Source organism: Megalobrama amblycephala, linkage group LG14 (assembly GCF_018812025.1).
Source record: "Megalobrama amblycephala isolate DHTTF-2021 linkage group LG14, ASM1881202v1, whole genome shotgun sequence".
Lineage (NCBI taxonomy): Eukaryota > Metazoa > Chordata > Actinopteri > Cypriniformes > Xenocyprididae > Megalobrama > Megalobrama amblycephala.
Window position 1 is genome coordinate 627,870 of NC_063057.1, and position 251,125 is coordinate 878,994.

The 251,125-nt window shown below is 37.2% G+C and overlaps 15 protein-coding genes, 1 long non-coding RNA gene and 4 other non-coding genes across 36 annotated transcripts; 16 read left to right on the forward strand and 4 right to left on the reverse strand.

Annotated features, from left to right (window-relative positions):
• The first annotated feature begins 3,137 nt into the window (after positions 1 to 3,137).
• crybg1b (crystallin beta-gamma domain containing 1b) lies at positions 3,138 to 31,758 on the forward strand. The gene is made up of 22 exons (XM_048155236.1): positions 3,138 to 3,389; positions 7,674 to 8,620; positions 9,782 to 15,584; positions 15,737 to 15,892; positions 16,148 to 16,186; positions 17,147 to 17,265; positions 17,339 to 17,486; positions 17,579 to 17,718; positions 18,778 to 18,904; positions 18,984 to 19,019; positions 19,100 to 19,239; positions 21,124 to 21,250; positions 22,358 to 22,503; positions 22,862 to 22,988; positions 23,295 to 23,324; positions 24,277 to 24,389; positions 24,476 to 24,608; positions 25,150 to 25,289; positions 27,258 to 27,381; positions 27,479 to 27,637; positions 27,730 to 27,892; positions 29,158 to 31,758. The coding sequence occupies exons 1-22, from the start codon at positions 3,387 to 3,389 to the stop codon at positions 29,244 to 29,246; spliced, it is 9,009 nt and encodes a 3,002-aa protein (XP_048011193.1). The 5' UTR covers positions 3,138 to 3,386; the 3' UTR covers positions 29,247 to 31,758.
• Positions 31,759 to 48,999: 17,241 nt separating this feature from the next.
• Positions 49,000 to 63,257, forward strand: sobpb (sine oculis binding protein homolog (Drosophila) b). Its single transcript, XM_048157004.1, has 7 exons — positions 49,000 to 49,440; positions 55,015 to 55,138; positions 55,318 to 55,515; positions 55,590 to 55,741; positions 56,393 to 56,491; positions 57,913 to 59,267; positions 62,570 to 63,257. Exons 1-6 carry the CDS (start codon positions 49,348 to 49,350, stop codon positions 59,260 to 59,262), a joined length of 2,016 nt encoding a protein of 671 aa, XP_048012961.1. The 5' UTR covers positions 49,000 to 49,347; the 3' UTR covers positions 59,263 to 59,267; positions 62,570 to 63,257.
• Positions 63,258 to 63,820: 563 nt separating this feature from the next.
• Positions 63,821 to 77,731, forward strand: dpysl5b (dihydropyrimidinase like 5b). Its single transcript, XM_048156916.1, has 13 exons — positions 63,821 to 65,375; positions 66,498 to 66,770; positions 71,110 to 71,268; positions 73,320 to 73,499; positions 73,587 to 73,655; positions 73,739 to 73,783; positions 73,858 to 73,933; positions 74,024 to 74,180; positions 74,309 to 74,450; positions 74,534 to 74,676; positions 75,821 to 76,028; positions 76,466 to 76,634; positions 77,043 to 77,731. Exons 2-13 carry the CDS (start codon positions 66,510 to 66,512, stop codon positions 77,126 to 77,128), a joined length of 1,695 nt encoding a protein of 564 aa, XP_048012873.1. The 5' UTR covers positions 63,821 to 65,375; positions 66,498 to 66,509; the 3' UTR covers positions 77,129 to 77,731.
• Positions 77,732 to 81,559: 3,828 nt separating this feature from the next.
• On the forward strand, positions 81,560 to 91,798 carry mapre3b (microtubule-associated protein, RP/EB family, member 3b). Of its 2 annotated transcripts, none has more exons than XM_048156268.1 (8): positions 81,560 to 81,709; positions 86,917 to 86,986; positions 87,919 to 88,046; positions 88,115 to 88,260; positions 88,342 to 88,543; positions 90,545 to 90,693; positions 90,768 to 90,920; positions 91,046 to 91,798. In XM_048156268.1, exons 3-8 carry the CDS (start codon positions 87,926 to 87,928, stop codon positions 91,109 to 91,111), a joined length of 837 nt encoding a protein of 278 aa, XP_048012225.1. In that variant the 5' UTR covers positions 81,560 to 81,709; positions 86,917 to 86,986; positions 87,919 to 87,925; the 3' UTR covers positions 91,112 to 91,798. The 2 variants fall into 2 exon arrangements, with proteins under 2 accessions (XP_048012225.1, XP_048012226.1); XM_048156269.1 differs by having other exon boundaries at positions 81,561 to 81,709; positions 88,342 to 88,498.
• LOC125245601 lies at positions 91,298 to 115,655 on the reverse strand. The gene is made up of 2 exons (XR_007179578.1): positions 115,601 to 115,655; positions 91,298 to 91,415 (listed from the first exon to the last, which is right to left on the reverse strand). It is a non-coding gene; the product is annotated as an uncharacterized LOC125245601 (long non-coding RNA).
• Positions 95,318 to 107,963, forward strand: tmem214 (transmembrane protein 214). The gene is made up of 16 exons (XM_048156267.1): positions 95,318 to 95,591; positions 98,699 to 98,886; positions 98,968 to 99,118; positions 100,928 to 101,062; positions 101,404 to 101,486; positions 101,785 to 101,890; positions 104,289 to 104,370; positions 104,444 to 104,545; positions 104,625 to 104,766; positions 104,863 to 104,954; positions 105,038 to 105,086; positions 105,163 to 105,270; positions 105,379 to 105,593; positions 105,672 to 105,840; positions 105,923 to 106,074; positions 107,188 to 107,963. Exons 1-16 carry the CDS (start codon positions 95,456 to 95,458, stop codon positions 107,312 to 107,314), a joined length of 2,037 nt encoding a protein of 678 aa, XP_048012224.1. The 5' UTR covers positions 95,318 to 95,455; the 3' UTR covers positions 107,315 to 107,963.
• trnay-gua lies at positions 108,475 to 108,562 on the forward strand. The gene is given in 2 exon segments: positions 108,475 to 108,511; positions 108,527 to 108,562. It is a non-coding gene; the product is annotated as a tRNA-Tyr (tRNA).
• Positions 110,548 to 130,466, forward strand: agbl5 (AGBL carboxypeptidase 5). 9 transcript variants are annotated; one of them, XM_048156258.1, is made up of 17 exons: positions 110,548 to 110,569; positions 113,868 to 113,917; positions 114,092 to 114,340; positions 115,083 to 115,254; positions 115,427 to 115,596; positions 117,101 to 117,278; positions 117,356 to 117,534; positions 117,765 to 118,266; positions 119,494 to 119,663; positions 119,744 to 120,073; positions 120,276 to 120,460; positions 123,586 to 123,774; positions 128,242 to 128,369; positions 128,449 to 128,498; positions 129,558 to 129,697; positions 129,825 to 129,933; positions 130,036 to 130,466. In XM_048156258.1, exons 3-17 carry the CDS (start codon positions 114,120 to 114,122, stop codon positions 130,082 to 130,084), a joined length of 2,772 nt encoding a protein of 923 aa, XP_048012215.1. In that variant the 5' UTR covers positions 110,548 to 110,569; positions 113,868 to 113,917; positions 114,092 to 114,119; the 3' UTR covers positions 130,085 to 130,466. The 9 variants fall into 9 exon arrangements, 8 of the variants coding, with proteins under 8 accessions (XP_048012215.1, XP_048012218.1, XP_048012216.1 ...); XM_048156261.1 differs by lacking the exon at positions 110,548 to 110,569 and adding an exon at positions 111,462 to 111,636 and having other exon boundaries at positions 120,279 to 120,460; XM_048156259.1 differs by lacking the exon at positions 110,548 to 110,569 and adding an exon at positions 111,464 to 111,636 and having other exon boundaries at positions 113,868 to 113,960.
• Positions 111,168 to 111,240, forward strand: trnaa-agc. Its single transcript has one exon. It is a non-coding gene; the product is annotated as a tRNA-Ala (tRNA).
• A 52-nt stretch (positions 130,467 to 130,518) lies between the features above and the next one.
• Positions 130,519 to 133,158, reverse strand: ost4 (oligosaccharyltransferase complex subunit 4 (non-catalytic)). 2 transcript variants are annotated; one of them, XR_007179577.1, is made up of 3 exons: positions 133,009 to 133,158; positions 130,682 to 130,808; positions 130,519 to 130,606 (listed from the first exon to the last, which is right to left on the reverse strand). XR_007179577.1 is itself a non-coding variant. In XM_048156270.1 (2 exons), exon 1 carries the CDS (start codon positions 130,802 to 130,804, stop codon positions 130,691 to 130,693), a length of 114 nt encoding a protein of 37 aa, XP_048012227.1. In that variant the 5' UTR covers position 130,805; the 3' UTR covers positions 130,519 to 130,606; positions 130,682 to 130,690. The 2 variants fall into 2 exon arrangements, 1 of the variants encoding a protein (XP_048012227.1); XM_048156270.1 differs by lacking the exon at positions 133,009 to 133,158 and having other exon boundaries at positions 130,682 to 130,805.
• Positions 133,159 to 133,284: 126 nt separating this feature from the next.
• On the forward strand, positions 133,285 to 142,451 carry LOC125245597 (flap endonuclease GEN homolog 1). The gene is made up of 14 exons (XM_048156266.1): positions 133,285 to 133,443; positions 134,002 to 134,165; positions 134,243 to 134,447; positions 134,847 to 135,023; positions 135,099 to 135,209; positions 135,286 to 135,359; positions 136,777 to 136,862; positions 136,936 to 137,086; positions 137,164 to 137,200; positions 137,275 to 137,355; positions 137,430 to 137,560; positions 138,956 to 139,017; positions 139,464 to 139,607; positions 141,607 to 142,451. Exons 2-14 carry the CDS (start codon positions 134,005 to 134,007, stop codon positions 142,374 to 142,376), a joined length of 2,190 nt encoding a protein of 729 aa, XP_048012223.1. The 5' UTR covers positions 133,285 to 133,443; positions 134,002 to 134,004; the 3' UTR covers positions 142,377 to 142,451.
• A 1,412-nt stretch (positions 142,452 to 143,863) lies between these two features.
• msgn1 (mesogenin 1) lies at positions 143,864 to 146,300 on the forward strand. Its single transcript, XM_048155987.1, has one exon. It carries the CDS (start codon positions 144,291 to 144,293, stop codon positions 144,717 to 144,719), a length of 429 nt encoding a protein of 142 aa, XP_048011944.1. The 5' UTR covers positions 143,864 to 144,290; the 3' UTR covers positions 144,720 to 146,300.
• A 1,105-nt stretch (positions 146,301 to 147,405) lies between these two features.
• si:ch211-51e12.7 (uncharacterized protein LOC336335 homolog) lies at positions 147,406 to 158,154 on the forward strand. Of its 3 annotated transcripts, none has more exons than XM_048156235.1 (6): positions 147,406 to 147,627; positions 149,444 to 149,541; positions 150,217 to 150,372; positions 150,477 to 150,620; positions 152,504 to 152,623; positions 156,286 to 158,154. In XM_048156235.1, the coding sequence occupies exons 2-6, from the start codon at positions 149,444 to 149,446 to the stop codon at positions 156,290 to 156,292; spliced, it is 525 nt and encodes a 174-aa protein (XP_048012192.1). In that variant the 5' UTR covers positions 147,406 to 147,627; the 3' UTR covers positions 156,293 to 158,154. The 3 variants fall into 3 exon arrangements, with proteins under 3 accessions (XP_048012192.1, XP_048012191.1, XP_048012190.1); XM_048156234.1 differs by lacking the exon at positions 156,286 to 158,154 and adding an exon at positions 153,261 to 153,835; XM_048156233.1 differs by lacking the exon at positions 156,286 to 158,154 and adding an exon at positions 152,857 to 153,835 and having other exon boundaries at positions 147,408 to 147,627.
• tulp4a (TUB like protein 4a) lies at positions 157,876 to 181,814 on the forward strand. Of its 3 annotated transcripts, none has more exons than XM_048156230.1 (14): positions 157,876 to 158,011; positions 164,088 to 164,840; positions 170,218 to 170,346; positions 170,426 to 170,587; positions 171,754 to 171,934; positions 172,287 to 172,394; positions 173,068 to 173,228; positions 173,435 to 173,659; positions 173,784 to 174,018; positions 174,109 to 174,253; positions 174,413 to 174,584; positions 174,681 to 174,774; positions 174,873 to 178,117; positions 179,410 to 181,814. In XM_048156230.1, the coding sequence occupies exons 2-14, from the start codon at positions 164,589 to 164,591 to the stop codon at positions 179,524 to 179,526; spliced, it is 5,226 nt and encodes a 1,741-aa protein (XP_048012187.1). In that variant the 5' UTR covers positions 157,876 to 158,011; positions 164,088 to 164,588; the 3' UTR covers positions 179,527 to 181,814. The 3 variants fall into 3 exon arrangements, with proteins under 3 accessions (XP_048012187.1, XP_048012189.1, XP_048012188.1); XM_048156232.1 differs by having other exon boundaries at positions 174,440 to 174,584; XM_048156231.1 differs by lacking the exon at positions 157,876 to 158,011 and adding an exon at positions 163,300 to 163,430.
• mrps10 (mitochondrial ribosomal protein S10) lies at positions 158,199 to 160,304 on the reverse strand. The gene is made up of 7 exons (XM_048156236.1): positions 160,137 to 160,304; positions 159,994 to 160,019; positions 159,877 to 159,904; positions 159,646 to 159,785; positions 159,463 to 159,571; positions 158,712 to 158,801; positions 158,199 to 158,609 (listed from the first exon to the last, which is right to left on the reverse strand). Exons 1-7 carry the CDS (start codon positions 160,206 to 160,208, stop codon positions 158,532 to 158,534), a joined length of 543 nt encoding a protein of 180 aa, XP_048012193.1. The 5' UTR covers positions 160,209 to 160,304; the 3' UTR covers positions 158,199 to 158,531.
• A 1,039-nt stretch (positions 181,815 to 182,853) lies between the features above and the next one.
• On the forward strand, positions 182,854 to 193,883 carry tmem181 (transmembrane protein 181). 2 transcript variants are annotated; one of them, XM_048155065.1, is made up of 17 exons: positions 182,854 to 183,149; positions 185,170 to 185,273; positions 185,612 to 185,673; positions 186,399 to 186,486; positions 187,414 to 187,538; positions 187,618 to 187,749; positions 188,952 to 189,032; positions 189,240 to 189,339; positions 189,413 to 189,543; positions 189,664 to 189,755; positions 189,850 to 189,907; positions 191,280 to 191,382; positions 191,462 to 191,513; positions 192,060 to 192,142; positions 192,433 to 192,522; positions 192,596 to 192,662; positions 192,743 to 193,883. In XM_048155065.1, the coding sequence occupies exons 1-17, from the start codon at positions 183,010 to 183,012 to the stop codon at positions 192,825 to 192,827; spliced, it is 1,593 nt and encodes a 530-aa protein (XP_048011022.1). In that variant the 5' UTR covers positions 182,854 to 183,009; the 3' UTR covers positions 192,828 to 193,883. The 2 variants fall into 2 exon arrangements, with proteins under 2 accessions (XP_048011022.1, XP_048011023.1); XM_048155066.1 differs by lacking the exon at positions 182,854 to 183,149 and adding an exon at positions 183,454 to 183,604.
• dynlt1b (dynein light chain Tctex-type 1b) lies at positions 193,877 to 196,306 on the reverse strand. 2 transcript variants are annotated; one of them, XM_048155068.1, is made up of 5 exons: positions 196,169 to 196,306; positions 195,874 to 195,915; positions 194,320 to 194,443; positions 194,162 to 194,239; positions 193,877 to 194,048 (listed from the first exon to the last, which is right to left on the reverse strand). In XM_048155068.1, exons 1-5 carry the CDS (start codon positions 196,193 to 196,195, stop codon positions 193,978 to 193,980), a joined length of 342 nt encoding a protein of 113 aa, XP_048011025.1. In that variant the 5' UTR covers positions 196,196 to 196,306; the 3' UTR covers positions 193,877 to 193,977. The 2 variants fall into 2 exon arrangements, with proteins under 2 accessions (XP_048011025.1, XP_048011027.1); XM_048155070.1 differs by having other exon boundaries at positions 194,320 to 194,521; positions 196,169 to 196,264.
• A 124-nt stretch (positions 196,307 to 196,430) lies between these two features.
• On the forward strand, positions 196,431 to 199,403 carry rpl18a (ribosomal protein L18a). The gene is made up of 5 exons (XM_048155067.1): positions 196,431 to 196,552; positions 198,455 to 198,634; positions 198,714 to 198,843; positions 199,064 to 199,173; positions 199,258 to 199,403. The coding sequence occupies exons 1-5, from the start codon at positions 196,535 to 196,537 to the stop codon at positions 199,348 to 199,350; spliced, it is 531 nt and encodes a 176-aa protein (XP_048011024.1). The 5' UTR covers positions 196,431 to 196,534; the 3' UTR covers positions 199,351 to 199,403.
• Positions 198,247 to 198,381, forward strand: LOC125246494. Its single transcript, XR_007179896.1, has one exon. It is a non-coding gene; the product is annotated as a small nucleolar RNA SNORA68 (small nucleolar RNA).
• LOC125246495 lies at positions 198,875 to 199,009 on the forward strand. Its single transcript, XR_007179897.1, has one exon. It is a non-coding gene; the product is annotated as a small nucleolar RNA SNORA68 (small nucleolar RNA).
• Positions 199,404 to 251,125: the final 51,722 nt, after the last annotated feature.

Below are 251,125 nucleotides of genomic sequence, written 5' to 3' on the forward strand. Positions count from 1 at the left end.
ACTCTGGAGAACATAAATGAGCCAAAAAACAGTGAACCATAAAACCACACTGTATTTACTAGAAGCTATGAGACATTATTTGAACAAACATGCAGCTCTGATTGGACAGAGAACGATTCTCAGATTTGTTTTCATCTGATTGCTTGAATATTAATTCTTCAGTACAATTAACTTAAATGAAGTGAGATGATCTGCATGTGAAAGCAGTGTTTTCTGCTGCTGAGGATGGTGAGGATTTGCGGGCTGCGCATGGAGAATTCTGCCCTGCCATCTGGATTCCATTTCAGTGCAGGAACTGAATATGTGCGGTTAAAATGAGTCACGGCAGGCATTACAAAACACTCCCAGAGTGCTGAGCACTACAGGACGGCTTCAAACGCACTAAAAATACAGTTGAGTCAAAATACGGAAACAAAGTCATCATACGCTCACATGAATTTTCCTCTCTTGAACGTGACTGTACGCGTATATGCACTGAGAAAAGGGTTAAACACCCATTTCTGCAGGTCTACTGTAAATGAGACACGATGGCCGCAGAGGTTAATGTTACAGTCACACAGCATACTGTCCCATATCAATCCTGCATAAATCCAATGCATACATTTTTCTGTGTGTTTTAGTATGTATATCCACTGGCACTGCTAAAATGAACTGCAGGATAATTAGATGTTGACTCATTAATCTCTGGATCATTGTGCATTAATGTCAAATTATCCCAGCTAACAAATTTGTGTTCTAAAAACTTTGAAGAAACAATGAGGTGCAATGATTCTAAAACATTAAAATATCTGTCGTAATGTTAGTACAACCTTATTTTTACTCATAATATAACAATGTGAGTGAATATTTATTGGTAATATTCCAAGAAAAAGTAAAATAGGATGTTCTGAAAATGTTGCTCTCAGAACGTTTTCTCAACGCTATGAGAACGTTCACCAAGTAAAAACATCATAAAGAATGTTGTTCTCTCAACATCATGGGAACGCATATCAAATATTAATAATGTTCTATAAATGTTATTTAAAGTATGTTTTATCTTAACATTTACTCGTCGTTGTAGGAAAGTTCTCTACCTGCATCTCAATTAGCCTACATACTACGCCCTAAACATATGTAGCCTACTCTTTTTATGAAGATAATGTAGGCTACATACTTTTGAGTGTGTAGCAGAAGAGTAGACAAGCTTTGGGACATACTATCACGTCATAAAATAGCATCTTTAACGCATCCTGTTACTGTAAACTGACATGTCAATCATCTTGTCACAGTTAAAATCCTTCACATATTGGAGAGAAATGCAAATGCATTTCCAAATTGTTGTTGCAGATTAAATATAACACTGATAACATTAAATAAATATTTTTATCAGGTAAAATGTTGATTATTAATCAGTCAAACCCCTTTATCTAAACCTAGCCCACTTAAAGGTGCAGTATGTAATATTTTCTAGGCCTATTCAAAACAAAGGCGTAGCTTGATGACGTCAAGTTTGAGCGTGGAATCTTGGGACATGTGATCTTCACCTCAACGGATGGTGGAAAAGAATAGGGATGGGACTCAGGAAGAACTCATGTTCATGAATGCGATTATTAACGTTGCTGTAGCATGAAGCAGAGCAGGAGCGAGTGTTGTGGAGCTGAACGAGGAGCTGGAGCGATTGATCAACACACGCCTCACGAGCAGCGGGACTTTTATTATGACACAGTCGCCTTTTCCGGTCATGAGTATGAGGTAACGCAGCTCTGTTTATCATATTAGATACATATGAGAGTGTTGAAAATGATGTTATAACGTTACTCTGTGCGTTCGCTCGGCGGCTGCTGTGAGACACTGTTACACACTGCAGTAAGATAGATCGATTTTACAATATCATATTCAATGCTGGATGATTGTGTTGATAAATGGCATGCAATTAATTTTAAAACGTATTGTATGATGGAGAAAATGCTGTATTACTGTTACTAAAAATAAAGCTGCATCTGATTATGCTATGTTAGCTACTTCACAAAATAGTGTTTTTCTCTGAGGCGTGGTAAAGCATCGCAAAACATCAAGAAAATTTGATTTAAACAATAAGGCTAAACGTGCTGAGCTTTATATAACAATAATTAGTTTTCTGTCTATAAATATATCAAAACAGATGTTCCCTTGTCTATTAAAACATGTAAATATTAAAGCGTCTTTGGTGTTTCCATGGTTTCTACAAAATAAAACGGGAAACCGAGGGTAACGCGGGTATGACGCCATTGACAGGCGAAATTTTCTCACGATTTACAAATAGTTGCAAACATTTGGGATATTGTAAGCACTCAAGAAAACAAAACATATAACACTGACCTAGTGGATTTTGGATATTTTACTGCAAAATTCGTACATATTGCACCTTTAACCGTCGGTCGCGAACATCTACCATTTTGTATATTTTAAACACTTCTCACTAGTGTTTGTACATTTTATTAAAGGGTTAGTTCACCCAAAAATTAAAATTCTGTCATTTATTACTCACCCTCATGTCGTTTCAAACAAAATAACGACTTATATAGTGATGGCTGATTTCAAAACACTGCTTCAGGAAGCTTCGGAGCGTTATGAATCTTTTGTGTCGAATCAGCGGTTCGGAGCGCCAAAGTCACGTGATTTCAGCAGTTTGACATGCGATCCGAATCATGATTCGACACAAAAGATTCATAACGCTCCGAAGCTTCCTGAAGCAGTGTTTTGAAATCGGCCATCACTAAATATAAGTCGTTATTTTGTTTGAAACGACATGAGGGTGAGTAATAAATGACATTATTCTCATTTTTGGGTGAACTAACCCTTTAATTAACACTTTATCAAGTGTAAGAAATTACGTTCAGTTGCTTTTATTATTTCTAAATAAGACACACTTGATGACATATATGCAGCCTCCGAAATGAGAAGCAGCTATATAATAAGCACATTGGTTAGTGTTTTGCAAAAAAAAATTGTTGGACAAACTTCTTCATCCATGTGCTTTCTAATATGATTCAGCAAATCTATAGGCCTAACTCCAACTCGCCTGTCAGTCTATATAAAAACATCAAGTCAAAGCATGTTCCCATAGACGTGTGTGAAGATTCTTTTCATTCGTTTCCCTCAACCATCTCGACTCATTAAAGCACTCAAACGCCAAAGTCTAACCGTGGGTGTGGAGGGCTGGAGGCCTCATGCATTAATAATTCAGCGTGTGTTTGTCAGACCGCAGCAGTTGCACAACAGTCGTCATACCTGTCGTGTTCTCTAGATACACCTGTTCCTCCAACAGCACGACCAATGGACCCTCACAGGTGACCCTGCGACCCTCTCCGGTGTGAGGTTGTGTCGATTCCGTCCGTAAGGATCTTCAGGATCAGCACTGCTGGATCATGGTAAGCTGGCACGTTTTTCATTGTTTACACACTTGACTGAATCGCTTCATCGAGTGTGAATCCGTCTGAACACGTCTGTACGTGAACATTAAAGGTGTGGGTGTGACGTTCTTGCAGGTAAATAATTAGCGCAGACGTTTGCGCTTTCTCTTTCTTTACTCGAGAACTCCAAGATCAGATGATTCATCTCAAACTCTGTGAGTCTTTCTGTATTTCTCTTAATGATTCATTCTTATAAGGGGTTTGAGAATGGATGGATTTGGCCTAATTATCTTTATTATCATGCTTAGAAAATAACATATCCATTGGAACCAATCAGCCTGCTGAAACATGCAACGTTAAAAACGTTCTAGGAACATTCTCTCTAGGTTTTGTATCCAGAAAGTTGCAGGTAAAGAGAACCGAACGCTGGTTAGCCTATTTAAATACTGTATATTTTAAGTTTTAAAAGATTGTAAAAGCAAAGTTTACAAAATAATAAAGATAAATGGCTGGGTTTTTACAAACTCGCATGATAATGCTTTCAATGGAGCATATTTATTTATATTTTAAATAAGCTTATGATACAAATACAATACAGCATGTGCTTAAATGACAGCAGCTGTAAGCAACTGACTTTGGGAGGATGGAAACCTGAATGTTCTCTTGTTCATTGTGTTGGACTGGGTTCATCTGATCCTCTGAAACCCAATCCAGCTCTGCCTCCTTCTTCGTGCCCTCCGTCTCCCCGCGCGCGCGTCACGGCAGCGCGTCCTGTAGCGCAGTAATAATTAACCACCCCCTGAAGCGTTCTTTTATTGATCCGGACTTTCATTCCGACGGAATCGGTTCTATCGATCTGGATTCATTGAGCCGCAGGGCTGGATCATTTCACGACTCTCGCTGGCGGGACGAAAGACGCGCTCCTCTGGGTGTTTCGCGCGCCACCGATCCGGACAGTAAGTTTCTCTAGAGATCTGATGAACTTCAGCAGAATGACTGTCTGAGATTCTACTGAATGACATTCAATAATGAATATAAATACTTTTCCCGTTTCTTTGTTATTCATATTTTTCTCTGTTTTTGTTATTTTTTCCAAATCCTAAAAGTGTGTTGGCTAACAAAAAACGTTCCCATTAACGTTCTCTGTTTTTAAATGTTAAGGGAACATTCCATTTTATGTAAACATAACGTTATTTTTGAATAAACAACAAGTAGTAACATTTAAAAACGTTAGACGACGTCCAACTGAAACATTTCAGAAAAAAAAAAAATGTTTTTGTTCTTACGTTTTGAGAACATTATTAAAGACAAGATAACTTTCTGTGCTCATAACGTTGAGAGAACCTTGCCAGAACGTTCCCTTCGAGCTGTTAAAGGATTAGTTCACTTTCAAATTAAAATTTCCTGATAATTTACTCTCCCCCATGTCATCCAAGATGTTCATGTCTTTCTTTCTTCAGTCGAAAAGAAATTAAGGTTTTTGATGAAAACATTCCAGGATTTTTCTCCTTATAGTGGACTTCACTGGCCTCCAAACGGTTGAAGGTCCAAATGTCAGTTTCAATGCAGCTTCAAAGTGTTCTTCATGATCCCAGACGAGGAATAAGAGTCTTATCTTATTTTCTAAAAAAAAAAAAAAAATTAAAAAAATTAAAATTTTATACGTTTTAACCATAAATGCTCATCTTGAACTAGCTCTCTTCTTCTTCTTCTCTATTAGAATTGCGGCAGTGTAGACACTGTTAAGTGTATTACTGCCCTCCTCAGGTCAAAGTTTGAACTAAATTGTCATATTCAATATGCTAGTGCAAGTATATAACAATTAGTTCAAACTTTGACCTGTGGAGGGCAGTAATACACTTAGCAGTGTCTACACTGCTGGAATTCTAATAGAGAAGAAGAAGAAAGCTAGTTCAAGATGAGCATTTATGGTTAAAACGTATAAAAATTTTAATTTTTTTTAGAAAATGAGTGATGGTTTCTCTAGATAAGACTCTTATTCCTCGTCTGGGATCGTTTAAAGCCCTTTGAAGCTGCACTGAAACTGTAATTTTGACCTTCTGGAGGCCAGTGAAGTCCACTATATGGAGAAAAATCCTGGAATGTTTTCATCAAAAACCTTAATTTATTTAGGACATGGACATTATCAGGAAATTTTAATTTGAAAGTGAACTAATCCTTTAAGTGTTCTCTCAGACTGACTGTACTTTATATGGAGAGAAAAAAATCTCTGGCACACTTTGCTTTAGTTTATTAGACCAAAAGTCATTCAAAGAATCCATACTAAATACAAAATACTAGTTATTTCTGCTGTATAACCATTGGGTCTTCTTCAAAAATGATTATTTTGAGGAGAGACTTTGAACGAGCGAAATTTCATCGGATGCTGCAACGGTCGTGATATGACGTCACGGTCTACAGGGTCTTCTTTATAAACATAAATTCAACATATAACATATATTAGTACATTCAGAATGTAAAAATATACAATCTACTCGAATTTACTGCGAGATATTTACTGAATTTATTGCCTGTTTTAATAGAGGGTATATGCATTGACTGATCCAGTAATCCATGGATATTTGACATGCATCCAGGAATCGTGTTTCCAGACATTTATTTGTGCCCGATTTCGGCGTCGAAATCGGGCACAAATAAATGTCTGGAAACACGAATCCTGGATGCATGTCAAATATCCATGGATTACTGGATCAGTAATTCAGATGTGCCTGTTAAGTCTTTATATAAATACAATATAGGTAGATCTAAATTTGGGTGATTACTTATCAACACACTGTCAATGTTATATCATTCCAGTCTTAAAACTTGTATAGTTTTTGTCAGTGTTTATTTAAAAACACCCAATTATGCAGAATATAAGATGGAAAATATTTAATTGATGAGTTGTCAACATAATATATAACAATACAATATATACGGTATGATTTTACCTCATAATCCAACAATTTGACAAAAAATGATAATTGCAAATCATGTTTATCTGCCTGGAGTCCAGTTGTTCTTGTGAATTGCAGCGATCTATTAGCTTCTCTTTTCTTTAGCTTTCAGCATTCTGTAAAAATATACCTCTGGTTCTGTGTCAAAGCTTTTTGAATGTGTTTTGTGTGCTTTTCGCGGCATTCACGCTGAATACCAAAGCTGCCACTCAGTCTTTTTGCCACTCAGTGGTTCATTACAAACTGAATTACAAACTATAATGGAAATTCCCACCCAAAATAAAGGGGCGGGGCCTGGTTGAGTTAGTTAGAGGCGGGACATTTTCCTAACCCTAACCCTACACTCAATGATGTTTTTATTATAAATAAAGTTTAGAATTACATAATCATATTTCTACTCCAATTCGTTTTTTTGAAATATAAATATTTAAATCGCGGCTGTCATAACTGATTTATTCAAACATGCATTAAATAGTGAAGAACATTCAAAATTATAATGAATATGTAACGGTACATAGCTATATTTATCAGACTGTTGCTTTCTAGAGTCACTTTTCTAGCTGACTAACGAGTTTATGGTCACTGAATATGTTTTTCTGAGGTAAATGTGACGTTACGTGACATTGTTTACAAGCTGACGTCTTTCCGAGGTTGAAACACTGATTGAGCGATTACACGAGACATGATACGGATTTCAGTAAGTTGTACTGTATATTTTAACATACCTTCAGATGTTCATGCATGTTTATTTCGCTGTAACTGGTATTAAAGCAGAGGAGAGGATGAACACATGCTTCTCTTTAACTGAGGCGCTAAAGCGATCCGTCACGCCACATTAAACAGCGCCAAGACGGTATTTATTTTTTGAATCTCATAATAAGATGGACGTCATTTGAAATCGGAGACTTTGCTTCATATCAAAAGTAACAAAGACTATTGCGATTTAACGGATCGGAGGCGCTACATATTCTCCTCATTCATCAACTGAAAACAGACTAGACTAATCGATTCTTGGGATTTAAGAATCCATATCGGATCGTAAAAATGAGAATCGATTAAAATCGAGAAATCGATATTTTTTTACCCAGCCCTACTCTTGACCAATCACAACACACTGCTCCAGCTGACCAATCAGAGCACATTGTGCTTTTCAGAAGGAGGGGCTTCATAGAGACAGGAACTAAACAGAGCGTTACTGACAGACTGGAAAGTGAGGAGCTGCAACAATGGAGAATATGAGGAAAATAATGAACATTTAAGCATGAAAACCTGCTCTAGTAGAGCACAAAAACACAATCAGGTCCTCTTTAAACCTTGTGCATTTTTCATGTGTTTGTGTTTGTAGGCTGAGAGTCCTCAGGAGCGCAGCCCAGGGGTGTTCAGTCGCATTGGGAGCTGGTTGACGTGGGGTTGGGGCAGCCCGGTGCTGAGCGGAGATGAGCCCACCTCAGAGACACAGCGAGAGGAGGCGTCTGACGAGGACCACAGAGAAACCAGCCTCCCAACTGCTGGTGCACACGAAACAGACAGTCCTGCAGTAGGTGAAACCGTTCCAGCAGAGAAAAGCCCTTCCCTGAGGCGGAATGCCAAACATCTGAGAAGCTTCCGTGGAGGGGGAGACGGGACGGGGGAGAGGACAGGAGGTGCACAGAAAACCCAGGTGTGCCTGGAGAAAACAAGTGAAAACAGAAGCAAACGCAGTCAGTCGTTTGAGAGCCACAGAAGGAGATCATCACCTGACATCTCTGATCAAGATAAGACAGAGAAAATGGGACGGAGGAGATCTGGAAGAAGGAGGCGGAGCTCTCATGGAGATTTGGGCGGGTCTCAAACTAAATCACCAACCAGTACTCATCCTGATAGTCCTGCAGCAACCAGTTTGGCCACTAGCCCACAGACGGCATGTGCTGACTCAGTTTTTGAGGAGGCGGAAAACAACGCTCTGGAATGCTCCGGAGCAGAAGAGCCGAACTCAGGTAGCCGTGAGGATGTCGTCCGAGCAGAATGGGTGGAAGCGCACCTGAGCGAGGACGCAGCTGATTCACCGAGTTCTCCAGATCCACCCGTCCACGCCACGCTGGCCTTCGTCGCCGATTCAGACATGGACGAGGAACCTGTGGTGAGGCTGACAGAGAGCGCTGAATCCAAACGCAGGAGTATCAAAGTGTCTCACAGTGAGAAGATCTTTGCTAAAAAGGTGGTGGTCACCTCAGAGGACCCAAATGAAGATCATCATGAGAAGTTTAAAATCACTACAGATCCCAAACGGCCGAGATCTGATGAGAGAGTGAGGTAAGTTTACCTGTTTAACCTGTTTGTAGCTAACAATAACTACGCAATATACTTTTGAAAGCCAGATTCTTTTTGTTTATTTGATCTGTGAACAATTTAAAATGCTTAAAGTTTAACTGAACGTGGGAAAACTTTCTTAGAGATAATCAGGATAAAACACCATGCGTCATGTTGTGAAATAAGTGCTCTTACTGGGTGATTATTATCAGTCATTCCTCTGGGCTGTAAACTCATCATACACTAAAACCTGTTGGTTAATGTTCCTGACCTTGTTCCAAGAGCTCGCTGCATTTGAAAAGACGCATTATCATAACAAATAAGTGCTTACATGCATAGTCAAATGCCAGTTTTTCTAGATGTCAGCTTTGTATACATTAACAACTCCTAAAAAAAAAATTGTTCACCTAAAAATAAATTACTCACCTTCACGTCTTTGGCTGAAAACAAGAGATGTTTTGAAGTTCATTCAAGATGTTTTTTTTTTTTTCATTCAGAGAAAGTGATCAGTGATTTTTAATTTCAAGCACCAAAAAGTAAAAAAGCACTAAACAAAAATCACAGCAATAGTCCATGTGTCTCCTGATAGTCATAGTTTTGAGTGAGGAACAGAAAGCCAATTATGATACCATTTATTCCACATTTACTGTTATTTACTAATAACTTAGTCTTTCCTCTGTTGCAGCTCGCAAATCTCATCCTCACGCAAAGCTTTACACTTGAATATAGCACAAGAGTCATATGCACGAATTTCATTATACTTTTTTGATGCTTTTTGGAGCAAACTCATTCACTTTCAAAATTTGAACGCAAGTCATGAGAGTGAGAAATGAACTATGCTTTGAGAATTATCTTAAAATTTTCTGTGCAACTGACTTGCAGCACAAGTGTTAGTCACTTTCTATTAAAGCGAAAATGCAAATGTGCTGAAGAAAGGGAGTCATGCAGTCTCTTAATGGATTTGTGGTTTACTTCAAAGAGATAAAGAACAGAGGAGGAGAAATGAGAAAGAATAGCTAAAGAGAGAGAATGAGGAAAGACGCAATGAGTCAACGACTAATGAAGGGAGTGGATGCTATTATGAATAAAGTCAACATGATAGAGATGTCAAAAGCACTTGAACCTTTTTTATTCTTTTGACCTTTATTGTTTGTTATTTTACAGATGTCCAGAGGACAGAGTGGACGGCACTAATGTGAAGTCCGGTCATCAAAAGGGCCGAATCGCAGACAAGATCAGTCTGTTTGAAAGAGGAGCGAACAAAGCTGCTAGTAGCTCCACAAACCTGCGTCATCTGGATATTTCTCCAGCTCGAAATGTGGCTAGTCGTCTCACAGAACATGCTGGAAGGCGGCCCAGTTCTGCACCTCCGAAGCAAACGGTTAAAGAGAGGGCGATGAATTTCGCTGCAGGACAGAGGGGAGAAGAGAAGTTAACATTGTCGTCTGGAGTGTCTAGCCATACATTGAAGGAAGGACATTCCAAAACAGCTGGTCGTTCGGAAGCATCTTGTTCTGGAAGTTTTGAAAAAATTAACAGTGGAGAACTCAAACCTGTAGATCAAACAGACTCCAAATCCCACAATGCAACACAAAGAAAACCTGCATTGTCAGAGAGCACAAGTGACTCAAACATTGGGAATAAAGAGTTGGATTCTGTCCCGACAGTTTCATCTCCTACTGACGAGACCCCGCAGGTGAAATCGCCAAACCGGACAAGCTCACGATCTAAAAAACGACGAAGCAAAGATACGGCTCAACCGCTCAGCCCCACCAGCAAGAACAAACAAGAAATGGGTCAAGGTAAACAGGAAGTCAAGCACAACACAGTGCATGATATTGATCTAAAACCTCTTGTAGATGCAGAAGACGTTTGCACAGACCAGTCTTTGAAAAGCACTTCTGGTGAGGAAGTCTCAAGCAAAAAGACAAAATTTCCTCAGAAGTTGGAGAAAGCAGCAGATATAATTCAAAGCACGGAGACAACATCAAACAATGACTCAAAGAGGTTACAAAAGGCTCCACATATGGACTCAAAAGGTCTCAAAGAAATGAAAAGCGTGGATGAGAAGGAGAGAGAGAATAGGAGTTACTCTGAAGCACAGATAGTGACCACTGCTTCCAAGGCATCCAGCTCCCAAACTGAGAACAGCTCAAATGAAGTGAAGATAGAACGGACAGGCATTGACTCAGAGCAACAGAAAAACAGCAACAAAAAGCAGCCTGTTCAAGAGAGCTCAGAAGGAGAGCAGGGAGAAGGGTGGAAGAACAGAGACACGATTGTAAACACATTGTTTGGAGAGTCAGGGAAACTAGATCCATCTGTGACAAAAGAAGAGAAACCACCATCCCCAGAGGACCTGAAAGCGGCCAACTCTAAAGACTCCTTTGAGCCAGCCAATAGCAGCACTGCATCCTCTAGGAAAGATGCCATGCGGAACAGAGAGAGTGAGACGGATATGTTGGTCTTACCTGAGAAAGACACCACTAGGCGTGTGCATAAAGTGAAAAATACCCCTGAAAATGACCCAAAATCAGATGAGACACAAAGACCATCAAAGCCAAGCCATAAGAGTAAAGAAAAAGACTGTTTGGCTGAGATAACCAATCAGAGCAAGAAAAAATGCAATGTGACAGAAGCAAGTGAACAACTGAAAACTACGGAGACACACAAACACAGTAATGAAGTCAACACATCGAAGCAAAATATAGAAGGAGAAATTACAACTAAACCAGGTAAATCAAAGGACACTTCAGCTGTAAAGCCCAATGACGGCAGACAGGAAGACACAACAATTACTCAGAATACAGAGAAAAACTGTTCTACTGAATTGCACGATCAGACTAAAGAAAAAGATGCTTCTACAAGTAGGGCACTGGCAACACCAAACCCTGCATTGGTAAAAAAACAAAATGATGAAATGGACACCATAATTTCACCTCAGATTCCACCTACAGAAGGAGGCGGTCCCAAAAGAGGTGGACCACCTCCAAAGAGCCAATCAGAGAACCGAGAAGAACAGAAGACACAGACAGCATCCAGTAAAACGGATTTACAACAGCGACAACAAAAGCCAGACACTGAAACTACAGACGGAGGCACAAACAAAACAAAGAGTAAAGTCACTAGCACAGAAATTACATCCATAGTAAATGGAGACATAAACTCTGTAGAGACAGAAGAAAAAATTCTTAGCTCTAGCCATGAAAGTACTTTTCCTGTAATACCACCCAATAATGAGAATCTATCTCTGCGCTCAGCGAAAAAGAAGCCCACTTCGTTGTCATCCACATCCAATGAAGCATCTACCGAACACTCTGGCCAGGCCAGTGAAAAGATTACCTCTAAACCAGCCTCAACAAATGAGACAGCCTCCAGTTTACCAGCCTTGAGTAATGACAAGAACACAACTTCGGTTTTACCTAATGAAAAGAACACAACTCCATCAGACTCAGCTAATGAAAAGACTACGCCACCACCAGCATCAACCATTGAGACAACCCCCCCTTTACCTGCTTCAACTAATGAAAAAACTATGCCACCACCAGCATCAACCATTGAGACAATCTCTGCTTCATTAGGCTCCAGTGATGACATGAACAAACCTCCACCAGCATCAACCATTGAGACAACCTCCCCTTTGCCTGCCTCAACTAATGAAAAGACTATGCCACCACCAGCATCAACCACTGAGACAATCTCCCCTTTGCCGGCCTCAACTAATGAAAATACTATGCCACCACCAGCATCAACCAATGAGACAATCTCCCCTTTGCCTGCCTCAACTAATGAAAAGACTATGCCACCACCAGCATCAACCACTGAGACAACCTCCCCTTTGCCTGCCTCAACTAATGAAAAGACTATGCCACCACCAGCATCAACCACTGAGACAATCTCCCCTTTGCCGGCCTCAACTAATGAAAATACTATGCCACCACCAGCATCAACCAATGAGACAATCTCCCCTTTGCCTGCCTCAACTAATGAAAATACTACGCCACCAGCAGCATCAACCATTGAGACAATCTCTGCTTCATTAGGCTCCAGTGATGACATGAAAAAACCTCCACCAGCCTCAACTAATGAAAAGAACACAACTCCATCAGACTCGATCAATGAGATAACCACACCTCCAAAAGCCACACCTCCACCAGCCTCAACTAATGAGATAATATCCAGTTTACCAGCCTCAGCAAATGAAAAGACTATGCCTCCACCAGCATCAACCAATGAGACAATCTCCCCTTTGCCTGCCTCAACTAATATAAAGACTACGCCACCAGCAGCATCAACCATTGAGACAATATCTACTTCAACAGGCTCCAGTGATGACATGAACAAACCTCCACCAGCCTCAACTAATGAAAATAAAACAACTCCATCAGATTCGATCAACGAAATAACCACACCTCAAAAAGCCACACCTCCACCAGCCTCAACTAATGAGGTAATATCCAGTTTATCCGCCACAACTAATATAAAGATAACACCTCCGTCAGACTCCGCTAACAGAAAGACAAGTGATGAAAAGACTACGCATTCACTAGCATCAACTAATGAAAAGATCACACATTCACCAGACTCATCTAATGAAAAGGCAAAGCCTCCACCAGCCTCAACTAATGAGACAACCTCCACATTGCTCACCCAAACTAATGAAAACACCACGCCTCCAACAGCATCAGCTAATGAAAAGGCCACGCCTCTACCAGCATCAACCATTGAAATAACCTCCGCATTATTAGGCTCAACAAATGAAAAGACCACATCTTCTCCATCATCAACCGATAAATCTACCTCCACTTTAGGCTCAGGTGAATACCAGACCACACCTCCATTAGTCTTAACTAATGAAACAACTAGATCTCCCCTAGATTCAACTAAGGAAGAGACTACAGCCTCAACTAATGAGACAATCTCCATGTTGCTCGTCCAAACTAATGAAAACACCATGCCTCCAACAGCATCAGCTAATGAAAAGGCCAAACCTCTTCCAGCCTCAACCAATGAGACAACCTCAACTTTACCAGCCTCAAGTAATAAAAAGACCTCCTCTACAAAATCTTCAACTAAAGAACACGCACCACCTCCAGCCAAAACCGATTCACCATTCTCCAAAGATAAGGTTACTAAAAATGAGAGGACATCGCCATCACCACCAGCATCCTCCTTCCCACTAACCTCTACCACTGGAGAGAATATAACTCCACTTCCTTCATCCAAAGAAAAGACAGTATCACCAACAGATTATAACAATGGGAAGACCCCACCTTCACCAGCATCAATCAAGGAAAAGACCTTGCCTCCTCATGCCTCAACCATAGAGAAGATTTCCCACACATTGCCATCAGCCAGTGAGAAATCCCCATCTCCCTCCAGCAAATCTACAGATCCAGCCACAAGAAAAAAGGAATTTATCCCCAAACCCTTCCATCTTCCACAAATCCCCTCTACACCTGGAAGCTCCTCCCTGAACAGGGACTCTCCATCTAGCTGGCTTGATGTGGATTACCAACGTCCTAAAAGGAAGAAGCAGTTGATTTCAGAACCAAAATCTAAGCTCAGCGCTTCTGTGAGTGAGACTAACCTGGACACATCAGGAGAATTCGACCCAGATGACTTCATTGCAAATGTGAAAAGGCTAGCAATGCCGTTTAATCTTCCCCAACGCAAACACAACCAACATCGCCTGCAAGCCCCTCCGTTTGTCCTGCCTGCCATCAGAGAGGACCGGTTTGAGAAACTCTTTGATCCGGAGGAGTTCCAGTATGGCTTGAGGAGAAGGAGGGAATTCATTTTGGATCTGAATACTAGTTCAGTATCCAAGAGTCAAGACACAGAGGCCGAGAAGGAGAACACCAAACCTAAGTGGACAAAACCTGAGCGCGAGAGCATCCTCAGTAGGTCCTTGATCTTCCAGAGAGCAAAGAAGAAGTCTGAAACGGATGAGGGAGAAAAAAAGGAGGTGTCAGATGTAAGTGCAAAAGAACCACTGAAAACAAGGTCTCGTTTGGAGAGGTGCTCCATTGTCAGCGCTCTACGCAGCCCTAGCAAATTGAGACGCATGGAGTTTTTAAGCCCCACTGAGTGTCCTTCAGATGGGCTGTTCTCACCTAGCGATGCTCCTGGGTCTACATCACCTCCACAATCTCAGCTGGCACCAACTGCAGAATCACCCGAACAGGTCATGCTAGAGGAAGTCCTAGCAAAGAATGATGGCCGCTCTACCCCGTCTGGTTCCCAGGTTATTCTAAAACCTGTGCCTGCCATGACACCTGACCTCAAAACAACTTCAAGAAACCAAACAGTCACTATGGTTATAGACACTAATGCACCTCCCAGAGATACCCAGGCTAGTTCTCAGGTTGTTCTAAAACCTACCAAGGAAGATGGACCTACGCAAACACCTGACTTGAAAACAACTTCGTTAGACCCCCAGGCCACAATGTTAACAGACACTAATTCTCCTCCTACACCTAGTTGTACCCGGTCTGGTTCCCAGGTTGTTCCAAAACACACCAAGAACGATAGACCTACCATGACACCTGACCTCAAAATACCTTTAAGAGACCCCACAGTTACTATGTTAACAGACACTAATGCACTTTTACATCCCAGTGGTACCCAGAATACTTCCCAGGTTGTTCTAAAACCTACTAAGGATGATGGACTTACCCCGAAACCTGACCAGAAAACAACTTCAGCAGACCCTCCAGTCACTAAAGTACCACCACTTCTCAGCAGTATCCAGACTGGATCTGATGTTGTTCTGAAACCTGATGGACCAACACTAATGCCTGACCTGAAAACAACTACAGTAGACCCCATTGCCACAATGGTAACAGATGCTAGTGCTCCTCCACCGCTTCCTTCCTTTGAAGACATCAAGTTACCTAGTATCCTGGAGAAATTTCTTCCAAAGGAGCCTGAAACCACTCAATCATCAAATAAGATCGACCCAATGGTCAGCCATCCCTCATTTATTCATTCATCCCACTGACCACAGCAACGACACACATTTATATGTTCATATACCCAGCTAGTGTTTCTCATAGTGTTGTTTATGGTATAAAATATGTCATATATTTCAGTGTTTGTGTGTATTTGGCTGGTTAGGTGGCTAGAGAAAGTGCTTCCATACCTGGTCAAGTGGATCTGAATACGGCTGTTGACATAGCTGACAGGAAAACCCAAGAAGTTACGATTCCACCTGCACCTCAAGTTTCAGCAGCTCAAATCCTTCAAGCTAAACCTCAGAGGGAAATCCCAAATGTATGTGTCCATCACCAGTGTGTATTTTCTTTGTAAATCCCAGAAATGTATTTGTTCATAGCTGCAATCACTCTGAAGAACTGCATGCCAGAGTGTTATTCATGCATGTCCGTATTTGTACATGAAAACATGAGAAATTTGAAGTTTTAACTTGTTCTATTGGGACATCATTGGATCTTATTTTTGACTGTTTGTCAAAAGAATTACTTGCATTACTCTCCTAACCACAAACTGCCATGGTGTTTTATCTTTCAGATTCCAACTGCTCGTGGAATCCATCGGCGTCCTGCAAAGGTTTGCCAACATTTCAAACTTGTCACCCAACAGAGATTTTTAGTTATTAGAAGCTGCCTTCCTTGTTCTGTTTGCACAACAACAGTCGAGTTTTTGGAATTTCATTTATGCTTTAAATATTTCGACAAAGTACATCAACTGTAACTTGTTGTACTAGTTGGGCAATAATTCTAAGTGCCCCCATACAGAGAATTACTCTGATTTATAAAGTCCATAAAGTGCTGGGATGATTAAATGTATCTTGTGTCCGATTTAGCATTTGTTGTTAGCATGATTTAACATGTTGCTAGCATGTTGTTAGCATGATTTAGCACATTTCTAGCATGTTTTATCATGTTGTTAGCATGATTAGCATATTGATAACATGTTGCTACTATGAATTAGCATGTTGCATGATTTAACACATTGCTAAGATGCTTTATCATGTTGATAGCATGACTAACATGTTGCCATGTTGGTAACATGATTTAATACATTTTGCTAGCATGTTTTATCATGTTGTTAGCATTATTAGCATGTTGATAACATGTTGCTACCATGAATTAGCATTTTGCATGACTTAACACATTAACATGTTTTATCATGTTAGCATCTTGTCAACATGATTTAACATGTTGTTAGCATGATTAGCATGTTGATAACATGTTGCTACCATGAATTAGCATGTTGCATGATTTAACACATTGTTAGCATTTTTTAGCATGTTGTTAGCATTATTAGTATATTGCTAGCATGATTTAACACATTGTTAACATGATTTGTAATGAAAAAAACTTTAACAGAGTGCAAACAATTTAAAGCATGTTGTAATCATGATTTACCTCCAATCTAGCATGACTTAGCATGTTTTTAGCATGATTTAACACATTGCTAACATATGTTAACGTGTTGTTAACATGATTTAACATGTTACTAATAGGATTTAACACATCTAGATAATATGTATCTTGTGTCCATCAGATTGTGATATTTGAACACCATCAGTTCAACGGTCAGTCCTTTGAGTTCTACAGGGATCAACCTGATGCTACACAAATGCATCTGTCCAGTGTGATATCTGTGAAAGTGGTCAGAGGATGGTAAGCAGCCAATACGCACATCAATGAAGATCATGATGATTTAGATTTAATGGTGAATTTTGGCCTATTGCAGCTGGATACTGTATGAGAAACCAGGATTTGAGGGACGATGCATCGCTCTGGAAGAGGAACGTGTTGTCGAACTGCCCAATCAATGGGTAGAAGAGGGTGAAGAAACATCTGCCCCTATCGTCATTGGCTCGATCCGCCTGGCTGTCAGAGTAAGTGACCTCAAGAGTATCTTCTTTAAAAACGTTCTTAATCGTCAATATTAACTGGAGTGACTGCTGTGATTTCCTGAATGTGTATGCAGGACTACACTCCTCCCCGGATAGAGCTGTTCACCGAGCCCACGGGCATGGGCAGAAGCTCTGAGTATGAGGATGTCACTGAGGAAGTGGGCAGTTTCGGCCTTCCTCAGAACACCGGCTCTATCAAAGTCCACAGTGGTCTGTAAGTTCACAAACACGCCCTGCTCAGACCTTGAACGTTCACTGGGGTGTGTGTTTGGACACTGTTGTTGGGTGTGTGTGGTCAAGTTGACATGCACATCTTTACTAAGAAATGTGATTCACTTTCTGATGTGAATAACTGGGCAACAGCTTGTTTGTGATGCTTGGTAAAGTAAAAAGAAAACCAACCTCATATAGCAGCATGCTAAAAATCACCCAGAGCAACCCTCCCATGATTTGGCTCTGATTTTCTTTAGAAAGTGAAAATATGCATGTGTTGAAAGACTGGCAGTGTTGTGGAAGGTCGCTCTGAAAACATAATCACGAGAGTCCTGATGATTCATGTGTGTGTTATGCTTTATGAGGGTGTTTGAGTCAGAGGCATTAGTCACACAGCACCATATAAACAACATCAGAAGCCATATAATCCACCTCTTAGACTGTAGGAAAAACTTTATTCTGTTGGTTTTAATAAGAAGAGGGGAATAATCTGCTAACTAGATGAGTAAAGTTTGTGAACAAACTTTGATGTTGGCTTGGCAAAGCCCTGTATGAGAGTTTGAAATAACACATGTTGTTAGCATGTTATTGGCATGATTTAACATGCTATCGTGTCCAAATCTTTTTTATGTCTTGTGTGTGTGCATGATAAACTTGAGAACAGTGAGAATTACAAAGAAACAGAGATGTTTACAATAGAAAAAGGGAATTCTCAGGAAAAGAGCAGAATGACAGGTGAAAGGTATACGGGTGGAATGTGAGCTGGAATAGAAAGAGAAAATGAAATGCTGGAGGTGCATTTTGCCAACCAGCGCTTCAAAAATGATTTTCAGCAGCAACGAGTGTCCAGATCAACCACCATAGCAACAATAATCAGTCATATTTTTAGTACTTAATGATATTTGTTAATTGTCAATTAAAATACCATTCATTAGGTAACAGAGATTTGGGGGAAATGGTCATGAACAGCTAAAGTTTGCATGATCCAGATTTTACTGGACGTCATGGTGCTCTGCAATTGGCCAGATGATGATTGACAGGTGTGGTTTCTCGTCTGCAGGTGGTTGGTTTACAGTGATCCAGGTTTCCAGGGTCTGCTGGCAGTGCTGGAGACCGGAGAATATCCGTTTCCCGAGGACTGGGGTTTCCCGTCGCCGATTGTGGGCTCTTTGAGGCCCCTGCGCATGGTACGCGTCACACGCTGGCGTTGTTCACACATCTCCAGTCTTCATGCTGTCTGTCAACTCACATGTGCTTCTTTCACAGGGCCTTCCGAAAGTAGAGAACCCGACTGCAGTGAAGGTGTGTTGGACATTCAGTGTCTTCAGTATCTTCTCAAGGGTTACGGTGGTAGAGACCCTTCATCTTTCGGTCTCTTTCAGGCGGTGCTGTATGAGAAGGCCGGTCTGGAGGGCCGCTGTGTGGAGGTGCATGGAGACGTGTTTTCCTCCGGCAGGACCGAAACAGACCCGGACGATCACGGATTGAACTGTGTGGAATCACTAAAGATCCTCGGAGGCCTGTGAGTCCTGAAAAATGATTTTCTTACACTTTCCAGTACAAATAGTTAATAGTTATCCAAAGTCATTTTGTTGGCTGTCAGAGTAAGTGACCTCAAGAGTTTTAACACGTTGTTAGCATGTTTTGCTAGCATGATTAGCATGTTGCTACCATGAATTAGCATGTTGCTGGCTTGAATTAACACGTTGCTAGCATGATTTAACACATTGTTAACATGTTTTTAGCATGTTATTACCATGATTATCGTGAATTACCATGTTGTTTTGCTAACAACATTTGCTAACATTAGTTAGCATGTTTTTATCATATTAGCATGATTAGCATGTTGCTACCATGAATTAACATGTTGGTAGCATGATTTAACACATTGTTAGCATGTTGCAAACATGATTAGCATTTGGTGTTAGCTTGAATTAACACATGGCTAACATGATTTAACACATTGCTAGCATTGTTAGCACGTTGATAGCATGTTTTCATCATGTTAGCATGATTAGCATTTTGCTAGCATGATTTAACACACTGTTAGCAAGTTTTAGCATGTTGTTAACATGATTAACATGTTCCTAGCTTGAATTAGAATTAGCATGAATTAGCATGTTGTTAGCATGTTTTAACTCCTTACTAACATGTTATATCATGTTGTTAGCATGATTAGCATGTTGCTACCATGAATTACCTTTTTGCTAGCATGATTTAACACGTTGTTGTAGCATGTTCTTAAAATGATTAGCATGTTATTAGCTTGAATTAATCGGTACCATGATTTAAAACATTGTTAACATGTTGTAGCATATTGCTAGCATTTTAGCACATTTCTAGCATTTTTTATCATGTTGTTATCAGGATTATCATGTTGCTACATGATTAGCATGTTTCTAGCTTCAATTAGCATGGTTAGGTTAGTTAACCACATTGCTAGCATGTTTTAGCATTTTTTTTTACCATGTTAACATGTTGCTTCCACGATTTAGCACATTACTAGCATTATTTAACACATTGTTAGCATGTTGTTAGCATTATTTACCATAAAGCTAGCATGAATAAGCATGTTGCTAGCATGAGTTAACATGTTAGCATTATTTATCATGTTTTTAGCATGTTGCTAACATGATTTAACATGTTGCTAACATGATTTAACTTTGCTAATATGATTTAATACATTGCTACCAAGTTTTAACACATTTCTAGCATGATTCAGTGTTTAACACACTGTTAGCATGAATTAGCATGTTGCAAGCATTATTTAAGACATTGCTATCATGTTTTAACATTGTATTATTTAACATGTTGTTAGCATGTTTTGCTAACAAGATTTAACATGTTGCTAATATGATTTAGCATGTTAGCATTTGTTAGCATTATTTACTGTAAATCTAGCATTAATTAGCATGTTGTTAGCATGATTTAACATGTTAGCATTATTTATCATGTTGTTAGCATGTCGCTAACATGATTTAACATGTCGCTAATATGATTTAACACATTGCTACCAAGTTTTAGCATGATTTAGCGTGTTTAGCACACAGTGTTAGCATGTTGCTAGTATGTTTTATCATGTTGTCCTAGGATAGTCGGTAAGCTTTGCCAGTGATAAACAGCTTAAATACTCTAAAAGTCTTATTGTAAAAAAGTCTTGAGCCCCTCAATGAAAGTCTTTGGGACTTTTCATAGTTTTGATGGTCAGTTTAACAGCTTTAAACAGCTTCAGTCCATTTAAAAGACACAGCAGCTCAAGTCAGAACAGTCTGAAGGTCATTTCGCTTCTCCAGTAAATGTTTCTTGATTCAAGAATGTTTAGATGTTTGTGACAGAAACACTGAGGAAGAATATCATTTCTTGCGCTCTACATCAGCTCTGGTAATGAATGCTTTACCTGTCTCAGGTGGGTTGGATACGAGTGCGAGGGTTTCGACGGGCAGCAGTTCATCCTGGAGGAAGGAGAGTATTTAGACTGGAGAGACTGGGGCGGGACGGGGCAGAAGCTGCTCTCTCTGCGGCCCGTCCTCATGGTGAGTCTCATCTTTACTAGAGGAAGCTTCACTACAGGGTTATTATCGTTAACTAAACTATTAAAGTGTGCTTTTTCTAATATTCCCTTTCATGTGGCGTGTAATGCTGATTGTGAACGCCATCGTTACTGTTCGTATCACTGTGAATCAAGAGCTGAGATTCACATATGATAATGAGTGTTTGGATTCTGACCAATCAGAGCAGAGCAGCTCTCAGAAAGGCGGAGTTTAGAGAGGCTGAATCTTCTGAATCGTTTCAGACGCTGAGAGAAAAGAGCTGATGCTGCAGTGGATATTATGAGAAAATTAAAGTGTTTTTTGACCTTGGATGAATGTCAACCTGTTGCAGGAGACTCTAAACAACATTAGGAGACTTTAAAATATACATAAATAGCATAATAGGAGCACTTTAAAAACATTTCTGTTAATTGAAATAAAGCTGAAATATAAATATAAATACTTAAACTAAATGAAAATTGTAAATGTTGCCTTGGCAATGAACTGAAATAAATTTAAGTTGAAGCACTAAAATTATTAAATTAAAACTGAAATACAAATAAATTAAACCTAAATATTAGTATTAATGACAAAAGCATATGACTAAAATGAACGTTAAAACAAACTAAAACTAAAATTAAAATTAAATGAATTAAAATGTAACTCAGGGATTCCTGAAAGTCTTGTTTTCTGAAAAATGCATAAAAGTTAAGTGAATTTGTGCTTAAAACAAGAACAAATATCTGCCAATGAAGACAGAAAAATACTAACTTAATTATTTAATCATTATTTCTGTAAACAAGTAATTTGCTTCTCCAGTAAATGCATCTTGATTTAAGAACGTTTGGATATTTGTGCTGGAAAACGAGACAGGAACACTGAGGAAGAACGTCATGTTTTTTTAATATAAGTTTTATTATCGAAGCAAGTAAACAGCACAGATCCAAACGCGTTACGCATCCTCCGTCGCATACCTGCTGTGTTTATGTGCTCCGGACGCACAATACCAGGAAATCCCAGCGCCAGAACCAGCGCCAAAAGCTTCACCTTTCTAATTTAAGACAATCAAGAGAAGATCGTAAAAATGCTTTGAATTGGCTTGTTTTCCAGGATTTCTCTCCCCCTCATATGAAGATGTTCAGTGAGCTGGACTTTTCAGAGCGGGGCGTCAGTATCGACCTCCTGGATCCACTGGAAAACGTGGCCAGCACACACTACGGCCCGCAGACCGGCTCCATCGAGGTCCTGGCAGGAGTGTGAGTCTCTGATTTACAGTTTATTCAGCCAATAGAGAAGCTAGAAACATCAGTACACAAGTGTGCATGTCCGGTTCTGCCCAAACCAAATGTCTCAAAAAGATGCATGCAATTATTTCCAGTCTGTTCACACACCTGTGCAGCTTAATGTGTGTAATTTCCCGCCAATGGCAGGTCATGTGACATGCAAACACACAAACGCCTCGGGCTGATATTCCTTCAGAGGAATGGAGGGCGTTAACAGACGAAGAGCAAATATGCAAATAATTTTCATTTGAAATGGGTGGACAGACAGAGAGTGTGAAGTTGGTGCAGCGCTTTCACAATCCGTGTGTGTGTGTGTGTGTGTGTGTTGTAGTTGGGTTGCGTTCGAGGAGCCCGGGCTCTGCGGTCAGCAGTATGTTCTGGAGAAAGGTCTGTACGGAAGCCCGGAGGATTGGGGCGCGTCTGACAGCCGAATCTCCTCTGCCATCCCAGTGACTCTGGTGAGAGACGCTCTGTAATTACTGTACTGCACTAAACAAACGTCTGAGTGAAACAGGAAAATCCACTATAACACACAGGGTGGGGCTTGAATTGATCCGTCAGGAATCGGCTGGATGGTGAGAAGCCTTTTGACAGGTGGTTAAAAAACACGAGGGACTGATGATGAAAAGACACATTTATTTTCTTGATGAATCACTCACAACAAGAGCAGGAACATGTTTTAATTTCATGTTGACTTTGTGAATGAAATATAATGATCCAAGATCAGATATTAATCTTTGCTTTTACGTTTAATTGTGTTTCAGGAAAATCTAGAAAACTCCTGCCACTTCCAGGTTTGTAAAGAAAAATTGAATTAAATTAAATTAATAATAATAATAACTATTATTATTATTATTATTATTATTATTATTATTATTAATAATAATAATAATAATAATTAATTATAATATTAATGAATTAATTAACTAACAATAATAGTAATTATTTTTATTATTACATTTTATTATAATTGTTACATTATGTTATTGATATTATTAAATTAATTTATCATTATTATTATTTGTCATTACTATTAATAATATTAAAAATCATTAATGTTAAATTTAATAATAATAATATTATATTATTGTTATAATTATATTATTAATTAATTATTATATCATATTATTTAATATTATTATTAATAATTATTGTTACATTTACTAATAATTATTATAATATTATTGTTATAATTATTATATTAATTTATAATTTTTATAAATGTATTTATTAATGTATTATTTATTACCATTATTATTATTTATTATTGTTATTATAATAATAATATAAAATATTCTTAATTGTTATTGTTGTATTATATTAATGATTTATTGTTATTATTATTAAATTAATGTATTATTATTAATCATTATTATTATTAAAAATATTATCAATATATTATATTATATTATATATTAATTTATAATTTTTATAAATGTATTAATGTATTATTTATTTTATTTTATTATTTATTATCATTATTATTATTTATTATTGTTATTATAATAATATAAAATATTCTTAATTATGTTATTGTTGTATTATATTAATGATTTATTGTTATTATTAAATTAATGTATTATTATTAATTATTATTATTATCAATAATATTAAAAATATTATCAATTGTTGTTAAATATATTAATAATAATAAAATTATTGTTATAATTATATTAATGATTAATTATTATTATTATTATATTTTGTTTTAATTTATTATGGAGTGTAATCATGTTTTTGTAACAGATCCAGCTGTTTTCTGAGCCTGGATTCAGTGGGACGTCTGTACTTCTGCAGGACTCATTACCCACAATGCCTGAAGGGTTCACCATGTGCTCCTGCAGGGTTTTTGCTGGAAGGTTTGACATCTTCTCTCATCCGTCTGTCGGTCTGTCTGTGTTTTTCTGCCCTCATGTGAACATCTGTGTGTGTGTGTGTGTTGTAGCTGGCTGGCGTTCAGTCGTGAGTGTTTCTCTGGGCATCAGTGTGTTCTGGAGGAAGGAGTTTATCCAGATCTGAAGACGATGGGCTTCACTCAGCCCAACACATCAGTGCTGTCCATCCAACCCGCCGGACACGTGAGTCTCTTTCTTATTTTAGTTAAAGAGGTTCAATTCTGCTGTTTTCACATCTTCATCTGTCTTCAGTGAGTAATGTTGCTCTTTGAGCATGAAAAATCTCTGCAAAGTTCCAGTTCTTCTCTATATCAGTGTTTCTGAACTCCCTGAAACGCCTCCATCTTGAGTTCTCTTCACAATATTCCTCATTTAAATAATTAATGCGCAGAATAAAGGGGCGGGGCCTGCTTGAGTTAGTTAGTAGTGTGTTGAAACTGGAGGTTATGGTAAGGGGCAGGACATTTCCCAAACACCAATCACAACACACTGCTCCAGCCGACCAATCAGAGCACATTGTGCTTTTCAGAAGGCGGGGCTTCATAGAGACAGGATCTAAACAGAGTGTTACTGACAGACTGGGAAGAGAGGAGCTGCAACAATGGAGAATATGAGGAAAATAATCAACATTCAGTCTAGTAGAGCACAAAAACAACATCAAGAGCAGAATAGGTCCTCTTTAATGTTTGCACACCTCGAATAACACTGATTCCTCTTCTGTCAGGAGTTCTCTCTGCCGTCTATCGTTCTGTTCGAGCGCTCGGGACTCAAAGGAAGGAGAACTTTACTGAAGTCCAGCTCTGTGAACCTGCAGCTGACGGACAGCTGTACCAGAGTCTCGTCCATACTGGTGGAGGGCGGCATGTGAGACACACACACACACACACACACACACACACACACACACACACACACACACACACACACACTCATATTAAATTTTTGGTTTCACTTCAGAAACACTGAGACTCCTTCATTCTGTCTAGCAGTTTCTGAACACGTGTGTTTGCGTTTCTCCGCTCACACTCGTTATGTTTACCGGTTTCCATGAACACAGTCATTGCAGTGTTTATATACGGTCAGAGCTGCAGGACGAACAGGAAACGTGTCAGTCTGTAAGAGTGGAAAGACTTCAGCGGTCTGTTACATTCAACACAGTCGTGTGAAACTTAGTCTCCTACATCACTGCGTAAAACCGGTTTCTCTCTGAAATTACCAGTAAAACAATTATAAAGTGTCACGTTAAATTAAATGTTAAATCATTTGTACATAAGAACCAGTACTAGATATTTGTGTATTATAATGTGTATTATTAGTGTTTTGTGCATTTAGTTTCACAACACGTTAATTTCAAGCTCAAATATCCACTTTTGCGTTTAACTCTTATAAGGTCTTTTTAGACCACAAACGACATTTGCTAAAATAAAAAAAAAGTTCTCTTTGTCCAAATGACATGAAACTTTGTACAGTTGTTAACACTTTCTAGATCTACAAATAATTTTAAAAAATCTTGTTTTTATTTTAGTGTAGAAAAAAAAGTCACTCTCAGAGTCTTTGGGGTCTCCAGAGACCCCAGGCAACAAAATGTAATTTTGTAACAAAATAATTGTTTTTTAAAAAACAAATGTAATTTTACTCTGTTTATTAATGTTTTTACTCCACATTTGTGCAGTTTTTGGAGGATTTATCATATCTTTTAAATTTATATAAATAAATAAATAAATATTTTTAAAAATAGGTTTTTATACAAAAACAGCTTTTTTTGTCAAATTCACTTTATAAAAGACCCACACTTCTAACTTTCATTCATGGGGATAACATGGATAATTTGACATGGTTTAGTGTGAGATTTTTGCCCATCTTTTGGAAAATGCAGTTTTAAATGTAAAAAATTATCACTTTATCCAGTAGATGGCAGCAGAGCTCCACTATTTGCTATTTGACTGACTGAAAGACATCTTTTCACAAGTGTTTTCAGCTGGATTCATGTCTAAATATTATGAAATCACAATTATGACAATAAAAATTACTTTTTGTCAAAGTTTAGCATTTTTATGTACTGAAAAAAAACGTTTTTCAAAAATGTTGATTCTGAGGATGAATTTTGTCCATTTTCTAAGCGGGGTCTCATCATAATGTACCAATACTGAAAAACTTTTTTTTTTTATTATTACAAAACATGGTAAACTTTGTCAAAATGTAGCTTTTATTGTCATAATAGTGATTTCATAATATTTAGACATGAATCCAGCTGAAAACACTTGTGAAAAGATGTCTTTCAGTCAGTCAAACAGCAAATAGTGGAGCTCTGCAGCATCTACTGGATAAAGTGATCATTTTTTACTTTTAAAACTGCATTTTCCAAAAGATGGACAAAAATCTCACACTAAACCATGTCAAATTATCCATGTTATGAATGAAAGTTAGAAATGTGGGTCTTTATAAAGTGAATTTTGTATAAAATGTATTTATATAAACTTAAAAAATATGATAAATCCTCCAAAAACTGCACAAATGTGGAGTAAAAACATTAATAAACAGAGTAAAATTAAATTTTGTTAGCTGGGGTTTGTGGAGACCCCAGAGAGCCTGAGTGTGACTCCCAAACGAAGACCGCACAAGGGTTAAGATGTAGACGTCAGGCTCCCAGTACAAACATTCCCACAATTGGCGAATTCTTTCCATAAAAGAGCATCTGAGGATGTATATTTAGCCTGAACTGACCACAAACTCCAAACAAACGGAGTGTGAGCATAGAGACGGACACACAGAGTGTGTGAGATCCAGAACACCACCCGTTGAGTGTGTGTGTGTGTGTGTGTTGATTGACAGGTGGGTTCTGTACGAGGCCAGTAACTTCAGAGGGTCTCAGTTCCTGCTGAAGCCTGGCGCCGTTCCCGATTGGCCCAAACTCTCCTCCTGGCTTCGAATCGGATCGCTCCGGCCACTCATGCAGGTGAGAGGCTCCGCCCACTGCAGCGATGAAGCACTAGGGGGCGGGACTATCGAAGCGTCTGCATGACATAACACACAGTTTGTATTTCACCCGTCAGAAACAAACGCTTTTCCGTTTGCGGAACGAAGAGGCGGGGCTACTGATGTCTGTCATCGGGTCACTCGATGACATCAAACTCATGCGTATCCAGGTGAGCGAGGAGACAGACGGACCGGCTCAGATCTGGGCCTATCAGGACGGTCGCTTGCACTGCAAGGTATACTAATATATTAATATATGATATTAGTTATTATGTTAGTGCTGTTGAAGATGACTCTGTGTGTGTGTGTGTGTGTGTGTGTGTGTCAGTGGCTGCTGGACTGCTGTGTGGATGTGGGTTCTGGTGTTCTGATGCCCGGGGCTCGAGCCGTTCTGTCTTCAGAGCCCGAAAAACCTCAGCAGCTCTGGAACATCACGAGCGACGGGATCATACGGAGTAACGCCGCACCAAACCTCGTCCTGGAGGTCAAAGGTCAGTGGAAGGAATACTTCCAATTCAATACAAGCATCTGTGACACAGAAATGGCTGAAGATATCAAGAAAAATACATCAAAATGAAGAGAGTTAAATAATGTTGAATTAATTGACTCCATTTGCAGATATTTCTCACATTTCACTTCATTTTAATGTATTTTTCTTGATATCTTCAGCTATTTTGCTTCTCCAGTAAATATATCTTGATTTAAGAATGTTTAGATTTTTTTTTTTTCTGGAAAACAAAGCTAAAATAATAAATACAGTGTTATTTAAGTTTTATTATATTAGAATGAGCTTTTATTTTTATATTTTTAGTTTTCATGTTAATTTTAGTTACTTTTTTAGTCATTTCGTTGTGTGCTTTTGTCATTTTATTAGTTTTTAATTTCAGTTTTAGTGTTTATTTATTTCCAGTTAATAATTTAAAAGTGCTTAAACTTAAACTTATTTCAGTTCATTGCCTTTTTTCCAACTAATATTTGTATTTCAGCTTCATTTCATTTATCAAAACCTGTTCCACATAGACTTCCATTGAAAGATCGTTAATGTAAACACCTTTGTTTTTACATGAATGAGCAAGTATTTTCTGTTGTAATCAGGTTTAAGTAGTTTTAACCCGGAACATTCCTTTAACGGAGACACCGTGTAATTTATGGCATTAACTCATTAACTGATCTGTGTCGCTTCCTTAAACGAGACTCTGTGGGGAAAAACTCATGAGTTTAGTCTGCTGGAAGTGATTACTCTTAATATAGTAGTCCAATAAATCCACATGATTTATGCTAACCTCAAAAATGTGGCAGTTTACTTCATTTACAGGTGAATAGATGAGTGTGTAGCGCCACCTGGTGGATTCACACAGAAACGTTTGATATTTACATGCAACAGATGCTCTTATTCTTACAAAAAGAGCTTGAGCTTCACATGTGATCAACAGATGACAGGCGGTTCGGAAAGTGTTGAACAATGAGAGAAACTATAAATCATTAATCATTTAACAGGCTGAACCTCATGAAGAAATGCCTGTCATTATATATTTTGCAGAGAGAAAACAATATGTAGTGCCATTATGATCGACAATTGTGTCATTTAAGCACTTAATGAGATATCATGATAAAAATCATAAGCTTTTTTTAAATAATCAAAATGCACTGCAAAACTTGAGTGTTTTTGTCAAATATCCAAACATACTTAAATCAAGATACATTTACTGGAGAAGCAAAATGACTGAAAATATATTAAAACTTTCTCTCTCTACAGGAGGTCAGCAGTTTGACAAAAAACAGATTATTCTCAATGAATTCCACCCAAACAAAATGAATCAAAGATGGTCCCTGGAGATCCTCTGAGCTGATTCACCTCCACGCAGCTCCGTCGTGGGACCTACTGCTCTGTGGCAGAGCTGCACCGGGGGGACCAGCGTCCTGTGAGGCAGCTGCACCACAGGGACCATGAGCGATGGAAATCTCATTCTCATCAGCGGATGGAATATGATCATATTCTACTGGACACTGTATTATTTTTATGAACTGTCGTCCAAGCTGCCTTTAACAAAAGCACATACTTGAACAATAATAATGTTTAGTTTTACTTTGTATCTGTATGAACAATTGCTTCTTTTCAGCTGTATAAAAACACGACGTGTGTTTATAAGTAAATGTTTGTTTTGTTAATTAGCTGCAGCTTTGTTCAAATCACTGAGACGTGTGATCGGTCTGTGCTGATTGGCCCGTGGGGATTCGGTCTTTGCTGATTGGCTGTCTGGGGGATTCGGGTGTTCTGTGTCCACTGGCATTGAAAAGCGGCCGCTGGTGATTCGCTCGTGTTTCACGGGCCACTTGAACACAGACGCTTGGCTTCTCACAGTCAGCACTAATGTTCTGGCAAGGTTCTCTTGAAGTTATGAACAAACGTTCTTTCAGTAACATTAATATGTTCTCAAAATGTTAGCATAAAAACCTCATTCATTTAACATTTTTTTTCTGAAATGTTTTAGTTGGACATTTTTTAAATGTTTCTTCTTGTTTAAGAGAACATTCAAAAGTAACGTTCCCATAATGTTTGAAGAACGATACAATGTTCCCTTAACATTCACATAACCAAGTAAAAACATTTTTAAAACATTTAAAAAAACTGGACATGTTGAACATTCAGAAATAATTTAATGGTAATATTAGGAAAACATTCTTAGAACATTTTTGTTAGCTGGTTCGGTGTGCACAGCTGATCCAAATCATATTTATTTGCAGTTGTACGTGTGTCAAATGGAGCTCAAACACTCATAAGGGTTGCTTCACCACTGGCAAAATGGGCTTTTAATAAAACTTGTCTTCCTATACAATAGAAAGGCAGAAAAAATTGGCGCTACCTGACGAGAAAACTGAGGAAAAAAGCTGTTGTCTTCCTTAAATAGGTAGAAAAACTTCAACACCCATAATGCACTGGGCATGTTGACGTCCAAGGCCACGCCCACCAGTCTGATATGCTTACCAGAATCAAATACAACCTTGCTTTAGTAGGAAATACTTCTTAGCAAACCTTTAGTCATAATAGTGTCGAATTGTTTTGTTCCCGGATGAGTAAACATTTAGCGGAAGTAAGTTACTTTCAGTTTCCAGTTAAAGATCCAGCGCAGCGGCTAAAACTGCAAAGAACAACGTCAAGGAAAGTCTGTTCACTCGGCGGCAGGCCTGAACTGGTAATCTGGTAATCTGGTAATCGCTATATGATATGATTTTTTTTAATAAACATAAAAATTGGCCAACGACCGGCCCATAAAGCAGGGACAGCGGCCCATTGGTTCATTTTCCATACTGACACTGGGCTGGCCCAATCACATCTCTTAACAGACTCCAGCCCGTCCCCTCTGTTTCGCCAGAACATTTTTGGATTAGGAGGATGGAGAAACAAAAGCGCAAGTGCAAGGGGGGTGCGGAGAAGTTGCGGGCAAAAAAATAAAAAAATTTAGAGGTTGATGCCTCAACGTGCAAAAATTACTGGCATGTTTAGTGCGGTTACTGTAGCTTCAGTTTCCAAACCTACAGTACCTGACGTGCAAAAACAGGTGAACATAGAAGAACATGGAGGAGACACCTGTAAGGCAGAGGAGCAGCAGGTGTCTGACAGTGAAGCCAATGAGGGACAGAGTAAGCAGGAGAGTATAATAGAAGCGGTAAGCAGGGTAGTTACATGATTAACAGCGAGGGACTCATGATGCGACGACGACGACGATGATGCTTAAATGAATGAATATTATAAGACAACATAATCGTCGTCGTTATTATAAAGTCAGACTGTCACCTACTGCAGTGGTCACTCAGTCAGCTAATGTCAAATAGCACAGCAAAAGTTATTTTGCACTGTTTTTTGTAGTTAGCAGTGCCCTTGTAGCTATCAGAGTTCACTTATGCAGTAACGGCCTTTCTCATAGAAAAACCTGAAATGATGCAATTTGATTTTTCAAAAAAAAAAAAATTCAGGTTATTATTATAATGTAAGACGATGTGTTTATTTCACAACGAGACTATAGGTGTCTATTTATAGCTGTTAGTCGTGATCATGGTCTACTAGATCTCACTTTTCAGCTATAAAAAGTTATGTTTTGTAGCTCTTGTACCCTATTACTCTGGTATGAACACTTGGTTGTTTATGGCAAGTGAATAACATGAATATCATTTTATTAGGACGTTTTTTGTGAGTAATTTGGTAGTATAGTTTTCTTTTTCATTGTTTTTAATGGGGAGTATCTAAACAATGAGAGGTAAATGTTTGACACTTAAACAGGGGTTTGTGCTCTTTAAAACAAAGTATATTTGTAATTGTAAATTATAGTTTTTCTGCTGTCTGTTTCATTGGAAATTTTTTTTTTTTTTTAATTCTTTATAGAATTATCAGTATTCTACATCCACGTTCTAAGGGTTAACTAGCTTTTATATCATGGAGCACATTGTCTATCTAGAAATCCTTCTCTTACTAAGTGTACTTTTAATAACTCTACCAATTCATTGTAATACTCTGGTGGGTGGTGTCCGACCGATTGTGGTGGGCCGGTCTGAGCAAAAATGCCAGGGCCATTTTTTTGTCCCAGTCCAGCCCTGCTCGGCGGCCATATTTGCATCACCTCTGGGCAGCCATTTCAGGAATCCAAGACCAAGTCCTATCTATTTGAATGGGGGAATCCTAAAAAATCTCAAAAACTGCTTTGTGAACTCACAATTAAATAACGTATTTCAAATCAGCAACAAAATCTGACATGAACTGATCCATAAATATTGTTTTTTTATGCGCAAATAGCGTTAAAAAGCTTATTTTTCAGGTTAGACGAGCCAATGCGCATGTGCAGCCCTAAGCCAGCAGCCGTTAGAAGCTCCGGTTCCCATAGAAACCTGGGAGTCTCAGGTTTCTATGGGAACCGGAGCTTCTAACGGCTGCTGCAGTGACGCAATGACTTTATAAATCAGCGATTGGCTCTTTTACTTGGAAGGCGGGACGTATTCCGCCATTTTGCACGTTGCAGTTCGGTTTCGCCTGAAGTAAAACACCATCGTGTACAGGTAAGAAAACTGTTGCCAACTTTTACTATAACGCTGTTTAAGGAGTAGACATAGTATGGTGTAATTTACCCTAAGTTGATCCGACTGTCCGTGGGCGGGAATCATAGACTGGCGGGAATACAAACATACGGAAGTGATATAACGTTAATAAAATAAACGTTAATTTCTTGGTCCAGGTGACACAGAACAAGTTTATTTTAATTTATTTAAGTTTTAGTTTTTATTAAGTTCCAAATAGTAATTTTACAACATTTAGATTAAGTTTTTCACCTAATATTTATATTTTATTTTATTTCTGCTTTATTTCAATGAGAAGAAATGGTTCTCAAGTGGTTTTGCTTTAGAAAGCAGCCCAGGTGAAAAAAAAGTACATTTCTATAATGTAGGCTACTTAAAGTGCTCTATTTTCGCGCACTAATTTTGTACCAAAATAGTTTATAGCACAAAAATGTTCTTAAAACGAATACTGGAATTTATTATTACATAAATTAATATAACAACCAGCAACTTTTCTTCAGGCTTTATAGTTTCAGCTATAACTGATGGCAAGTGTTTTCTCCTCCCGTCTGAATCTGTTTAGTTTGCTATTTTTAACTCTGCATGGTTGCATTATTTAATTGCATTGTTTTTCTGTGCTGACTATTTTTGGGTCACCAGCGGAGAAACACTGATGTAAAACAAATCTTGTTTATTCTAATAATCATTAATAATTACACAAAACATCCTTTTCTGTTTAAAATTGTTTATTTAAAATGTCATAGCAATTTGTGTCATGAATGAACACACACACACACACACACACACACACACACATTTTGAACATTCAGAAATGATGTTTTCATAATTTAACAGGATTATGTGTCCTAAATTCTGAAAGTGTCTTGATATGAATGAGAGACTGAGTATCAGTGTGTTTGTGGCTGTACAGGATGTTTTCTCTGTCCTGATTGTCTGGTGAATTCGGGCACAACATGAATCCCCGCCCTCATCTGTGCTGGTCATTGTGTGTGTGCGATGGCCTCAGATGTCCCTGAAACACAAACCACGAGCGGCTTCTGTTTGTCCACCGCCTGGTCCAATATGGCAGAGATTATACTGTATGTTAAGGCCTTTTCACATGCAATATGTATTGCAGATTTGCTTTGAAAGGTCAGTGTCAAATGGGGTCAGAGTTGAACGTGTTTGAACTTTGAGCATCATGTTACATGTTGCTTTGCTTCAGGGAACCTTCTCAGAACGATTAACGTTCTTCCAGCAACATTAATAGAACGTTTGTTCAAACATATTAATAATGTTCTCAAAACGTTAGCACAAAAACACGGAAATGTTTCAGTTGGATGTTCGTCTAACGTATTTTAAACGTTACTACGTGTTTCAGAATATTCAGAGAACATTCAAAGGTAACATTCTCATAACGTTTACATAACCAACAAAAACATTCTTAAAGCATATTTTTGTTAGCTGTTAATAAATTAAAGGCAGTGGTTAGTTGTTTGAGTATTAGATCTGACCTTTGACCTTTGACGATTCCAGCTCCTGAATACCCATGTGACCAGCACCTGCTCCCATGATGCCGAGCAGCTGCTTTGGGTGCAGATGATGTCATCCATTGTGAGGCTGTACACTTAAACGATTCTTAAATGTTTAGTTTATTTAAGATAGTGCTTGTATTTCGCAGAATAAATAACGATAAAGCGGCCACACCACTAACAATCCAAACACACAATTGTATTCTGGAAATAAGAAAAAAAACACATTGAAAAAACAAACCCAAAGTGGCTGATATTGAGCGGACTTGGCAAAACTTTGCCGCGAAGCCGCTCTCGTTGCCTCTAATCCCTCTGCTCTTTGTTCCGAGGCTTTACTGCAGCCCCGCTCGGCATTTACCCACGTGTCCCGGCGCCCGGATGGTTTCCACAGCGACCGGAAGCGGCTGACGGCAGCAGACGCTGGCTTACTGGTCTGGCTTTGACTGTGCCGTTCAACACCACATCAGCACTTTTAAAGTCCACACACACACACACACACACACAGGTGATAGAGCATTATACTGTGTGTGTGTTCTTGTATACATGGTTTATGAGGGCACAAATGTGTATAATGACATGGGTATTACAACATAAACATGGTTCATGAGGACACAGGAAGTGTCCTCAAAACCAAATGGCTTAAAAAAACATACTAAATGTTTTTTTGTTTTAATACAAATGGCAAAAGTTTTCTGTGATGGGTAGGTTTATTGGCAGGGTTAGTGTTAGGGGAGACAATATACAGTCTAGAAAATGCTGGGTTAAAAACAAAGTTTGGAAGTTGAAAATGGACAAACCCAGTGGTTGGGATAAATGTTTTTCCAACCTGCTGGGTAGTTTTATTTATTTTATATTAAAAATTACAGTATTGCTTGCTTAAAATGAACCCTAAAATATCTTAACATTTATTAATATACTCTAAAAACAATGGGTTAAAAACAGTAGCTGGGTGACACAAAAACTACCCAAACGCTGGGTTGTTACGTCCGACCCAGGATCTGGGTGACACAAAAACTACCCAAACGCTGGGTTGTTACGTCCGACCCAGGAGCTGGGTGACACAAAATCTACCCAAACGCTTGGCTGTTACGTCCGACCCAGGAGCTGGGTGACACAAAAACTACCCAAACGCTGGGTTGTTACGTCCGACCCAGGAGCTGGGTGACACAAAAACTACCCAAACGCTGGGTTGTTACGTCCGACCCAGGATCTGGGTGACACAAAAACTACCCAAACGCTGGGTTGTTACGTCCGACCCAGGAGCTGGGTGACACAAAATCTACCCAAACGCTTGGCTGTTACGTCCGACCCAGGAGCTGGGTGACACAAAAACTACCCAAACGCTGGGTTGTTACGTCCGACCCAGGAGCTGGGTGACACAAAAACTACCCAAACGCTGGGTTGTTACGTCCGACCCAGGATCTGGGTGACACAAAATCTACCCAAACGCTGGGTTGTTACGTCCGACCCAGGATCTGGGTGACACAAAAACTACCCAAACGCTGGGTTGTTACGTCCGACCCAGGAGCTGCGTGACACAAAAACTACCCAAACGCTGGGTTGTTACGTCCGAAACAGGAGCTGGGTGACACAAAAACTACCCAAACGCTGGGTTGTTACGTCCGACCCAGGATCTGGGTGACACAAAAACTACCCAAACGCTGGGTTGTTACGTCCGAAACAGGAGCTGGGTGACACAAAAACTACCCAAACGCTGGGTTGTTACGTCCGACCCAGGATCTGGGTGACACAAAAACTACCCAAACGCTGGGTTGTTACGTCCGAAACAGGAGCTGCGTGACACAAAAACTACCCAAACGCTGGGTTGTTACGTCCGAAACAGGAGCTGGGTGACACAAAAACTACCCAAACGCTGGGTTGTTACGTCCGACCCAGGAGCTGCGTGACACAAAAACTACCCAAACGCTGGGTTGTTACGTCCGAAACAGGAGCTGGGTGACACAAAAACTACCCAAACGCTGGGCTGTTACGTCCGACCCAGGATCTGGGTGACACAAAAACTACCCAAACGCTGGGTTGTTACGTCCGACCCAGGAGCTGGGTGACACAAAAACTACCCAAACGCTGGGTTGTTACGTCCGACCCAGGAGCTGGGTGACACAAAAACTACCCAAACGCTGGGTTGTTACGTCCGACCCAGGATCTGGGTGACACAAAAACTACCCAAACGCTGGGTTGTTACGTCCGACCCAGGAGCTGGGTGACACAAAATCTACCCAAACGCTGGGTTGTTACGTCCGACCCAGGAGCTGGGTGACACAAAAACTACCCAAACGCTGGGTTGTTACGTCCGACCCAGGATCTGGGTGACACAAAAACTACCCAAACGCTGGGTTGTTACGTCCGACCCAGGAGCTGGGTGACACAAAAACTACCCAAACGCTGGGTTGTTACGTCCGACCCAGGAGCTGGGTGACACAAAAACTACCCAAACGCTGGGTTGTTACGTCCGACCCAGGAGCTGGGTGACACAAAAACTACCCAAACGCTGGGTTGTTACGTCCGACCCAGGATCTGGGTGACACAAAAACTACCCAAACGCTGGGTTGTTACGTCCGACCCAGGATCTGGGTGACACAAAATCTACCCAAACGCTGGGTTGTTACGTCCGACCCAGGAGCTGGGTGACACAAAAACTACCCAAACGCTGGGTTGTTACGTCCGACCCAGGATCTGGGTGACACAAAATCTACCCAAACGCTGGGTTGTTACGTCCGACCCAGGATCTGGGTGACACAAAAACTACCCAAACGCTGGGTTGTTACGTCCGACCCAGGAGCTGCGTGACACAAAAACTACCCAAACGCTGGGTTGTTACGTCCGAAACAGGAGCTGGGTGACACAAAAACTACCCAAACGCTGGGTTGTTACGTCCGACCCAGGATCTGGGTGACACAAAAACTACCCAAACGCTGGGTTGTTACGTCCGACCCAGGAGCTGGGTGACACAAAAACTACCCAAACGCTGGGTTGTTACGTCCGACCCAGGATCTGGGTGACACAAAAACTACCCAAACGCTGGGTTGTTACGTCCGACCCAGGAGCTGGGTGACACAAAAACTACCCAAACGCTGGGTTGTTACGTCCGACCCAGGATCTGGGTGACACAAAATCTACCCAAACGCTGGGTTGTTACGTCCGACCCAGGATCTGGGTGACACAAAACTACCCAAACGCTGGGTTGTTACGTCCGACCCAGGAGCTGCGTGACACAAAAACTACCCAAACGCTGGGTTGTTACGTCCGAAACAGGAGCTGGGTGACACAAAAACTACCCAAACGCTGGGTTGTTACGTCCGACCCAGGAGCTGGGTGACACAAAAACTACCCAAACGCTGGGTTGTTACGTCCGACCCAGGAGCTGGGTGACACAAAAACTACCCAAACGCTGGGTTGTTACGTCCGACCCAGGAGCTGGGTGACACAAAAACTACCCAAACGCTGGGTTGTTACGTCCGACCCAGGAGCTGGGTGACACAAAAACTACCCAAACGCTGGGTTGTTACGTCCGACCCAGGAGCTGGGTGACACAAAAACTACCCAAACGCTGGGTTGTTACGTCCGACCCAGGATCTGGGTGACACAAAAACTACCCAAACGCTGGGTTGTTACGTCCGACCCAGGAGCTGGGTGACACAAAAACTACCCAAACGCTGGGTTGTTACGTCCGACCCAGGAGCTGGGTGACACAAAAACTACCCAAACGCTGGGTTGTTACGTCCGACCCAGGAGCTGCGTGACACAAAAACTACCCAAACGCTGGGTTGTTACGTCCGAAACAGGAGCTGGGTGACACAAAAACTACCCAAACGCTGGGTTGTTACGTCCGACCCAGGAGCTGGGTGACACAAAAACTACCCAAACGCTGGGTTGTTACGTCCGACCCAGGAGCTGGGTGACACAAAAACTACCCAAACGCTGGGTTGTTACGTCCGACCCAGGAGCTGGGTGACACAAAAACTACCCAAACGCTGGGTTGTTACGTCCGACCCAGGAGCTGGGTGACACAAAAACTACCCAAACGCTGGGTTGTTACGTCCGACCCAGGATCTGGGTGACACAAAAACTACTAAAACGCTGGGTTGTTACGTCCGACCCAGGAGCTGGGTGACACAAAATCTACCCAAACGCTGGGTTGTTACGTCCGACCCAGGAGCTGGGTGACACAAAAACTACCCAAACGCTGGGTTGTTACGTCCGACCCAGGAGCTGGGTGACACAAAAACTACCCAAACGCTGGGTTGTTACGTCCGACCCAGGAGCTGGGTGACACAAAAACTACCCAAACGCTGGGTTGTTACGTCCGACCCAGGATCTGGGTGACACAAAAACTACCCAAACGCTGGGTTGTTACGTCCGACCCAGGATCTGGGTGACACAAAAACTACCCAAACGCTGGGTTGTTACGTCCGACCCAGGATCTGGGTGACACAAAAACTACCCAAACGCTGGGTTGTTACGTCCGACCCAGGATCTGGGTGACACAAAAACTACCCAAACGCTGGGTTGTTACGTCCGACCCAGGAGCTGGGTGACACAAAAACTACCCAAACGCTGGGTTGTTACGTCCGACCCAGGATCTGGGTGACACAAAAACTACCCAAACGCTGGGTTGTTACGTCCGACCCAGGAGCTGGGTGACACAAAAACTACCCAAACGCTGGGTTGTTACGTCCGACCCAGGAGCTGGGTGACACAAAAACTACCCAAACGCTGGGTTGTTACGTCCGACCCAGGATCTGGGTGACACAAAAACTACCCAAACGCTGGGTTGTTACGTCCGACCCAGGAGCTGGGTGACACAAACACTGGAAAAATAACACCCCCCCCCCATGACCTCTAGTAATTATGTGTCTGATTTTCAACCCAACTTGGGTTATTTTTAACCCATTATTTTTAGAGTGCACAGTATGTCTATGGAATACCCCATGAAGCACATATACAAGTGTGTGTATTAAAGTTTATTCATGCATAGGCTTATACTTTATAATATTCATGAATCTACATTAAACACACTCAGTGCTGAAGCGGTTCACAGAGGCCGTCTGTCCTCCTGTTTAATTGCTGTCAGCTGCTCAAAGACACGGACAATATAATGAGCACTCATTAATTATACTGAAATATTACATAAGGAACTCAGCGCCAGCACAGATGAACAACCGTCTGTTCTGAGACGCTACTAATGCCGTTTTAATGCTGAAGACAGTCGGACGGTTTTGTTGAACTATCAGAATAAAAGATCTTTGTTTTTATCTTTACTAACACAAATATAACAACAGTCCTAATAATGAATGTGGTGTGTATTTTATGATAATATTTCAGCTGAAGTTGTCACATGATATAAGACCCGCCCTTTTCCTCCTGAGCTCTGAGAATCAGCCAATGAAATGCAGCTTCTGTGTTCAATCAGCCAATCAAATTAAAATGCAAATACTTAATAATCTCCATTCATATCCAAGTCAAAATGATGAGAAATTCTGAATAGATTGGATCATTTTTAGATGCTAAAATAATGGAAAAGTTTATTCATTCTCAAAGCAGAATCTGTAAAGCTAAATAACTTAATTTTACAGTTGGATGGTAATGGACAATATGTTTTTGTACATGGTAATACCATGGTATTCTTTAAAGTTAATAATATAAAGAATGAATAGCATGGTATATATTAAAGTGTCATTGTACCACCACAGTACAGTCTTTCAGGCATTATTATTCTATTATTGAAAAGCAAACATGCTGAATAATCTCTCACAATACATTCACATCTGTGCCACACGGCATGCAGCTCATAAAAGAATATTACGCATTATATACACTCTTCTATTGTTTAATGCGCATAAAGCGGCTCTTTCATATGCAGGTTTAATTTCAGACATATAAACCCCTGAATGAACATCAATGTCAGCTTTAATAACAAATCGAGGAACAACGTGTGCGTGATGTCAATTACAGTAAACACAATATTCCTCATTTAATTACTTCATTCGCAGAATAAAGGGGCGGAGCCTGGTTGAGTTAGTTAGTAGTGTATTGAAACTTGCGGTTATGGTAAGGGGCGGGACATTTCCCAAACACCAATCACAACTGCTCCAGCCGACCAATCAGAGCACATTGTGCTTTTCAGAGGGAGGGGCTTCATAGAGACAGGAACTAAACAGAGTGTTACTGACAGACTGGGAAGAGAGGAGCTGCAACAATGGAGAATATGAGGAAAATAATCAACATTCAATCTAGTAGAGCCCAAAAACAAAAAATAGAGCCCAAAAAATGAATAGGCAGCAGGACTGGATCATGTGTCGTTCTGATTGCTAATTGATTCACAAGCTTCTTTGGCCGTTCAATCATGAGAAGAGCTGCTCTGCCCTTCGCTAGGATTGTGTCAGCTTATCTGAGATCAGCGTCATGTAAAACCTCCAGCAGAACAACAGAGCTGACCCCGCAAACCAATGACTTTGTTGTCACGCCATGACATTCACAAAGATGTTGTGCTTCTGTTTTTGTCCAGATATCTGAACCATAGATCTGCACTCATAAATAACGTTTAAATTGATCTCATTTAGCGCCAGACCTTGTGAACCGTAATCCAGTTTTCCTGTGTGTGTTTTCTCTTCTGCTCTCGTTTATTAATTTAATTTGTGTCTATTTCCTTCTTTCTCCCCCTCACACCCTAATGAACTGTTATTTTAGGCAAGCAATACAGTCATTTTTAAAAGTGGACCTATAATGCTTCTTTCTCAAAATGTAATATTAGTCTCTGGTGTCTCCAGAATGTGTCTGTGAAGTTTCAGCTCAAAATCCCCCACAGATCATTTATTATAGCTTATCAAATTTGCCTCTATTTGGGTGTGAGCAAAAACACGCCGTTTTTGTGTGTGTCCCTTTAAATGCAAATGAGCTCCGCTTTCCAGAAGAGGGCGGAGCTTTAACAGCTCAACAACAACAAAGCTGGAGAATCTCACGCAGCCAAAATGACGAAAGTGTTCAGCCTTACATTGTTCAAACCGGAGTCGACACTAATGGAGAGACTCAGGAAGAAGTTACAACTTTTAGACGTTTCTGAATGGTTAGTGGATAAATTGATGTAGTTGCTGTGGAGTTGATTCAACTCATCCACTAGCATGTGCCGTCATGTTCATCTTTTGTGTTGAATTGACCCTCGTTTGTGAAGCAGTCCGGCGTAAAATGACGGCATGACAACAACACTCGACTACAACAACTCTTCCTCTTCTCTAAAGCAGCCCAACATGGCCCCGCCCCCTTTGTTGCATGTTCTCGGGGGCGGGGTTTATGTAAATTTTAGGGTTAGTGATGTCACCAACCCGGGAAGAAGCTCCTTGTAGTCCCTACCAGCCGTTTAAAAAGCGATTTGCATTGAACTTTGAGTGTCGTAACTTTGCAGATGATCAAACAGCAACATTACACACTAACTAAAGTTTCAAAAGTGAATTTTAAATGCTTCTACTTTTTGAGAACATTCAAAAAGTAACGTTCCCATAATGTTTGAAGAATGATACAATGAAACGTTCAGAGAACAATTCAGAAATAGTGTTTTCAGAAGTGAAACGTTATATTCGGTTAGCTGTGTAAACAGGAATGCTCTCATATTCTCTAGTTCTGACAGCAGAATGAAAGTAACAGGAAGTGCACTGTTTCTGCAACAGGAAGTAGCCTTGAGCCAAACATTCCGTGAGCCACAATGGCTGATCGTTTCCACACAGTGTGTCAGTGTGAGTGTGAGAGAGACGGATTATCAGGGCTTTGCTGAAACAAAAGGCTCTTTATCTGCCGGCTCCTGCATTCAGTGTGTTAATGCGCTTTAGTCTGGCAGGTAAACACACAGGTGTGGATGAGCTGATGAGGGTTTGTTTGTTCTGAGATCATCTGAATCGACAAACACAATCCACCCCTAATCAACCATGAATCACAGTCTGTCTATATCATTCATTACTCAAGCTCTGTTAGTGTGTTCCTAAAGACACTGACAGAATTATGTTAAAAAATATTCTATTTCAAATATAGGGTTATTCGTCAAAGAATTTCCAAGCTGTATAAATACTTTCAGCTGATGTTAGGGATGTGGACACTGATAACAGATCAATCTGAATTGTAACGTTGACATGCATTTCCTGTAAAGCTGCTTTGAAATGATATGCATCGTGAAAAGTGCTATACAAATGAATGTGAATTGAAATATGCACAGGTTTCACACACTCACACTCAGTTTTTGTGTAGAAAGCACATGGTGAATGTGTGTTTGTGGGACAGAAGCTCTTCTCTGACCTGGTGTCACTTTACAGCAGATACCAGACACACAAACCCACTTCCAGCGTTCAACAAAGCCTGTCCTGCTCTCCCAAAACACACACACACACACTCTTTCTCCATTCACACACTCATCCACACACAATAGTTCGCGAGTGTTCAGCAGATTTGAGGCCGTTCGCTCAGAACATCCTGTGGTTAAATCAGCTCATCTCTACAGCAACACACTCACTTTCTCTCCCATCATGCAGTTTGGGTTTCATCACGCTGTCGTTCTGTAACCGTAACCTGCAGCCACACCCTGAATAATTCATGAGGACGATCAATGATTAAACTCACCTGCTGCCCTCTCTATATGAAATCAAAGCTTCACTGTAAAGAGTGGCAAAACCTTCATTTGTTACGTTAAAAAGCTGCTTCGACATTCAATAATATTTTGGACTTCAGTAAAGCTAATTAAAGGGTTAGTTCACCCAAAAATCATTAATTGCTCTCCTTCATGTCGTTCCACACCCTTCGTTCATCTTCAGAACACAAATTAAGATATTTTAGTTGAAATCCGATGGCTCAGTGAGGCCAGCAATGACAAGAATATTTTTGGTGCGAATCAGTGGTTCGGAGCACCAAAGTCACGTGATTTCAGCAGTTTGACACGCGATCCGAATCATGATTCGACACAAAAGATTCATAACGCTCCGAAGCTTCCTGAAGCAGTGTTTTGAAATCGGCCATCACTATATAAGTCGTTATTTTGTTTTTTTGCCGCACCAAAAATATTCTCGTGGCTTTATATTAATATTGAACCACTGTACTCACATGAACTGATTTAAATATGTTTTTAGTACATTAATGGATCTTGAGAGAGGAAATGTCATTGCTCAGGCCTCACTGAGCCATCGGATTTCATCAAAAATATCTTAATTTGTGTTCTGAAGACTAACGAAGGTCTTACAGGTGTGGAACGACATGAAGGAGAGTAATTAATGACAGAATTTTTATTTTTGGGTGAACTAACCCTTTAATTCAGATTGTTTTCAGTGTTTCTGCTCTTATTGTGACTGATTCATCGATGATGTCATTCTAAAGAAAAACATTCATCCTCATTATAATGCAATGACTCGACCTTCCTCTTCATCTGACGTCATCAATCCCTCTTATTCATTCACGCTGCAAAAAAATATTTTTTGATGTTGTAAATAAAACATTTTACAAGAAAACACAGCTAACAGGGAACGTTCTGGCAAGGTTATCTCAACGTTATGAATGAACGTTCTTTCAGTAACGTTAATAGAACGTTCGTTCAAAGTTATCTGGTCTTTGATAATGTTCTCAGAACGTTCTGGCAAGGTTCTTTGAATGTTATAATCAAATGTTCCATGAGACGTTTTAGTTTAAAATGTATTTAAACGTTACTTGAAAACATTCGAAAAGTAACGAACCCCTTATGTTTATAAAATGATGAAATAGAACGTTCATTCGCATAAACAAGAAAGGACGTTGAGAACATAACGTTTAAATAACTTAATGGCAACGTTCTGAGAACATTGATAAATATTAGCTTGGCTATTACTTCAAAAGTTCGTGTTTAATTTGCCTTTTCTTTGTAAATTTACTAGCAGTTTCTGAGTGAAAACTCTAAAATTTTGGCGTAGAGACACTTTCACCCATGATTAAGCTGTTTCACCCTAAAATACATCGCATCATGCATGAAAAACGGGTTCACAAACAGAGTTGTGACTGATTTATAATATCACATCCTCACTCTCGATATTAAAAGTGAATCGAATGGAAGAATGATAGCTTCTGAACAACAGAAGATGGTTCATATGTTTCCCTATACAGAGACTTTCATGCATGACGGATTTGATTTTGAATGTAAACTCAGACTCGAATGCATTCGCAGATATTCACACTGACAATCATTTTAACCCAGAATGCTCCTCTAACCTCTCACGCATCAAACAAGCCAAACTAGTTCAATGGTACATTGTTTATTCTCATGTACTCGTGTTTTACAAACATTTAAACATTTCGATTTTGTACAAAATATAAACTATGCAAGAGAAAAACAATATTACAAAGTGTCCATCTCATGCCAATGAATGACTAACAGTTTGATTCAGAACTAAAGTGGGCAAATACAGATGAAGATCCACCTGCACCTCCAAGTGACGAAACCAAAAGACCCCATTTAAAAAATAAAAACCGTGCGCTTTAGTTTGGATCAGAATGTGTAAAATGCATCTTGCACGATCCGGCCGTCAACCTAAGATCATACAATGTCCCGTCCAGCTGGAACATCTGCCTTCATCTCACTCTACAGGCTCAGCAATGCAAAAACCGGATGTTTTCTTGTGGGAAAGGAAGCCAGGTGCCGTTTGAAATGTCCTCAATCTGTCTGTGCTTCTACTTCAGGGCAATGGAGGAACCGCCCTGCTGGAAATGAACAGAACTTGTGGACATCCGTGTGTTGGAGGTGAAGCTACAGAAGGAGAGGTGGCAGAACTGGCCTCGAGGAACGTGTGAAGGTGCGGAGATGATGATGCTCTCAACAGCAGCGGTGCAGGAGGCTGCTTGCCATGGCGACGGGGACGAGCACGTAGAGCGCGTTGGGCCGCGACTGGACGCCGGCGCCGGTCGGAGCGGTGGTCGTGTTCGCCGAGACGTACGTGTTCGTCGCCATGGTGTCGTTCGCGTTAACGGTCTGGTTGCCCGCCAGCGCGGTGGAGTTGACCGGGGAGATTGTGTTCTGAGACAAAACCTGCGGAGAGAATGAGGCCATTATCACACGAGTCCATGCAAATCAGACACAGTTGTTATGCAAAACGCTTCCAATCGTGCATTTGCATCCTCAAACCTCAGCTGGAGGGATCTTTGTTTCAAATCACACACATCTGCATGTTGGATGTAATGCGTAATCTCCAATGAGCCTTTTGAAATACGCGCGCAAAACAGCAAGTGCGTTTGCAGTGGATGATGATGATGATGAGGGCACTCTTTAAATTATTTAAAAGTTGGACTGTATTTAAGTTAAGAGACTCTCAAATTATGCTTATGCAAACTGCGTGAACGCGCACGTCCCTCACGGTCCAGTCCATCTGAGACAAAAGCAAGCGGAGACGCGCCGGTGTTTCGGGTTCCCACGCGGGGAAAAGACACGGATCGGGTTTCTGAGGCACAGAACAGTCTCAGAGAAACTCAAGCCCCGGGACAGACATCGATACACTTTAAATCATTCATTCCCCCATAACTACGAACACGGTGGTCGAGTGGTTACCAAAATGTCGCTTTCTCCAAATGGAAAGTCTGAGCGCAGACGCGGAGGATATTTGTGCTACTGCATTTCGTTTTTTAAGTGATATCACTTTTTTGTAGTTTAATGATGCTTTGGTAATATTTACAATATTATCCCAGCGAAGCTTGTTAAATTTATGATTATCTTAATCATTTAAAACGAACAAAGAAATTTGACTTTGCGCTCAAACACTCAATCGCGTAAGAACGGAATGAAGGAAAATTGCGCAGGATTAATTTTTGTAAAGTTTAGTTTAATTACACTTTTATTTCATTTTAACATTAAATGAAAGTGTAATTATACACTTAGTGTAGTTAACACCCTATATGTAAAGCAAGCATATAGGCTCATTTGATTAAGACCCCAAATGCTTTAAAACGCAGATTAAAATAAGTTTTGAAACATAAATTAAGATAAGTATAATTAACATGTGAACTCATACCTGAGTGATGAGGCAGAACGCGCAGAGAATTACTCCAGCGGGGGTCAGATGAGCCATTCTGGTGGTGATGATGATGATGATGATGATGAAGAGTGAAGCTGATGGGAGAGACGCAGGTGGGTTCATCTAAAGGGAGACGCCGGCTGCTGCTGGAGCTTTTATACTGGGGCATGAGCTCGAGGGTTTGCGTCATATACGTCACATATACCCCCCCACTCCCACCCACCCGCGTTCTGCAACATACTATTCTTTTGGGTAATTTCTTTGCTTTTTATATAAAATATCTAGTGTTTGTAGAACAAATGTTCTTACAGGCTAATTAGTGAGTAATAATGACTCAGTAAGATCAATATTTAACAATGTGGAAGAAAAAAACAAACAGCTTTAAATAGTTAATAATTGATATCATGCTTATTTGATTTGAGCGACCTCTAGCGGCTGCGTGTGGAATCGCCACTCAAACACAGAGTTGTAAATCAAATCTAGTGTTTCTCACACACAAGTCATGTAAACAACAGCATGACCAAGAGTATGGCCAGAGTGCTGATGTTCCTTCTAGAAAGCAGCATTTCACAGTCATGTTAGAGTTAGCTACTAAAATGTTTCTGAAACGTTTGAGGAGCCAATAATTAACTACTAAATGTAAACGTAAACTGACTGATTCTGAAAGGTTTGTACATTTATGATGTCTTCCTGGCTAACAAGGAACGTTCTGGCAAGGTTATCTCAATGTTACGAACAAACATTCTTCCAGTAACGTTAACAGAACGTTCGTTCAAAGTTATCTGGTCTTCAATAATGTTCTCAGAACGTTCTGGCAAGGTTATCTTAACGTTACGAACAAATGTTCTTCCAGTAACGTTAATAGAACGTTCATTCAACATTATCTGATCTTTAATAATGTTCTCAGAACGTTCTGGCAAGGTTCTATTAATGTTACAAACAAACTTCCTCACAGTAACGTTAATAGAACGTTCATTCAACATTATCTGATCTTTAATAATGTTCTCAGAACGTTCTGGCAAGGTTCTATTAATGTTACAAACAAACTTCCTCACAGTAACGTTAATAGAACGTTCGTTCAAAGTTATCTGGTCTTCAATAATGTTCTCAGAACGTTCTGTCAAGATTCTCTCAACGTTACGAACAAACATTCTTCCAGTAACGCTAATAGAAAGTTCATTCAACAATATCTGGTCTTTAATAATGTTCTCAGAACGTTCTGGCAAGGTTATCTTAACGTTACGAACAAATGTTCTTCCAGTAACGTTAACAGAATGTTCGTTCAAAGTTATCTGGTCTTTAATAATGTTGTTTGCACAAAAACATCATTCATGGAACGTTTTTTTTTTTTAATGTTACTCGTTTCAGAACGTTCAGAGAACATTCAAAAGTAACATTCCGGTAATGTTTGCAAAATTGTATAACCTTAAAAAACATTTTGAAAGTTCAGAGAACATTAGAAATAACGTTTTCATGGGAATGTTAGCAAAACGTTCTTTGTTAGCTGGTAATTCTATGGGTTTTTGGACATGTACCATGGTATTACCACAGTATTTTTTGATTTACATTGGAGTAAATATGAATATGGCTCACATTCAAGCTCACAGTGCTTCTTTTGTACACGCTCAGACACATAAATGAAGCTTCATCTCCCTCTAGTGGCCAGCAGAAGCACTGCAGTGTGAATGAATCTCATGATGAACCGCTGACACAAACACAGCTGACTTCTCTACATGCAGAACGCTTTGTTAAGCGTGTTTCAGAGCATCTGTGAGCTGGATGTCGGTCCGGAGCGCATGGAAACGCTCTTCAGGTGCTGCTCCACAGATGTGTCGAGCTCAGGGAAGTTTCAGGCCGTTGTGTCTCTGCCAGCGGGGATCAGATGACGCCCGCAGGGCCCGAAACCCGACCCGGGGCCCTGAACAGGATCTCCGCTTACATGAGCGCGCTTATTCTTCGAAACACTGAGCTGAGAGTCTGAGATTGTGTGTGTGTGTGTGTGTGTGTGTGTGTGTGTGAGAGTGAGAGTGTGTGTTTGAAACTGTGAGCAGTGAATGAGAGATTTTACTCAGGCCTGCTACACATTACACTAGCAAAAAGTACCATGGTATTACCATGTGTTTACAGTTGCATGATTGCTATACGAGCTCTTTCAATGTTTTAATCTGTAACAACTTTTTAATATGACTTTAGTATCTCATACTATCATAATTATGACATAATTTCAACTTTATCTCATAGTTTCAACTTTCTCATAATTTTGACTTTTTAATCTCAATTATTACTTAGGACTATGACATAATTTCACATTTTTATGTCAAATTTAAATGTTTTAATCTCATAATGTTTTAGCATGTCATAATTTACATTTTTTTTAAATAGTGTCACAATTTTACTTTATATCATAATTTTAAATTTTGGTGACTTTATTTTAATTTGTTATGACAGTATGTCATAATTTTGACTTTTTAATGTCATAATTATGCATTATATGATATAATTAGGACAGTATATCATACTTTCAACTTTTTATCTCATAGTTTCAATTCGTTTTGTCATAATTTTTATGTTTTTAGTCTCATAATTATGACTTTTTATCTCATAATTGTCCATAATTGACAGTATATCATAATTTTGGCTTTTTATATCTCATAGTTTCAACTTTTTATGTCATAATTTTATCTGTTTAGACTATTATGATATAATTTCGACTTTATCTCAGTTTCAACTTTTTCCTCATAGTTTTAATCTCATAATTATGATTTAGTATTTCATAATTCAACCTTTTAATCTCGTAATTATGACATACGTTCAACTTTTTATCTCATAGTTTCAACTTTCTGTCATAATTCAATCATTTTAGTCTCAAAATTATGCTCAAAACTTTATCTCATAATTATGATAATTTATTATGACAACTTATCTGTTTCAACCTTTTGTCATAATAAAAAAAATTAATCTCATAATTGTGACATAATTGACAGGATATCATATTTTTATCTCAGTTTTAACCTCAGCATGGCATAATTTCCACTTTTCATGTCATAGCCCATGAAAGCATGATTTTGTGTCCTTCGTGTGTGTTGAGAACCGAAGGTCCATCAGAACAGAGTCGTGCCCGAGAGTAAAGACGCGCCTGTGTTCGCCGGTAAAAGCCTCTCGCTCCGCGCATTCCTGCCGTAATGGATCCGGGGGAGCCTGTGGGAGGAGGCGGTGGGCGCCGGGTGTTGAGTTTCACCTCCTCCCCTGATCTCCGCTGCGCGCCTCTCATTGTTCCCGCGCCGCGTCAGATTCGCGTGACAGCCGCGACTGACAGCGTCCGTTCCGCGCGCCTCTCCGCGAGTCATGCCCGAGATGGAAACGGGGCGACCGCCGGAGAACAAACGCAGCAGAAAACCTGCGCATCCCGTCAAGAGAGACGTGAACGAGGAGATGAAGGTAAGCGCGAGGTGTTTCTGAGGACGCGCGTCTTTATTTCAGATCATGTGTTTCAGAAACTCGCGGCGCAGAGCGCATTTTGGCTGAATCTTGTGGAGCAGCGAAGCGTTGCGAAACTTATTCGGTGAGCCTGTAGTGTTGTTGGTTAAAGTTAAGAAGCTTGATGGAGACACGAGCACGAGCATCCCGTGCTGGACACTATATGACCAGATTAACATTCACTGCTGCGCGTTTCTGCAGGTATTTGATGCGTAAAGAAGCAGATGCTGCTGATGTGATGCCAAGAAGCTGTACACTGGATTCATGTTTTAACGCGGATACTAATTTGTTTTTTAAAAGATAAAACATGTAATATAATTTTTTTTTAAAAATATAATATATGTATATATAGGCCTACATATGTGTGTATATAAGTGTGTGGTTGTTTGCGTGTGTGTGTGTGTGTGTGAAAAAAATTATAATTTTTTTATTTAAAATTGTAATTATTATTATTATAATTAAAACATGCCTATAGAAGCTTTTATACAACATATAAAAAATGGAATATATACTATTTAAAAAATAAAATACTATATGTAAAAAAAATTATAAAAATTGTAATACATTTTAGTTTTTTAAATATTTATTTTATAATATTTTTTTCATGTTTTTATATTACTTTTTTCTTTTGCATATTTTGAATTAAATATTTTATTTTTAAAATATAAAAAATAAAATATAGAATATATAAATTTAAAAATAAATACTGTATGTAATAAAATTATAAAATAAAACATTTTTAATACATTTTACATTTCATTTGATAAAATATTTTATATAATATATTTATTTTTCATTTTTTATTACATTTGTTTTATATATTTTGTATTAAATATTTTATTTTTTAAAGTATAGCAATAAAATATTGAATATAGAAATATTTAAAAAATGTATGTAGCAAAATTCTAAAAATAAAATTAATGCAATTTTAAATATTTTATACATTAAATTATTTTTGTTTTATATTACATTTTTATGTATATTTTGTATTGAATATTTTTTTATTAAAGTATAGATAAATAAAATATAGAATACAGAAATAAAAAAATTAAATTAAAAATAAAATGAATGCATTTTTACCTTTTATTTTTTAAAATATTTTATATAATATTTATTTTTCATGTTTTTATATTAAATTTTTGTTTTTTTATATTTTATATTAAATATTTTAATTTTAAAATATTAAAAAATAAAAATACAATATATAATATTTAAAAAATAAAATACTGTATGTAATACATTTTTAAAATAAAAAATTATAATTTTATTTAATTTATTTTTTTAGATTTTTATTTCACATTTTTATTTTTATACTTTGTATTAAATATTTTATTGTAAAAATGTTAAATACATATATAAAATTTTTAAAAAAATGAATACTGTATGCAATAAAATTATAAAAATACTTTTGAGACATTTTTACTTTTTAATTTTAAAAATATTTTATGTAATATATTAATTTATTTTTTTGTTTTTATATTACATATTTTATTTTTAAAATATAACAAATAAAATACAGAATATAGAAAATTTAAAAAATAAAATATCTAATATAAACATTAAAAATAAAAACAATGTACTAAAATATATATACACATATTTAAATGATAATATAAACATTAAAAAAATAATATTAAGGTGTTTAAAAATCAAATAATTCATATAAAATTGAATATTACCGAACCACCATTCGGCTACACAAACAAAATTCATTTTTAAACATCAGATCATGTAGAAATATAATCTGCACATTTTCTCACACCATCATATGATCAAGGCGTCTCTGTGCAGCTGCTCACATCACTGTTCAGCACCAGATGTGAATCAAGCACACTTTCTAGCACACTTCAGCTCTCCATACTGAGCTGCATGTGTCCACCGTTGGACAACTGACACGTTGACCTTATTAAATTGCTGGCTTTTATTCAAGCACACAGCCGAGACCGATTTCACAAGTCGTGTTTGATATGTGAGCCGGACACCTGATATGATGTGTTTGTGAACGGATGCCCACGCGTTTATAGATCCTCTCAGAGCGCTTTCTGTGAGACTTTCCATCTCTGCGAGGGAGGAAACGGCTCTTTTTGTGGGAGCGATTCTGGATCTCAGCAAATGATATCCATTGGGGGGTGTAGAGTTACAACTTAACTAATTTTAATCCAAACACATGAAACCGTAGCCCGGCCTGATGCAAGCGAGGCAGGGGTCGCGGCGGGTTTGTTGCCTTTGGCTGCTGCGTTCGGGACAGGCCTGTCACTCTCGGCGAACAGATGTTTGTCTGAACTGCCAAGAAGAAACAAAAACAACATTGTGGGATGGAAGCGGAGGAAGGGAAAAGCCCGTCTCCCGCTAATGAGAAAACAGCAGAATCAATCTGAGAGAGAGAGAGAGAGAGAGAGAGAGAGAGAGATGCGGTCGCTGATGTAATTAGTCTCCGGGCCGGTCGCAGAGGAGGGGATTTCTGGGAAGTCTGTGACTCTGCAGTGGTGTTGGGTGTCCTCTGATTTCTGACCGGGGATCATGTGACGCGCTCTAATCTCAGAGAGAAGCTCTGCAGCCCGTCAGATTCTCTATCAGTCCATCAGAAGCTGCTGTTCCTGCAGCAATTCAGTGTGTTTTTGATTCAGATCAACAGATTGATTTCTGTGAACAGACACTATCTATCTATCTATCTATCTATCTATCTATCTATCTATCTATCTATCTATCTATCTATCTATCTATCTATCTATCTATCTATCTATCTATCCTTCTGTTGTCTATCTGTCTGTCTATCTATCCTTCTATCTATCTATCTATCTATCTATCTATCTATCCTTCTGTTGTCTATCTGTCTGTCTATCTATCCTTCTATCTATCTATCTATCTATCTATCTATCTGTCTATCTATCTATCTATCTATCTATCTATCTATCCTTCTGTTGTCTATCTGTCTGTCTATCTATCTATCTATCCTTCTGTTGTCTATCTGTCTGTCTATCTATCTATCTATCTATCTATCTATCTATCTATCTATCCTTCTGTTGTCTATCTGTCTGTCTATCTATCCTTCTATCTATCTATCTATCCTTCTGTTGTCTGTCTGTCTGTCTATCTATCCTTCTATCTATCTATCTATCTATCCTTCTGTTGTCTATCTGTCTGTCTATCTATCTATCTATCTATCTATCTATCCTTCTGTTGTCTATCTGTCTGTCTATCTATCTATCTATCTATCTATCTATCTATCCTTCTGTTGTCTATCTGTCTGTCTATCTATCCTTCTATCTATCTATCTATCTATCTATCTATCTATCTATCTATCTATCTATCCTTCTGTTGTCTATCTGTCTGTCTATCTATCCTTCTATCTATCTATCTATCTATCTGTCTATCTATCTATCTATCTATCTATCTATCTATCTATCTATCTATCTATCTATCTATCTATCTATCTATCCTTCTGTTGTCTATCTGTCTGTCTATCTATCCTTCTATCTATCTATCTATCTATCTATCTATCTATCCTTCTGTTGTCTATCTGTCTGTCTATCTATCCTTCTATCTATCTATCTATCTATCTATCTATCTGTCTATCTATCTATCTATCTATCTATCTATCTATCCTTCTGTTGTCTATCTGTCTGTCTATCTATCTATCTATCCTTCTGTTGTCTATCTGTCTGTCTATCTATCTATCTATCTATCTATCTATCTATCTATCCTTCTGTTGTCTATCTGTCTGTCTATCTATCCTTCTATCTATCTATCTATCCTTCTGTTGTCTGTCTGTCTGTCTATCTATCCTTCTATCTATCTATCTATCTATCCTTCTGTTGTCTATCTGTCTGTCTATCTATCTATCTATCTATCTATCTATCCTTCTGTTGTCTATCTGTCTGTCTATCTATCTATCTATCCTTCTGTTGTCTATCTGTCTGTCTATCTATCTATCTATCTATCTATCTATCCTTCTGTTGTCTATCTGTCTGTCTATCTATCTATCTATCCTTCTGTTGTCTATCTGTCTGTCTATCTATCTATCTATCTATCTATCTATCTATCTATCCTTCTGTTGTCTATCTGTCTGTCTATCTATCCTTCTATCTATCTATCTATCCTTCTGTTGTCTGTCTGTCTGTCTATCTATCCTTCTATCTATCTATCTATCTATCCTTCTGTTGTCTATCTGTCTGTCTATCTATCTATCTATCTATCTATCTATCCTTCTGTTGTCTATCTGTCTGTCTATCTATCTATCTATCTATCTATCTATCTATCTATCCTTCTGTTGTCTATCTGTCTGTCTATCTATCCTTCTATCTATCTATCTATCTATCTATCTATCTATCTATCTATCTATCTATCTATCTATCTATCCTTCTGTTGTCTATCTGTCTGTCTATCTATCCTTCTATCTATCTATCTATCTATCTGTCTATCTATCTATCTATCTATCTATCTATCTATCTATCTATCTATCTATCTATCTATCTATCTATCTATCTATCTATCTATCCTTCTGTTGTCTATCTGTCTGTCTATCTATCCTTCTATCTATCTATCTATCCTTCTGTTGTCTATCTGTCTGTCTATCTATCCTTCTATCTATCTATCTATCTATCTATCTATCTATCTATCTATCTATCTATCTATCTATCTATCTATCTATCTATCTATCTATCTATCTATCCTTCTGTTGTCTATCTGTCTGTCTATCTATCCTTCTATCTATCTATCTATCTGTCTATCTATCTATCTATCTATCTATCTATCTATCTATCTATCTATCTATCTATCTATCTATCTATCCTTCTGTTGTCTATCTGTCTGTCTATCTATCCTTCTATCTATCTATCTATCCTTCTGTTGTCTGTCTGTCTGTCTATCTATCCTTCTATCTATCTATCTATCTATCTATCTATCTATCCTTCTGTTGTCTATCTGTCTGTCTATCTATCCTTCTATCTATCTATCTATCTATCTATCTATCTATCCTTCTGTTGTCTATCTGTCTGTTTATCTATCTATCTATCTATCTATCTATCTATCTATCTATCTATCCTTCTGTTGTCTATCTGTCTGTCTATCTATCCTTCTATCTATCTATCTATCCTTCTGTTGTCTATCTGTCTGTCTATCTATCCTTCTATCTATCTATCTATCTATCTATCTATCTATCTATCTATCCTATTGCCTATCTGTCTGTCTGTCTATCCTTCTATCTATCTATCCTTCTATCATATATCTATCTATCCTTCTGTTGCCTATCTGTCTGTCTGTCTATCTATCTATCATCTATCTATCTATCTATCTATCTATCTATCTATCTATCTATCTATCTATCCTTCTGTTGTCTATCTGTCTGTCTGTCTATCCTTCTATCTATCTATCTATCTATCCTATTGTCTATCTGTTTGTCTGTCTATCCTTCTATCATCTATCTATCTATCCTTCTATCTATCTATCTATCTATCTATCTATCTATCTGTCTATCTATCTATCTATCTATCTATCTATCTATCTTCTCTGAGCACAGGTGTTTGTCTGTTGCAGAACTTTGCTGAAAGCACCATGAATGAACTCTTGGGTTGGTACGGCTATGATAAAGTGGAGCTGCAGGAGTCAGACTCTGATGCCCGAAATCGTGTCAAACGCCATCATATATCTGTTCTTAAAGGTAAGTGCACACACACACACACACACACACACACACACACACACACACACACACACACACACTCACACTCACACACACACACACACACACACACACACACACACACACTCACACACTCACACACACACACACACATTACCGTCACACTCCTGCTTCCATGTGATTTCTTTGCCCTCCAGAGAACTCGGTGCCAAAGCCACACTCCACAGAGAGGAAGGTGCCGTCATCTTCCTCAGAGCCCGTCAGGAACGGTGAGAAAGAGCCTCCGGCCGCTCCTCTCTCTCCTTCTTCATCATCGTACTCCTCCTCGGCCTCACCGCGGGTGAAGGAGCACCACAGCATGAATGTCATCGTGCCGCTCATCAAGCCCTCTGCCGGTGTGTAACACAAAACTCACGTAAATCACGTCCAGAAACACTGAATCATCTGAACGTTTATTCTCGCCCTTCAGTGGAGGACGTCCAGAACGTTCAGATCGTGTGTGTGTGGTGTCAGAAGGAGGGGATGAAGAGGTACTCTCTGCTCATGGGCTCGGAGCTCAAGAGCTTCTGCAGCGAGAAGTGTTTCGCTGCGTGTCGTCGCGCCTACTTCAAACGCAATAAGGTAAAAACCATCAGAAATGAGATGAACTGGTAATCAAACCATGACCACCATCAAAACACCTGCATGGAGTAAAATATGGACGCCATCACACACTGAAACACTGAGTTTACTGAACTACATCACTGACGACACACACACACACGGATGCTGGACGGAGCGATCGTTTTCAGGCCGTGTGTTTACGCTCCGTGAGCAGCTCATTCCCACAACAGAGAAAAGACGTTTGAAACACAGAGGATAGTTTATCAGAGCCTCAGACGAGCTCCAGCCTGTCTGAGAGAGAGAGGTTTCGTCTTACAGTGCATACTTTACGCACAAAACGCTCCGGTTTCACACACACACTCACACACACACGTCACACAAACAGCACTTAAACACGCCTGTGTCATTCAGGAGATATAAAATATCAAAGCAAGAGTCGTTCATTGTGAAAGATGATAAAACAATAGATGTGTGTTTTCCAGTGGATGGATGAAATCACATGAACTAAACAAACACAAGATCTTCAGCACTTCATCTGTGGATTTAGAAGTTCAAACTTGCGTTTTGTGTATCTTTATTTTTGATAATTTGAAATAACAATAAGTGTCCAAATGCTTTCTGACTGTTTGTGCTTCAGATTTGTAATTTTGTGTGTTTGTGTTCCTCGAGGCTCGAGATGAGGATCGCCATGGTGACCAGTCTCCACCCCCTGGGCAAACGCTGGACACGCCCACAAGACTTCTGCTGAAGATGAACAACAACACGCGTGTAAATAAACATACACTCTCCGTCTTCTTCTTATTATTATTATGTCAATGTAATATAATATGCAGCTCTGAGGGAGATTAAATGTTGATAATAATAATAATAACATATTATTATTATTATACTATGTGAAATGTTTATGTAAAATAATATGTATTATTAAAAGTAAAAATATATTATTATTATTATTATTATTATTATTATATCCATGTAGAATAATATATAGCTCTGGGGAGATTAAATGATGATGATGATGATAATAATAATATATTTATTATATCATGTGACATGTTTATGTAAAATAATATATAATTAAATTAAAATATATATAGTTATATATAGTTCTGAGGAAGATTAAATGATAATAATAAAAATAATAATATATTTATTATATTATGTGGCATGTTTATGTAAATTAATATATTATTAAATTAAAATATTATTATTATTATTGTATAATAATAATGTAATTTTTTTAAATTATTATTATAGGAAATATTTGACTATTGTAATGTAAATGCCCTGTAAAACAAAAACAAAAAAATAAGCACATGAATAATTTTAGAAATATTAATATTAATATAATATATATTAAGATAATAATAATATATTTATTATATTATGTGACATGTTTATTTAAAATAATATATTATTAAATTAAAAATTATTATTATGTCCATGTAAAATAATATATATCTCTGGGGAGATTAAATGATGATGATGATGATGATGATGAATATATTTATTATAATGTTTATGTAAAATAATATATTATTAAATAAAAAAATATTATGTCTATGTAAAACAATATATAGCTCTGGGGAGATTAAATAATAATAATAATAATAATAATAATAATAATAATAATAATGAAAATAATAATATATTTATTATATTATGTGACATGTTTATGTAAAATAATATATTATTAAATTAAATATATATTATTATTATTATTATTATTATTATTATTATATCCATGTAAAATAATATATAGTTCTGAGGAAGAATAAATGATAATAATACAAATAATATATTTATTATATTATGTGACATGTTTATGTAAAATAATATATTATTAAATTAAAAATATATTATTATTATTATTATTTTATAATATTATATAATTTTTTTTTATTATTATTATAGGAAATATTTTACTATTGTAATGTAAATGCTCTGTAAAAAAAGAATAAGCACATGAATCATTTTAGAAATATTAAAATGACATTACTAATGTATTAATTTTTTGACCCACAAGAATTAAACCCTCAAGCTCAAATTACAGCAGAAAAGTGTCTGTGAAAACAGGATCACAAGCTCTTCTTATTATAAACCCAGTGGAAAAGTTTGCTGAATCAATCCGCTGAGTTTGAGTGAACTGATATGTATTAAAAATTCTCTCTCTCTCTCTCTCTCTGCAGGTGTGTGATTGGTGTAAACACGTCCGTCACACTAAAGAGTACCTGGACTTCGGTTCGGGCGAGGAGCGGCTGCAGTTCTGTAGCACCAAATGCCTAAACCAGTACAAGATGGACGTGTTTTACCGGGAAGCTCGTGCCGCCCTCACCAGCTCCAAAGACGAGGAGAACCGCCCCAAACTGGCTGAAAACCAGAAACTCCTCACCCCGGAGGCCTGGGACCCTCCCGCCAAAACCCTCTCGCCCCAAACCCCGACGTCATCTTCCTCGCTGCGAACGCCCATCTCCAAGATCCAGACGGGTGCGTCGCCCTCCTCTCCCGCCGGCCCGTCTCGTGTTACGCTCGAGCAGCCACGCCCACCTCAGATGCCACTCCCCTTTGTGCGCCCACCCCTTCACGCACAGAGCCCCGCCCCTCATCCGGCCCGCCCCGTCAGCCCCACCCACAGGGTGTCGTTTGCCCCGCCCCCTCTCCTCCAGCCCTACGCCTCGCCGTACGCGCCCTTCCACCCGCCGTACCCTCCCCAAATGCCTCCGCCGTGGCCGCAGCCCATGATGTTTTTGCCCTATCCCGTTTTCGTGCCAATCCCGGTGCCGATTCCCATTCCCATCCCTGTTTCCCCTCAAACGGGCCACAGAGGGGTCATTCGAAGCCTCCAGGAACAGGAGAAGGACACACCTGATCCGGGTCGCTCCAGCTCGGAGGAGACCAATCAAAACAGAGTAAAGATCGAACAATGTGCTTCTCCGCTTCCCTCCACGTCCGAGCGGCAGGTGATCCGGTGTCTCCGCAGAAACCCGGTCAAAGAGGAAAACCCCGACGCTCACATTCTGCGCAAAGCACTTTACACGTCTGTCGTGACGGCGACGGCCTCCGCCTCATTGGACGGCAGAGTCGTCACTCCCGCCTCTTTGTACTCATTGGCTCGTTCGACCGCCATACAGGCCGCCTCGCTTTCATTGGACAGTGGCTCCGCCCAGATCCCGTCTCCTCTCTCTGACTGTGAGGATGTGAAGGAGAACAGCTATCTGGGTGGGCGGGACACCGGCTCGGCCAATCCCTGGCCGGCAGAGCAGACGGACTGCCAGAGCGACCAATCAAAAGAGAGCAGAGGGGATGAGGACGTCCCGCAGGACGTAGAGCACACGTATGCGCGGTCCGTGCCGCCCAAACTGCGTGAGAAAAACACACATATGGCCGCGCAAACACATTTACACACTCAAACACACACCTGGGAGAAAAACACACTCGCGGCGGCGGCGGCGGCACAGGGATCTGAGCAGAGCGGCCGGGACGATCCGGAGCCGCCCGTCAAGAGACGATGCTTGAGGATCAGAGACCAGAACAAATGATGAGGGTAAGAGTCACATGATCATCAACATCATCATTCTGCTAAATAACATATAGATAATTAGTATATATAATTAATTATTTATTATAATATATTCATTCTATTTAATTATACATCTAAAAATATTTTATGCAATCATAAATATATATATTTGTAATATGTATTAATTCTATATAATTATACATATTTATAATACATATAAATTGTATTTAATGTAAATGAATAAAAAATATAATTTCTAAAAATAACAATTAATTAATTCTTCATAATTATGCTTTTATAAAACATGTTTGTTATAAGTATATGCACGTATAATTTATGTACAAATAATAATTTTAAAGTAACTCATTCTGTCCGGAAGACGTTTAGCCCGGATTGATCAAGCGAATTGCCTGTGTAAATAAAATTAAGTAATTCTGGATAAGAAAACACTAAATAAATAATAATATGACATTTAAAAATGTCCTTCTAAAGAATAAGTGAAAAGTATCATGTTTTGTTTTTTGTACAAATGTGGTACATTTATATGGGAATCGTTCAGTACCATAGTATTACCTTCACTATACCAACACAACACTGTACATGCATTAAAATGTCCATGCTAACACACACACACAGATTTATTTTACTCTGTTTATCTGTCTCTGAAGTGTGTGTTTGTGTGAGAGAGAGTGAGTGTGTGTGTGTGTGTGTGTGTGTGTGTGTGTGTGGGTTTTCCCTCAGAATGGCGCCGGACAGAAACTCAATCCGTGTCGTAGCTCTAAAGTTGCATTAGCAGTGAAATGAGCAGAATGAATCTGCTGGAGAAACAAGAGACGCTCACGAGAAACACACACACATCTGACTGTGAGAGGAGTGTGTGTGTGAGAGAGTGTGTGTGTGTGTGTGTGTAAGTACACTCTAAAAAATGCTGGGTTAAAACAACTCAAGGTGGGTTGAAAATGGACAAACACAGTGATTGTGTTGATTTGACCCAGCAGTTGGGTTAAATGTTTGCTTAACCTGCTGGGTAGTTTTATTTAACTCAACTATTGCTTAAAAATGACTGTATTGCTCGCTTAAAATGAACCCAAAATAGGTTGGAAATTAACATTTATTATTAAGTTTAATAATAATTAAATAATATACAGTACAGTCCAAAAGTTTGGAACCACTAAGATTTTTAATGTTTTTAAAAGAAGTTTCGTCTGCTCACCAAGGCTACATTTATTTAATTAAAAATACAGTAAAAAACAGTAATATTGTGAAATATTATTACAATTTAAAATAACTGTGTACTATTTAAATATATTTGACAAAGTAATTTATTCCTGTGATGCAAAGCTGAATTTTCAGCATCGTTACTCCAGTCTTCAGTGTCACATGATCCTTCAGAAATCATTCTAATATGCTGATTTGCTGCTCAAGAAACATTTATGATTATTTTCAATGTTGAAAACAGTTGTGTACTTTTTTTTCAGGATTCCTTGATGAATAGAAAGTTCAAAAGAACAGCATTTATCTGAAATACAAAGCTTCTGTAGCATTATACACTACCGTTCAAAAGTTTGGGGTCAGTAAGAATTTTTATTTTTATTTTTTTTGAAAAGAAATGAAAGAAATGAATACTTTTATTCAGCAAGGATGCATTAAATCAATCAAAAGTGGCAGTAAAGACATTTATAATGTTACAAAAGATTAGATTTCAGATAAACACTGTTCTTTTGAACTTTCTATTCATCAAATAATCCTGAAAAAAATATTGTACACAAATATTTTGTACAATTGTACACATTAAATGTTTCTTGAGCAGCAGATCAGCATATTAGAATGATTTCTGAAGGATCATGTGACACTGAAGACTGGAGTAACGATGCTGAAAATTCAGCTTTGCATCACAGGAATAAATTACTTTGTCAAATATATTCAAATAGAAAACAGTTATTTTAAATTGTAATAATATTTCACAATATTACTGTTTTTACTGTATTTTTAATTAAATAAATGTAGCCTTGGTGAGCAGACGAAACTTCTGTTAAAAACATTAAAAATCTTAGTGGTTCCAAACTTTTGGACTGTACTGTACATTTATTAAATTGCTTATTAAATTATTCACCTTTTGATTATTATCGTTGCCTCTAGTAATTATGTGTGTGATTTGTCATTTCCAACATATTTTGGGTTCATTTTTAAGTTAAACAATAGTTGGTTTAAATAAAACTACCCAGCATGTTGGGCAAATATTTAACTCACCCACTGGATTTGACCATTTTCAACCCAACTTGGCTTGGTTTTACATTTTTTAGTGTGTGTGTGTGTGTGTGTGTGTGTGTGTGTGTGTGTGTGTGTGCTGCTCCAGATGTTGTTTCTGGAGGTTCTTCTTCATCTCATGTTTCAGTAGAGTCGAGCAGGTTTATAGAGCTGCAGCAGTGTGAAGATCTGTGTGTGTGTGTGTGTGTGTGTGTGTGTGTGTGTGTGTGTGTGTGTTTAAGAGAAACATCTGAGACAAAGTTGATACTTCAGTGAAACTGAGAGCCTCATTAATTCTCCTGAACTGTTTTCCTGCAGTAACAGCTAACAGGGAACGTTCTGACAAGGTTCTCTCAACGTTAACAGAACGTTCATTCAGAGTTATCTGATCTTTAATAACGTTCTCAGAACGTGTTTTTGTCAGCTAGGATTATTTCTTGTTGCGTTTAGTTTCTGTTTTCAGTGGCAGGTTTCCAGAGCTGACAGAGGAGACAGTCGCAGGCCTTCATGTGTGTTTTGAAGGGCTTGATTTAAAGACGCTGCTGATCTAGGATCAGATTTCTCCTTCATCAGGTTTACACGAGTGTATGATTGTGTTTTAGATAATCGTGTGATCATCTGTTTTGAAGTGTGTTAGTGTCTGAATCAGTGTGTTGATTCTGGTTTTATTGCTGTAAGTCGATCCGTTCTCTCAGGGATTCTCTGGAGTCACGGCCGGGACTCACATCCTGTTACTCTTTTGCTTTTTTCTACTCAACTCTGTTTCTTTTGCTCTTTCTGAAGGGTTTATTAGCAAAGCTATTGTGTTTCTTCTCATTTTGTTCTTCATTATTTTTGTGCTCAAAAACTCTCTGACATACAGTATGTGCAGCCTTTCTACACTAGGTGGCGCTCAATTACTTGAGTAATTTTATTTTTTTGGTGTGACCTGCAGTGACAAATTTAGCTAAATCATTTGAACACAAAATTCAATTTTAATTAAATATACATTATTATGCATATTTGTTTATTATGCATGAATGTATGTAGACTTTCATAGCGTCTCACACACATTTCCTCTGTTCTCTTGGCTGTTTCAGGTGTGTGTGACACATTTACTCTCTCAACGACACCGCAGTGCCAGTGAAGCCCAAACCAGACGCCGACGCAGCGGAGCATCATGGATGTCACAGATCAACCGTGTGTGTGTGTGTGTGTGTGTGTGTGTGTGTGTGCGCGAAAGGCTCTGTGTGTTTTCCTGCCGAGCTCCTATAAAGCCAGGCATTGTTCCTCACTGCAAGCCCATATATATGTGTGAGTGTGTGTGAGTGTGTGTGTGTGTGTGTGTGTGTGTGTGTGTGTGTGTGTGTGTGTGAGTGTGTTCAGCTGTGGTTTAGGATTACCTGACATACTGGCGCTTTGGCTACAGGGCATTTTTAGACTTCGCCTAAAGAGTGCCAAGAGCACAAACACACACATCAGTATATTCAGCTCTTAGACGTTTAGTAAAATGTGTTTGCAGTAATTATATTTGCAGGAATATCAGAGAACCGACTCACAAATTCTTGCTTTTTAACCCTTCATGGTTTATTTGGTGCCTGTTATGAGAAAACTAGTGATGAATGATGCCAACAGACACTGATTCAGATCAATATTGGAGTGAAGAAGGTTTCACACTGTTGTAAAAAGAGGACCTGATGTTGTTTTTGTGCTCTACTAGATTGAATGTTGATTATTCTCCTCATATTCTCCATTGTTGCAGCTCCTCTCTTCCCAGTCTGTCAGTAACGCCAAAGTCCCTTTAAGACAAGTCAATTCACTCGGCGGCCATCTTTGAAACGCCTCTCGGGCATCCTGGGCATCATGCAATCTCTTTGAATGGGGAAACATCAGATTCTCCAAAACTGTTCGCCAACCTTACGATTAAATTTCATATTTGAAATCACCAATGAAATCTAACAACAACCGACTCAAAAATATAGTTTCTAAACGCTCGAATCATGACAAAAAAAACTGTATTTTTTCAGGCTGGATCAAGCTAATGCGCATGCGCAGACCTAAATGCGCGTCTCTTCGGAGGCGCGCGTCTGACTGTTTCTATAGAAACCGGTGATTCTAACGGCCGCTGAAGTGACGCGATGACTTTACCAGTCGGCGATTGGCTCTTGGCTTTAGAAGGCGGGACTTATTCCGCCATATTGCGCGTTACACTTTCTCCCATTCAAAACAATACGAGTGACACGTCTTGTGTTATTCTATAGTCTTTGGTAACGCTCTGTTTAGTTCCTGTCTCTATGAAGCCCCGCCTTCTGAAAAGCACAATGTGCTCTGATTGGTCGGCTGGAGCAGTGTGTTGTGATTGGTGTTTGGGAAATGTCCCGCCCCTTACCATAACCGCCAGTTTCAACACACTACTAACTAACTCAAGCAGGCCCCGCCCCTTTATTCTGAGTATGAATTATTTAAATGAGGAATATTCGTTCCGGAAGCTGGAGGTAAAGGGAATTATGATACATGTTCGTCCTTCAATCAACAGTGTTTAAAAGCTTCCCAGGATGAAGCTCAAATAGAGAGCGTGTATAAAAGAGCGTGTAATTAGCATTTGTGTTGATTCTGAGGTAAAGTTGGCATGAAATGAACATTCACCCTGCCATTTTTTTTTCTAAAATGCATGTTATTGTGAACAATTCACCTGTGCCGGTTTCATTTTTTAAAAATGTTTTGTAATAATCGAAATCGTCAGACTTCTCCTAAACCCCGCCCCCTTCAAGCGCACGCTCTTCTGCATACAAGCCACGCCCACAACATCCAGTCAACAACCGATGCATGGAACCAAGATCCCGCCTTATATTTATTCTTTTTGGATCAGAAGTAAGTCACAATATCTTTAAAGATTGTGATGAAGTGGTACTTCAAAAATACTATGGTGTTAGTGTCAAAACAACATTGTATTACCGCGATATCGCGCACGTTTATTATTGCGTGCTATTGCGTGCTATTCAAAATGATTGCGTCTCAAAAATCAATATTAATACAATGCCATAAACAACATCAAACTGAATATTTCAATGAGTATCAGGTGTGTGTCAGTATTACATGACCGAAGCCATCCGTGGACACTTTCATTGTTATTATAACCCATATTGATGATTTGAGATGAGGATTTATTGATATAAATGATCAATATTTATTATTAATATGATTAACAGAGCTTCGAAATGCACATTATTTCACACCAGTGCCAACTGATGCAATTCATTTTACAGAAGGCCAAACAAATGACAATATCGCAAGAATGCTCTTTTACATTTCTTTCATTTTGTACTATATTGTTTTTCCTGATTTTTTTCTTAATGTCCATCAGATGATTTTTTTTTTTCCATTAATTTAAATGTGATAAATGCTTTAATATCATCAATATAATGACCTGTCAGGAAGCTCACAGGATCAGTGACTGTTTTATGTCATTTTATGAACAGAGAATTATGCTAATGACTAGATTTGTTGACAATAAAAACCCTAAACACCACAATTCTCATGTCATTTCTTACTTAATCTATATATGATCTCATGCACAATTACTCATTTAAAATATGTGACATTAACAACAAAAGGGCTAGTTTTACTCAAAAGACTCAGAATTAACCAAAATTATTTAAATACTGAAAGTTTTAAACTATTGAAACCATCATACAAAATAAACTCGAAAAACAGACTCAAAAAAACTCTAGTTACTGGGTAAAGAGTCTGTGACAACTAGACCCGAGCCTCTGATTGGTTCCCTCGCCTGTCCATCAAAGAGCGCACGGGAGCGTGTTTGGCGCGCGCAGTGACAGCTGTCATTGGTCGCGAGGCGGCGGAGCGGGTGCACGAGAGGAGGAAAATCATCAAATACACTCGTTTACGGTATGTAAACACGGAAAATGAGTTTTATATTTAATATTCCACTATATATGCACAGATTTGAGTCTGGGTTTAGTGTGCAGTGTGATAGAGGAAGAAGAACGAGTTATTTCAGAATTTATCTTGAGGTGATTTGTGAACGCAAACCAAATATTTCAGATTTGTAATATTGCAACTTTAAGCTTTTTGTGTTCTAATGTATTTTAAGGCAACTCTGACAGAACGAGAGAATTATGAATGATATGTATTCCAATAATAATAAAATTAGAATTATATTTGATAATATTATATATGTGTGTGTGTGTGCATATATATATATATATATATATATATATATATATATATATATATATATATATATATATATATATATGTAGGCTATATACATATGTATATATAATTGTGTGTGTGTGTGTGTGTGTGTGTGCAGTGATGTAAGCGCATGTTTCTCCTCGTCTCACGTCACACACACACACACGCATGATCACACACTGGATCATCACTGATGACATCATCACTCCTGCTGTGTATTTATTTGCATAAGAAATGTTGCATTAGTCACAGGCTTTGGGGGTTTGTGTGTGTGTTCATGCGAGTTGTGTGTGTGTGTGATGTGTTTTATAATCCGAGCAATAATGCAACATGCATGTGCAAAACAGATATTTTTGCATGAAGGATGACCTATTTTTCCTCATATGCAGCACTCTTGTTTTTGTTGTGAGTGTGCATGAGAGAGAAAACTGTTTTTCCTGCATGCATTTAACTGCATGCATGGATTTTCAGTGTTTATATTATAGTAATAATAATTAAAAATTAATAATTAATAATATTTGCATTATCAGTCAAACATTTGGAATGTTTTTAAAAAAGGTCTCTTCTGCTCACCAAGGCTGCATTTATTTGATCAAAAATCCAGTAAAAATAGTGAAATATTATTACAATTTTAAATAGTTATATATTGTGTATTTTATATTGTAAAATATAATTTATATCCAGTGATCAAAGCTGAATTTTCAGCATCATTACTCCAGTCTTCAGTGTCACATGATCCTTCAGAAATCATTCTAATATGATGATTTGATGATCAAGAAACAAAATATTTCTAATGATGATGATTGTCTTCAGTCGTGTGCAGTAATGGCCGCTGGCTCCGGCTCCATAAGGATTCTCATTAAAGGTGGGCGTGTCGTTAACGATGACGTCACTCAGGAGGCGGACGTCTACATCGAGAACGGGGTCGTCCAGCAGGTGGGGCGCGAGCTGATGATCCCGGGCGGGGCGAAGGTGATTGACGCGTCCGGTAAGCTGGTGATACCCGGCGGCATCGACACCAGCGTTCACCTGCAGCAGACCTTCATGAACGCCACGACGCAGGACGACTTCTACAGCGGAACCAAGGTGAGGCTAGGGATGGGAGAACTACTTCAGATGTGTTCGACCTGAAGCGGCGCTACGCAGACCGATCGGTGAATGGCATCAAAGCACCGTGAATGGATACGAAGCTGTCCGCTCTCTAATCACTCTCGTGGTACTTTGATGTCATACACCGATCGGACTGTGCAGTGCCACTTTAAGTCAAACACGCCTAAAGACTTCACTTGTTTCATTACTGGAAGAATCAGTGTTTTTGAACAAATCTCTTGAATGAATGATTCAATGACTCACTCATAAAGACGTCACTTGCTTCATTACTGGATGAATCAGTGTTTTTGAACAAATCTCTTGAATGAATGATTCAATGACTCACTCATAAAGACGTCACTTGCTTCATTACTGGATGAATCAGTGTTTTTTAACAAATCTCTTGAATGAATGATTCAATGACTCTCTCATAAAGACTTCACTTGTTTCATTACTGGAAGAATCAGCATTTTTGAATGAATCTCTTGAATGAATGATTCAATGAATTACTTGTAAAGACTTCACTTGTTTCATTACTGGATGAATCAGTGAATGAATCAATGACTCACTTATAGAAGACTTCACTTGCTTCATCACTGGATGAATCAGTGTTTTTGAACAAATCTCTTGAATGAATGATTCAATGACTCACTCATAAAGACGTCACTTGTTTCATTACTGGATGAATCAGTGAATGATTCAATGACTCACTCGTAAAAACTTCACTTGCTTCATTACTGGATGAATCAGTGTTTTTGAACAAATCTCTTGAATGAATGATTCAATGACTCACTCATAAAGACGTCACTTGTTTCATTACTGGATGAATCAGTGAATGATTCAATGACTCACTCGTAAAAACTTCACTTGTTTCATTACTGGATGAATCAGTGTTTTTGAACAAATCTCTTGAATGAATGATTCAATGACTCACTCATAAAGACGTCACTTGCTTCATTACTGGATGAATCAGTGTTTTTTAACAAATCTCTTGAATGAATGATTCAATGACTCTCTCATAAAGACTTCACTTGTTTCATTACTGGAAGAATCAGCATTTTTGAATGAATCTCTTGAATGAATGATTCAATGAATTACTTGTAAAGACTTCACTTGTTTCATTACTGGATGAATCAGTGAATGAATCAATGACTCACTTATAGAAGACTTCACTTGCTTCATTACTGGATGAATCAGTGTTTTTGAACAAATCTCTTGAATGAATGATTCAATGACTCACTCATAAAGACGTCACTTGTTTCATTACTGGATGAATCAGTGAATGATTCAATGACTCACTCGTAAAAACTTCACTTGCTTCATTACTGGATGAATCAGTGTTTTTGAACAAATCTCTTGAATGAATGATTCAATGACTCACTCATAAAGACGTCACTTGTTTCATTACTGGATGAATCAGTGAATGATTCAATGACTCACTCGTAAAAACTTCACTTGTTTCATTACTGGATGAATCAGTGTTTTTGAACAAATCTCTTGAATGAATGATTCAATGACTCTCTCATAAAGACTTCACTTGTTTCATTACTGGAAGAATCAGCATTTTTGAAAAAAACTTAAATGAATGATTCAATGAATTACTTGTAAAGACTTCACTTGTTTCATTACTGGATGAATCAGTGAATGATTCAATGACTCACTTATAGAAGACTTCACTTGTTTCATTACTGGATGAATCAGTGAATGATTCAATGACTCACTTATAGAAGACTTCACTTGTTACATTACTGGATGAATCAGTGAATGATTCAATGACTCACTCGTAAAGACTTCACTTGTTTCATTACTGGATGAATCAGTGTTTTTGAACAAATCTCTTGAATGAATGATTCAATGACTCACTCATAAAGACTTCACTTGTTTCATTACTGGATGAATCAGTGTTTTTGAACGAATCTCTTGAATGAATGATTCAATGACTCACTCGTAAAGACTTCACTTGGTTCATTACTGGATGAATCAGTGTTTTTGAACGAATCTCTTGAATGAATGACTCAATGACTCACACATAAAGACTTCACTTGTTTCATTACTGGAAGAATCAGCATTTTTGAATGAATCTCTTGAATGAATGATTCAATGACTCATTCATAAAGACTTCACTTGTTTCATTACTGGATGAATCAGCATTTTTGAATGAATCTCTTGAATGAATGATTCAATGACTCACTCATAAAGACGTCACTTGTTTCATTACTGGATGAATCAGTGAATGATTCAATGACTCACTCATAAAGACTTCACTTGTTTCATTACTGGATGAATCAGTGTTTTTGAACGAATCTCTTGAATGAATGATTCAATGACTCACTCATAAAGACTTCACTTGTTTCATTACTGGATGAATCAGTGTTTTTGAACGAATCTCTTGAATGAATGATTCAATGACTCACTCATAAAGACTTCACTTGTTTCATTACTGGATGAATCAGTGTTTTTGAACGAATATCTTGAATGAATGATTCAATGACTCACTCATAAAGACTTCACTTGTTTCATTACTGGAAGAATCAGCATTTTTGAATGAATCTCTTGAATGAATGATTCAATGACTCACACATAAAGACTTGTTTCATTACTGGAAGAATCAGCATTTTTGAATGAATCTCTTGAATGAATGATTCAATGACTCACTCATAAAGACTTCACTTGTTTCATTACTGGAAGAATCAGCATTTTTGAATGAATCTCTTGAATGAATGATTCAATGACTCACTCATAAAGACTTCACTTGTTTCATTACTGGATGAATCAGTGTTTTTGAACAAATCTCTTGAATGAATGATTCAATGACTCACTCATAAAGACGTCACTTGTTTCATCACTGGATGAATCAGTGTTTTTGAATGAATCTCTTGAATGAATGATTCAATGACTCACTCATAAAGACTTCACTTGTTTCATTACTGGATGAATCAGTGTTTTTGAATGAATCTCTTGAATGAATGATTCAATGACTCACTCATAAAGACTTCACTTGTTTCATTACTGGAAGAATCAGCATTTTTGAATGAATCTCTTGAATGAATGATTCAATGACTCACTCGTAAAGACTTCACTTGCTTCATTACTGGATGAATCAGTGTTTTTGAACGAATCTCTTGAATGAATTATTCAATGACTCACACATAAAGACTTCACTTGTTTTATTACTGGAAGAATCAGCATTTTTGAATGAATCTCTTGAATGAATGATTCAATGACTCACTCATAAAGACTTTACTTGCTTCATTACTGGATTTGCATGTATTTGAATCACTCTTTCTGCTACTTTGATGTCATACACCGATCGGTCTGCACAGCGCAGCTTCAAGTCGAACACACCTAATGACTCCACCAATCAGCGATTGGCACTTTTATTTAGAAGGCGGGACTTATTCCGCCACTTTGTGCATTGCACTATTTCCCATTTATAGTAATATGAGTACACCAAAAAAGTCCCACAGACACAACAGCTGTGATGGTATTATGGCGATCAGAGACACACAGCAGCTGTTTGGAATATTCACATCAGAGTTCAGAGCTGCTTTCTGATTTCACTTTAGTAGTAAAAGCACAAGAACAAAAACTGTGTTAATATGACCAGCACAGCAGATAGAGAGACAAGTGAATCAAGTGCAAAAACATCCTGAAGTTTTGTGTTGTTGAGTTTGATCATGTGATAACAAACATTGATTCTTTAACACACACTCACACAGACACACACACACTTCTTCTTGTTTGTTCTGTCTCTCTCTATTACACTCACTCTGACCGTTCAGTTTCTATAGTAACTGTGTTGCCATAGTAACGCCAGGCATCACCGTGGTCCGTGTTTACAAAGAAAGATCAGAGACTCAAACACTTCCTGTATGATGTTTGTATTGGAAAACGACACATCCATCTGTGTTTATGAAATATATTATAATGCATATATTGGCAAAAATTATAGGAGTACCTTTTAAAAATAATATAAATTTCATGTTTAATTCAATCTTGCCATTTCTTTTGTGAAATTCACTAGTAATTTCTGAGTGAAAATGTTTGCAAAGTGCATCAATTATCAGTGTGAATATTAAAACTGGCTTCAGCAAATTGAAAATCTCCACTGGACTTCCTGTTTGTTTGTATGGATCACAAGCTCTCTGTGTCTGTGTCTCTCATGCATTAATATTCCACTGGCGTCTCAAGCGTCAGGCTGCTGTGTGTGAGAATGTGCTTCAAACCTTTGCCCTACTCTCATGAATCTGTGAGCACACACACACACACACACACAGTCTGTGTTTGTCCTTCTCTGTCAGTGTCACACATGCTCAGTTCCCGTCTGTCGCTGTAGGCGGCGCTGTTGGGCGGCACGACTATGGTGATCGCTCACGTGCTTCCAGAGAGAGACACATCGCTGCTGGAGGCCTTTGAGAAGTGCCGCACTCACGCCGATGCCAAGACCTGCTGTGATTACGCACTGCACATGGGCGTCACCTGGTGGGGGCCGAAGGTACTGCATGTGTTTATAATACACTCGCACCAATTACACCACTCATGCGATGTTGTTTCAGTTACATCATTTAAAGGATTAGTTCACTTCAATATTAAAATGTCCTGATAATTTACTCTCCTCCATGTCATCCATGATGTTCATGTCTTTCTTTCTTCAGTGGAAAAGAAATTAAGTAAAACATTCCAGGATTTTTCTCCATATAGTGGACTTCACTGGGGTTCAACGGGTTGAAGGTCCAAATGTCAGTTTCAGTGCAGCTTCAAAGAGCTCTACATGATCCCAGACGAGGAATAAGAGTCTTATCTAGAGAAACCATCTGACATTTTCTAAAAAAATATACTTTTTAACAACAAATGCTCGTCTTGCACTGCTCTGTGATGCTCCACGCGTGACGTAATCATGTTGGAAAGGTCACGCGTGACGTAGGCGGAAATTCTACAGTATGGCGAAATCTCCATCCCAACTTCAAAATAGTCCAATATCGTTGTTTTACCTTTTTTGTAAAAGCCATTTGACTTAGTCTTTGCACGTTCGCTGTAAACACTGGATCGGTACTTCCGCCTACGTCACGCGTGACCTTTCCAACATGATTACGTCATGCGCTATGTCAAGTAAAGACTTCACTTGTTTCATTACTGGATGAATCAGCATTTTTGAACAAATCTCTTGAATGAATGATTCAATGACTCACTTGTAAAGACTTCACTTGCTTCATTACTGGATGAATCAGCGTTTTTGAACAAATCTCTTTAATGAAGGATTCAATGACTCACTTGTAAAGACTTAACTTGCTTCATTACTGGATGAATCAGTGTTTTTGAACGAATCTCTTGAATGAATGATTCAATGACTCACTCGTAAAGACTTCACTTGCTTCATTACTGGACGAATCAGCGTTTTTGAACAAATCTCTTGAATGAATGATTCAATGACTCACTCGTAAAGACTTCACTTGCTTCATTACTGGATGAATCAGTGTTTTTGAACGAATCTCTTGAATTAATGATTCAATGACTCACTCGTAAAGACTTCACTTGCTTCATTACTGGACGAATCAGCGTTTTTGAACAAATCTCTTGAATGAATGATTCAATGACTCACTCGTAAAGACTTCACTTGCTTCATTACTGGACGAATCAGCGTTTTTGAACAAATCTCTTGAATTAATGATTCAATGACTCACTCGTAAAGACTTCACTTGCTTCATTACTGGATGAATCAGCGTTTTTGAACAAATCTCTTGAATGAATGATTCAATGACTCACTCGTAAAGACTTCACTTGCTTCATTACTGGACGAATCAGCGTTTTTGAACAAATCTCTTGAATGAATGATTCAATGACTCACTCGTAAAGACTTCACTTGCTTCATTACTGGATGAATCAGCGTTTTTGAACGAATCTCTTGAATTAATGATTCAATGACTCACTCGTAAAGACTTCACTTGCTTCATTACTGGATGAATCAGTGTTTTTGAATGAATCTCTTGAATGAATGATTCAATGACTCATTTGTAAACACTTTACTTGCTTCATTACTGGACGAATCAGCGTTTTTGAACAAATCTCTTGAATGAATGTAAATGTACCGATCCAATGTAAACATAAAAAGCGTGACCTTTCCAACATGATTACGTCATGCGTGGAGCATCACAGAGCAGTGCAAGACGAGCATTTGTGGTTAAAAAGTTTTTTTTTTTTAGAAAATGTCAGATGGTTTCTCTAGATGAGACTCTTATTCCTCGTCTGGGATCATGTAGAGCTCTTTGAAGCTGCACTGAAACTGACATTTGGACCTTCAACCCGTTGAACCCCAGTGAAGTCCACTATATGGAGAACAATCCTGGAATGTTTTCCTTCATTTCTTTTCCACTGAAGAAAGAAAGACATGAACATCATGGATGACATGGAGGAGAGTAAATCATCAGGACATTTTCATTCTGAAGTGACTTATTCATGATATTATCGTTTAATTTCTTTTTTTTTTTTTTCAATATTCTTGACACATTATTTGAAAAGTCTGCCAAAGCGTATTTTATTGTGTTGTAGGTGCGGAGGGAGATGGAGGTGTTGGTTTCAGAGAGAGGCGTCAACTCCTTCCAGATGTTCATGGCGTATAAAGATCTGATGATGCTGAAGGACTCGGAGCTCTACCAGGCGCTGCACAGCTGTAAAGAGATCGGAGCCGTCGCCCGCGTCCACGCCGAGAACGGAGAACTGGTGCTGGAGGTCAGACGACACACACACACGCTCACACACACACACACTCACACACACTCACAAACACACATGTTTTTATTGTTTGCACTTGTTTAGGGGGCAAAAGAGGCGTTGGATCTGGGCATCAGCGGTCCTGAGGGGATGGAGATCAGTCGGCCGGAGGAGGTGAGAGACGCTGGAGTGTGTCCGACTGATTTCTCGTCTTTGCTTTCATTATGTCTGACATCTGTCCGTCTGTCTGTCTGTAGTTGGAGGCAGAGGCCACACACCGAGCCATAACCATCGGAAACAGGGTGAGAACAATACAGACTCAGAGAGATCGAGTGTGTGTGTGTGTGTGTGAGACTCATGTGCTGCTCTTCATCAGGCTCACTGTCCAGTGTACTTGGTGAACGTGTCCAGCATCTCTGCAGCCGACGTCATCGCCGCAGCCCGAATACAAGGTGAGTTTCTGAGGATATTCAGAGAGGACCTGCTAGAAACCTTGATTTGGGTTTTTTTCAGCTGAAGTTGTGTTTGATTGGCTGATTCAGGTAAGGTGGTTCACGCAGAGACGACCGTGGCTCACTCGGTGCTGAGCGGGATGCAGTATTATCATCAGGACTGGGCGCACGCCGCCGCTCATGTCATAGCCCCGCCCCTCCGGCTCGACCCCAACACCCCCGACTACCTGATTGGCCTGCTGGGCAAGTAAGCACCAATCACAGTCAGATGCTCAGGAATCATTTGATAGCACCGCCCATCTCTGCAACTCATTCATTCATATCAGAAAACGTAAGCTGGAAATTGTGCTTCTGATGCGTTTCCTGTGTGCGCAGTGACATCATAAACGTGGTGGCGTCAGATCACCGTGCGTTCAGCACGAAGCAGAAGGCTCTGGGAAAAGAGGACTTCACCAAGATCCCTCACGGGGCGTCCGGCGTGGAGGATCGCATGAGCGTCATGTGGGAGAGAGGAGTGGTACAAACACACACACACACACACACACACACACACACACACACACACTCACACGCCTCACAGATATGCTCTCCTTCCCTCAGGTTGGCGGCAAGATGGATGAGAACCGCTTTGTGGCCGTGACGAGCTCGAATGCTGCTAAAATCTATAATCTCTATCCCCGGAAGGGACGCATCATGCCAGGAGCCGACGCTGATGTGGTGGTGTGGGACCCGGACGCCACCCGGTACTGGATCACTGCAAAACATGATGCTCTTCCTCAGCATTTCACAAATATGTAAACATTCTTAAATCAAGATCTTCAGTCTTTTTTCTTCTCTAGTAAATGTTTCTTGATTTAAGAATGTTTAGATGTTTGTGCTGGAAAACGAGACAGAAACTCTTCATTTTTGCAGTAGCTAATAATGGCTTTCTTTGGGAGATAAAGTTTTTCTTCCTGTGCAGAAAAGCATAAAATTGTTTAAATCTATTATTTTTAATGGTTGTTGCCTGAGAAAAAAGAAATGTCCCACAGAAAATTGTTTTTTAAATATTTAAACTGTCATTCAGAAGTTTGTGATCTGTAGGATTTTTTAGTGTTTTTGTCTCTTCTGCTCATCAAGGCTGCATTTATTGGATCATAAATAGTGTAAAAAATGTGAAATATTATTATGATTCAAATCAGCTGTTTTCTATGTGAATATATAGTGAAGTGTAATTTATATCCTGTGATCAAAGCTGAATTTTCAGCATCATTACTTCAGTCTTCAGTGTCACATGATCCTTCAGAAATCATTCTAATATGATGATTTGATGCTCAAGAATAATTTCTGATCATTATCAATGTTGAAAACAGTCATATTTTATTTTATATTTTAGCATTTATTTTTTATTTATTAATCTTTTTTAAATTTATAAATACCTTTATTGACATTTTTGATCAATTCAATATGGAAGCTTGTTTTTGCCACTAAATAAAAAATAAAAAAGGTATAATTGCATCTTTTTATCTTACAATTATGACTTTTTTCCTCAGAATTGGACTTTATAACTCGCCCTTGCAAGAAAAAAAAGTCAGAATCACAAGGTTATAACGCGCAATTCTGATTATTTCTCGCAATTATGAGTTTATAACGTGCAATTGTTAGTTTATATCTCACAATTGTGAGAAAAAAGTCAGAATTGTGAGATAAAAACTTTTTTATTTTTTATTTAGTGATGGAAACAAGCTTCCATAATTTAACGAGTTCTCACAATTTATATTAAAAAACTATCTTACTCACCCTAAACTTTTGAATGGTAACTGTACATCCATTTATTACCACCTTCTTTTTTCATGCTAATGCCATGATGCTCTTTCTTTGTGTTTGACACATGATCACATGCTTCAGGACGATCTCTGCGAGCTCTCAGGTTCAGGGTGGAGACTTTAACCTGTACGAGAACCAGCGCTGTTACGGCGTCCCTCTGGTGACCATCAGCCGCGGGCGACTGGTGTGTGAGAACGGCGTGTTCACGGCCGCTCAGGGCTCCGGGAAGTTCTACCCTATGCGAGCCTTTCCTGACTTCCTCTACAAGAAGATGATTCAGAGAGAAAAGGTGATGCTGTCTAATTTTTCCAGCTAAGAGAATGTTTTTGTGCTTACGTTTTAAAAATACACTATTAAAGACCAGATAACTTTGAACAAATGTTCTATTAACGTTGAGAGAACGTTCTCTGTTATCTGGAGTCACACTATCATAAGCTGAATGATATTCATCGGCATGAAACCGCTGGTCTTTTCTTCTCTATTGTGTCGTATATTCAAGTGAAACGCTTCGCAAACAAGAACAAATGTTGAGGGTGGGGCTTGATTTTCTCTGTGGGGAATTGATTGGATGATTGTGGTTTGCTATTGGAGGATCTCATGTGAGTGACAGGTGATGTGAACGGATAAATCATTTATAATAAACACTGCAATATTCCATAAAACAAAACAAAACAAGAATTGTCAAGTTTGATTTCATGGTGACTTTAATGCTATTTAAATCCACAGACTCAGAATCTGCGCAGGGTGGATCGAGCGCCATATTCGGGCGATGTTGTCACGGTAACCAACTCCAGCAGGAAGGAATCGGCCACTCCAGAGGGTGACGTTCCCATGCGGGCGGCCGCCAGACACGCAGGCGTACGAGACCTGCACGAGTCCAGCTTCAGCCTGTCAGGTGTGTGTCTGACATCAAACTTCCAAACATGCACTTTGAAACAAGTTCAGTTTGAACTCTATGAGTGTCTATATGGTTTTTACCTGATCTCGGGTCAGTTTTACAAAATTTGACAGACTTCATATTTAACGCTATTAGATTTGTTAATTGATTTAATAGATTACACTTTCAATTAAACATTTGCATTTGGTTTGCAAAAGGTGTTTTTATGCATGTTTGAGCGGATCAATGTGAATCATTTCACAAAGCGATTCAGAGTTTCAAAAAGCTTCATTTCTCCCATCACTAATTAAGCTTTTGCATATACAGTATGTTTGCATTTGCATTGCATTGTATATTCCCTCTCAGTTTTGTAATATAATGTCCAGCTATACTGTGTGCTGAGGATTGTGGGATTTTCCTCCACAGGTGCTCAAGTGGACGATCACATTCCCAAGAGATCCTCTGCTAGAATTCTGGCTCCGCCTGGTGGACGATCCAGTGGCATCTGGTAACCGCTGAACTGTGCAAAATGATTAAATAATTAGATGTGTCCAAACTTTGAACTGGTATTGTACATACAGATGTTTCTATCATTATTCAGTCGCGTTCTGTCAGTTCTCCGGATCACATGATGTTGCCAAAAGAGAAATGAACACGAGGAGGAAAACTATTATTATTCAGTATTAAAAGTGACGACATGATGAGTTCACAAAATTATATGTATTTTATAGTTTGCACATTCACAGATTGACAGTCAGTGTAAAGCAAACCAAGTGTGTTTTTCCCACCAGATTAAAAAGAGTCACATGCACATACTGAACTTAGTGTTTGTGTTTATAGTGATGCCCACATATGATTAAAGTGTCTGTGAAATATCTATATTTTACATATATATTTATAGAAAATTGTTTGTTGTTAGTTATGTTGGTCTTGATTGTGTAATAATGAAATATCTAAAGCGTCAGTGACTGATGTTACCCCAGCTGTTGGAAATGTTAAAGGGTTAGTTCACCCAGAAATGAAAATTCAGTCATCATTTACTCACCCTCATTGAATGAACCTCATTATTTCTTGTGGAAGCTCAAACGTGCTGCGTAACACGAGAATGAACCTCATTGGTTCTTGCAGAAGCTCAAACGTGCTGCGTAACACGAGAATGAACCTCATTGGTTCTTGCTGAAGATCAAACGTGCTGCGTAACACGAGAATGAACCTCATTGGTTCTTGCTGAAGATCAAACGTGCTGCGTAACACGAGAATGAACCTCATTGGGTCTTGAGGAAGCTCAAACGTGCTGCGTAACACCAGAATGAACCTCATTGGTTCTTACTGAAGATCAAACGTGCTGCGTAACACGAGAATGAACCTCATTGGTTCTCGCTGAAGCTCAAACGTGCTGCGTAACACGAGAATGAACCTCATTGGTTCTTGCTGAAGATCAAACGTGCTGCGTAACACGAGAATGAACCTCATTGGTTCTTGCTGAAGATCAAACGTGCTGCGTAACACGAGAATGAACCTCATTGGGTCTTGAGGAAGCTCAAACGTGCTGCGTAACACCAGAATGAACCTCATTGGTTCTTACTGAAGATCAAACGTGCTGCGTAACACGAGAATGAACCTCATTGGTTCTCGCTGAAGCTCAAATGTGTTACGTAACATGAGAATGAACCTCATTGGTTCTTGCAGAAGCTCAAATGTGTTACGTAACATGAGAATGAACCTCATTGGTTCTTGCTGAAGATCAAACGTGCTGCGTAACACGAGAATGAACCTCATTGGTTCTTGCTGAAGATCAAACGTGCTGCGTAACACGAGAATGAACCTCATTGGGTCTTGAGGAAGCTCAAACATGCTGCGTAACACCAGAATGAACCTCATTGGTTCTTACTGAAGATCAAACGTGCTGCGTAACACGAGAATGAACCTCATTGGTTCTCGCTGAAGCTCAAACGTGCTGCGTAACACGAGAATGAACCTCATTGGTTCTTGCTGAAGATCAAACGTGCTGCGTAACACGAGAATGAACCTCATTGGGTCTTGAGGAAGCTCAAACATGCTGCGTAACACCAGAATGAACCTCATTGGTTCTTACTGAAGATCAAACGTGCTGCGTAACACGAGAATGAACCTCATTGGTTCTCGCTGAAGCTCAAATGTGTTACGTAACATGAGAATGAACCTCATTGGTTCTTGCAGAAGCTCAAATGTGTTACGTAACATGAGAATGAACCTCATTGGTTCTTGCTGAAGATCAAACGTGCTGCGTAACACGAGAATGAACCTCATTGGTTCTTGCTGAAGATCAAACGTGCTGCGTAACACGAGAATGAACCTCATTGGGTCTTGAGGAAGCTCAAACATGCTGCGTAACACCAGAATGAACCTCATTGGTTCTTACTGAAGATCAAACGTGCTGCGTAACACGAGAATGAACCTCATTGGTTCTCGCTGAAGCTCAAATGTGTTACGTAACATGAGAATGAACCTCATTGGTTCTTGCAGAAGCTCAAATGTGTTACGTAACATGAGAATGAACCTCATTGGTTCTTGCAGAAGCTCAAACGTGCTGCGTAACACGAGAATGAACCTCATTGGTTCTCGCTGAAGCTCAAACGTGCTGCGTAACACGAGAATGAACCTCATTGGTTCTTGCAGAAGCTCAAACGTGCTGCGTAACACGAGAATGAACCTCATTGGTTCTCGTTGAAGATCAAACGTGCTGCGTAACACGAGAATGAACCTCAATGGTTCTTGCAGAAGCTCAAACGTGCTGCGTAACACAAGAATGAACCTCATTGGTTCTCGTTGAAGATCAAACGTGCTGCGTAACACGAGAATGAACCTCATTGGTTCTCGTTGAAGATCAAACGTGCTGCGTAACACGAGAATGAACCTCATTGGTTCTTGCAGAAGATCAAACGTGCTGCGTAACACGAGAATGAACCTCAATGGTTCTTGCTGAAGCTCAAACGTGCTGCGTAACACGAGAATGAACCTCATTGGTTCTTGCAGAAGCTCAAACGTGCTGCGTAACACGAGAATGAACCTCATTGGTTCTTGCAGAAGCTCAAACGTGCTGCGTAACACGAGAATGAACCTCAATGGTTCTTGCTGAAGCTCAAACGTGCTGCGTAACACAAGAATGAACCTCATTGGTTCTCGTTGAAGATCAAACGTGCTGCGTAACACGAGAATGAACCTCATTGGTTCTCGTTGAAGATCAAACGTGCTGCGTAACACGAGAATGAACCTCATTGGTTCTCGCTGAAGATCAAACGTGCTGCGTAACACGAGAATGAACCTCATTGGTTCTTGCGGAAACTCAAACGTGCTGCGTAACACGAGAATGAACCTCATTGGTTCTCGCCGAAGCTCAAATGTGTTACGTAACATGAGAATGAACCTCATTGGTTCTTGCAGAAGCTCAAATGTGTTACGTAACATGAGAATGAACCTCATTGGTTCTTGCAGAAGATCAAACGTGCTGCGTAACACTAGAATGAACCTCATTGGTTCTCGCTGAAGCTCAAATGTGTTACGTAACATGAGAATGAACCTCATTGGTTCTTGCAGAAGATCAAACGTGCTGCGTAACACGAGAATGAACCTCATTGGTTCTCGCTGAAGCTCAAATGTGTCATGTAACACGAGAATGAACCTCATTGGTTCTTGCGGAAGCTCAAATGTGTTACGTAACACGAGAATGAACCTCATTGGTTCTTGCTGAAGATCAAACGTGCTGCGTAACACGAGAATGAACCTCATTGGTTCTCGCTGAAGCTCAAATGTGTCACGTAACACGAGAATGAACCTCATTGGTTCTCGCTGAAGTTCAAACGTGATGCGTAACACGAGAATGAACCTCATTGATTCTTGCAGAAGCTCAAATGTGCTGCGTAACACGAGAATGAACCTCATTGGTTCTTGCAGAAGCTCAAACGTGCTGCGTAACACGAGAAGCTCAAGAGTATATTCATATGGATTAGTTTAACGATCTCTTTATTAACTTTTTGAGCGTTAAAGTGGTAGTTGCGTAGGCTGTCAATGGAGGGACAGAAATCTCTCAGATTTTATTAAAAAATCTTAATTTGTGTTTCGAAGATGAACGAACGTCTTACAGGTTTGGGACGACTTGAGGGTGAGTAAATGATGACAATGTTTTTATTTTTGGGTGAACTATCCCTTTAAATCAGTGATCTTGGCTGTTGAAATCCCTGCTCACATTCCACTCACAGTGAACACGGATGTGTCACAATCAGATTAATATGCTGATTTTGATCAAACAGAAACTGGATTCACCTGATGTGTGAAATCACGCACCAGAGCTTATTGAGCTTTCACTCAAACACAGATTCATAAGCCTCTTACATGTTTGAAAAGTCTCATGTTGTGTTGATCAGCAGTTATAATGTCCGTGTTCTGTCCCGATCCAAGCATGAGCTAGGGCTGTTTTTATTGGTGCTGTTTTTTAAATGCGGGGTTTTCATGGCGGGTCTCAGTTTATATGGTTTTAGTGTTTTTTATTTTTCAGAAAAAGCACTTTGTAATTCTGTGTTGTTCTTGACAGTGAGTCCTGAAAGTGAAAGCTTGTTTTCTTACCACATGGATAAGTGAAAAAATAAAAATCCCTATGAAACTGTTGCTTCATTTATATTTTTTATTTTATGTTGTTGTGCATCATTTATCAGCATATCATTTACTATAAATATATTAAAAAATAGTAGCAATTTAGAGTTATTTGATTTGAACATTATTTTTTAATATTGAAAAAGGATACAATTATGCATTTGTTTTTATGTCTTTTCATCATATGTCTAATTTATATTCATTAAACAGTAAAATGCGCATTACTGTACATGATTATATTTGTTTCTTACACTATATATTCGTCAAACCGAGTGCTTTTAAAAATATAGAATCGTACTGCGTATGTTGTGTGTGTACACTTCCGGTTGTGTCAGACCCGCGTGACGCATGCGTGCTGACGGGGAGCGCGTGTTGCGCGCTGCGTTTCCAGAGACGCTGATTACTGAGAGAGACTGCGCACTGCTCCACACTGCTCACTCCAGCCGGACAGATTCACGACAACCGTGAGTAATATACCTGATCCTACAGCAGAATGTGTGTATTTGAACGATTTGAAGGACTGGACGCGGTACTTTAAACGCGTGAATAAGCGCGTCAGTGTTAAATTATAGAAAATGCGTCAGTCTGTGAGGCCCTTCAGACGCGCGCGGCACAAATATGTTTTATTAAGCTTTAATTCTCGTTTAGCGATATTTTTTTTTGGGTGGACCAACGCAGTTTAGGGATTTGTCCCGGTTTAGAGGAGTGTCAGCGGCTACACAGACGCACCGGGGACGCGCACCGGCCCCTGACATCATCACCGGCCCGCTGAAACTACTGCGTATTATATATTATATTATATTATATTATATTATATTATATTATATTATATTATTATACGCAGGCAGTGTGTCAGTACTATAATGTGTGTATTACATATTATATTATTATATTATATTATTATACGCAGGCAGTGTGTCTATACTATAATGTGTGTTATAATATAATATAATATAATATAATATAATATAATATATTATATTATTCTAAGCAGGCAGTGTGTCTGTACTATGTGTGTGTTATAATATAATATTATAATATAATAATATAATATTATATTATTATACACAGGCAGGCAGTGTGTCTGTACTATAACGTGTGTTATATAATATAATAATATAATATAATATAATATTATACGCAGGCAGTGTGTCAGTACTATAACGTGTGTTATATAATATAATATTTTTATACACAGGCAGTGTGTCTGTACTATGTGTGTGTTATAATATAATATAATATAATATTATAATATAATATAATATTATATATTATTATACGCAGGCAGTGTGTCAGTACTATAATGTGTGTATTATAATATAATATAATATAATATAATATAATATTATTATATGTAGGCAGTGTGTCTGTACTATGTGTGTGTTATAATATTTATATTATATTATATTATATTATATTATATTATATTATATTATTATAGACATACTCAAAACTGTGATCTGCCTAGACAGCATTTTTTAGGCTTTCAATCTACATTTATTTCCAAAAATTAGACAGTTTGCTAAATATAAATAATTGTTATGATATTATGTTATGATTTTAGTGCTTAAATAAGAATGCTGGTTACTTTTCCTCCAATGGGAAATGACGATTAAACCGTAAAGAATAAATAAATGCATGTATTACCGAATGCAAACTATTGACAATAGAGAGATGAAAGTGAAAGCTTTTCTTGAAATCTGGTGATGGCATTCATGCTGGTTTGAGCTGAATAAGTTATAAACTCTGAAAGTAAATAACCCGACTGTCAGATCCTCTGTTCCCACGCCCTGAAAAGAATTCAGTATATTCATATCAAATGGGCCGAGACACGCCACCCGATTCCAGACGCTTTGATAAACCTTTCAAACATGATGTGTGTTATTGTAAACGCTTATAACAGACACAATCCTCCAGACTGATACTGAACAATAACCTCATAAACACTGTAAACACACACACACACACACACACACACACACACACAGCAGAACCTGCAGCGCTCAGCATTACGGTGAGCCGTTCATTCAGAGCGACAGAATGAAGTGATCAGTGATGACACACACGAGTCTCAGTTTTACAGTCATGAAAAACCTGCAATAATATGAGATGAATGTAAGACGTCATGCAGTTTCTCTTCTGGCCGCTGGAGCAGAGCACAATGATGATCTTGTATTCAGGCATGCCAGTGTTTTGCACAATCAAATATCTTCTAGAACAAGACGCTGTAAAACCTGCCAGAAACAAGCAGCGAATCAGGATTCACGGCTGAGACATAAACTAAAGCCTATTGGCTGGTCAACATAATACTGGTTAACACACCCTAACTTCCTGTTTCAATAGAAAACATGCAAACATTGCATTATCATTAACTAAATCTAATGGAAATTAGAAATGTTGTTTTTGCAACTAGCTGTATTAGATTGAAGCACTACAATTTAAAACAAAATAAATTAAAACTAAGAAGAAATATTTAAAGGAAATATGAAAATGACAAAAAAACACCACTAAAAATTAAAATATAAAAGGTAATTCAATAATAAGAACTGTAATAGTGTATAAAAATACTAAAATAACACTGCAGTACACAGGAAATTAAACCGCACTCGTCTGGAACTTTTGTGCAGTTTATAAAAAAAATATATTTTCAAGCCTAGAAAAATCATAACAAATGTATAAAAAACCCAAGAGTTTTAGAAATATGCAAAGAATATAATTATTTTTGACCAAGAAATCCCTCTTTGTCATGCAAAACAAAAAAGTGTTTAAAAATATATTTTTTTATTATATAAGTTACACACTCACTCTCTCTCACACACTCACATACTTGCACACACACACACACACACACACACACACACACACACACACACACACACACACACACACGCGCACACACACACACTCACATACTCACACACTCACATACTCACACACTCACATACTCACTTGCGCACACACTCACACACACTCACACACACACACACACACACACACACACACACACACACACACTCACATACTCACACACTCACATACTCACACACTCACATACTCACTTGCGCACACACTCACACACACACACACACACACACACACACACACACACACACACACACACTCACATACTCACACACTCACATACTCACTTGCGCACACACTCACTCACACACACACACACACACACACACACACACACACACACACTCACATACTCACACACTCACATACTCACTTGCGCACACACTCACACACACTCACACACACACACACACACACACACACACACACACACACACACACTCACATACTCACACACTCACACACTCACACACTCACATACTCACTTGCGCACACACTCACACACACACACACACACACACACACACACACACACACACACACTCACATACTCACACACTCACATACTCACTTGCGCACACACTCACACACACACACACACACACACACACACACACACACACACACACACACTCACATACTCACACACACACTCGCACTCACACATACTCACATACTCGCACATGCACGCACGCACACACACACACACACACACACACACACACACACACACACTCACATACTCACTTGCGCACACACTCACACACACACACACACACACACACACACACACACACACACACACTCACATACTCACACACTCACATACTCACTTGCGCACACACTCACACACACACACACACACACACACACACACACACACTCACATACTCACACACACACTCGCACTCACACATACTCACATACTCGCACATGCACGCACGCACGCACACACACACACACACACACACACACACACACTCACATACTCACACACACACACACACACACACACACACACACACACACACTCACATACTCACACACTCACATACTCACTTGCGCACACACTCACACACACACACACACACACACACACTCACATACTCACACACACACTCGCACTCACACATACTCACATACTCGCACATGCACGCACACACACACACACACACACACACACACACACACACACACACACACACACACACACACACTCACATACTCACACACTCACATACTCACTTGCGCACACACTCACACACACACACACACACACACACACACACACACACTCACATACTCACACACACACTCGCACTCACACATACTCACATACTCGCACATGCACGCACACACACACACACACACACACACACACACACACACACACACACACACACACACACTCACACACTCACATACTCACTTGCGCACACACTCACACACACACACACACACACACACACACTCACATACTCACACACTCACATACTCACTTGCGCACACACTCACACACACTCACACACACACACACACACACACACACACACACTCACATACTCACACACTCACACACACACACTCACTTGCGCACACACTCACACACACACACACACACACACACACACACACTCACATACTCACACACACACACACACACACACACACACACACACTCACATACTCACACACTCACATACTCACTTGCGCACACACTCACACACACACACACTCACATACTCACACACACACTCGCACTCACACATACTCACATACTCGCACATGCACGCACACACACACACACACACACACACACACACTCACACACTCACATACTCACTTGCGCACACACTCACACACACACACACACACACACACACACACACACTCACATACTCACACACTCACATACTCACTTGCGCACACACTCACACACACTCACACACACACACACACACACACACACACACACACACACACACTCACATACTCACACACTCACACACTCACACACTCACATACTCACTTGCGCACACACTCACACACACACACACACACACACACACACACACACACACACACACTCACACACTCACATACTCACTTGCGCACACACTCACACACACACACACACACACACACACACTCACATACTCACACACTCACATACTCACACACACACTCGCACTCACACATACTCACATACTCGCACATGCACGCACGCACACACACACACACACACACATAAACACACACTCACATACTTGCACGCACACACACACACACTCACACACACACAGGTTCGTTTAGCTGATGATGGACAGCACAGGAAGCGCAGAGACTTTATCAAACGAGTGATTTCCACTAATTGTTAATCTGTTAGTTTTTCCAGCCAACAAAATATATTCTAAGAACATGTTGCTGATGTTCAGATTAAGATATGAAAACCTTATTTTTTTGAATATTACTTGAATGTTCAAAATCTCGTTCTTAAATGTTTTTCTGGGTTATGTGATCGTTAAGGGAACATTCCATTCCATCATCCAACATTCCATCATTCTTCAAACATTATGGGAATGTTACTTTTGAATGTTCTCTGAACGTTCTGAAACAAGTAACATTTCAGAAAAAAACCCTCCATAAACGATGTATAAATAATAATGTTTTTATGCTAACGTTTTGAGAACTTTATTAAAGACCCGTAAACATTACTGTTAGAAAGTTTGTTCATAACCTTGACAGAACGTTCTGAGAACGTCTCCTGTTACTGTGGGAAAGTGTTCAGTGTTTCTCATTGTGTTTGTAGGACACTGTTCTTTTGGGAGCAGTAACTCAGAGGAGAGCTAGAGTACTACAGTGACATCCACCTACTGACGGTGAGTGTGTGTGAGTGTGTGAGTGTGCGTGAGTGTGTGTGTGTGTGTGTGGGGGGGGGGTACGTAATCTTGCCAGGCTGTTAGTGGGTCACCTATTTAAACGGAAAGAGAATGTGATCATATGTTCTTGCCTAATTTAACCGCAGCGTGTCAAAAGAGTTGATCTTAAACAAGTTTCCTGAAAACTGCGGCATCTGCCATTGGTTGGACAAACAGACAGTCCCGGCCCCAAACTCACGCCATTGGTTGAGTCAGAATGTTTTGAATGTGTCAGTGTTTCACACTCTTCAGAACATCATAGAGCTTTTAAAAATTTTAGAAACAAACAAATCAAATTTTGAGTGTTTTGCTTTATTTTAAATCAATCAAAAAAATTTTTAAACATTTTTTTTGTAAGTGTTTAATTTGTTTTTATTTTAAATCATTTTAATTTTACATTATGATTTTATACATTTTCAGTAAGTGTTTTGTTTTGATTTTAATAATTATTTATTTTCATTTTACATTTTTATGATTCAGTTATTAGCTTTTTGGGAAAGCCGGCTTTAAATCAAGAATATAATCCCAATGTTTTCCCAAAATAATATATTCGGAAAGAGATATTCATGGAGATGCTTGATGCGTCAGCACTTTTATCAGATGAATGTGTGCTGTCATGGATCATAAACATAATAATGAGCGCACAGCCATGTGGAATTATGGGTAAGGATCAAAGGTTTTAACAGTTGGCACAGCTGTAAAATATTGAATTTGTTTTTTGTGAGTCACTAAACCCTGTAATTTCCTGCAATTAAAAAAAGGAAAATTGTGCATGTGTTAAAGTTGATTTGTTTTGGGCAGGTAATCCTCTTCTGTGGTGATTTTAACGTTCTATTAACATTACTGTGAGAACGTTGTGAGAATGTTGTAACGTAACATGATTTTGTCTGTAGTTAGGGGATGGCGGTAAACGTTTACTCCACATCTATGACCATCGAGAACCTGAGCAGACATGACATGCTGGCTTGGGTCAACGACTCGCTGCACCTCAACTACACCAAGATAGAGCAGCTCTGCTCAGGTACGCATCAGCTCTGAACGCACACGCTGTCACTGTGATCTCTGGTGCTGATCGGTTCTGCTCCGCAGGTGCGGCATACTGTCAGTTCATGGACATGCTGTTTCCCGGCTGTATCCTGCTGAGGAAGGTGAAGTTTCAGGCTAAACTGGAGCACGAATACATCAACAACTTCAAAGTGCTGCAGGCGGCCTTCAAGAGGATGGGCGTGGACAAGGTGAGACGGACGTTTCTGCCAGCCGCACACCGTAGAAAGTCATTTCCGCAGGTCCTTCTTACATCTAACGTCTGATTTCAGATCATTCCAGTGGAGAAGCTCGTCAAGGGGAAGTTTCAGGACAACTTCGAGTTTGTTCAGTGGTTTAAGAAATTATTTGACGCCAACTACGACGGGAAGGAGTACGACCCTCAGTTGGCAAGACAAGGCCAAGACATCACTCCTCCGCCCAACCCAGGTGAAGTCATTTTCCACAAATCCAAGAGCTCCTCCAGAGCGCCAGGTAACCCGCCGCTGCGGAGAAAACGCACACACTCCGCACGCGTGTGTCTGTGTGTGCTTCGCTCGCCTGCTCCGAGTCTCTAGAAACCTTTTCAGGCCTGATCTCAGCCTTGAATTCGTTTCGGTTTGATCTTGTGTGTTCTGGCTTTGGAGTTCAGCTTAATTCTGTTTACTGATGCTTTTCAACAACAGAGATAAAAAAAATCAATAACAATCGGCATTTGTTTTATTTTATTATTATTATTAGTATATAAATAAAATAATAAAATAAAAAATGTACTGTATATTTTTATTAACATTTTATATATATATATATATATATATATATATATATATATATATATATATATATATATATATATACATATATACACCTCTATTTTATTGTTATATTTTTATTTATATACAAATATATAATAAAAAACAACAAAGAAGAAATGTATATATATTCGTTATTATTAGTTTATTTATTATATATATATATATATATATATATATATCTCTCGCTTTATTTTATATGTATACAATTTTATTATATATACACCTTTATTATTTTTATTTTATTTATTTTATTATTTATATATAATAAAACATAATAATAAAATAAAAACAGTAAAGAACAAATGTATATACTGTATATTCTTTATTATTTTATTTATTTTATTATTGTATTGTTTATATATATTTAATAAAATATTTATCATTTTAATATATATATATATATATATATATATATATATATATATATATATATATATAAAACATAAAACAATAAAGGAGAAATGTATACATTCTTTATTATTATATGTGTGTGTGTATATATATATATATATATATATATATTTAAAAAAAAATAAAGAAAAAATGTACTGTATATTTTTATTAACATTATTTTATATATGTATATATATACACACACACACATTCCTTTTATTTTTATTTGATTTCTTTTATAATAATAATAATAATAATAATAATATATATATATATATATATATATATATATATATATATATATATATATATACCTTTATTATTTTATTTTATTATAACACTCATTTTATTGAATTATTTATATACACATATATATAATAAAAACAACAAAGAAATGTATATATATTCTTTATTATTACTGTATTTATTATATATACACACACATCGCTTTATTTTTATTTTATTTTTATTTTATATGTATACATACAATTTTATTTTATATATATATATATATATATATATATATATATATATATATATATATATATATACACACCTTTATTATTTTTATTTTATTATTTATATATATAATAAAGCATAATAATAAAATAAAAACAATAAAGAAGAAATGTGTATACTGTATATTCTTTATTATTTTATTTATTATTATTTTATTGTTATATATTTAATAAAAGATTTATTATTTTAATATATATATATATATATATATATATAATAACATAAAAACAATAAAGGAGAAATGTATATATTCTTTATTATTATTATTATTATTATTATTATTATTTTTTACATTTATTTTATTAATCATTTATTTTATTTTAATAATTTTTATTATATATTTATACATTTCTTTATTATTTTTTATTATATATAAACAAAAATAAAAAAAATTAACAAAAATAATAATAAAAAGAAGAGAATTTTGTATGTATATATAAAAAATAATTAGTATAAATGCATAAATAAAATACAGAAACAATATTGAGAAGAAAGAGTAAAACGAAAGAAAGAAAGAAAGAAAGAATCTTGCGCAAAACAGCCGTGCAACTCACGCTTACAGTCACTACTAACTGGAAGGAAAAGATAATGGAGGTTTTCTTGTGCTCTCTGTTTCTGGGCTTTGGATTTTAAGTGTGTGTTCGTCATGCTCCGCCCTCACAGTCACAAATCTCTCAGAATAGATGTCCATTGGCTGACGAGTGAACCTCTGCTCTGTGATTGGCTGCTGTGTGTTGTGATTGATTAACGACTTTGCTTTCATATGCAGGACCCCAACGGACGTCACCGACGGCACCAAAAACTATGCCCGCCCCCCCGCGTGCCATAAACTCCACCCCCTCAACTGGAATAAGGCGGACCATCCCGATGTCAAGGAACGGAGGCGGCGACGCCGAGATCATGGAGCTCAACCAGCAGGTGAACACATCTGAACAAACAAATCAACAAAACAGTGTATAAACCGTTCACTAAATCTGTCTGTTCGCCTGCAGCTGCTGGATCTGAAATTGACGGTCAACGGTTTGGAGAAAGAGAGAGATTTTTACTTCAGCAAACTCAGAGACATTGAGCTGGTGTGTCAAGAGCACGAGAGCGACACGAACCCCGTCCTCGGCAAAGTCATGGAGGTCCTGTACGCCACAGAGGTGAGCGACAAATAACGCATTTCTGTCAGTTACATTAGATTGATGAATTATTGTGTATTTTTAACACATAAAGTCACACACACTGGTCCCAAAAGCAGTGTTTATTCATATTTGGGTTTTTTCAGGATGGTTTTGCGCCCCCGGAGGACGATGAGATCGACGAACAGCCACGAGACCAGGATGAATACTGATCTGCAGTCCCGTCTTTCTCTCTCACTTCATCCTTCCTCCATGATGTCTCTCTTTTTTCTCTCGCTCTTTGACACTCCATCCCCCACCAGCAGACACCAGGGGCGTGCTGTGATAGGCTAATAGACTGAGTAGGGGTGTGTCTGTGCTAATGAGATGTGAATTTATGCAGTGACACTGATGTTTTATTGGCTGTGGGTTTTAATTAAGAGTCCAGATGACTCGAGCACTGAACCTGAAACTGCATGATGATGCAGTGACACAGTCACACACACACACACACACACACACACACACACACACACACTGAACTTTTGCAGTGCTGATGTAGCCGACACACACAGCCAAGGTTATTGACTAACAGTTTTTTATTTGAACTCCAATCAGCTAATTTATTTGAGAGTTTGATGCTGATGTCATTTATATATATATTTATATATATATCTCTTTAGAAGGGTTTTTAGTTTCAATGAATTAAGTGGATAGTGTACGGAAACCGATGGAAGCTTGTTTCCACCATGGAATAAAAAATAAATAGGTAATTTATTCTAGAATTCAGAATTGAATGATAACTTGCAATTACAAGAAAATATTTATTTTATTCTGTGGCAAAAAAAACAAAAAAAAAACTATGGAATCTTGTGTTTCCGTCACTGAATAAAAAATAAAGAATTTTTTTAATCTCACAATACTGATTTTTTTTCTTCTTGTAATAGCGAGTTATTTTCTCACAATTCTTAGTTTATAACCTAGAATTCTATGATTTTTTTTGTCTCAGAATTGCGAGAAAAAGGTCAGAATTGTGAAATATAAACTTGGAATTGTGAGATATAAACTCTATTGCAAGAAAAAAAACAGAGTTGCAAAACATAAACTCGCTATTATAAGAGAGAGTCATAATTGTGAAATATAAATTTGCTATTGCAAGAAAAAAGTCAGAATTTCAAATATAAACTCGCTATTGCAAAAAAAATAGAATTGCGAAACATAAACTTGAAATCATAAGATATAAACACTTTTTTGAGTGAAAAAGTCAGAATTGCGAAATATAAACTCGCTTTGAGAAGAAAATCAGAATTGCGACATAAACTTGCTATTATGAGAAAAATTAGAAATGCCAAATATAAAATCGCTACTGCGAAAAAAAAATAGAATTGCGAAATATAAACTCAAAATTGTGAGATAGAAACACTTTATTGAGTGAAAAGGTCAGAATTGCGAAATATAAACTTGCTATTATGAGAAAAATTCAGAATTGCGAAATATAAACTCGCAATTGTGAAAAAAAATGGAATTGCGAAATATAAACTCGCTATTGCGAAGATATAAACTCACTTTTTTGAGTGAAAAAATCAGAATTGTGAAGTTTAATTTCGCTATTATAAGAAAAAAGTCAGAATTTGCAAAATATAAACTTGTTATTGTGAGAAAAAAGGTAGAAATGCCAGATATAAACTCGCTATTGCGGAAAAAAAAATAGAATTGTGAAATATAGACTCGCTTATTGCGAAAAATCGCAAGATATAAAATTGCAAGATATAAAAGATAAAATCGCAAGATATAAAAGATAAAATTGCAAGATATAAACTCTTTTTTTTTTTAGTGAAAGTCAGAAGTGCGAAATTTAATTTCACTATTATGAGAAAAAAGTCAGAATTTGCTAAATATAAACTCGCTATTGTGAGAAAAAAAATAGAATTGCGAAATATAAATTTGAAATTGCGAGATATAAACACTTTTTTTGAGTGAAAAAGTCAGAATTGTGAAATTTAACTATTATGAGAAAAAAGTCAGAATTTGCAAAATATAAACTCGCTATTGTGAGAACATTTTTTGAAATTGTGAGTTATAAACTCGGAATTGTAAGAAATAAAGAACTTTTCAGATACAAAAAGTATCAATTACCTTTTTATTTCTTATCCCGTGGTGGAAACAAGTTTCCATAGAAAGCCTCACTGATGAAATCCCAGAAACCAGACAAACCACAGGCTGAATCCTTGTGAGCTCATCATCATCAGCACTTGTGTTCCTGATCTTCTTGTGCTTCTGCTGCAGATAACGATGCGTTCACAATCAGACCAGGATCATGTGTTGAGGAAGTAAACGGAGTCTTATGTTGACTTGACAGTTTTTACACTCGCTGCGACACATTTCTCAATGCTTAGGGCACTTTCTCAAAAACTCTTCCCAGCTTTGGCACAGCAGTTAATTTTCACTAAAACTACCAGAACACTAGCGAGGGTTTCACCCAACAAACACTATGAAACACTAACAGCAGCATCACACAATGATTGCATGTGTAACATTTCTTTACAAAACCAGAATGACACTCTTTACTGTTTATAATTCACTGCAGTTTCTTACATTACAGTACAAAGTTATTCATAAGTTTCCACCCGTGTAGGTGTTCAGACGTCTGATCGTTTCAATAGCATTTCATTTTTTAGATTCGGAATATAATATAATGTTATTTTTGTGTAAATGAAGCAAATTTCTGTCTTATTCAGTTTTGTATTAGGTTTTGAACGTGTGCAAATTTGCCTGTTTATCACATAGTTTTGCTGATGCTTGTGTCCGAAATGTGAGAAATGTGTTCATGTAATCTGACAGATGTCGTCGCTGAATGCATTTCGTGCCAAAGCAAAGAGAAATAATCCCCACTTTTGCTCATATAGAGTTTTGAAAAAGTGAGAAATGTGTCCTAGCGATTGTAAAAAGCTGTAATGAGTGTGTTTTTTCACAGTAATTGCTGATAAATCATTATTAATATTGCAGGTGTGAGAGTTTTATTTATTTATGATAGTGTTATCAACTAACACTAATGAAAACACACTAATAACTGACTGACAGTATGGAACAGAGATTTTTAGCTGCTATATTTTAATTTAACATTTCATTCTCTGTCTTTATTTGATTGCACTGATATCACAGGTTGATTTTGATTGACAGGACCTGTGTCATTGACCCTTTCACCCCTGCAACCGTTTGCAAACATGCATCCATTTGGAGTTTTACTATGTAAAATAAAGATGTGTGCGGGGAATGAAGGACGCGTCTGCTTTATTCACACTATACTGCTGCTTTTCAATCATTGATTGACATATAATAATAATAATAAAGAGCATCCGCTATAATGCAATACATGAATCACATAGAATATAAATAATGTTTATGATGATTGAAAAGGTCAAAATGATGGACTTGAGTTTTCACTTTATTGAGGGAAAATAAAATGTAAAAATTGATCTTAAAGGATTAGTTCACTTTCAAAATAAAATTTCCTGATAATTACTCACTCTCATGTCATCCAAGATGTTCATGTCTTTCTTTCTTCAGTCGAAAAGAAATGAAGGTTTTTGAGGAAAACATTCCAGGATTTTTCTCCTTATAGTGGACTTCAATGGGCACCAAACGGTTGAAGGTCAAAATTACAGTTTCAGTGCAGCTTCAAAGAGCTTTAAACGATACCAGACGAGGAATAAGAGTCTTATCTAGAGAAACCATCTGCCATTTTCTAAAAAAAAAAAAAAAAAATTGTATACGTTTTAACCATAAATGCTCATCTTGAATGTTCATGTTAAATTATCAGGAAATTTTTATTTGAAAGTGAACTAATCCTTTAAGATGCAGTGACCTGGAAATATTATAATGCAAAATAAAATATATTTTTAATGTAAAGTTCGGATTAAATAAAAAGAATACTTCGACATCTTTAAAATAATTTTGTGGGGGGGAAAAAAATTATATATATTTATATACAAAAAATTTCACATACCATACTTTTAACGAATTCTAAAACATTATAAAGCATGTGTAATATTTTTTAACGTCAAGTACTATGATAAACAAACACAAATGCATATTCAAAAGTATACATGCGCAGGAGCGACAACAAAGAACAACAACAAACGCAGCAACGCTTTCCCAAGGAGTCACGTGCTGCTCAGCAGCGCTTCCGATTGGTTTACTCTGCGGGCGTTTAGCCGGCGCGCTAGCAGGTTTACTAGAATATCAAGATTATTACATCAACACACAACATATTTCTAAACTGATACATGACCTTATAAAATACGTACTACATGTCAGTTATACTTAGTGTGTTTTAATGTCATAATATACAAAACAGACCGCACTAATAGCAAATTTAGCCTCGAGCCTTATTGGAATGGTCTAAAATAAACTTACTATTAGTTACTCTCGGCTGACCGGAAGAGCGCGGAGTGCACGCGCTCGAACAGGAAGCAGTTCCGCTCAGCAATCAGACGTGGCATAAGAACCGTTGGTTTGATTCGATCAACACTGTTGATTATTGATTAATTATCATTTATTTCGTTTCGATCGCGATTATGGCCTCCGGTGTGGGCAAATGGGAGGTGGTGAAGAAAGGGAAGAAACAGAATAACAGCTCCGGAGGAAAAACTCAGGACAAGAAATCCGCGAGGAAAGCGCTGAGAGAGGCCAACACGAGCCGCACTGACAGCAGTAAGAAACACTTTTAAACATGTTCCTCGAGCCTGTCACTGCTGTTTATTGGCGATATTTCTACACATAAACAAAGACATGCCATCGAGATACGCGTTAGATATCAGTTTCTGGGCATCGATCGTGATTTTCTTTGAAGCATCTCTGAGGAAACGCCATTATACATGAATAAGATAATCAATTAACACCAAACTACTGAATGTCAGTCGGTTGCATCACGTGATTGTCAGATAAACAGTTAAACTGATCTGAGGAGATTAAACGAAGATTCAAAACCAAACAAAATCAAACTGTAAACAGAGAAACAACATTACAGAAAACTGACAATGTCCCACTAATGCTGATTATATATATATATATATATATATATATATATAAGGCACACCTTAAGAAAATTTGTGCTTTTCTCTACTCTCAAAGTGTATGATTGCAGGAAAAATATATGTTTGTATTGAACATTGATGGAGCAACATATTTTGTGTTAAAAATCTTATAAATGAATGAGGTGGTGATGGGGTAAAAGGCACACAAATACTTTAGATAAAATAATGTTTTTAATAATGACTAGGTTAATACTTGTTCAAAAGAATCACTTTAGCAAAGTTTGTACTATTTTCTGTTTATTTTGATAAATAAAATATTTCATTTTTGTTCAGTAAATATACTGTCATTAAAATAGGCGCATAATAATGTGATTTATATAAAATATAAAAATAGATTTTAGAAATACAGAAACAAAATTATTTTAAAGGTGCCGTAGAACGTTTTTTCACAAGATGTAATATAAGTCTAAGGTGTCTCCTGAATGCGTCTGTGAAGTTTCAGCTCAAAATACCCCATAGATTTTTTTTAATCCATTTTTTTAACTGCCTATTTTGGGGCATCATTAACTATGCACCGATTCAGCGTGCTTCCCCTTTAAATCCTCGCGCTCCCCGCCCCCTGAGCTCGCGACTCTATAATACATTGCATAAACAAAGTTCACACAGCTAATATAACCCTCAAAATGGATCTTTACAAAGTGTTTGTCATGCATACTGCATGTATGCGTCGGATTATGTGAGTATAGTATTTATTTGGATGTTTACATTTGATTCTGAATGAGTTTGATAGTGCTTCATGGCTAAAGCTAACATTACACACTGTTGGAGAGATTTATAAAGAACAAAGTTGTTTATGAATTATACAGACTGCAAGTGTTTAAAAATGAAAATAACGACAGTCTGGTCTCCATGAATACAGTAAGAAACGATGGTAACTTTAACCACATTTAACAGTATATTAGCAACACGCTAATGAAACATTTAGAAAGACAATTCACAAATATCACTAAAAATATCATGATATCATGGATCATGTCAGTTATTATTGCTCCATCTGCCATTTTTCACTATTGTTCTTGCTTGCTTACCTAGTCTGATGATTCAGCTGTGCACAGATCCAGACGTTAATACTGGCTGCCCTTGTGTAATGCCTTGAACATGGGCTGGCATATGCAAATATTGGGGTCATACATATTAATGATCCCGACTGTTACGTAACAGTCAGTGTTATGCTGAGATTCGGCTGTTCTTCAGAGGTCTTTTAAACAAATGAGATTTACATAAGAAGGAGGAAACAATGGTATGTCATTTCCATGTACTGAACTCTTGTTATTCAACTATGCCAAGGTAAATTCAATTTTTAATTCTAGGGCACCTTTAAAAAGTAAAGATTCTGAAAGCATTGAAGGAGATCCCATAATAGCCTATTTAATATAGATTTACAGTAGTAACAATACATTTTATCTTATTATGATATGATTAATATATTTTAAAATATGATTGTTTCATTATAAATATGGGTATTATCTCTAAGATGGATACCCAGTTTGATATATGATATTTGCTATGTGAATCTAACCATGTCAACAAATGGAAAAGTCAGTCAGCTCTTCATTATCATGTTAATTATTGTGTCTTTTGCCCCAAATACCATACTTTTACATATTCATCCGTTATTGAAAAACTGTTGCTTGAATTACCTTGAACGAAACTGAAAATCATTAAGAAGACCTTTGTCTGAAAATACAAACATTAATTTAATGGATTCTCATTTGCTACTTAAATCAACAAAATTTTAAAAAACATAAAATATTAGATCAAACTACCTCAGAATCAACAAGGATCAGACAAATTTGCACGTGCATTCTGAAAAACGGATATTTAGGAAAGTGCTGCGGCAAGTTTTTGTGCCATCTAATGGTTTAGAGGAAAATAATATCAAAGGCGCCTTTAGCTCCGTTGTACCCTATGTGTATGCAGTGATCGACCGATATTGATTTTTTTTTTTTTTTTTTTTTTTTTTTTTAGAACTGATACCAATACCGATAATAAGATTCATTATGCTCCAAAGCTTCCTGAAGCAGTGTTTTGAAATCGGCCATCACTATATAAGTCGTTATTTTGTTTTTTTGGTGCACCATAAATATTCTCGTGGCTTTATAATATTAATATTGAACCACTGTACTCACATGAACTGATTTAAATATGTTTTTAGTACATTAATGGATCTTGAGAAAGGAAATGTCATTGCTCAGGCCTCACTGAGCCATCGGATTTCATCAAAAATATCTTAATTTGTGTTCTGAAGATGAATGAAGGTCTTTCTGTTATGTTAAATAAAGTTTACTAATTACGGCAAAGCAGGTAAGTATACTTGACCTGTGCATGCCGTTGTCTCGTCTCCCCTTAGATGCACTTTAATGGCGATCCTGTGCGCAATTTCTCAAAACACCCACAAGATGGCGGCGTTTATTGCTAAATCTGATATTACAAAACCGATATCCGATTATGGTAAAATGCTTTAAATATCAGGGAAAATATCGGTAAATCGATATATCGGTCGATCTCTATATATGAGTGTGTGTGTGTGTGACTATAATATCTGAATGATACTAAAATGACAGTGATCAGGGTGTGTGTGTGTGTGTGTGTGTGTGTGTGTGTGTGTGTGTGTGTGTGTGTGTGTGTGGAGTAAGAGTTGCTCAATGTGTGTGACAGGGCATCAGCTCTGAGGCTATAAGTCTCCTCTCTCTCATGTCAGCGCTTCTTTGTGTGTGGTTGCAGATGTGATATCCGAGACCATATTTGACGGTTTTGAGAAGATGTTGAAGAAGCAGAACAAGGAGCAGGTTCCTCCGCCAGCCGAAACGCAGCAGAAGAAGCCCAACGCAGGGAAACAGACCAAGAAACTCCCCGCCAACGGCAGCTCCAAACCCACATACTACAAGACGCTGGAGGAGGCCGTCAAAGCCGTGAGTACAAGCACATACATCACATGTTAGGAGCTCGAGACTTGCCGAGTAACAGCGCTGACCAATCGCTGTGTCTCTCAGCTGGACGTGGTGGAGCTGAAGCAGCAGCTGGACAAAAGTCAAAGCCTGTTTCCTGAGAATCCGTCCGTCTGGGTGAAGGATCTCGCCGGATACCTGAACTACAAACTGCCAGCTCCAGACACTGATCCCACGCTCAGCAGCTACGGACACGGTGTGTGTGCCTTTAACCTGTTAACCAGCACTGGCACGCCGACGCACCAAAGCTTCTTTGTTTAAATTAGCTCAAATTTACTGTTAGATTTAATAAAATTACCTTGACAAACTATACATCATTAAAAAGATCTAAGACTCGAGCTTCAATTTTTAATCTTTATTTTACTCTCAACATCGTATAGTGACCGTTATTTGTTAATATGCGTCGGGAGTTATGAATATGAGAAACGGAGTCGTTACCTTTTCATTGAAATATGAGCGTCAGCTTCAGCCATTGAGAAAAAAACTCTGTACGATCATCAAGAAAAAACTCCACAAAATAACATCCCTCGGGGCTTTTAGCTTAAAAGCATGCACATTTGGAGAAATATTGATCCACTGTCATACGTTTATGTCAATTTTCTATACAGAGGAGTCATATTTATTCAATTTTTACCCAAAACGTGCTGTTTTCATCATATGAGCGCTGTATACACTGACTACTGTGTGTCCAAATCATACCCGAAGCCGGAGGGCGCTCTGTGCACCTTTAGTCCACAAATAACACAGCATGAACAAGAGGCAATCATGTGACATACACGGGACTAACAGAGGCTACCAGACATCGCTATAATCATTGATATAAACATACAGAACGTATAATAAATACACGATTGTGACGATATGTGGTTTATCTGTGTTCTTCACGCCATGTCAGGTATTCATAATAGTAGATTATATTTATAATGCAATGCTAATCGAGATAGCTTTTCTCATTGTGCAGAATAGCCTAAAATGATATATTTTCTGTCTGATTTTTGATCCAAAGCCACATCACATCAAAGAAGGTTATTTAAAACAATCGACTAGTAAGTTTGGAGAAAAAACGTGGTTTTAATCTTATAAATTGTCATGTTTTGTTGGTGTGCTAAGCTAATATGCTAATGAGCCCAGATATGCACCTGTTCTAATCTAAAGCTAATGCAAATAAATAATTCTTAATAGTAAAGCTCACTTTTTTTCTCTCTTTTTTTTCCAAGAAGGGCATTAGATACAGTTTGAAAGAAGGTGAAGTGAGAAGTTTGGTGAATGAAATGAGGGATTAAATCATCTTGAATAGAACATCAGTAATTATAATAGAGACAAAAGAAAAGAATAATAAGAGCCATAAGCTGGCTGGAGAGGTGTGAATGTGTTCAGGGGAGACTGAAACTGAATGGGGCACTTAGCACCACAAACACAATATCGACAATACCCTTGAATAGATGACAATAAACATCAGTTAACATTTTAGAGTCCTTTCTAAATAAAGTCTCATGACATGGTCTTGAAAAACATGTAATAAAACTCAGAGTTTTAAACCTATCATCTTCAGATTTGAAATATAACATGGTCAGACATGTGGCTTTAGCTGCAGTGCATTTCTAGATTGCCACAAGGCCAACTTCACTTTCATTTTCATAAATATATTTCATAAAAATAAATTTCTAATAACTTTTCAAAATTTCAAAGCTATTTTAAACTATTTTCTTCTTTGTGACAATAATTAATTATGAGTTTACCATAAACTGCAAAGTGCCTGCTTTCAAATGAGACCTTACTTATGCTTTTAGTGCAAAGGGTTCATGAACTGTATCTGTTTTAGTTTGGGTATGTCTTTTTTTGGGATTTTCCAAAAGCGGGGGTGCTGGCTAACAGGTTAAATAAAAATAAAAAAATAAAAAAAAATAGACCAAATCCAGCATCACCATCTGAGTGTCACAAGACTCCAGTGTGTCCTGCAGGAAAACTGTGTTTTGCACATCTAATGTTGTGTTTCTCTGTTTAGATTACCCATACTGCCTTGCTGGTAAGGAGCTGAAGGGCATCATTAAAAACCTGCTGGGCAAATGTTCAGACACGCTGCCCGAGTTCTTCGACCACTGCGTGTTTACCATGCTACGAGAACAGGACCGGCAGCCAAGTGAGTCGAGTCACATGTATTTACACAACACTCTCTCATTGGTTGTTCGGTTTGGACATTTGTTCCCCGGTTTCCATGCGTGTCGTCTCTCAGTTGCTGTGTTGTGTTTTAGTCAATATGTGTCTGTTAAAGGAGTAATTCACTCAAAATGACTATTCTGGCTTCATTTACTCTCCCTCTCGGACTTTAATAATCATGACCGGGCTAATATTTAATGCACTAAAAGATTCAACCCAATTGTTTTTAGGGAAAACGTTAGATTTTTTTTGCCAGTGTTTTTCATTTGCTCGTAGCATCATCCTGTGTGTGTGTGTGTGTGTGTGTTTCTGCTGCTTCGCCAGGTGAATCTCTGCATGGCTACAGGATGTGCATTCAGGCTCTCATGCAGGACAAACCCAAAATTGCCACGCTGAACCTCTCCGACGTGAGTCAAACTCTTTATGAACCATGTTTAAGCTCAACTGGGCAACTAACGCTTGGCAGACGCTCTTGTGACACTCATGCACCCTTAATAACATCTGATAAGTGTTGTTTTAGTATCATTGAGATTATAGTTATTGTTAAAAATTCAAAATATTAAGGTTCTGTTTGTGAAATGACAAAAGCACACAACAAAATGGCTAAAAATGAACAGAACTAGAAGGTTAATTCATAAAATAGCCCTGTTTGATGCAATGAAAGTGTTGTTCTAGTTGAATGACCTCTGTATGACCTCTCCACAGCACCTGGAGCTGCTGCGCTCCCATCAGAACCGGCCGGTCAAGTGTCTGACCATCATGTGGGCGCTGGGACAGGCGGGATTCTACGACCTCAGCCAGGGCATCAGAGGTGAGCGCCCATGAAACCAGGCCAAAGGACCAGAGAGATGTTGGGAAATAATTGCTGCTGGTGTGTGTAACTGAACTTCAGGCTCTCTTGAGACTGAACACGACCAGCTAGACTGAAATGAATGAACTTTATGCCGCTTTTCCTCATGATGAGCGAGTCTTGCGAGTGAAAAACGTCTGTTAGAGCTGGATGATTAATCGTTAAAAGTTCACAATCTCTATTCAAACACCAGTTCAAACATCTTATTCCTAAATGTCAAAGATTCGGCTCTATTAAACCTTTGACGAGTACAATCACACTGATTCAGATCTGTGTTCTGACCCAGAGTTCAAAATGCTGGTTCATCCAGTAATGAAATGAATGAAGTCTTTACGAGTGATTCACTGAATCATTCAAGAGATTCATTCAAAAAGGGATTTATCCAATATTGAAAGTGAAGACTTTACGAGTGAGTCATTGAATTATTCAAGAGATTCATTCAAAAACGTATTTATCCGATATTGAAAGTGAAGACTTTGAGTGAGTCATTGAATCATTCAAGAGATTCATTAAAAAACGGATTTATCCGATATTGAAAGTGAAGACTTTGAGTGAGTCATTGAATCATTTATTCAAGAGATTTGTTCAAAAACAGATTCATTCAGTAATGAAACAAGTGAAGTCTTTACGAGTGAGTCATTGAATCATTTATTCAAGAGATTTGTTCAAAAACAGATTCATTCAGTAATGAAACAAGTGAAGACTGTACGAGTGAGTCATTGAATCATTCAAGAGGTTCATTCAAAAACGGATTTATCCAATATTGAAAGTGAAGACTTTACGAGTGAGTCATTGAATCATTCAAGAGATTCATTCAAAAACGTATTTATCCGATATTGAAAGTGAAGACTTTGAGTGAGTCATTGAATCATTCAAGAGATTCATTAAAAAACGGATTTATCCGATATTGAAAGTGAAGACTTTGAGTGAGTCATTGAATCATTTATTCAAGAGATTTGTTCAAAAACAGATTCATTCAGTAATGAAACAAGTGAAGTCTTTACGAGTGAGTCATTGAATCATTTATTCAAGAGATTTGTTCAAAAACAGATTAATTCAGTAATGAAACAAGTGAAGACTGTACGAGTGAGTCATTGAATCATTCAAGAGATTCATTCAAAAACGGATTTATCCAATATTGAAAGTGTAGACTTTACGAGTGAGTCATTGAATCATTTATTCAAGAGATTTGTTCAAAAACAGATTCATTCAGTAATGAAACAAGTGAAGTCTTTACGAGTGAGTCATTGAATCATTCAAGAGATTCATTCAAAAACGGATTTATCCAATATTGAAAGTGAAGACTTTACGAGTGAGTCATTAAATCGTTCAAGAGATTCATTAAAAAACGGATTTATCCAATATTGAAAGTGAAGACTTTACGAGTGAGTCATTGAATCATTTATTCAAGGGATTTGTTCAAAAACAGATTCATTCAGTAATGAAACAAGTGAAGACTGTACGAGTGAGTCATTGAATCATTCAAGAGATTCATTAAAAAACGGATTTATCCAATATTGAAAGTGAAGACTTTACGAGTGAGTCATTGAATCATTTATTCAAGGGATTTGTTCAAAAACAGATTCATTCAGTAATGAAACAAGTGAAGACTGTACGAGTGAGTCATTGAATCATTCAAGAGATTCATTCAAAAACAGATTTATCCAATATTGAAAGTGAAGACTTTACGAGTGAGTCATTGAATCATTTATTCAAGAGATTTGTTCAAAAACAGATTCATTCAGTAATGAAACAAGTGAAGTCTTTACGAGTGAGTCATTGAATCATTTATTCAAGAGATTTGTTCAAAAACAGATTCATTCAGTAATGAAACAAGTGAAGTCTTTACGAGTGAGTCATTGAATCATTTATTCAAGAGATTTGTTCAAAAACAGATTCATTCAGTAATGAAACAAGTGAAGTCTTTACGAGTGAGTCATTGAATCATTTATTCAAGAGATTTGTTCAAAAACAGATTCATTCAGTAATGAAACAAGTGAAGTCTTTACGAGTGAGTCATTGAATCATTTATTCAAGAGATTTGTTCAAAAACAGATTCATTCAGTAATGAAACAAGTGAAGACTGTACAAGTGAGTAATTGAATCATTCATTCAAACTGAGTTTTAAAAAAAAAAAAAAACATTTTTTAAATAGCAGTTAGCTGCAGCATTTAACATGTCATCATAACCTCTAGTAAAATACGTGTTTTTTTTGTTCAGTTGTCTGTTCAGAATTGTGGGAGAATCATGATCTCTGCAACAACAAAACAAATCGTGATTCTGAGTTTACCCAGAATAGTGCAGCTTTAACGTCCAGATAATTTCATTGAATGACCTGTTTGTTGTTTTTGTCCTGTAGTTTGGTTGGGTATTATGCTTCCTGTTCTGGGGATGAAAGCGCTCTCCGCGTACGCCATCGCTTATCTGGAGCGACTCCTGACGTAAGTCTTTATCTTTACTTTCGCTCTGGAAGTCCTGGACTGTTCAGCTCAGGGTTTTGTGTCCGTGTTTCAGGCTTCATGCCAACCTGACCAAAGGTTTCGGGATCATGGGGCCGAAGGAGTTCTTCCCGCTGCTGGACTTTGCTTACATGCCCAAAAACGCCCTGTCACAGAGGTGAGGCTCACGCTGAGACACACAGGTGATCATGTGACCGCTGAGGCGCACTGATTCATGTCTGCTGCTTGTTTTTCAGTCTGCAGGAGCAGTTGTGTCGACTGTATCCGCGGCTGAAGGTTCTTGCATTCGGAGCGAAACCCGAATCAACGCTGCACACGTATTTCCCATCATTCCTGTCACGAGCGACGCCGAACTGCCCTGATGCCATGAAGAAAGAGGTGTGACACACACTGATTAGAGCCTTATTAATCCGTTTAATTTTTTCCACACATTCTGTTTTATGATGAACTGATGTGTGTTTGTTTGGTCTGCAGCTCCTCAGAAGCCTGACGGAGTGTCTGACCGTCGACGGCCAGAGTTTGAGCGTTTGGAGGCAGTTATACACCAAACACCTGCCACAGTCCAGGTGACCTGCGTCAGTGCTCGTTAAAACACGTCAAGAGGTTTTAATTGAACGTTTAATTCAATGCTTTCTCTTCCTCTGTTCAGTCTGCTGTTAAATCACCTGCTGAAGTCATGGAACACACTTCCTCCGAAGGTAAGAGCGCGTCACACGCACAGACACACGTCATCTTGTGCTCCTCTCTGTCCTGACGTCACGCGTTGTCGTTTAGTTGCAGAAAAACCTTCAGGACACCATCCAGTCCTTCAGAGTGACCAATGACGAGCTGCAGACCAGCACCAACACACAGGACATTCATCACTGCAACACGCTCTGCCAGGTAACACACACACACACACACACAATGGGAAATCTGCAGAATTATATGATGAATGTTGAAATGAACAGTTTTAGTTATGTTGATATTGTGGCGCCCTCTACCCATCAGTCTCTGCAGCTGAAGATGCATGGTCAGGGGTTCCCGTGGTGGCGCGTGTTGTTGATGGCGTTGGTGTTCGTGGCGGGCTTCATCGCGCATGACGTCAGGTCACAGGGGTCGTTCGCAGACTCCACCACAGCGCTGTACCTGGAGAGGTCAGGGGTCACCGCCGTATCCCAGCAGGCCTGGATCAAAGTGTCACATTACGGCCAACAGGGCGTCAGGTCAGGAAATGCGCCAAGCATGCGCTGAACGTACCGGGTGCTAGGTCACATGACTCATGAGTGTTCGTGTGCTTGCAGCTGGTTGGCCGAGAACACGCCGTATTATTACTCGCGCGCCGTGGAGACCGTCGGGCCACTGCTGGAGGAGGGGCGGGACAGGGTGAAGGTGGCGGCCGTCTTCATCGCACAGAAGAGCTCTGAAGTTTTACTGTGGCTGCAGGAGAACGTGCCGCGGCTGATAGAATGGGTGAGAATCACATGCCTTTGCTTTCTCTGATGTAGACATTAGTTGCAAAAATGATGTTTACGTGTGCTCGTTCTTCCCTCAGATCCACGCCAACACTCCAGAGAGCGTGTTGCAGTTCATCGAGTACGTGAAGCTGCTCCTGCTGTACATCCATGAGCGCTTCATCATCCCGTCACTGCAGTATCTGTCCACAGCACTGCAACACGCCTGGAAGAACCTACAGGAGTCCTGCAAGTCAGTCCTCAACACTGAACACACACTGAGGACCTGTTATGGGTCTTGATGTTGTTTTTGTCTCTACTAGATTGAATGTTGATTATTTTCTTCATATTCTCCATTGTTGCAGCTCCTCTCTAATTTGTGATTAATTAATCACAAATTTCTTGCAATTACATTTTTTTTTTTTTTTTTTATTATTTTTTATTTGGGGCTGTCAAGCAATTAAAATCTAATTAATTACACAATGTGGCAGTTAATTAATTAATTGCAAATTAATTGCACATCAAATTTGGCTGAGAAATTCGCCCTAAAAGATAATTTTTGTGTTAAATGAGAAGCATCAAATGGACAGATTTTCATTTTTGAAACTATATCTTTAATAAGTTTTTCATTAATTTGGAAATAGGATTTTTTTTTTTTATTTTATGAAATGAGACTCTAAACAAGAAACTGCCAGTAGGTGGCAGTAAATGTCTTGATAAGTCATTGAGTCATTCATTCGATTCGTTCAAACAGCCGATTCATTGTTCACCCGATTGATTCTTTCAAAACGTGGATTTATTCAGAAACAAAACACCCCTGTGGCTTTATAGGTAATATTTTTGTTGGCAAAATTGAGCAAAAACAGGCAATATTGTGTCTAAAATAACACAACAGTAACTAATTCATTGAACTGTTGTATAAAATCTAAATCACATTTGCACTTGTGTTATTCAGGACAAAAGCATATTTCTTATTTTTCTTAACTGTCACATGATATAAATATGAGACATTTTTGAAATATAGAAGAATATTTTTTTTAATTAATTAATTAATTAATTTATATATAAAATAGAAAAATAAATAAATAGAAAAAAAAAAATATATATATATATAAAATATATATAAATAAAAATATTTTAAATTCAATATCTTGAAATTTAGGGGCATATACCATTTAACTAAATAAACAGACCGTTTCTGCTGCTATACCTTTAGAACTTCAATATGCAAATAACCTCTGTTATGATTGGCTAATGTTCTCGCATGTAAATTAACAATGGCTCTGTGAGTTTCTGAACAGGTGTTGATGTGTATATGTGGGCGGTCACATGTTAATGAGTTTTGCGGTGTGTTTTGTGTCTGTAGTGGCGAGGTTTCGCTGCACTGCTTACAGAATCACGTGAGGTCCTTCACCAACAGCACCTGGATTTACCTGCAGGACGCCACGTCCGCCATCAAGAGCCGAGCGCAGGAGCTGCTGTCACGAGCGTGATGCACACATTTTTAAACAGACGTTTCTTCTTCACCTCCTTTTTTTGCTTTTTTTTTGTCAATTTGCATGAAATTTTATATCTGTTGTACTGACAGTTCTGTCTTTTATGCAGATGTTTTTCATGGTGTTTATTTTACACAAAGTTGCCAATCCAGACTGAGTTGTAAAGAGGCTGTTTTTTCCACACATACACAGACACACACACAGCCCTCATAGTTAGCTGTGTGTTGGGTGTGTGTTGCAAACCGGCCTCTTGTTCAGAATGAAATCTGTGTGAGGACGGTCAGAGAAGACGGATCACTAATGACTACTGCTGCTGGCTGAGCTCTTTACTTGAACACTGAATATTAATGTGACGCCCCTCTGTGTGATTGACTTGATGTTTTCCTGTTTGTTTCTTTCCCACATGAAGCAACAACAGCGTCAACGACTGAACCTCGTGTGTGAGATTTCAAAGCCAACCCGAACCTTCTGCTTTTAGCCTGTCTGGGGTTTGCCGGAGGTGCGGTTCTGTTTCAGAGTAACACAGAACACATTATTGAAATACAATGTATCATTTAAACCCGGTGTGTGTCCTGTACGATGAGCTGATTTGTTACTTTGTAAATGATTTATAAATAAATAAACCAATGCTGTTCAGTTCTGCTCACTCCATCTGTTTTGTTTCATACTTCATTGTGATGAACACAAATGCTTCTGTTTAAATGTATAATTTGTATAAGAAAATATAGAAGCATGAAATTAACATAAATTAAACACCACCTTTATTTGCGGATTTATATAAATATGAAGGACTTGAGTAGCTAAATTTAATTAAATATGCATATACTATGGGATTTGACAAGTATGTTATTTCTGCGAGCTCTAAAGAAAATCAGACTAGAAATTGCAAAGTGAAATAGCAAGATTTCGTTATAGGGAGAAAGTTTTTAAAAATATATTAACGTATAAAAAGTGAGGAAAGCAAAATGTGCAATATTTAACGTTTAAAAATGAAAATAATGCAAAGTGCAATAAAATATAGTGTATATTTAATGTTTAAAAAAAAGCAAAATGTGCAATAAAATATAGCGTATATTTAACCTTTAAAAATTAAAATAATGCAATGTGCAATAAAATATAGTGTATAGTAAACGGTTAAAAGTAGCTGAATCTCATACCCTTCGATAGCTCAGTTGGTAGAGCGGAGGACTGTAGCGGAGATTCACTGAAATCCTTAGGTCGCTGGTTCGAATCCGGCTCGAAGGAGTGATTTTTTTATTTAGTAATATTTTTCATGGGCTGGAACAATAAATCATTGAATCGCGAATCGAGAAATGATTCTGTATCGATTCTGAGGTTTTCCGAATCTGCATCGCGATTCTCTCTCGAATCGATTCTGAGCTTAGTTTTTAACAGCAGATGGCGCTGTGTGCTTTAGAAACAGCCAATTCCTCACACACACCACTTGAACCTTCTATAAATTAATCATTCGTTAAATTTGAATAGGTTGAAGCGAATTACAAGGGTGTTTGCAGGGGCGTAGGAGCGATTTTGAACCTGGGGGGGGGGGGGGGGGGGGGGGCAGTAAATGCCGGGGGGTTCGGGGAAATTCCCCGGATTTCTATATATATATATATGTATAGAATGTTCTGTGTATATATGTTCTGTGGTCTCTTCATCTCCTGTCTGGGAAAGTAACATGTTTGAGGACACAGAACTGGTTTCAATGCAAACTCTGATGACATGCCGTTGGCCTAATTTTACTGATCTAAAATACTTTTACTATGTGAATTTTAGAATATACTGTATGTAGCTATCCATACAACTTACAAGCTCGTTCTCCTCTGTCCTCTTCCTCTTAAAGTATTGTAGGATGCTCATCTCTGTGTGAACATTTTGACTAATGTTACATCTACATAGTTTATGGACACGTATCAATGGCACATTGAATTCACATTAGCTAATTAGCTATCATTTGCCTGTTTTACACAACATAAAATTAAAAAAATTGCTTCTAAGTAGGCTAAATTTGATAGTTTCAAAATACAATAAAACTAATGATCAAACTGAAAACCAGCAATCTGCCATTTCATCGACTGAATTAGCCAATCCTACCTCAAATTCAAAGTGCGTCTGTGAATAATATTGTTGTTTAGTTGTAACGTTAACGTCAACCGTCCAAATCTCTGTTTGGCAGATCCAGCTGATGAATTCCAGCCCAAAAACTGTTCAAAAACTGCCAAAATGTAGTGATGGCCGATTTCGAAACACCGCTTCATGAAGCTCCGAAGCTTCATGAATCTTTTGTTTCGAATCAGTGATTCGGAGCGTGTATCAAACTGCCAAAGTCACGTGATTTTAGTAAACGAGGCTTCATTACGTCATCACTGTTTCGAAACATTTCAAAACAGTTTGAAATTTCAATGGTTCACCGGTAGAGGGCGATGATAAAGTGAACCCATGAATCATGCAGATTCACTGAGAACTACTGAACAAGTGTCTAGGGCTTTACCCTATGGTTTTACCTGATCTCCGATCAGTTTTACACATTTGTAGATGTTTTAATTATACATTAGAATAATTAAAATTAATAATGGTAGTTATTAATCTCTTATTGGCCTGTTTAGCTTGAGCCATGGAACAGAGAAACAAGCCTTTAAAATTGATAAAAGAACACATATTATACAGACACTCTATATTTAATCTTATTAGATGATTAGTTAATTCCATTTAATTGATTTGACTTTAAATAAAAATTTTGCAATACATTTGTTAAAGTGTATTTTTAATGCATGTTTGGCCTGAGTTTTGTTGCAATTGCACTGTTCTGCACAGACGGGTGTCAGATTGTTTCAAAGCCTCGAATCATTACGGCACATTTGATTCAACTGCTTCAGTGTTTCATGAAGCCTCGATCTGCCCATCACTACCAAAATGCACACAAAACCACCAAAAATATGTTATCACTGATCAGTATTTATTTCAGTATTTTTACTTCCACGTTTTTCTTTCCTACTATGTTACGGTTGGTTACATTTACATACAAGAAATAAACCGAAGCATACATAAAATAAACCGTTTTAGGTGCATTAGCGCCACCTTTTGGACTGGAGTATTGCCTTCCTTATGAATAAATGACGCCATCAAAACCTTACGGCGAAATGACAATATCCTCCACACACTCGTTTACAAGGCGGCCTCCTGTATCTTTGCTAGTCGATTTTATTTCATCCAGTGACATGATGGGTTTGAACTTCATTCAGGAGATTTTGGGTAACTGCACAACTGACAGACTTTGTGTGTGTGTGTGTGTGTGTGTGTGTGTGTGTGTGTGTGTGTGTGTGTGTGTGTGTGTGTGTGTAACCATAGCGACAAAACGACCAACTTTCGGAACCTGCACTTAAGCCTATAATTTCGTTTTTAAAAATTTAATTATGCATTTAAAAGTTGCAGAATTGATTAATTTGGAGACTCTGAAATCGGCAGAGATAGACAGGCAAAACAAAATCTGACATTGGGAAATAGTGAGGGGGACAAAACTTAGATTTTGAAATGTGTGTGGGGGGGGGGCGTGTCGCTGGCGTGTCGCTCGTCTCCTAAGCCCCTGGGTGTTTGCAGTTATTAATCTCGCATTCTGAGGTGCAAATACACGAGCGTGCTGTTAAAAACTAGCCTAGAGCGCCATCTGCTGTTAAAAACTAAACTCAGAATCGATTCGAGAGAGAATCGCGATGCAGATTCGGAAAATCTCAGAATCGATTCACGAATCGAGATGAATCGATTTATTGTCCCAGGCATATTTTTTCATGTGCAGAGTTAAATTTCGCAAACTTCATTTAATAATGCTCCTATAGCGGGTGCTGCAGCCGGAGGGGGATTAGCTCAGATGGTAGAGCGCTCGCTTAGCATGCGAGAGGTAGCGGGATCGATGCCCGCATCCTCCAAGAGGTTTTTTTTGTTGTTGTCATAGTTACGATTTACATAAGCACGATTGTTGGCTTAAGTAAGATGGGATCAAGAAATGGGCTTCCATATTGAACGAGCATTAAATTCAAACAATTGTAAGTTTTTCTAATATTGTTTTTTTATGGTTTACACGCACTTTTCTATATAAATGACATGTCAGTGTTCATACGCCTTTTCCGGTTAACTTCGTCCTTGGAGTCAAACCAACCAATCGCTGCGAGCGAAGCTATCGCGTGCGTCAATCAGCTGGCGCTGCGCTGTGTTCGCGAGCCAATCAGCGGCCAGTGCGCTGCTCTGTGAGTCAGGCTGCTGGTGAGGGTTTGTTTGGGTTTAAAGAGTCGCCTAGTGATCGCAGAGGAGGAAGCAATAAACAGGTATTTTTTCTAAACACAGCGATGACAAATGTATTCTTGCTCGGTTTAGTGTTTAGTTTTCTGTGCTGTAATCAACAGAGGTGTTTTGTTAGACAGCAGTGCTGATTTTGTCATTAAATAGCTGCAGAAAGCTAGCGAATGCTAATCAACACTAGCTGCAGCTGATGTGTGTCAGTGTTTCAGTGAGATTCAGAAATTAACGTTTTTAGGATTTAGAATGATGCAGGTTCGTGTAACATATCTGAATAATGTCACCGAAACGGTGCAGTGATGATTCCGATGGAAATACCGCGCTATAATTGTTTGATTATATATGACGGGACTGTAAACATTATTATCCTGTGTCACGAGCATCACATTCTCCAAATACAACAACCACAGTTAACTATATGAAATAAATGAATTAAATATGCATATACCACGGTGTTACTATGGGTTTTGACAAGTGTGTTATTTCTGCGAGCTCTAAAGAAAATCAGACTAGAAATTGCAAAATGAAACAGCAAGATTTTGTTATAGGGAGAAAGTTAGGTTTTAGAAAATATGTTTAAAATATATTAATGTGTAAAAAGTGAAGAAAGCAAAATGCAAAAAAATATATATAGTGTATATTTAACGTTTAAAAATTAAATTAATGCAACGTGCAATAAAATATAGTGTATATTTAACCTTTAAAAAATGCAAATAATGCAAAATGTGCAATACAATAAATAGTGTATATTTAATGTTTAAAAAATGCAAAAAATACAAAATGTGCAATAAAATATATATAGTGTATATTTAACATTTAAAAATGAAAATAATACAACGTGCAATAAAATAGTGTATATTTAACCTTTAAAAATGCAAATAATTCAATAAAATATATAGTGTACATTTAATGTTTATAAAAATGCAAAATGTGCAATAAAATATATATAGTGTATATTTAACATTTAGAAATGAAAATAATTCAACATGTGCAATAATATAGTGTATATTTAACCTTTAAAAATGCAAATAATGCAACGTGCAATAAAATAAATAGTGTATATTTAACATTTAAAAATGAAAATAATACAACATGTGCAATAAAATATATATAGTGTATATTTAACGTTTAAAAATTTAATTAATGCAACATGTGCAATAAAATATAGTGTATATTTAACCTTTAAAAATGCAAATAATGCAAAATGTGCAATAAAATAAATAGTGTATATTTAATGTTTAAAAAATGCAAAAAATACAAAAAATACAAAATGTGCAATAAAATATATATAGTGTATATTTAACATTTAAAAATGAAAATAATACAACATGTGCAATAAAATAGTGTATATTTAACCTTTAAAAATGCAAACAATTCAATAAAATATATAGTGTACATTTAATGTTTATAAAAATGCACAATGTTCAATAAAATATATATAGTGTATATTTAACATTTAAAAATGAAAATAATTCAACATGTGCAATAAAATAGTGTATATTTAACCTTTAAAAATGCAAATAATGCAAAATGTGCAATAAAATAAATAGTGTATATTTAACATTTAAAAATGAAAATAATACAACATGTGCAATAAAATAGTGTATATTTAACCTTTAAAAATGCAAATAATTCAATAAAATATATAGTGTACATTTAATGTTTATAAAAATGCAAAATGTGCAATAAAATATATATAGTGTATATTTAACATTTAAAAATTAAAATAATACAATGTGCAATAAAATAGTGTATATTTAACATTTAAAAATAGCAAAAAAAGTGCAATAAAATATATAGTGTAAACATTTAAAAAATGAAAATAAGTGTATATTTAATGTTTCAAAAATGCAAAATGTGCAGTAAAATATATAGTGTATATTTAACATTTAAAAATTAAAATAATGCAAAATGCTATAAAATATATAGTGTTCATTTAACATTTAAAAAATGGGGGGGAGCAAAATGTGCATTTGATTGCATATTATTCTTTTTTTGCCCCCCTATTTTTTAAATGTTAAATAAATGTTAAATAAGTGTAAACATTTAAAAAATGAAAATAATTGTATACTTAAAGTTTCAAAAATGCAAAATGTGCAGTAAAATATACAGTGTATATTTAACAGTCTGTGGAAATGTTGCAGAAATGTTACACTGGTGCAGTTTTTGTGTGTGAAATGTGATAAACTCACATAGTACGTTGAGTGTCATCATGTCAGTGTGTGTGTGTGTGTGTGCGTGTGTGCTCTTGTCTTTCCAGCTAAAGCAGATCATTACAGGATTCATTACAGCGTCTCTCCTGTGAAACAGGTACGGTGGAGGAAATTCAGGATTTTCTGCGTCTCATTTGACGGTGTGTGTGTGTGTTTCTCAGTGCTGATGTGTCCAGACTCAGGCAGGGCTGAAGGGTCAGAGGTCAATGATGGTACTGTAACATGAAGCCGTGTGTCACTGTTGTTTAGGTGTGTGTGTGTGTTTCTTCAGGTGTGGAGATGAAGGCTCTCAGCGCTGCATGAACGTCCGTCTGATCATGGAGTTCCGCTTTGGGAATGTCGTGTTCAGCTCCCGCTTCGACTCCGGGAATCTGGCCCGCGTGGAGCGAGTGGATCGATCCGAACCCGACGGCGAGAGCGTGCGACCGGCCAACGCTTCTGCGCAGCCGCAACCCGACTATGAGTTCAACGTCTGGACCAAACCGGACTGCGCCAGTACAGAGTTTGAAAACGGCAACCGGTATGAAGCGTTACATCATCACCGCTGTTCTGCTCTGAGTTCAGTGTTTGCTTGGGATATTTTCAACATGAGTCACAATGAAATTAAAATTAGTGATGCACCAGAATTTTGGCAACTGAAAATATTTTTTTCCACGATTTTTAATGATTTCAGGGACAAAATGATGAACTAAAATGATGACAAATTAATGACACATTTTGGCTGTGGCAGTTTTTATTATGCAATTTAATTTATTTTAAATAAATAAATAAATTTTGATTAACTTAATTTTTGCATTAGCAGTTTTACATATTTTTAACTTTACATTTTGCATTTTTAAATATTAAATATACACTATATATTTTATTGCATGTTTTGCATAATTTTCATTTTTTAAATGTTAAATAAATACTATATATTTTATTGCACATTTTGCATAATTTAAATTTTTTAATGTTAAATACACTATATTTTATTGCATGTTTTGCATAATTTCAGTTTTGAAATATTAAATAAACACTATATATTTTATAACTTCACTGGTGAACTGGTATCAGACACAGTTTGAAAACTTTAACTCTTCTTTCAGAGTTTTAGTAAAATATTGCATCACTAAAAATAAAATGAACCTCATTTTCTTTCTTCTCACACGTTCCTGGCTTTACTGCGTGTGATTAATCAGGGCATTTTCCTGGAGTAAAACGGTTTCATGTTGAACTAAAGACAGAATCTGTTCTGAAGTGTGTTTGGTGTGTTTTCACAGGTCGTGGTTCTACTTCAGCGTTCGAGGGATGTTACCGGGCAAACTGCTGAAGATCAACATGATGAACATGAACAAACAGAGCAAGCTTTACTCTCAGGGCATGGCTCCGTTCGTCCGCGCGCTGCCCGTCAAAACACGCTGGGAGAGGGTTCGAGACAGACCCACGTTTGTGGTAATACACACGCCTGAAATAACTTCTTCTGTTTGATCTGTTTTGTTAAAAATAGCTTTAACATATTGTGTTATTTCAGGTTCATGTCTTAAAATAATCTGCTATTTTTATCGAGTCATAAATAACTCCCGAACTCCATAAATAACTCCTGTGTGTGTGTGTGTGTGTGCAGATGTCAGACAGTCAGTTCATCCTGTCGTTTGTTCATCGTCTGCTGGACGTCCGAGGTGTCACCACGTACTTCTCCTTCTGTTATCCGTTCTCATACACGGAGTGTCAGGACATGATGCTGCAGCTCGACCAGAAGTTCCTGAGCGCCTCACACACGCTGGGGCCCTGCAGGTACCTCACACACACACACACACACACACACACACACACACACACACACACACACACACCATCCCCTGTGCTGCCTGACGCTCCTTTTTCAGTTTATAAATCTTAAACAAACACCGTATGTTTTATTGCACATTTTGCATAATTTTCATTATTTAAAAATTTTTAAACACTAAATATTTTATTACACATTTTGCATTATTATTTTTTTTTAAATATTAAACTATTTTATTGCACATTTTGCATTATTTTAATTTTTTATAAAAAATATTAAACTAAATATTTTATTGCACATTTTGCATTATTTTAATTTTTTAAATATTAAACTAAATATTTTATTGCACATTTTACATTATTTTCATTATTTTAAAAATAGAAAACTCTAAATATTTTATTGCACATTTTGCATTATTTTAATTTTTTTTTAAATATTAAACACTAAATATTTTATTGCACATTTTGCATTATTTTCTTTATTTTAAAAATAAAAAACACTAAATATTTTATTGCACATTTTGCATTATTTTTTTAATATTAAACTATTTAATTGCACATTTTGCATTATTTTTTTTAAATATTGAACACTAAATATTTCATTACACATTTTGCATTATTTTATTTTTTTTAATAAAAAATATTAAACTAAATATTTTATTGCACATTTTGCATTGTTTAAATTTTTAAAAAAAATATTAAACTATATTTTATTGCACATTTTGCATTTATTTTCATTATTTTAAAAATAGAAAACTCTAAATATTTTATTGCTCATTTTGCATTATTTTAATAAAAAAAAAAATTAAACTAAATATTTTATTGCACATTTTGCATTATTTTCTTTATTTTAAAAATATAAAACACTAAATATTTTATTGCACATTTTGCATTATTATTATTTTTTTAATATTAAACTATTTAATTGCACATTTTGCATTATTTTTTTTATTTTTTCTAAATATTGAACACTAAATATTTCATTACACATTTTGCATTATTTTATTTTTTTTAATAAAAAATATTAAACTAAATATTTTATTGCACATTTTGCATTGTTTAAATTTTTTAAAAAATATTAAACTATATATTTTATTGCACATTTTGCATTTATTTTCATTATTTTAAACATAGAAAACTCTAAATATTTTATTGCACATTTTGCATTCTTTTCTTTATTTTAAAAATATAAAACACTAAATATTTTATTGCACATTTTGCATTATTATTTTTTTTAATATTAAACTATTTAATTGCACATTTTGCATTGTTTAAATTTTTTAAAAAATATTAAACTATATGTTTTATTGCACATTTTTTATTTTATTTTTTAAATGTTAAAAAATGCTTTATTTAGTTTTTTTAAGTGATAAATATTCACTTTTTATACATTATTTATACATAGATATATTTGAAACGCATTTGAATACTTCTCTTTTTAATTGCTCTTATTTCCTGCAAACCGAACTTCCTCCCTGTAACTGGATTTTGCCGTGATGTTCTGTGTTTATAGTCCAGTGGAGAGCATATACTACCACCGTGAGCTGTTGTGTCACTCTCTGGACGGCCACCGGGTGGATCTGATCACGGTTTCGTCCTGTCACGGTTTGCTGGAGGAGAGAGAGCCGCGGCTGGACAGACTCTTCCCGGACCTCAGCACCCCGCGGCCGCACTGCTTCACTGGCAAACGGGTATCAGACACTGTTTGACCTGAACACTCTCGCCAGCGTTCTGCTTCAGTCCGTCACGTTCTCCTCTGTGTCCGCAGGTGTTCTTCCTGAGCAGCAGGGTTCACCCCGGTGAAACGCCGTCTAGTTTCGTTTTTAATGGTTTCCTGAACTTCATCTTGAGTCAGGATGATCCGCGCGCTCAGGCGCTCCGCAGGATCTTTGTCTTCAAACTCATTCCCATGCTGAACCCCGACGGGGTCGTCAGGGGTCATTACAGGTCAGAGGTCATCTGTGTGCGCTTGTGTTTATTGAACATTAATGACAATTTCTTGTTTTGTTCAGTTTTCATTTCATCCAGTTGCAAATTTGGAATTTTTCTACCCATATAGGAACAAAACAAAAAAAGTTGGTTTTAAAATGACATTTAAACAATTACAATTAATCAGTTATTTTAAATGTTTTTAATTGAATCAGTTATTTTAAGTGAATGTAAATGTGTGTTTTCAGGACGGACTCTCGCGGTGTGAATCTGAACAGACAGTATGTGAACCCCAGTCCAGATCTGCACCCCTCCATCTACGGCGCCAAATCTCTCCTGCTCTACCACCACATCCACAATCGCCTCGGCAGCAACACTCCCTCCGCCCTTAAAACCTCCAACCAATCAAACACCACCCTTCCTGTGACCACGCCCACTGAGCTAGAGCGCTGTCTCAACCACCGCAACGAGGCGGAGCGCGGGGATGGGCCGACCCTCGACCTCTCAGAGATCCCGATGCAGCTGGAGGAGAGCTGGGAGAAAGGCGGAGTCGAGAGGGAGGTGGGGCCCTGCGATGAGAACGAGTCGACGCCGAACAGAGGCGAAGCGCCGGTGGTGACAAACCCCGCCCCCTCTGAGCAGATCCCGCCCCAGGACAGCGGAGTGGCGTATTATGTAGACCTGCACGGCCACGCCTCCAAGAGAGGATGCTTCATGTACGGCAACAACCTGTCGGACGAGAGTCAGCAGGTGTGTGTGTGTGATCTCACTGTCACGTATTTCCTTCAGGTGTCTTTTCATCCCTTCGCAAATTTGCACATTTATTAATTGTTAAATATTCAAATTTAATAAGTTGTTTTAAATGGTTTAAATTTTTGACTTTTAAATTTAATTGATTATTTTTTATGTTTTTAATGTTATAATTTTTAGTGTTTTAATTTAATCAATTATTTTAAATGTTTTAAATTTCGTCAGTTATTTAAAATGTTTTGAATTTCGTCAGTTATTTTAAGTAATTTAAATTTCATCAGTTATTTTAAGTAGTTTAAATTTCGTCAGTTATTTTAAGTGTTTTAAATTACATCTGTTATTCTAAATGTTTAAAATTTAATCAGTTATTTTAAATGTTTTGAATTTCGTCAGTTATTTTAAATGTTTTAAATTTCATCAGTTATTTTAAATGTTTTAAATTTCATCAGTTATTTTAAATGTTTTAAATTTTGTCAGTTATTATAAGTGTTTAAAAATTCGTCAGTTATTTTAAGTGTTTTAAATTACGTCTGTTATTCTAAATATTTTAAATTTAATCAATTATTTTAAATGTTTTAAATTTAGTCCGTTATTTTAAATGTTTTGAATTTCGTCAGTTATTTTAAATGTTTTAAATTTCATCAGTTATTTTAAGTGTTTTAAATTTCGTCAGTTATTTTAAGTGTTTTAAATTACGTCTGTTATTCTAAAGGTTTTAAATTTAATCAGTTATTTTAAATGGTTTTTAAATTTAATCAGTTATTTTAAATGTTTTAAATTTTGTCAGTTATTATAAGTGTTTTAAAATTCGTCAGTTATTTTAAGTGTTTTAAATTACGTCAGTTATTTTAAATGTTTTAAATTTCGTCAGTTATTTTAAGTGTTTTAAATTACGTCTGTTATTCTAAATGTTTTGAATTTAATCAATTATTTTAAATGTTTTAAATTTTGTCAGTTATTTTAAATGTTTTGAATTTCGTCAGTTATTTTAAATGTTTTAAATTTTGTCAGTTATTTTAAGTGTTTTACATTTATTCAGTTATTTTAAATGTTTTAAATTTAATCAGTTATTTTAAATGTTTTAAATTTCGTCAGTTATTTTAAGTGTTTTAAATTTCGTCAGTTATTTTAAGTGTTTTAAATTTCGTCAGTTCTTTTAAGTGTTTTAAATTTAATCAGTTATTTTAAATGTTTTAAATTTAATCAGTCATCATCATTTTTCTGCAGGTGGAGAACATGTTGTATCCGAAGCTGATCTCACTAAACTGCGCCCATTTTGATTTCCTGGGCTGTAATTTCTCCGAGAAGAACATGTACGCTCGCGACAAACGCGACGGCCAGTCGAAAGAGGGCAGTGGACGTGTGGCCATTCACAAAACCATCGGCCTGACCCACAGGTACAGACCCAGAATCAAACTCAGTCAGATATTAACATGTGACATGCATTTGAACCGACGTGTGTGTTTCCTGTCTTTAGTTACACACTGGAGTGCAACTACAACACGGGGCGGTCGGTGAACACCATCCCACCCGCCTGTCACGATAACGGGCGAGCCACGCCCCCTCCACCGCCCACCTTCCCGCCCAAATACACGCCTGAGGTGTACGAACAGGTGGGGCGAGCGGTTGCCATAGCAGCGCTGGACATGGCGGAGTGTAACCCGTGGCCGCGGCTAGTTCTGTCCGAACACAGCAGCCTGCTGAACCTGCGGGCGTCCATCCTCAAACACGTGCGGAACAGCAAGGGCCTCGCGTCCGACAACCGCAAGAACACCAACACGAAAGCCAGCAGTCCGCCCAAACCTGCGTAAGACAGTATTTTCAGCTTCTTTTTACTTCTATGCAAAGAATGAAAGAGTGCGCTGCAGTTCACTTAACGGCCACCGGTGTCGCTAATAACAGGTTTCTGAATTCTACATACAGCCCCTTTAACTAAATGGGAAATGAATAAAGAACTATAATAATATCCCAATGATACTAAAATAACACTTTTTTCTGCATTTTCTCAGAAGCTTGAGCACCTCTGCCTCGGAAAACTCCCTCAACCGGACGCGCAGCATGGCAAATGTTCAGGGAAGCCGGCAGACGTCTCCTCAGCTCAAGAGTTCTCCCAGCTTCACCTTCGGCAGCCCCGCCTGCGCTCACGGCCCCGGCGCACACCGGCCCCCGCACAGGAGCCTGGGGCCCGTCAGAGGTCAGATGGTTTTTATTTTGCTCCAAACACACCGTATATCCACGTATGGGACGGCCTTCAGAGACACATATTATAATCAGCCATTTTTAATAATATTAATATGTTGAATCAGCTTTTACTTTTATATTTTCAGTTTTTATTTTAATTAATTTAGAGTTTTAGTAAATCTGCTATGTGCTTTTGTCATTTTTTAGTCAGCTTTCAGACTGCATTAAAGCAGCTTCACAGTAATAAACAGTGCTAATGCTGCAAAATTGTTCTTTTTTTTTAAATATCTCTATTTAGCTTTTTTTTATTTCAGTTTTAGTATTTTTATTACTTCAATTTCAGCTTATTTATTTCAGTTAGTTGCCAAAGCACCATTTCTGATTTTTCATTTCATATTCAAGTTTTTCATCTAATATTTCCATTATATTTTATTATTATATTATTATTTTATTTTATTTTATTTTTATAGAAGCTTGTTTCCGCCACTGAATAAAAAATGCAAAAACGAATAATAAAATAATTATAAAATTGCGACTTTTTTTATCTCGCAATTCTGACTTTTTTTCATAGAATTGCGGAAACAGACTTCTTCCATATATTTCAGCTTTATTTCAATTAACAAAAAATAGTTTTAATGAAGTTTTAATTTTAGTTAACAATATGGTGAATAGATTCTGATCTAAAGACATTTCAGGTCAAATGTGATTCTTCAGATCAGTTATGACATGCAAACTTTATAAAACTCGGTAAACAAACACAGTCTAACAAGCGAATTGGCATGTCGTCACTATAACTAAGGCTTCAGATACACACTCGTGTTACTCTGAATGGGGGAAAGTGCAATGCGCGATATGGCGGAATAGGCCCCGCCTTTAAAATAAAAGAGCCAATCTGAAAATCTACTAAAAACATGATGATGAACGAATATTAAACTCAGAATGGCGACGTTTCTGACATGGATTTAAACCCACAGTATCATCAGCATCTCAACAACAGAATCGCTCCTGTTCGCCTACGTTGCTGAACAGATTCTTCAACAGATTTTCCTTGTTTCCCTCCCTTTCCTTCTCCTTCCTCTTCTTGTTACTGCCGGCAGCTTTCACCCTGTAGCCCAAGACTGGTCACCCACTGAAGCTAAGCAGGGCTGAGTCTGGTCAGTACCTGGATGGGAGACCTCCTGGGAAAACCAGGTTGCTGCTGGAAGAGGTGTTAGTGAGGCCAGTAGGGGGCGCTGCTCACCCTGTGGTCTGTGCGGGTCCTAACGCCCCAGTGTAGTGATGATGGGGACCCTGTACTGTCAAAAAGCACCGTCCTTCGGATGAGACGTTAAACCGAGGTCCTGACGTTAAAAATCCCAGGATGTCCTTCGTAAAAGAGTAGGGGTTTAACCCCGGCATCCTGGACAAATTTGGCCTCCTAATCATCACCATGTACTGATTGGCTTCATCATTCTGTCTCCTCTCCACCAATCAGCTGGTGTGTGGTGGGCGTTCTGGCTCAATATGGCCGCCGTCACATCATCCAGGTGGTGCTGCACACTGGTGGTGGTTCAGGAGATTCCCTTCTTCCGTATGTAAAGCGCTTTGAGTGCCGAGAAAAACGGTATTTAAATGTAACAAATTATTGTTATTATTATTATTTCCCCCCTTCTTTTTCCTTCTTTCCTTTTGTCTTCTTTTTCTGATACTGTAGTTTTATTCATATTTTTAGTTTTCATGCAATTTGTTTTTTAATTTTTAGTCATTTCATTATGTGCTTTTCTCATTTTATTATTATTATTATTTTTTTTTTAATTATTGCCTGGCATGATCCTTACATGAATTAGCATGTTGCTAGCATTAATTGGCATATTGCTAGCATGAATTGGGATGTTGGTAGCATGTTGCCAGCATGAATTGGCATGTTGGTAGCATGTTTTAGCACGTTGTTAGCATGAATTGGCATTTGCTAACATGAATTGGCATGTTGCTAGCATGTTTTAGCATTTTGCTAGCATGAATTGGCATTTGCTAGCATGAATTGGCATGTTGGTAGCATGGTTTAGCACATTGCTAGCATGAATTGGCATGCTGGTAGCATGTTTTAACATGTTGCTAGCATGAATTGGTATGTTGCTAACATGTTTCTAGCATGTTTCTAACATGATTTAACATATTGTTAACATATTGCTTTTAGTACATTGTTTTTTTAACTTGTTAGCATCATTTAACACATTGTTAGCATGTTTTATCATGTTGCTAGCATGACGTTATCATGATTTAACATGTTGCTAACATGATATAGCATAGCTAACATGACTTAGCATGTTGTTAGCATAATTAGCTCATTTGTTAGCATGAACTAGTATGTTGTTAGCATTATTAGCACATTTCTAGCACAAATTAGCATGTTGTTAGCATTTTTAGCACATTGCTAGCACAAATTAGCATGTTGTTATCATTATTAGCACATTTGCTAGCACAGATTAGCATGTTGTTAGCATTATTAACACTTTGCTAGCACAAATAAGCATGTTAGCATTATTAGTACATTGCTAGCACAAATTAACATGATTTAGAATTTTGTTAGCATGATATAACACATTGCTAACATGACTTAGCATGTTGTTAGCATAATTAGCTCATTTGTTATCATGAACTAGTATGTTGTTAGCATTATTAGCACATTTCTAGCACAAATTAGCACGTTGTTAGCATTATTAGCACATTTCTAGCACAAATTAGCATGTTGTTAGCATTATTAGCACATTTGCTAGCACAAATTAGCATGTTGTTAGCATTATTAGCACATTGTTAGCACAAATTAGCATGTTAGCATTATTAGTACATTGCTAGCTCAAATTAGCATGATTTAGCATTTTGTTAACATGATTAACACATTGCTAGCATGAATTAGCATGTTGGTAAGCTTTGCTAGTGATGGACAGCTTAAATACTGTGTGTTATAGAAAAGTCTTGACCCCTCAATGAAAGTCTCTGGGATGTAGTTTCAATCGTCCATTTAACGAGAATCATAAGTCTGATCCGTTAGCTTTGCCAAGCCAACATTATAGTAATGATAAACGACTAATATCAACTGTAGTGATGATACGGTTACACACAGATCTGTAAGTGTGTGTGTTTTGTGTCCCGCTGTAGACTGTAAAGCTCAGGAGAAGAGGCGTCCGCATCATCAGCACCAGCGGCTGTCCCTCCGCCAGCCGGGCACCGCTCGCGCCCCTCTCTCGCCCTCCTCCTCCTCCTCCTCCTCTTCCTCCTCGTCCCCATCCTCCTCGTCCTCAGGAGGTGTCGGCGAGGCCCCGGGCCCCTGCTCCATCAGTATGGCAGGTCTGTACTCGCTCCAGCCGTCCAGCCTGGCTCAGATTCTGCCCTCCCTGCAGGTCATGCCCCGCCCCAGCCTGCTCTCCAAACTGCCCCCCCTGCAGGCCTACCTCAGCGACAGCAGGACGTCCCCGGGGCCCGCGCCAGAGTGACGGGCCCTCACTGTGTGTGTGTGTGTGTGTGTGTGTGTGAGAGAGAGAGAGCATTAGATTTTACACCCACAGAGGTTCCCATGTAGATTATTTGACACATTAATTTAAAAAACAAGAGATTTTATTTATTATGACTAAATCTAGCGATATTGAGGCCTTAGATTCTACATTCATGTTTGAGTGGAATATGAGCTCAAACTGCACACGATTATGACTGAATCTCACGCAAACACAGAGTATTTCACCCCTAAATGTTATTTTTAATTTATGCGTAATCAGCACTGCAGGACGTCACCGTTTCAAATTCCCTAAAGGCGTTAAAGCCGGTGAAAGATGACGTCCTTATATGGTCACGCTGCACTTTTATTCATTCTTGTGAATATATGGTCAGAATGAGTCAGTGAATGTATTCTATGGATCTGTTGCAACCGTGTGTGTGTGTGTTTTCTACTCTCTCGCAGTTTCTGTTGTGTTTGTTTGTAATGATCTTGTGAGCTGTACCATCCGTCCAGCATCATGTGACCGCTAGACTTCATCTTTAATGCCTTTATTCTGACTGCCTTCTGCTGTATCATCATTCTCACAGTGTACGCAGGTGAATCTCACAAAAACTCATATTTACACCTAAATGAAAAGAACAAAATAATCAAGTACATTTTCTTCAAAGAAATTATAATTTATTTTTATTATTATTATTTTTAGGAACTGTAAAGTTTTTTATTATTCTGACATTTGCTTCCAAATTCTCCTTACTGTAATGAAGGATTTATATTAAATTGCAAGGTATACATTGTGGTATGGTTTGTTGTACTAAATTTAAAATGTTGATTTTGCTGATTTTAATTTTTAATTGTTGATTTTTAATTTTAAAAATATGTCTGAACATTAATAGGATCTATGGAAGCTTGTTTCCACCACTGAATAAAAAATAAAAAAGGTATAACTGCGACATATCTTGCAATTCTGACTTTATATCTCAATTCTGACTTTATAACTCGCAACTCGCAATTCTGACATTATAACTCGCAATTCTGACTTTATAACTCAATTCTAACTTTATAACTCAATTCTGACTTTATATCACACAATTCTGACGTTATAACTTGCAATTCTGACTTTATATCTCAATTATGACTTAATAACTCGCAACTCGCAATTCCGACTTTATAACTCGCAATTCTGACTTTATAACTCGCAATTCTGACTTTATAACTCGCAATTCTGACTTTATAACTCGCAATTCTGACATTATAACTCGCAATTCCGACTTTATAACTCGCAATTCCGACTTTATAACTCGCAATTCTGACTTTATAACTCAATTCTGACTTTATAACTCGCAATTCTGACTTTATAACTCGCAATTCTGACATTATAACTCGCAATTCTGACTTTATAACTCACAATTCTGACTTTAACTCGTAATTCTGACTTTATTTCTCACAATTCGGTCTTTATATCTCGCAATTCCGACTTTATATCTCAATTCTGACTTTATAACTCGTAATTCTGACTTTATAACTCGCAATTCTGACTTTATAACTCAATTCTAACTTTATAACTCGCAATTCTGACATTATAACTCGCAATTCTGACTTTATAACTCAATTCTAACTTTATAACTCAATTCTGACTTTATATCACACAATTCTGACGTTATAACTTGCAATTCTGACTTTATATCTCAATTATGACTTAATAACTCGCAACTCGCAATTCCGACTTTATAACTCGCAATTCTGACTTTATAACTCGCAATTCTGACTTTATAACTCGCAATTCTGACTTTATAACTCGCAATTCCGACATTATAACTCGCAATTCCGACTTTATAACTCGCAATTCTGACTTTATAACTCGCAATTCTGACTTTATAACTCGCAATTCTGACATTATAACTCGCAATTCTGACTTTATAACTCACAATTCTGACTTTAACTCGTAATTCTGACTTTATTTCTCACAATTCGGTCTTTATATCTCGCAATTCCGACTTTATATCTCAATTCTGACTTTATAACTCGTAATTCTGACTTTATAACTCGCAATTCTGACTTTATAACTCGCAACTCGCAATTCTGACTTTATAACTCAATTCTGACTTTATAACTCGCAATTCTGACTTTATAACTCAATTCTGACTTTATAACTTGCAATTCTGACTTTATATCTCAATTATGACTTAATAACTCGCAACTCGCAATTCCGACTTTATAACTCGCAATTCTGACTTTATTTCTCAATTGACTTTATAACTCGCAATTCTGACTTTAACTTGCAATTCTGACATTATAACTTGCAATTCTGACTTTATATCTCACAATTCCGACTTTATAACTCGCAACTCTGACTTTATAACTCACAATTTGGACTTTATAACTCGCAATTCTGACTTTATAACTCAATTCTGACATTATAACTCGCAATTCTGACTTTATAACTCACAATTCGGTCTTTATATCTCGCAATTCCGACTTTATATCTCAATTCTGACTTTATAACTCGCAACTCGCAATTCTGACTTTATAACTAGCAATTCTGACTTTATAACTCACAATTCTGACTTTAAAACTCACAATTCTGACATTATAACTCGCAATTCTGACTTTATAACTCACAATTCTGACTTTAACTCGTAATTCTGACTTTATTTCTCACAATTCGGTCTTTATATCTTGCAATTCCGACTTTATATCTCAATTCTGACTTTATAACTCGTAATTCTGACTTTATAACTCGTAATTCTGACTTTAACTCGTAATTCTGACTTTAACTCGTAATTCTGACTTTAACTCGCAATTCTGACTTTAACTCGTAATTCTGACTTTAACTCGTAATTCTGACTTTATTTCTCACAATTCGGTCTTTATATCTCGCAATTCCGACTTTATATCTCAATTCTGACTTTATAACTCGTAATTCTGACTTTATAACTCGTAATTCTGACTTTAACTCGCAACTCTGACTTTAACTCGTAATTCTGACTTTAACTCGCAATTCTGACTTTAACTCGTAATTCTGACTTTAACTCGTAATTCTGACTTTATTTCTCACAATTCGGTCTTTATATCTCGCAATTCTGACTTTAACTCGTAATTCTGACTTTAACTCGTAATTCTGACTTTATTTCTCACAATTCGGTCTTTATATCTCGCAATTCCGACTTTATATCTCAATTCTGACTTTATAACTCGTAATTCTGACTTTAACTCGTAATTCTGACTTTATAACTCGTAATTCTGACTTTAACTCGCAATTCTGAGAAAAGAAGTCAAAATTGTGAGATAAAAAGTCGCAATTACCTTTTTTATTTTTTATTTAGTGGCGAACACAAGGTTCCATAAGGATCTTTGTTATCTTAATGGAAAAAAAATCTTAATGGTCCTAAAAATGGCTTCGTTAAGTATGGAAAAAGATTATTTAAGATTATCTTCTTATTTCTGCTGTGAAATATGACCTGCATTTTTTTTGTGAGATTCAAGTGTGTGTGTGTGTGTGAGAGTGAGTGTTTGAGTGTGCAGATATCATCTGTAATGCACAGACGCAGCTGTCTAAAATCCCAGAATTCCTTCATCACATTTCAGATGTGAAGCACATCCGTAGAAACTCGCACCAGTTCACCACTCATTAACCATCTCAGCAGAAGCGTGTGTAACTAATCTAACTGTGTGTGTTAATGTAGCGTGACGCATTCGGACAGATCTGATGCTCGCTGTCGTGTCTCGTCTCTGCTGTGATGATGTCATGTGATGTTACTTCCTGTTCCTGTTCTCTCTTCATCTCTGACTTCATCTCTTCTCATCCTGAAGCTGTGCTCTCATTGTGGACCTGATGGTTTGTTCTCTTCATTCATCTCTGAATGTATAACAGTAGCTCATCACGCTAAAACGATGCAATAATCTGTAAACCACATGATGGTGTGCTCATTTATTAATGTATCTTGTACTGTGTGCTCCGTGAGCTGATAGAAGTATCCGAGCGGTTCATCTGTTCATCTTTTCTCTAATAAACATCCTTCTGTTTGAACTGTTTCTGTGACCTTTGGCCTTTCTTTATCATTCCTTCTCTTCTCTGTGGCGATGTCCTTTCAGTCTGTCCAGTCCCAGGCACATTTACACATGTGCAGCTTATGCAAAACTAAATACAACATTTTATTTTTTATCATATATAAAAAATATTGTATATTATAAAATCCACAAGTCACTGTGAATGTGGCTCACATGAGCTGACTGTGTTGCTATAGTTACCAGCTCGTTCCACTGTTACCATGGTTACCGTGAATGGTTTTTAATGAGGTAACCCTGTCTGTGTTGTTGCCTAGGCAACAGCTGCCCGGAGTACCGCCCAGCCAGCCAGACTAAAGAGATGCGTGGTGGGTGGGGCAAGGCTGGTCGATCAGGCCCCGCCCACACTCAGGCATCCTATCAGAGGATAGCGTTCACAGCACAGGTAGAAACACACATTTACTAGAGCTGTTCGTAAACACAGATGGCTTATGGATTGAAATACTGTTGGGAATGTTTTCTAGGAACCGCTGCGGGAATCTCTGGACATCCTGACATCTATAGAGTACAGCAGGTGAACATCATCATATGATACTTACTGTAGAGAAAACATGTATGTATGTATGCTGTATGTATGTATGTATGTATGAATGTATGATTTATGCATGTATGTATGATGCATGCAAGGATGTTTGCATGTATGTATGACGTATGCATGTATGTATGTATGATGTATGTATGCATGTTTGTATGATGCATGTATGATGTATGTATGCATGTAAGTATGTATGATGTATGTATGATGTATGCATGCATGTATGATGTATGCATGGATGTATGATGTATGTATGTATGATTGTATGATGTATGTATGCATGTATGTATGAATGATGTATGATGAACGGATGTATGTATGATGCATGCATGGATGTTTGCATGTGTGTACGTATATATGTATGCATGCATGCATGTATGATGTATGCATGGATGTATCCATGTATGTATGCATGTATGTATGAACGTATGATGTATGCATGTATATATGTATGTATGATGCATGGATATATGCATGTATGTATGATGCATGCAAGGATGTTTGCATGTATGTATGACGTATGAACTTATGATGTATGCATGTGTGTATGTATATATGTATGCATGGATGTATCCATGTATGTATGTATGTATGAGCGTATGATGTATGCATGTATATATGTATGATGCATGGATATATGCATGTATGTATGATGTATGTATGCATGTTTGTATGATGCATGTATGATGTATGCATGGATGTAAGTATGTATGATGTATGTATGCATGTATGTATGATGTATGCATGGATGTATGATGCATGCATGTATATATGTATGATGCATGGATATATGCATGTATGTATGATGTATGTATGCATGTTTGTATGATGCATGCATGGATGTATGCACGATGTATGTATGCATGTATGTATGAATGTATGTATGATGTACGCATATATGATGTATGTAGACAATGATTTAGCAGGAAATCTTTGCAGGGGTTTGTGCTCTAGTTTGAGACACAGAACTTGATCTGATGAAGCACATTCACACGTTAAGAAGAGTGACTGAAGTGTAAATGTGTTTTCTGCTTTCAGATGTGAGCTGCAGCCTCGGCCCAGCCGTATCCCGGTGCGGAAGGACGTTCAGTCCGTGGTCGTTCCTCTTACGGGCCACGAGACGCACAGCATGAGAGTGTGGAAACTGATCAAACCCGGCATCAAGAAACACCTGGCGGGTCAGAGTCCCTCACACACAAAATCAACCCTATAAAGCTGTCCCAACATGCATTCCCTGCTGATTATCTGCTGCTTGTGATTTGAATATTCATGCATGCATTTTAACTCAGAATCTGCTGTTTTTAGGTGTTTCTGGGAAAGACGGTTCATTGCGTCTGGCAACCAAAACTCTGCTGAAGAACTCTTCCTGTAGCTATCAGAGCTCTGGAGACGCTAGAGACAAACACACAAACAGGTGACAAGAACAGGTTTTCCTGCTTAAATATTGATTATTTTCCTCATATTCTCCATTGTTGCAGCTCCTCTCTTCTCAGTCTGTCAGTAACGCTCTGTTTAGTTCCTGTCTCTATGAAGCCCCTCCTTCTGAAAAGCACACTATGCTCTGATTGGTCGGCTGGAGCTGGACACTATTAATACTTAAAGACTTTCATCTCAACAGATCTTTGCAGACCTGAGAAGCTCTAATGAATCATCTACAGAAGCTGCTCGTGTTTAATGGTGATTGAAATGTGGTGCTTTCCCAGCATTCAGCAGTGCTGTGGCCATTTTAATCCTCCATAAGCACAACTACACTAAAACAACCACATGCTCAGCATCACGTTGTGTTTCTAAAGACGCCTTTTTAAATGTGTGGCTTCGTTTTGTGATTGAAAATTATGTTGTGGCAAAATCGGATTGTGGTGCTTATTACAGTTCAGAAAAACTGACCAAACTGTGTTTATGGTGCATTTAGAAAGCAATAAACATAAATGTGTATTTACGAAAAAAGTGCCGACTTCATTATTTAAATCAAGAAAAACACACACACACAACAAGCATCTCGCATTCTGACAATTTATTCCCATGATTTTCATACAAAACGCACATTTACAGGCTGGATCATCCTCCGATTCTCCCCGTTCCACATCCTGCCGGAGGAAACATCCGTTATTCCCGTCATTATTATCACACATGATCAGGTGTTGATGTGTGCGTCTGCTCACCTCTCAACCTCACTCCAGTTTCTTAGGGTTGTTCACGGCCACATAGTGATACAGAACCACCAGCAGGAAGAGCGACACGCCCAGCATGTTGGCGAATATGGCCAGCTGTACGTCCGTCACCATCACGCTGCAAAACATCACGTGTTTGTTTATTACTGTATTTGTGTACTATGGTATTACCTTCATTACAGCAGTTATAAAAGCATGTTAATTTTACAGCAACACAATAGAGTGCATAAGGGCCCGCCTACTTTTTCAGCAACGTTGGTTCCGGAAGTATTTTTCCCCATTAATTTCTCCAATAGGTATTTTTTTTTATATCTCGCAATTCTGACTTTATATCTCGCAGTTCGGACTTTATATCTCGCAATCGGACTTTATATCTCGCAATTCCGACTTTATATCTCGCAATTTCGACTTTATATCTCGCAATTCCGACTTTATATCTCGCAATTCCGACTTTATAACTCGCAGTTCGGACTTATCACAATTCTGACTTTATATCTCGCAATTCCAACTTTATATCTCGCAGTTCGGACTTTTTATCACAATTCCGACTTTATATCTCGCAATTCCGACTTTATATCTCGCAGTTCGGACTTTATATCTCGCAGTTCGGACTTTATATCTCGCAATTCCGACTTTATATCTCGCAATTTCGACTTTATATCTCGCAATTCCGACTTTATAACTCGCAGTTCGGACTTTATAACTCGCAGTTCAGACTTATCACAATTCTGACTTTATATCTCGCAATTCTGACTTTATATCTCGCAATTCCGACTTTATATCTCACAATTCCGACTTTTTATCTCGCAATTCGACTTTATAACTCGCAGTTCGGACTTTTTAATCACAATTCCGACTTTATATCTCGCAATTCCGACTTTATATCTCGCAGTTCTGACTTTATATCTCACAATTCCGACTTTATATCTCGCAATTCGACTTTATAACTCGCAGTTCGGACTTATCACAATTCTGACTTTATATCTCGCAATTCTGACTTTATATCTCACAATTCCGACTTTATATCTCGCAATTCCGACTTTATATCTCGCAATTCCGACTTTATATCTCGCAGTTCGGACTTTATATCTCACAATTCCGACTTTATATCTCGCAATTCGACTTTATAACTCGCAGTTCGGACTTTTTAATCACAATTCCGACTTTATATCTCGCAATTCCGACTTTATATCTCGCAGTTCTGACTTTATATCTCACAATTCCGACTTTATATCTCGCAATTCGACTTTATAACTCGCAGTTCGGACTTATCACAATTCTGACTTTATATCTCGCAATTCTGACTTTATATCTCACAATTCCGACTTTATATCTCGCAATTCGACTTTATAACTCGCAGTTCAGACTTTTTAATCACAATTCCGACTTTATATCTCGCAATTCCGACTTTATATCTCGCAGTTCGGACTTTATATCTCGCAATTCCGACTTTATATCTCGCAGTTCGGACTTTTTATCACAATTCAGACTTTATATCTCACAATTCTGACTTTATAAATTGCAATTCAGACTCTCCAATAGGAAAAAAAGTATTTTAGTCAGCTAGGAGGTGAATCATAGCATTACAAACTTTGATTTGAAGCAAAAAACTATTTGAAAATCGGATAAAAACACAAAGATAGACGATTGTGGCTTCAGTGAGAGGAAAAAACTACAATCCCATGAAGCATTGCGAACAGCATAATCGAATTAAAAACGATGTAGAATTATACAACTACTCATTTAAAGACATTGATTATATCTGTAGAAACAATATGTTTTAAGTTTATTGCAAATACATACAAATATTTAAGTATTTTGAGAGCGTAAGGAGATGACGTCATTCGCAGTGCAACAGCATCATGGGTGATGTAGTTTTTCCACCTGCCGAATTCAGCCCTTAAAAACGATTTTTTTCTTTTCTTTAAAAAAATAAGCTGACATAAAGCGAGCTGACGTCTTTAGCAGAAGCAAGTTTAATCGATTAACAAAATGGATGCTGTTTGTACTTCCGGAACCCTGGAGAAATAAATGAAAATATATAATGTTCATTTTTTGCAACAACTGCATATACTTTATAGTGCAATTCAGATGACACGGTGCTGATTAAAGATTACATACTGATTTATAATAACAATGAAATGGTATTTTAAGGCATTTAAAACACATCGCATGATTATATTAATGAAGTGTAACACATCATGATCAGATGTGATGCAACGACATTAAAGATCAGAACTGCTGCTCGTGGCATTGATGCTTTTACACCATAGACTGTAAAAAGGACACATTATAGTTTAATTTACTGTATTACTCACAATTATTGTGTTGGTTATGTGATGTTTATGATGAATCCGCTCAGCTCTAAAGTTCCTGCGCTGCTGAATTCCGGGATTGAGACACGTCACGTACATACGGGTCTCTGAAAACGTCACATCCTGAATAAATCACTGATAATTCACTTCTTTTTTTTACAGTTATTAATCTAATTAAAGAATTTTCGTATGTTCGTTAGCGTTTTTTAGTTTAAAAAATAAATAAAATAATTGTACATTTTAAAACGTTATTAAGCGGAACCCGTGTTTTTCCTCCTGACCGCTAGAGGCGCTGATGTGATTCTACACGATCGAGCTCTTCAGCAGGCGCGAGTTCAAATATTCAAACTGAGGGTTTACACAACAAAAACATCTGCAAAACAACAGATTAAACATATAAACATCACTTTTTTACACATCGAGATACATATAACATATGTAAGTATCAATTTCTCCTCATAAACTGTAGCGCTTTGATGTCAGAGTTGACGTTATTTTGTCTTTTGTTTATCTGAATAGTCGATACTTGTACTTTAATATGTTGGATAGAATATAGTAATAAAGTACAAACAGAATATAGTAATTGCTTAAAAATGATATACTAAATAATAAAGTGTTTTAAACAATATATTGAATAGACAGTAGTGCACATTATGTACATTATTGAACGGGTAATTTTTATAAATTCAGCTATTTTTTGACTATAGTCAAAAAATAGCTGAATTTATAAAAATTACCCGTTCAATAATGTACATAATGTAAACATATTTTATGCAAAATCTCTTATTCAGGACAGTGCTAAATAAAAAAGAACACACATTTTGCATGATCCCTCTTATTTTGTTAAAATACTAAACATTTTGCAGATTCTGCAAGGGGTATGTAAACTTTTGAGCACGACTGAATATATATATATCTATATATATATCTATCTATCTCAAAGATGTGAGAGCTGTAATATTCTATATATAATTAATTAGTTTGTCTGGTCTGAAGGTGATGGGGGTTTCTGAGCTCTGGTCCATTCTGGATCCGGTCCGGCAGTCCGTCCCGCTCTACAGTCTTTCAGGAAAGACCCTCGCCGTGGATCTCAGCCTGTGGGTCTGTGAGGCCCAGCATGTGCAGGGCATGATGGGAAAAGTCACAAAGCCGCATCTCAGGTGAGTCTGAAATCTGTACGGTTTGATTTCAGAGTCGGTCACGTGACGTCAGTGACGTGTCACGCGTGTTGTTGCAGGAATCTGTTTTTCCGCGTGTCCTCGCTCACTCTGATGGGTGTGAAGCTGGTGTTTGTGATGGAGGGAGACGCTCCTAAGATCAAAGCCGAGACCATGAGCAAACGCTCTGAGGTGAGATTCGGCAGTCTGAAGGCCAAGAGCGTCCCGAAACCAGCAGCTGCCAAAAACACCAGCAGAGGCCGATTCAAGGCCGTCCTGAGAGAGGTGCGCATGCCTTTATTCACATGATTAATGTGTCCTGTTATGCATTTTCAAACATTCACTTTCAGTTTTTGTCTCCTAAAAGGAAGAATTGATTCTGAACTGCCGAAACGAGTCGTCAGTAAATCCAGTCTCACAAGATTCAGATATGATAATGAGTGTTTGGTTTCTGACCAATCAGAGCAGAGCAGCTCTCAGAAAGGCGGGGCTTAGAGAGACCGAATCTTTGAACGAAGCGTTTCAGTCACTGAGAGAAAAGAGCTGATGCTGCAGTGGATATTATGAGGAAATTCAAGTGTTTTTTGATTTTAGATGCATGTGAACCTGCTTTAGGAGACTCTAAACAACTTTAAAATAGCATAATGGAGGCACTTTAACTGCATGAAACTCTCTTGTCTGCAGTGTGCGGAGATGTTGGACTGTCTGGGCGTGCCGTGGGTGACGGCGGCCGGTGAAGCGGAGGCCATGTGTGCGTTCCTGGACTCTCAGGGCGTGGTAGACGGCTGCATTACGAATGACGGCGACGCCTTCCTGTACGGCGCTCGGACCGTTTACAGGAACTTCAACATGACTTCTAAGGTTCCTCTCATGGTTTAGTCTCTAAACATGCCCTGTACGTCATCACGCGCTCACGTGTGTTCGGTGATCCCGCAGGATCCTCAGGTGGACTGCTATCGGATGTCTCGCGTTCAGGCTGAACTCGGGCTGTCCAGAGAGACGCTCGTGGGTCTGGCCATCTTCCTGGGCTGCGACTACATCCCGAAGGTGCGAACCTAGAAGAATAAGTTTGAGTAAGACTGCAGTGACGTGATGAAGCTCTGAAGTGTTTCTGCTCCTGCAGGGCGTCGCTGGAGTCGGGAAAGAACAAACACTGAAGCTGATTCAGAGTCTGAGAGGACAAACTCTCCTGCAGAAGTATGAGCCGTTCTCACTTACTCTATTCATGCTTATTATTATTAAACACACAACATTACTAAAAACATGAACCAAAATTATTATGAAAACAGAAAATATAAAGTGGTCAAAATATGATCAAATACTATATATCAGTGATACTGAAATAACAATAACTGCTTGATTTTTATTTATTTTTTATTTACTAACAGAAACTGATATTAAATAAATACACATTCAGTTGAACTTTATTTTGTGAAGTTTCAATTAAAAATAACACTTCTTTAGGGGAGGGGAATTTATTTTTTATTGTATTATTATTATTATTATTTTTATTTTGTTATGTTTATATTGTTTGTTATCTTTATTATATTTTATGAGAATTACATTTTTGTTTATATGTTGATTTTATGTGTTTTTTTAGTATTTAGAGTAAAAAGTATTTGTATTATTTTGTTATTATTGCAATTTATTTTTTACTGTATTATATTTTATTATTTTTATATTATGTAAGAATATTATTATTATTTTATTGTATTTATATTTTATTATTTTTATTATATTATTTGAGATACATTTTTGTTTATATCTTGATTTTATGTGTTTTTAGTATCTAGTTATTGAGGGGAGGAAAAATATTATTACAATTGATTTTTTCTCTATTATATTATTATTTTTATATTATTTATTTTTATTATATTATGTAATGATATTATAATGATTTTATTGTATTATTTTCATATTATTTATTTTAATTATTATGTAAGAAAAACATTTTAGTTTCTTGATTTTATGTGTTTTTTAGTATTTAGAGGGAAAATATTTTTTATTCGTTTTATTATTATATTAATTTTTATTATTAAACAATTTAATTTTACTGTATTATATTTTATTATTTTTATTATATTATGTAAGAAATACATTTTTACATTTTTTACATCTTAATTTTATGTTTTTAATATTTAGTTATTGAAAATATTTTTATTATTTTATCATTATTATTATTAATATTATTACAATTTATTTTGATTGTTAAATTTTAGTATTTTATATTATTTATTTTTATTATATTATAGTTATTTATTATTTTATTGTATTGTATTAATTTTATATTAATTATTATTTTTATTATATTACGTAAGAAATATATTTTTGAAATAAATAGTTTTTTTAGTATTTAGTTATTTAGGGGAGGAAAAAAATATTTTTATTTTTTTATTATTATTATTATTATTATTTAATTATTTAATTTTTTTTGTAGTATGTTAATTTCGAGTGAAGCACGGCTCTATTACCAGATTGATTTGAGGTTATTTTGGTTTTCTCACAGTAATCTCGGTTGCATTATTATAAAATATTAGCATTTATTATAAAATAGACAATTCTGTCTTGAAGTTGTTTTATATCAGAGTTGAGTGTGTTTCTCGCTCTGCTGCAGGTTCGACGAGTGGAGCTCAGACAGATCTGAAAGGTCAGAGGTCGCGGTGAAGAAGGTCACCCACTGTCTGGTCTGTCGACACCCTGGTTAGTTTGGTCCGATCCGATGACAGAAATCCCCTGAACCGGAGCTTTCTCACATTGTTCCTCGTGTTTCCAGGCTCTGCTAAATCTCACGAGCGCGGCGGCTGTGTGTTCTGTCAGAGCGAGCGCTTCTGCTCGCCGCAGGACTACGATTCCCAGTGTCCCTGTGACTGGCATCGCACTGAACACTCTCGCCAGGCCTCCTCCGTCGAAGCCAACATCAGGAAGTACGATTAGCGCGGTAAACATGAGCACAACGCTAGAGCTTATGGGTAATAATCACAATGTCTGATCATGTTGACAGGAAGACGCTGGCGTGTGAGCAGTTCCCGTTTACAGAAGTGAGTCCTAGTCTAGAATTCTCAGCAGTCTTCAGAGTCACATGATCCTCATTTGGCGTTTGCTGACGTTTCAGATCATCAGTGAGTTTTTGGTGACGAAGGACAAACCCGTGCCGCCCTTCCGGAGGAGGAAACCCAACCTGTCGCTGATGCAGGTACAGCTCTGAGTGTGTGAAAGCGTTGGGTTTAGACGGACGGTGTTTGACGGAGGCGCTGCTTGAATCCGCAGGCGTTCGCTCTGGAGAAGATGGACTGGCCCAAACACTACAGCAGCGAGAAGATCCTCCCGCTCGTGACCTACACTGAACTGATGAACCGACAGAGAGGCAGAGACTCTCACAGCCTCATACAGCCTATAAGGTGTGTGTGTGTGAGTGTGTTACCTGTATTTTAATTTGTTCTTATTGTTTTTAACCCTTGTGCGGTCTTCGTTTGGGAAGTACTCTCAGGGTCTTTGGGGTCTCCAGAGACTCCAGGAAACAAAATGTAATTTTGTGACAAAATAATTGTTTTTTTAAAAACAAATGTAATTTTACTCTGTTTATTAATGTTTCTACTCCACATTTGTGCAGTTTTTGGAGGATTTATCGTATCTTTTAAATTTATATAAATAAATAAATAAATATTTTTTAAATAGGTTTTTATACAAAAACAGCTTTTTATGTACAATTCACTTTATAAAAGACCCACATTTCTAACTTTCATTCATAACATGGATAATTTGACATGGTTTAGTGTGAGATTTTTGCCCATCTTTTGGAAAATGCAGTTTTAAAAGTAATAAATGATCACTTTATCCAGCAGATGGCAGCAGAGCTCCACTATTTGCTATTTGACTGACTGAAAGACTCTTTTCACAAGTGTTTTCAGCTGGATTCATGTCTAAATATTATGAAATCACAATTATGACAATAAAAGCTACTTTTTGTCAAAGTTTAGCATTTTTGTAATAAAAAAAAAATCAGTTTTTCAGTATTGTTACATTATGATGAGACCCGCTTAGAAAATGGACAAAATTCATCCTCAAAATCAACATTTTTGAAAAACGTATTTTTTTCAGTACAAAAAAAATGCTAAACTTTGACAAAATATAATTTTTATTGTCATAATTGTGATTTCATAATATTTAGACATGAATCCAGCAGAAAATACTTGTGAAAAGATGTCTTTCAGTCAGTCAAATAGCAAATAGTGGAGCTCTGCTGCCATCTGCTGGATAAAGTGATCATTTTTTACTTTTAAAACTGCATTTTCCAAAAGATGGGCAAAAATCTCAAACTAAACAATGTCAAATTATCCATGTTATGAATGAAAGTTAGAAATGTGGGTCTTTTAGAAAGTGAATTTTACATAAAAAGCTGTTTTTGTATAATAAAAAATATTTATTTATATAAATTTAAAAGATATGATAAATCCTCCAAAAACTGCACAAATATGAAGTAAAAACATTAATAAACAGAGTAAAATTACATTTGCTTTTTAAAAAACAAGTATTTTGTTACAAAATTACATTTATTTGCCTGGAGTCTCTGGAGACCCCAAAGACCCTGAGAGTGACTTTTTTTCTACACTAACATAAAAACAAGATTTTTTTTTTTCATTTGTAGATCTAGAAAGTGTTAAAAACTGTCATTTGGACAAAGAGAACTTTTTATTTTATTTTGAACAAACATCGTTTGTGTTCTAAAAAGACCCTATAAGGGTTAAATGTTTTTCATCTTCTTCTGTTAATATCTTTCTCTCTCTTCTCAACAGAATATATAAACCTCGTATAAAGAACGGCGTCTCCTGCTTCGAGGTCATCTGGACGAAACCAGGTCAAACAAACAAACAAACGTTTATTCGTTTCCATCAGTAGATTTTATTCTGCAATAATATAATAAGATGCAACATTAAATGTAAGCAGCTTGTGAGTGTCGTGATGTGAGCGTGTGACGAGCTTGTTAGTGTCTTGTTGTGAGGTCAGATCAGGAGGGGTCGGGGGTCACAGGTGACGGAACAAATGTATCACCGTTAGGTGCTAAAAGAGCTTCCTCCAGACACCCTCAACAGCACGAACCCCCACAATCCACAGCTCTGCTCGTAAAATATTTATTATATCTTTAAAACGGCTTTAAAGAGGCTCGACAAGTGCTCTCGCTGAGTCTGAGTGAGATTCATGAGCAAAAGGAAGTGATGAAACGCTTTTAAATGTGAAAACAATTCCTTATTATGATGAATGACTGTGTTTGATATGTTTTTAATGATAATAACTGTGTGACAGATCATTATGTGTTCGCCGACGGCTGTGAGGAGCAGACGGAGGTACGGACGGTCGAGGAAGAGTCTCTCTTCAGCTTGGCGTTTCCCGAGATCCTCCAGGACTTCCATCGGGAGAGAGCCGAGGCTCAGGAGAACAAAACGAAGAGTACGTGCTTTCATTCAAACTAATAAAGCTCTGTAGATGCGATCTGAAGCTGTGAAGGTCGAGCGATCTTCCTGTGCGTCTGGCAGCGAGAGCAGGTGAGCGCTGGGTGTTTTTCCTGTGTTGAAGGACGGGATCAAAGAGTTTGAGCTCAGAAGCGTCTCACACCCGCGCCGGCGCATCCCGACAGCTCACACACACACACACACACACAGACGCTTTGATTACCGCGAGGTGTCGCACAGAAGTCGCTGTCAGTTTCACACTTTATTATCCTCAACCAAAACTATTGAGAACATTCCTGTTAAACGTCATATCAGTGAACATCAGAAATGTTGTCTGGGTAATAAACTGAAACTAAGCTGAAGCACTACAATTATTAACTGGAAATAAATTATAAAAATTTTACATTTTAAAAGAAAACTAATAAATATGCTAACAAAAGCACATAACTAAGTGACTAAAAATGAAACTAAAATTAACATGAATACTAAAAATATAAAAATAAGAGCTAGTTATTTTAAAAAAACAAAAATGACATGATCAGCAGGAAGTGTTGGGTTCAGTAAAGACGACAACAGTGCTGTTTTCATCAACTAAAACTATTTTGAAAATTGCTTTCAATGAAATAAATGTTAAAAGGAATAATATATATATATATATATATATATATATATATATATATATATATATATATATACACACACACATTATAATGAAATTAAAATGAAAACAGAAAATATAATACAAAAATACTAGATACTGAAATAACACTGGTCAACATTTGTGGCAAAAAGACTCCCCAAAAAACATTTAATTAAAATTCAATTAATTTCATTTATTTTATTTTATTTCAGTTATTTGCAAAACTAATTTTCATTTAGTTTAAGTTGAAGTATTAAAATTACTAAAATGAAATAAAATAAAAGGTAAATAAACATATTTTTAAAAAATGTAAATACGACATTACTAAACCTAAAAAATGAATTAAAAATATTAATAAATGCCATAATAGTGTATTTACTGGTTGACATTTGTGGCAAAAGACCCCTTAACAAACACTTAATTAAATAATAAATGTTAATTAAAATAAACTAAATGTTAACAGGATTTTTTTTTTTATGAAAATGTAAAAATTAATTAAAAAAAAAACTTTTTCATTTTATTTCAGTTATTTGCAAATATAAGGAAAATGTAAAAATAAATATAAAAAAACTCTATAATTTCAATTATTTGCAAAACGAATTTTCATTTAGTTGAAGTTAAAATATTAAAATTACTAAAATGAAAGCGAAATAAAATAAAAAGTAAACAGACATTTTTTTTTTTTTTTTAATGTAAATACGACATTACTAAACCTAAAAAATGAATTAAAAATATTAATAAATGCCATAATACTGTATTAATGACAGTAAAATAACACTCAACATTTGTGGCAAAAAGACCCCCAAAAAACTTTTAATTAAATAATAAATGCTAATGGGAATATATATATAAAAGGAAATTGTAAAAATAAATAAAAAAAACTCTCTATAATTTCAATTATTTGCTAAACTAATTGTCATTTAAATTACTAAAGAATAAAATAAAAAGTAAACAGACATTTAAAAAAAAAAAAAAATGTAAATACGACAATTACTAAACCTAAAAGTGACTTAAATAAAATGAAAATGAAAACATAAAATTGAATTAAAAATACTAATAAATAGTGTATTAATGATACTAAAATACCACTGGTCAACATTTGTGGCAAAAAGTCTCATTTTGAGTCGTTCCTCAAGCAAAAAAATTGTGACTATTGTAATGAACTTACATGTTAAAAAGACAAAAAATAAAGGGAAAGTTTCTGTGACAAAGTCTCCAAATACAAACAATGCTGAAGTTACAAAAACAATATCATTTTTAAAGCATAAATTAATATTAAAAGGAAGAAGAATTGTATTAAAGTCAGCAGGAAATGGAAATTGTGATCAATTGTGTGTTTGTGTCTCAATTTCTGCAGAAAAGAAGCCGAAAGCGAAGAAAGAGAAGCCGGCCGATTCCCACGATGCCGTGTCGGATCTGTTCGCTCAGATGTCTCTGCAGACGGACACGGATCCAGATGCCGTTTTATCCAGCGAAACTTCCCAGAAACCACCACAGCCTGATTCCCCTCCGTCCCCTGAGATCCCAGCCCAGCGCTCTCCTGCTTCCCAGAATTCCCCTTCGGTGTCTGCTCTGATTGGCCAGCTGCATCTCAGCAGTATAGACTGGGACTCTTCCTCGTTCACGGCCTCTCCTTCCTCGAGCGACAAGACTGACCCGAGACCTGCGGAAAGCTCGACTCGTTCTCTCAAGGAGCGGATAATGGTGAAAAACACCCGGACGCAACATCCCAAGAGTCCTGAATCCCTCCGTTCAATCCCATCAGCTGCAGGTGCAACAACCAAAACAAACCTCGAGCAGAATCCCAGCAAAAAACCTGCAGCGAAAACCGCCGGAGGAACGGTGTGTAAGACGAGCCGAATCAGTGACGACAGCGATGTGGAGAACCGACCCGGATCACAGAAGCCGAGAAGCAAAGTCAAGGTCACGTCCAAACCACAGAGACCCCAAATCCCCCAGAAATCCCCCAATCGTGACCAGATGAGGAGCTTTCCTGCTAAAACCCCAGAAAAACCAGCCACCCTCGTCCAGGTGCATCATGGGAAGATTGAGGACGAGGATTCGGACGCTTCGGTGGACAGTCCTCGACCGCTGGCCGAGAGGCTGAAAATGAGATTCGCAAAGTGAGCGATGAAGCACAAGTGACTGTTCGTTTGAGAGGATAATGTTTGGCGTTGAATAAATTAGTTTTATTTTTATGCAGTTTTTTTGTGTGTTTTTAATTATTTTTAGTTTTCGTGTTCATTTCAGATTAACGTTCAGTCATTTCTCTGTTAAATTAAATCATGATCAGTAGAGACTGCAGTGAAGAACAAAACATCCTCTTCTGCTGAAAGAACTTGTCAAAATAACATTAGGATAAAAGTAACAGTCTGGTCCTAATAAGGGCATAAACGCCTGCCACTTCCTGTCAGGCCTTGATCTTGAGTGACAGGTGTCACACCTTCCCAGACAGCTGCGTCCTGCTGCGACACACACGCGTGTTAAACATCAGCGCACATCATTAAACACCGGTTTATTAGTGATTCGTCAAGACCTTATAGATGGGTGAGTTTGAATGAAACATTTAAGATTAGATTTAATAGCTTTAAAACTTTAACTTTTGTCTCTCTCGTTACTTTTAAGAGTGCTGAAATTTGACAGAATTAAAAAAAACTTTCTTCTACAATTGAAATCAGGAAAGAAAAGCATTCTTTGCACATATTATCAGTTAATTTGGCTTTAATGTTTACATTTTTATAATAAAAGAATGACTTTCCCTGATACTGCAGTCATTACCATAAAGACAAGTATTTTAGTGAAAATATATACAAATAAAAATAATATAATGTTTATAATATAATATATATTTGGAAAAAATATTTATATATTTTTCTTTACAATATAAACAATGTATTATACAGTATTTTATAGAAAATATATAAAAATAATATAATATATATTTGGAAAAATATATTTTTTTTCTCCACAATATAAACAATGTATTATACAGTATTTTATAGAAAATATATAAAAATAAAAAATTATATAGATTTTTCCAAATATATATTATTTATATATTTTTCTTTACAATATAAACAATATATTATATAGTATTTTATAGAAAAATATATACAAATAAAAATAGTATAATGTTTATAATATAATATATATTTGGAAAAATATATTTTTTTCTCCACAATATAAACAATGTATTATACAGTATTTTATAGAAAATATATAAAAATAATATATATTTGGAAAAAAATATTTATATTTTTTTCTTTACAATATAAACAATATATTATACAGTATTTTATAGAAACTATACAAATAAAAATAATATAATGTTTATAATATAATATATATTTGGAAAAAAATATATATTTTTCTCCACAATATAAACAATATATAGTATTTTATAGAAAAATATATAATAATGTTTATATATATATATATATATAAACAATACATAATGTAGTATTTTAGTATTTTTTAGAAAATAAAGAAAGGTAATAAAATGTTTATGATATAAAATATATTTGAATGAATATATTTATTTCTCCTCAATATAAACAATGCAAAATGCAGTATTTATTTATGGAAAATATAGAAAATAATATAATGTTCATAATAAATTGTGTGTTTCTAAAAAATTCTTCCACAATATTAGCATTACATAATGAAGGCCATGATAAGATCATTATTCCACAACAGTTTGAAGAAGTTTTGTTTTTGAAGATGTAGGCAAAAGTGCCTTTTCCCAATTAAACAATATGTTAATTAACCTGTGAAGTTTGTGTGATTCGCTGCGCGCGTCTGATCGCATCAATCCGCTAATTGTCGTCGTGTCGACTTAAAGAGTCATTTCCCACAAAAGGGAATCTAATTATTTTCTTTTCACTTACACATTATCCGCCAACATCACCTTATTCGCACCCGGGTGGCAAGCGCGCGTCCGTCCTGTGCGCAGGCGCGCGTCTCTTTGAACCTCGCGCTCGTAAAGTTCTGGGGTATAAAAGCGCCGTTCTGCCACACTGGCTGGAAAAGCTGAACGGGGATATGGCGCAGGTTGATGTCGATGTGTTCACGGCGAAAGTTCTGTCCCAGTGGGACTGGAGCGGCGAGGACAGGACGTTTGGAGACTGCAGCGCGTCCTCGCCGGAGTCCGAGTCCTTCGACTCCGTGTGCTCGTCACCGGACGCGCGCTCCAGCAGCGGAGGATGTGAAGCGTACGGACGCAAACACTGCGAGCAGCAGAAGCCCAAAGTGAAGATGAGCGTGAAGAGGAGGATGAAGGCCAGCGAGCGCGAGAAGCTGCGCATGCGGAGTCTGGCGGAGGCGCTGCATCAGCTCCGGGATTACCTGCCGCCGGTGTACAGCAGGAGAGGACAGCCGCTCACCAAGATCCAGACCCTCAAATACACCATCCAGTACATCAAAGAACTCTCCAGCATCCTCGAGCAGCAGGACGGACACGCGCGGGGCTGATGGGAGCAGAAGAACCGAAGAACTGCTCTTAAAGGAACCATTTTTTCTTAGTGTGAAGAACACTTTCCCACTATTAACAACCTTCTGTGCAATGGAAAGATGTTAAAAGACCTTTGTGGAATCATCCAGCTGACAGGAAACCTTCCCACAACGTTCGTTTAAATGTAATTGTTTAAATAACATAATCTCTTAAAGGGACAGTGCACCAAAAAAAATAAAAAATAAAAAAATAATATAATTCTGTCATTTACTCACCCTCGAGTTGTTCCAAACATATATGAATTTCTTTGTTCTGCTGAACACAAAAGAAGATATTTTGAAGAATATGGGTAACCAAACAGTTGATGAACCCCATTGACTTCCATTAAAAAGTCATTGGTGCCCAAAAACGGTTTGGTTACCCATATTCTTCAAAAAATATCTTCTTTTGTGTTCAGGTTTGGAACAACTGGAGGAAAATGACAGAATTTTTTTTTTTTTTTTTGGTGAACTGTCCCTTTAAGGTTGTGAGAAAAACGTTCAGAGAACATTTTTAGAACATCCTTATAATGTTATTTGTACTTGACGAATGTTAACGTTAACCTTGGAATATTACAAATGAATGTTCAAAGAGTAAAAGGTTTGGAGAGTGTTGTACTATAACGTTTCAAACAACGTTTGAATCACAACGTTTTAAAAACATTGCAAATCAACGTTTTTAGAACATGCATTCGATGCCGATAGAGAATCTTTATTTTTACAGCTGATTTTGATTTTAGGCTGCTGTTGTACAGACTTTATTTTTTCTGTTTGTTGTTTATCCACTCTCATGTTTTTATGATGTAAATATTTCTTGCTGAAGCTCGAGTGGAGTGTCTCTGTCTAATATTAAGAGTTAAAATTTAAAATAGCTGAATAAACGTCTTGTTCTTGTTGATAACTGTTTTATTATGTCAAGATTTTTGAAACTAAAATGTTAAAATATAGGTGCTTTTGCTTTAGTTTTTTTTTTATTATTAAGAAAACCAAAAATATTACAACAAAATGGCATTCAGTTTACTCTTACTCTATAACAAGGGCTTAGACACAAAAAGAAATATATATAAAAAAATCAATTTTGACAGAATTTTCATTTTTGGGTGCACTGTCCCTTTAACGTTGTGAGAAAACGTTTTTAGAACATCCTTATAATGTTATTTGTATTTGACGAATGTTAACGTTAACCTTAAATTAACATTATATTACAAATGAATGTTCAAAGAGTAAAAGGTTAGGAGAATGTTGTACTATAACATTTCAAACAACGTTCAAATCGCTGTTCGCACAACGTTTTTAGAACATGCATTCGATGCCGATAAAGAATCTTTATTTTTACAGCTGATTTTGATTTTAGGGTGCTGTTGTACAGACTTTATTTTTTCTGTTTGTTTGTTTGTTTGTTTGTTTGTTTGTTGTTTATCCACTCTCATGTTTTTATGATGTAAATATAATTTGCTGAAGCTCGAGTGGAGTGTCTCTGTCTAATATTAAGAGTTAAAATTTAAAATAGCTGAATAAACGTCTTGTTCGTGTTGATAACTGCTTTTTTTTACTTTGTCAAGATAAAAGAGGATTTTTTAAACTAAAATGTTAAAATATAAGTGACATTGTGTTTTTGCTTTACTTTTTTTATTAAAGGGTTAGTTCACCCGAAAATGAAAATAATGTCATTAATTACTCACCCTCATGTCGTTCCACACCCGTAAGACATTCATCTTCAGAACACAAATTAAGATATTTTAGTTGAAATCCGATGGCTCAGTGAGGCCTCCATAGCCAGCAATGACATTTCCTCTCTCAAGATCCATTAATGTACTAAAAACATGTTTAAATCAGGTCATGTGAGTACAGTGGTTCAATATTAATATTATAAAGCCACGAGAATATTTTTGGTGCACCAAAAAAACAAAATAACGACTTATATAGTGATGGCCAATTTCAAAACACGGAGCGTTATGAATCTTTTGTGTCGAATCAGCGGTTCAGAGCGCCAAAGTCACGTGATTTCAGCAGTTTGACACGCGATCTGAATCATGATTCGACACAAAAGATTCATAACGCTCCGAAGCTTCCTGAAGCAGTGTTTTGAAATCGGCCATCACTAAATAAGTCGTTATTTTGTTTTTTTGGCACACCAAAAATATTCTTGTGGCTTTATAATATTAATATTGAACCACTGTACTCACATGAACTGATTTAAATATGTTTTTAGTACATTAATGGATCTTGAGAGAGGAAGTGTCATTGCTCAGTGAGGAGTTCATCAAAAATATCTTAATTTGCGTTCCGAAGATTAATGAAGGTGTTTACGTGTGTGGAACGACATGAGGGTGAGTAATAAATGACATTATTTTCATTTTTGGGTGAACTAACAATTTAAGAAAACCAAAAATATTACAACAAAATAACAAGGGCTTAGACACAAAAAATAGATGTATATAAAAAAAGTAAAAATAAATATCTGCACAGGCACAAAATATTTATTTTTAGTTTTTGACAGGGCTTTTAGACGTTGTACCAAATAGATCTTAAAGATTACAAACAGGAGAGATTTAAAAAAAAATCTAAATTTGTAATAAAAATAAAGAAAAGTAGCAATAAAACCTGTTTACGCACAACAGCGATTATCATGACGTAGTTGTTGCGACAGGAGCACCGGCCAATCACAGCGCGCCTGTGTTCGTCTCAGGCGGGGCCTCGCGGCACAATGACGCTCTGACAAAGAGAATCAGCGCTCGATGTGACGGTGCGGCGCGGGCCGCCATTTCAAAGCCGAGTAAACGCGCGAGGATTCACGATTTAATAGACGGATGCTTGTTTTTTAGAGTAAAGTGAAGAACGCTTTATATTTTAACGGCTTGTCTCTTAGAAGAGCTCTCGATCTCATAAGGTAAGTCACGAAAGAAACGCTTTAGCTCGAAATAGAGCGATTGTGTGTTTAATGTCGGTGAGCCGTTAAATCCCTCATTCGCCTTCGTTAATTCTGTCGAATAACTTCAGCTCGTCCGCTCGTTTAACAGTAAATATGTGATAGTTCATTGTTTATTTGTGTCCTCGGCTGATGATTTCGTTCAGCTGTGGTGAATTATTTTTAAGCCTCCAGTAAATCTCTGAATGTATTAATGAATTGAGAGCTCGTAAATCATCAAATTAATGTTATTTTGTGGGACTGAACACACTTTCACTATTATATTCAGGTGTAATAACATCATAAACAGCGAGCAAATGCACGATTTTATAGCGTTTAAATTACTAATACTACATAGAAATGTTAACTTGAAAGTGGACCAGAGATATTGATGATATCATCGTGCACTCAGGGGTGTGGATGCAAATTATCCAATAAACGCGTTCTGCAATGAGAAACCCCTCCCCCTACCGATATCGGATAGCAATTCAAGGTTCGTGGATTTAATGTAAATTAAAACCTAATTAAAATATCTATTATTTATAAATATATTTGATATGTCCTGCCTCAAAGTCATACAATTTCATGGTCAGTAACTGCTTAGTTCACCCAAAAATTAAAATAATGTCATTAATTACTCACCCTCATGTCGTTCCACACCCGTAACACCTTCGTTAATCTTCAGAACACAAATTAAGATATTTTTTGATGAAATCTGATGGCTCAGTGAGGCCTGAGCAATGACATTTCCTCTCTCAAGATCCATTAATGTGCTAAAAACATATTTAAATCAGTTCATGTGAGTACAGTGGTTCAATATTAATATTATAAAGCCACGAGAATATTTTTGGTGCGCCAAAAAAACAAAATAACAACTTATATAGTGATGGCCGATTTCAAAACACTGCTTCAGGAAGCTTCAGAGCGTTATGAATCAGCGTATCGAATCACGATTTGGATCACGTGTCAAACCGCCAAACTGCTGAAATCACGTGACTTCGGCGCTCCGAACCGCTGATTCGACACACTGATTCATAACGCTCTGAAGCTTCCTGAAGCAGTGTTTTGAAATCGGCCATCACTAAATAAGTCGTTATTTTGTTTTTTTGGCGCACCAAAAATATTCTCGTTGCTTTATAATATTAATATTGAACCACTGTACTCACATGACCTGATTTAAATATGTTTTTAGTACATTAATGGATCTTGAGAGAGGAAATGTCATTGCTGGCTATGCAGGCCTCATCGGATTTCATCAAAAATATATTAATTTGTGAAGATGAACGAAGGTATGGAACGGCATGAGGGTGAGTAATTAATGACATTATTTTCATTTTTGGGTGAACTAACCCTTTAATATAGTCAGTTCTTCATCAATATCTTGCATCTTTAGATGTTTTCTCTCATGCATCATGTTTCCGTTTGCAAAATCTCCAATTATACACCAGAACAGGGTTAAATTGCTCTGCCGTTTCTTAGAGATGCTTCGTTTTACAGTTGGCCGTGTGTGTTTCACACTATTAATACACGGCTTGTCGGCGTGCCCTGAAATCCCCACAGCCCAGATCAGCTGCTTATATCCCAGCAGGCCGTTTGATGATGGAGGTGGTGGCATGTTAAGCCTGTCGTGACGCTTTAACAGCGTGGAGTCCATGTGCTTCCCAAGGCGAGAGGCCAAAGGAAAATCGTCACACGTTTGACATTGGCGCTCGAACATTTCCAATCTGGATTTGGGTCAAAGGTCAAGGTTTGAAATCTGGTGTCTTGTCGTACACTAAAGAGCACCAGTATTTTCCAGATGGATGCCGACACAGAGCAGGTGGAGGAGACGACAGAGGTGACGGAGGCCACAGAAACGCCCACGCAGGAGGAGCCTTCATCTGACAGCAAGTTCAGGTAGGTCACATGACCACTGTCATTGGTTATTCTCATCAATATTACAACATTCTGCTTACAGCTGAATCATAATTGATGAATTTTGCAACCTCAACAGTAGCTATGTTTCCATCCACCTATTTTTATGCAAATTTTGGGATATTGCATAACGAAAACACCAAGATGTGCATAAATTCTGAAAATGCGCATAAAAACATATGTGCTCAATGTTTTTATCCGATAAGACATATGCACATAAACTATGACGGAAACACATTTTTACTGATTAAAACTGTAATTGGATAACTGGACTAACCAGCAGACCAATCACACATCACAAAAGAGCGCAATTGCAGCAACTTACATTTTTATTGCTGATATTTTGCTCCAATTTCCAGAAAGCAATTTTATTCTCTTGAGCACATGGAATGGAAACGCTGCGTTATTCGCAAATGTTTTATGCCATATTCCAATTTTGTGCAACATAGCTACTGTTATTGAACTGAATAACGACATTATTGTCTTCATAATTGATTAACTTTACGCAGTTATTGAACTGAACTGAATCAACAAAGAACTGAATAATGACACTTTACAGAATTTATCTCATATTTGCTGAAGTTTGTGTAATTGATTTCTGATTATTACTGCTAAATTAATATAATGTGTCTGTGGTTTGGTTCTGGTTATTTGCAGGGGTCGCGGAATGAAGTTTCGCGGCAGAGGTGGCCGAATGGGCCGCGGGATTCGTGGCGGACGTGGGATGATGATGATGATGAAAGGCTTCAGACCACCGGGTCACATGAGAGGCAGAGGCCGCGACGGGTTTACGAACGGATTTGGACCCATGAGGTCGTGCCGAAGAGTTCTTGAGTCTTATCCACGACGTCTTAGTTCACGACAAATCATTCTAATGAACGTGTTTATGGAAAACTGCTTTTCTCTGTGTGTTGCAGGAGAGGCATGGGTAGGACGTGGCCGTATCCAGACATGCGCGGCCGTCGAGGTCGAGGCGGTCCGATGGGAATGAGCTTGGGTCCGCCACCGCCGCCACCTCCTCCGCCTATGCACATGAGAGGACCTCCTCCACACATGCACAGGTGTCTGCACCACTCCCTCAAATATTGGAGAAACACTTCAAAACCATGTACTGCGTTCAACCAAACATGTGCTGTTTTTTTAGCAGTATCTAGGGCTGGGTCAACTATCAATGTCTTGATCTTAATTTCTTCTGTTTTTAGTTGATGTGTGAACAAAACGTCCTGCCCATCCATCCTTTTGTGCTTTTGTTCCTTTTTTTATAAGAAACAAAGTCTCTGCTTTTAAATTCTGTCAATTTTATCTCAAAATTCAAACAATGAATATAATATTATAGCCCAAATAGTAATAAACGATTTCGGTAAAAATGAATACATTTAAAAATGATTACAATATTGATGTATTTGCTCTGAAATTACTTACTTGGGTAAAATATTTAATGTAAGAACTATAACATTAAACGTTCAAATAACCAATGCTTTTTTAAACACATTGAGGGGCTGTTTACATGACATTTTCAACTAAAAACCGAAAACTTTTTAATGCGTTTTGGCCATTAATTTATACGACAGTGGCGTTTTGGGGGCCTGAAAACGTGTTTCAAAGTGCAATTTTTTGAAAACTATACCATTATCATCTCTGTTTAAACTGCAAAAACGCAAATCTGTGAAAACGGTGACGGCATGCACATGCATATTATGTGTTCGTAGTCTATCCACCTTATCTTTCACTTGGAAGTAAGGTGTTTTCTGGGAATGAGCGAGACTTCCGATTTATTAGCCGCTATAGGGTATTAATGAGAAGAATATCAAAGTGCAGTAAACTATAAAATTAAGGTGGATAGACATGTGCGTTTGGTGCGAGTGCTCTATAAAAGTGCACACATTTTCTTTACAAAGTGACATCGACTTGTCTAGCATGCGTAATACAGCGCCATTTTCGTGGATCCGTGTGAACGGGGATAGATTTAAAATCGTTGTCATCTGTACAAAGAAAAACTTTTCTGTTTTTAGTACTTCGTTGTCATGTAAACGTACCCTTGATTATTTTAATTTGTATGTAACTACAATATTGCCGTTTGTTTTTTTTTTTATATATATATATATATATATATATATGTGTATATATATATATATATATATATGTGTGTGTATGAATGCATGCATGCATACATAAATGGCATTATGTACCAACATATCGTCGCTATTGGGTGGAAACCTCATATCTCCGTGTTTCATCGTTTTAATTTTCCTAAATCATTACTATTGGTCACCCTTTCTGTATAGGTTTTGCAAGTATTTAACCAATGAAAATTACTAAAAAAGGGCTTGTGATTAAACCTCTGAACTCCATTGGCTCCTCAAACTGTCAGTCAAACTTCATAACTCCGCCCACTTCTATTGTGAATGAAATGCCGCATTGCATCTGTGCTTGTTTGCAATGCAATGATAAATAAAGAGCTGCTTTTTTGAATAAGTACGACGTTTTCTTTACTCAAAAACGCTATATATCTCTTAGTCTAGCATTTGTCTTTGAGTCACAGCCAATACTGTCTGTGTGAAGCACTTTGTCTTTAATAACATGAGAATTTGGGCAAAAATCTGAGCGCCCACATAAAGCTACAGTAAACGTACTGCCTCAGATTTAAAACGCGTATCTCTGTGTTACTCCATTTAAGCTTGTTTTTGGTGAAATGTTAATAATATAATGACACATGCAAGTGTCTGTGCATATATAAAGCCACAAAATTTTAAAAATTATAAAAAAATAAAAAAAAATGTGAAAAAAAAACGACGTATTTCACAAAACCGCTACTTTTCCCCCATTTGCTGAAAAGTAGCGGTTTTGTGAAATACGTCGTTTCCGCCTGATAAATTCCTACAGACTTCCGTCCACTTTTCCAAATACAAACGTTGAGTGTAAAGTGTGCGTTTTATCATTACAGGCACGGCCCGCCTCCTCCTCCCCCCCCGCCAGGGCACCCGGCCTTCAGAGGGCGTCCCCCACACCCGAGAGGGCGGAGCATGATGCCGCCCGGCCCGCCTCGCTTCTTCCACCCCAGAGGGTAAGAACGCACTCAGCCGCTTCCCACTTTCACAAACGCACATGCGAAGAGCCTCTTCGGCGTGACAGTGCAGACCACGGCTAATCCAGCACATTGAATTAAATTTAGTGCATGACACACCCTGTTTACATTGAATTCTGTGTTTTGAATAACGCATTTGCAAAATGACGAGTTTCGGCCCCTCTTGAGCACAGCAGGCCAATCCAAATGTGTGATTTTATCCTTTCATGCAGCTACCACAACGGATCGGCCCCTCCTCTGCCCCACCCGCCTCCAGGCAGGGGCCAGCGCTGGCCGGGGCCCCCTGGTGGCCGGAAGTTTTAACGCAGCTCAGACCTAGTTGAAATCTGTAGCGTTAATGGCCACCGCTCAGACTCATTTTGTCCGAACAGACTCAAACAGGTCCTTTTACTGTAACAAACACGCTACCTTTTTTTTTAATATATATATATATATATATGTTACTTCATTTGAGGAAAATCCCGAAAAACATTTAAAAGCACTCTCACTCTGAGGAAGAGAAGGACACATGTTCTTAAGTTGATTTAAATTAAGTGTATTTTTACTCCTAAGTGTTGTGTAGTCTGCGTGGTGCTATTCCTGTGAGCCTTAAACAATCTTGTTCCTTTATTCCAAGAAAACAAGTGAGATTTTAGAGATCGAGAAGGGACGATGGCGCCAGCCGTCATTCCTCAGCATGTGTCGTTGATATTTCTGTACTCCTTGGACGTCTCAAACATGGCATTTACCAAGCAGATCACTGGCCCCTCAATATGTTCATCTTCATGTGTAGTGCTCATGAATTAATAATGATTTAATATCATAAATGTGCAGCTACTTAAAGTCAAGTGAGAATATTGCTGTTGAAAAGTATTCATGTTCCTTTTTTTTTTGGTTTGAATGATTTTGTTAAAATCACAAATACATGGATTCGTTTAACATGACAGTAGAGTAGCGCTACGATTTATACTTCTTCTTTAAATAAATATTTCCTTGCTTTTTCTATTTTAAGGCCAGTCTCGCAAGTATTTGATTCAAAATAGTAAAAAAGTAAAAATAAAAACCCTCTCCTCTGTGTTGAGTTTTGAAGTGTTATGGCACATTCACGTATTGTAACTGATAAAGTCATGTGAATTTGTGAATGTAAATTGAACAGATAACAGCTTTTGACTTAGTTTTGACAAGCAAAACAATAAAGTTAAGATAAAATGACCTCTCTTTTTTTTTATTGTTCATTTAAACTAAAAGCTGAATGTCCATTTATGTAATGCATTTTAAAAGTACTGATCATTTCTGAAGCCAAATGGACAGAATTTGACATGAGCACAGAAATGAGATCATCCATGACAGTGTTTATTATGAATACTCATATATATTTGCATCATTGCATAATAAAGCACATAGATGACTGTTCTATTGAGTAAAGTTAAATACACTGAATAAAGTTGCCTAAGAGGGCTGAAAATTCAAGCACAGGCCGGATGTCCAAGGATGTGTGCATGAAATAAATGTACTACTTTTATTATTCAGCAGAAAAACTTTTCTGCTTATTTGACTTATTCTAAAAACAAGTTCAGATGCATAAAACAAGGACACTTGTGTCATCATAGCAGGCCACGCTGTAGTGCACGAGAGTGATTTTAACACTAAATAGTCAAAAGTTTGGAGACGCTCGTTTATTCCTTTTGCATGTGCTAGAAAAACAGTAAAGTGATTCAAAACACAAATGTGGGGATGAAAAAACTTCAGCTCTGGACATTCATCAGCCAACTTCATCCTGGGATGCTTTTAAACACTATTAAAGGAAGAACGTGTGTGATGAGCACTTCATGCTTTTCCTTGGCTGTCTGCGGACAGTTTTAGTTCATGCATTGCACAATTAATATTTTTACATGATCTACAAAAAAATCATTTATCCCTGAAGCATGTTTGATTAACCCTGTGAGAAGCCTTTTTTTATACAGTTAACACTTTGGAAGAATTTATCAAGTAAATAAATTTCTTGCCATGAAAATGGCTAACTGGCATGGTGTTAAAAAACAAGAATAATTTAAAGGGATAGTTCACCCCAAAAATTGTCATTTACTCACTCACGAGTTGTTCCAAACCTGTATGAGTTTCTTTGTTCAGTTGAACACAAAAGATATTTTATTTTTAATCTGTAACCAGTTTCTGGTCCCCATTGACTCCCATAGCATGAAAAAGAAGCTATGGAAGTCAATGGGGACCAGGCCTAAAACTTCACTTTTTCGCCACACCTGCCAATGGCAGTGACTTAAGAAAATGTGCCGGCCATGAAACTGTTTTTGCAAAAAACACCAATGACACCAACATTTTAGATATCAGTGAAAATTCACAATTCTCTATTCCAATTTCCATACCACAGCTAAAACTACTAGCCAAACTAATATAAAAGTAAAACATTATTAAAGACAAGTAAACAGTCAGTAAAAAAAATAAGATCAAATAATCAAATTACAATAGAAAGTAAATAAATACAATATAACAAAGATACAAATGAAACGGTGCTTTTCAGGTAGGACTGTACAGAAATGTAATAAAGTAAGCAAATGTAAAATAACACTACATAGTCTTCACTGTATAAAGTAAACATCGTTATTAATTAATCCATATGATTCAATCAAGAGCAGTGAGTGAGGTTTTTTTTTTTCTTTTTTTTTGTCCTTTGTCGTTTTATTAACATTAATAACACTCACAGCTGCTGGAATATTTGGCTACTGTCACTTTAAGAGCGAATGCACGGATATAATACAGCTTACTGATGCTGTTTACTTTCTCAAATGTTCACTTACGACATAATCGTCTGTTTACACTATGATACTCGCTGCTTTTTGACATAATTTTGTGTGAATTTGTCTGTGAGAGCTCAATTTAGTATTCGCGCGCACACATGGCTTTCCCCACAGCGCGAAACGAGCTCCCTTTCGCGCCTTCTTGCGTTTGAATATTTAAATTTTCGTGACGTTGCAGCGCAACGGTTTAACGGTTCCGAGCGTCGTTCGCGTTCATACACTTAGAATTCATAAAAATATTACACAGTTTCATATACTCAAAAACGCCGATTTACATTTGGCGCTCGTCGAGTGTTAATTTTAGGTCCTGGTTACCAAAATTCTTCAAAATATCATCTTTTGTGTTCAACAGAACAAAGAAACTCATACAGGTTCGGAACAGCTTGAAGGTGAGTGAATGATTCTTGATCCATTTAGATCAGATGAACATAAATTCATTCAGTGCGTCCAAACTTTTGACTTGTGTGAAGCCTTTAACATAACGAATAATCTCTGACACGAGAGCTGCAGAACATGCAACATTAGATTATCCTGATTAATCCGTTTTAATACACTAATATTTTGTTTTTTCATCTGTTATATTCAAAATGAATACAGATTAATTTCGCAGATATCAGATAATATAATATTAAAGTGCGCAGGTTGAGCTCACAGAATGAGATCTAACTTAAAGCTTCTGTTAAAATACTGCAGAGTCCACTATAAGTAAATTGTCCGTAGGTTGATTCCCCAAATGTGCGCAGTCCAGAAATTACACACGTGAACATCCGTGTGCCGTGTTCTGTGTGTTCCTCTGACGGGGCTGTTCTGCTGCTTTCACTCTGGACTGACTCTTCTTGTCTCCTGAAGGGGTTAGACACCCTTTTGGAAGGCAGCCGGACACACGTAGGAGGCAGGACGATCCCGTCTGTCCCTCCTCTCCTCCCCTGCCCCGCCCCCGCCGCTGTGATGCTCCGCCCCCTCATAACCACGGTGAGTTTGTCTTTGTGTTCAGACCCTCTCTCTCTCTCTCTCTCTCTCTCTCTCTCTCTCTCTCGTGAAATAGAGCGGCTGACCTGTCAATCACACTTAGAGGACGTTACAAGTGAAAGTTAGTGGTTCCTCCAACATTAAAGCATGTATTGATCTCAGGTGAACATTATTAAAATCAATATCTGTAGTTAATAATCAGAAGCAAGTTTTCATTTGCGTTAAATAAATGAACTAACACTGAACAACAACATTCATTATCTTAGTTCATGTCAATTAAGGCTTGAGGAACCAATCAAAAGTTTCTTCAGCTTTGAAGTTTTGTAGACACTTTACATTATTAATTATTAATACATTTGTTAGTTTTTATTCATCTTTGTTAGTGTTAATAAAAATACTAGTGCTGTCGGATTAATCGCATCTAATGTGCGTGTTTGTGTATATAATATACTAATTTATATAAAGACACATATTACATAAGCACAACCTTTTTTTTAGGTGCAATTAATGGATTTGACAGCACTAAAATACTCCATTAAAAAATATGGAAACACTTTCATTTGTTTACATTTAATGCATTAACCTGAATTAAGCAAAATATTCTTACAGCACATTATTATTAGTTAATAAAAATGTTCAGATAATAAATACAATGTCTTATAAAAATAAAAAGTGTGATATTAACAGATGCAACTTTTGATATTAATGTGTTAGTAAATGTTGAAAGTTACTAAGAAAATAAAGAAATGCTTTTCTAAGTGTTTTGGTTGTTTTTCATTGTTCATGTTAACTAATGGAACATTTTTTTAAAAGCGTTTCCTAAATATAAATGGTAATTTCTTCATAAAACTTAATCAAATAGTGTATAATGCATTATATATGTTATATATAATTGTAACCAAAGTTAAAATGCAGCATTGCATTATAGTATTTGCAAATTCCTTGTTACATCTGATGTTTTTTAATGCAAACAATGAATTGAAAAGTGTTATATATATATATATATCAGATAAAACAGTGCATTAAAACACATAATGCATTAAAACACTTACAATGCATTATATATATATCAAGTAAAGTGTTAAAGTTTTTTGTGTAAACAATGAATTGAAAGCGTCAGAGGTGTTTTTGGTCGCTTCATAACTCACATAATAATTGCATTATTCTCCAGTGTGTAAGATAGTCATAACCACGAATACACAGTTCACAATATCATTTTTGAGGCACGTTCAAAGATTCTCCAGAGGGTTAAATTATGTGTCATCCATCATTTTTACAGCGATGAACAGCTGCCATAAAAAAAATTCAAGAGTTTTTCAGACAGAAAGAGCTCAAATATCTGCAGCTGGAAGACGAACTGCCTGAAACTAATGCAATTTTAGTTTTTATCTCTTTTTATCTCATCTAAATGTTTAAATTCTGTTGACCGGGATTCTGTTTTACTCCCTATAATGAATGTGTTTGACATCTTGCTGTTTTGTGTTCATGATCTCTGTATGGGAGAGACACGAGCGAGCGGTGAGTCATGTGACTGCTCTGGTTCAGAGGAATGAGTCATTTGGTTTGTGCAGCAGGACTGCGCAGACGCAGACGGACCAGAGGAGCCGTAAGTAACACACTTCAGCTGGACTGCGTGATTCATTCACACACACAATCATCTTCAGTGTAAACAGATCTAGATCTATAGCTTCTCAGATGCTCATGTCATTAGTTTTTCTCTTGCATTAAAGGGAAAGATGTTTCTGCAAACCTGTCTTGGTGTTTTTAATTGTGGGAATCTTCTGATGTGAGACTTTTAACTGTTTACTGATTTATTAAATGCTAAATGAAGCACAAATGAACACTTCAGACGTCTGTATCCAGATAAAATCAACTCTTCATAACACAGATTCAGTACAAAATAAATAACAGATGGAAAAATATTTAAGCTAGTTGAAAGAGGTGTCATGTAAAAGAAAATACAGAAAACCTCATAAAAAAATGCATTGCTTTATGGTATACATGTACAAACAATATGATAACGCATAATATTCACATGCCTTTCTGTGGTTCATAAGCAGCGTCTTTTATTTCAGAATCAGGTTGTAAATGTTCTTCGAAGACACTTATAAAGCAGAAGATCCTCCTCATTGTCCGGACTTCTCCAGTTTGTCGTCGTCCCACAGGGGTTTCTGGATGTGCTCTGGGATCTTTTCAACAGCAGTCTGTCGAGAACAACAAACATTGTGTGTTATATAGGAGAAAACATGCTTTATCGAGCTAAAAACACTGTGCACATTTGATATCACACTAGTCTGTGCCGTTACCTTGGTGACATCCATGGCGACGCCCTCAGGCAGATTACGCTGAATATACTCCAGATAAACCCGTGCGCTTGATCCCGTTATTCGAGAAATCTGAAAATCACAAAGATGTTGAAGTTGTAATGACCAGGCATTTTACAGAGTAGAAAATACATTTTTTTACAAATATTTTATATATAACCTTTATATAGAGTATATATACACAAATTAAAATATAATTTTTATATTTCATAATTAATAAATATAAAATTATTTATAAAGTGTGTGTATATAGCCTGTATGCATACATTTAAAGGGTTAGTTCACCCAAAAATGAAAATAAGATTTGTTAATCTTTGGAACACAAATTAAGATATTTTTGATGAAATCCGATGAGGCCTGCATAGCCAGCAATGACATTTCCTCTCTCAAGATCCATTAATGTACTAAAAACATATTTAAATCAGTTCATGTGAGTACAGTGGTTCAATATTAATATTATAAAGCCACGAGAATATTTTTGGTGCGCCAAAAAAACAAAATAACGACTTATTTAGTGATGGCCGATTTCAAAACACTGCTTCAGGAAGCTTCGGAGCGTTATGAATCTTTTGTGTCGAATCATGATTCGGATCGCATGTCAAACTGCTGAAATCACGTGACTTTGGCGCTCCGAACCACTGATTCATAACGCTCGAAAGCTTCCTGAAGCAGTGTTTTGAAATCGGCCAGATTCTTCAGTCCAGAAGCACCTGAAGATGTTTGAGCCGCTCACCTCGATGCACCTGTAATGCGTCCTCATCTCATACTGCACTCGGTGCTTCTTGAAGATGTGAATGGACTTTAGCAGGGTCAGTTTATCGATGTGTTTGGGCGGCTCAAATCTGGGCAGCAGTAAACAACACTTTCAGCCCTCAGTTCAACAGCATTTCCATGAGTTTATCTCAATGACACTCACACTTTCTCCAGGGTGAGGCCGAGCTCTCGAGCTGCCAGAGTGGCGAAAAACTCATAGCTGTCCAGAACGGCCTTATCGTGACCTTTGACCTGCACTGACAGCCTCTGATAGAGCGTGTCCGGCTCCTCTGTGACCATCACCTGCGATTCAAACCCACATTCACAAGATACACACGCTTTGATTGATTTTAGTCACAGCAGAACTACTTTGAGTTTAAAAGCAGATACTCACTGCAGGAGACAGCGATGTGTGCGTCAACCTAGAAACAAGCATTTAAGAGGTTTAACTTCTATACAAGCACAATAGTCTTTTAAACAGCCTCAATTCTTAGGAAAGTGTGAAACTGACCGTGTTTGATGCTGTACTGCAGCAGCCTGAGATTCAAAACAAATGACAAATAACGTTTAAAACACATTCAGCTGAATAAACAACACATGCAGGTAGTAACAAAGACACAGAGATGATAAACCGTGTGAACGGGTCTGCAGTACCGGTAAGAAGTGTCTATTGATGATCTTTGACAGGACGCGAACGGTCCTTACGCTCGCTATGGAGGCCGCCATGTTCTCTGCCTCGACAGGCGGAAGGAAGCGGAAGCGACGTCAAAAACACAGAAGCGGGAAACGGCGCCCCTAATGGCAGGGAATTAAACATAATAATCCACGTGGGATGAGGTTTAATTTAGCCATCTTTGGAGCGGTTTTTGTCTTAAAACTAAAACACTGGATGGAAAAATTGTTTATATACTTGTTACATGTAATAATATATTATGAATGAATATAACTGTATTGCGCATGTGCGCAAAACTTTATTGATAATAGTTCAGTTTAAGTGTCTACTAACTGCTGGTTTAAGCATCTGCACACTAGTTAACTGCAGGTTCAAGTGTCTAAACAGTTAACTGCAGGTTAAAGCATCTGAACACTAGTTAACTGCAGGTTAAAGCGTCTGAACACTAGTTAACTGCTGGTTTAAGCATCTGAACAGACATTTACTGCTGGTTTAAGCATCTGAACAGACATACTGATGGTTTAAGCATCTGAACACTAGTTAACTGCTGGTTTAAGTGTCTGAACAGACATTTACTGATGGTTTAAGCATCTGAACACTAGTTAACTGCAGGTTAAAGCGTCTGAACACTAGTTAACTGCTGGTTTAAGCATCTGAACAGACATTTACTGCTGGTTTAAGCATCTGAACACTAGTTAACTGCTGGTTTAAGTGTCTGAACAGACATTTACTGATGGTTTAAGCATCTGAACACTAGTTAACTGCAGGTTAAAGCGTCTGAACACTAGTTAACTGCTGGTTTAAGCATCTGAACAGACATTTACTGCTGGTTTAAGCATCTGAACACTAGTTAACTGCTGGTTTAAGTGTCTGAACAGACATTTACTGATGGTTTAAGCATCTGAACACTAGTTAACTGCTGGTTTAAGTGTCTGAACAGACATTTACTGATGGTTTAAGCATCTGAACACTAGTTAACTGCTGGTTTAAGTGTCTTAACACAGTTAACTGCTGGTTTGTGTCTACACACAGTTAACTGCAGGTTTAAGCGTCTGAACACTAACTGCTGGTTTAAGCATCTGAACACTTGTTAACTGATGGTTTAAGTGTCTTAACACAGTTAACTGCTGGTTTAAGCGTCTGAACACTAGTTAACTACTGGTTTAAGCATCTGAACAGACATTTACTGCTGGTTTAAGCATCTGAACAGACATACTGATGGTTTAAGCATCTGAACACTAGTTAACTGCTGGTTTAAGTGTCTGAACAGACATTTACTGATGGTTTAAGCATCTGAACACTAGTTAACTGCAGGTTAAAGCGTCTGAACACTAGTTAACTGCTGGTTTAAGCATCTGAACAGACATTTACTGCTGGTTTAAGCATCTGAACACTAGTTAACTGCTGGTTTAAGTGTCTGAACAGACATTTACTGATGGTTTAAGCATCTGAACACTAGTTAACTGCTGGTTTAAGTGTCTGAACAGACATTTACTGATGGTTTAAGCATCTGAACACTAGTTAACTGCTGGTTTAAGTGTCTTAACACAGTTAACTGCTGGTTTGTGTCTACACACAGTTAACTGCAGGTTTAAGCGTCTGAACACTAACTGCTGGTTTAAGCATCTGAACACTTGTTAACTGATGGTTTAAGTGTCTTAACACAGTTAACTGCTGGTTTAAGCGTCTGAACACTAGTTAACTGCTGGTTTAAGCATCTGAACACTTGTTAACTGCTGGTTTAAGCGTCTGAATACAGTTAACTGCTGGTTTAAGCATCTGAACACTAGTTAACTGCAGGTTTAAGCATCTGAACACTTGTTAACTGCTGGTTTAAGCGTCTGAATACAGTTAACTGCTGGTTTAAGCATCTGAACACTAGTTAACTGCAGGTTTAAGTGTCTGAACACTAGTTAACTGCAGGTTTAAGCGTCTGAACACTAGTTAACTGCAGGTTTAAGTGTCTGAACACTAGTTAACTGCTGGTTTAAGTGTCTGCACACTAGTTAACTGCCGGTTTAAGCGTCTGAACACTAGTTAACTACTGGTTTAAGTGTCTGCACACTAGTTAACTGCAGGTTTAAGTGTCTGAACACTAGTTAACTGCTGGTTTAAGCATCTGAACACTTGTTAACTGCTGGTTTAAGCGTCTGAATACAGTTAACTGCTGGTTTAAGCATCTGAACACTAGTTAACTGCAGGTTTAAGTGTCTGAACACTAGTTAACTGCAGGTTTAAGCGTCTGAACACTAGTTAACTGCAGGTTTAAGTGTCTGAACACTAGTTAACTGCTGGTTTAAGTGTCTGCACACTAGTTAACTGCCGGTTTAAGCGTCTGAACACTAGTTAACTACTGGTTTAAGTGTCTGCACACTAGTTAACTGCAGGTTTAAGTGTCTGAACACTAGTTAACTGCTGGTTTAAGTGTCTGCACACTAGTTAACTGCCGGTTTAAGCATCTGAACACTAGTTAACTACTGGTTTAAGTGTCTGAACACTACTTAACTGCTGGTTTAAGTGTCTGCACACTAGTTAACTGCAGGTTTAAGCTTCTGAACACTAGTTAACTGCTGGTTTAAGTGTCTTTATTGACAATAGTTTGTTTACTTCAATTTGACACACAACTAATCACTTAGAAACATCATTCATTTCAGTCATTGAATATGAATTTACATTAGTCACAATTAAAGCACCTAAATAAAAAAAAAAGTTATTGTAGATGAAATAATATTTAAATATTTAGAGAAAAGGTAGTATTGTGCTTTTGCACAAACATTTCAATGTTCCAATTCTATTTTACACTGGCCCATGTTAGGTGAACACGTAAAAATAAAACACTTATGAAGCATTTTGAAGTACAATAATGCATTATGAGATACAATAAAAACCTTTGAAAACATCCCATATTATAGGACATTTTTAAGTAAATAGTGTTTTTCCCCTCTGTACCCCACCTCTTGTTCATTTTTCATTGAAATATAAATCTGCAAAAAAGAGAGATAATAATAAAAATAAAATACGTTCCACTTCCCATAGATAATTTTTTTTTTTTTTTTTTAATTTTAAAAAAAATTTTTTAATGTTGTATTAGTCTTTTAAAAATACACATCCCCTGTACACCTTCTGGAAATTAAATCAAAATAAAAGCACTGAGGGAAAAAAAATTATATGTGATCATATGGTGGTCACGTGACCCGACGCAGCGGCCCAGGCAGCATCAGAGAATCAGAGACAGCAGCGCTAAAAACACACTCATCTGACATCCACACTCGCAGGTAACGATCACATCGAGTTCGTTTGGGTTTCCTTATCATCCCTAGACCGGTTCCGTTCTCCTAGCACGTCCTGTTATTGTATTTTATAGTGGAAAAACAATAAGGGAGCGCGTGAAGTGAGTGTAGCAGCGCAGCTAACAAAAGCCACAGACGCAGAAATGCAGCAAAGATGATTTTATTTAACAACAAAGGCGTTTTATTAGACGAATCAACCTAATACATGTACGTATGTAATCTAGACGGATTTCTTAGAAGTGTCAGCTGTTAATCTAACAACAGTTTATATTCCCGAGTTCATCGGGATCGATTAATACATTCTTAATTCTCAAAATATTGGTGTTAATATTCTCGCCATTTTTAGGATGTTTGAGTCATAAACTAGAGCACTGAATGAGGGATCGTTTTCTTTTTAAATATTTAATTCTTCGTTTTGTCTTGCTCTCATCAGGGATTTTTTGGAAATACTGAGGTAAAATTAAACCGCCATTTATTCCTAACCGAAGAAAGTACGTTATTTCTGCTACTTAGCAAACAAACGAATGTGTTTATATGTGTTTTATACTGATATCTTCAACATCATACGAGACTTTTATGTTGTAAATATAATCAATCAGAATCATTAATTGTGTTTATATTTCTGCCGTTGTCCTCTAAAAGGAATCCCCGACGCTGATTGGCCGGCGGCTCCTCTGATGCGATGACGACACAGGCGGAGCTGGCACTCCCGCGCTGGAGCAGCTGACGCGCAGGAGAATCCCGTGCGCGCGCTGCTGCAATGAGCACGAGGAGAGGAGCTTTTCATCCGTCGATGACGTCACTATGAGCGGGGCATCGGGCGTAATGACATCATGAGGTTAAGCTGCGAGCGTGAAGGAGGGGAAAGTTTTCTTTGAACTTGGATATTTTCGGCTCCTTGCTGTTTGGAATCAGGTGAATTCTTACCGACTCCGTCCTCGATATTCTGCGGAAGGGCACTTGGTGTGTTTACGCCTGTTGGCATGACATAATTTATGTGCCTTGATAGTAGTTTTATGCAGTTCTGCGGAAGCATTCGGGCCGAAAGTGGTTGTGAACTGGCAGCCGCTCTCACCTGGACCCCAAGGACCCGCCGGTGAGCAGGGTGACTTTGTGGATCTGCGTTCATCCGTTCGTGCAGGTATGTTTGCGGCAGTGGAGCACGGTCCCGTCCTGTGCAGCGACTCCAACATCCTGTGCTTGTCCTGGAAGGGTCGCGTGCCCCGGAGCGAGAAGGAGAAGCCCGTGTGCAGGAGGCGCTACTATGAGGAAGGCTGGCTGGCCACGGGGAACGGCAGGGGCGTCGTAGGCGTGACGTTCACCTCCAGCCACTGCAGGAGAGACCGAACCACCCCACAGCGCATCAACTTCAACCTGAGGGGACACAACAGTGAGGTGGGGAATTAGAAACATTACATAACAAGCATATGGCAGTCAAGGAGGTTGTGTGAGGCAGATTCAGGTTTCCCATGGCCAGATTAGGGAAAATACATTTTAATTATGTTGGCTGGACAAAGATCTACTATTTAAAGGTGCAATATGTAAGAATTTTGCAGTAAAATATCCAAAAACCACTAGGCCAGTGTTATATATTTTGTTCACTTGAGTACTTACAACTTCCCAAATGTTTCCAACTATTTGTAAATCGTGAGAAAATTGCAATTTTAACGTGTGAGGAGTCGCCTGTCAATGACGTCATACCCGCGTTACCCTCGGTTTCCCGTTTTATTTTGTAGAAACCATGGAAACACCAAAGACGCTTTAATATTTACATGTTTTAATAAACAAGGGAACGTCTGTTTTGATATATTTATAGACAGAAAACTAATTATTGTTATATAGCTCAACACGTTTAGTCTTATTGTTTAAATCTAATTTTCTTGATGTTTTGCGATGCTTTACCATGCCAACACTATTTTGTCAAGTAGCTAACATAGCATAATCAGATGCAGCTTTATTTTTAGTAACAGTAATACAGCATTTTCTCCATCATACAATACGTTTTAAAATTAATTGCATGCCATTTATCAACACAATCATCCAGCATTGAATATGATATTGTAAAATCGATCTATCTTACTGCAGTGTGTAACAGTGTCTCACAGCAGCCGCCGAGCGAACGCACAGAGTAACGTTATAACATCATTTTCAACACTCTCAAATGTATCTAATATGATAAACAGAGCTGCGTTACCTCATACTCATGACCGGAAAAGAGGAAGCGGCGCCGGCGACTGTGGCATAATAAAAGTCCCGCTGCTCGTGAGGCGTGTGTTGATCAATCGCTCCAGCTCCTCGTTCAGCTCCACAACACTCGCTCCTGCTCTGCTTCATACTACAGCAATGTTAATAATCGCATCCATGAACATGATTTCTTTTGTACTTTTGTACAATAAGAGTATTTAAGCTGTCACTAGCAAAGGTTGATGACTATCATAGGACAATGTGTTAACAACATGCTAATTAATGCTAGCAATTTGTTAATCATGCAAGGAATAGTTTAGCAACGTGTTAAAACATGCTAACATGCTAATTAATGCTGAGAATAAGTTAGCAACATGTTAAAACATGTTAGCAATGTGTTAAATCATGTTATCAAAATGCTAAATCATGTTAGAAATATTTTAACAACATGCTAATTCATGTTAGTAATGTGTTAAAACACGTGAGGAATGTGCCAATTCAAGCTAACAGCATATTAAAATCATGTTAATTTGTTAAATCATGTCAGCAACATGCTAAATCACCATCACCTGCTTTCAAATGGAGCGGCATTTAATAGACAGAGCTGTAGTTCACTGATAAGCCACGCAATATCGCGTTCGTTATCGAAGGCGATTCATCTGCGATATGAACGCGATATTGCGTGGCTTATCAGTGATCTACGGCTCTGTCTATTAAATGCCGCTCCATTTGAAAGCAGGTGATGGTGATTTAGCGGTAATCAGGGAACCGGCTTTACTGACGAAATGCGCGTGACAATCTCAAGCGATATATCGTGCAGCCCTATTAGCAACGTGGTAAAATGTGCTAGCAACATGCTAATAATGCTAGTAACATGTTAACAAAGTGATAAAACATGCTAGCAGTATATTAAATCATTATAACAACATGTAACAGGGTGTTAAATCATGTTAGCAAACACATTAAAACATATTAGCAACATGTAAGATCATGTTAACAAAATGCAAACAACAATGCAAATTATGTTAGCAACGTGTTAAAACATGTTATATTGTTAGCAACATGTTAAATCATGTTAGCAACACGTTAAACCATGTTAGTAACATTGTTTTGACTTTCTCTAAAGTAAAACCTTAACGTTTTTTAAGTTATTTTAAACTTTCAGACCAGACTTTCTCAAGCCAACATCAAAGTTTATCAAACTTTACCTGTTTAGTTCAACAATTGTGAGTTATAATATAATGGCCATTTATTTTATCAACCATGAGTCATTCACTCACTCATATCGGTCTCTTTTGAATATAATTTATTTTTGCATATGTTTTGCTATTTAAAATGTCTTCAAATTCAAATGTGCACTAAAATTGCATTAAGAGATTAAGAGCCCTTTGCATGCTAGCAAGTGAAGTAATTTAAATATATTAATTCCAACACTTGAAAAAGTCATCGGTCAAAAGCTGCCTTGCAAAATACACACTAATGTCATTTAAATCTTATTAAATGCATATTATGTATAAGAAATGCATTTTAGCAGCATCGAGTGAATCATACAATGGCTCACAGACATGTGTTTGGCCTCATGTGTTTATTGAGCCGTTGAATCGTGGCTAGCGCAGGACAGATGTGCACTGGGATGTGAAATCCATCATGGGCAGCTGTATAATTTCCCTTCTTGACAGCCGGCTGATGACGCTGGTTAATGAGATCTGTCAGGTGATGAGCTATGAGACCTCATTAGCACCAACCATCTCTCATCTGAACCTCAACTGGAATGTGATATTCTGTTTGTAAAGGAAACAAAATTCATGCTTTAATTTTAATGTGGGCTAGAATCAGGGTTTTTAAATGCAAAAACACTTTATAAATGAACAGCTCTCGATGTTTTAAGCTCATCTAGTGCTCCAAAATTAGTAACAAGACACCAAAGTGTCGTTCATGTGCTTTGCTTCTTTCTCCTGAGCACTTTCTTTCATCATGCAAGTGTCCATCACACATGAAGAGAGCAGAAAATAGACGAGGATAAAAATAAACCAGCTGTAATCTGTTCTCTGTTGGGATTCTTAACCTTGTTGCATCTTTAAAGCGTCTCGTCATCTGCCTCTGATATGAAGCGCTTCAGACGGCTGCTGCTTCTGTTCTTATTCTCACACACATCTGTAAAGTGAGGCCAAATGGCACTAAAAATAGAAGTTTGGGAGAAAAGAAATGTTAGCTGGTTTAGTTGGCGGCCCATTTAGAGCACACAATGTCTGAACTTTTATTTGTGTGTTTGAAATATGGGATCATTTGAGCTCCTTTTCTCTTGTTCGCTCTTTTTCATGCAGTGAAAGCAGACGGTGACAAAAATACAAATCAAAGTATCATAAAACTCTTCCATGAAACTTTATTTTCTCCTTGTTTTCCACCTAAATAAAAAAAAAAAATACAACGTTGACAGTGAGTAACAGAATTAATAAAGGTGTAAAGATGATTTTCATGTTCTCCACGCAGCTTTTGTCCTCTTACAAGTTAAGTCCATCTTATGTAACCAAGATCATGTGTCGCGTCTGAGGTTAAGAGAGAATCTGTTCTTCATTCAGACTGTAAACAAGTCTTCATGCATGTGAATATATATTTCTGTTTCTCTATTGGATCGCCATTTCTGTCCATTCTAGTTCATAACACTTATAACAGAAAACCAAAAGTTCTCTTATTATGATTTTTCAAATATTCCCTTTCATGCAGTGTGTGATAGAGCTGTTTGTGAATGTAAAAGCTCTGCAAATTTTCAAATAGCAAAGTGCACAACAAATAAAGTTATCGGCTGTTTCTCAATTACAAGAACATGAAGAACTGACTTGCACACGAGTGGAATCCGTCCTGCCAGGCTACCTTGAAAGAACAAACTCGAAATGATTCTTGTGAGAATTACGGCCCTCTGAAATCAGTTTCATTTTTTTCCCAAATTCCATTTTTTTTTTTTTTTTTTTTTTTTTTTTTTTCTGTTTAAATTTTTCTAGATTCCGTTTAAATATTTTTGGACTTAATAATAAAATCTTTGTCATCAAAAAACATGTCTGATTAATTGAATTAATAAAAACTCTTAAAAACGAAATAAAAAAATATTTTGTTTATTTTTTTTTTTTTTAGGAAATCCTTTTTATTTTTTTCCCAAATTCCATTTTTTTTTCTGTTTAAATTTTTTCTAGATTCCGTTTTTTTCCGTTTACATTTTTTTGGACTTAATAAAATTGTTGTCATCAAAAAGCATGTCTGATTAATTGAATTCATAAAAACGATCAAAAACGAAATAAAAAATTATTTTGTTTATTTTTTTTATTTTTCTTTGAAATCCTTTTTGTTTTGTCCCAAATTCGATTTTATTTTTTTCCAAATTGCGGTTCTTTTTCCATTTAAATTTTTCTGGATTCCTTTTTTTTTTTTCTCATTTAATTTTTTTTTTTTTTTGTATTCCATTTTAATGGTTAAATTCAATTTTAGTAATCAGCAAGCATGTCTAATTAATTGAAATCATGAAACTTAAACTTTTAATAAATTGATGTTACATTGTATATAAAAAATTACGTTTTAGGGCCTTTTGAATTTTTTTTTTCCGTTTTATTTTTACCAAATTCTGTGTTTTCTGCTTTACGTTTTCTGGATTATATTTTAATGGTTAAATAAAATTTTAATAATCAAAAAGCATGTCTAATTAATTGAATTCATTAAACAAATTATTATAAATTTTTTAGGACACTACAATAATAGGTCCCTATAATTTATTTTTTAATTTTTTCCAGAAATTCTGTTGTGCGTTTTATTTTTTCTGGCAATGAAATGAAGGCATAAAAGATTAATTTATCTTTTAATAATATGAAATTAATCTCTTTTATGTCAAACAAAATGCTGCACAACAGAGCTTTACTGTTAAAATTCAAACATGGAAGAAAAATTGTGGTTATTTCCTAAAAAATAAAGTTTATAAAGAAAAGTTATACAGTAAATTCCGTTTTTATGACTGGATTCCGCAAGTTACGCTTTGATAAGATTGACACGGTAAAACTGGCGCCATCGTTTTTGTTCGTATTACTGTGTATCAACTGAGACTCAAAACACAATTAGGAGCTTTTAAAATAGAATAATATGGTATTTTAAAATGCCACGTGTTCAACACGCGTCTCAACACGCGGTATTGAGTTAATAAAGCAGGTGATTAGCGACTCTTTCTGTGGCTTTGGGTTTCTTCAGCACCTGCTGCTGTAATCCCAGCATGTGTACAAATCTTTAGTCTTATCTTGTTATGACGCTTGATCCAGCAAAGCGCTGCGTCACTATCTGACCGAGCAGAACGGCTCTGATCTCTGCTCTCAATATAGACCCATGTGTCCTTACCTGCGTCTCTGGCCTGATGGGTCACGCTCTGTTTACACGCAGTGCAGTGTGTGAATTAGTGTTTCACACACTCATATCAGTCAGTCACTTAGTATATACATTTTTATTTTTGCTCAAGTTTTGCTTGGTTCTTCTAGAATATCTAGTTTTAAATCCTATAAAACTAATATTGTCTTTGGGAATGAACATTAAGAAGTGTTTCCTGTTGCTCTTGTAGGTGGTGTTGGTGAGATGGAACGAACCCTTTCAGAAGCTGGCGACCTGTGACACAGACGGCGGGATCTTTGTTTGGATCCAGTACGAGGGCCGCTGGTCTGTAGAGCTGGTCAATGACCGAGGAGCTCAGGTGAGGATTAGACCGTCCTAAAGCTCCCGTTCATGTTCTCGCCCACAGATGAGGTGTTTAATTTGCTGTACCCACGCAGGTGAGTGACTTCACGTGGTCACATGATGGCACGCAGGCCCTGATCTCCTACCGCGATGGTTTTGTGCTGGTGGGGTCGGTGAGCGGTCAGCGCCACTGGTCCTCTGAAATCAACCTGGAGAGTCAGATCACCTGTGGGATTTGGACCCCTGATGACCAGCAGGTAACGACCGCTTTACTGATCTGTACAAAATCAGCTTTATTTTTTCCCAAATTCCCAAATTGGATTCTGTTTGAAACTTTCTGCATTCCATTTTAATGGTTATTTAAAATGATTCAAAAAGCATGTCTAATTCATTAAAATTATGAAATTTATGCAATTTAACAATTTAATTTATTAATAAAATGTTAACAAAAATAAAATGTAATCATTTTTTCCCTCATATTCCGCTTTTCTCTGGACTTCGTTAATGGTTTAATTCAGTTTTAATAATCAGAAAGCATATCTAATCAATTAAAATCATGCAATTCATACAATTTAACAGCAATTTATTAAAAGTTTAACAAAAATTACATTTTTAGGGCCTAAATATTTGTTTTCCCAAAATCCATGTTTTCCATTTAATTTTTTGTGGATTCCATTTAGTTGGTTCAGTTCAATTTTGATAATTAAAAAAAGCATGTCTAATTAATTCTTATACAATTTAACAGCAATTTATTAAAAGGTTAACAAAAATTAAATTTTTAGGGCCTAAATATTTGTTTTCCCAAAATCCATGTTTTCCATTTATTTTTTTGTGGATTTCATTTAGTTGGTTCAGTTCAATTTTGATAATCAAAAAAAGCATGTCTAATTAATTAAAATCACGAATCTTATACAATTTAACAGCAATTTATTAAAAGTTTAACAAAAATGACATTTTTAGGGCCTAAATATTTGTGTTTTCTGTTTTAATTTCTGTATTAAATTCTGTTTTAATGGTTAAACTCAATTTTTATAATCAAAATGTCTCAACTGAATTCATAAAACTTTAATAATTTAATAATTTTTGTACAAAAATAGGGCCCCATGGAATGTTTTATTTTTTCATAAATTCAATTTAACATTAATTTTCTATTATTCTATCATTTATTGTCTATTATTTTTCTATATTTATGATTTAATACAAATTTATAATCAAAAACGATTGTAATCAAATGAAGCCATGAAACCTAAAAATCTTTCAAAATGCAATCGAATGAAATTTAGCAGACATATAAATAATAAAACATGTATTTGAAACTGTTTTCCAGTTGAACGACTTTGATTTTTTTATGAATTATAGCCGTTTAAGTGACCGTGAACAGGTGAAATGTGATTTTAAACTCCGCTGTTGTTTTGAACCCCAGGTGTTATTTGGCACGGCGGACGGGCAGGTGATCGTCATGGACTGTCACGGGCGGATGTTGGCTCATATCCTGCTCCATGAGGCCGAGGGCATCGCCAGCATGGCGTGGAATTATCCCAGCTTTCTCGTGGAGGACAGCAGCGAGAGCGACACAGACTCGGATGATTACACACCTCTGCATGGTAACGCCGGATCGCCTTCATACTCTTCAGCCACAAAAAAATCTATGTTTACAGCTCACTTCAGGAGGGATATTGATTTTGGGTTTATGGTGGGATTGTTAAAGTGCAGTCAAGGGAAGAGATTTATAATCGTACAGCCTCTTCTCATGACATGCTTTTATTACAAGCATACAAAACAAACCATTAACGCAATAATGTTCTAGTGTTTTTCAAGCTGTAGTTTCCTCAGTAAATAATGCACTAAGTGTTATTTTATAGTTTTATTAATAATTTGAAGTAGGTTTTTATTTGTATACATCAGTGCATCCCTAGTTAACAATAGCAAACCCCAAAACACTCTTTTTCTTTCCAGTGCACAGTCTGAAGCCGGTGTTGACGGTCTGCTTCACGTCTGGAGACATCAGTTTGATGAGCAACTATGATGACCTCTCACCTACGTTAATACGCACTGGCCTCAAAGGTTGTTCCTCTATATGTTTCATCTGTTTATTTTGTCTTCTGTAGAGCAGAATTTATATTTCATGTTGAAATTTGCATTATTGATTCTGTTATTCTCCTGTTTCTTACTGTGAAGCTGCTTTAAAACGATCTGTGTTGTATAAGAGAACAGAATGGTGTCTATTGAAATGCAAATTGATTTCCTGTATAACGAGTCTGTTATTAGACTGCAGAGGGGAAATCAGTACAATCTAAATGAATCATTATTTCCTGAATCAATACACTGATTCCATGCATAAATATGTGAATGATCTTGCTATTTTTTTTTTAAAGTGCCCAATTATGCTATTTTAAAAGTTCTTAATTGTATCTCCTACAACAGGTTCACATTCATCCAAAATCAAAAAACACTTCAATTTCCTCATAAATATCCATTGCAGCATGAGTGTCTGAAACGGTTCGTTCAGTGATTCGGTCTCTCTGAACCTCGCTTCAGTTCAGAATCGATTCTCTCTTTTAGAAGACAATAACTTCTACATTTATGAAACTTTTACATTCCTTTTAGCAGACCTAAACAGCTTTACTGCACACTACATGAAATGTCATATCCAAAAAAGCATAAAAGGGGCACTTTAAATGTTTTTACTGATAATAAAATGATGTATAAAGTACTCTTTAATGTGTGTGTGTGTCAGATGTGGTTGTGCAGTGGTGCTCTCAGGGCGACTTGCTGGCTGTTGCTGGGATGGAGAGACTCATAATGACCTCTGACCTTTCCCAAGTGACCCGAAATGCCATTGTAAAGTTTTACAATGTTCATGGTGAAAACATTTACTCACTGGAAACACCTGCTCAGGTGAGGGTTTGCTCATTTAAACACAAACAATAATTTTCACTGTCTGTAAATAAGCATTTGCACACTGGAAAAAAAAAATTCACTCAGAAACTCCATAACAATTTTTGATTTTGTTCCTCTTTTGTAAGTAGATTTGGATAAACAAAAGCATCTGCTAAATCACACAGATGAAACCTAATCTCATGTGTTTCTGCATTTGTATTCAGAGGCCGATCAGTACTCTGTGCTGGGGCCACCGAGACTCGCGTCTGTTTCTTGCTTGTGGCCCGGCGCTGTACGTGCTTCGTGTCGAACACAGAGTCGCCAGCCTGCAGCTGCTCTGCCAACAGGTCATCGCCAGTGCGGTTCATGAGGAGAAAGACGTGGCCAAGCTCAGCATGCCCTCTCGCCTAAGCACATACGTGTCTTCTGCCTTTGCTCCCACCGTTAAGGTAGAAACTTAAGCATTTTACAGGCTCAGCCCAGTTTCTGCACCTTGGTTGTGTTGGAAAAAGAATACCCTTAACACTTGCTTCCCATTTTTCCATCTATCTTTGTTTCTGGCACCCTTTTTAGCCTCCCATCCCAGATCCCAACAACATGCGAGACTTTGTTAGTTATCCGACATCAGGTAACGAACGTTTGCACTGCACCATGAAGCGCACCGAGGACAACCCTGAGGTCGGCGGTCCGTGCTACACCTTGTATCTGGAGTATCTAGGCGGGCTTGTTCCTATTCTGAAAGGCCGTAGGATTAGCAAACTTCGCCCTGAATTTGTCATCATGGACCCAAAGACTGATGGGAAAACAGGTGGGTTTATATATTACGTAAATTTTGGCCAACTGTACCAAAATGCCTGGTTTTTGTTTCTCATTGGCTCAAATTGTTTACTTATCACAGATGAAGTCTACGGCAACAACTTCATCCCCTCCATGATTGACAGCTGCAATTGCTCAGACTCTAGTGACATTGAGCTCAATGATGATTGGGTTGGAAAGAAATCACCAAAGATCTCCAGAGGGAGCAAGTCTCCCAAACTTCCAAGGTACTGCATGTTTTTTTTTTTAGATTTGTGAGAACATTGTTAGGGAACTTGTTTTCGGAATTGCACTGAGGATCCACATGTTTTGTTTAACACTATTAGACTGCATGCTGCTTCAAACTCACCTTGAACTCTTTTTTTCATTTGCTACCTTCTCTGTAGAGACTTAGTGTGTCCCTTTACCAACAGGATAAATATAGACCCCCGTAAATCCCCCAAGCTCTCCCGCACCACACAGGAAATATCCCGATCGCCACGTTTGCCCATTCGCAAGCCCTCCATTGGCTCTCCAAGTCTGACTCGGCGAGAGTTTCCCCTTGATGACATCACACAGGTACTGCATTTTTACAGCTAAATTATAGACCATATTGAATATGTATTGGCACACAGAATGTTTCATTCTTAAAATGTATGTCTCCTTGCATTTTAGCACAATTATCTCGCGCAAGTTACATCTAACATATGGGGAACAAAGTTCAAAATTGTGGGGCTTGCAGCATTTTTGCCAACAAATCTTGGTGCAGGTATTGTATTTTTTTCAGTAATATGAACCACAAGATATTTCATTTATATTTATGCATTCCACTTTGTCTAACTTAATATATATTTCCCGTCTTACTAGTTATCTACAAGACAAGTCTGCTTCACCTCCAGCCCAGACAGATGACCATCTACCTCCCTGAGGTGAGGAAGATCTCAGTGGAATACATTAACCTACCTATGTTTAGTCCTAATGTCTTCAGTGAGGATGAGGATGACCTGCCTGTTACAGGAGCATCAGGAATCACTGATGATAATCCACCTTGCACTGTCAACATACCTATCGCCCCCATACACAGCCCTGCCCAAGCCATGTCCCCAACCCAAAGCATTGGCCTAGTCCAGTCCCTACTAGCCAATCAAAACGTCCAGTTGGATGTATTGTCCAATCCAACATCGACTGTGGCACCACCTGGGGTGTCTGACCAAGGACAGCAGGACACTGTGCTCACGGCACAGTATACTGTTCCTGCCAGGTATTCTAGTCCTGGCCAGGTAATCTTTGGAGGTATGGACGTTGGTCGGCTTTTAGTTGTGCAATCCCAACAGCAGCAGCAGCAATCACAGCAACAACAGCAGCAGCAGCAACAACAACAACAGCTGCAACAACATTATCAACAACAGCAGCTGCAGCAACAGATTCAACAATATCAGCTGCAGCAGCAACAGCTGTTGCAGCATCAGCACATGCAGCAACAGCAGCAGCAACACATGCAACAGCAGATCCAACAGATGCAGCAACAACAGCAAATGCAGCAACAGCTTCAGCATCAAATCCAACAGCAGCATCTGCAAATGCAACTGCAGCTGCAGCACCAGCAAATGCAGCAGCAGTTGCAACAGCAGCATCAGATCCAAATCCCTGTCCCAACTTTGCCCTCAGGTCAACCGTCATGCCCAGTAATTCAGCTTCCGCAGAGTACTATACCGGTCGCTCCCCCTACATCGGAGCACAGTACAGAGCGGGGGGAGCATGAGCTCCTGCTTAAAATCAAAACTACTCGTTCTGCCCCACAACTGGCTGAGGGCGATGCAGTGGTTTTTACTGCCCCTCTTGAGATTAGCAAAATGAACCCGCCCCCTCCTTACCCTGGCACAGTTGCTGCTGCAGTGGCAGCTGCAACAGCTGCAGGCTCGGCCGCTGCTTCTACGAGTTCCGCCTCTGGGGTAGCGGGAAGCAACACTAGCACTCCATCCTCAGGGGAAGTTTGTCTAAAGAAAGGGGATTTGACTCTGTATCCACCTGGTGCGCAGGGAACTCAGTACCCAACCCCACTGGGCTACGAACGCATCACCACATTTGACAGCAGTGGAAATGTGGAGGAGGTGTGCCGTCCCCGCATGCGACTTGTTTGCAACCAGAATGTTTACACGCTACAGGGCCCAGGAAGCTCTGCCACCCTCAGGGTCTCATCATCTTCCTCTGCTGTAGAGGGGAAGAAGGTGCAGCTGCCCTATGCCTCAGCCACGTTGAACCGTCTCACTGTGCCCAGATACTCTATACCAAGCGGGGACCCACCACCTTACCCTGACACAGCCAATACGGTTGGAGCAGGGCGGAACCCTGGCCAGAGACTGGACAGCAGCTTGATTCATGCAACCTTGAGGCGGAACAGTCGGGAAGCTGCGCTGAAGGTTTCTCAGATGCTGGATCCCCAGAGGACCCTTCCCTCCAAGGCCAAAGCCAATACTTTGTCTGTTTCATACCAGCCCAGAGGACCGACAGCTCTTTATACTTGCAGTCAGTGCAGTAGTAATGGTGGTATCAGCAGTGGGGCTACCAGCAGTGGAAGTAATGGAATAGCTGGGGGGACGATCATTAGGCAAGATTTCCCACCAACTGGGGGTGGTGCACCTCACAGCACTGTTATAGTGCACTCCAACAGTGCCTCACCTCTGCCTTCCCAATCCTCCTACAATTTGCTCAGTATGGATGGCTCCAGTGGTGGCGGAAACAGAGACAGGGGTGACTATATCAACTCTGCCTTTACAGAGGATGAGGCATTGAATCAGTCTCTGAGGCAAATGGCTCTTAATACGGAGGTAGTGAGTTTGACAGTCAAACGGCCACCTCCGTATCAATGGGATCCATCTTCTACGGAAGAGATTTGGGTTCCTCAAGAGCGTACTGCGACTCTGCCCACCTCTGGTCCTCCTACAGCCCACAAACCTCCCCCACTCGTGCTTAGCCCTGCACAGCATCTGGATGTTTCCCGTCTTCCGTTTGTCCTCTCGCCTAAATCTCCAACAAGTCCTAATGTCACAACTTTCCAACCACCAGGAGCTTATCAGATTGCACTGCCCTATCCACCAAGTGCAGCCTACAGTGGTCCCTCTCTACAGACAGTGCAAGCTTCTCCACGTCCTCCCTCTCCAAAAGAGGTGGTTCCTCCACTTTCCTTTTCCCAGCAAGACCAGGCTGTGGTCTTGCCACCTGGTTATCCGCCAAATTTGCCTAACCTTGCTTGCTTCCCACCAATGTACCCTGGGACAGCTTCTTGTTCTAGTTTGCCTGTGACTCCCATTCCTCTTCATCCATGGGGTTCTTACAATCCCTGTCCACCAATGCCAAGCCCCCCAGGTCCTGCCCCTTCCCTTCCACCAAAGACCTCCCACATGCTGGATAAGCCTGTTCTTTCTCCTCCCCCTCAACCACCCCCTCTTCCTTCGCCGCCTCCAGATCTCCAGAGTGTGGTCAGCCCCCCAGAAGCTATCGCTGAAGCTGGGGAAGGCTTTCAAGAGGTGCTCTCACTGAATGAAAGCCCTGTTCCTCAAAGAGCAGACAGGTTTGGCAAGAAGAACCGAAAGCGGTTGGACAACAGTCGGACAGATGAAGCTAATGTTCCAGCAATCGCAGAGGGAGGAAACAAGTCCAAAAAAGAGGGCCGTGCCCTTGGTGACTTCAACTCCCTTATCTCCAGTCCAAGGTTAGGTGGACGAGACAAGAAGAAACCTAAAGGCCAGAAAGAGCAGCTGAAAGCCAAAAAGCTAAGCAAGGCCACCACCAATGAGTTCCAGGACAGCTCAGAGAGTGAGCCAGAGCTCTTCATCAGCGGTGATGAGCTAATGAACCAGAGCCAGAGTGGTAAAAAGAGTTGGAAAGGTAAAAGGAACTTGCGGGCTGGAGGCTGCGAGCTGGACGAAATCAAATGCCGAAAGGCTAATGAGAAAGAGGACCGTGGCCTCGGCAGCCAAGGATTTGTCTACATTATGGCCAACAAACAGCCTCTTTGGAATGAAGCCACGCAGGTCTACCAACTGGACTTTGGAGGGAGAGTCACACAGGAATCGGCAAAGAACTTCCAGATTGAGCTTGAGGGGAGACAGGTACGCAAGAAATCTATTGCCTTTCATAGAAGCTTTATGACGCTTTTCTACTGCGTGGTACGACTCGGCATGCCACGGCTCGCTTTACTTTGCTTTTACACTGTAGTTTAGCACTGCTTCAAAATGGGTGGGAGTATAGGTGTATCGTTATAGTTGTACTGCCGTGGATCCGCTCCTCGGCTACCAACGAGAGGAACGTCTGCACCTCGTGTACTGACCAAGATACTGCCATTTCTTTTTTCAAGTTGCGTGGGACGGTCATTTAAAGGAACACTCCACTTTTTTTGAAAATAGGCTGATTTTCCAACTCTACTAGATTTAAACGGGTGAGTTTTACCGTTTTCGAATCCATTCAGCCGATCTGGTACCACTTTTAGCATAGCTTAGCATAGTTCATTGAATCTGATGAGACCGTTAGCATCTCGCTCAAAAATGACCAAAGAGTTTCGATATTTTTCCTATTTAAAACTTGACACTTCTGTAGTTCTAAGACCGACGGAAAATGAAAAGTTGTGATTTTCTAGGCCGATATGGCTAGGAACTATACTCTCATTCTGGCGTAATAATCAAGGAACTTTGCTGCCGTACCATGGGTGCAGTAAGTGCAATGATATTACGCAGTGCCACTCACAAATGTCTCCATGGTTGCAAGGCATGCTCCCTGTGCAAACGGGGTCACAGCCGCTGCATAATATCATTGTGCCGCTGCACCCATGGTACAGTAGCAAAGTTCCTTGATTATTACGCCGGAATGAGAGTATAGTTCCCCGCCATATCGGCCTAGAAAATCACAACTTTTCATTTTCTGTCAGTCTTAGTACACGATGTAACTACAGAAGAGTCAAGTTTTAAATAGGAAAAATATTGAAACTCTTTGGTCATTTTTGAGCGAGATGCTAACGGTCTAATCAGATTCAATGAACTATGCTAAGCTATGCTAAAAGTGGTACCGCCAGACCCGGAAATCGGCTGAATAGATTCGAAAATTCAACTGTTTAACTCTAGGGGAGTTGGAAAATGAGCCTATTTTCAAAAAAAGTGGAGTGTTCCTGTAAAGCAAGTCGTTCTAGTGGGTTTGGTGTCTCGTGTCCAATGACGCTGGTAGAGGCGATTCTCTCTGACCAATCAGTGATCTGCAGTGTTTACACGTCACATTTCAGTATCGTTACGGCTCGCTTGGAACCTCAACCGAGGTGGTACTACTTAAGTAAGCCGTACCAAGCCGTGCCATGCAGTGGAAAAGCGCCATTAGTTGCCTATTATACACTTCTAAACTATTTTGTTCCGTCTAGGTGATGCAGTTCGGAAGGATCGATGGGAATGCATACATCCTGGACTTTCAATACCCCTTCTCAGCTGTGCAAGCTTTTGCTGTAGCACTTGCTAATGTCACCCAGCGCCTCAAGTGATCGACTGGGCATGAACACTTTAGCCAATTATACCATTTCTTTCTTTGCTCTCTGTTGTTTTTTTTCCCAGTTTAAGATGCAGTACTAATACTTGAAAACTACATCTGGGAAGTAATTGCCACATTTTCCAAGTGTTAGCGGTACTACTGGGCACTGAAATCAATTGCTGTACAACATACTGTCATTTTACTAATTTTTTTGCATAAGATACTAATGATACTTTGAGGAGGTCATATCTAAACTCACTTCCAGGGACTTTACCCTTGGAGTTCAATTGCTAGCATCTGATTAGATGCTTTTTGGCTTGCAGTCATAAAATGTATTTTATTAACAAATAGTAAGACTGAATATGCAGTCTGTAGCTGTACTCTCTGTTAGGATGGACTTGCTTTGGCAGACAGAAACCGAATAAGCTCAACGGTGAAACCATTGATGCTGTATTCATTAGCACTCTAGATGTTTTTAGTGCATAATTCCTCTTGAATGTTTTTTTGTTAATCACTATTTGATCATCTACACTTTTTTTTTTTTTTTATTTGTACTGCCCTTCATGTCATTTTTATTTTCGACACACACATGCCCCCCCCCAATAATGAAGTGACTGCCCCCTGCTGACGCTTCTGTGAAGTGATTTTGTGTAATGGCTCTCAAGCCACATTTAGTCCACCTCAACATGTGCAAAACAAGCAACAGGAGATATTTTTCTACCGTATTACAACAATGTCATTTCATACCTGTTATTTTTTTGAAAATGATGTTTGTGCGACACGTTTTGTTATCAGTGCTAAGAATATCACAGTGTTAGATGAAATCCTGTAGTACGAATAGAAATTCAGCAGTAGGTTTGTGAGGAACAGCAATGAGAAATCTATCATTCAGGAGGATTGTGATTCTCTATGAATATATGGAGACACTTAATGTTTTTTTATTTGATTTGCCTTCTATCAATAAAACAAGCAAGTGATAAAGAATACAGCATGAATTAACAAGTCCCAGTTCAGAAGAGAGTGAATTTAACAGGCCGGTCATTACATTTCACTTCTAGTGTTTTCGAAAGAATTAGTCAGTATTTGTGATCAGAATCAACACGTTTGTGCACGTTTGTCTGTCTTATGTCTTTTGTAAAGAGTGGTTTTGTTTTTTGGGGTTAACGTGGTGATTATTTTGGCCTTTCACCAGGATTCCTTTCCCACGGTGAATCGAGAATTAGTTTGTACGGAAGAGTTTATTTATTTATTTATGTCTTGTTTGTTTATTGTGCAATATTGTCAAGACTAATGCTTTCTTTAACTTCTCAAGACAGCCGTTCACGATAAACGTGTGGCGTTTAATCCACCTTTTGTAAGTGTGAACATTATTTATGTATAAATCGGCTTGGTGTTGTGTGTGTGTGTGTGTGTGTGTGTGTGTATATTACGTGGATGATGCTGAATTGGTGGCGGTGGGTTTTGGTGTCATTTGCTCATGCGGTTTGAAGGTGATTGTGGTTACGGTGTAGTAAAGTGACCATGGATGGGTTTGTCACGTGTGTTTTTGTACAGTGCAGAATGGAAACCAGATCAGCAGCACAACCCTTCTCACTGAGAGAAATGCTATTTAACTGTTACATCACATACTCCATTTTACCCATGTGTGTCTCTACTATGTACTGATTTGATTGATGGTCTGTGTTGGGTTTTATTGTACAATTATGTGCTTGGTATTCGTAGGAATAGGTCAAAAAGATGCTTTGGAGATGAAGGAAAAACTGACTGAATGTGTGCATTGAGCGGTACAAAGGCATGCTTGGTAAATGAACTTGTTTTTTAAAGTATGTGTTTGTTTTCGAAGGGTGAGCATGGAATGGCTTTGGGATCGAAGACGCACGTCATAGTTCGTTATAATTGCAACTCATTTAAGAATTCACGTTTGCTTTCGTTTGCTGAAATGTGTGTCCATTCTGTCTAAAATAAATGAAATCACCCATGATGCCATTTGAGGTTTTGAGGTGACTGCTTGGCAGGAAAGTTTCATGTGGACTTGTTTCAGTTATTTTTGGAAGTGTCTTTATCTGTTTATTTGCTCTATATACTGTATATTAAAGGGGAATCCTTTGCTTTGCTATAATTCCCCCCTTTTTTGACTCTTATTTTGTAATCAGACTCTGGGGTTTGGGGTTAGGCGTAACTAACTTGAAGCCTATATGCACTAGGGTTTGCATTGTACTGTAATGAACAGTTTTGTTGTTCCTCAAAAGCTGAATTGTGTCCTTTGTCGGTGTGTAGCCCAATAAAGTGTACAGGTTGAAATATGTCTCCTCGATCATTGAGTTCATGAGCAAAACATAAACACACCGATGTTGTTTAAGAAATTTCAATACACATTTGCATGCTTTTGTCACTAACAAAAGTGCAATGGTGAAACATGATTTTAATATGAAGTACCATGATTTGAAATGGCTTTTAGTTGTTAATTTTATGCATTTTTTTTTTTTGCTTTATTTTTTTAGTTTTATTTTTTATTCATTTCCAGTTAATAATTTCAGTTTATTGCTAACTTTTGTTATTTTTCTTTTCTTTGCACACTGCATTTTCTCTCTCTTTTTTTGTATAAGTCAAACTAAAATCAGTGCATTATATCGTTTTGCTTATTTTTAAAAATAATATAAACTCAAGCCACTTCATATTCAGGTAATTTTAAAGAATAATTTTACATCAATTTTTAGAAATGCCTTTTTATGAGGGGTTTCTCAACATCTTAATATTTATTTACATCCTTATATGTGTGTGTGTATATATATATATATATATATATTTATTTATTTATTTATTTATTTATTTATATATTTTTAGATTTAAATTTTATATATATTTATATATATATAATATTTAATTTATATTTTTAGATTTATTTTATTTATATATTTAATTTATATTTTTAGATTTATATATATATATATTTATTTTATATTTATTTATTTTTATATTTTTTATATTTTATTTATATATATAATATTAAATGTATATTTATATATTATATTTTAAAATGTATTTTATATTATTTATATTTATTTATATATAAATAAATAAACATATACACATAGCTCCACAACATTTGCTTTTTAAATGGTTCTCTGAAATATTAAATTCACTCACTGCATCTTTTGTATAATTCAGACTAAAACCAATGCATCATTTTAACACAATTTAGAGAATATTTATATAAATATATACAATTACGATTTTTATTTGGGGTTTCTTAAATATTGAAAAAAAAATGTTTTATTTTATTTCAAAGGACATGTTTGTCTCTATATTAGGGTAAGAGCCCTATGTAGTGAATCTCTCTCTCTGTGGACTGAACCCTGTCCGTGGTCCTGAACGCGCATGCGCAGGCGATCAGCTCGTGCGGATCCTCCAGCCTGCACAATTAAAGCGCTTTGCCTGCATTTCCACTCAATAGATCCGCAAAAACACCTTCAAACGCCATTTTCAATGAAAAGCCATGGAGCGGCCGGACAGCGAATACTGCAGCTTTGAAAACCCGCTGATCAGCGAGATGAAGCATTTCTGCAAGAAGATACAAGAAGCCTGCAACGAGCTGAAGGAGGATCTGACGCCGTACAAAAACGAGCGCTTCTACAGGTAACAGATCAAACACATTTATGTCGAACGCTTTAAACGCTTTTATTGAACGAATTCTGTGTATTTCACACCGCACAAACAAACAAACAATGGCGTGTTAAAATATCGTGCGCTCAAATTCAACACAGATTTCTCATTACTCCCTGATCAAGACACTGAATTCACACTATATTTTCATTTGTATAATATGTATAATGTTTATGTTCGTTTTAAATGCAGCCCTCCATATTAACAAGTCACATGCACATTAAAACATGTTAAATTAATACCTTGCGTTATTAATCGATATAAAACCAATAACGCAGATAGCACATGCGCAGTGCGGCGGAGGTCACATGACCTCGCGGGGTGACGTCAGTGGGCTGATGTGTGCGGATATGCGCCGTCAACAAGAGTATCCTGATTTATCCGCGGATTTCGCGCCGCCAATGGAATAAAATCAGCGCGATGGAGCGGTAAGTGTGTGGATGGACATCACAGCATCACATACAAACACACTTAGACCCGTTTGTGTTCAATAAACGCGCGTTTTCGTCTGATTTGCAGTGACTGTCCAGATTTCGGAGTGAGTGAGAGCCGATCGCGCACGTGCGCGCGCTTCACTGCCTGTTTATAATTATAAATAATTGATGGATTATATTTAGAGTTGCTGGAAATGTTTTTGTGTTTTACACAACATATGTCGGATGTTGTGGGCGTGATCTCATTTCATGTTCCTGTGTGTGTGTGTGTGGGCGGGCGGTTTGAACATCTTTCTGGTTGTTTTGACCTCAATACTAAATCTTTAAGTTTTGTAATGCAACATGACATTGTGACATTATTTTCATTTCATTTAAGTACCATTGCTAAAACTGTGCACGCATAATAATGAAAAGGTTGAAATATATATGTATGTATAATATGTATATATATAATGTATATGTGCGTGTGCGTGTGATTCAAATTATGTATATTTTATTTTTACACTCCTTTTTGTTAGTATCATTGTGCAAGTGGATATAAATACATATTTAGATATTATACAGTGTTTATATTTATGTTTGCAGCCTCTAAACGTAATATAAATAAATTGAAAATAATATAAATGTCATGCAATATATACTTAATAACTATATACTTTAATGTTTATATTATTTTGAGGTGTGAATCTTCACTTTTCTCACGATTTGATTCTAAAATGATTCTTAATTCACCTTTTCCTTCAATTCTCTTCTTAATAATAATTACGGTATTAATAATCACAATGTAGTTCTTTTTGTTATTAAAAATAAGAACTAAGATGCAAACAGTAGAACTAATACAATATATTATTAATATTAAATTAACAGTGCTTTATGTTTTTCATTTTACCTTTATTTAACAGAATCATTCAAGTAAAATAAAAATCACATAGTGCATTAATTACAAATAAACTTATTAAAACTACAAAAGTGATTCAGTCAGTAGCAGTGAGTGATTCCCTCTTTTGTTGCTTTATTATCATTAATAGCAGCAGGTTTATTATATTAATAGCTAATGCACGGATCTAATATCATGTTACACGTCAACTGTTTACCTTCGCTTAAAGGGTTAGTTCACCCAAAAATGAAAATTACTCACTCTCATGTCGTCACACACCCATAAGACCTTCATTCATCTTCAGAACACAAATTAAGATATTTTTGATGAAATTCAAGTTTTTTTTATCCCTCATAGAAAGCAACAAAATCTCACATTCAAGGTCCAGAAAGGTACTAAAGACATCGTTAAAACAGTCATGTGACTGCAGTGGTTCAACCTTAATGTTATGAAGAGACGAGAATACTTGTGTGTGCATTAATTAATTTGTGTTCTGAAGATGAACGAAGGTCTTACGGGTGTGGAACGGCATGAGGATGAGTAATTAATGACAGAAATTCATTTTTGGGTGAAGTAACCCTTTAAGGCACAACCGACAGTGTTTACGTGAATTCTCGCAGACATGTTCACATCAGCATCATAAAGCGAGTGTGTTATAAGCTGTGTCCGTGTGTTTCTGTAGGTTGGCCCCCATGCGTCTCTACACTCTCTCTAAGAGGCACTTTGTTCTGGTGTTCGTGGTTTTCTTCTTCTGCTTCGGCATCTCTACCCTCATCGGTGTGTCAGGTGAGATCTCTGGTTTCCTGCTGACAGTGGGCCGATTCAGCCGTTTCCCAGCATTCACCTGCTGTTCCTTTGAGAGAGTCACAGTGAAGGTCTGTGTGGATAATGAACCTGCAGATCACATGAGATTCAAACAACAGTTAAAAATGGCTGTTTTTATTTATGTAATTTTATTTTTGTTAAATGCATTTGCTCACACTGTCTTTGACAGGAACATATTTACAATTTGTGTCTTCTGTCATGATGAAGTCACACAACTATTCATTTTGAGTTCAGGACTGAAATTCAGAATATGAAGATGAGTTTGTTCTTCAGTTGACTGATGAATGTTTCTCCTGTAGGACCGAAGATCATAAGTGAGAATTATTACAACGGTTTAAGCATCAGCGTCAATGGATCAAAGGTGAGATTTGTCATGCTGCGAAAATAGACTTAATTATCTTTAAAAAAAAAAAAAAAAAAAGAAGAAGAAATCGCCACCAGTGTAATTGAGATTTTTGTAAAAGAGTCACTTCTGCTCACAGAGGCTGCATTTATTTGATCAAAAATACAGTAAAAATAGTGAAATATTATTATAATTTAAAAAAAAAGTTTTTCTGTTTGAATATACTTTAAAATATAATTTATTTCTGTGATCAAAGCTGAATTTTCAGCATCATTACTCCAGTCTTCAGTGTCACATGATCCTTCAGAAATCATTCTAATATGATGTTACAAAAGTTACAAAAGATTCTATTTCTAATGTTGTTCTTTTGAACTTTCTATTCATCCTGAACTGAAAAATAAAATGTATCATGTTTTCAACATTGATAATAATCATAAATGTTTCTTGAGCAGCAAATCATCATATCAGAATGATTTCTGAAGGATCATGTGACACTGAAGACTGGAGTAATGATGCTGAAAATTCAGCTTTGATCACTAGAATAAATTACACTTTACTATATATTCACATAGAAAACAGCTGATTTACATTATAATAATATTTCATAATTTTTACTGTATTTTTGATTAAAATAACGCAGTCGTGGTGAGCAGAAGAGACTCTTTCTAAAACATTGTGTCTCAGTGGTTCCAAACGGTAGTGTAAGTGTTTTTGTGTGGTGAATTGTGTCCGTGTTTTCTCAGACCGGCCCGTTCGACCTCCGATCTCAGCCGCTGTCCAACTACAACCAGCAGCTCTGGCTCACATGCATCATTCAGCTCAACAACAACCGTGAGAAAACATAGTTTTATTCAGAAACAGCTTCTTATCTTAATCAATAATAATCATTCATTAAACATTTACTGCTTAAAGACTCATGAAGTTGCTTTATTGTTTGTGTCATTGCAAAATGTAAACTATATTATTGCCAATCTCTAATCTGATGTGACTAAGGCAGTTTTTTTAATTGTTTTATTAATATTTTGAATTAGCTTTTTATATTTTCAGTTTTCGTGATAATTTTAGTTGAATTTTTAGTCATTTTGTTGCTTTTGTCATTTTATTCGTTTTTCTTTTATAAGATTTTGCTGTTTAGGTTTAATTTTTATTTCACTTTTAGTTTATTTATTTTCAACTTAAACTTGTTTCAGTTTTTCAGTTAGTTTCAAAACTAATATTTATATATTTTTTTTATTTCAGCATTATTTCAATTATCAGAAATGTTTTTTATTAGTTTTAATTAATGATAATAACCCTGTTTATAAGGCAAGAAGATATTCATATATTATAAACATTAACATCCTGATTTTCTGTAAAGCTGTTTTGGAAACAGTGTATTATAAAAAGCGCTAAATAAATACATTTGACTTGACTTGAAACTAAAACTGGAGTTAATAGGAAATTCTTCAGAACAGGAAAGAAAGTAGTTTGTCAACCGTTTCATGGGGTTTCTTTCATCCAGTAAAAAAAAAACATGTGAAGTGTCTAAGAGGGAGTCATTGAATCATTCATTCAACCTGTTTTTTTTTTTGTTTTTTTTTAATAATTTAATTATTTTTAATAGACAGCAGCAATTAACATTTTGTCATAAGCTCTAGTAAATTACATTTTGTTCAGTTGTCAGTTCAGAATCGTAGGAGAATCATGATCTCTATTTTAAAGTGAAATCGTGATTCTCGATGTATCCAGAATGGTGACACTCTCATGGAATGTGTTCAGTTGTAGATCTGGGTTTGAGAGAGTTCGGGATGAACGTGGAGCTGCAGGGCGTCATGCAGGACGCCAGCGTGATGCGCATCAGCGACAATGTGCATAACAAAAACAGAAGCCTTCACTGCCCCGCGGTGAGTGCTGCGCTCTTCTGTGTGTGATCGTCGTCGGTTCATTCCGATCTTCATGAGTGTGTGTGTGATGGTTTTGCAGCATCAGCAGGCGTGTGATGAGATCATCGTGTTGCATCTGGGTTACCTGAACTACACGCAGTACAAGATCAACGTCAGCTTCAGGAACCTACAGGACGACCTGAAGGACAACATCAAAAATGTCACTTTTGTTGTAAGTTCAGATTATTAATCGTGTTTCACAGACAAAACTAAAGGGTATTTGCACATCCTCTGAACATTTTTTTTGATTCATTCAGTAATGAAACAAGTGAAGTCTTTATGAGTGAGTCATTGAATCATTCATTCATGAGATTCATTCAAAAACAGATTCGTTCAGTTATGAAACAAGTGAAGTCTTTATGAGTGAGTCATTGAATCATTCATTCATGAGATTCATTCAAAAACACAGATTTGTTCAGTTATGAAACAAGTGAAGTCTTTATGAGTGAGTCATTGAATCATTCATTCATGAGATTCATTCAAAAACACAGATTTGTTCAGTTATGAAACAAGTGAAGTCTTTATGAGTGAGTCATTGAATCATTCATTCATGAGATTCATTCAAAAACACAGATTTGTTCAGTTATGAAACAAGTGAAGTCTTTATGAGTGAGTCATTGAATCATTCATTCATGAGATTCATTCAAAAACACAGATTTGTTCAGTAATGAAACAAGTGAAGTCTTTATGAGTGAGTCATTGAATCATTCATTCATGAGATTCATTCAAAAACACAGATTCGTTCAGTAATGAAACAAGTGAAGTCTTTATGAGTGAGTCATTGAATCATTCATTCATGAGATTCATTCAAAAACACAGATTCGTTCAGTTATGAAACAAGTGAAGTCTTTATGAGTGAGTCATTGAATCATTAGTTCAAAATATTTGTTCAAAAATGCACATTCATCCAATAACGAAACAAGTGAAGTTGTCACGAGTGAGTCATTGAATCATTCATTTATGAGATTCATTCAAAAACAGATTTGTTCAGTAATGAAACAAGTGAAGTCTTTATGAGTGAGTCATTGAATCATTCACTCAAGCTCTCAAACTCTATTTTAATAGTAAAAAAAATGTTTAGACTCTTATTATTAATTGTTTCATTAGTATCATTGGTCTTGCATTAACTCTGCACCTTGCATAAAGAAAAAGTGTTTATAGTGTTGTATTGAAATCACTTGTGCTGTTATTGAGGTGGATACGAGTACAGTCAGGACAGGTCTGGTAGTATAGGTAGGTTTAAGAGGTAAGGGAAGGTCAACAGTGTAATTATACATGTAATTACAGAAATTAATTAGCTAGAGATGTAAATACATGCAGGTAACACTTATTACACGGTTAACCTCGAGCCTGTTTCTCTCCGTTCTTCACCAGTTTAAGATGTACAACGCCACGTTCTCTCAGGTGGAGATTTGGTTCCGGTTTGTGTTTGTAGTGATGACCTTCATAGTGACGGTGAGTGACCGCTCCAAACCGTCTGCACATCACAAGTGATTGAGTCGTTCATGATCGTTTAAGTCCCTTTAAGGCAATGACATTAGCAATCAGCGATTGGCTCTTTTATTTAGAAGGCGGGGCTTATTGCACCATATATTGCATGTTGCACTTTTTCCCATATGTAGTAACATGAATGTGTATCTAAAGTCGTTGTGTTTTGTGTAGTGTATGTTTGCGCACTCGTTGCGGAAGTTCTCCATGAGGGATTGGGGAATCGAGCAGAAGTGGATGTCGATTCTACTTCCTCTGCTGCTGCTCTATAACGGTGAGAAATCTCACAGACCCCAAACTTAAAACAATACTGTAGATTAATGATATGTAATTTCTCTGTGTTGTAGATCCCTTCTTCCCGCTGTCGTTCCTGGTGAACAGCTGGTTTCCGGGGACGCTGGACGCGTTCTTCCAGGCTCTGTTTCTGTGTGCGCTGCTGCTCTTCTGGCTGTGTGTGTATCACGGCATCAGAGTGCAGGTGCGTTCAGAATATCTACAAATATTCTTTGTGTATCTAAAGTCTGTGATCATAATGTAATGAACACATGTGAGAATGTGGTTTCATCTGAAGGATCTCGATCTGTTGTTTCGTCTGCAGGGCGAGAGGAAGTTCTTGACGTTTTACCTGCCCAAGCTGATCATCGTAGGACTGTTGTGGCTATCGGCCGTCACACTGGGAATCTGGCAAACGTGAGAAATGCGCTGCTCTAGTTGGTGTTTTCCTCAGTGGTGGTTGTAACTGCTGGTGATTTATGGGATTATTATCATTTGTTGTTGTTATTAGGGTGAATGAGCTGCAGGATCCCACGTATCAGTACAAAGTGGACATCCAGAACTTCCAGGTGAGTTTCCTTCACTGGTGTTTTACTCCTGACACCTCAGTCTAAATAAAAATAAGTTCAAAAATTAATATTTAAAGGGGTGGGTTCACTTTTTTAACTTTAGTTAGTGTGTAATGTTGCTGTTTGATCATAAACAACATCTGCAAGGTTCAATGCAAAGGAGATATTTTCTACAGGACTACAACAAATGGCTGGTAGGGACTACAACGAGCTTCTTCCTGGGTTTGTGACATCACTAACCCTAAAATTTACATAAACCCCGCCCCCGAGAACACTCAACAAAGGGGGCGGGGCCATGTTGGGCTGCTTTAGAGAAGAGGAAGAGTTGTTGTAGTCGAGTGTTGTTGTCATGCCGTCATTTTACGCCGGACTGCTTCACAAACGAGGGTCAATTCAACACAAAAGATGAACATGACGGCACATGCTAGTGGATGAGTTGAATCAACTCCACAGCAACTACATCAATTTATCCACTAACCATTCAGAAACGTCTAAAAGTTGTAACTTCTTCCTGAGTCTCTCCATCAGTGTCGACTCCGGTTTGAACAAAGTAAGGCTGAACACTTTCGTCATTTTGGCTGCGTGAGATTCTCCAGCTTTGTTGTTGTTGAGCTGTTATAGCTCCGCCCTCTTCTGGAAAGGGGGCGGGAGCAGCAGCTCATTTGCATTTAAAGGGACACACACAAAAACGGCGTGTTTTTGCTTATATTACATCTAGTAATAGGGGCATTATAGATCCTTTTTGATGCATAATTTCCTAAAAATAAGTCATATCACATCAAAGTTGCGTTGTTGAATGAAAAAAAAGTCACATTTTATTATTACATTTAGAAATGATGTAAAATACTGGTAAATAAAACCCAGATGTTAACATTATAAACATGTATTTTAGTTCCTGTCACTCCACAACAAACCCTTGACATTTAATGGTATTCAGAACAGAATAGGCGTGAAAAATATAAGTACAGAAATAGCGACATTCGTTATAAACGCCTACACGCGTAAAATAAAAAACAAACAAATACAAATGTGTGTTTTGTGTGCTTGACATTAATTGCATTATATGAGTCACAGCATGTTTCAGATGATAAACACGACTTATATTAAAGTCAACATTAAAGGGAAGTTGCGCTGATCTCTTATTGTGTCGTATATCCGAGTGAAACGCTTCTCAAACAAGAACATTTGATTGGATGGTTGTGGTTTGCTATTGGCTGATCTCATGTGAGTGACAGGTTGCCCCGCCCTCATCATCAGAGAAGATATTCTGATTCAAGATTATGAGAAACATGAATGATGTGCACTGATAAATCATCAGATTTCATTATGACTTTAAAGAAAATGGTAGTTAAAAATTGTGTTTTTGATGTAGGGCATGAAGATCTTCTTCCTGCTGGTGGTGTGTTTGTATGTTCTGTATCTGGTGTTTCTGGTGGTGCGCGCCTGCTCTGAGCTGAAGAACATGCCGTACACAGGTAACACGCTAATGACATCAAGAGCAAGTGTAGCATTAACATGCAGGCTTTTCTTCACGGTCTTCATTCATTTGCTCAGATCTGCGGCTGAAGTTTCTGACAGCGCTGACACTGGTGGTGCTGATGATCAGGTAACCTAAAAATACTCTCGTACTGCTATTTAAAGAGGACCTGATGGTGTTTTTGGGCTCTACTAGATTGAATGTTGATTATTTTCCTCATATTCTCCATTGTTGCAGCTCCTCTCTTCCCAGTCTGTCAGTAACGCTCTGTTTAGTTCCTGTCTCTATGAAGCCCCTCCTTCAGAAAAGCACAATGTGCTCTGATTGGTCGGCTGGAGCAGTGTGTTGTGATTGGTGTTTGGGAAATGTCCCGCCCCTTACCATAACCGCCAGTTTCAACACACTACTAACTAACTCAACCAGGCCCCGCCCCTTTATTCTGCATATTAATTATTTAAATGAGGTGAAGAAAACTCAAGATAGAAGGTTCAAAAGAACAACATTTTTTTGAAATAGTCTTTTGTATGATGCATCAATTATTGATTTATTTATTTATTTATTTATATATTTTTTTTTGGACAAATAAAGTCGTAGACGGCATTTAGAACAGTATCTAGTCATCTGATGATTCAAACAGATGGTCATGTGATGTAATTCCCTCTTCTCTTTCATCAGTGTGGTCATACTGTACCTGAGATTCGGCTCCAAGGCCTTGCAAGACAACTTTGTTGCCGAACTTTCCACCCACTACCAGAATTATATCCTTTTATTACAGTGTTTTTAGTTAAAGTGCCTCTATTGTGCTATTTTAAAGTCTCCTGAGTGTGTTTTGAGTCTCTTACAACAGATTCACATTCATCTAAAGCCAAAAAACACTTTAATTTCCTCATAAGATCCACTGCAGCATCAGCTCTTTTCTCTCAGTGTCTGAAACGCTTCGATCAAAGATTCTGTCTCTCTAAACCCCGCCTTTTTGAGAGATGCTCTGCTCTGATTGGTCAGATGAAAAATCAACTCTGTTGAGTTTTTCCTGAACGTTTTTCTCCACCAGCTGAATTTCTGTCCTTCTACGGCCTCCTGAACTTCTATCTCTACACGTTAGCGTTCGTCTACTCGCCCTCCAAAAACGCTCTCTACGGTGAGTTATTCAACACTATTGAACTATTTTAAGTGACTCCTTTTGTCATGGAAATGTGTTTTCCGTATCCCAGATTCCCAGCTGAAAGACAACCCTGCCTTCTCCATGCTCAATGACTCGGATGATGAAGTCATTTACGGGTACGTTCCCCGCATCACATGTTCCGACTGTTCAAAACGACCGTTTCTCATCATGCTGCTCTTGTTTTGTGTTTGTGAAGGAGCGATTATGAAGAAATGCCTCTTCAAAACGGCCGCGCCATCAAAGCCACCGCCAAATACCAGGATGGGAGCGAGAGCGACTGAACCGAGTGTGAATCTGGTGTGACTCCGGATCGCTCCTGTATATTTGAGGGATGTATATAGACTTACTGTTGAAATGATGCCAGTGTCATTATATACTGTGTGTAAATATACAGGCTGATATATTTTTAAAGGTAAAGTGGTGTTTTTGAATGTAACTCCAGCCGCCCTGATGATGATGATGATGATGATGATGATGTTTTTGGAAGGTCAGTGAAGGGCAGCGTGCAAATATCAACTGTACATCTAATCTAAATACTGTTGAACCACTGTTGTCACGAAGAAATGGCCAGATTATATTTCACCTCTAAACTAAAAATTATGACATAATTAAGCACTATGATCTCAGTAAACATTAAATTCAGTAACACAAATGTTTGCAAATAATGTTTACGTTCGAAAAAATATATATTTTGTTCCTTTTGCAGTGCACTTAAGTGTTTAATTGTCATGAAACTACAAGAATATTAAGGTCCCAACAAAATGCATAACATTATTTAAATGTTTCTTGCGCTTTTGGGAGTGAAATATGACCTGGACGCTTCACGTGATTCGCCCTCAGACTGTGTGAGGAAGATTTTCTGGCTTGTTTGAGTCACTTTGCCAGTATAGAGATCATGTGAATTCCTTTGTCATTTTTGATGATGAAATCAAGCCTTGTGTTTTTGTTTTACATTCCAAAAGCCTTCTTTTCTCACATTCCTTTTTTTATTTTATTGTGCCTGTAAACAGTTTCTCTCGCCGTCTTTGTTGTATTTATTGTTTTGTGGGTCTGAATCACTTACTGAAATCATCAGGTCTGTGGAAACGGTTGTTTTGAGCACTGTTCGTTCACTTCATTGTCTTAAAGCCGTTTAATTTGAGCTGTAATGATGTTTGAAGGTCTTTACAGATGTACATTTACTTGAGTTTAAGAACGGTGGTGGATGTTTTGATGCAATGTCCCAGAAGCACTGCGTCATTAGTGTTAGGATGATGTCGGTCCAAACACTCCTGCAGACAAACTCAAGGCACAGATTGCACTGTTGTGAAGAGAATAAAACGTGCTGAAATTTTTAAGATGTGGATTTGTGTGCTTTTATTGTACAGAAAGGGTTTTGACTTCATATAAGGCAGGAATACTGAAAGTTGAACACGTCTGGCAGTTTTGCGCCTAAATGGCGAGTCCGAACACACTGACGATGCAGTACAAGTGTTTATTTTCCCATCTGACGGTGCAGCTGCCTGCAGAAGAACAGAACGAGAGGAAAAAACTCAATATTATAAACATATTATGGTATTTTTATGCTTTTTTTAATCAAAATGACTTCACGGTGTGTGTGTAGAACTGCAGCTACCGTCTGTGGTGGTGTCCCAGAAGCAGGAGGAGGCCGACTGCAGTCCGGCGCCGTTCTTCTGCATGATGATGCAGGTGACTGATGGAGAGAGGAAACAGATGGTCAGCTGGTGAACTGCTTCACTGCAGATGTTATGGATGGACAGATGTGATGCTGACCGATGTATTTGAAGGGTTTGCCCAGTTTGCTGAGCTGAGCGAGGCACTGCTCCACCACGCTGGACGTCCACTGACTCACACGCTTGTGCTCGTAGCTGCTGCGCCCGATCACGCCCTCGAGAGACTGACACATCATCACACCGTCAGCTCAGACATGCTAAACCTGTGTCCAATCATCTCACGACAGGCGAACATCAAAATTCTGACATAAAACAGAAATTATGGTGTAAAAAGTAAATTATAAGATAAAGTCAAAATTCTGACTTAAAAAGAATTGAATAATCGTGAGAAATCATAATTATGGCATACTATGTAGAAATTGACAAAAGGTTAAAATTATGACAAAGTATAAATTCTGAATTAAAGTCACTAAAGAAATTTACAGTCAAAAATGTCAACTTTTCATCTCATAATTATAACTCATAATTTCGATGTTTTATGTCATAAATGTTTGTATCCTTAATTTTTACTTTCATAATTTTAACATTTTATGTCATATTGACCGTCAGAATTTTGGGAATTTTGTGACTTAGTATTTCATAATTTCAACTTTTAATGCTATAATGACTTGGTATGTCATAATGTTTACTTTTTATGCCATAATTATTACTTAGTATGTCATAATTTCAACATTTTACCATAATTATTACTTAGTATGTCATAATTTTGGTGTTTTATGTCATATTGACCATCATAATTTGGCTGTTTTGTGTCATAATTATGACTTAGTCAAAAATGTTTATGCCATAATGACTTAAAATTATGACATACTTAGTTTTTATGCCATAATTATTACTTAGTATGTCATCATTTTGACGTTTTATGTCATATTGACCATCATAATTTGGCTGTTTTGTGTCATAATTATGACTTAGTCAAAAATGTTTATGCAATAATGACTTAAAATTATGACATACTTAGTTTTTATGCCATAATTATTACTTAGTAGGTCATCATTTTGACGTTTTATGTCATATTGACCATCATAATTTGGCCGGTTTGTGTCATAATTATGACTTAGTCAAAATATTTTATGCCATAATGACTTAGTATGTCATAATTTTTAGTTTTTATGCCATAATTATTCCTTAGGGTAACACTTTACTTGAAGGGGTGTGCATAAGACTGACATGACACCTTCATAATCTTGACATGACACGTGTCATGAATATGAAGGAGGTTTTATGCATGTTTATGACAACTGTCATTAAGTGTCATTCACTCAGTTATGTCATTTTTAATGCAAAGATGACATTGTTTGAGATGTCTTTGTTATGCCATAATGACTTAGTATGTCATAATTTCAACATTATGTCATAATTATGACTATGTAATCATTACGACCTTTTATGCCATACTTATTACTGTCATAATTTCAATGTTTTGTCATAATTATGTATAGTATGTCATAATTTCGACGTTTTATGTCATATTGACCATCATAATTTTGACGTTTGTGTCATAATTATGTCATAATTTCGGCTTTTATCTCATAATTATGATGTAGCAGAGCATCTCTCCCTCTCTCTCTCACACACACACACACACACACACCTCTTTAACGATGCCGCTCACTTCTTCCACCACGAAGGCAGTCTAGAGGAAAACAGAGAGGAATAAACACATCTTTATGACAGAGAGAGACTCTGTTTAAATCTTTAAGGCTCTTAATTGAAGAAACTCTGAGATCTTCAGTAGTGTGTGTGTTCAGGTGAATCGGTTAGCAGCTGTTAGCGACTAGCTTTACTGCACCCGCAAAGAATAAAAGCGTTATAAGTAATATATAAGGGCTTAAAGCAAGCATATTTTATTCTTCTTATTATATTAAAAAACATCTGATCATATTTACCTCTTCAGCACTCTGATCATCATCCATGTTTCGTTGTTTTTGTCGATCAAAGCCTCAACGGTTGTCATGGAAATGACGCACCGTACAAGTCACGACGGAGGGACGACATATGTCACGCTTTTCAGAGGTATAATTATGATGGTGTATTTTATTTGTCATGTAGCATGATATTTTAAATATTTAGTCATTTAAGTCACGTATGTATAAAATAAAATACTATTTAAAAAAAACATACAAATATGATTGATCGCTCTGACTGACCAATAAAAACGGCTCCAGTAAGCCCCGCCCTTCGGAGGAGGATTGACGTCAGGATTCCCCGCCCTGCTGCTTCCTCTTTCACAGTGGCCGTCGGCGAGAGACACCATGAAGGCGTCTGGCACAGTACGTAAAATCCTTCTTAAATCATTTTATAGTCGCGTAAATCTCACAATTATCACCCGAAAACCCGTATAAGGCACTCAGTTATCCATAACAGCGGGTTTACACGACACACGTTTAGGATTAAAGCGTTAAATTCGCTTTGACGTGTTGAATATGGCGGTGAGAATCATGGCGGCTGGAGAATGGCTCCATGTGCTGATCGGTGATCACACACACACTCACAGTCTCAGGGTTCAGAGCTGATTTACTCTCTCACACACTCTCAGTGACTCTCAGTTATATTATAGAGTGAGATTCTCCTGCTGTGGATTATCACGGGTTTTGTTTTCTGAGCGCTAATCGTAATCGGTGTGTTTAGGCCACTCAGTGTCCGCATTCCGTTATGACGATGATTATTAATTTTTCGCGCGTATTTAATTAAATATGCATAAAGATATTGGGTAAATCTATATCTAGACCTAACTCTAGATCAAAGATGATCAGTGGAGGGTTTAGTTGGCTGACTAGTTTAATAAAAAATGAAATTTCTGTCATTAATTACTCACCCTCATGTCGTTCCACACTTTCATTCATCTTCAGAACACTAATATATGTTTGATGAAATCCAAATTTTTTTATCTCTCATAGAAAGCAATGAAATCACACATTCAAGGTCCAAAAAGGTACTAAAGACATCGTTAAAACAGTCATGTGACTGCAGTGGTTCAACCTTAATGTTATGAAGAGACGAGAATACTTCTTGTGTGCAAAAACAAAAAAATAAGGACTTTATTCAACAATCTCTTCTGTCATTCTCATTCGCTGTTTACGTCCAGCACTTCCAGGTTCTATGTCAGAATTCTGGCTCTGTATTGGCTGATACTGATCATGTGATCAGCACGACGCGTGCGTGTGATGCTGATGCAGGAGCCGGCCAATAATGAGCCGCCGTTCTGAAGTAAAACCTGGAAGGGCTGGATGTAAACAGCGTATGAGAATTACACAAATATTCTCATCTCTTCATAATATTAAAGGGTTCACACAAAAATGAAAATAATGTAATTTATTACTCAACCTCATGTCGTTCCACACCCGTAAGACCTTCGTTCATCTTCAGAACACAAATTAAGATATTTTTGATGAAATCCGATGGCTCTGTGAGGCCTGAACATTGACGTTTTCTCTCTCAAGATCCATTAATGTACTAAAAACATATTTAAATCAGTTCATGTGAGTACAGTGGTTCAATATTAACATTATAAAGCCATGAGAATATTTTTGGTGCGCCGATGTCAAAACACGGCTTCAGGAAGCTTCGGAGCGTTATGAATCTTTTGTGTCGAATCAGCGGTTGAGCGCCAAAGTCACGTGATTTCAGCAGTTTGACACGCGATCCGAATCATGATTCGACACAAGATTCATAACGCTCTGTTTTGGCTGAATTAAGCCTTTAATGTTGAACCACTGCAGTCACATGACTGTTTTAGTGATGTCTTTAGTACCTTTCTGGACCTTGAAAATGATTTATATTGCTGTCCATGGACACATCTCTCGGATTTCATCAAAAATATCTTAATTTGTGTTCTGAAGATGAATGAAGGTCTTACGGGTGTAGAACGACATGAGGGTGAGTAATTACAGAAATTTAATTTTCGTGTGAACGAACCCTTTAACATACTAGAGCAATGATTGCAATGCAAAGACACTCGTCTGGACCCGCACGCAAACCCAAAGGTCATTTCCCCCCAGTGTCATGCCCTTGCTATGTGTGCGCAAAGAAAAACCGAACCTTGTCGCCTTTCTTAGGCTGTCAAACGTGCCGCTGAAAGTGAATTCAAGGTGCGACATGTGATCGTTCGTTCTCTGTGTTAGAATCAGCTGAAGTGTCAATCTCTGAATGTCTTTCTCTCTCCATCTCTGCAGCTTCGGGAGTATAAGGTTGTTGGGCGTCTGTTGCCCTCCGCTAAAAACCCCACACCCCCTCTGTACCGCATGAGGATCTTCGCCCCAAACCATGTGGTGGCCAAGTCTCGCTTCTGGTACTTCGTCTCCCAGCTGAGGAAGATGAAGAAAGCCAACGGAGAGACCGTCTACTGCGGCCTGGTGCGAACTGCATTTAATCGAGACGTGATTGAGTTCAATGTTTCAGAGAAGAGGATTTTAACTTCTTCTGTTCACACAGGTCTATGAGAGAACCCCTCTCAAGGTGAAAAATTTCGGCATCTGGCTGCGTTACGACTCCCGCAGTGGGACCCACAACATGTACCGCGAGTACAGAGACCTGACCACGTCTGGAGCCGTCACTCAGTGCTGTGAGTTTCCCCGAAACACGCGTGTGTTCGACCCGCACGCAAACCCAAAGGTCATTTCCCCCCAGTGTCATGCCCTTGCTATGTGTGCGCACAGAAAAACCGAACCTTGTCGCCTTTCTTAGGCTGTCAAACGTGCCACTGAAAGTGAATTCAAGGTGTGACACGTGATCATTAGTTCCTCTGTGTTTTTACTCTGTACTGACATGCGTTTGTGGTTCAGATCGTGACATGGGTGCCAGGCATCGTGCCCGCGCTCACTCCATCCAGATCATGAAGGTGCAGGTCATCCCAGCCAACAAATGCCGCAGACCCGCCATCAAGCAGTTCCACGTGAGTTTGCACCTCAATCACGCCACGATGCGGTCACAAGTCACGCTTGCGTTTGAACTAATATGTTGTCTCTTGATTCAACAGGACTCCAAGATCAAGTTCCCTCTTCCTCACAGGGTTCTGCGCCGCCAGCACAAGCCCCGCTTCACCACCAAGAGACCAAACACTTTCTTTTAAAGTGTATGTTTGTGCTTTTCACGTTACAGACGAATTAAAAGTGGAGAAAATCACCTGGTCTAGTTTGTCATCTTTAAGTCAATACAAAGATGGTTTTACATCATGCCTTTAATGCTGATTATGAACTTGTTACGGTCATTTTAAAGTGCAGTCGCTGTAGTGAGATCTTGTTTGAGGATGCTTAATTGTAGTGAAAATGTCAATGCAAAAGAGTCACTTACTAATAAACTTTAAAGAAATACAATAAACCATTAATAGTGTGATGAGATCACATAACTGATCTGTGCTCAGAGCAAGTTGATTATTCCAATGAGAACAAAATGTTTGCATGTTGTAAATGCATCTTCCACTGATCGCCACTAGATGGCAGAGTTTCACCACGAACTGAGTGTCTCCATCCTCATGTATTTAATTCAGGCATTGCGTGTTGATCTACAGTATTAGAGTAGAACAGTTGCTCTACAAAAACAGCATATGAATATTGTTCTTATTATTGCATATCTCAATCTCAAAGGCAGCTGCTTTATCAAACACCTTGGTCTAGTTACAGTTTATTAAGATAAATGAACTTCAGGTGTGTTTGATTAGAGATGGAGCTGAACGCATTAGAGAGATGCAGGTACTATATTAGGATAAAAGTGTTTGAAGAAAGATTATATTGATACAGACCATCACATCATCGAGCCCAAAAGGCATCATTCTCGGGTAAGACAGAAAAAAACAATGTTTTTGTGTCTGTCCGTCGCTGCTACGGTAACTTATGGTTGGTTGCTAAGGCGTTGCTATGATCAAGTTTCCATCCACATATTTATATTCAATTAAATGTTTGATGGAAATATCAAGATGTGATTAAAAATTATAAATAACTTGATACATTTATGAAAGTATGAAAGCCCGTTTCCGCCACATAAAAAGAAAAATCGTGCTTTTGTAAACATAACATAAAAAAAATTTAATTATGTCATGGGTCATTATTGTATGTAGGTACTATCTTACTTCGCGCTCTTTAAAATATACGTTCTATATGAATGTGTATAGTATGAACTTTTTGATCTCATAATTATAAGTATGCCATAATTTCGACTTTTTACGTCTTAATATTAGCATAATGTTATTTCACGACCATTAAAAAAGTATGTTCTATATAGTATGAATATGGGTAGCATGAGCAAAGACTTTACCAGAGAAACAAGCGCGCCGCCATCTTTATAAAATTGTCTTTGAACTTCCGTTTTGCGGTAGCTCTGTACATTTCTATGGCATCGCTGTCAAAGAATACTTAGTTGGTTAAGTGGATTTACTTGTTGTAGAGTTAATGAAAGTTATCATGAGCATTGTTATGTTTAAAGCAGATGTCTTAACAAATGTCAGTAGATCGGGAAGATTTTAAAACGAGCAGTTCATTCATAAATGTAATATCGCTGTGGAAATACAAACCGGAAGTCACTGCAACTACTGTTAGAGGCTCGCGCTTAGGACTGCACATGCACATGCTCTTCTAACCTGAAAAATAAGCTTTTTAACGCTATTTGAGCATAAAAAACAACATTTATGGATCAGTTCATGTCAGATTTTGTTGCTGATTTGAAATGTGTTATTTAATTGTGAGTTCGTCAAGCAGTTTTTGAGATTTCAGGATTCCCCCATTCAAATAGATAGGACTTGATCTTGGATGCCTGAAATGGATGCCTGGAGGTGTTGCAAATATGGCCGCCGAGTGAACAGACTTTTGGTATGAATGAAATTAGGGTGTACTACTTCTGCCGTGATGTCATGTGACCTACCAGCATCAGTTGCGTTGCTTCACTGCCATTCACAAATCCTCTCCCGTTGCCTCATGGGATAGTAAAGTGGCCAAGTAGTAGGTCATCCGGGGACTTTTTGCCTTCTGTTTATCGAATATGTACTCAGACATGCTACTCTGTTGGAATACTGTTTTTTGCCTACTATATAGTAGGGAAGTATTTGATTTCGGATGCAGTGATGATTGTTTTCTTGTGGGATTCCATATTGATGCACTTCAAGTCATGAGGCTAAATAATTTGCATTGAATAAGCTATGAATGGCATACTATTTCTGCAATATGAAGATATACAAATTCAGCTGTTTGCTTCTTTGTATGAAGACAAGCAAGTGTGATAATATTAATAGTGACGCTTCCCTAATGATATTTATTTCATTTTTGCTAACTGATGAGACTTTTCATGCACGTCATGTACAGTCAGTCTGCACGCGTCCACCTCAAACAGCGTGTCGCAGCATGAAGCTGGTTTACTGATACGCTGATGGGTGAATCTGTGGCTTCGGTGCGCAGCAGGTTTACTGCGCTGTGGGCAGGAGTGGCAGCCGTATACTGTGTGTTGATTTCCTCCCGGGACGACACTTTCCAGGAACCGTCCGCGGGCCGAGGCGAACACCCAAACCTCAAGCCACATATTCCACAGCGCATAAAAGCTCTTGGTTCTGACGGTTTACCGGCAGGTACGGGGTGTTTCAGCGCCTGTGACGCTTCTGTGTGTGTGAAATGTGTTTTATTGGGAGAAAAGTGGAGGGTCACAAATCTGATACTTTGCAGGAGCATCCAGCGAGGACAACTGAGGTGAAATCTGTGGATTCGGTAATTAAAATACTTGATAGTTTCAACTAACTATTGAAATCATTAGTTTTCTTATTGTTGTTCTTCCGCTCTTGAGTCAGCCCATAGAACCGTATGGTAAAAAGTTATGAACAGATGAAGGACAGTCTGAAATGTTACCATCACAAATTTGGAGTCTCTACCTCAAACCCTTTAGCGCCACCAACAGTTCAAAGATTCACTCCGTTCTCGTATAGCGCGTCAACTAATTTGATGGCGAGCATGCAAAAATGGATTTGATGCTGTATCTTCGTAATGATTTGGTGTATTGACACCAAACTTGGTATATGTCATTACAGGCATGACTTGGGGGTACATGCACAGTATCGTCACAGCGCCACCTACTGGTGCCGAGATAGGAAAAATGGCCATTTTGAATGCCTTGTCCTGAAATCATGGAAGTTTGTCATAAAATGCTGTTTTAAGAATGTATCGTTACGAAATTCGGTATGATTCATTGAGGCCATGTTCTGAGAGGACCTGTAAAGTTTTAGGTCAGCGCCCCCTAGTGGTCAAGATATATATAATTACATTTATGAAAGTGCTATTAACATATGAAAAATTCAACATATTGTCATTTAACTTACATCATTAGATTTGATGGCTTATACCATGTCCTACGATACCACATTTGTCATATTTTACCATACTGTCCGCCATAGTGAAATTTATTCAAAACCTACTTTTTCAAACTACAAAATTTTTCTGATTTATATGAGATTTGGTATGTAGCATCTACAGACACTCATGACAAAAAGATATTAAAAGATTTTTGATAAACAAAACCATTGTTTTATACTGCAAATTTGACTGTGAGCACTCCAAAATGGATATACGGCTGCTGTATCTTTGCAAAAGTTTTGTGTATTGACACGAAAATTGGTACATGTCATCACAAGAATAACTTGAGGGTGCATGCAGAGTTTCATCGTAGTGCCACCTACTGCTCAGAAGTTATAAACCATATTATTATGTTATCTTATTCGGCTTGACCCCGTAATTTACATTTTTAACTGTAAAATAATGTGAAATGATGAATCGTTCACAATAAGAAAATAAATTGTGTTGACTTTAAAATAACCAAATTAGTTGTGGGCTCCATTTTTAAATAGTCCCTTTAGCATTAAAGCGTCCTGTCCAGAGGAGAGTCGATGGATGAAAACACACTTGTTCTCCCACACGCCTGATTCAGAAGCGCTGATCCAGCATCTCGCGGCCCACGGCAGCCCATGTGATTGATTGGACTCTGAGTTCCCACATTCAGGACACAGGGAGAGTTTCACAGGATGTGCAGTAAAACGCAGAGAGCCATGTCAAAACCTCCCACTGCGGTCCTGCTTCAACACTTGGTCCAAGCAAACACTTAAAGTATAATGTTTTTGAGACACAGGCCGGCTACTGAAAACCTGCCATGAATGACTGGCCTCACACACCGATCTGAAAAGAGAGAGAGAATCAACATGGGGAAAGAAAAAAATCATTAAATAGAACATTTCATGCTGGAGTGTCAGAGTGTAGTATGCAGTGCATGATCTGTGCTCAGTATGGGAACATTCTGAACACACAGATGATCTGTTTACAGAATAATACCTGGAGCATCTGAATGGCAGTCATTCATGGAAGTATGCGATTAGAAATCTGCCGCACTGTACAGAATATGACTTTGACCTTCCATTTACAGTCTGATTTTGAATCAAAAACCTAAACTAAACACAATCAACGAGTATGCATCAAATGCAGCATTTGGGAGAAAATGGATGTTCTGATGCAGTTTGTGTTGCGTTTGACTGTTTATTCAGTCTTGCTTAGTTCAGTTCCAGAGTGACGAATCGTGGCATGAAACCACAAGCGCAATGCCTTCTGATCACTAACAGGGGCAACGACACACACACAAGGTCTCCATTCAGACTCGCACTCCGCTTGGCACGAGCAACAGAGCAACAATGAGGGAAAGTAAGAAATGACTTTGAACCGCCTGCCCGTCAGTATCTGTTTCACAGGCTTAGCGTTCAGTCGCTGGCCAGAGATCCGAGCGGTGCAGCGCGGCGCCAGACGCCTCCGGGGAGAAGAGCTGACGCGATTGAGAAGCTGAACGCGATGAGTCGAACGCTCCGAAAAATAGACATTATGGGGAAGTTGCGATCGTCTTATTGTGAGTGACGCGGATCAGAGTGGAACGGCCTGTCGAACAAGAACAAATGTAGGGCGGGGCTTGATTTGTCTGAGGGGAATTGATTGGATTGGTGGATCTCTTGTGAGTGACAGGTTGCCCCGCTCAAAGGGGGAGGGGAAGTTATTTTGATTAAAGTGTATGAGGCCATGAATTAATTTTGTTTTCTTTTTATAACAGTTTTTTTTTTCTTTTTTTGTTATAAATGTCACTTAGTATGTCAATTTCGACTTGATATGTCATAATTAATATTAGCATAATATTACTTTGTGACCATCAAAAAAGTGTGGTTGCGTTAACCGAAAATTGTCTTTTTATTTATTTATTTATTTTATCATTGACGGAAAATTTTATCAGATTACACTTCTAACTGTAATTCTCACCCTGTCCACTTGGTGGCAAGTGCACTCTTGCTGACTATCAAGTTAATGGTCAATGAGTGGCTTTTCTTAAAGGGTTAGTTCACCCAAAAATTAAAATAATGTCATTAATTACTCTCCTTCATGTCGTCCCACACCCGTAAGACCTTCGTTCATCTTCAGAACACAAATTAAGATATTTTTGATGAAATCCGATGGCTCAGTGAGGCCTGAGCAATGACATTTCCTCTCTCAAGATCCATTAATGTACTAAAAACATATTTAAATCAGTTCATGTGAGTACAGTGGTTCAATATTAATATTATAAAGCCACGAGAATATTTTTGGAGCGCCAAAAAAACAAAATAACGACTTATTTAGTGATGGCCGATTTCAAAACACTGCTTCAGGAAGCTTCAGAGCGTTATGAATCTTATTGCAATGTATTGGACAAATTTCATGATGAAACCTGAAAAGTTACCCACAGTCTCTGTTCAACTTTATCTTCATAAATATAATCTAGTTTAAATGCCTATTAAATAGCTAAAATATGAAAATTAAAATGATAATATGGTAATAATAGGTTCTGGTTCTGTAAGATGAATATGGGTAGTGTGAATGAAACACGTTATGTATGAACGAGTCATTCGTGGTGCATCATGGGAGTGGGCGAAACTCTTTTAGGTGCGATATGCTCTCTGATTGGTGGAGATTTTTGCAGAATCATGGGTAATGTAGTTTTTCACTAGGAATTCTAATGTTAAACATGATGCTTTAAAAAAATGTTGAATAATGCGAACGGATGGCTTCAACAAAAGCATCGATTAACTCAGTCTGTTTTTAACGGTTTACAAGTTATTGATAAAAATAAATTCCCCTTTGAAGAAAATGAATTGAGTTTTAAACTACTAATTCTGCAAGACTGGCATTGGGAAAACGCTCCTCGACGAGTTTGCGGCTAAAATCCCCCTCGCTCGCTCAAATAAAGCCGGCATTATCAGCGGACGGAGCTCTGGGAGGTGAAGGAACAGAATACACATGCTTTTGTATGTTCATTGAGTTCAAATTGACCTCTTTTCCTCTAAAGGTCCAACAGTCTTTCCACAAATGGATTTTTGATCCATTAAGAGAAAAAAAAAATGCGGGAGAAAGAAGGCCTCTCCTTTCAGGTTGACAGCAGGGGAATTCTGGGATGTGTTGCCAGGGGCGACCACAGGATGAACTCGCGGAACGTCAGCGAGCTTTGGCCGATGCGGAGCTCAAATATATCTGCTCTTTGATTTCCACAGACAGGAGGGAAGCTTATTTTAACGTTCCAGAGGTTGAAAGTGCACTGCCAGCGTTTCACCGTTGCTATAAAAAGATTTATACCTCAAAAAATAAAACTCAAGACTGAAATATAAACACTAATCACATTTCATGGCTATAAACTGATGTTTACAGGCAGCAACTGAACGGCTGATCACTGTTATTTATGTTTTATTGCATCGACTCTCAATTAATTTCTTGTTTTTGACCCAAACATGATTGTGCTTCAGGTCACTGGCCATTTTTGTGTAATATACACAGATATATACTGAGTTTAAGACTTTATATGTAAAATGACTTTATTGTAATCCTGATTCATAACAGAATTCAGATTTATGTGAAGAATTGTGTATGTTTTATTGTTTTTGATTATTGCACACAAAAAATCTGCTGAAACAAATGTGAGAAAAAATCTGCATGGTTGTTTTTCTCCCTCCATTTCTGCCAGTTTCAGAGACTCGCCGCAGCCAAACCCTGGTGGAGGCCGTTCTCCTGTGGCATGCTGGGAGTTTTCAGCGCAACTTGAGAGGGTGACAAGGTAACCGCACGCTGGAGACACACCGGGACTGTCATCGGCGGGAACCCAGAGTTTGACGAACTGCTTCCCTCTTTTCCAGGACCCGGCCTGTTTAAGAGCTCCGGCCGTCTGAATGGAGGCTTGTGTTTGGAGCGCGCACACGTCACACTCGCGGACGCGCCGCTCGGACCCGCGGCTCTCTCACGGCAGAATCAAACAGGTAAATCTGCTCTCGAGGACGCTGACACTTCAGGAAGAGGATGTTGAGCTGAGGGTCAGATTGCTTCAGACTGACTGGGTGGCCAGTGTGGGAAAAAATAAATGTCTGTACATTGATGTTAATGCTCATATTTTATTGACACACACACACACACACACACATTTTTCAAAAGCTTCTCCATGGCCAGAAATTACTTATTTAAATTTGAGTATTAATATAAAGTAGTTTAAGTAAATAAGTCCATTTTTTGAAGGAAAAATATTAGTTATAATTTTAATTAAATAAAAAAAATTATATATATATATATATTTTATTTTTATACTTCACTTCATTTATATATATATATATATATATATATATATATATATATATATATAATATAATATAATATAATATTATATAATATATATATATATATATATATATATATATATATAGGTGTATCATGTATACATTTTATATATATATATAAATATATATATAGAGTGAAGTATAAAATAAAAATAAATATGTATATGTAATATACTCACACACACACACACACACACACATATATAAATGTCTGTATATATATATATATATATATATATATATATATATATATATATATATATATATATATAGTAAAAAATATACATTAATATATTTCACCATATATACAGTACATATACACACGCACACCCACTTATGTAATTATAATTAGTAATAAAAAAATGCAAAATATTATATATATAATATACATGCATAAATTAATAATATATAAATATTTTTTTAAAATGAAAATATGTTTGTTTTATTTATAAATAATATATAAATAAACATCATACAAAATAAATAATTAATTAAATAATAATATTATTAATTTATAAGCAAAAAGGTTATATAATTATATATAAATTAATATTTCTATATGTAATATTTACAATATTTGCTATATATATATATATATATATATAACAAAATAAATAATAATAAAAAAAATAAATAATAATAAAAAAAAAAAAAAATATATATATATATATATATATATATATATATATATATATATATATATATATATATATATATATATATATATATATATATATATATATATATATATATATATAAATGTGTATGTAATATTATGTATTAATTTATAAATGTATAAACTATATAAACATATATCTTGTATGATACTATGGGACATGAATGAGACGGTTTACATGAAGCGTAATTCTACAAACTCCACTCACTCACATGAATTATGTCAATAAGAAGTTCATCCACCTAGAAAAGACTCAACAGATAAAATAAACATTTTCACTGAATAATTCATGCAAGTGCTTTAACAAAAACACATTTGTGCTTTTAAAGCTTTAATACGCCACAGACAGTGTCAATAGAGTTGACAGAATCACATGGGTGTCGTTCAGTCCTGCTCTCAGCGCTGTATCAGCTCTCTGTGTGCTCCTGAACTGTTTCCATTGGCGTTTCGGAGGGGAAAGCCCCTGACCTCATGAGGCATGTCATTCCCCAGAAAATTACAGCAATTACTTCTCCATAACAGCTCTGAAACACTGTATACATTGAGGATAACAGTTTCCATGTCAAACACGTTCTCGCTCATGCATGTATTTATGCATTATGTGTACAGTAGAAATAAGGCTGTAAAAACAGATGGAACGGACGGTCCGTCCGGATCCAGACATTTAGTCTCCGGATGAACAACATGCGGCTTTAAACTACAGACCGACAGATCACGTAATACCAATTCATTCTTATTCTGATGTTTATATATATATATATATATATTCACTATATATTCTGTTTAAACAGCTTCCAATAACTGAATCCACCCGCGGTGCATTATGGGAAAGCATGGTTCATCAGTTATGGACGCCCGCTGACACACTGCGATGGCGTTTTCTTGTCACACTGTTTTTCCTCCGTACCTCCTGCTGCAAAGAGGAGAACGGTTTAATTTTTAACAACATCAGCTGGTTCGTTCACCGCTGGCCTCCAGAATGACACTGAAGCGCACTGAAATCTACACAGAGGAAGTCGAATAAGTTATTCGGTTCGACCACGGTTCGGTTGTGTTTGTGTCCGGAGACCCGCTGTGAAGTAGTGATGTCATCTGTGTCAGAACTGCTTTTATCCCGCTTACACACTCGTGGGTCACATCCGACCTGTGCCACACGGCAGGATCAGAATTGGGTCACTTGTACCACGTGATGTAAATGTGTCCTCAGACTGAAGACGAGTTTGACACATCTGTGCAGCAGTCCTGACATCTGCCAGTCAGTTCCTCTGAGCCGGTCCGGTGAAGCGTCAGGCACGGCCCATAAAGCTGCTGTCTGACCCTTCACCTGTCTGTCTCTCCCGGTGTCTCTCGCTCTTCCCTCGCTCTCTTTTTCCTTTTCATCCATCTGTGTCTTTCTCTCTTCAGCAGAAGCATCAGCTCGGTTTATTTAGGTTCAGCTCGTCTGGTGGGATTCTCGCCACACCACATCCATTTCATACGCGCAGATAAAAACACAGACACGCACACGAAAACATGTCCAGGTCACGTTTAACTTCAAAATCAATATAAAAAAAATAGTTATACGTTTTATATTATATTTTTTCACAATTTTAAGAAAATTAAGCCTATTTTTTTTTTTTTCTTAAAATAGGCTTCATTTTCTTAAAATTGTGAAAAAATATAATATAAAAAATTTGAAAAACATCTCTTTTTTTATGTTAAACATAACCTGTTTAAAAGTAAATAAATAAAAAATGAAATGTAGAAAGAAAACACAATAAATACACAATAAAAACAATACAAACTATAAAGATAATACTATACAACATCCAATTTGTGAAATTTTTGTGACAATTAAGCTAATTTCCCCAAATGTCTCATTACTATAATGCATCTGGATTTTATTGTGCATTTATTGTGCTTTTATTCTGTATTTTATTTTTTATTGGGTTGCTTTGAAACATTTCCAAGTCATGTTTAAGTTTGTTTAATTTCCAAAAAAAAAAATATATATATATATATATATATTTTTCACATTTTCAGAAAATTAAACCTAATTAAGATTTTTTTATGACATTATTTTTGTGACAATTAAGCTAATTTCCCCTCAGTTTCCAATGACCATAATGCATCTGCATGTTTTTTGCATTTTTCATTTTTTGTGCATTTATTATGTTTTCATTCTATATTTTATTTTTATTAGGTTGCTTTTAAATATTGTCCAGGTCACATTTAACTGCAAAAACAATAGAAAAAATATATATTTTTCAATATATATATATATATATATATATATATATATATATATATATATATATATATATATATATATATATATATATATATATATATATATATATATATATAATGTATTTTTATTTTTATTTTTTTTTTTTTACAATTTCAAGTAAATTAAGCCTATTTTTAGATTTTTTTTGTGACATTATTTTTGTGACAATTAAGCTAATTTTCCACATATTTCTAATTGAAATAATACATTTGCATATTATACTATTTTTTAAAAAAATATAATTTGTATAGTTTATTGTGCATTTATTGTGCTTTTATTCTATTTTTTTATTTTTTTATTAGGTTGCTGTTAAACAATGTCAAGGTCATGTTTAATCTTAACGTTTAAAAACCATTTATGTTAAACATTTGTTTGTTGTTGTTGTTGTTGTTGTTGTTGTTGTTGTTGTTGTTGTTGTATTTTTTCACAGTTTCAGAAAAAATAAGCCCTTTTTAGGACCATTAAGGTTTTTTATTTTTATTTTTTTTAGAACATTATTTTTATTTATATATATATATTTTTTTTGTATGTTACATTTAATTTATTTATTTTTATTTAATTTAAATACATTTAATTTATTATTTATAAATATATTTTTATTTTATTTTATATTTATTCACACATTTATTGTTTATAAATGTATTTTATTTTATTTATAAAAATGAAAGATGAATGTCCACTGGTATCTGACACTAACGGCTGCAGGTTTTTCCACAGTGGAAACGGCAGATCGACACCAGCGGCCCGTCGCAGCATCTGTGTGTGTGTGCAGACGTGAGCTGAGCATGTGCAGTCGGAAACATTCCTGTGTCCAGCTGTGAAACACATGGTGCAGCAGAGGATGGACAGACGTGAGTCTCTCTCTCTCTCATAAGTGTGTTCAGATGGCGTCCTGCTGCAGGACACATGCAATCTCAGATTATTTTTCTTCATGTTGCTTCAGCGTTAAACACAGCGCTTTGACGCTTTACAGATGAAGGTGCGTTACGGACACACTGACCATCATTAATCATGTGCAGGTTATTTTTAGTACAGAAGAGGCTTCCCCAACTAACTTTTGTGCAAGATCTATGGATGCTAAACTTAAGACAGTTCTGAGCAGCATCTCAGTCTGGTTTTGAAGGAAAGGTGTGTGTGAACCGGAATTAAACCGCATTTCTTCACACACCATATCTTCTAAGACAGGTTATTTTTAGTCTGTCAGGGGTCAGAGGTCAGAGGTCAGCGCAGGGAGGTTATAGTAACGTCACACACTGCAGGGCTTCATATTCCATCTGAATAACGGCTGTTTGTGAAGAACGGCCTCTAAAATTCCCCTTCCAAAATAGGGCTTTGAAAACTGAAATGTTTGAGAAGACATCGCTAGCAGACGGCCAATCATCACAGCTCAGAGATGTCACACACGCTGTGGATGTTGGATGTGGAAACCGCTGATATGTTATACGGCTAAATATAGCGTTCACTTGTGTCGTCGTCGGCTCTTTCTCTATTCAGGAGAGATGAGAGTCTCTTGTTTCTGTTTGCTCTGTAGAGACACGCTTTCTGACTTAGTTTTAGTCATGTAAAATGTAAAGTTAACCTAAAATAATGACAATTCATTTATAAAATCCCACAGTGCAGAACATCTTTTGGCAAATCAGCCTTTTCTCACAGGGTTTGTAAACTGTGGAATTCACTGCCCACAGAGATTAAGATTATTTCTGATTTTAAAATGTTCACCTCTAGGCTTAAGGCATGGCTGAAAATAAACCAAAACTGTACCCATTTGTAGATGTCTGAACGTAAATGAGTGAGTTTTGAATATGTAAAATTGTACTGTGTATTTTTTAGAATGAGTGAGTTCTGAATATGTGAAATTGCATTGTGTATTTTTTTCTTAGAACTGAATATTGTGTTATTATAGTAGAAAGGCCCATCCAGGGACGGGAGTTGAAAATTAGCACTTGCTATAAACTCTATGTGCATCACATCGGCTGCAAACTTTGTTCTGTACTATGTTTGACTGCATTGTCCCTGTCAAATAAACTAGTAAATAAATAAATAAAAGTCAGATCTGTTCTGGAAAATATATATATATATATACACACACACAAATTAATAATATATAAATAATTTTAAAATGTGTATTTGTTTTTATTTATAAATAATATATAAATAAACATATATGCAAAATAAATAATTAAATAATAATAATAATAATAATAATAATAATATATACAAATAAATAATATATTAGTTATTCATAAATAGAATATAAACAAATGTTATATAAACAAAGAAAATAAATATGTATATATAAACAAAATAAATATAATATAAATAAAATAAATATAATATATATATATATATATATATAAACATTTTGTGTGTTTGTGTATATAATATATGTGTGTGTGTGTGTGTGTGAGAGAGAGAGAAATATAGAAATATATTATGTATTTTCATTTAAAAAAAAAAAATATATATATATATATATATATATATATATAATGTAAAAATGTATGCATTAATATATTTCAACATTTTATATACATATAAAATATTTTATATTATTATAAATTATTTTTATTAATTATACAATTTTTTATATATATATATATATATATATATATATATATATATTAATGTATATAATGACGTATATTACGTATACATTTTATATGTATTTTTTATACTGCATTTCATGTGTATGTGTGTATATATATATATATGCAACAAAATTGTGTGTGTACATTTTGTGAGTGTGTGTGTGTGTGTGTGTGTGTGTGTGTGTGTGTGTGTGTATATGTGAGTGTGTGGTATGCATGTTTGAGATGGAGTGTGTGTGTGTGTGTAATAATAATTATTATTACTTCTACCATAAATGTATAGTTTTATAGTTTTAAACTTTATTAATTTTTATATCATTATTTTTTCTGGAGTAAATGTTTGTGTTTGCCCACCAGTGATGTCATGGGCATTGTTACGCAGTTGCTAGGGTGTCGTAAGTGGTTGCCAGGCTATTGCAGTTTGGTTTCTAGGGTGTTCTGGGTGGTTAAGGTGGTTTTGCTGCAGATACTGAACTTTAATACTGTATAGTTCTGGAGGATTGATCGGGTCTCTGGAGCCAATGCAAACGTCACTAATTAACAATATAAGAACAGATAAAATCAGCATAATCAACACTTGAGATTCACTGTTTCCCAACATATCATCCCAACATTTAGACAATTCTCCTGTTAGTTTCACACACACACGGTTTTTAAACACTCAGAAACGGACTGACGGTTCCAGCTCTTTAGTGATGGAGATCGTTGAAATAAGCAGATATTACTGCTCCCCAGATGTCTGTTTTTTCCCTCTCCTTCTCTTTCGCTCGTAATGGCTTTTCCAGCGCCACCTTTGATGCCGGTCATTTGTGCGTGTCACGGTTTTTCTCCTCACACTTTCCCTCAGTCGGTGTCCAGAGCCGATCGGCTCCTGAGGGCTTCAGAGTTACGACACATCGCCATAAACATTCACTCTGAACCTAATGTCTGCATGTCATAGAAACGTTTAATAAGATGCCTGTGCAAATCCAGAAGAGTTTGCAGAAGAAATGCATGTCTGTTCTGTAACTATTTTCCCAAAGAACTGAAAGGTCCTTCCATAGCTAGTCCATATATTGAATTTCACAACTTAATGATTATGATGTCACATCAGCTATATCTGCATTTATTCTTGACTTGAAGTCCATTCATGCTCACAGTCTGAGATCTGCAACAGAAAAATATATTACATTTGATTAATATAGTTGACATGTATGTCGATTGCTTGTACACTCAACAAGATATTTAGGATTTGAGATGCATTTTAACTGCGTATAGAAATCAGTTAGGATTACAGTTTTAATATTAATTAATAAACTCGACAAAAATATGATGCATATTTTTCAGGCATGCATAAATGAAACGGGTCAGATTTTGTTCGCATGAACAACAAACATTATTAAAGTCCCCCTGTAGTCAATAATTGTATGGCTTTATAAACCCATCTTTGATCACCAAAATGACATATTTAAACATCTTAATGCCTTAAAATAGCTTGAATGTAACTCTACAACCTTGCTTCGTTTAGTATACGCGGATCAATGAATATGCTAATTAGCCCCGCCTCCACTGACTCGCACGACAGTGTTGCCAAATCTGCGTTTTTTTCCACAGAATTTGACTATTTCTACGCTGTTGCCGTGGGTTGTTTTTCTTGTCTGTGGGTTGAAGCGACCCCAAATAGCCCCTGCATGCAGATTTTACCCCGCAGAACAATTTTTTTTTTTCAATATAGTCTTTAGATCATTGCAGTTTTAAACAGAAAATCCTCAGCAATGGTGTTGACTTATGAATTTGCACATGGTTTGTCTTAAAGCATATTAAAAACACCACATAGACATATAAACAACATTAAAAACTTGATTTTCACCACAGAGGGACTTTAAAGACCAAATAACTCTTACCGAACGTTCTATTAACGTTACTGGAACGTTTGTTCGGAACGCTCTGAGAACGTTCTCTGTCAGCCGCCGCTCCTCGCACCCGACGCAGCCCGAGCAAAGGCGTCAGCTACAAATGATGTGTAAAGCAGACTGACGCTGAATAACAAGTGTTTGCACAGCGTTCCAGAAGATTTGACCAAAGGAAGTCTGCAATAACAAGCCAGGATCCATTTTTAGCAGCAGTGTCTTAAAGTAGGTCAGTTTTTACATTTGTCAGCGCTCTGTCATCTCATGCGGTCCAGAGTTTGTGGATCACACATAGTTTAGGTTTGGGGTATTTTGAAGGTAATTATCAGATTCACAGGACGGGGTGTGAATTACAGGGGGATTTGGAGGCTCTTTTAATTCTACGAGAGCGTGTGTTTTCACATGTCATTGAACATATTAGTTCTCGTTGCATTTACACAGCAGATGTCCTCACTGTGTGGAGCTTTGAAACAGTGAATCATTTTGCGAATTAATTCATTGATTCATTGATTCAAAGCTTCATGCATTTACAATTGCATGAATAATGTTATACAAGTTAATGTTTTAAGCGTAAAATATAGATTAGGGAAAAGTGAAATTATACTGTAAACATAAAAGTAAATTCGCCACTGCCTTAATGAGTGAATTATTGAATCATTCGTGCAGCCGATTTGTTCAAAACGGCTGATTCATTCAGGAACGAACCAAGTGATTCCCTGCATCCAAATGTCCGTATACTATCCATCCTAAATAGTATGCAAGATTAAAATAAGAGTGTCCCAAAGCAAAAGTCCCCGAATGGTCTAGTATTTCCGGTAGATGTGCTTTGGAGGAGGAGGATTCAGTTCAGAACTACAAACACGAGTAAAAAGTGTTTAAAAAAAACAATTATAAAACAATGGGAGGTTTCGATAAATAATCAGTTTAACCTGATAAAAAAATACTTATTTAATGCCATCCATGTTCATCTGCAATAACATTGTGGACTTTTATAAAGATCCGTTTGGCCATTAACTTTTAAATGCATCATTATTATCTTTTTCTTCACAAAAAGAGTGTCGTATAAGTAGGTAGAGCAACTCAACGTGTCATTGAATCATTCACCCGATTCATTCAAAGACACTGAGTCATTTAGCAATGAAATGCCAATGTTTTGATCGCAACAAAACTCTGTTTGGAACTATTTTTGTTGGCGGAAATAGTTGATATCGACAATAATGTGTCTAAAATGTAATATTGTAGTATTTACTTGTATTAGTATTTAAATCTAAATGATACAGGAATTGTGTGTCGATTTGAAAAATGTGGAAACAATGACACATGATGCTATATTATCTACAATATAAATGCTATTATATCTGAAATTTATTTATAGAGTTTGTAGTGACTTTTCAAGTTATTTTAATTTTACATGCTGTATTGATTCAATACGGTTTAACTAATGTCATGCTAACTCACACAAAGAGTGTATAGTTACAGCAATAATAAATATTACACCACAATCTAATAAATCTCTTCAGTCTGCAAATGTGCTTAAAGGAACAAACAAATATGTGTTGCTATGGCTTTGTGCTGATGTTGTTTTCAAAAGCAGCAGACCTGGGTGAGTAAATAAGTGTTTTTGGATGACCTTCATCCTAATTTTAACAGTAATACCCCAACATCAGCTTAACCCAACTGCGATCGCCATCTCTAGTCTGAAAGTATAAACCAAACACCTCCATGTGTAGACAAATAGCTGAGTAGCAACTGCTGCATAAATGCTCCGTTGAATAAAGAAACAGTCAGGCCGAAAAAACGCACCCGTAATATTTCTGTAAGACATTTACGTGCAACACAATCCGCCGGTGCAGTTAACAAACATCGCTTTTCTGTAGCTAAAAGGCCTCACGCAAACTGGAGGAAAGGGAACGTGGCGATAAGTTTTATCTGCAAACTCCTACTGCTGCTGGTTAATTTGAAACATACTCTGTCATAACAGAGCCTTTCTCAGGCCATTACCGAACGCTTTGGGAAAGCGTAATGGGTCAGCGGGCCGGGCGGTCTGACAGGACTCGGGGTCCGCATTAGGGCTGAGATGGGATACGGCCCCCCGTCGGCACCGACTGAACGGTGTCTTTGTTCCAGCACGTCGTCTGGCGCGCATTTGATTGTTCCTCTCTGCGTCATTTTAAAACTCAATTACACACAAATTCCTTTAATGGATAAGTAAAATCCGTGGAAGGGGTCAAACCGCGGCCTTTACTAACCGCTCTGGAAATCTCGACCTGCCTCAGTGCTTCGCCCGACACACTTTGATAAGCAAAATTTCATGCAAAAGCAGTTATACTTGAGCCCCATGAACATGAATTGCGTTTAGCATCCAGTGTGTTTCAGGTTTGGTTGGTAGAGTGAGTGTGGGTCCATTATAATCAAATTGAGCCTGACTGTTGTTTAGTTTAAATATGGCTGCATATTTAAATATTTCCAACCAGCACAATCAGCATATAATATGATCGCGCTTCATTACCTCTAAAGCCAACATTATTCAAATAAAATATTGCATATGTATTTAAATTGCATATAAACTTTCCATCTGTTTGGATTACACAGTTTCAAGATAAACTAATAAACGTAATGTGATGCATATCTGTCAGTCATACATCAATGAAACAGGCTAGATTTCTGTAATAGCAGCTACTAATAAACTGAGAGTGTTTTATTTATCGTCAGATGATTTCAATCTCATGCATTTTCACTAAATGAATATTGCTTGTTCCACAGCTTTAACCATGTTCATACTTTTTAACGGAACAAATCTAAATATTTTCTCAATGAACGGAGTTATGCAGTTTGAATAAATGCATTTTGACTATTTAAATAAATAAAATAGATGCAAATAGTTAATTAAAAAACTATGCAATGATTTTTTGAGTGCAGAAATCAGACCCGTTTCATTTACTGTGTGTGTGACTGATTAAAGGCATTAAAGGCACAATATGTAATATATTTTGGATTAAAAGTGTCACATAGCAGCCGTCGCGCGAACACAGAGTAGCATCATAACAACTTTCAACACACAGATGTATCTAATATGATAAACAGTGCTGTGTTACCCCACATACGCTTGACAGGAAGAAGCGGAAGCGGCGACTGTGGCATAATAAAAGTCTCGCTGCTCTCGAGTCGTGTGTTGCGCTCGTCTCTCATTAGCAATCGCTCCAGCGGCTCTCCTTCATACTGCAGTAACATCATCCCATGAACATGATTTCTGTCCGAGTCCTGTTGGATTCTGTAGACATGAAGACAACCTCCCATGATTCCGCGAAATCAAAGCGTCATCAAGCTACGCCTTTGTTTTAAATAAGCGACCTCTAGCGGCGAAACTTTACATAGTGTGCCTTTTAAGTTTATTAGTTTGTTAACGTTAACCCTTTGGTGCTGTTCAGTCATTTTTGGCCGAAAAATTGTATGTTTTGGTTTTTTACTTTATCGGAATGATACAAAAGTTGGTCAAAGTTTTGGCACTTGCTGTGTGAACACATCAAAAAAAAAAAAAAAAAAAATCATGGATATGATTCAAAAAGTTTAAATGGTCCTAAAAAAAATCATACTTGTATAGTTTGCGGTCAAAAATGAGCGCATTGGAAATGAATGGGAAGGAATTTCATCTAGTGGAAGTGTTTGGTACTGCGCCCAAACAAAATCTTACTGAAAGCTCATTTTTTGAGATATCAACCTCAAATTTGGAACACAACTTGTTTAGATTTATGGCTTTGATTTTCTCACAGCTTTAGAGTAAAACATGTTTTTAGGAAATATATATTTCGTATAAAATTTTATTTTTATGCATTTTTCATAACAATAATAATAATAAACTTAAACTTCTATAACTTTCTATTAGTTTCACTTTAAAAAAAAAATTCACCTCAATAATCTGCCAAGTGTCTTCTTTAAACTTCAAAAGATTCAAGATTTACCACAGTTTAAGTTTGAAATTTAATTTTCAGGTCTGTGCTCAAAAAGGGTAATAAACGGGTAATAAATGGATGATAACTATTCCATAAATATAATTCAGTACCATAAAATCCCCGTAAAATACAAAATATTTAATTAAAAACATTATTGAATTTAAATTTAGTACATTAATTTCATTAAAATAATAATAATAATAATAATAATAATAATAATTTTGGTCATTTTTGACCACCACACAAGCACCACCAGAGGGTTAAAGGGTTAGTTCACCCAAAAATGAAAATAATGTCATTAATTACTCACCCTCATGTCGTTCCACACCCGTAAGACCTTCGTTCATCTTCAGAACACAAATTAAGATATTTTTGATGAAATCCGATGGCTCAGTGAGGCCTGCATAGCCAGCAATGACATGTAGGATTTCATCAAAAATATCTTAATTTGCGTTCTGAAGATGAACGAAGGTCTTAGGGGTGAGTAATTAATGACATTATTTTCATTTTTGGGTGAACTAATCCTTTAAAACTGTCATCCAAATGGATGGAAATTTTTTAGGGATCATTTTAACACGTTTAGTTTTTTTTTATTTATTCAAAAAATGTTTATCTTTGACATGTCAGCAGTCATTATCCCCCCAAAACTGTTTCATGGTTCACATACAGACAGGAACATTGCAGATTGTTTGTGCAAAGCATTTTGACGCAGAGCATTTAGTAAATAGATAGAGGCTCTAATGTGCTAATGAGTTTATTTCCGATGTTTATTAAAGTGGAGAAGCTGAAAGGTCAGTCGCAGCTTGTGTACTAATTAAACACTGAGAAACGATGCGGTCGTTAACCTGATCTGACAGCATCGTGTGAAGAGGAAGTCCTCGAGCCATTCTTCACTTAGAAACCATAGAGAAGTGCACTACCTACTCCTGTAGTTCATTAAAAGTTCAGTTGTCAAACTCCATCAATGATCTGAAGCCTTCTAAAAATAACGCAGGATTTTCAAATGGTACGGAAAGTCCTTAGCGATTTTCTCCTCATTAGTCATCTGGAGTGATTCATGAAGTCGCTGGAACTCTGCGTCCGATCGTATTCTGGTCTCAGATACTGGATATCTCTGCTTCTACTGGACGGTTTCGCCTCGTTTATCTTCTGCCGGGTGAAAACTGCGCATCTGATCACTCAGTAAAGTCCTCGACAGACACATGATGAGAGGAATCATTCATACTCTCTTCAAAATAAAGCTTCTTACTGGCATCATAGAAGAGCCTTTAACTTTCCATTGCACAAAAGGTCTTTATAGTGGGGAAAAAAAGAAAACTTCACACTTCTTTTTAGTTTTTTTTTTTTTTAGCTAGTTATGATGGTTTAGTTGATTAACGCAGTGATTAATGAACACGGTAAGCGCGTGTTGCTCTTTTCAAACAGCAGGTCGTGATGGAGAAGGACAGGACATCAGCATGGGACACACAGCCCTTTACTTTGACATTTAATCCCTGATAATGTACTTAAATAAAACACTCATCCAGCCTGTCGGGTCTGATCTCGTCACAAATTAAAACCTGCTGACCAAATGTTAACCAAGACCACTAATTGTAAGTGATTACAGTAAATTCACACCCTAATAATAAGCCGATGGCTCAGCTTTCGTATATAAACCCATATCTGATTTTTTCCTGCACGCAACGCGAGGTGGATTTGGACGGCTCTGTAATTGAAAAGAGCAGCCAGATGTATGTAGAGCGCCTCATTCATTTCACTTGGACACTCTGTGATTTGAGAAAACAATTTGAAGTCTTTGGTTAACCACCGTAAGCACACAGTACATGTATAATGTACTTAGGGGGGAAACATGGTTTCCCTCTGAAAAATGAATTTGTGCAGCGCGGCCCCCGACTGCGCTGCGTGTCACAGGCCTTTTCCGCTGGAAACGTGCAGGACGCTGAACAGAGGGAAGTGTGTGGGACAGCGTGTGCGTTTGGAGTCGCGTATGAGGAATGGAGAGAAGTTGGATTTAGTTTTTCTTTTAAATGTTGTTACATTTTCACAAAGAACTTTTTTCTGTCCAGAGCAGCGTTGGGCCAGTGCGTTACAATTCAAGTCACATTTATCTATATAACACTTTGTATATTTATTATAAAGCGAATTCTGAAGCTGTCTATGGAAAACAGTGTCATTATTCAGCTCAATTCAATATTGATTCAGTTCAGTTCAATAACAGTGTCAGTGTTGCAAAGTTCTCCAATCGTGAAACAAACTCAATGCAACTGTGAAGCAGCTCTACAGAAGACACCAGTGTCATTATTGGGCACAACTAACACATAAATCAAATAGTTTTATGGAAGTTACAAGTAAAGCAATATATTGCTTTTTAAAGTTACACCACAATGAAGGTTCATCAACATTCCAGAGTCACTTTTGCACGTTACCTTTCTCTTTATAATTAAATTGTTGACATAAAATTGTCTTTTGGTTAGAAATGGCAACTTTTTGTTTTAGAAAAGTCAAAATTGTGGGATATAAACTCTTAGTTCTGAGAAAAATGTCAGAATTATGAGGTATAAACATGTAATTCTAATAAAAAAAGTCAAAATGATTGGATATAAAATCAAAGTTCTGAGAAAAAGTAAGAATTATGAGATATAATTTTTGAGAAAAAAAGGCAGAAATGTTTGATATAAACGTGTGATTCTAAGGAAAAAGTCATAATTGCATGATATAAAGTCAGAATTATAAGATAAATGTGAAATTTTGAGAGTCATAATTGCAAGAAATAAATTTGAAATTTTGAGAAAAAGTTATTATTGCAAAATTTAAACTAGCAATTTTAAGAAAAAATTCAGAATTGCACTATATAAACTCACAATTCTAAGTCATAACTGCCAGATATACATCTGCAGCTTTGAGGAAAAAAGTCAGAATTGAGATATAAAGGTGAAATTTTAATAATTGTGAGATTTACACGTGAAATTTTTAGAAAAAAAAGTCAATTTGCAAAATATAAACCTGACATTTTGAGAAAAAATTTCAAAAAGTCAGAATTGCATGATATAAACTCATAATTTTGAGAAAAAAGTCAGAATTATAAGATAAATGTGAAATTTTGAGAGTCATAATTGCAAGAAATAAACTTGAAATTTTGAGAAAAAAGTTATTATTGCAAGATTTAAACTAGCAATTTTAAGAAAAAAGTCATAACTACCAGATATACATTTGCAGCTTTGAGGGAAAAAAGTCAGAATTGAGATATAAAGGTGAAATTTTAATAATTGTGAGATTTACACGTGAAATTTTTAGAAAAAAAGTCAGATTTGCAACATATAAACTTGAAATTTTGAGAAAAAATTTCAAAAAGTCAGAATTGCATGATATAAACTTGCAGTTCTAAGAAAAAAAAAATCATAATTGCGATATATAAACATGCAATTGTGAGATGAAAGTAAGAATTAGATATAAACTTGAATTTTTTTGGAAAAAAAGTCAGAATTGTGAGATACAATATAAATTTGCAATTCTGAGAAAAAAGTAAAGAGTAAAAATTTTGTCAGAATTTTAAGATGAAAAGTCGCATTTACATTTGTTATTTTTTTATTCTGTGGTGGAAATGAGCTTTCATATTATAGCGCCCCTTTTGGCACGACTGAGCAACTCCTACACGCATTGCCTTGTGAACCGTGTTCTGAAATGAAACGAATAACCAGACACATGATCCAGGGCGGGCCGACGATGTAACATAATTAATAGCTTTTATTAAGAGTCTGGCACCCTTAGACGTAGTTTGCTCAAAACGCTGGATCTGCGTATGGTTTGTGAGGAGCTGGCAGCCGCAGCACGTACAGTGGGGGGTCCCGCTTTCAAAGCGGTTCGGCGCGAGCGAGAGTTTCCTGTAAGCTCAGGAAGTGAGGAGATGTGTGTGCCGCTTTGTTTCAGAGACCACAAAACTCCCCCGAGGCGGCCGAACACGTCAACAGGGTAAAAGAAGAAACCCTCGGTGAGCTGAAAGGTGTTTGTTCTTCGGCTCTGAGATCGGGGTACCTGATGGGGAGCCCAGAATCAAAGAGGAACCCAGAGCGGGTGCCAAATTATTAGCTGAAGGTAATTTATCTCGCCGAGCGCTCACATCTGGGAATCATCCGATTTCGCTCGTTAATGTTGATCGTCTCCTCATCGCTGTCAGGTCACAGATGGGCCAAACTATCAGTGCCGAGAGGAACAAGACGCTCTGAGAGACGGAGTCTAGTGCGGTTCCTCGTTTACTTCATGCCGTGATTTCATGCACATCAGCGCAGCTGGAAAACATGATATCAGTGTTACCTACAGAGAAGGTTCTGACAAGGTTCTTCAGTGACATTCATAGAACATTCGTTCAGTCTTTAATAATGTTCTCAAAACGTTTGCACAAAAACATTGTAGTTCCTCCAACACTGTGTAACTGTTACTTGTTTCGGAATGTTCAGTCAGAGAACATTCAAAAGTAACATTCACATAATGTTCGCAAAATGGAATGTTCCCTTAACCCTCGTGTAACTGTTTTTAAAACATTTTGAACTTTTAGAGATCATTCAGAAATAACATTTTCATAACGTAATGGAAATGGTTTTGTTAGCTGGAGGCCTTTACCGCGCCAAAACGGACCAGAAGAACCTCTAAAAAACAGACGTCCAATTCCAAACTCGGATGATTGATTTAGAAACTGAAAGGATATATCAACAATGGAAAGCAGTTCTGTCTAATTCTGTCATTTATTGTTTTCAACTGGTTTGACATGTTATGACAGTCATTCAAAAGGCCGAATATCAGACCATAGATGTCTATAGTTGCAGATAAAACACCAAAGAGAAGCTCTTTTATATCATCAAAAAATGTAAGTTAAACACAGTGTTGCCAAGTCTGCGGTTTTCCCGCGGAATCGGGCTACTTTAACACTGTTGCCGCGGGTTGTTTTTCATGTCCTCGAGTTGAAGTGACCCCAAATAACATGATATTTAGCTTTTGGAATGTGAATTTTACCAGGGGAACCCTGCCAAAAAACAGATTTTACCCCCCCTTTTGGGCTGGTTTTGTTGTGAAAACCTGGCAACCCTGGTTAAACATGAAAGTATTATGCAATCATTTAAGAAATTTCTCCTCATGATTTTCTGTAAAGCTGTATTGTGAAAAGCTCTGTACAAATACATTTGATTTGACTTTTATACACACAGTTCAGTGCTGAAAAAAAATATACCTGGGAGTAATTTGGTGAAGGATTGAACTGACTAATTGCCGGTCATTTGATAACCAGCAATTTTACACTCTCACTTTAATGGGACCTGCAACGTGATTCTACAAGGTTTCTATCAAAGATGTCATTGTTCCCCGGATAACTGCTGTGATATATAAGATTATAATATTGTCAATACAGTGTTGACTATACCACAGACATCATAACTTAATAATAAGTTGACCTTGAATTTAAATCTTGAGTTCTGTTCTCTGAAAATGAAGTGACTGAAAGTCTAGTATTGCTGGAGAAATGCTCGGATGTATTAGAAACCCATAACCTCAAACCAAAAGATTATTTCAGTTTGTTTCTGCACTTTTTAGCAGATAAGATGAAATATGATGAAGTTCAGCTTGTGGATTGCATTGTGCATATTATTGCATTTTCATCCCACTGATTTGAATCTTTTGATTCTGTTTACCAAAAAGATCATTCACTGATTCATTTGCGTACATCATTACACCAGTAGGTGGCGATCAGTGAGTGTCTTTTTACAGTATTATGAGTGAGCCGTTGTTTCATCCACTCAAAAACATGAAGTGAATGATTATTATTAAACAAATGCATTTACTAACAGACTCTAGAAACAGTGTTTCAAGCGCAATTCTCTAAAAATGACAAGAAAACAGAATTACTAAATCTTCTGCATTGTTTCTGTCAACTGCTGGGCTTGACTATTATGAATAGAAAAAAGACAACTGTTGGCTAAATAAAAATGTTGAGTTTCAATAATATCATTATGGAGAGTTGGGAAAACACTGAATTTACAATGGTGAAAAGTATATCTGAGTGAAACGGCTTCTCAAACAAGAACAAATGTAGGGCAGGGCTTGATTTTGTCCGTGGGGAATTGATTGGATGGTCGTGGTTTGCTATTGGTGGATCTCATGTGAGTGACAGGTTGCCCCGCCCCCATCAACAGAGAAGAGAAGATATTCTGATTCAAGATTATGAAGCACATGAAGTAAAAAAAAATTGATATCATGGTGACTTTAATGTCATTTTAATTGTGTATGCCACTTCTCAATAAATACATCAACAATATACATTTTTTTCCAAGCTGGCCCCTGACGTGTTATGCCACATTCCATGTTAATTTCTGACTCATTTTAGGTGTTTTTGGAAGCACGGAATTGGCATTCCACAGTGGCATTGGAAGTGGAGCCACCGTGCCAGCAATCCTAGAACACTGACATCATCCAAATAAAAAAACACTGCCTGCTCACTCCACCCAGCTCATACATCGTTCTAGTGGAGTTCAGTTCATCTTCTCCCCTCCTGAATCACTGAGTCCATCAAAGAGGGAAAAACCTCCGCTCAAAGTGAGCATTCATGGCAAACTCTCCTCTGGTGCATTACGTCTTTTTTCCAAAAGTTTTCCTTTACAGTCGAGGCTACACATCATTACTTCTACTTTAAGTCTCTCTCTCTTTCTCTCTGGATAAAACCAATATAACCTAATCACTGTTTAAAAAAAAGAAAATATATAAAGAAATGCATAAATAATATGTAATTAATGCATACAAATTTTATAATACACAAAATAAATAAAATGTATTTTATTCATTTATTTTATCAACACTTGATAAAATTAAAAATTTGCATGGCACAGAAAAACATCGATTAAGCTAGGAGTTTTATTTTGAAATATTTGTAATTGGACAGATGAGATACGGCGGTACTGCGCATGCGCGTTCACAACAGGGTCCTGAGTCCTGCTTCTCATAGTTTCTCGCATTTTAAAGGGAAAAATATCCACGTAACATCTACATTTCAAACCTAAACGATAGTATACACTGTAAAAAATGAATGTGATTTTAAATAAGTATTGTAAAAACAGAAAAAAAATTGTAAATAGGTTAACAGTAAGTTCCCGTATTATATACAGGAAAAAACTGTAAAAGCTCTTACCAGAAATATATGCAATTTTAAAAAAAGGCAAAATCAATGTATAATTTACAGTCAAAATCTGTAAACTGATGTTCCCACTATTCCCTATTCCAAGGCTTTTTTTTAGGTAGGCGCGTGATAAGGGGCTGCCCGTGTGGTCCCGCCCATAACTCGTCTCATTGGTTAGTTGTGTGACGTCGACGTCTTGGCAAACAAGAAATGCGGTTGAGTGCATAATTTAGGTTTACAGTTATATAAGAAATCAAATACATATAGTAGGTCTAAACAGTTTACAAAAGTGTGATTTCATTATTAATATTCTTGAAAAGATGTAGTTATACGGTGTAGACTAGACACCATTTGACAGAGGAAAAATACGACTATATATTTAATCTATATGAAAATAGAGAAGAAATTTCTATACTTACTCTCTAATACAGACGAGAATTGTTGTTTAAAAAAATTGTTTAAGCACATTACTTCAACAACTTTTCATTTATTTAACAATTGTTATGATTATCTCAGTCATTAGATTGAGGTAATTAAATATTTAATAAATGTTATTATTTGATTTGTACGGAAGAGGATTAGGGCCAAGCAATAATAAAAAAATAAAACCATCTCGAGATTAAAGTTGTTAAATTTCGAGAAAAAAGTCGAGATAAAATGTTGAGAATAAACTTATTAAATTACGAAAAATAAAGTTGTTAAATTATGAGAATAAAGTCATTAAATTATGAGAAAAAAGTTGTAATTTAACGAATTTGTTCTCGTAATTTAACGACTTTTTTTCTCGTAATTTAATGACTTTATTCTCAACATTTTATCTCGACTTTTTTCTCGAAATTTAACGAAATTTTTCTCATAATTTAATGAATTTGTTCTCGTAATTTAACAACTTTTTTCTCGAAATTTAATGACATTTTTTCTCATAATTTAACGAATATGTTTTTGTAATTTAATGACTTTTTTCTCGTAATTTAATGACTTTATTATCAACATTTTATCTCAACTTTTTTCTCGTAATTTAACGACTTTTTTCTCTTAATTTAATGAGTTTATTCTCAACATTTTATCTCGACTTTTTTCTCGAAATTTAACGAAATTTTTCTCATAATTTAACAAATTTGTTCTTGTAATTTAATGACTTTTTTCTCGTAATTGACTTTATTATCAACATTTTATCTCAACTTTTTTCTCGTAATTTAACGACTTTTTTCTCATAATTTAATGAATTTTTTCTTGTAATTTAACGACTTTTTTCTCGTAATTTAATTACTTTATTATCAACATTTTATCTCGACTTTTTTCTCGAAATTTAACGAATTTGTTCTTGTAATTTAATGACTTTTTTCTCGTAATTTAATGAATTTGTTCTCGTAATTTAACTACTTTTTTTCTCGTAATTTAATGACTTTATTCTCAACATTTTATTTCGACTTTTTTCTCGAAATTTAACGAATTTGTTCTTGTAATTTAATGACTTTTTTCTCGTAATTTAATGAATTTGTTCTCGTAATTTAACTACTTTTTTTCTCGTAATTTAATGACTTTATTCTCAACATTTTATCTCGACTTTTTTCTCGAAATTTAACGAAATTTTTCTCATAATTTAATGAATTTGTTCTCGTAATTTAACAACTTTTTTCTCGAAATTTAATGACATTTTTTCTCATAATTTAACGAATATGTTTTTGTAATTTAATGACTTTTTTCTCGTAATTTAATGACTTTATTATCAACATTTTATCTCAACTTTTTTCTCGTAATTTAACGACTTTTTTCTCTTAATTTAATGAGTTTATTCTCAACATTTTATCTCGACTTTTTTCTCGAAATTTAACGAAATTTTTCTCATAATTTAACAAATTTGTTCTTGTAATTTAATGACTTTTTTCTCGTAATTGACTTTATTATCAACATTTTATCTCAACTTTTTTCTCGTAATTTAACGACTTTTTTCTCATAATTTAATGAATTTTTTCTTGTAATTTAACGACTTTTTTCTCGTAATTTAATTACTTTATTATCAACATTTTATCTCGACTTTTTTCTCGAAATTTAACGAATTTGTTCTTGTAATTTAATGACTTTTTTCTCGTAATTTAATGAATTTGTTCTCGTAATTTAACTACTTTTTTTCTCGTAATTTAATGACTTTATTCTCAACATTTTATTTCGACTTTTTTCTCGAAATTTAACGAATTTGTTCTTGTAATTTAATGACTTTTTTCTCGTAATTTAATGAATTTGTTCTCGTAATTTAACTACTTTTTTTCTCGTAATTTAATGACTTTATTCTCAACATTTTATCTCGACTTTTTTCTCGAAATTTAACGAAATTTTTCTCATAATTTAATGAATTTGTTCTCGTAATTTAACAACTTTTTTCTCGAAATTTAATGACATTTTTTCTCATAATTTAACGAATATGTTTTTGTAATTTAATGACTTTTTTCTCGTAATTTAATGACTTTATTATCAACATTTTATCTCAACTTTTTTCTCGTAATTTAACGACTTTTTTCTCTTAATTTAATGAGTTTATTCTCAACATTTTATCTCGACTTTTTTCTCGAAATTTAACAAATTTTTTCTCATAATGTAACAAATTTGTTCTTGTAATTTAATGACTTTTTTCTCGTAATTGACTTTATTATCAACATTTTATCTCAACTTTTTTCTCGTAATTTAACGACTTTTTTCTCATAATTTAATGAATTTTTTCTTGTAATTTAACGACTTTTTTCTCGTAATTTAATTACTTTATTATCAACATTTTATCTCGACTTTTTTCTCGAAATTTAACGAATTTGTTCTTGTAATTTAATGACTTTTTTCTCGTAATTTAATGAATTTGTTCTCGTAATTTAACTACTTTTTTTCTCGTAATTTAATGACTTTATTCTCAACATTTTATTTCGACTTTTTTCTCGAAATTTAACGAATTTGTTCTTGTAATTTAATGACTTTTTTTCTCGTAATTTAATGAATTTGTTCTCGTAATTTAACTACTTTTTTTCTCGTAATTTAATGACTTTATTCTCAACATTTTATTTCGACTTTTTTCTCGAAATTTAACGAATTTGTTCTTGTAATTTAATGACTTTTTTCTCGTAATTTAATGAATTTGTTCTCGTAATTTAACTACTTTTTTTCTCGTAATTTAATGACTTTATTCTCAACATTTTATTTCGACTTTTTTCTCGAAATTTAACGAATTTGTTCTTGTAATTTAATGACTTTTTTCTCGTAATTTAATGAATTTGTTCTCGTAATTTAACAACTTTTTTTCTCGTAATTTAATGACTTTATTCTCAACATTTTATCTCGACTTTTTTCTCGAAATGTAACATTTTTCTCATAATTTAACAAATTTGTTCTTGTAATTTAATGACTTTTTTCTCGTTATTTAATGACTTTATCAACATTTTATCTCAACTTTTTTCTCGTAATTTAACGACTTTTTTCTCATAATTTAATGATTTTATTCTCAACATTTTATCTCGACTTTTTTCTCGAAATTTAATGACTTTATTCTCAACATTTTATCTCGACTTTTTTCTCGAAATTTAACGAATTTGTTCTTGTAATTTAATGACTTTTTTCTCGTAATTTAATGAATTTGTTCTTGTAATTTAACAACTTTTTTTCTCGTAATTTAATGACTTTATTCTCAACATTTTATTTCGACTTTTTTCTCGAAATTTAACGAATTTGTTCTTGTAATTTAATGACTTTTTTCTCGTAATTTAATGAATTTGTTCTCGTAATTTAACAACTTTTTTTCTCATAATTTAATGACTTTATTCTCAACATTTTATTTCGACTTTTTTCTCGAAATTTAACGAATTTGTTCTTGTAATTTAATGACTTTTTTCTCGTAATTTAACAACTTTTTTTCTCGTAATTTAATGATTTTATTCTCAACATTTTATCTCGACTTTTTTCTCGAAATGTAACATTTTTCTCATAATTTAACAAATTTGTTCTTGTAATTTAATGACTTTTTTCTCGTTATTTAATGACTTTATCAACATTTTATCTCAACTTTTTTCTCGTAATTTAACGACTTTTTTCTCATAATTTAATGATTTTATTCTCAACATTTTATCTCGACTTTTTTCTCGTAATTTAACGAGTTTTAAACAACTTTAACGAAATTTAATCTCGAGATGGTTTTATTTTTTTATTATTGCTTGGCCCTAATCTTCTTCCGTAGATTTGGGGGTGAAATATGGCATGATTGTTTTTTTTTTGTGTGAAAATCACTTGTGTATAAATTTTATTTGTTTTTTGTTCCCTGATGATATTCCGTTGGATTCATTGATTGCAGAGGGATTCATTGATAGAGCTGGAGACATTATTTATATGCAGCACTGGATTTAAGAGCAGATCGTAGAAATCTTCAGAAATAATTAAGAAGAATTTGTATGATTTCCCGCTCTCATTTTGTTTCTTCTGACTTTCAGGAATTCTTATCCATTTACCCGACGTCCTGAGCCAGCCTGTAACGCTTACCAGCCACAGTGAAGACCCACTAAACCATCTGTTTTAATACCTCAGAGTACATGTGCTTCTCATTAATCATATCATAATCATAACACCTCACCGCCAAAAACATCAAAATATATCATGTGAATATAAGCGACGACAGATCGCAGATAAAACCCTGCATTGGCACATCACTGCATCATCCAACTAGAAGAGCAATGAGAAAATCCATGAGGACAGTGAACGAAAACTTCACTCAGCACCATCTCAGCTCAAATATGCTCCCAATTCTACTGAACAATAAACATCCATGATCCTCTCAGGTGGAAAATGACCATCAGCCATCAGTGAGAGCAGGTCTACACACACAAACACACGGGGTGACAGCATTACGTCGCTCCTACTGGAGGGACCACACAAGCAGAGCGTTGACTTCAGGGAAGAATGCTGGAGCCTTTCATCTGGATGGAGGAATGAAGGATGAAGGGCTGATGGAGGACAGACGCTTGCTCATTCAGACAGGAAGACGTGAAGAGAGCAAAATCTGCCAGAGCCCACAGTCTGTGTGTGAGAAGACCCAGTGAAGTAAAGGTAAAGACAGAGGGATAGCGCGGGAGGAAATGTAAAGATATTATTGTGTTGACTTTTTCTTTTTAAATGTGGAAGCTCAAGTGTGTCAAAAACATGCCTTGAGAGTGATCAGTTTCCTAAAGCATCATCATAAGCCTAAGCAGATCATAAAGAGCTTTGATCAACTTAGGCTCACAATGCTTTTTTTTCTCCCTGATTACAAAATAAACACAGGCATTAGACTAGAAATCTACCATCCACTGGGTGTCATCAACCTAAAACGGGCTGATGCTTTACTGGATGACGAAGCTGTGTCAGATTAGTCTAATGGAGTTATTAAGTGTAAAAGATGATGCATACATCTAATACGATTTAAAAAATGCCTGCAGTGGAAATCAATTTAAAGGATTACTTTATTAAATTCAAATTTCCTGATAATTTACTCTCCTCCATGTCATCCAAGATGTTCATGTCTTTCTTTCTTCAGTGGAAAAGAAATGAAGGAAAACATTCCAGGATTTTTCTCCATATAGTGGACTTCACTGGGGTTCAACGGGTTGAAGGTCCAAATGTCAGTTTCAGTGCAGCTTCAAAGAGCTCTACATGATCCCAGACGAGGAATAAGAGTCTTATCTAGAGAAACCATCGGACATTTTCGAAAAAATAACCACAAATGTTCGTCTTGCACTGCTCTGAGATGCTCCACGCATGACGTAATCATGTTGGAAAGGTCACGCGTGATTGTAAGTGAACTAATCCTTTAATGTGGTATATATTGCTCCTTAATGAAAAAGTTCAAAGAGGTTCGGCTCACAAAAAACTTTGGGAATCCCTAAAGTTGGAGTAATCGTGTCACCTCCTTAAGAGCTTGTGATTGGCTTAGATTGCCGTATTTTCTGGCGTTTTGACAACAGCTTCTGTTCACACGTGACCTTTTAAATGGAAAAATGCTGTTACATATGCTGTTCTATTTTCCATTTTATTCATTTTACTCGATCTTGCCAAAGATTGAATAGTACATTTGTTCAAAGAGAAAATCCAAAGATTGCAAAAAGTCAAAATGTGATCCTGTACATCCCAAAGATCAGTGGAACGAAAATCTCTGTAAACATGTGATGAAAAGAGAGATAAAGACACACAAATGTGGCCAAAGAACATTGGCAAGAGAGTCTCTTTTCTTTTGCTCAAGTGCTTTATTGCATTAAAGTGAAAGAATATAGAGCACATTTGAAGTAAATTCTGCCGTTAAAAACGACAAAATAAAGCGTAACCCGATACTGTCGTTTAAATCGAGGTACAGAGGAAAGGGTGGGCGAAGGTACAAGCCAAGAGCAGAATGCCTTTTATGCAGGGAAATAACGCTTGGCGCTTGTTTGTCTTGCCATGGCATTAATCCTGTCGCCTTTTTCATCCCTAATCCTTACAACAACACAGCCTTCGGGAACTAATAAATGGAAGGATTCAATTTCCTCCGTCCATGCCAAACTCCACACCAGAGCACGAGGGTCAGACGGGAGAAGAGGGGCTCGACCGGGTTGTTTGCGTTCAGGGCGTTTTCCCCTCATTGATATTACATATCAGCTGGTGCTCAGCACAATCGTTCTGGGTGGGTTAGTATTACAGATAAACCCAAGGTGAGTCATGTAACATGGATCATATCAAAGGCCTGATTTACCTTCACGCAGACAGAGCTGGATTCAGGGATTGAAGGGCCTCAGGGAGGCGCTGGGAGCATAAACACAGATGCCATCGTCCTCAAGCACATTTGTGTTTGTACAGTTTTTACATAACGCTTCAAAGCGTCCAGACCCTCCCAAAGTAGAATCAACAGCAGGCCGTGAGAACGGCCAGCCGGGGAGAGGACCTGATTGAAAGCCGCGCCACTTCACGGCGCTCGTGACCTCATTGCAGTTGCTGGCCGGCGGCGGCAGAGATGTGTTCGCTGATAACGGACGAGAGGCCGAGTGTGTGTGTGTGGTTTGAGTTAAGACGGAGACAAAAAAGCACTTGTTTGCAGTGACTGGAATTGTGCAGCACGTACAGGCATAATTGCTTATAAAAATGAAAACATTTCTTCAGATTTAGATCGGCGGAGCATGGAAAGCATTATGGATTTGTTCAATTTTTTCATGAAAACATGGATAGCATTAAGAAAGCTGCATCACTTCAGGCTGTAGTTCATTTCTGCTGATAGAATCATTTTACATGATAGTTTATTTTTTCCGGTTTTAACGTTGTTATTGTTATAGTCATCTGACCCCAATTTTCTTGTTCTAAGCATAAACCGACCAACTCATTACGTATCTATATATCTTAAAGTTTCACTGTTATGATATTTTAAAGGTTTTGGAGTCTGCTACAAAAGGTTTACATTCATCCAAGCTCAAAAAAACACTTTAATTTTCTCATAATATACATTGTAGGGCTGCAACTAACTATTGCTCTGATAATCATTTAGTTCATTTAGCCGATTAATCGGATAAAAAGTCAGTTTCTTTTTTATTTTATTTTATTGACAAAGCACGCTATTCCACATCCTGCCCAATGCTGTCCTTCAAACAAACGTGCCAACTGACTGCTATGAAAACATATCTATAGCTATATGCAAAAAGACAGCTTAAATCCCTACATTAAAAATGAAGATAATAATAAGGAAAAACACAAACTCAATGTTAACAGAAAAGAGGAATAATTTGTTTATCCTGTAAATATAAGAAACGTCTTACATTTATATTCAATTACATGCTGTTATCTCTTTACAGTTACCGCTCTCATAAAATACTTGAATCACATTTTAACTTTTAAATTTAACGTCCAACAACAGATATTTCAGCAAAATTAATATTTTTGCGCTGAATTTTAATTGTTTAAAAAGACTGTCAGGATGAGTCTTCATGCAAAATGGAAATACTCACATGAATTTCTAACACTTACAGATAAGGATATTACCGTAAAATGGAAGTTTTGTGCCGAGGAAACATATCACACATTAAACAGCACGCACATCTGTCAGCGCAAGCCATGTTAGACATTACATGCATTAATAATGATGCATTAATTAATAATGCATTAGCTTGAAGCTTAAAATACAGAACTTACAGTTTGGATCATGTACCGTCCACTATTTTTAGATGCATTTTGTTCATAGAAATGCGTTATTCAGTGCTGTAATTTGACGCGACTGGCGGAAGTTTTCCATGCACGGTGGGTAGATGCGACCAATCCAAGTACCTTAGCAACTGCCTAGCAACACCCTAGCAACCACTCAGGTTACCATAGCAACCGCCTAGCAACCACCCAGAACACCCTAGCAACCGCCTAGCAACACCATAGTGACCACCCCAAGTACCTTAGCAACCACCCAGGTTACCATAGCAACCGCCTAGCAACCCCCTAGCAACACCATAGTGACCACCCCAAGTACCTTAGCAACCGCCCGGCAACACCCTAGCAACCACTCAGGTTACCATAGCAACCGCCTAGCAACCACCCAGAACACCCTAGCAACCGCCTAGCAACACCTTAGCAACTACCCCAAGTACCTTAGCAACCGCCTAGCAACCACACAGAACACCCTAGCAACCGCCTAGCAACACCATAGCAACCACCCGAAGTACCTTAGCAACCGCCTAGCAACCGAGGGGAGAGTTGTGCCACTGCAAGCACCATTCACATTTTCTTCAGGAAATGTACATTCTCAATTATTATCGATTAGTTGTTGCAGCCCTAATACATTTCTCCTCATTTCTCAAACATTCTGCAAACTTACTCTGCTCTGATTGGTCAGATGGCCCAGTCTTTTGTGATTGGTCGATCGATTACAGCGCATGCCGGAAACGAAACGCCTATTACCTATTATCTGAATTTCATCCCCGGAGGCTTCCTCAGTACTTGCATACACAGTGATACAAACGACGGCGTCGGGTTTTCTGTATCAGTTCCAGCGCGAGTCCTCATCCTTTTGAAGAGCATGCAAAGTGGATTTGCAGAACTGAAAACAGCGTCTCGACATGAATAACACAAACCAAACTCTTCCAGTCTCAGATACAACTACAGAGTTCGAGGGCGGGGCAAAGCAGATGTCATTTGCCAGCAGCCATTGAAAACCATAGACAGGCATAATGCAAATTCGTTACATTGTAGCATAACAGGAAGTGAGACTGGTAGGTGAAAGGTAATGTTCAAAAAAGCAAAATGGTGTCATTTTGCATGCTTAGATACAGAATAAGAAAATCACTTTTTGCAGTGTCAAAGCATGAAGGTCTGAGCTGCACAAAGAGCTAAAAATACATCTGCTTTTTTCACTGAAGGCTTGGACCTGTCCTGAAGCCTATAAACAACACAAGGCCTCGTTAACAGTCTCAGGTGCTGTTTGGGTCGTCGCACTCCAACCCTGTCCCTGTCTGTGATCCATGTGGTGGCACTTGACCTTTGTTTTTCTGAAAGGAGATACAACATCAACAGCGACACGCACACTGAGAGGCAGAGAATTACATGACTATCCCACTGTCCCGCCACAGGCATTTACCATGTGTCTGCGCACATGACAGAAAGTACTTTAAAGCTGGAGTGGCAAAGCCACGAGGAAGAAACCACTCCGCACCGTGTTGGACACGGAGATTGTCTTAAATAAACAAAAAGAGGAGATGTTCTAAACACCAGAGCAGCGAGATGATGCATAAGGATGTGCGAGGAGCAACGCCAGGTGTTCATCTTTTCAACTGTGGCTTTTCTAACACAAGCAACAGCAAGAAACGTGCAAAATCTCCATTCTCTTCTTTTTTCCATGAGATTTTTACCTCTCGCCACGCACTTAGCCATCATGTGCTCCGCCGTGGCCAAAGCTCTCGTCTGTTTATTTGCAAAAAGACATACCAGGAAGTACAACTTCAAACAATGGCCTGAAGTTATAAACCTCATTCCTTTCTATAGCCCACCTGGATGCAGACACCTAGCCATGAAACGGAGGGAAAATTCCTTCGGAGGGAATGGACGCACATGCCATTTCAAGGACTCACCAAACAAAGACTGTCTGGGAGCACACATTTTTGGAAAGGTACAGAAAGAGGGAGAAAAATGTTTTGAGTTTATAGAGATGGCTGTGGTGCCTTAACCAATTTCAGCTCCTCTGAATCAGCTGCGACCCTTCCTAAGATCTCCGGTACTAGTGTGGAAGACATGCTGAACCAAAGACGATCCCGATACAGATCACACGTCTCAATGAATTATACACATGCTTGAATTATGAAACACAAGGAGGGTATAATCTTGCATCTAAAATAAGTGGCATCGAAGGTAAATCAGGTAAATTTCCCCAAGTTTTCCCCAATTTTATTGTGCATGCATTTCATAATTTTGATTTATGTATTTATTTGACCTCACCTGGTCACTTCATGTGTTTTCTCTGATCAGATAGCTATCCAATTTCTCTTTTTCTGTGCTGTCTCAAATGGCTGAAAGCACAATAGACTTTTCATTCCCTCCATCTTTCATGCCAAAAGGTGTAGATACCGTGAGCTCCCAGTGGGATCCATATATACACATACAGACTTCATGTGTGTTTGATGGTCTGATGGTGCATTTAATTTAAGTTTCCTCTATTATTAGGGACTACCTTACTATAAGAAATGCTGGCTTACAACCTCTTTCCTTGTTCATTATATTTTCTTATGTATGGTATCAGTACTATTGAGTTAAAAAATTGATATTTTGAAAAATACAGTTTTATGACCTTCACCATCTGTTTTTCATATTGAGCGACCAAATGAAACCCTCCTGTCAGTGTCTTTGAAAGAATTCTTCTGTTCTGTTTCAGCATCTAGAGCAGCTTACATAACACACAAGTCGGAAAAAAGAAGCTAGTGAGTTGTTGAAAGGTAAAGATCCTTCGGGCCAAAGAGTTAAAGCTATTCAGGAACTCGTATGAGAACAGCGGCGCTCTTCTCTTCAGCGTATCTTGTGCAGGCAGAGTGCAATCGTACCTCTCAGGTTAAAGGTTAGTGTAGTTTTCTGGACACAGTGCACTAGGGGGGCTTCCTGAAGACTCACCCTTTCGAGTGCTCCGCACAGCTCGTTAACCTCCTCAAACTACCCACACACAGACAAACTCACCCGGTGCTATTTTTAAACATTACCTCAAACGAGAACGGAGGTCAACTGCCCCTTTTTCCCCCCAATCGTGCCCATGTGTGTTCCAGAAAAGTCCTGAGTTGATCACTTTAACAGAAGAGCCATTCAGTTGAAGCTTTCTATTTAAAGAAAGACCCCCAGATATACGCACCGGGACTCCCCTCGCTCGTTTGTTTACCTCGAACCTCCTGGGAGGCCAAATATAAGAGTGTGAATTCTTGAAGGGCCCCTAAATTGGATGGAAAGTATCTTGTAAAGAGCTGGAACATTTGTCTCTTGATCCTTGTGAGCGGCCAATGCAAGATTTGGTTCTCTTTATAATTTGAGCTCCTTTCATTCTGTATTGAATTTGATATTTTACTTAAAGGGTTAGTTCACCCAAAAATGAAATTTCTGTCATTAATTACTCACCCTCATGTCGTTCCAAACCCGTAAGGTCTTTGTTCATCTGCAGAACACAAATTAAGATATTGATGAAATCTGAGGGGGTTTTTTAATCTCCCATAGAAAGCAGCGAAATGACCACATTCAAGGTCCAAAAAAGTAGTAAAGACATCATTAAAATAGTCAAAATGACTGCAGTGGTTCAACCTTAAGAAAACACCTTTTTTGTCACAAAAATAACGACTTTATTCAACAATTTCCTCTCTACCCTGTCATTCTCCTGTGTAGTTTATGTTGAAGACGCGTTGCAGAGCTTCTGTGTTCTACGTCAGAATGATCCTGCGTCGGCATCACATGCATACGTCGGGCTGATCACATGACCAGCCCCAGCCGATACCGAGCTGGGGTTCGGACGTAAATACAGAAGTGCTGCACCGCGTCAACTGCGTAGGAGACTGACAGGGTAGAGAAGAACTTTTTTAATTAAAGGTGCCCATGAATGCTTTTTCACAAGATGTAATGTAAGTCTAAGGTGTCCCCTGAATGTGTCTGTGAAGTTTCAGCTCAAAATACCCCATAGATTTTTTTAAATAAATTTTTTTAACTGCCTATTTTGGGGCATCATTAACTATACACTGATTTTTTTTCAGCGCGCCGCCCCTTTAAATCACGTGCTCCCTGCCACACAAGCTCTCGACTATATTACAGCGCATTTACAAAGTTCACACAGCTAATATAACCCTCAAATGGATCTTTACAAGATGTTCGTCATCGGATCATGTGAGTATAGTATTTATTTGGATGTTTACATTTGATTCTGAATGAGTTTGATAGTGCTCCGTGGCTAACGGCTAATGCTACACTGTTGGAGAGATTTATAAAGAATGAAGTTGTGTTTATGAATTATACAGACTGCAAGTGTTTAATAATGAAAATAGCGACGGCTCTTGTCTCCGTGAATACAGTAAGAAACGATGGTAACTTTAACCTCATTTAACAGTACATTAGCAACATGCTAACGAAACATTTAGAAAGACAATTTACAAAAATCACTAAAAATATCATGATATCATGGATCAGTTATTATTGCTCCATCTGCCATTTTTCGCTGTTGTTCTTGCTTGCTTACCTAGTCTGATGATTCAGCTGTGCACAGATCCAGATGTTAATACTGGCTGCCCTTGTCTAATGCCTTGAACATGAGCTGGCATATGCAAATATTGGGGGCGTGCATATTAATGACCCCGACTGTTACGTAACAGTCGGTGTTATGTTGAGATCCACGTGTTTTCCGGAAGTCTTTTAAACAAATGAGATTTACATAAGAAAGAGGAAGCAATGGGGTTTGAAACTCACTGTATGTCATTTCCATGTACTGAACTCTTGTTATTCAACTATGCCAAGATAAATTCAATTTTTCATTCGAGGGCACCTTTAAGTCATTATTATTGCTTTGTTTTTGCGCACAAAAAATATTCTTGTTGCTTCATAACATTAAGATTAAACCATGTCTTTACTACTTCTCTGTAGTAATTTCATTGCTTTCTATGGGAGATAAAAAAACTTCTCAGATTTCATCAAAAATATCTTAATTTGTGTTCTGAAGATGAACGAAGGTCTTGCAGGTTTGGAACGACATGAGGGTGAGTAATTAATGACAGAAATTTCATTTTTGGGTGAACTAACCCTTTAAAGTAGGCTCGATAGTTCTCATTTGCTAAAAGTTTGGATTGTAAAACTGGTGTTGATGAGACAGTTGTTGTTTTAAGTGCATGTAAAACTCTTGATCCTGTGAGTGCATTTATGCACATAACACAGAACTTTCAACACAATCAAATATCGCATCTCACAGTCAACTTTATCCGCCGTTTGTCCCATTTAATATAAACGTGGTCACTTCAGACAGCCGTAGGACTCGCATTAAACTAGACATGGGCCATTTATCAAGCACCTGCACCACAGAGCGTAAAACTCTGCTCAAGTAATCACCTGCGGTTCCTTGTAGATCTCACTGGGATATGTAAGAGCCCAACAGAAGAAAAAACCTGGAACAAAATCTAAAGTCCAACAAAAAACCATTTGGCTGTGCAACAAGCCTATTTCCTCTCTCTGCAATTACTGAATTTCTATTAATATTCCAGGTGTTTTGTTTTCTAGGTTCATTATTAAGGTGAATTGCGGTCTCATGCAGGACTTGAGTGATGGTGTGTCTACAGTGGACATGCTGTCATGTGATATAACTAAGTCTGCTCTGGTTAGGGTTCGGTTAGAATGCAAACATCAAATGTGCAATACGTCGTAAGTCTTTAGAATTTACCATGAATGCTCAATCATGTAAAAAGGTTTGCTGGTTCCTATCATTCTCTGGAGAGAACAAAAAAGATCAGAACCTAGGCTGAACTCCAACTGAAATAGCTCAAACAAAAAGTGAGAAGCTGATGGGATTAACAAAATTATGATAAAAGTGATAAAAATGCATTGGATGTGTTGTTACTTTTCTATGCAATCAGACTAGGCTTGCTGCGTTAGTCGGTGTTACACCTAAATGGTATAAATAAAAATCATTTAGATGCTACAATTATAAACTGAAAGCATCTGCTCCGCTCCAGAGTTGCAGAGTCGCAGCAGGAGTCAGATTTCACTTACTACGTGATGAGAGTAAGGATGAGATGAGATGACTGACAAGACAATGGCAGAGGATTTGGTGCACAACAGATCATTGACGAATATCTTGTAAAATATGCGGTCAGTACCGCTGCTCCCTATACACAGAGGACTGGTGGAAAGTGAAAAGTGAGCATGCATTTAATACCCCACATATAGATAGTGTAACTCCCTGATATCTGCAAGCTATATGCCTATAGACAGAGCATGCATGATTGTGAATGCAAAACCGAAAATGAAAAGCGAGCATGCATTCATAAGCCTCTCTGTTATCGATAATACCGGTGTTGTCGCAAGTTTATATAATGGTGTGAAAATTTCCTTGCCGTGACATCCATAAATCAGACTTAAGGTCCTTGCACACTGAGCCCGAAATTCTTGTCCGAAATGTTTGCATGTTAAAAAATAAATACGAACTCACATTGGGTCAATTCCTTCATTAAAAAATTCGTATCGAGTTCAATTTTCTGCGTTTTTCACAGCCGTAGCAAGCGTTTTGAGAGGTGTTTTGACAATTCGGAGCCACCGTACAAGCAATATGGCGTCTGACAAGTTGATCCACTTCGTCTTGTAGCACAAAGCACTGTGTGACAAACAAAGTGCGGAATATAAAGAGATTGTGGAACAAATTGGAATTATACTTGGATTATACTTGGATTATACAGTTTTATGCAGTATTCTTCTCTTTTTAAGAGAGAGGACAACAAAATCATCCTCACTGCTTGAAGATGTTTTTCACAACCATTTAATTAATATGCATTGGACTGTGGACTCAGTGTGCAAGGTTTCTGTGCGTGACAAATTTTGAGAATGACAAATACGTAAAAATGCATGCGTAAATTTTGTAATAGCACATTTGTTTCATTGATTTAGAACATGTAAAAATCTTTCTTCAAATGAGAGCAGACTGACATATTTTAAACATAAACGAGTTGTGCTGTAATTTATTGATTAAGGACGTTGAAGGCTGTGCATGTGGGAACCCAGCATGAGGCAAAAGGCAAAGATTTGCAGTCTTGGGTGGCAGTGAAAATCTGCAAGCGATTAAAAAAGGCTTCAGATTCTTTCATGATTAGATATGAGTTCTCCCCGGCTGTGTTCTGTAAAGGTAGCACGTTTATGAAGTACAGTTACAGCTTTAAAGTCACATTTTATAAAAGGTTTTAATGAAATGGCATTAGGTCCGTGGGTGGCTTACCGAGCTTAAGTGTGTTGGTTTGTATATGGATGGTTTTATGATGCTGTTTTGTTAAGTATCTTGATAATTTCCTGTTATCGTCACCCGTCAATTTCATTGCTTTCTGGAGTGTGGAGAAGGTAGATTAAACCACACACTTGAAATATTCTTGGCACCGAGTTTATTGTGCCTGTTTAAAGGAGACCCGTTGCAATAATTTACACAACTGTGTGTAATAAATGTTGTGTCTGTGCCAATAATGAATCACCAAGACGGAGCAGAGTTGAATAGACTGTAAAGTGACTCTTTGCTGCCACAAGTCTATGACACTTACAGTGTGGGATAAGCGCAGTTTGGACAGGAAGTTACAGGTATTTCTGCCATGATGTTCTTCTGGAGATACTTGGTCAGGGTTTGACGTGTAGCCTGGTTTAGGATCAGAACAACTCCCAGAGGCACAACAACCATGACCTTCAACAGATAGGGAGAAGATCAGAGGAAGCTCATGCTTGTGGTGATAAAAAAAAAAAACAAGCTGAAATGTCAGGAAAGAACTAAAAAAAAATCCATTCTGAACAAAACAGGATGTCAGTAAAGGGTGACAAAAATGTTAACCTGTGCTAGAAGGAAGGCAGCGTCGTTCGGTAACATTCGATTGACGTGTTTCTCTGTTTCTCTTGGTGATTAAGATGAAATACTAAGAACAATTCAGATTCAAGGCAAGACTAATAAAAACTTTATTTCTGAATGTTCTCAGAATGTTCAAAACATCCAGTTTTTTTGGGTTTGTTAAAAACATTTTTTCTTGATTATGTGAGCATTAGAGACAATGTTTTCTCCATTTTATTATTTTGCAGGTATTATGGGAATGTTACTTTTGAATGTTCTCTGAACCATCTGAGTAGTAGTAACGTAGTAAAAAACAAACATGTCCAACTAAAATGTTTCAGAAAAACATTCCATGAATAATGTTTAAATAACTTTTTTTATTGGTGCTAATTTTTTGATAACGTTATTAAAGACAAGATAACTTTGAATGAATGTTCTGTTAGCGTTAACAGCGGAAACAACTTAAAATACTCTTATGTCATACAGAGATCATTTGAAACTGTAAAGGGTTTACTTTTATTTTTGTACATAATAAAAACAAAACATTGTGCTTTTGTAAAATAAAGAAAACAAACTGGATGCCGCTTTCTGCCGTGAACTCTCCGTGAACTTGTTTGTGGAGCGTGTCACAAAAATGAACCAAAATTCAGCATATTCTATTTGTTGCACAGTTTTTTCTTTTGTTTTGTTGATCTGTTTATGAAGTAAAATATATTTTGAATGTTTATTCCTATATATATATATATATGTGTATATACACACTGCCCTCCAAAAGTTTGGAAATGCCTTAGAAAAGTGGAGTTTTGGACAATATTGGCATGAATCCTTTTTAATTTGTGATAATTTTATGACATTTTATTACATAAACAGTTTATACATAGAAAAAAACTTAAATTTTCGATTCCTCAAAATATCTAGCATTAGCAGCTCTCTGACCTAAACTGGGTTCTGATTGGTTCATTGTATTCTAAACTTAATTGGCAATCAATTGTTGAAGCTATTAAGGTGTGCTGACCCAAAAGTCTTTTTAAGCCAAGTTTAAACCAGTAACCAGCATCACAGCTGGCAAAGGGGCATGTTTGACTTTGACATGTTTATATTGCCATTATTATGTAATCAAAATGAAATTATTATTGCTGGTCTACAATGATAATGTCAAGTTACTGTAATGTATTTGCACCAAAAAATAAGGATTTATGCTGATATCATCCAAAACCACACTTTGCCAGGGGTGTTGGAGGGCAACTTTTGGAGGGCAGCGTATGTGTGTGTGTGTGTGTGTGTGTGTATATATATATATATATATATATATATATATATATATATATATATATATATATATATATATATATATATATATATATATATATATATATATATATATATATATATATATATATATATATAAAATATGATTTTATTGTTTTCTCCATTCTTTTATTGTTTTCTCCAGATGTGTGATTTAATGATGGGTTAATGATCGGTTTATGAGCTTTGGTTGTCAGTTAATTAATATCCCCTATGTCGGATAGATGTCTACTTGAGACCCATTTAATTTCTAAAAGCTACATATAGATGTTCATTGGACACACTGTGGCAACTAGTCTAGAACAGGAAGGATGGAATCAGTGGCTATTTATGGGTTTATTGTTAAACAGTTTCCATCGACAGTAGAGCGTCCGATCTCAGCCATAGGGCTCCCAAAAACCACAAGCCCAAACACACTTAGCTTCGGGCCGGGCCACAAAGGCCTGCTGTTCACCTCCCCTCTGACCAACACGCACCCGGCATGTTTAGAAAACAGCAGTGCGGTCCAAAACACACAACCAGTTTCACCACTGAAATAAATCTCAATTTCCTTCAGCCTTTCTCTTCATTTTGCAGTTATGTAATGAATTAGCAACTGGGTTGACTGCTGAAACCACCCACCATCTCGCTCAGAGGCAAGACTATGCAATGTGGCTGGATGAAGATGCTGTCGTCCGGTCGCGTCTCCGATGATCTTCTGCAGAACTCGTCCTGGTCGCGGGAAGGAAACTGCCTTCTGCTTAGTTGACCGTTATTCCCGAGACCAGCGCGGCCATGTCAGATTTAATGGAGCTGTCAGGAGAAGCTAAGGTGTGTTGCCAGTCATTTTTCCAAATAATTACCTTTTCTAACAGAGGCCTGATTGTGTTGGGCCATGTGGTCCAAACACAGAACACAGGAGGGAGCCGAGCACTGGTGAGAGCCAGAACATCTAGGGGGACGATCTGTGATTCACGCTGGTTGTGTGGTCCACATCAATGTCAGACGTGTCGGAAAAATTGACATCATTCCGTTTATCAGTATCCCATTATTTGGAGTCGATTCGGAAGAGCCCAAACAGGTCAGTTAGTCATAGGTACAGGAAGTGCATCACTGCTGAGTAACACAGTGGGTGGAGTGCACATTGGTTGGTCATCGACCATAAGCTGTTCTGAACCCTACAGAGACCTCAGGGTAAAGTTAAAGCAAACACTGAGATTTTCAACATTCTTCATCTTGAGCAATCTCTTTTGTTCATGCAGTTCAGTCCATTGTAAAGAGACTTGTTTGCACACGTCCTCTGTGTTGACGCATTTGAAAGTGGCTTCATTGTTTGGTGTCCTTCCTCATGCATGTCACATCCTGCTCTGCTTTGGGGAAGATTGTACTGACGCACGTCTGTCACATGCTACTGTTCATCATCACTTTCAAAAACATCGGAACCCATTCGCTTTGATTATATTGCAAGACAAAATTAAAGCTGCAAGCGCCACCCGGTGACCTTAGGAAAATAGTGGACGACATGCATGTAAGCGAGTAAATATAGGAGAAATATGGCAAAGTAATTTCGAAGTGCCACACTTCCTGCTGCCAACAGGTGGCGCTTTGACTATTACTGAATATTGCCATGTAGATGCCTTCAGGCCAGGACATGTGAAGTTTGGAGCAGATTTGATATTGTATACCTGAGTTACAACAACTTTCTATTTCGTGGCGTTAATCGCATACATTAGCGCTCAGTCAAGTGTTGCATGATTTAACGTGATTTAACGTACTTCATGGCATATTGAAATGTATTTCTGGGAGTGAATGCATGCCAGCAGGACATTGCAGCATGACTAGCTGAATATTGGCATATAGATGTGTTCAGGTCAGGACTTAATAAAACATGTGAAGTTTCGGACAGATCGGACATTGTATGCCCGAGTTACAACAACTTCCTTTTTCATTGCGAAACATCGAATTTTGTCAGGCCGCCACGGACACACCTCTAGATCTTCACAATTTAACATCTCTAAGGCTTTTAGATTAGACTGACTGAATATGATGTTGATCTGATTAAAGCTCTAGGAGGAGTTTTTTAAAGTACAACGTCTGGAAATGCAAAAATTTTGCAGAGAAAACACAAAATATCTCACTTCCTGTTGGGTTTTCTATGGAAGAGGATTAGGGCCAAGCAATAATAAAAAAAATAAAACCATCTCGAGATTAAAGTTGTTAAATTTCGAGAAAAAAGTCGAGATAAAATGTTGAGAATAAAGTCATTAAATTACAAGAAAAAAGTCGTTAAATTACGAATTTGTTCTCATAATTTAACAACTTTTTTCTCGTAATTTAACGACTTTTTTCTCGTAATTTAATGACTTTATTCTCATAATTTAATAACTTTATTCTCAACATTTTACCTTGACTTTTTTCTCGAAATTTAACGAGTTTTTTCTCGAAATTTTACAAGTTCTTTCTTGTAATTTAATTAGTTTATTCTCAACATTTTATCTCGACTTTTTTCTCGAAATTTAACGAGTTTTTTCTTGAAATTTAACGAGTTTTTTCTCGAAATTTAACAAGTTCTTTCTTGTAATTTAATTTAGTTTATTCTCAACATTTTATCTCGACTTTTTTCTCGAAATTTAACGAGTTTTTTCTCGAAATTTAACAAGTTTTTTCTCGTAATTTAATGAGTTTATTCTCAACATTTTATCTTGACTTTTTTCTCGAAATTTAATAATTTTTTTCTCGAAATTTAACAAGTTTTTTCTCGAAATTGAACAACTTTAATCTTGAGATGGTTTTATTTTTTTATTATTGCTTGGCCCTAATCCTCTTCCGTAGTTTTCAGATTTTGCACCCAGGGACTTTTTTTTTTTTAGGTATTGCGCTGTTACAAGGGTCTACCGAATTTTATACTTGTACGTGAAACGTAGCGTGCATAATTGAACATTTTTAGGTGGCGCTATCAAGCCATTTTGCCACACCTTATTCCGACACCCATATCAGAGATAAATTTTCACCACTTCTGACGCGTGTGCAAAGTTTCAAGAGTTTTCGAGCATCTTTAGGCCCTCAAAAATGCGATGCATTTCGTTGAAGAAGAATAATTGACTGAGCAATTCCAATATTGTCCTCACACCATCGGTGCTCGGGCTCTAATAATCACGATCCAGTGATCATTCTGCTTGCAAAAATTTGCATCCATCTGGTTGAGCTTTCCTAAGCCTCATTGAATATTTGCATCTTTTTCCAGTGTTTTCAAACAACATTGGAACCCATTCACTTTCATTGCATAACATCTTTTTGTGTTTTGTGTCAACCAGGGAATGGAACGACATGAAGGTAAATATACAATGCCAGAATTTTCATTTTTTGATGAACTATTTCAAGTTTCCCACTGGTAAAGCTATGTGTCTCTGTGCCCAACTGTGCACATGAACTGGCCTGCATGAGTGTATTTCTGTGTGTGGTCAGGTCTAGTGCTCTGAAAGTGGCAGTAGTCTGGGTTATGGGTGTCCTGTCACGGCTAGACAGACAGCTTGTTCAGACGTCGGGTCTCCTGTGTTTGTGCAGTCTCAAGACTGGCAGAGTGAAAAAAATCCCAGCATGGCAGACCCAAAATAATCAGGCTGTAAATATTTGTACAAGTTAGAGCAACATAATCACTCAGGGCTCTTACCTGCCGTGGGTCTGGGCTTTATGTTTCCTGTTTTAATCATACTGCATGGATGGCCAGTGACACACACTAACACTCTCACGTTTGACCGCTTCAAGATATTCACCCAGATTAACGAATCCTACTGAATGCAGGGTCTAAATAAGCAAACCGTTTCTCAAGCCTAACCATTCATAATACAGTACAGGACACATGCAATCAGTCCAGGGTTATACTAGTCCTAGTGTCAGACTGCCCACAATCCAATCACCGAACTGAAATGGCAAGATCTGACCAAAATCACCAGCTTCACCACATAAGAGCAACTATGGTTTTACGCTTAACACGTATATCTTTTTCTGTCTTACTTGGCAGTCCTTAAACAGAATTAGCTGCAAAAATGGCCCCAAAATGCGATCAGTAGTCATCTTTTGTAAGTATATCATGTTATTGTAAGACAAAAATAGGGGTCAATGAGGAACTTCAGACACATTAATGGCAAAGTGCGAGCAGATCCACATCAGAGCAAAACGATGCAGTGAACGGTTTTACCAAAAAATGGGTCAATACATTCCTTTCCCATGTAGCATTTATGAGAGTGTAGAGCTACTCTTTGGTTTCAGGGAAAGGAAAAAATGAAGGAGAGAGAGAGAAGGGAAAAAAATGAGAAGTGAGCCACTGAGGTGTTTAGGAGTAAGCAGAAGGGGAGTCTGTTTTGAAGACGGGAGTTTGTGTTTAATTACTCTGTGCATGCCGTAATCCAGGAAATGCAAAAAAGTTCTGCGTGCATTTCCACACGCCATCCATGAGAGGGCAGCATTCAGGGATGGCTATCCTATCCCTGACCTACAGATGGACTTGCATAATTCCTCTGGAAAGTTTTGTTCAGTCCAGGTGCGGAAAAATTAATTAAAGCCCATCAAGTGCAGGTTATTTTAAGTCATGCTCAATCAAAAGTAATAATTCGGCGTACAGATATAAACTTTGAGGGTCTCCTGGGGGTCGCGGTTTTCCAGATGTCTCTTTGGCAGGTAAGACGTAAAGTTATCCATCACGAGAAATAGACAACTTGGTGAAACATTGTGGAAAAAGAAGTCTGATTTAATAGAAATAACATCATGGAGTTTCACGATTGCTTCGGCTTGTTTCAGGTAAGATTCTAAAAAAAGTTTAACTCAATCATTAATTTGCTCATGCTTTAATTCCAGCCCTATCTGTGCTAATTAAATTGTGTAATTTTACACGTAAAGGCATGCTCAAGTCTTCGAATAAACACCTGCTGTGGAAACACAAAACAGTGATGTAAGGTCTAAATATTTGTTTTTTGACTTGGCCCGGGAACTTTAATTAGCTGTGTGTGTTTAAATGTCTAATTCTTTCCTCATTTAGCGTGTTTCAAGTGGTTTATGAGACGACGCATGACCTCAGACTTCTGTGTCATCATTGATATAAGATGATGGCTGTTGTCTAAACTGGAGATGAATGGCACCCCCCTTCTGTCCACATGCCATCCTTAATCAGGACGATGGGTTCCGATTGGCTCCAGCAAAACAGGCCCCCGCTGACTCTGGATCAGTTGTGTTGACGGAGCCTCGTAATGGATGCGGACCACACAGGACCCCAGCTCTGAGTCTGCATGTCGCAGCTATTTCCTCTTGTAAATATTTTGTGCTGTTTGTGTCTGCCAAGCTGTCAGAGAGTGTATGTGTGTGTGCTCCAACACAGACATTATAGCCCAGGGAGATTCTTTAATTAAATGGTGTGGTTTAGGTGCTGCCTTTCATGTTGTTTAAACCTGTTTCCAGATATAGTCCAGGTATGCATTCGAGCATCGTCATTTTTTACTTTATGAGAATTTTATTTGCTGTAATTGGCATGCATAACATTAGTGATCACCGAGCTTTGACACTATCTTGTAATACAAAATTGTCTTTATGAGCAACCTCATTATGGGAGTTAGGGTTACCATAAAAAAATGTAAAAAAAAAAAAAATATATATATATATATATATATATATATATATATATATATATATATATATGATTAAGCCAACCTAAACTAGCTTTCTTCCTTGCAAGACAATATATGATGTTAGACAGAATGTTTGAGAGAATTTATATTGCCTATAGCTCCAAAAAGCACCATAAAAATTGTCTGTACCAAAGTATTTAGCTCATGGAAAACCACAACAATAGCTGTGGGAATGTTAGATGGGATATGAGACATTTATAAGCTATAATCAGTGACTATGTTGCTTGATTTACACTGTGTTTGTCTTTGAAACACAATGTGTATGGGACTGTACTTAAGTTAGATTTTTACTCATACAGTAAAAATTTCTAGCAGTTTTAGAGAGAAAATCGATTTGGTTTATTTGTTTAACCCCCCACACTGATAATTTACTTCAGTTAAAGGGCTAGTTCACCCAAAAAAGAAAATAATGTCATTAATTACTCACCCGTAAGACCTTTGTTCATCTTCAGAACACAAATTAAGATATTTTTGTTGAAATCCGATGGCTCTGTGAGGCCTGAGCAATGACATTTCCTCTCTCAAGATCCATTAATGTACTAAAAACATATTTAAATCAGTTCATGTGAGTACAGTGGTTCAATATTAATATTATAAAGACACGAGAATATTTTTGGTGCGCCAAAAAAAACAAAATAACGACTTATTTAGTGATGGATGATTTTAAAACACTGCTTCAGGAAGCTTCGGAGCATTATGAATCTTTTGTGTCGAATCTGCTGTTCGGAGCGCCAAAGTCACGTGATTTCAGCAGTTTGGCGGTTTGACACGCGATCCGAATCATGATTCGACACAAAAGATTCATCTTCCTGAAGCAGTGTTTTGAAATCGGCCATCACTATATAAGTCGTTATTTTTTTTATTTTTTTGGTGCACCAAAAATATTCTCGTCGCTTTATAATATTAATATTGAACCTATGGAAGAGGATTAGGGCCAAGCAATAATTAAAAAATAAAACCATCTTGAGATTAAAGTTGTTAAATTTCGAGAATAAACTCATTAAATTACGAGAAAAAAGTCGTTAAATTTCTAGAAAAAAGTCGAGATAAAATGTTGAGAATAAAGTCATTAAATTACGAGAAAAAAGTTGTTAAATTATGAGAACAAATTCGTTAAATTACGAGAAAAAAGTCGTTAAATTTTGAGAAAAAAGTCGAGATAAAATGTTGAGAATAAACTCATTAAATTACGAGAAAAAAGTTGTTAAATTATGAGAACAAATTCATAATTTAACAAATTTGTTCTCGTAATTTAACGACTTTTATCTCATAATTTAACGACTTTTTTCTCTAAATTTAACAACATTTTTCTCATAATTTAACAACTTTTTTTTCATAATTTAACGACATTTTTCTCGTAATTTAACAACTTTTTTCTCATAATCTAATAACTTTTTTTCTCGTAATTTAATGACTTTATTCTCAACATTTTATCTCGACTTTTTTCTCGAAATGTAACAAATTTTTTCTCGAAATTTAACGAGTTTTTTAACAACTTTAATTTCAAGATGGTTTTATTTTTTTATTATTGCTTGGCCCTAATCCTCTTCCGTATGAACCACTGTACTCACATGAACTGATTTAAATATGTTTTTAGTACATTAATGGATCTTGAGAGAGGAAAAGTCATTGCTCAGGCCTCACAGAGCCATCGGGTTTCCTCAAAAATATCTTAATTTGTGTTCTGAAGATGAACAAAGGTCTTATGGGTGAGTAATTAATGACATTATTTTCATTATTAGGTGAACTGACCCTTTAAAGGATATATTTTTTGTGAATATTAAGACTGAAAATTTTTCGCTGTCTCACAGATGATTTTTCACACAAGTCTTTCTTTTCCTATGGAGAGTTGCATGGGAGCTGCGTGGAGTTCTGATCATCCGAGTATGCGGAATGTTTGGATACGATTGGAGCTTCAGATGAACTTCTATACCAAATGTGACCGTCCGATTGCATGTAATGTACTTCAACAAAAACTATGAGAGTAAGGTGAGAATAGTCAATATTTTTTCCTCAAAAGCTTTACTTTTTTATGAATAATTAAGTACAAAATTAATATTTAAAAATGATTAAATAGTTAGAAAAAGCATTGAATAAAATTGGCAAAAGTATCTGACTGATTTGAAAATTCATACAGCATGTGAGTGTTGGTGATAATAGGACAAACAGCTCATATTTACCATGCATGCTGTACGTTGTCTTAGTGAGGCTTCCTAATTTTTAATTATTCAAAAACAATGAATTATTTGTGGTCATCTTGCCACTAAAAAAGAACCGTTTCCTTTTCATAGACCACGTTCGGTTCAACCGCGTATGTGCGTGAAGTTACAAAATCATCAAGTGCACACGGCGAAACGATTTATGTTCTGTTAAGTCACTCTGTGTAACTACCTTACTGAAAGTGAAAATGAATCATTACCTGTGAATGGACAGATGTACACAGAGCTGCTCGAATATGAGACGTGTTTATATGAATCGACTTGTGAAGGTTATACGGAAACCACCAGCTCAGTTAAGATGGTTATTTTTTTAGATGAGTTACTTTATCTGCTTTTGTCGATGTGCCTGCATGTGTTGCTCCAGCTTAGTGTTTCTCTGAAGTCATCACAGGTTATAGGACAAATCAGTATTGAGCAAAAACTCAAAAACTTTTAAGAGAGAAATTAATGAATTCAGTATCGCCGTGGAGGTCTGACACTGATCA

What these genes read in the sequence shown, in the direction of transcription:
- tmem214 (XM_048156267.1), top strand. Translation starts at nt 95,456, where the DNA reads ATGGCCTCCGGTGTGGGCAAATGGGAGGTGGTGAAGAAAGGGAAGAAA. An exon ending in CCACGCTGAACCTCTCCGAC is followed by an intron (nt 101,487 to 101,784) that starts GTGAGTCAAACT and finishes ACCTCTCCACAG; the next exon opens with CACCTGGAGCTGCTGCGCTC. An exon ending in CTGATGCCATGAAGAAAGAG is followed by an intron (nt 104,767 to 104,862) that starts GTGTGACACACA and finishes TTTGGTCTGCAG; the next exon opens with CTCCTCAGAAGCCTGACGGA.
- sobpb (XM_048157004.1), top strand. Translation starts at nt 49,348, where the DNA reads ATGCCCGAGATGGAAACGGGGCGACCGCCGGAGAACAAACGCAGCAGA. An exon ending in CCTACTTCAAACGCAATAAG is followed by an intron (nt 55,742 to 56,392) that starts GTAAAAACCATC and finishes GTGTTCCTCGAG; the next exon opens with GCTCGAGATGAGGATCGCCA. An exon ending in AGATGAACAACAACACGCGT is followed by an intron (nt 56,492 to 57,912) that starts GTAAATAAACAT and finishes CTCTCTCTGCAG; the next exon opens with GTGTGTGATTGGTGTAAACA.
- dynlt1b (XM_048155068.1), bottom strand. Translation starts at nt 196,195, where the DNA reads ATGGATGATGATCAGAGTGCTGAAGAG. An exon ending in CAAACCCTTCAAATACATCG is followed by an intron (nt 194,240 to 194,319) that starts GTCAGCATCACA and finishes TCTCTCCATCAG; the next exon opens with TCACCTGCATCATCATGCAG. An exon ending in CTGGGACACCACCACAGACG is followed by an intron (nt 194,049 to 194,161) that starts GTAGCTGCAGTT and finishes GTTCTTCTGCAG; the next exon opens with GCAGCTGCACCGTCAGATGG.
- agbl5 (XM_048156258.1), top strand. Translation starts at nt 114,120, where the DNA reads ATGAACGTCCGTCTGATCATGGAGTTCCGCTTTGGGAATGTCGTGTTC. An exon ending in GAGCCTGGGGCCCGTCAGAG is followed by an intron (nt 120,461 to 123,585) that starts GTCAGATGGTTT and finishes GTCCCGCTGTAG; the next exon opens with ACTGTAAAGCTCAGGAGAAG. An exon ending in AGAGACAAACACACAAACAG is followed by an intron (nt 129,934 to 130,035) that starts GTGACAAGAACA and finishes CGCTCTGTTTAG; the next exon opens with TTCCTGTCTCTATGAAGCCC.
- dpysl5b (XM_048156916.1), top strand. Translation starts at nt 66,510, where the DNA reads ATGGCCGCTGGCTCCGGCTCCATAAGGATTCTCATTAAAGGTGGGCGT. An exon ending in ACTTCTACAGCGGAACCAAG is followed by an intron (nt 66,771 to 71,109) that starts GTGAGGCTAGGG and finishes CTGTCGCTGTAG; the next exon opens with GCGGCGCTGTTGGGCGGCAC. An exon ending in TGGGACCCGGACGCCACCCG is followed by an intron (nt 74,677 to 75,820) that starts GTACTGGATCAC and finishes CACATGCTTCAG; the next exon opens with GACGATCTCTGCGAGCTCTC.
- si:ch211-51e12.7 (XM_048156233.1), top strand. Translation starts at nt 149,444, where the DNA reads ATGGATGCCGACACAGAGCAGGTGGAGGAGACGACAGAGGTGACGGAG. An exon ending in TCATCTGACAGCAAGTTCAG is followed by an intron (nt 149,542 to 150,216) that starts GTAGGTCACATG and finishes GGTTATTTGCAG; the next exon opens with GGGTCGCGGAATGAAGTTTC. An exon ending in AACGGATTTGGACCCATGAG is followed by an intron (nt 150,373 to 150,476) that starts GTCGTGCCGAAG and finishes TGTGTGTTGCAG; the next exon opens with GAGAGGCATGGGTAGGACGT.
- tmem181 (XM_048155065.1), top strand. Translation starts at nt 183,010, where the DNA reads ATGGAGCGGCCGGACAGCGAATACTGCAGCTTTGAAAACCCGCTGATC. An exon ending in TCAGCGTCAATGGATCAAAG is followed by an intron (nt 185,674 to 186,398) that starts GTGAGATTTGTC and finishes GTGTTTTCTCAG; the next exon opens with ACCGGCCCGTTCGACCTCCG. An exon ending in TTCCACCCACTACCAGAATT is followed by an intron (nt 192,143 to 192,432) that starts ATATCCTTTTAT and finishes GTTTTTCTCCAC; the next exon opens with CAGCTGAATTTCTGTCCTTC.
- mapre3b (XM_048156268.1), top strand. Translation starts at nt 87,926, where the DNA reads ATGGCGGTAAACGTTTACTCCACATCTATGACCATCGAGAACCTGAGC. An exon ending in AGAGGATGGGCGTGGACAAG is followed by an intron (nt 88,261 to 88,341) that starts GTGAGACGGACG and finishes GTCTGATTTCAG; the next exon opens with ATCATTCCAGTGGAGAAGCT. An exon ending in TCATGGAGCTCAACCAGCAG is followed by an intron (nt 90,694 to 90,767) that starts GTGAACACATCT and finishes GTTCGCCTGCAG; the next exon opens with CTGCTGGATCTGAAATTGAC.
- rpl18a (XM_048155067.1), top strand. An exon ending in AGACCGTCTACTGCGGCCTG is followed by an intron (nt 198,635 to 198,713) that starts GTGCGAACTGCA and finishes CTGTTCACACAG; the next exon opens with GTCTATGAGAGAACCCCTCT. An exon ending in CCGCCATCAAGCAGTTCCAC is followed by an intron (nt 199,174 to 199,257) that starts GTGAGTTTGCAC and finishes TTGATTCAACAG; the next exon opens with GACTCCAAGATCAAGTTCCC.
- msgn1 (XM_048155987.1), top strand. Translation starts at nt 144,291, where the DNA reads ATGGCGCAGGTTGATGTCGATGTGTTCACGGCGAAAGTTCTGTCCCAG.
- crybg1b (XM_048155236.1), top strand. An exon ending in TCCATCGGCGTCCTGCAAAG is followed by an intron (nt 16,187 to 17,146) that starts GTTTGCCAACAT and finishes TGTGTCCATCAG; the next exon opens with ATTGTGATATTTGAACACCA. An exon ending in CGCTCCGGCCACTCATGCAG is followed by an intron (nt 27,382 to 27,478) that starts GTGAGAGGCTCC and finishes TTCACCCGTCAG; the next exon opens with AAACAAACGCTTTTCCGTTT.
- LOC125245597 (XM_048156266.1), top strand. Translation starts at nt 134,005, where the DNA reads ATGGGGGTTTCTGAGCTCTGGTCCATTCTGGATCCGGTCCGGCAGTCC. An exon ending in TCTGGTCTGTCGACACCCTG is followed by an intron (nt 136,863 to 136,935) that starts GTTAGTTTGGTC and finishes TCGTGTTTCCAG; the next exon opens with GCTCTGCTAAATCTCACGAG. An exon ending in GGTCATCTGGACGAAACCAG is followed by an intron (nt 139,018 to 139,463) that starts GTCAAACAAACA and finishes ACTGTGTGACAG; the next exon opens with ATCATTATGTGTTCGCCGAC.
- tulp4a (XM_048156230.1), top strand. Translation starts at nt 164,589, where the DNA reads ATGTTTGCGGCAGTGGAGCACGGTCCCGTCCTGTGCAGCGACTCCAAC. An exon ending in GCCAACAAATCTTGGTGCAG is followed by an intron (nt 174,775 to 174,872) that starts GTATTGTATTTT and finishes CCGTCTTACTAG; the next exon opens with TTATCTACAAGACAAGTCTG. An exon ending in TTGAGCTTGAGGGGAGACAG is followed by an intron (nt 178,118 to 179,409) that starts GTACGCAAGAAA and finishes TGTTCCGTCTAG; the next exon opens with GTGATGCAGTTCGGAAGGAT.
- mrps10 (XM_048156236.1), bottom strand. Translation starts at nt 160,208, where the DNA reads ATGGCGGCCTCCATAGCGAGCGTAAGGACCGTTCGCGTCCTGTCAAAG. An exon ending in GGCCTCACCCTGGAGAAAGT is followed by an intron (nt 159,572 to 159,645) that starts GTGAGTGTCATT and finishes ACTGCTGCCCAG; the next exon opens with ATTTGAGCCGCCCAAACACA. An exon ending in TCGCCATGGATGTCACCAAG is followed by an intron (nt 158,610 to 158,711) that starts GTAACGGCACAG and finishes TGTTCTCGACAG; the next exon opens with ACTGCTGTTGAAAAGATCCC.
- ost4 (XM_048156270.1), bottom strand. Translation starts at nt 130,804, where the DNA reads ATGGTGACGGACGTACAGCTGGCCATATTCGCCAACATGCTGGGCGTG.